This window comes from Diuraphis noxia, unplaced genomic scaffold, assembly GCF_037042655.1.
Source record: "Diuraphis noxia isolate RWA-SAM2 unplaced genomic scaffold, SU_Dnox_SAM2 contig0002, whole genome shotgun sequence".
NCBI lineage: Eukaryota > Metazoa > Arthropoda > Insecta > Hemiptera > Aphididae > Diuraphis > Diuraphis noxia.
In genome coordinates this window covers 70,896,467-71,162,008 of record NW_028301712.1, presented here as the reverse complement: position 1 = coordinate 71,162,008, position 265,542 = coordinate 70,896,467, and the positions used below count along the sequence as shown (strand labels likewise).

The 265,542-nt window shown below is 28.2% G+C and overlaps 8 protein-coding genes, 1 long non-coding RNA gene and 1 other non-coding gene across 13 annotated transcripts; 4 read left to right on the top strand and 6 right to left on the bottom strand.

Moving 5' to 3' along the window:
• Nucleotides 1–8,902: 8,902 nt before the first annotated feature.
• eIF4B (eukaryotic translation initiation factor 4B) lies at nt 8,903–26,937 on the bottom strand. Its single transcript, XM_015508518.2, has 12 exons — nt 26,724–26,937; nt 21,575–21,685; nt 20,714–20,895; nt 16,281–16,391; nt 15,844–16,003; nt 14,970–15,413; nt 14,501–14,759; nt 13,016–13,255; nt 12,609–12,940; nt 12,486–12,546; nt 12,386–12,419; nt 8,903–10,639 (listed from the first exon to the last, which is right to left on the bottom strand). Exons 1-12 carry the CDS (start codon nt 26,728–26,730, stop codon nt 10,592–10,594), a joined length of 1,989 nt encoding a protein of 662 aa, XP_015364004.1. The 5' UTR covers nt 26,731–26,937; the 3' UTR covers nt 8,903–10,591.
• LOC149058871 (Nuclear RNase P) lies at nt 21,153–21,441 on the bottom strand. Its single transcript, XR_016190656.1, has one exon.
• Nucleotides 26,729–36,534, top strand: LOC107161881 (putative aconitate hydratase, mitochondrial). The gene is made up of 13 exons (XM_089218507.1): nt 26,729–26,886; nt 30,649–30,874; nt 30,939–31,064; nt 31,155–31,313; nt 31,376–31,526; nt 32,402–32,577; nt 32,644–32,773; nt 33,588–33,745; nt 33,811–34,069; nt 34,241–34,446; nt 34,532–34,629; nt 34,700–35,048; nt 35,148–36,534. The coding sequence occupies exons 1-13, from the start codon at nt 26,729–26,731 to the stop codon at nt 35,280–35,282; spliced, it is 2,331 nt and encodes a 776-aa protein (XP_089074633.1). The 3' UTR covers nt 35,283–36,534.
• A 2,502-nt stretch (nt 36,535–39,036) lies between these two features.
• On the top strand, nt 39,037–57,667 carry LOC107161880 (uncharacterized). The gene is made up of 8 exons (XM_089218646.1): nt 39,037–39,176; nt 47,970–48,121; nt 53,604–53,675; nt 54,749–54,923; nt 55,766–55,809; nt 55,911–55,977; nt 56,074–56,204; nt 56,343–57,667. Exons 3-8 carry the CDS (start codon nt 53,613–53,615, stop codon nt 56,445–56,447), a joined length of 585 nt encoding a protein of 194 aa, XP_089074772.1. The 5' UTR covers nt 39,037–39,176; nt 47,970–48,121; nt 53,604–53,612; the 3' UTR covers nt 56,448–57,667.
• Nucleotides 39,683–45,257, bottom strand: LOC107161879 (ribokinase-like). Its single transcript, XM_089218645.1, has 7 exons — nt 44,809–45,257; nt 44,544–44,639; nt 42,327–42,459; nt 42,113–42,236; nt 41,879–42,052; nt 40,077–40,366; nt 39,683–40,003 (listed from the first exon to the last, which is right to left on the bottom strand). Exons 2-7 carry the CDS (start codon nt 44,588–44,590, stop codon nt 39,827–39,829), a joined length of 945 nt encoding a protein of 314 aa, XP_089074771.1. The 5' UTR covers nt 44,591–44,639; nt 44,809–45,257; the 3' UTR covers nt 39,683–39,826.
• LOC107173068 (carbonic anhydrase 2-like) lies at nt 49,465–82,693 on the bottom strand. The gene is made up of 6 exons (XM_089218644.1): nt 82,334–82,693; nt 63,802–63,870; nt 59,805–59,969; nt 52,592–52,730; nt 51,444–51,777; nt 49,465–50,976 (listed from the first exon to the last, which is right to left on the bottom strand). Exons 1-6 carry the CDS (start codon nt 82,371–82,373, stop codon nt 50,755–50,757), a joined length of 969 nt encoding a protein of 322 aa, XP_089074770.1. The 5' UTR covers nt 82,374–82,693; the 3' UTR covers nt 49,465–50,754.
• Nucleotides 82,694–119,282: 36,589 nt separating this feature from the next.
• On the top strand, nt 119,283–130,912 carry LOC149058870 (uncharacterized). 2 transcript variants are annotated; one of them, XR_016190546.1, is made up of 2 exons: nt 119,283–119,546; nt 130,507–130,912. It is a non-coding gene; the product is annotated as an uncharacterized LOC149058870 (long non-coding RNA). The 2 variants fall into 2 exon arrangements; XR_016190547.1 differs by lacking the exon at nt 130,507–130,912 and adding an exon at nt 122,233–122,466.
• A 6,281-nt stretch (nt 130,913–137,193) lies between these two features.
• LOC107173099 (pumilio) lies at nt 137,194–245,346 on the bottom strand. 2 transcript variants are annotated; one of them, XM_089221066.1, is made up of 20 exons: nt 244,877–245,346; nt 242,900–242,997; nt 242,066–242,269; nt 241,855–241,959; nt 238,630–238,800; nt 223,068–223,191; nt 221,721–221,881; nt 221,480–221,652; nt 217,018–217,321; nt 150,550–150,853; nt 146,959–147,255; nt 145,332–145,436; nt 142,420–142,560; nt 142,162–142,332; nt 141,867–142,050; nt 141,216–141,465; nt 140,886–141,113; nt 140,640–140,802; nt 140,339–140,507; nt 137,194–140,263 (listed from the first exon to the last, which is right to left on the bottom strand). In XM_089221066.1, the coding sequence occupies exons 2-20, from the start codon at nt 242,978–242,980 to the stop codon at nt 140,014–140,016; spliced, it is 3,585 nt and encodes a 1,194-aa protein (XP_089077192.1). In that variant the 5' UTR covers nt 242,981–242,997; nt 244,877–245,346; the 3' UTR covers nt 137,194–140,013. The 2 variants fall into 2 exon arrangements, with proteins under 2 accessions (XP_089077192.1, XP_089077193.1); XM_089221067.1 differs by having other exon boundaries at nt 141,216–141,447; nt 244,877–245,345.
• LOC149058869 (uncharacterized) lies at nt 188,126–196,650 on the bottom strand. The gene is made up of 2 exons (XM_089221068.1): nt 195,970–196,650; nt 188,126–189,936 (listed from the first exon to the last, which is right to left on the bottom strand). The coding sequence occupies exons 1-2, from the start codon at nt 196,261–196,263 to the stop codon at nt 189,880–189,882; spliced, it is 351 nt and encodes a 116-aa protein (XP_089077194.1). The 5' UTR covers nt 196,264–196,650; the 3' UTR covers nt 188,126–189,879.
• A 4,150-nt stretch (nt 245,347–249,496) lies between the features above and the next one.
• Nucleotides 249,497–261,134, top strand: LOC149058868 (uncharacterized). Of its 2 annotated transcripts, none has more exons than XM_089219023.1 (5): nt 249,497–249,829; nt 258,238–259,108; nt 259,303–259,524; nt 260,224–260,331; nt 260,705–261,134. In XM_089219023.1, exons 1-5 carry the CDS (start codon nt 249,823–249,825, stop codon nt 260,811–260,813), a joined length of 1,317 nt encoding a protein of 438 aa, XP_089075149.1. In that variant the 5' UTR covers nt 249,497–249,822; the 3' UTR covers nt 260,814–261,134. The 2 variants fall into 2 exon arrangements, with proteins under 2 accessions (XP_089075149.1, XP_089075150.1); XM_089219024.1 differs by having other exon boundaries at nt 249,498–249,829; nt 258,248–259,108.
• The last annotated feature ends 4,408 nt before the right edge of the window (nt 261,135–265,542 follow it).

Below are 265,542 nucleotides of genomic sequence, written 5' to 3'. Positions count from 1 at the left end.
TACGTCGCACCCGCATATGTTGTCTCCGTTTTACACAAGTATTACATAGCAAAATATGTTGGTTCATTATTAATATAGTGTGCTGTTAGTTTTAATATTAGACTATTAGACTTATTAGAGTGAATTGACCCATTGTCAAACTTTTTGATAAGAACATTATTTGTGTTTTCTCGTTGTTTTTTTACGATACTTTAATTTTTTAATGAGTTATGTGCATTTTCAAATATTTGTACAATATACATACTCGTAAAGTCGTAAATCATTTAAAAATTAAAATATCGTAAAAAACCAACGAGAGAACACATAATGATTTTACCTACAAGTTTGATGACGGGTGATGGGTCAGTTCACTCTATAATACTAAAGCTCAACAGCACACTGAACGGAAATTTGCTATGTAGTACGAGTGAAAAACGGAGACAACACAATATGCAGGTGCGATGTCCTCTATAAATACAAAAATAAAACATTATCACTGCTTTTCGCTTTTTGTCTTTTTGAAAGTCGTAAACTACGATTTGTATTAAGTACATTAGTTCACAAAGAAAGTAAAACTGTCAAATACCATCTGAAAAAATTGGTTTCAAAACTACTAAGATAATATAACAAGATAAAATAACATAAATGAGAGGCATCAATCCAATACGAATACGTAGGAATCGATCAAAATAAATTAACAAACTTTCGTTATTTCACGGTATCAATCCTATCAAAAATATCTGCAGTTAGACCAAAACGTACTATTTATAGTGAATTAATCTTTGATAAATCAAAGAATTTACTAGTTTTGATATTTTGTTTATTATGTTAACTGAGATGTTGGTACTTTAAACTCAAAAACACGATATTTGGAAATATCAGCATTTTGAAGTTTTTTCGACATTAATAAATTTCCAAAGCGATTTTGATCAACCATTTTTCAAAATATCGTCATATTACTCATATTTGTAACACAGATACAAATGTTGAAAAAAAACTATTAAAATCGCTTGAATAACATCAACGCCATAACAACATGAGACAATTTTTTTTTTTAAGTAATTTTTTAAGTTTTTAGAAAACAAGTACAATAGTAAGAATATAACTGCATACCTACTTTCATATATTGTCAAAAAACATAAAATGTAAAAAAAGTAGTTTATTTAAAGTTATTAACGAGGATAACCAAGGCTGGATAAGGGGGGGTCTAGCCGGGGCGGTAGCCCCGTGGCCTCCTCGAATACCTAAGTGAAAGGCACCCAAACAATTTTAAGCCGATACACATTTTTCAGTGATTTAAAAAAATAGTTTTTCTATATTTTAAAAACCATTTTTTTATCGACAAAAATACCTAACTAAATAGTAAATACTTACAATAAGTTACAAAAGCAGTAAAAGCACTATGGTAGAAAAGACGCATTTTACCATGCACTAAGACATATATATATATATATATATATATTCATATATCTTAATTCATGCATTTTACTGTTATTTAATATTTTCATTAATATAAATAATATAATCAATAGTTAATAATGTTATAATTTATGTTATTTATATCTCTGTAATACAGTGGCGTAAATTGGGCTAAATTGTTAGGGTTGCAATCAATTTCCCGGTTAGACAAACTTTTGGGGGGCTAAGCCCCTCATACTCCCCTAAAAAGTTTTTATTGTTCTAAATATAATATAATAAGTAAAAAGTACACATTGAATAATTCTTCAGTTGTTGATTAAAAATTTGTAAAACGTTTAAATTTTATAGCTAAGGATTGAAAATTTAAAACAAGATTCCACATAAGTAGTTAATTCTGCAACAAAAAAAATCTAAAAACTATTCAAACACAGTTTTTTATAGTTATTTAAAGTTCAAATTTGGATGAAATTACATATTAAATAATCAAGAATAACAATTATTATAATTAAATGCAAATTAAAAAAAAAAAAAAAAACAATTATAATTATAGTTGTAATTAAAAATATTACTTGTGGCCTGGTGGGTGCTTAAATTTCTAGAGTATACTTTATATTCTAATATTAATAGCTAATGTCGTTAATCACTTTTATTAAGATGACGCTATACCCGCATGTGTTGTCTCTGTCTTACAAGTGCATAAACATAGCAAATTTTACGCTCAGCAGATCACGTTTAGCTCGGTTAGTTTAAAATTTAGAGTGAGTTGACCTCTTATAAAAATTAAAGGTAACATTATTATGAAGGGCTTCTCGTAGGTTTTTTATTATATTTTTATTTTAATGCGAATTACGAGTATTTTAAAATTGTAAATTGTTTATATATCTTAAAATACTCGAGTACGATCGTAATTCGCTTTAAAATAAAAAACCTACGAGAAGCCTTCCATAATTATGTTACCTTTAATTTTTATAAGAGGTCAACTCACTCTAAATTTTAAACTAACGGAGCTAAACGTGATCTACTTAGCGTATGTTATGCACTTGTAAGACGGAGACAACACATGCGCGTGTGTATAGCGTCCTCTTAATACTTTATAATAAATTGTATATACCCACTGGCCACTATGAATGACTGAGTGAGTTAGGTTGTTGGGTACATATTACATAATGAATATGATTTGATTGATTTGGAATTTATTTTATAGGTATCTATGAATTAATATAGTCTAACATATCCTAGACTGATAAACCGTCTCCACTCAGAATCGTTTTTCGAATACAATGATATAGTTTTATCATTGAATTCAAATTTAATACAATCCATTACAGTAACCCACTTATAACTTATACTGTATAGCAGAGCGACATCCAATTACTTACCCGCTTTTTTTAGATATATCTTTCTAAATAAAAAAAAATTATAGAACTTTTTCAAACACTTTTGAATTCAAAATTTTTCTAGATGAACACTTGAGTGTCCCATCCATCATTCTGATTTTTGTAAAAATTTAATGGCAGTCAGAAGCAAATATCAATATACCAAAACTCGCCAAGTCACTTGTGTGTTTTATATTCCCATCGGTTGTTAAAAAAAAAAAAATTAAAAATAATGGTCTAAATTTATTGTTATTTTTCACATAAGTTTAGGAAATCATAACTATAGAATCTATAGTATAGATGATCGTATCAATAAATTACATTTATAAAGACCGTAACCGCCGTTATCCAGTTTGTTGAGCTACTGAAGAGCTCTGTACCGTACAAATATTTCTTTTTAATGTAAGATAAAAATCGCAATTATTGTTAAATATAGGTAGGTACATACCTTTTTTTTTATTTCCTTAGTAACCATACCTATTATTATATAAATGTGAAAATGAAAACCTTTGAGGCCTATGTTTTCGGAAACTACCTACTGAACAGATCGTTATGATTTTAGATTCTGATCGGAGCAATGAATGTATTGATTTTAACATGATGATGATTTTTTGTGTCTGTCATCACGTTTTGGGACAGTAAAAGTGTTTCGATTTTTGACTTCAGTACCTCGTTCAATCAGAAAGTGAATCTAGTTGGTACTTTGGGGGTCAAAAGTGAAAAATTCTTAATACTTTTCTAAATAATCGAGAAAAACAAACTAAAAATTAAGGGAAAAACCACAGAATAGATTAAATACGGGAAATTGTACGCACACTCATTTTTCGACAAAATCGATTTCGACTTAAGTTGAACTATTCATAGACATTTGAAATTTTCGATCATTATTAACTAATAATAAAAGAAATTAATAGTCACAATTATTTTTTATAAGCATTCAAAGTTTGAGTTTTTACAACATATTTTGAAAAATCATGAAAATTCACAAATTATTTTAAGCTAGAAATTCATAAAAAAATTTCTTTTTAAATCTAAGATTTGAAAATTTAATACAAAATTCCTTACAAGTTTGTCAATCTTTATCACAAATAAAAACTCCACCGGAAATTCAAATTAAATTTTTATGATCATTTGAAATTTAAATTTTTACAACATTGCATTTTCACTTTTAGCGATTTCCTTATTTTGGTGTAACTCTAAAACAAATGACCGCAGATACTTGAAATTTTGACTGAATGTTTATATAGGCATTTTCTATATTTGACAAAATTTTCAAAATATTTAGATTTGTTTTGAGCTATTTACTGAAATTTTAATGTTTCAACTTTTTTAGTTTTTTTTTCTATAAATATCGATAAAAATTTATTTATTCCGTAGAAAAGCTTGAAAATTTAATAAAAGGCTCCTAACATATTTTTACAATAGCAGGTGAAAAATAAAAGAAAAATATAGTCACAATTTTTATTTACAAGCATTCAAAATTTGAATTTTGAAAACATACGTAAAAATCATGAAAATTCGTAAATTATTTTAAGCTAGAAATTCATAAACAATTTTCATTTTATATCTAAGATTTGAAAATTTAATACATGGCTCCTATCATATTTTTACAATAGCAATTCAAAAATAAAAGAAATGCGTTGTCTTAATTTTTTTTTACAAGCATTCAAAGTTAAATTTTGACAACATCATACTATGTAAAAATCACGAAAATTCGCAAATTATTTCAAACTAGAAATTCATAAAAAGTTTTCTTTTTAAATCTAAGATTTGAAAATTTTTAATAATCTATAATATATCCTAAACAGATAAATCGTCTTCGCTCAGAATCGTTTTTCGTATACAATGATATAATATCATTGGATTCAAATTTAATTCCATCCATTACAGTAACCCACTTGTAACCTACTGTACAGCAGAGCGACATCCACGACTTATCCGCCTTTTTTTAAATTGAAGAGCTCATCGCGGAGAAGGTTTATGGCATTTGATCGATTCTAACTTAATAAACAAAGGAGTTATCAATTATCATAAATAATAGCCTGTTACGTAGACTTGGCAACATGGCAAGCATTCTGGGTTTTGCGATTTCAGTTCTTGATCAAAAAAACTTAATCAACAAAGTTTATCCTGAAATTTCTCATCTTTCCAATAAATCTATTGAATGGCAACATGAACGTGCAATTTCGGCTCCTAAAAACGACACGTCAACATTTTAAACGAAAAGTTTGAGTCATATAAATATAGTTCATTTAACGGGCAACGAAGTGCACGGGATCAGCTAGTAATCTATATATATAAAGAGCATTGTCCTGGGTGATTTATCAACGCCCAGACCAAACCGCTGGGCTAGAGACTTGAAATTTTGTACAGAGGCTCTTTAAGCAATGTAGAGGCGCAATAAGAAAGGGGATTTTTCAGAATTCGAATTTTAAAGGGTCGCTCAGACGGGGATTTTGAGACTTACGATGGGAATTTTGTTTATTAATGGTAGCTATAACAACCTGATTTATGTGTTGACACATTTATCACTCATTATTACAGCTATCAGTCTATCAGCTATCAGCTATTAGCATTCAATCAGCTTACTGTTTTATATATTATACAGAATACAGATAATTATTATTATTATTATTAAATAACGCGTCTTTGATGTATACGTACACTTATACAAAGATTATGTACAGTAATTGCGATTTTTTCTAAATATTGAAATGTATTAAAATAAAATTGTTTACATTCTCACAAATTAATAAAAAAAATAATTAATATGGTTGTCGAATTATTGAACATAAATGGCACACAATTATGCCCCACACTATCATTCAAATTATTGGTGACAGTGTTTAGGGCAACACCGAGTATTACATCTACGCTTTTTACTTCATGAAATCCGAGGTCCTACATCTTTTTTGAAATTGAAAACTATTAACGGCACAATTCAACCTACTTAAGGCAGCGTGTGAGACGAAAGGCATTGGGATACAACTATGAAAGAAGCTGTGCTTAGTGGTTCTCCATTTAAATTACGGGAACTTTTTGCTATTATGTTGATATTTTGTCAATTGTCGGATGCTAAGTCTTTGAGAAAAATACAAGGACAGTCTTTCAGAAGTTCTGAAGATATACTACATCGAGTGGAGTTGGATGTACAACACGAGAATGTCAACTCAATTACTAATGAAGTTAACAATAAATGCTTAGTTAATCTTGAAGATACAGTTCTATCTCTGGGATGTCAATGTTTGCAACATTATGGTTTACCTCAGCCATCAAGATGTGAAGCAGTCTAGCAAAATAAAGATTACCTTCGAGAGATCAATTACCTATGATTCAAATATTTTGGCACAATATATAAATTTAAATGAACATTTACTAAATAATGAGCAGTCCTATGTATAAACAAAATATTAAAGGACATTGAAAAAAACACCGGCCAAACATTTTTCTTAGACGCACCAGGAGGCACTGGTAAAATATTTGTCATAAATATTTTATTGGCCAGACTACCAGAGTACGAAAAGATAATGGAATAGCTTTGGCTGTGGCTTCTTCAGGCATCGCTGCTACATTGCTAGGAGGTAAAACAGCTCATTCTGTATTTAAATTACCATTAAACCTAACGAGAGTAGAAATACCTATGTGCAATATTTCCAAACAGAGTAATATAGCAAAAGGTCTAAAAAACTGTAAGTTAATAGTTTGGGAAGAATGCGCAATGGCTCACAAGGGTGGCTTTGAAGCTCTCAATAGAACATTAAAAGATATAAGAGGATATAAGTTTGATGGGAGGAGTCACTGTACTGCTAGCAGGAGATTTTCGGCAAACATTACCCGTTATACCTAGGGCTGATCAAATAGTCATGTCTAAAAGCTTCGTATTTGTGACCACACATCGAGAAAGTTGCACCCTCATAAAATATTACTCCATTTGAAAGGTAACACATCTGCTAGGATTTTCGCTGAGATGTTACTTAAAATAGGGGACCGAAATTGCCCTTCATATTTGAAGGTGAGATCACTAGTCCCTAAAATTGCAGTACAGTTGTTAGCTCTTTATCAGAACTAACTTCCAGAATTTACCCAGATATAATAAATATCAAGATGAAACCCATCGAATGGTTGTGCGAGTGAGCCATATTAATTCCAAAGAACCATAAAGCAGCCGAAATCAATGCAATTCTAATAAAGGCATAGGCATTCAATGAAAAAGCTGTTGAATATTTATTTTTTGATTCAGTGATCTATTCGGATGATGCTGTCCAGTGTCCATTACCCTTTAGAATTTCTTGATACTCTAAATCCTTCTGGTCTTCTATCACATAAACTTATCCTTAAAATTGGAGCACCTATAATGTTACTAAGAAATCATAACCCGCTTAAATTGTGTAATGGAACTAGATTGCAAGTTAAGCTATAGTTATCACTGGGTGTGCAAGACTAACGTTGACTCCAGCTGATTATCCTTTAAAAGAATACAATTCCCACTCAAAGTTTGCTTTGCTATGACTATTAATAAGTCTCAAGGGCATTGAGCATGGCAGGGATTGACTTGAGAGAAGAATGTTTTTCATATGGACAGTTCTATGTCGCATGTTCTAGACTCTAGAGTTAGCTCTGCCAGTAGTTTAGTTATTGTAGCCCCAAAGGCAGTATCAAAAATACTGTCTATAAAGAGGTATTGAGATGAATAAAATATGTCAATATAAATATTTTTTTTTTGTTTATTTAACACCATATTGTATATAATAATGTTACAACGTTGTTTAACTTAATTAGTTTTAAAAGAGTTTACGGAAACTTCTATCATGGGCAACCTAGGATCAATATATCTAAAAGCAGCCTGTAAAAAACTGTACACGGGCGAAGCCGGGTTATTCAGCAATTTGTTATAATTTATAATTAACACACATATCTATGTTATTTTCTTAACAAAATATAGAGCTCTACCTATCGTAATTTTACCTTTGGCACACGTTATTATTTGTCGTAACTTTAATATATGAGTATAACTTAACAAAATAGAGACTTTCACGCTGTCTTGGTCTTTTTTTCTGCTCTGATCAACTTTATCTTCTTAGTGTACGCTTTGATGACTTAGTTATCCTCTGTAGCAGGGTATGGACACCGTTGTCTCAGATTCCAGTGTCCTCCAAAGCAGCTCTTCAGTTCTCTCTCAACTAACGCATTTTGATTTGTGTCATTGTGTGCCTTCATCGTCACCTATTAGAGCAGTAAAAATTATTCGATGATTTATAATAGAAAGTTTAGGTAGTTGGTATTTTTATTGTTTATTTTTTTGATGGAAGGTCAATATTAAAAAAATTCCAGTAGTTTTCAAAAGCGTCGAGTGAAAGGAATACGAGAAAGCCTTATATTAACAGCTTAGATGGATTTTCCGCTTTTCCAACGGCAACTATCATTACTTCATTAGCTTAATTTTAGAATAAATAGGGGACTACATTTGATTCTATGACAAAAACGATCGAAAAAATGTTACCATTGATTATAAATACTAGTATTTACAATCAATGATGTTACCTACCTTACCCTCAGGGAACAAATAATTATATTTTTAAATCAATGTATTCATCACTAAGATTAACGTAATCTAATCTGTGATATTAATAAATTATTTTCAATAACATTTTCATATTTTTTTCTATTATATTGACTGCATATCATACATAGAATTATCATCAACAAATATCAAATAGCGATATTAGTATATGTGATATAGAAATAATTATTGGAAAACAATTATTAAAAATCGATATAAAGATACAAAAAAACTTTAGGATTCCTGTGATTCCCAAAATTCTGGAATTTTAACAAGGCGGTGGGGATATAAAGTTTTCACTAGTCCGGACACATATTGTGTTGAAAAGGTACCTCTTATTCAGAAAACTCATAGTAATCATTTAGTTACAGGTTACATGTCAAGCCAATAATTGTTGAATCGTGGGAAAAAACAATACATTCAACACTTAAGCACACACTGCTTACAAATAAACAGGACTAGCACTTAAAAATGACTTACATTAATGTATGTAGTATAAACGTAGTACATGAGAACCAAATACCATTCAACTATATCAGATGATAATAATCAACAATAAATTACACAATTTCCTAATTATAAACAATTATATAATTTAAATACAATTATTATATTTATTACATTTGTTTAATTTCTTGCAGTCCAGTGCGCAACACTTATTAGTAATTCCCAATTTCTATAAATCATGAAAAAAATTAAAAAGCATGGGAATAATTTAGTTTAAAAGATTAAATATCAAATTAAATATAACTATACAAAGAAGGCTAATTCACACAAGATTAAATAGTTAAATTGCACAACCAAAAATGTTGAATTTAAATCAGTAGATATAAAAAAAATCCCACAATATATGTATATATAAAAAAATTGATAGATAATATCACATGTATTTTAAAAAATAATCCATAGTAAACCATAATTTACAATATTACAAATAAAGTACATACATTTAAAGAATCACTAAGGCAGTATAAATAATTACTGTATTGTCCAATCATTACACATTTTACATAAAATATTTAAGGAATAGGTTTTAATATTACTTTTGAAAAACTAACTAAATAACAATTTTCGGTAATGAATAAGGTTTAACAAATAATTTTAAAAAGGGATACTAAATGAAATAACCAATGAACAACACTTTTATATAATTAATGCACAATAATTATTATAATTAACCTTAACATAAAAACTGCTAGGGCCGGTTCTATAATTAATGAATACAATAATATTGATATTGTAAATTTAAATATACACTAAAAATTAAAAATATTAATTTAATATTTTACAATTTATTATTATACATACAATACAAATAATTAAATGGGGTTGAAATTATATTTTGAAACTAAGTTAAAATCAAAAATAAATTAACTCATAAACTTAAACAATTAAGTATTTTAAAATTAAAACAAAAAATATAATAAATACATCACAAGACTGCATATATTCAAGGGACAAAATATAAAATTATATCTAATATTTTTTTAATAAATTATAATACTTACTTATAATTTATGAATATATATATATATATATATATATAATTTAGAGTTAAAATCAAATAATTATTTAATAGTCTGTTGAAACACAAATCACAAAAAGAATTTTAAAATGTTTACAAATGAAGATGCTAAAAGAAAACTTGGCAGTGACTTGTCCTTGGTCAAAGTCTTGTTAACATAAATAATGAGCGTCTGATCATAATACCTAATACTTTTATATATATATATATATATATATATGTAAAAAAAAAATATAATTCACTTATTCAAGTAAGCAGTCTTATGAATTGTTTAGACGACAAATTGCAAAATAAATTAAGATTTAAATCACAAAAGTGTGTAATGTTTATAGTTTGTAATGTGGCATAAATTGTGCAGACCACAAAACTTTAAACATAAAAAAAAAAAATTTAATAGATAAATTAAGATGAATATCTTAATTTGTATCACTTTAAATTTGTATGGATATGGTATAACAACAGACATGAAATTCACTGAAACTTAAAATGTGTAACAAACAATTAAATTGCATTTACTATTTAACATTTTGTTTAGGCATTAATGTAATGAATATGACATGAGATTATAAAGAAAGTAAGATAAAAGCCAGCTGTCTTGAGTCTTACAATTTTTAAGAGCTCTCTTTTTCTCATGTATATAATATATATATATATATCCTTAAATATAAGTAATATAACAATATAATGAAAAATAATAAAAAAAATAAAATAAAACATACATCTTTTTTTTTTTTATTCGTTGGAACCATCATCAAGAAGTGCAGCAAATTTATTACTAGTCTAAAACAAAAAAAAAAAATTATATTTATGAAAGTGAAAATTGCAGTTATGAATTAATATAATGTGATAATTAATAAGAGCAACTATAATCTGTCTAATGAGTGACTGAGATGATTCTGTGAAACCCTTTGTAACCTAACCTAACCTCGTCATAATGGAAATTATTTTGAAGGCTAGTAAACCATATATGAACCGACTTTCCCCGTTGCATGTGTACTCACTGAACAGAGTATTGATGTTCACAAAATTAATAATGTAATTAAATATCTAGTTATTACATATTTTGGTTATTTGCTTGCCATTGCACCCCATTTCATCACGTTTCCCTGAATAAATTATGTAACTGTCTACTGTACATGATATTTTTTAAATACAGCTAAGTTTTCCATGCATTTTTTAGTGGTGGAAATAAAATTCTTTTATCTTAGCAACAAATAATGTTTGGACACATTTTATCGCTACTGCCACAGCTTTAATGTATGGAAACCTTTGAAATATTAAATAATAATTAAGTCTTTATATTTAATAGTAGCACAGTTATTAACTATAATTACACATACAAAGATAAGAGTTATACAAAGTTATGAATCTGAAATATTATACATTCTATTATAACTTCCCCACACACTGAACCAGTAATATGAGTACAGACCTATTTAACCTCCACTGCAACAGCATTGCCATGACAAAAGAATATTATTGTTACTGACGTTACCTCTGTGTGTGGTACTTTTAAGATATATTTTTGTTGTAAAATTGAATGCCAGTATTAAATATTGCCCAAGATTATTCATTAGAAAGTATTTTAAATAACATTAATTTAAGACAGGTTAAGCCTACATTCAACAAATACAACTAAAGATAAAATATAAAAATAAAAATTCAATTATCATTGGTATTTACAATTTATCCATTTTCCATTAATAAACCACATACTAAAGAGACAATATCAAGTTTTTTTTTTTATAATGCATAATCAAACACACACAAAATATAGGTTTACCGTTATTATTAAATTGGTTTAGTATGCCAAAGCCTTAGGAGGACACCACTCATACGTTGCTATGTCTTAGGACACACAAATTGCAAACATAATTCATACTACAGTTTATATAACAGTAAATATTTTAACAAATTAACTCATCATACAGTTTGAAGAGAATATAGATTGAACTCAAACAAAGAATTTTTCATTTTTATAATTTTTAATTAAACAAACCTGGAATAGGTTAATAAAAAAATATGAAAATAAAATATATGTACCTAAGCAATTTCGATCATAATATACTCCTTTACAAATTTGCAACATATGTAAACTTAATTCATTAATTCTAAATCAAAAATGTAAATGTACTGTGATAAGAATTCAGGATTGTAATTTTACGGTATGTTCCCAAGACAAAATTACTAGTACAATATTTTTTAATATAGTAAGTACTATATAACATAAAAATAATGCAAATTGTTATGTTTGAAATTAGAATTTTTACTAAGGTGATACTAGCATTTACGATATACCTAACTTGAAATAAAAAATAATTCCATTTAAAAAAATTTAGAGGCAAGTTAGTTAAAATTACATATTTTAACAATTTTAGAGCATACATTCACATTATGTGGCATTAGGAAACTTATAAAAAAATATGTTAGAATTACAACTGATTGATGTCTACCCGAAAAATTTTAATCAAAATCTAAAATTGTGTATATACTTATTAAATTAAGTCAATAATAAATAATACTCACAGATTTTTTGAGTTCTTTAGTTATAACAGGATCTCTGAAAATAATAGAATTAAATTAATTAGTTACAAATTAATTATCATATGTAAACAGCTTAACTTACTTCTTCTTAACTTCTATTTCTGGTAATTTTTTAACAACTTTAGACTTCTTTTTTGATTTATCTAAAAATAAGCAATATAAGTTTATTTGTGTTAAAAGTAACATTTAAATAATAAAAAATTACATTTATCAGAACTATTTTTTCCACATTCAATAAATCCAGAGTCATTTGTATCTTCTTCAGTAATTGGTTGATCTTTCACTACATCAGGTTCACTAGATTGCCCGTCAGGGTCAGTTCTTACATCAATAGGAGCTTCTATAATGTTGGGTTCGTTAATTTCTGACCCATCAGCTGCTCTATCCGGAATATTTTTATCTAAATCAGGGACAGTTTCTTTTCTAATTGGTTCAGATTCTTCTGTAGCTATTACATCAGGTTCTTCGTCTAAAACAGTTTTTTTACGAAGATTTGGTGGCACATAAACGTTTGGTCTCGGTTTTTCATCATCAACTCTACAAATAAAAACCACATAAGATACTAAAATTGTAATTAAAATATATTAAGATCAATATAAATGTTTTAATTACATTGACGGGGTTCCATTGCACATATTTTCTTCGGAAGACAAGGATTCTTTAATTAGAGAATGCTTTTCCCAAGCATTTTCACGTGGAGGTGGAGCTTCTTCATATCTAGGGTTGCGTTCAGGAGAAGCTCTTCGCCGAGGTACACGATCATCGTCACTTTGTCGACGTGGACTTCTGCGCCTCCAAGTTTCAACTGATTTAGGCTGAGATGGTGGCTTGACTTCCGTTTCTTCTTGACACCTTATAAAATAAGATGTTTATGATAGGTCTCGTTTATTCAGTTTACCAAATACAATTCATTCAAAATCAAAAATATTCCAAAGCTACCTTCAATTAGGTTATTTTAATTTCATTAAATCCTTCAGTTGAAATGAAGTAATTTAAATAAATGAATTATAATTATTTTTAATTTATCGAGCAAATTGGAGGTCAACTAAACAGAAATAAATTTAGCTGGTACTATGATTGCACTTTTAATATTGGCTAGATGCTCAATCCAGATAATAAAAACTTTATTCCTGGTCTATCAAAAATCAGCCTTACTCGACTTTCAGTTCCTGGAGTTATTTTCCTCTTAAATGATTTCCTAAAATTTAAATATACTTTCATGAATTTATAATTTGCTAGTAAATAATTTTATAAATAATATTTATTCCATTCCTGACAAAAATGATTTGGGAAATTACAAATCATTAAATAAAATATAGGCATTCATTTGCCAAGTTATTGAATAAAGTTTAGTAAATTGTTAGTTTTTAAAATAGGTTTTTGAACAGAAAAAATGTAATAGTTGTATTATAGATAGTACAGAGCATATGGTGTTAAAAGATCAATAATTGAGTGCATAAAAGAAAAAAGTATCAAATTGATTTTTTTTTTAATTTATCGAGCAAATCGGAGGTCAACTAAATAGAATTAATTTAGCTGGTACTATGATTGCTCATTTAATTTTGGCTGAATGCTCATTCCAAATAATAATAAAGTACTAAGTTTGGTCTATCAAAAATCAGCCAAATTAGAATTTAGTAATTTAATAAAGTAGAAACTTGTCTTCATTAGAAATTTGGAAAAATCAATTATTTTATCTACAATGATTCATACCAAGCCTTAGGGCTTAGAGTATAATCTTTTAGTTCCATCATAAATGTTTTTATTAAATAGGTACGTATGGATTGTCTAAAAAATGAAAATATTAATTACAATCTTATTAAATGCATATAATTTAAGAAATAATGGTAACCATTAGAAATTGCTTGAATTAATAACTAGGCTGTGATTCCCCCATACCTTTAGCATCTTAGAACTTAATAAAATAATAAATTTAAAATTGAAATGTAAATATACACAACTTTATATAAATACTTTAAACAATAATTTTAAGTGGTTAATCCATTATCATTTGATATTTAATTATTGGTCCCAAAGCAACTACTTTGAAGATGTAAATATAAACAATTAGTTAATAATAGAAGAGATAAAACTTACTTATTATCAGAAGTCTCATTTAAACTAATTTCCGAAGAAGCACGAGACAATTCTGATTGAGGTTTAAGTTCATTTTTGGCTAAAAGTTTCTCTTCAATTTCTCTTTCTTTAGCTGCTGTATCTACAGGTTTAGCTCCACCAAATATAGATGGTGCAGCTACATAGCTAGGTGCTTCAGTCTTTGATGCATTAGGATCAACAGTCTTTGGTTTGAGTATGAGCTTTGGACGTTCTTGTGGTATTGAAGTATTATCTCCAGCTGATAAATAAAAGTTAAATTTTAGTTAAACTTATTACCATAAAATCAATAATAGAAATTATTCATTTTACTTTGTCTAATTTTATATCTTGAAATTTAACGGTTTCAAATATTTAATTACTGTTAGGGTAATTCAAACTTGATTTATGAAAATTTGACAAATGTGTGCTTAATCATTAAAAAATATTAACTAAGATAATTAATAATTACCAATTTCAGGTAAATCATCATCTCGTTTATTAAAACCAAATCCTCTTCTAGATTCGCCGAATGGTTTTCGCCCACCATCTATATCATCCCGGCGCTCCCCAAAAGGTCTTCTTCCGCTGTCAGAATCATCATAACGACGATCACCAAATGGTCTTCTACTACTATCAGAGTCATCACCTCGGCGATCACCAAATGGTCTTCTTCCACCTTCGGAATCTTCTCCTCGACGATCACCAAAAGGTCTTCTTCCACCCTCAGAGTCATCACCTCGCCGATCACTAAAAGGTCTTCTTCCACTTTCAGAATTATCATAACGACGATCACTGAATGGTTTACGTGCTACATCATCATCAACATTACATCTAGCACTTCTCCAAGGACCATTATCTTGTTCACTATCATGGTCTTTATCAAAAGCACCACCATCTCGTCGCCTAGTAAATCCTATAAAATAATATAACTTTACTCATTAGGTTAATGTAGTTAGAAGGTAATAATTAGGGTTCAAGAATTATGGAGGTTAAAATGAACATGTGCATGTACATATAAAAGTTTATAGTATGCAAAAAAATGAATAATTTATTTAGTTATAAGAATAATATAGGAAATATAATGATCTACAATTTGTTTTGCCAGCTGTTAAAATGGAAAACCACCCAAGTTATTGGTAAGCTTTAGGGAAAGAAAACATTTTGATAGATTACTTAAAACACTATTAGTTACCTGTATAGTAACTATAAATATAAGTAGTGTTTTAAATTAGTAGTAAATATTATGTTGAATTAAAGTAACTACCTAAGATATTAGTGAAATGAAATTGAAGTGTTTCTCTCACAATTTACAAGTCCTACTAATAAATGTGCTAGGAATTTACCTCCTCTATCATCAGTAGTTGAAGTTCGGTTTGTCGATCGCCAATCACCAGGTTCATCACCACTAGGAAAATCCATACCCATGCGACTGCCTCTTTGAAAAGCATTTCTCGAATCTTGCATTCCACTGGCAAGTTCTACTCGTACACGACGACCACGAATCTAGATAAAAGTAAATATTTCATTAAAACCTATTTGAAACATAATTAGACAAATCTATTAATTACATTAAAATGTAACACCCTGGATTGAAAAATTGATTATTAAAATCAATTTTCCACAAAGAATGTATAATTACTATACTTCTGTTGACGACCGATATAATTATTAAATATATTATATTGGTGCTTTTTTAGAAGATATATTTTGATCTAAATGATCAAATAGGTAATTAATTAAATAGTAAATATCATTAAAGAAAATGTATTTTTAAGCTTACCAAATTTTCCATTCCAAGAGCAGTAATAAGTTCTTTTCGCTCTTCAAATTCAACATATCCAAATCCTTTATTACGACCATTGTCATTACGTGGTAATTTTATGTTGTTTATCTATATAAAAACATAGTAGAAGAAGATATATAAAAATATATATATATATATATATATATATATATATATATATATATATATATATATATATATATATAAAAACATAGAAGCGCCAATTAATAATAAAATGTATTAACAAACAAATTCTTATTATGTAAACACAAGTAAAAAAAAATAATACACCGACTATATTAATATTTGTATCTAATCTATAAAGCATAATTCAATATTAATAGATAAATCATTTTTTTTTTTTATATATAGTTACTCGTCAATTCACGAAAACGTTTATTTATACATATCAGTGTTAAAACATTATCACTGATCATATTTTAGCCATACAGTAAATATAATCAATGATATAATCTATGAAATGAGTACTTTAGTATAGAATTTAAGTTATTAAAGCATAGACTAGAATTTATGGAAAAAATAAATTAAAGAAGAAAGTTGTTCAAAAAATAAGTGTTTTCACTATGGTATTCTTCAAGTCAATAATTATCATTGAAATCTTATACTTTCAAATTATTGATTGATGATGATTACTCTATTACCTTGTTTTTAAGATTGGAATTAGAGCAATAATCAGATTTTAATGGATGAAGAAATCATAAGGTTTTGTATAACCTTGACAGAGAATTGTGTGGCGCTTATAGAAAAACAAGTTTGGCTAGTGAAATTGCACAATTTCCACAAACATAAAAATGGGTAAGTCTTTATGTCTTTATGTCTGCTGGAAACCTAATTTTGGCATTTTTTTAGACAATCAAGATGTTTTGAATTAGATTGTAATATGTTTATCAACCAAGGTATCTACAATGAAACAGTTAAAAAATTAAGAATGAAGATTTAAGGTTGATAAATAAAACCAACAAATTAAATTAATTATGTTTTTCATGACAAGAGACTTAATTTTTTAGCAAAGGGAACATTATCCATGGAATTTTAAATAGTCACACTGTAATATTCATTCTGGGCAAAAATACAACTAAGTAATAGATGACGCACATAAAGTGTGTTAAAACAAACTGGAAGAGTTTTTCAAGAATACTCGGTTATGTGGAAAAATATAATAAAATGTTGTTTATTAATTTTATTGACAACATTTTTCCCAAAAACCTTAGAACTTTTTGACAAATGACCAGAATGTGAATTACAGTAACAGCCTTCATTGTGTTCACAAGTCATTTCAATAAATAAGCATCAGAATTTTTAAAATATATACATAACATTGGTTCAACTAACACAAATATGTGAAAGGAACTCCACATGTTAATATTCGCCTTTGATTCATCACATTTAAGTAAGCTGAGCATTAAATTACAAAAGGTTAAGAGGACACTACATCTGTAGGTACATCTTACAAGTACATAATGAAGCAAATTTTACACTCAGCAGATCACGTTAGCTTAAAATTTAGAATGAATTACCTCTTATAAAAATTAAAGGTGACATTATTTTGAGGGCTTCTCATAGACTTTTTATTATATTTTAATTTTAATATAAGTAATGAGTATTTTAAGATATACAAGCAATTTACAATTTTAAAATATTTTAACTTGCTTTAAAATTAAAATATAATGAAAAGCCTATGAGAAGCCTCAATAATAATGTTACCTTTAATATTAATAAGCGGTCAATTCACTTTAAATTTTAAAATAACTGAGTTTAATGAGCATAATATTTGCTTTGTTACGCACTCGTAAGACAGAGACAACACATACAAGTGTAGCGTTTTCTTAAGTCGATACTGAAAGTATATAAATTTAAAACTAATATTTTAATAATTGGAAAAAGTATATATGCATTTATAGATTATAAAGTATATCATTATTTTAATAAATTCCTAATTTTAAAAGCGGGAAAGTGGATGTAGCTCTGCTGTACGGTAGGTACAAGTGGGTAATTGTAATGGATGGAATTATATTTGAATCCAATGACATTATATCATTGTATACGAAAAACGATTCTAAGCGGAAATGGTTTATCTGTCTAGGATATATTATAGATTATTAAAAATTTTCATATCTTAGATATAAAAGGAAAATTTTTTATGAATTTCTGGCATAAAATAATTTACGAAATTTCGTGATTTTTACATAATGTGTTGTCAAAATAAATTTAAACTTTAAATGCTTATAAAAAAAAATGAGACTAAATATTTCTTTTATTTTTCAACTGCTATTGTAAAAATATGTTAGGAGCCATGAAAATTATATAAAATATATAAAATGCCTAAATAAACATACAGTGAAAATTTCAAGTATCCGCGGTCATTTGTTTTAGAGTTATACCAAAATAAGAAAATCGCTAAATGTGAAATCCAGTGAAAATCCAATGTTGTAAAAATTTAAATTTCAAATGCTCATAAAAATTTAATTTGAATTTCCGGTGGACATTTTTTTTGTGATAAAGATTAAAAAAATCTAAAATTTAAAAAGATTTAAAAAGAAAATTTTTCATAAATTTCTAGCTTAAAATAATTTGCAAATTTTTGTGATTTTTAAGTATTTTGTCAAAATTCAAACTTTGAATGCTTATAAAATAAAATTGCGACTATGAATTTATTTTATTTTTCAACTGCTATTGTAACAATATGTTTGTAAAATCTTGTATTCAATTTTCAAGATCTTCTATCCAAAAAATAAATTGTTATCAATATTAATTTAAAAAAAACTAATAATGATCGAAAATTGCATATGCCTATGAATAGTTCAACTTAAGTCGAACATTTTTGAAAATTGCATGGTAGATATAATATACCTATATAAACATTCAGTGAAAATTTCATGTATCTATAGTCATTTGTTTTAAAGTTTTTAACTGATTCTACGTACAAATTCCTGTTTTTTCATTAATTTTTAGTTTGTTTATCCCGATCATTAAGAAAAATATTAAGAATTTTTTTACATTATATATTTTTTATTGAGAATTTTTTTGCTTTTGACCCCCAAATTATCAACTAGATTCACTTTCTGATCGAATGAGGTACTGAAGTCAAAAATCGAAGCACTTTTACTGACCCAAATGTGATGACACAAAAAATAATAACAATAAAAACACACATCATGGTTAAATCAATACATTCATCACTCCGCTCAGAATCTTAAAAAAAAACTGGGGAAAACACGCTGTGCTATATTATGTATGTTTTAAAATACTAAGTCGTTGAGGTCACTGTGTCGACCTTTATTATTTTCTAAGGATATATAATAATTTAATTGTTACTTAAAGTAATAAACTACTAAATTAATATTAAATATTATCAGTTATTATGAACTTATCTATAAGGAAAATATTTATACATTATACTAAGTTGTATTAACTATACCATAACATAGTAAAATCACTTATCTCAGAATTTAAAAATGATTTAAAGTAAATTGTAAACTAGTACCTAGGTAAGAGGTATCAATTTGCAGATTTAAAAACATTTAATCTATTAAACTAGTAATTAAAAATCGATAAGAAATAATTAGATATTTTGTTAACCATAATATGCATTACCATTACCCAAGGTGGCCTATCTGATGACAAACTTTTAATCTAATTCAAAAAGATTATCGAAAATAATTATAAATTTTCAAACAAGATATTAAGCAAAACAATTGATACTAATTAATATTTAACTACCTACATAAATTACTTGATATAACTAGGTACCTAACTCAGTTAATTTGACTTTTAAGTATTGTTAAAATAATAGTATATTATAACAGAGCACCATATTAAATGTTAATATCTGTATTTTACTTTGCGACCATTTTAAGTATCATTAACAGTAAAATAGTGTCTAAAGAAAATTTGATTTAGCATAGTTCTGCAAATACTTATCGATGGCAATAAGATTATCAATTCTATGCATTTTTTTGTTTAACATTAGGCACAGCACACAATACAAATATTATAATTCATAAAAACTGTTAACAGTAGCTTATTAAAAATAATCTTTATTCTAGGAACTGTCTTTTACTTAGCAAATATTTAATGAGAGCAATAAGATCAACTCTGTGCAAAAAATGCACTTAAGATTTCACTAAGCATAAAATGTTTAAATTAAATAATGAAACTTTTCAGATCTTATTAAATTTAGAAACTACATAAGTATTTTAACATAACAATTTATAATTAGTAAAGTTTGAACCAAGTTTTAATGGTACAAGTTTTGTTTTATTCTATTCAATATATGTCACTTAACATCAAAATATGATACCCAACAAAAACACTGAAAAAACTACTTCATTACGTACATGTTTAGAGCTTGGAAATGTTCTCATTTTGAATAGAAAATTAAGAACATAGGTTTTCTAATTACTATATACCTTGAGTCCTTTAAAATAATTCGTGATATCATCTTCATCAATTTCAAACTGCAAATTTGACATATGAACCAAGAATGGACCTTCTTGAGGCACAGTGCTTTCATCTATAATAGATTCACATGCTGCTCTTGGTGCCTTAGGAAGGTTTAATGGCTTAGGTTCAAATCCAAAGCCAGCAAATCCTAAAATTAATATTATTTTAAATAATATTAGATATACATAAATGACAATACCACTATAAAAAAAAATTAAAACAAAAAAAGCATGTTCATCTTTTATAATATCATAATATGATGGGTATCTCTCAGAAAAATTATTAATGTTATTTATGAATAACAGTAACTGAAACAGTCTAGAAAATGAAGAAAATTGTAGTGTACAAAGGACAATAAATGTTATACACCTTATATGAAAAGCCCTCAGATTTAGAGATTAACAGTCAACAAGAGATTAGTCTGAATTGAGTTACACTAGCATAAGCTAGAACCTTGCAAATTGAACTAAAAATGCGAATCACAGGAGGTTCCAACAGTAACCAAGATTATAGTCTCAACCAGAGGCATCTCAGACTCAAGAATCTTAGAACTGGACCAATTTCTGGTTCTCCTGCCCAACTTTTTTAAGAAGGCCCCCGGCTGGAGGGTAAGCGATTTTGTCTCAGACCTTCCCGAGGTTATCAAGTAACAAAGTACTCAGTGTGTGAACCCCTGAAGCAAGATTCTTGTTGACTGATGTTACTCTGTTAAGAAGATTAAACAACCAAATTAACAGGGATAAGCTCTAAAACATTCATCATAAGGCATGTTTTGAAACAATTAGGTATTAACACATCTTAAACTGTAGAACAACAAAAAAGTATACCATGTTTTCCATTATGTTCTTTTTCTGCTTCATCTGCCCAGCATGTTCCACTAGCAATTGAAATAACTTCTGTTTCTATTGATATCCACTTCTGTTTTTTATTCTTTTTGCCTACAATAAAATTTCAATAAAAGTAATTTATATTTAATAGGTACATTTAACTTAATTAAAACGTACATAATTTTATAATATATACTAGAGTATTAAAAATTTCTTGATAATAATGATAGAGAATATTATGGTATAAAAATCACTCAGCAAATAATGGCAAAAAATAAATACAATTCATAGACAACCGAAATATGAATGTAACATTCCGGATTGATGGACTAATCAAAAACTATTAGTCCCTCACTAAAGAAAGTCATATTTTAATTTACTTCCATTTGACGGCCAAAATGACAATACAAGAACAATTTGGTGCTTTTAGGAAGATACCTAATTACCTGTTAATAATTTAAATCAAATAATTTTTAATTCAAAAAAATTAATAAAAAACCTGAATATGTTGAAATAATTGGATAAATGTAACATTCCGGATTGATGGATTAACCAAATAGAATGATCCCTCACTAAAGAAAGTAATATTTAATTTACTTCCATTGACGGCCAAAATGACAATTATAGAACAATTTGGTGCTTTTAGGAAGATAGAATCATTATTAACTAAGGTTTGGGTTTAAATACTCTAAAAATATGAAAAAAATGCATTCACAAAAATGAGTAAATTCTTTAATTTAACTGACTACATTTTGTATTACACAACATTACTGAACTACATTGTAATAGGTACTCCAATAAAAGTTGTATGCAATAAAATAAAATAATTGGTTGTGTGACATTACTATATTAGGATAAATTTCAGCTTTGTCTAATTTAAAAAACTAAATTAGGTACCTGATATTTTATATAGTTTAAAATGAAAATGTTTTATATAATGGAATACCTATGTTTATATCCCAATGAATTCGATATTATTGAGTCATAATATGAAAAATAAGTCAAAAATGCCTCAAAAAAACATTATGCTTACAACATGGATTACATGAAACTTATTATATATTTAAGATGACAGCATGAAAACATTTACAAAAATATGCTCATATATTGAAACCCAAGCCCTATAAATAACTTGCATCATAAATCAAAACATTTTGAATATCTAAATAAACAAATTAACCACCCAACTTGTTCCGAGTAGTTTAGTAGAAAATTGAAATGAATGTAACGTTCCGGATTGATGGATTAATCAAATTGGACTTATCCCTCACTAAAGAAAGTAATCTTTAAGAGGACGTTTCACCCGCATGTGTTGTCTCCGTCTTACAAGTGCGTAACATTACAAAAACTTTTACGCGCGGGAAAGAACCGAGAAAGATACAGTTATAACTAAGAAACGAAATTTTCATCACATAAAAAGGAGAATTTTGTCTGTGCAATATCGTTTTTATTTTTTCGATATCAGAACTACAAAAAAAGTTATTCATGCTTAAAAAACGCAAAATTAATGTATTATAAAACAATAAGAATTTTTGTTGTATAAGTGATATCGAAAAAATAAAAACGATATTGCACAGACAAAATTCACCTTTTTATGTGGTGAAAATTTCGTTTCTTAGTTATAACTGTATCTTTCTCTGTTCTTTCCCGCGCAAAACAGTTTTTGCAATGTTACGCACTTGTAAGACGGAGACAACACATGCGGGTGAAACGTCCTCTTAATTTACTTCCATTTGACGGCCAAAATGACAATAAAAGTACTATTTGGTGCTTTTAGGAAGATGTTTTTCATAATATTAAGTTCTTAAAGTTTAAATAATAGATAGTATGTATAATTAATCAAAAAAACTTAAGAAGACACTACAACCAAATATGTTGTCTCCGTCATACAAATGTAAAACATTGTAAAAACTGTTTTGCGTGGAAAAGAACAATTTAAGCTGTAATCCAAACTAAGCAACCAAATTTTTACACTATAAAGAAGAGAATATTTACAGTACAACATTGTTATTATTTTTTCAATATCAAAACTAAAAAAAAAGTAATTCAAGTTTGAGAAACTCAAAAATAATGAATTCTGAAACAAAAAGAACTTTTTTCGCGTTACTGATATCAAAATTTTTTTAAAAAACGTTGCACATTAAATATTTCTTTATAGTGTGAAAATTTGGCTGCTTAACTTGGATTACAGCTTGAGTGGTTCTTTTCCATGCTAAACTGTTTTTGCAATGTTTTATACTTTGACAGAAACATCACATGCGGGTAAGCATCCCCTTAAACATTGAATGCACGAGAATTACAAGCCATAGTTTTAATACCTAACTGACTAACTCATAAATACAATCATGGTTTAATAAGTAAATGTACAGATTAAACATAGGTAAATAGAAGAATGTATATGAATGGATCACATTACATAGTGAGGACAACCTGAACAATGCTCCATTAGAAGAATTCAAGTGATGACTGCCTTCAACAGGGTTAAGCACTTTCATCACTACTATTCAACATTGCAATACAAAAAAAATTGATACATAGGTAGCATACAATAAAATAAATATGGGGTCAAGATTGGTAATGACCATTCTAGATTTTTTTGACAATCTAAATATGCTTGGAGAATATAAAGAAACAGTAAGACAAAACATAATTCCAATGAACAAACCAAAACAAAAAAAATTGAACTAGTGATAAATGAAAAAAAAAGTTTAAGTTATGAAAACAATGATTAGTGAAGAAAACCCAGTAATTTAAAACTACATGTATGAGAAAACCAGAGTTTTAAAGTATCTTGATGCAAATCAAAACTCTTCTTAAGGTGTACCTACCAAATATGAGTACATCTGTACAAAGGAATAATAAAACCTACAATTACTTGTGGATACAAAGTATTGACACCAGTGGCATGACGAATGACTATATTTGAGGCACGTGCCTCAGTTTGAAGGGTGGTTAGTGTGCTCAAAGATCATCTGATGTGTTAAAAAAAGCATTATTATATAGATTATTATTTAAATGAATAAATATATTTTATCTTAAAAAAATAGTTAATATTTTTGTGATGAGTGGGGTGGGTGGTGAACCTGACAATATAACTGTGCCTCATAACTTAATGAAGTTTGCCACGCCACTAATTGACACTACAGTACAAGCTGAACAAAAACTAAGGACCTTCAAGAACAAAGTGCTAGAAATAATATGTGGATATATATATGATACTATGGATAACTGTTGGCAAAGAAGAAAATATGCAGAAATAAAGGAAACTATGAATAGTAACTATTGAATGACAATCAATGAAGAGGACACGAAAGAAATGATAGATTAATGGCATATTACAAGACAGGAAACTATAAAAAAAAGAGAGAAAATGGTCCAGGATTTAGGAGTAGACTAAAACTTATAAAGTTATGAAGTCATATTATAATAATAAAAAGCAATAGGTATGAACATTATAGGTAGGTATTATGAATAACAAATACAAGATAACAAAAAAAAATAACTAATTTAGTGAAATTAAGTGCCCTGCTTATAGCTTATTCATAATATGATTAAATATTTACTATTCCATACTTTCAAGACTTTTTTTCTAAAATATAATAGATAATAAATTTAGCAGATACCTACTTCCCTTTTTTTTTCGTGATATCGACAACGCTGCAAGAACTGCTTTCGCATTACATCGACATCGTTTACATATAGAATTATTAACAAATTGTATAAAGCAGACTTATAAGTGCCTAAATATTTTAGATTAAAATTTAAACATTTAAATAATTTAATTGTTTGAAGCACAAGTAGGTACCAAATACTTTAAGAAAATATAGAACTGATATTTAGGTATGTTAAGAAAACTTAAGATGTTTAAACACAAATGTGTAATCAAAATATATAAAAATACAGAAAAAAAAGACTAACTTAAAGTCTATGTTAAATGTATTGGTACAAGCACAACTGTAAAAACTAGTTTTACTGAACAGGTAATCAATAATATCAACCAAGAAAGGTTCGCTCATGTTAGATTCACCGAGTAGAGTGGTTGTAATGGTTGTATATTACACACTGTCAAGTACTCGACACACTCAGTTGGTAACTGAAGAAAACAATAACATATCTTATTGATGGAGGTAACTATTCAGACCAGCAAATAACTGTTTGTATTAAAAAAATAACCACTAACCAGTAGAGGTACCTATTTTAAAGGAAAAAATTTCAACATAGAACGAATGAAACATTCCTATGAGGGAAACAACAAGAGTACTGAGTAGTAGCTTAAATGAAAAAACCAATAAGTCCACTGGTTACACCATTATAAGAGGTTAGAGGGGTATCGTTAGGTACAAAATAGATAGGTAACACCTATCGTGAATCGTGATATAACAAAATGCAATAAAATATGTATTGATAGATAACACGAAAAAGGACTGCCTGGACACAAGGCCGGAAGCTGAGGGGTGGCGGGGTAGGGGGATTAAGAGGTAACGGTCGCTTGGCCCCCGCCAACATTCGTCACCACCGCGTTTACTGCAAAGTGCAAATCATTTACATTAAGCGGCGCGACAATGACCGGTCGCTGGACACGGTCACAGCTGGTGCTACTTTGGGGGGCACTCCCTTTTAGAAGGCACAAGTAACGAATCGAAAACGTTGCGAAGAGCATCGAACGCGGGACGGGCGCGAAGTCCCCGGACCGACCGCCGCCACACGCACAAGCCATTGACCCGTTATCATCGAACGAGTGATAAAAGAAAAAATATCGTACGATGCGTGTAAAACACGTGAACGGAACACGACTCCGATCAAAAGGATCCCGTCGATCTCAATCGGGTATTGAAATGTATAAAAAAAATGTTAGGTACACGAGGACGGAGCTCCCCGTGTGGTCAGTAATCAAGCGGCGGCGTCGTAGTGACGGATCTCGCACAAAACGTGGTTACGGTCGCGACCGAGGCTGAGACCTCGAACGCGCGATGACCGTGAAGCGGCGCCGTCAATGCCGAAGCCGCCTATTGGAACGACGAATTTATCGTTGTACGGCGGCGATGCGGGCGCCCGACCGACCGACGGACATCTTGTCACCGGTCGAAGGACAATATTAGATACCAAACACTAATGTAAAATGACAGGACAGGGGAAAGAAGATACTTACTCGACATGGTTGTTGGAGCGGTTGAGCAGACGACGTGTAGTGTACGGAACGCTGACGATAGACTCCCGGGATGGACGGCGCTAACTATATCCGCAAAACGAAAAGAACGCGTTCGTGACGAATTTTCTTCCGAACGGCTATGGCTCTACACCACCGACGCCGTGTGAGATGAAAATGAACGAGGCGGTTGCGGAGTGCGGACGTCAATGTATATGTGACGCACTGGCTCGGCGAAACTATAGGAACGGATGTTAGTGGGGATGGTCTGGAGGGGAGTACCTGTCCTTCCTAGCGTTTAGCAATGAGAACCCGCGGCGCACCAAATCATTGCTTGTTACGTAAAACGTGTTCGCGGCGTCCAAAGAGGTTAGGTATTTATCTACAAGCTCTTTGGTCACTAAACGGCGGTTCAAAAATATAGCAACCGCCAACCATCATGTTACCATATTTTGTACGGGTCACGAGTCCAGGGTTGAAACCACAATTTTCGAAATATTTTAATTTATTTTTTAAGTAAATTTTTAAGGAATATTCAATATAGGTATTATTTTGCATTTTATTTGTAAATATAACCATTAACATTTGATTCATTCAAATCTAAAACTAACAACAGCCACCATTCCTAGTTTAACCTGAGAATCATGATTAAAAATATTCTACATCTTAGAATTTAGATCTTACTAAGAATGTGAGAACTGTCTATCAATTGGGACTAGAAGTGCTATTAACATAAGTGTCAATAAAAATATATAGTAAAAATTATTTTTTAAGCTATTATAAATAAATTATTCGAATAAAACTCATATTATTGTCAATATATGCCAATAATATTAGTCTTAAAAAATATTAAACCATTCCTGTAGTACCTCACTTAGTGTAGTAAGACACTTTTACGTAGATTTCTATTAAATGTGTAGGTGCTGATAGCATATAATTTGATTTTCATTCAATATCTACATACTGTTTTTCTCACTGAATTGTTAATCATATTAAATTAATTAACTAATCAATTTTTAAATAAAAATTGTAATCTCAATAATTTTGGTACATGAAATCAAAAATATATTTTCATTCAAAATAATAAAAAATAAAAAACTATAATGATAAAAATAATATTATTTTCCATTAATATTGTTTTGTAACAAATTTTTAAGCTTTTTAAATTTAAAGCTTCATTAAATAATGAGTGTCTTATGTTAAATGAACCAATCATTCAACCAATTATCCTTTTATAATTATTATTAGATATAGGTATAATAAGGTAAGATTAATAAATTTAAAAAAATTCTTTCTTTAATCATACCACAGGTTAGTGGTACAAGGCAAATAATTTAGCGTGGGTTGTGTTTGGTGAAGAAAACAATGGTGAAGGAAGTAGCAGAGAACATGCCGCTTTATAATATATTTGTTCATCATTATTAAAACCCTGTCCCTCTTCTCCCTGCTTTAGTCATTAAACTTTTTTATGGTTTAGAAACAAATGTTAGTAGCAAATTTTAAGTACAAAGTACACCTATTGTTAAATAATATTATAAGGACTCACATAATAATTCATTAATAAAAAGGTGCTATAAGTAGTTTAAAAAAAAGTTACGTGACCTTTACATATTTTGTTTAATTTCAAATTTTAAATGCGTATTTAATAAAAAAGTTACCATGTATTTTTAATATTTTTTTAATACCATTGTAATAATATAATAGAAGCCTTGTATTCAATTTTGAAGCTTTTCTATCCAATGAATTTAATTGATATTTATAAAAAAAAAAACGAAAAAAATTGAAAATTTCAAACGTTTATAAATAACTTATAAATATTTGAAATATTTTGAAATAATTTTTTAAGCCGAACATTGCCAGCAATCAGCGTGATTAAAGTATTGGAATATAAGGTGTTATGAGTGAACATATTTTAATATAAATAAATACATAATGTAATAATGTAAAATTGTAAAAATCATATTTTTCTAATGATAATCCGTAACTATTGTTTTAATTGACTTAAGTAGGTATACTATTTATAATTTGACATATTTTTGGATATGCCCAATAAAATATAAGATTTTATTCTCAATTATCTTGTAAAAGCGGGATTACCGGTTATTAAATACTTATGACAATTTATTGAAGAATTTTCAATATTTTCAATATTTATAGTAATGTAGTTACATACATTAATTATTTGCGATAAATTTTTATTTAAAAACTATTTAATGTTTGGTAGAATTTAAAATATATTTTACGTATTTCACCATTTTGTATTGCATAAAAATTTTGGAATTAGTAATCATTAATTTTTTTAACAAGTATTGTCTTAAGAGTATACAATTATAGAATATAAAACCGCTTCTTATTAAATCTGTTTTATGTAAGTTTTATTTTCAATAATTGCATAATTTTTAGATAGTAATTTTTTTTTTTTTTTTTTTTTTTGTAATTAATTAGATGGTAATTTATTTTAAAAAAATAATGTAGAATAGATATCTACAGATTTTTTATGCAAATATTAAATATTTTTATATTACTGTAGTAATATTATGTTTCTAAGACTAGGTATAATTTTTAATAATTATAATAATAATTGAAATTAGTTCAGATTATTATATATAATCTCCTTGTGCTTTTTATTTGTTTATAAAACATATTTACATATTCGAAATTGTAATATTTTTTGTAACCATAGATACTTAAAATCGGTTGCAATTTAGTTATTTTCTAAATATACTTTATTATATTATCATTATATTCTGAACATAATTTCTATAAAGTCTTCAGAAAACTTAAAACTCTATAGATTAATATTTATTTAAGAGTGATATTATGAAGTTTTTCAGACATTTCGATAAAATACCACAGAATAGAATACTATCTTTCTGGAATTCGATGTTTTTCAAATCACAAACCACTACGTTGAACGCCATTAGAAAAGCACCAACGATGAGTATATTTGACAAGAAAATTTTGCCCTACCAAAATATGAAATCAAACATAGGCATTGTGAAAGAAAAGTACGTATAATTGTTTAATTGAAAATAAAGTTATTCCTATCTCATATCAATTTCATAACGCATCTATATTATGGACCACGTATACTAGATGCAGGCTGGATAATGTAACTTAGGAGATTCTATAGGCATTTCTTCAAAATATGGAAAATGTATAGGTATCATAAGAAAATATTTTTTTCAATTAAATTACATTTATCATTGGGTCGTAGACCTTATAGTGTCTATGTACGGACATATACAGGCTTGATTGGCGTCATTTCAAAGGTTAGGTCATTAGGTAGGGACAATAGTATTCAAAAATATTGATCAGTTCATATAAATTAAATAAACAAGCGAGACAGTGTTGAATAATTACTGTGCCTACCTTTTTCAGTCACATGATTATATATTTTTCTAGATTAATGAACTTATAAGGATCGAGAAAATTTAATTACAATACGAAATACGACTGCTATAAGACATAATTAAAACCTCTAAGCATTATAAATATCTTTTACTATCGAGATTTTTTAGAAATCATTGATAAATATAATAGTGATCGTTTTGTTTTTAGAATTTTTACAGTATCAGGAGATCTACGAATCTATTATATATTTTAACTACAAAATTATGAATTATCGTGACAATAATTTTCTAGCGCTTATTTTAGTTACACTGTTCCATTTAGATTAATTAACAATTTTAATATACATTTAATTAAGTGATATAATCATATAGGTGATATTTTGTTTTAATATGAATATATTATAGATAACTATTATGGTACCTGTCTTAATATTTGGTCTACTACATACTGTTACATGCTTTCTCGATATTAAGAAATGTATTAAATAATTATTATGTACCGAGACGGTGTCATTAATATAATATGACAATTTTATGTTTAATTTAACAACTTTCAATATTTTTTTTTAAAACAGGATAGGAAAACCACTGTGTTTGACTGAAAAAATCCTTTATTCACATTTGGAAGACCCGGCTACACAAGAAATCGAACGAGGTGTATCTTATTTAAAATTAAGGCCCGATCGTGTGGCAATGCAAGATGCTACTGCTCAAATGGCTATGCTACAGTTTATGTCATCTGGTTTACCAAGAGTGGCGGTACCTACGACAATTCATTGTGACCATTTAATTGAAGCTCAAGTAAGTTAAATTTATTCAACAGTTAAAAATGATATATTATTTTTATTAAATTGTTTAACAACAGATCGGTGGAAAAGAGGACCTAAAGAGAGCTAATAAAGATAACGAAGAAGTATTTAATTTTTTGAAAACGGCTAGTGCTAAGTACGGAGTTGGATTTTGGCACCCTGGTTCAGGGATTATTCATCAAGTAAATTACAAACTAAAACAAAATATTAGCTTTAATATGTATATCAAAATAACATTTATTTATTAAAATAAATTGTAATATTTTGTTTAGATAATTCTGGAAAACTATGCATTTCCCGGATTATTGATGATTGGGACAGACTCTCACACGCCCAATGGTGGTGGACTTGGTGGATTGTGCATTGGAGTAGGTGGTGCGGACGCTGTTGATGTGATGGCAAGTTTTCCGTGGGAATTGAAGTGCCCTAAAGTAATCAATATAATAATCAATATCTAATAATTTTAAATTATGCTTTTAATTTCTAAATATAGATTATTGGAGTCCATTTGACTGGAAAAATGAAAGGTTGGACTACACCAAAGGATGTCATCCTTAAAGTGGCAGATATTTTGACAGTCAAAGGAGGAACCGGAGCTGTAATTGAATATCACGGACCAGGAGTTGATAACATATCATGCACTGGTAACAATGTCCATAAATACAATACAAATGAAAATTATTTTCTTTCTTAGATCTCTATATATAGACTCAAAAACTATCGGACTATTTAAAAGTTATACCAATAGATACCTAGAAACTCTGGGAGAATTTGTAGCCCAGTTTCACAACCCAATTAAGTCACAATAGGATTGCTCACATATCAGTTTAGTTTCTGCTCACAAAACATAATAACATATAATTATACTATAACTATAAGGTGACATCATGTCCCGCTTTCGAGCTAAGTGTCCCACTGTCCCCAAAGACTAGTGGTAGGTATTTATGGATCACTTATCACAATTATATATTTATACTGTAGTACTGTACCTATACAGTATACGTATGCCTATATATTTTATTTATACTGTAATATTTACTCGTTTAACACAGATATTATTAGTCGGGTTCTATCTTTATAACGTAAAATATGCAAAATTACAGTTTTTATCCAATCTAGCTGTAACAAATGTTGCACACACATTTTGAGTTTCGATAGGGTGTCAAGAGTATTTGATTAGATGCTACGGATAACAGCTAAATATAAAAAGCATATATTCTGTGGCACAACGCACAATCTTGTTTAATCTAAAATAATTGACTGATTTTGATGACTTTATGAAGATTTAGGTAATATATTTATTTATTTTATTATTTTATAAAATCATATTATACGCATATTCGACTATTTCTGCTCAAAATCGGTCCCACATATGAAAAAAAAAATTTACTTATTACTTACTATCCGCCGCAAATGGATTTCCGTCTCGATTTTTTTAAGGCTTAACGAACTGCCAGGAACCTAACAAAACGTATAGTATCTATATAATTTTAATGATCATTTAATCATATTTTTCAAGGCATGGGTACCATCTGTAACATGGGAGCTGAAATTGGAGCCACAACTAGTTTATTTCCATATAATCACCGAATGGCAGATTACTTAAAAGCTACCTCACGTAGTGATATTTCCGAAGAAGCTGCGAAGTATAGTGAATCGTTGTTGACTCCTGACAAAGGCTGTAATTATGATAAGGTAATCCTTTTTCCTTGTACTAATACAATATAACGCTAATATGCTGTTATATTTTCAACGATGTAGTTAATTGAACTTGATTTGACAACATTGGAACCTCATGTCAATGGACCCTTTACACCAGATCTCGCTCATCCTATTTCAAAACTTGGAAAAAATACCAAAAGTAACGATTGGCCTGTTGAAATTAAAGTTGGTTAGTTACTTATTTATTTAATTTATGACAAATATTGGAAGATAAAGGCGAATATAAAACAAAATTTAACCAAATCGATTAGATCTTGAAATGCCAGTAAAATCAAATTACAAGAAATCTTGTAGTGCATTTTCAAACCTAAGATTTTTCAATTAAATATTTTTGAATTTTGAAAATGAAAATAGATTTGTCTTTATAATTTATTATGTTTTAACGCAGATGATAACTATGATAATTACTGATAATAATTAACTGATAATCAATAATTATTTAATTGTCCTTCAAACTCCGTGAATGTTCTCTTTCAGAATATAACACGATATCTAACAATCTAACTGTGATTTTTACGCGATGATTTATGAGCCTTTAACAGTTGCAACATTAATAGGGATAATTGCAATTTAATCTGGGTTTTTTTTTTGTATAAAAACTAAAATGGCTCATTATAATATTTTGTTTAAAATTTGTACAAAAAATACTACCTTTTGCAATAAGTTAAATTAATTAATAATTTACATTTTCTTATACCTTAAGTAAATAAAAAAATTAAAATACTAATTACACGTGTAACATAATGTAACACCCAATATAATATCTATTATAACAATTCCATGTATATGATGTTAAATATTATATTAAACGATTTTAAATCCATGAATCTTAGCTTTCTTATTTTGATTTATTTTATTGACAGTAAAAATACAAGTATCCGTAAATATAATATTGCAATCATATCAAAATACTATAAATGATAATGTTATTTTTATATTTGGTTACAAAATATTTGTTATAATGTTTTTTTTTTAAATTTCAGGTCTGATTGGAAGTTGCACAAATTCAAGTTATGAAGATATGGCGAGATGTGGTACAATTGCAAAAGAAGCCTTAGATCATGGTCGTAAATCTAAAATTCCGTTTTATGTCACTCCTGGATCTGAACAAATCAGAGCAACGATTGAAAGAGATGGAATTGTATAAAATAATAAAATATTTAATTAGTATTTATTGGTAGGTATTTAAATTACAAAATTGTTTAGGCACAAACACTGAGAGATTTTGGAGGTACTGTATTAGCTAATGCATGTGGTCCATGTATCGGTCAATGGGACCGTAAAGATGTTAAAATGGGTGAAAAGAATACCATTGTGAGTTCATACAATAGAAACTTCACTGGGCGAAATGATGCCAATCCAGCAACTCACGCCTTTGTCACGTCTCCAGAGATGGTAACTGCTTTAGCCATTGAAGGTCGTTTAGACTTTGATCCCACAATTGAATCAATAAAAGGGGCTGATGGTTAGTTGAATATTAAATATTATTAGTTATTGACGCAATGAAAAACTTATGATATTATATAGCTACTATGATTGTATTGATGCAAAATACCAAATTGTTTCATTCAACAGTTTTCAATTTCTCGAGTTAATATTTATATATTTATAGGCATAATTTTATCTATTTTTAAAGGTAAAGAGTTTAAGCTGACTAATCCATTTGGTGATGAACTACCACAAAATGGATTTGATCCTGGTCAAGATACATACCAAGCTCCACCTGAAGATGGGTCATCTGTAAATGTGGAAGTAAATCCCAAGTCCAATCGTCTTCAACTATTGGAACCTTTTGAAGCTTGGGACGGGGAAGATTTACTAGACCTTATTATACTGATTAAAGTATGTTTAACTTTAATAAAATACATATTAGAATTTCTATATTTTTTTACTTAGGATATTATAATATTTTATACCTTTTTAATAGGTGAAAGGAAAATGTACAACTGATCACATTTCTGCTGCTGGTCCCTGGTTGAAATACCGCGGCCACTTGGATAATATTTCAAATAACTTGTTTTTAACGTAATATGTTATTATAACTGTTTATTTTTATTAAAATAAAATAAAATAATTGTTATTTTCATTATTTTAGTGCAACCAACTCAGATAATAATGAAATGAATAAAGTAATGAACCAGCAGACTGGAGAATGGGATGGAGTACCGGATACAGCAAGAGCGTACAAGGCAAATAATGTTTCGTGGGTTGTGTTTGGTGATGAAAACTATGGCGAAGGAAGTAGCAGAGAACATGCCGCTTTAGAACCACGACATTTGGGAGGACGTGCAGTTATTGTCAAGTCTTTTGCTAGGATACATGAAACAAATTTGAAAAAGCAGGGACTATTAGCCTTGACATTTTCTGACCCCGAGGATTATGATAAGGTTCAACCAACTGACAGAGTGTCTTTAGTCGGACTTGATCAATTTGCTCCTGGCAAGGTAAAGTCAAAATTGAAAATTTTAGGCTACTACATATTTTATAAATATATTTTTAGTTGAACTATCCCACTAATACAGTAATAAATTTTATTATTTCAGCCTTTATTATGCGTATTATTCCATAGCGATGGTAGTAGTGATGAAATATTACTAAATCATACATTCAACGAACAACAAATTGAATGGTTTAAAGCTGGTAGTTCATTAAACAGAATGAAGCAATTGGCTGATTAATCTAGTTTGTAACAGACCAACGACACAAATCATAGTTGACTTGGGTAATTTTCCCATCAAGATTAAATTTTATTTTATTCATCCAAAATCTATGTCCATTCGTCTACTTATAACTTATAATATTTGATATAATTATTGTATGATAATCATGAATTTATTAAAGTATGATACAATTTTAAATATGTATGACCCATAAACTACTCATTCTAAATTCAATTTTTATGTATTGAAATACTTAAAAACAATTTTGATTTGGAATATTAAATAAAAACTGTTGCAATTAAACAAAAAAACAAAATTAAATCTTAAAATTTATATATTAAGCAGAACATTTCCAGTAATTTGCAGTGTGATTAAAATGGTTGAAAATGACTACAAGGCACTGTGAACATAATATTATAATATAAATATAAATACATAATGATTTAATAATGTAAAAATTTGTAAACGCGTTATTGCTAGATGACAAAATTATTGAAGAATTTTCAAAATTTATAGTAATATACATACATTAATTATTTGCTATGCATTTTTAGTTAAAAACTATTTAATATTTGGTAGAATTAAAAATTTATTTTCCATATTTTACTATTTTTTATTGTATAAAAATTTTGGATCTAGGAATCATTATTTTTTAAATCAAGTATTGTCTTACAATCATTAAAAATAAAACATATCATAAAACAAATTTAAACAAATAATGCAAAGAGATAATTCAAGAACTTTATAGATAGAAAAACAGATTATTTATTTAAGTGTTATCTAGATCAGATAATAGATAAAAATTGTATTAATAGTCACACATTTTCATTAGACTACATCATAAATCACTATTTGGACATTACTCGTATATCAGCAGTGCTTTGTAATTTTTCACCACTGTAATCACACTGTTTGCTGGAAACGCTCTGGCTAATATATATTTTTTCTGTATAACATTTTTTAAGATGTTGCTTTTTGGAAACATAGTTTGTATTTCATATTTTGAAGGATAATATTTATCTAAGTATTTCCATTTATAATATTTAAATTTATGAGTTATACGTATTTAAAATATTATATAAGAGAGCATTTCCGGCAATCAATGTGATGACGGTGGTGAAAAATTACAAAGCACTGCTGATATACGTGTAATGTCCAAATAGTGATTTATGATGTAGTCTAATGAAAATGTGTGACTATTAATACAATTTTTATCTATTATCTGATCTAGATAAAACTTAAATAAATAATCTGTTTTTATATCTATAAAGTTCTTGAATTATCTTTTTGCATTATTTGTTTAAATTTGTTTTATGATATGTTTTATTTTTAATGATTGTAAGACAATACTTGATTTAAAAATAATGATTAATAGATCCAACATTTTTATACAATAGAAAATAGTAAAATATGGAAAACAAATTTTTAATTCCACCAAACATTAAATAGTTTTTAACTAAAAATTCATAGCAAATAATTAATGTATGTATATTACTATAAATTTTGAAAATTCTTCAATAATTTGTCATGTTTAACATCTAGCAGTAACACGTTTACAAGATGATTAAGAAAAAAATCTTATATTTATTATTGGGTATAACCAAAAATATATAGTATATTTAAGACAATTAAAACAATAGTTACAGATTATCATTAAAAAAATACAATTTTTACATTATTAAGTCATTATGTATTTATATTTATATTATAATATTATGTTCACACTGTTCACAGTGCCTTGTAGTCATTTTCAACAATTTTAACCACGCTGCAAATTGCTGGAAATGTTCTGCTTAATAAATACATTTTAAGACTTAATTTTGTTTAATTGCAACAGTTTTTATTTAATATTCCAAATCAAAATATGATTTTTACATTATGTATTTATTTATATTAAAGTATGTTCATTGTTCACTCATAATAACCTTTTTCCAATACATTAATCATGCCGATTGCTGGCAATGTTCTGCTTAATAAATATATTTTATCCTTAACACTTAGCTTAACACTTTAAGAATTAAGTTTGTTTAATAGCAGCACAGTTGGTATTTCATATTCCAAATAAAAATTTTTTATTAGATTTCGATGTATAAAAATTGAAAATTGTTTGTGATAAAAATAAAATATATATCTAAATTAAATGGTTACAATCTATGATAATCATACAATAATTATATTAAATAGCTATATTATAAGTTATAAGTAATAATAAGACTAAAGATAGGGCGTATATTTTCTTAAATATCTAAAATATGATCTTATTCTTATTTTACTCATAAAAATCAAAAATATTCTCAAGATATTCTATTAGAAATTTAAAAAATACTAAATTCATCTATTAACATCAAATAGTATACAATTGTTTTACAGTAATAGACGTAATATTAAAATTAATAGTAAATTAATATTTTTTTACTCACAATTTACAAATATTCCAAAATATTCTAAATAATTTGCTCTCTATAACTCATGAAATATTCTCAAATATTGTGCAAAAACAATCCCTTTTCCTACATTGTAGGTTATAAAATTGATGATATGAGATATTTGAAAAAATATTTTTGTGTAGGTAGAAACTAGAAATGATCCCTTCAAGAAAATTTTTTTCGAATTATAGCAGTTAGCACTGCAAAAACTACTTTTTTTTATCAGTATAGTAACACTAAAATGTCGAGGTCGACAATTAAACATTTAAAACAAATTACTTAAGATATGTTGCAATTCACTAATTTATAGTACTTAAGTCAACTGTAATTTATGCTCTTGGTTTGATACTAAGAAACTAGAATAATAAGCCAATTTTTTCATTCTATTTAATGAACTACCCGGCTTAAACCCAGTAGCAAATGCAAAGACTAATAATCATTGCTTCTTCAAATTTATTTGTTTTGTGAATGCTTGCAAAATACTTGACAATGATTGAATGTCCTCCCAATTGTCGTGGACCGTGGTTCTCTTGTCTTAGTATGTTGGTATGTTCTTTAATACTTCCTTTGCCATATTTTACATCACCAAACAAAACCAATGGTATAATTTCGGGGGAGGGGGGGCACCCAGACATGTGATAATGTGTTTTTATTCTTTATTTTTTTTTTTGTGTGTCTGTGTACACGATAAGTTGTCAAAAGAATACTTCTATTTTAAACCTTAATGGTTTTTCCAGTCGGAAAGTGAATCTAGCATTGCATTTAACCAAAATTTAAAATTTTCAGTAGTTTAAAAAAGTATCAGGAAAAACAAAAATAAAATTAAGGAAAAAATTGAATTTCTACGCAAAATCAATTTTTGATAAAATCGATTTTATATATTGATGTAACTCTAAAACAAATTACAGTAAATACGAGAATTTTTCATTGAATGTTTATATTGGCAATTTCTACATTTCATAACATTTTCAAAATATTTCAAATATTTTTAAGTTATTTATAAACATTTTCAATTTTCAATTTTTTTCATTTTTTTTCTATAAATATCAATAAAATTTATTAGATAATAAAGCTTCAAAATTGAATACAACGCTTCTATTATATTGTTACAATGGTATTAAAAAAATATTAAAAACCCATGGTAACTTTTTTATTAAATAAGCATTTAAAACTTGAATTTAAACAAAATATGTAAAGATCACATAAATCTTTTTTAAACTACTTATAGCGCTTTTTTATTAATGAATTATTATGTGAGTACTTATAATATTATTTAACAATAGGTGTACTTAAAATTTGCTACTAACATTTGTTTCTAAACCATAAAAAAGTTTAATGACTAAAGCAGGGAGAAGAGGGACAGGGTTTTAATAATGATGAACAAATATATTATAAAGCGGCATGTTCTCTGCTACTTCCTTCACCATTGTTTTCTTCACCAAACACAACCCACACTAAATTATTTGCCTTGTACCACTAACCTGTGGTATGATTAAAGAAAGAATTTTTTTAAATTTATTAATCTTACCTTATTATACCTATATCTAATAATAATTATAAAAGGATAATTGGTTGAATGATTGGTTCATTTAACATAAGACACTCATTATTTTAGAAAATCTTTTTGAAAGTATTTTAAAGGTTGGTTAAAAAGCTTAAAAATTTGTTACAAAACAATATTAATGGAAAATAATATAATTTTTATCATTATAGTTTTTTATTATTTTGAATGAAAATATATTTTTGATTTCATGTACCAAAATTATTGAGATTAAAATATTTATTTAAAAATTGATTAGTAAATTAATTAAATATGATTAACAATTCAGTGAAAAAAACAGTCAGTAGATATTGAATGAAAATTAAATAATATGGTATCAGCACATACACATCTAATAGGAATCTACGTAAATGTGTTTTACTAAGCGAGTTTATTTTTACAATTTACAGGAATGGTTTAATGTTTTTTAAGATTAATATTATTGGCATATATTGATAATAATATGAATTTTATTCGAATAATTTATAATAGTTTAAAAAATAACATTTTAACGCATAAAATGTATAATGAAATAATTTTTAAAATGCATAAATTATTATTAAGTACTACCACATATTTAATGCATGCATACATTTTTAATTGAAAAGTTCTTCAGGTAAATCATTTTTTAAAGGATAACTTTTCTGAGTTCCTTGAAATTGAACTGTCTTAGTAGCTATAATACATGCTCTTCTAATTTGTTCATATAAACTCAACTTTGGGGTATGAACAATAAAATAAGCTAGAGATCCCAAAAATGCATCTCCAGCTCCCTAAACAAAATATAAAAAATATTTCAATGAACTTTAATAATCAACAAAATTAAATTTTATGAACATTACTTACTGAAGTATCAGTAGGATTTTCTATTTTAGGTACTTGAACCCACTGTGGTTTTTGTTCATCTTTGGATGCAAATACAGCACCTAGAGATCCTAACGTAATAATTACAATTTTACATCCTTGTTTTAAGAGTAATGATAAAACCTCATTAGCTGATTCAATACAATCAATTTTCTTTATGCAATTTGTATAAATTTCTGCCTCAGATTCGTTAACACAAAATATATCAGCCAATTTAAGTATATTTTGATAAGAATTTGAATAAGCTGGAGCACCATTTACAATTTTACAACCTAAAAAAAATATTTAGAATAATTCAATGCTTTCATACTTAAATTAATTCAATAATTGAATAAAGTCCTAATAATATTAGTTAGAGATATGGAAAACTGTAACAAACATAATCAACAGTTATACAACCAAACCCAACTGTGTGTTTGATTTGGTACAAAAATTAAACTTGTAAATTCCAAATAATAGAACTGAACCAATCCTTAACAGTTCAATTCAATAATCCAACCAGAGAAATAAAAATAAATATTAAATTTTGATTTTTTTAATGTTCATTTTGATTTTGATAAGATATTTGAAGAGTTTGGTTCGGTTTAGATTAAAAGTGTGGAGGTTTGGATCTGTTCTAGTTCATTAATTTAAATAAAAGTTTTGTTCGACCATCAATATTATGGTTTATAACATCTCTAATATTAGTCATTAGTAGTAAATAGTAAATTTGTTATAACTAATTATGTTCTTTTTAGTGTTTACACACTTTGGGCACATGGAAAATTGTCTAACCCTTTATTTCAAAAATTTGGCACTAGATCAAAAAAAGGTTTGCCACCCCTGCTATAAGTAATTATTTAATACCTTTTGGTATAAATAAAATGTAAATGACTGTATTACAGTAATATATAAGGAGCTAAACAGGAAGAACTTTAAATTAATGATTTGCAAAATAAATATAGTAGGAACCTACAAACTAATAAGCATTTTTAAGAATATCCAAAAATGAATACAAACTTAATTATATACAGGGTGATTGATTTATCATAAAACACTCTTTATTTCAAAAAGTATTGACTTTTTTCAAAATATTTTTTTACATGGTTTGTTTCAAGTTGTTAAAAAACCAACGTTTTTATTAAAAAATTATATTTTTAAATATTTTTTAAGTTCTTTATTTTTTTGAATGACAACATAGAGTTTTAATTTCATATTCCAAAGCAGAATATTTTTCTAAGTATTTTGATACATAGAAATCGAATTAGGGGCTAGTAGTTTAAGAGTTATAAGTATTTAAAGTTTAGACAAGCGGAGTAGTGGACAAACATTTTGCGGGGTAACCCCATACGGCCGTACCACTCCACTCTGCCAATCTAAATTTTAAATACTTATAACTCATAAACTACTATCCCCAAATTCAATTTTTATATATCAAAATACTTAGAAAAATATTCTGCTTTGGAATATGAAATTAAAACTATGTTGTCATTCAAAAAATTAAAAAAACATAAAAAATATTTAAAAATATAATTTTTTAATAAACATTGGTTTTTTAACAACTTGAAACCATGTGAAAAAATATTTTGAAAAAGTCAATACTTTTTGAAATAATGAGTGTTTTATGATAAATCAATCACCCTGTATACATATGTAAAATGACAAAATATTCCAATTTTCAAAAATGTGTTTTGCTAAATTGTGTGACCAAAGGGAACTGTTAAATGTACCAACTTTCACTAAACATAATTTCAAAAATTGCAGCATTAAAATTATATATTTTTCTGTACTGAAGTACTATTTACATTTCCTGTTGGCTGTAGAAAGTTCATTAAGTATGTATTCTGTTGTTTCTAGTGGTGTTTCAAATTGAAATAGTACAACACTAGTCTTATTGAGTAATAAATCACGCGCTTTATCCACATCCTCTTTTTGTAATGTTCCGTTAGCTCCAGCCACTATAATGATATAATTTTCACCTGCAAAGTAAGTAAATTATTACAACAAGTTGTATAGATAATAATTATTTCATTTTTTACCGTTATCAGTAACATTAATCTGAGCTACTCCTGTATCAACTGATTTTTTTGTTATAAATTGAGTATCTACACCCCATCGTTCAAAATTACTTATAATATCTATACCAAAAATGTCTGTTCCCACCTATAACATGCAAATTTAAAATTGCAATTTAAATCAAAGGTATGAAATAATTTAATGCCGGATGTATTAATGTGTATTAGGATATCTTACACAGCCAATAAATACAGTATCAGCTCCAAGTTTCTGTGCAGCAATACATTGGTTTGCTCCCTTACCACCAAAGTCTAAAGTAAATTGTTTACCATGTATAGTTTGTCCAGGGTTAGGTAATTTTGATGTATAACTGTAAAAAAATTAAATATCTAGTAAAATTAAAATGGTTATTAATTTTATATACTGGATGATTCTTTTATCATTGAACACTCATTATTTCAAAAATTACTAATGTTTTTGAAAATATTTTTTTACTTAGTTTCAAGTTGTTCAAAAACCAACGTTTTTATTAAGAAATTAAAACATTTTTTTTATCCTTATCATTTTTTAAGATTTTTACTTTTTTGAATGACAACATAGAGTTTTAATTTCATATTCCACAACAGAATATTTTTCAAAGTATTTTGATTCATAAAAATCGTTGGATGAGTAGTTTATGAGTTATAAGTATTTAAAGTTTTGATAAGCGGAGTGAGGACAAACATTTTGCGGGGTAACCCCATACCACTCCACTCTGCCAATCAAAACTTTAAATACTTATAACTCATAAACTATTCGCCCTAAATTCGATTTTTATGAATCAAAATACTTTAAAAAAATGTTCTGCTTTGGAATATGAAATTAAAACTCTATGTTATTCAAAAAAGTAAAAAACTTAAAAAATGATAAGGATAGAACAATGTTTTTAATTTATAAATACAATTTTTTAATAAAAACGTTGGTTTTTGAACAACTTGAAACTATGTAAAAAAATATTTTCAAAAAGATTAGTAATTTTTGAAATAATGAGTGTTCAATGATAAAAGAATCACCCGGTATAAAGATGATAATATAAGATATTATGATAAAAGAATGTTATAATTTAGATATTTCTTTATTCTTTTTGTAGTCTGCTAATTTTTTTGTTTTTTTAAATAATTGTAGTCATGTTATGCAAAATAGGAAAATAATTACTATACATATAGAGTACTTTTTAAGGTTCCAATTAGTGGCGCAACTAGGGGGGTGCAAAAAGGTCTTTAGCACTCCCTATTTTTTATATCTAACTATTATTATTTTAGTGAAATACTATGAATTTCATGTTTTTAAGTAATGGGTAATTTCCTGAAAAAATGTGTAACTATTTGGTCGTATAATATAGTTCGTTTTTTATCTTTGTTGAATATTGAAAAAGATTTATTCAATGAGTTAAACACTGAAACCATTTTGAATAAATATTGCATGAAACCCAGAAAAATTATGCTGATTTAAAATGTGTAAATTATTATTTATTTAACAAGTTTATGAAATTAAAATGTTTCAATATGTTACTGATATTGTAGTAAAAAAATAGTATTATAAATGTTGTTCATTTTTTTATTTTTGTAAAAAGTCTTAATATGAGATTTAAAGTTTTGATGTACCTATCAATTTATGTTGGTCTATGTGTAAGTGGTGTGGGGGAATTCGCCCCACGCGGCTCTGTGATGAATTCATAAATTTAGCACCCCACATTTTAGAGATCTAGTTGCGCCTATGGTGCCAATTATAAATTTAATATAAATATTATCAATATTAATGTTAAAGTAAATTATTTTACAATAAGTATAATGGTATTTATATAGATTGATGTGAGATTATGTAGATTGATTTAATTTTTTCGAAAACATTGCATTTAATTTAATTTATTATATTATCAATGTTAAATTGTTATTTACTTTTAGTAAATACCAAAAATTAATTACCTATTGTTAATAATTATTGAGTCAATACTATCATACTGTAAACAAAACCAATAAGTTGATGGTATAAATAGGAAATCTTACTGTGTAATAAAATATAATAATGTAGGTAACATTTTCAAGTCCCAGTGAATAACATTTTTAAATTTCATCAAAATAATTGAAATTGTTATTCTTCATTCAAATTTAAATTTATGAATTCTAATATTTCTATATATTATAATTTTTAGATATATGGTTTCAGTATTATCCACTGATAAAGATCATTGAATTAAATTTTAAAACCTAGATTATACAGATTGATCATTTAATTTGCCAATTTTTGTGATTTCTATAAATGAGTTTAGTCAAAGTTCAAACTTTTCTGTAATTAGTAATTACCTACTTAAATAAAAACTCAGGGGGAATTTCATATTAAATATGATAATCATAACACTACTAGTTACAAAATAATTTTAAAACATACTTGTTTAACTAAAATACATATACTTACAAGAACATATCAGTACTACAAGAACCAATAACAACAATCTTCGACATTTTATTTGGTAAGAAATTATAATCAATTTAAATTCAAAAATATAGAAAACTAAATTAAATGTATAGAACAATATTAGTAGTGACTTATACTCCTGAATTCTGGTACAAGTGTATTGAAAATAAATTAACAATTATTAATACTCTTGAACAACAATGATTGCCCATCTAATAAATTAATATTATAAGAACAACTGAAGACCGAAATTACACAAACTTACAACTTAGGTAGTAGGTACTAATAATTAGTTAAGTGGACGCCACACCCGCATGTGTTGTCTCCGTCTTACAAATTTATAACATAGCAAAATCTGTTTAGCGCGGGACAACTTTACTCCATTTGTATTTATAGTAGAATTACCAAAATTCCACAACGCATAGGTAAGAACTTTATCTGCGTCATAGCGTCGTTATTTTTTTGATAACATAAATATAATTAAAGTTGTAGGTTTAAGAAAATACATTTTTTATTTTTTCATCGAATTACTTAAAATTATTGGTTTGTGCTATCAAAAAAATAACGACGCTATGACACAGATAAAGTCCTTACCTATATGCGTTGTGAAATTTTGAAAATTCTATTATAAATATTGAGGGAGAAAAGTTGTCCCTCGCTAAACAGATATGCCATGTTATACGTTTGTAAGACGGAGACAACACATGCGGGTGTGGTTAATACGCCAACAGTTAATAGACCAAACGACCAATTAGGTGATAAATGATAGCGAATAGGTAAAATGTATACATTAATAATTGTAGTAGTGGCATTTATTTATTTTGTGGTAATATCATAACGTAAGGTAGTATGACGTACTAATCTGGCTATTCTGGCTACTATAAAAGTCAATATTGTTAATATCATAATATTATATTGTAGTTAATATTATCTGATTCTACAATATGTCTACTCTCCGAGCAACCAGGCTCATATAATTGTCGCAATAATTACACATGTGCACACAATTATTGACGCCGGATGCACCATAGATAGTACTATCTATTGGTGCAGTGCACTCTACTATCTCGACGGTTGTCGTTTGCGCATCACGTTTGTTAATTTTGACCTATTTTTGGTAGACAGCACGGACTAAGGTCTAAGATATCTTAGTCCGTGGTAGACAGTTATGCGTCGTTCGATTTTTGGGTTATACATCGTTTGTGCATTGACCGTTTAAAAAATCCTACGTCATATTTTGCGCGTCATTATTATTTAACAATATAAATGAAAAAAAGTGTACACCCAAGCGCAAGTTGTTTCCCAAAATTTGGTTTTAAAATCACAAAATAATATTAAAGTTTCAAATTTTACATGGATGTCATGTGAGATAGCGTGATACCGAGTATAAATGTTATGTCGAAGAATTAAATTTTCTATGAATTTTGTCGAAATTTGAACTTAAAATATTTATGTATGTTTAATGTTTTAGAGCAGAGCGAGGAATGTATTGATTTTACAAACATGTGTGTTTTTTTTTTTGAGTCAGCCATCACGTTTTGGGGCAGTAAAAAAGCTTCGATTTTTGACTTCAGTACCTCGTTCGATCAAAAAGTGAATCTAGTTGCTACTTTGGGGGGTCGAAAGTAATAATTCTTAATATTTTTCTAAATAATCGGGATAAACAAACTAAAAATTAAGGAAACAACGGGAATTTTGACGCACAATCAGTTTTCGGCAAAATCAATTTTGGTTTTTGATGTAACTTTAAAACAAATTACCATAGATTCATGAAATGTTCACCGAATGTTTATATAAGTATATCCTATCCTCCATGCAATTTTCAAAAAAAATTTCTACTTAAGTTGAACTATTTATAGGCAAAGACAATTTTCGATTATTATTAATTTTTTTTTAAAATTAATATCGATAAAAATGTATTTATTCGGTAGAAATTCATGAAAATTTAATACAAGTTTTGAAACATATTGTTACAATAGCAGTTGAAAAATAAAAGAAATATATAGTCTCATTTTTTTTTTTTATAAGCATTCAAAGTTTGAATTTTGACAAAATACGTAAAACTCACGAAAATTCACTAATTATTTTAAGCTAGAAATCACAAAAATCTTATTTTTAAATCTAAGATTTGAAAATTTAATACAATAATCCTTACAAGTTTGTCAATCTTTATCACAAAAATAATGTCTACCATAAATTCAAATTAAATTTTTATGAGCGTTTGAAATTAAAATTTTTACAACATTGGATTTTACCGGATTTCACATTTATTGATTTTATTATTTTAGTGTAATTCTTAAAAAAATAACCGCAGATACTTAAAAGTTTCACTGAATGTTTATATAGGCATTTTTTATATTTAATACAATTTTCAAAATATTTAGATTTGTTTTGAGCTGTTTACTGACACTCTAATTTTTTTTTCTATAAATATCGATAAAAATTTATTTGTTGGGTAGAAAAGCTTGAAAATTTAATAGAAGGCTTCTAACACATTTTAACAATAGCAGTTGAAAAATATTAAAAATACATAGTCATGATTTTTTTTAATAAGCATTCAAAGTTTGAATTTTGAAAATATAACGAAAATTCGTAAATTATTTTAAGCTAAAAATTCATAAAATTCTTTTTTTTTAAATCTAAGATTTGAAAATTTTTAATAATTTTAATCTATATAACATATCCTAGACAGATAAACCGTTTCTGCTCAGTATCTTTTTTTGTATACAATGATAGAATATCATTGGATTCAAATTTAATTCCATCCATTACAGTAACCCACTTGTAACCTACTATATAGCGAGCGACATTCACGACTTACCAGCTTTTTTAAATATATCTTTTGTATTTATTATCTATTATATCGTTACATAATTAATAGTTATTTGTCTTAATATAACAGAATTTTTTTCCTGAGACTTTTTTTCCTACCATTGCCCAAATGTTAAGGAAATATAAAGGCCGGTGATGAATTATGGTATTTTTAATTATTCAATTTATTTATAATAAAATTTATTTATTATTAATATTAATCGGGTATCAATTAGCTACAATTAGTGTTTGGAAAGAAAGAGTTCAAAAGGGAACGGATTCCTGAAACAAATTATTTGTGAAAGAATGAAAAAATTTACGATTTATTTTTTTCTAGGAAAAATAACGACATTTTTTGTTCCTTTAAGTATAATAATTAATGTATAATTGAAATTAAAATAGGTATATTTTGTATAGTGCCAAATAATCTCAATTAGTGATCGTAATCGTGTATCAACGTTAATTAGTTATAAGTTATAACTTGGACATTATCTACCAATAATTACTACCCAGTACCCACTCATTAATGATTAGTCACTATATTATTATTTTTCATAAATTATTACTTATATAGAAATATAAATAATAAAAATGAACAATTTTTTTTTCTGAAAGGAACAATGAACGGAACGAATTTCTTTTTATGCGAAACTTACCAGTCACTGGCTAAAAAATATTAGGTACCGGCTGGAATTCACCTGCAGGTTCTGGCGTCACAAACAACAATAGCCGGGTCGAAACTCTACCACAGGGCCACAGCCCTATAGGTACGAACAACATTTCTGAGAATCTAAGCGAAAATAATCTGTCAGCCTATATACTACCAAGTATGTTATTTAACGATATAGGTACGAGTAGGTATTTACATTGCTATTAGAGTGATCAATTTTATTTTTAATAAAATATGTACCTAAGGTTTATCTACGATAGGTTGAATTATTTACAGTGCACGAATTTGAAAATGTCTTTATTGTGTGAAGGAAGGCTTTTACAAAAAAATAATAATGATTTAGGTACGTTAAAAGTTTCAAGTCCACGCGAATATTTTTGAATTACAATTACAAAATCCAAATTTGAACTTCAAATGTTTTTTAGAAAAAAATAGGTGTTCTCACTTGTGGAGTGAAAGTAAATTAAGGGCCCAATGCAACAACCAGGTAGGTAAGTTCTCTTTTTAGAACTGTTCAGATCAACCATTTAAAAATTCGTTATCGCAGTTATTACTTTATGATAGGTACCTTCTAACATAATATATTATTATAGGTATTATTATGAATTATGATTTATGAATACAATTATTTTAATGAAATACAAGTATAGTTTATACTTTTAAGCATCTATCTATTTATAAATTGTACACACTGGACCTTCCTCCTCACCGCTATCAGTACCAAAATTTTAAATATTCAATAATAGTTGTCTACAGCGACAGCCCTTATTATTAAACGATACTAAAACCTATCAAATACTAAATTGATTTGATTTCGGTATGTAATTATAAGAAACATTGTGTTAGATTTTCAAACCCTTGATTAGGTTAGAATTTAAGTTTGAAAATTCAATATTTTATGAATTGGAATCTTTAAAATAATATGCAAAGTATCTTGATTTTAATGAATTTTGTCAACATTTAAATTTTAAATTCTTATAAAAAAAATTCAGGAATCCTTAAAGTTAAAAAACAAATCAAAACAAAAGATGATGACAGATCGACATACAGACGCACAAATAATATACACCACTATAAAATTAATCATTCATTGTTCTACTCAGAATCTAAATGTTTTGCTTTAAATACTCGAGTTAAATAGATTATTCAGAACGTACAATTATTGGTATGTTAAATGTTTTTAAGACAGACAACTCATTCAGTTATCGTATTCTATACTCTTAATATACCTATTTTATTGTATAGTTATTTTCAGCTTGCAAATTCCAAAAGTCGTGATCAGAATCTAGTATCTGTCAAAAACAATTATAAACAAAACTGTTGATTTTTTTCACACAGCTAAATCATATCATGTATTTATAAATTATAATACATATAAATTTAGTTTATAAACAATAGGTACACAATTATCATAGTTATACATAATAGACTTTTTATTATTTATGGCAATATATATTATTAAATAAAAATAAATAATTGATTGTAATATGTGTACAATCTAAGCTTTAACTATAGTTATAATTAAAAATGTTTGTCGTATAAAAGTATTTTATAATACCATGCAAAAAAATGTTAAAAACATTTTTTGTATTTCATAGTATATAGAAAACATATTTCCTTAAACGGCTTAAACTATAGGTATATAAATATAAATATAAATATCATTCATTTAAACTTATTTAAAGCTAGTTTATTTCTTATAATATATTATATGTTTTACAATTCTTTCTCGGAGAGGTAATTTTTAATTGTATAATACTTATTTGCTTCCATAGATAAGTTAATTTATATTTTACCACAGTATTATGCAATAGTATCGTACATTAAACAATTTCTGATTAAATATTAAATTTTATAAAATATTATATAATTAATAATGTTTTAGTTTTTAATCATTACAGAATAATAATTTTTATGTATATAAATAAATTATATAATCAGGTAATTATTTAAATAATATATATTCATATTGCTTTAATAATAATAAAGTTTAACCCCTTCAAAAAACTCCTGAATCACTTCAAAATTATTTTATAATATTATTTATTGTGTATTAAATTGATCTTATAGTAAACATTAAATAAATTAAGATAATTTTATTTGTTGTATCTGTAGGTTCTCTGTATAAAAACAGTATATTACATTATCTTTAAATTAAATTATATTATAATACCAGACCATTATTTAAAAATATCTATATTCTAAATGTATTTGGTGGTTATAAAGTAATCGACAAATCAAAAATATGGCCGTAATTTTTATTGGAGACAAATTAAGAGCATAATTTTGTTATAAATGTAAAAATTATTTTCTAAATAAAATTGTTTTTTTAAATATGTTCCAATGATAAGAATTAAATATTGATATTTAAAATTGTTAGTATAAAAAATAAATTGTAAAATTATTATATATAGGTAAGAAAAAAGTCTTAATACATAATTTTTATGAAAAATAATAATAAAATACTAAAATACAAAAAAATGTTTCGTTAAATAGAGGTAAAACACACAAAACGTGTAAGACTAATAAACTGTTGAGATCTATCACATAAATATAGTTATACAATTTTTGTTTTACGTATACACACATATATAAATATATATTATATATGTGTGTGTATACATATTGATTAATAAATAGTGTAAATGTGTAATTATCCTTTTCATGGACCTTAATAATTTAACAAAACTCTGTTGATGGTTGACGATAGTTTTAAATATAATAGAAGGATTATAATAGAGTTAGTGCAATGACTTTGTAACACAATAACATGAAAATGTTGTAAATAGCTGGACCTAATGTTGCTGCGGTATTTTTCTGAGTAGTTGGTGTATTCAAAGCCGCAAAGCCACCTACGTTATACCACACAGGTCTACCCGACAACTCTTGTACAGGCCTAGAATTATGTGTTAGTTGTCCATGTTTTGAACGCAACATACGAAAAGCTTGAACCTGTAAAAATCATTAACATAAATTATTCCTATCCATTTATTTATTTTTACAATCACAATTTTTAAGAATCTATAAATGAGTTTTTCTATTCATTTGCTTTATTTAAAATCTTGGGTTTTATTAATTAAATTGACCTTTAATGTAGAAATCAGTATGCAAATTTAAACCTCCTCAAGTTGGGGGAGGGTGTTAATTTTTAAAATTTTAAAATTTTGATAGGAATACTTATTTTATATTCAATAATATATTATGATATAAATTTATATCATAAGATATTTAGTTAAAATTGTATAAGGGACACTCATTTTGCTTGTATTTTAAGGGAAATGTTGTACATGGCCTGCAAAAACATTTAGTTCAGGAGTTCAAATGCTGAAGTTCTATAGGTATCTTGAGTTGGTTTATCCTGACTCACAAGCTAAATATTAATTAAGAATATTAATTTAGTAATTGGGTATGTATAGTACTTGGTTATGAGATAGTTGAATTGGATGTTTGAAATCTATCCATGTAACGACTTCCAAACAAGGTGGTGTAGTTAAAGAACCTTTATATGTGAAATAGTGTTCGGTAGATTCAGGTAACATAGATCTAATTGTAAATCCAACTTGTAAATTTGATGATTGATCAGGCATATTTATTTGACCCAAGGTGTTGACGATTTCTGAGTATACCGGATTATCTTCTTCAGTTATTTCAAAGAACATGGCTAAAACAACCAATCCGTCATTTCTTGTTAAGGCTATTTTTTCATCGTCATAATCCGTGTTTGAGAATACCATATGCAATTCCATCGGGTAGCTATATAAAAACCACAAAATAACAAACACTTGAAAATTGTATTAAATAATTTGATATTTTAGTTATTATAACTTATAATAATAATATACATGATTAAAAGTATCCTATTTCTCTACCTATCGGATCAACTTTTCCTTCATTGATCCTTTATCAATAGATAATGCCAACAGAATTAAACATACACTTAATTTTATAATTTAATCAGGCCTCAGAATCTTAAAGTGTGAGCTTTAACAATTATTTTTATTTTATATAAATTACAAATATTTATGTATTGTTGTGTCTTATGATGTTTGGTTAAAATCTCATTAAAAAAAAAATAAAAAATAGATAAAATAAAAAGTTTTATATTAATATATTTTATTTACTTCTAAATTGTTTAAGTTTTAATAATAAATGACAATATGATAAATTATTTAGGTATATACCTTGATAGTCCGACTTATATGGAACCAAGAGTTGTAGATAATAAATTTGTAACACTGCATATGTATAAATATGTTATTCAATGCTTAATTAAATTATTGTTTATTATAACATGTAATTACTTTTAATTTATTTATTTAACTCGGATATAGGCCTTGATATAGGTATATAATAGATATGTAATTTTAAAATTAAAAGTGTCAATAAAAATATAAATTTCTTAATATGTTGTTAGTAATTATTAATTAACTACCTACCTAATTTTATTAAAATAACAATTAAATTAATTGTATATTAATATAGTCAATGTGAGTACTGAGTAAGGGAAAAGTATATTTTTGTTACATCCAGTGTTTGCTTGTATCAAAATGTTCAACTAAATACATACCTATGGTTGTTGATGAGGTCTTCACTACCCAATGAGTCATTAACACCCCAATGAAAATGTAATTGAGTAAATCTGTAGGTTGGAGTCAGTGGACCTCCACTGATCATTACTGGTGCAGAATAATTCAATTGTAAGACCACTGTAAATACATATTTCAAACCAAGGTTTAACTTTTTTATAAATTATTAACTAAAGGTAAAACTGAATGTTCCTATATTCTGTTATTCATATACATATTATTTTATTTAAGATATACAATTGTTCAATAGCAAATAAGCTACCTATATGCTGTAAAGAAATTCTTATTATGAATTTAAAAATGTTCTATCATCAATATTATGTAAAATGATGAGTAGAAAAATTATTTGGCCTATATGAAACTATAGATAAATTTATATGATACATCCATACAGCTATTATAGAATACAAATTTAGTGTTACATCTGTTATCAACAACATTTTTAAAGTTCTCCAGTATATATTTGGAAAATGTGTTTAAATTAAATTATAACCTTTATGTCATTTGTTGTTTCATGTTTTTATAAGTATAGAATAATGATCAATTTTTAATAGCAATTTTTATATAAGGTTAAATCCTGGTCTAATATTAGCATGTTATATAAAAATATAAAATAATAACTGAAGTAATTTACTGTCATAGACCTTAATATACTAATAGTATAAAGTCTATGAATTTAAACAACCAAAATAAAATAAATTAGTGTACATTTTTTATCTTCCCTGATAATGTTTGTTCATATATTCTACTAATTAAAAAAATATCATCTATGGTAAAAAAAATCAGTATCATACACTTAAAAAAAGATTTAAATCTATGTCATAGCCATTATTTTATGAGATGTTCAAATAATGAATAATGATTTGAGTATTTGACTGTTTCGGTTGTAATAATGTAATTGTAAATCAAATATTGTTTAGAATTAATTCTTTAATTTTATTTTAAGAGATTTAAAGTTGTATTTATAATTAATCAAATATAATTGTTTTTAAGAAGAAAAATATGACCACACCAGGAGATATTAACTACATTTGGGTAGAAGAAATATTCACTAAATCTGAATCTGTAAGTTAGATCAATTTATACCAATGATTATAATTAAGACTAACATATCATAAGCGTGCGCACAGGGTAGTCAGGGTAGGCACTTGATCACTCTGCAAACTTTTTCTCCTCAATATTCAATATCATTATAATATCTGAGCATCATCTTATTTATCTTATTCTAATTTCTACTACTATTAGTGGCAAATATACAATGTAGCCAATGTAATAGGTTTACATACATATGTGTGCAGTGTGCACCCTACTGGTAATGTCTGGGTGACGCTTATGACTAACATAATAGTTTATTACAATTTATACAATAATAATGACCAGAGCCCAGAATTATATGCATTTTCATGTTAGTACATACCGTATGCACATCCATGGAAATTTAAAATGTCGACTAATAATAAATCATACCAAATGGTAGTAGGTATATACATTTTGCGTACTTGGAGAATTATTGCATATTCTTTCATAAATACTTATAACATGCATATTATTCAAGCTTTTTAATAAACTTACATATTAAATTGATAATTAGTCAATTTTACTGAAGTAAAAAATTGTTGACATTGTTTCTCAGAATTATATTCTGTTAAAAATTGAAATACTGTTATGTGCGCCACACTAGGCGAAAATATAACTTTGATGAGTACAGAAAATATGGAGAAAATGGAGGAATATATAGTTATTTAATGTAATGAAAACCATTAAAACTATTTTTATTTTTAAATTTAAATTTTACACTGACTAATTTTAAAGCTTATAATTTATAATTGTTGAAAATAATGATTTTTTAGAAAGTTTTTTTGAGAGTCTTAAAAGATTTACAATATTTACAGAAAATTTAAGTTTTTTAAAAAGTTGTTATTCCCTTGTAGAAAAATCTACAATAATGAATTTAATTTAATTTAGTATTAGTATAATATAATACATAAAATAGGTGATTGCATATTTTGCCTCTTTTTATAGATATGAATATTTATATTATATTTGAAAATTTTTAAATGCATAGAATTCCGTGCTTTAATAATTACATAAAGTATCATACAAGGGATTTTATTGATGTTTGTTTTTGAAACTGGCAGGTAATTTTTCATAAGATGCAGAATATTATAGAAAACATGAAGTATGTATTAGAGTTAAAATCAAAAATAAGCACTTCTGAAGAACAAAGAATTAAGTTACAAGAGTATGTAAAAACATTAAAAAATATGATTCATAAATCAAGTCACTTCCCTGCTTTGATTTCAAATATTAATAGTGAGTTGAATACAGTTTAAATAATCAGACCCCCCACATCATATTTTTAACCCTGGTATAGAAGTAAATCTGGGGCCCCTCTTAAATAACAATTAATTTTGAAACATTTTTCTGATATATATTAAAGTAATTATTTGCATGAACGTCAGGCCCCTCGAAAGTCTGGGCTCCAGTACCATGGTTATTCCTATTTCTGACCCCCCCCCCCCTCTTGTAGGAGCCTTATAAGTAATATATTAATATAACATGATAATATCAATCAAGTATACATATAATATGTATATTTTAATACCAATGTAATGAAATTAAACATTTATTGATTTTACACTCAACTTTATTAAAATGATAATTGGTTTTCGATATAGATAAAAATTTTAAGTATACTAAATAGATACCTAACCTATATTTTAAACTTGAATATTTCTAAACCCTTAGATCATTTTTTCTTTTTTTTTAATCTCAATATTATAATTTTTTTTTTTTTCATAATTATATCAGAAATTTTATAAATATTTAATAGACTATAATATATATATGTGTGTGTGTGTGTGTAACCCAACCTAATCTAACCTAACCTTACCTAACCTAAGAACATACGTAAATAAAAGTTATTACATTGAAAATACATTTAAAATTATTAATGAATGGTAACATGATTTTATGAATCATAAAAAACATTAGTACAAACCATTGTTAAGAATCTTAAACTAATACATTAGTATTGTTTGGGTTTAAAATATGGCTTTTAATTGATAAAGTATTAGTATAGTTAATCTTAAATGTAATATAATATAATATATTAATATATATCAATAAAACAGTTATTTTTTAATAAATTATAGGTGCGATCGATGAAGTGGAAAAATCAATACTAAACATTAAAAAGGTACCTACCTAATTTTATTAATTTGTCATAAAAATGTCTACTTCTTTTTTTAAAATATAAATAGTATGACTAAATTAGAAAATTAATTTTATTAAAAAAAGGATATTGCTGCTTTGGAATCGGCAAAAAAAATTGAAATAAAATCAACTGAAGGATATTCAAAATTAGGTAAGTATGATATTCTCATTGTGAGAAAAATAAATAAAAAGGTTATGGATTAGGTATCTTATTATAAATATCTATTTATTATAATTTTTTTCCTAGTATTGAATATGAAAAAAGTATTATCAGAATTGTATAATAAGAATTTTGATTTGCTCATACAAAAAGAAAATAGATTGCTTGAATTGAAGAATCAATCAAAAGAATTTAATGCCACAAAGACTACATCTAAGGTAAAAATATAATTGTCACTCCTCTCAAAATCTAAAAGCAATATATTTATATCTATATGCATATAAATATATTATATTTGATAGATGCCTAACCTATATTAACGGTTACATTTCAATACTATATTTTATTTTCAATAGGAAAAACAGGAACTAGATTGTTATATAAAGGAATATGATTTGCTGAAAGCCAAAAATATGCATCTCAAAGAAATGATATCTTTCAACATTCAACAAAATATGTAAAATGTTTGTCATTTCCAATAAAAAAAATATATGTTATATAAAAACCATTTAAAAAATAATCCAGAAGATAACATATTGACAAATGTTTAATTATTTTTTATATCAATAGTTTATAACTTTTACCAATATGTGGTGAATCATGCGTAAATCAATTTATCTATTTGAATTAAGTATAAACATATTATATTCATTTTAAGCATAATTATGAGTTGTTATTTATGCGTATCTTGAAGGAAAATGGAATTTGTAGACTGGCGAAATGACATACCTACTAAGCAACCATGTAGTAAGTAGGTAATTGTTAGTCTAGTTTTATCTTTGATGATACAAGACTGCATTTATGATTACCTGAGAGATTCATAATTAACTCTATTCTATATAAATTATAAATGTACTATAATAATAATATTATATTAATTTTTTTGTGTAATATTTGTTTTTTACATTTAGTTCAGACTGTTCAGAGCTTTAACCTAAATAAAAATTGTTAATTAATTTGTACATACCTATGTAGGTATTATAAAGAGAAATGTAATATTTTAATTAGTATTTATTTTTGTAAAATACATATATATGAATAATTACTAATTAAGTGAATGCTACCTTAAAATGTAGATAATATTAATATTATATTCAAGTGCGAAAATTATATATAAATTATCTAAAGTACCAATGTTTAGAACATAGATATTAGATACATCGTACATAATATGTATAGGAAGTGCACTGCATCTCATAATCCTTTTTCATACCTACTATTGTAATCCAGTACACATGTGTTTAGAATAAATCATTGTTAATATTGAACAGTAGTTTAAAACCTAAGTGGAAAAGTAAAGAGAACATATTATAATGATAGTATATTAATGGGATTATTTAAAATAACTTACATACAATGATTCCATATTTATGTAGGTATGTCATTAAGTTTTAAATAGTTAATACAGTGATTAATATCTTTATTAGGTTTTATATTTACCCTATCATTAGGCAAACAATAAGTAATTAAACACCTATATTTATCATTATATTAATACAATCATAAGTTCTGTTGTAGGTACACAATTTACAAAAATAGTATATTTATTCCTCGACATATAGGTATGGTTCCTATACAATGTATTCCTGTAGGCTGTAACAATTATAAATTGACTACCTATATTATAATAAATACATGTACCCAATAGATAGGTATAATATAGGCTATAATACCTATATATTTATAATTATTATCTATTAATGTTTAATATTTAGGTGTAATAATAAGTTAATAATAATAAGTTAGGATTGAAACTACAAAATAAAAATATATACATAAATAATAATAAATAAATTATCAAAAAGCTGATTATTGGATTTATGTACTTTTATTGCCAAACGATTGTAAGTAGGTAATTATTATATCTTTGATTTTTATCCTATTGTACATTTGTACAGTGGCGCCGAACCCTATGTTAAGGTCGGGCCATGGACCGACATTTTGAAAATTTGAAATAGGGCCGCTTCATATTGATCATTTTCCTCTCCACAGTATGCTATTTTATCCGATATTAAGATGTTGGGCCTCTTGAAATATTTTTCGCCCTACTAGATTTTTAGGACTTCGGCGCCACTGCATTTGTACATCAACATCAGTATACTAACTACTAATGAATTACCATTGCACATTAATATTACCTAGTAGCATAATATATAACAACTACATTTACATTTCTAATTTGTAAATTATGTTTTCTATTTTAAAATGTTTGTATACACAGTTCCTACAACTGGTATCATTCTTATTGTTAGTTGGGAAATTTTGAACAGAGTCTTGTATGTTTTAAGAATAGTAGTGACATGCAACATAGAGTTTTAACTATTTATCTTATTATACAAGCCATTCCCAGAGTGTGTTTATTGAAATTCGAACATCACTAGTGAAGTAGTGACTAAGATTAATGATTATAATCTCTGTTAGTAAGATAAAGTTAATAGACTACAATGATCTGATAATAGCCTGAAAATGGCAATTCTTTAATTACATACTATAATCATATGTATTTTTGATTATATGATATAATAATCCAACTAGGCTTTTAATTTGATTAAGTTTTAAGTATATTTTGGCAGGCAGATTGTAAAATGTGATAATTATACATAGGTAGGGATGTAACCACAATTTTATTGTTCTTTGCCGCTATATAGGTGATAGGTTTCTATATTTAAGTTTATTACTTGCTTTAGTTTAGAAATGTTTCATGTTTTTTTCATAATTTATATTAATGTGGTCAAGGTTTTATACCTACCTAATCAAAATTATTTTGTTTTGCATTTTAAATATTGTTTATGATTTTAGAACAAACAATTTCAAATTAAGAATTGTTTTAAATGTATTTAGCCAAGCAAAGTATACTGTAAAATACTGCAATATATGTTTTTCTAGAAACTATTAAGCCATTAATAAATTAACTGACTACCATGTTGTATAATATAAACAGATCACAATATAATATGTGTAATAATTATTTAATACATTTATTTAGTTTAAATTACTATACTATAGTAAAATTGTTCTTTTTCTAGAGTTTGTTTTTGACCCATGTAACATTTAATAATTGTATATACATTAATACACTACACTATATAGTCTTATTAATTACATATATATTTATCATTATCTTATAAACATTATTTTTATCGATCATATTGATAGTTATTCAATTTGTTTGGCCTCAACTTACAACTGTGTACAAAATAATTATATAGCACATGATAATCTTCCAATATACGGTTGTATCTGTTTCCATTACATATTGCAGTGATTGTACCTCCAATTTTGTGAGCAAGTACTTACATAATGTTCTACTTAATCTGGTAAGAGGTTTTATAATTAATTTATTGATTAAGAAAAAAAATACTAATGAATATGATAACTTAAAAATTAAAACAAACAATTGATTATTGTTATTCAGGGCCAGTCTTAGGGATCTATGCACCCTGGGCAAGGAAAATTAATGTGTTTTCTAGTTTAGGTTAAGTAATTGATTTAAACAACTAATATATAAACTCTGAATGCGCCCAACTCACCCACCCCTAAAACTGGCCCTGTTGTTATTAACCTATTTTAATGTCATTAATTAAGTTATTTTCTTAACAAAAAGTGAATCAGTGTTGTTTAATATGATAGATATCTAATTATAAAGATTTTGTAAGAAAAAAAATGTTCATATTGGTTTGTTATATAGTGTTATATACACTTGTATTGGTATTTCATTGTTTTTACATTGACTATTGTTGAAAAATCTTAGATATCATAATTAATTTGTTTTTTAAAACAAATAAAGTAAGTAAATAATATATAGCAAATGTTATTACCTGTATGTCCATTGTTTGTTATGGTTGTTGACGAGGGAAGTGTGTCAATATTGTGAAAACGCAAAAGTGGTAGATTTACTTTCGTTACAAGATTCTCTTCGATGTCAATTGGTGATTGATATTTTCCTGAACATGTTTTATACTCTGTTGCCCAATGAGAAGGATCTAAAATAACAATATTTATTATTTATGTAACTTAAATTAATACAGATGCTAAAAAATGTAGTACCTTGGTACTATATTATAAGAAAATGTCTAAATGATAAAATTAGGTATATTATGTAGTTTAACTAAATTGGTATTTATTTTCCAACCACTTAATAGATTATAATATACCAAAAATATACTTATTCAATATTTTTAGATTCTGAGCGGGTGATGAATGTATTGATTTTACCATGATGTGTGTTTTTTTTTGTGTCAGCCATCACGTTTTGGGGCAGTAAAAAAGCTCTGATTTTTTACTTCAGTACCTCGTTCGATCAGAAAGTGAATCTAGTTGGTACTTTGGAGTGTCAAAAGTAAATAATTCTTAATACTTTTCTAAATAATCGGGATAAACAAACTAAAAATTAAGGGAAAAACAGGAAATTTTACGTACAGTCAGTTTTCGACAAAATCGCTTTTAATTTTTGATGTAACATTTAAAAAAATGACCATTGATACATGCAATTTTCACTGAATATTTATATAGGCATTTTCTATATTTGATAAATTTTTCAAAATATTTAGATTTGTTTTGCGCTATTTACTGACATTTTAATTTTTCAACTTTTTTGGTTTTTTTTTCTATAAATATCGATAAAAATTTATTTGTTCGGTAGAAAAGCTTGAAAATTTAATACATGGATCCTATCATATTTTTACAATAGCAGTTGAAAAATAAAAGAAATGCTTTTTATAAGCATTTAAAGTTCAAATTTTGACTAAATACGTAAAAATTACGACAATGTTCAAATTATCTTAGATAGAAATTCATTAAAGTTTTTCTTTTTAATTCTAAGATTTGAAAATTTAATACAAGTCTCTTAACATATTGTTACAATAGCAGTTGAAAAATAAAATAAATTCGTAGTCACAATTTTTTTTTATAAGCATTCAAAGTTTGAGTTTTGACAACATATTATGTAAAAATCACAAAAAATCACAAATTATTTTAAGCTAGAAATTCATAAAAAATTTTCCTTTTATATTTTAGAATTTAAAATTTTTTTATAAGGCTCCTAACATATTTTTACAATAGCAGGTGGAAAATAAAAGAAATATATTAGCACAATTTTTTTTTACAAGCATTCAAAGTTTGAATTTTGACAACATGTGTAAAAATCACGAAAATTTGCAAATTATTTAAAACTAGAAATTCATAAAAAATTTTCTTTTTAAATCTAAGATTTGAAAATTTTTAATAATCTATAATATATTCTAGACAGATAAACCGTCTTCGCTCAGAATCGTCTTTCGTATACAATGATATAATATCATTGAATTCAAATTTAATTCCATCCATTACAGTAATCCACTTGTAACCTACTGTACAGCAGAGCGACATCCACGACTTACCCTCCTTTTTTTTTGTTTCCTCATATCATTGAGGTATTCGTCAAAAATACTTAACTATTGCTATTAAAGTTGATTCTATTTTAGATTATGTTTTCTATGGTTATTTATGTTATTATCATTTTAATAAAAATGTGTTTTCTCACGTTTATTACTTTAAAATTGATCACTTTATCAATATTTATTATTTTAAGCATTGGATCTAATGCATTAATTGTATGGGTTTCAAATACCTACATGCTACAGCCTAAAACTATGATTCTTTCTCGCCACTTGTAAACTCAAATAATTATACTCGTTATTTTGTGTATTCGTGCTTATAAAATTACTCAGTAAAATTGTGGTATTACAAAGTGTAGTTATGAATACATTGGTATTTGGTGTTACCAAATTTAGTGGATCCGAGGTTTAAAAAATACATAGAAAATGTAATTTTAAACTTATTTGATTAAGCCTTAAAAAAATGTTGGGATATTATTGATTAAAATACAAAATATTTAAAAACAATAAGCCATGAACCTTAAAATTGCTAAAAATATTTATTCCTAAAAACACTTATTTTTTAAGTGGATTTATATGTGTTTTAAAATCTACGAAAAATATATTATATGTATATCATATAACATGCATATAAGTAGTTTCTAAGAGCTTAAAGAAATATAAAGTTTGAAAAACTATAATAAAATTTGAATGTAAAACTTTATTACCTATTAAAGTTCAACATAAAATAAGTCACTATGTAATCAGGGATTGAAATAAAGCTTCTTAAATAATCAAAATAAGTGCTTAATAAATTTATATCTAATAAGAATCATAATTTATAATAACAGCAAAAAATGGTGTCCCCGCCCATAGAAAATAAAAATTATAAAAATAGGGTCTACCATCCCTCTCCCAAAAAAACCCTATGTCTATCTTCTCATACTAGGTATTAGAAAGCATACCTATTACAAAAATAAGAACTTTAAAATTTCATATTTCAAATCGTAGTAATATGAAATAAATTTTAATTATTTTCAATAATAAATTATCATTTATTATGGGTGCATTTTTTGACATTTAGTGAGGTACATGGTATATTTTGTAGTTTATTGTGTAATGTTTATATTTATGTATAATGTTTTATTATAACATATCAATATGTATACCTAGGTACTTAAATGTGAAGTATCAACTTCTGTCATCGTACCTCTGTTGTCTGTCCTCTAATAAATGTTAAGTTCAAATTACGATGTAATGTATATTGTATAGTGTATACAAATATACAATTATACAGCACCTATTTATTTTAGATTCTGATCAACAGTAGCAAGAAATGTATCAGTTTTACAAAATGTATATATCTGTTCATATTTTCTATGTCATCAATTTATATGTACCTGTGTTACACTTACCTATTTTTAGCAGTAGATATGTGCACCCAAACCCATTGATAATAATTAATAAACCATATTTAGAAAATAGGTTGGTAAAAAATACCTATATGTTCCTAAAGTTTGGTTACAACGATTTTGAACAACTGAAAAACAGTAAAATACGACCCACTCATATTTTTAGAAACTATGAAAAATTAATAAGTTAAGTTATTAATTATTTATAATTCCAACAGATACTATAGTTATACATTTGATAATATTAGGTTTTAGGTAGGTACTGTTGTTTTTACAGCTTCCTAAATTTAAATACTTACCTAAAGATTTTTTACCATGCAACGTTTTTTTTTAAATTTTAACTTTATGATTGTGTAAAATTAAAATTGTATGTTCCGATGTGTGAATTAAATAATAATAACTCATGTTTGATTGAAGTAGGTGTCCATTTTACATTCTTTAAATAAAATGTCTTATAAAACTAACTAAAGTTTTTAAGAAGGCATAAAATTATATGTGTTTAAATTTGATTGGTAGGTAGGTACTTAAATACTTTAAACTTATAAACCTAATATTAATTATAACTGTAATCGAAAAAACTGCGACGTTTGGTTCATAACATGGAATTCAACCAGGGTTCATTTATAAAGTACCTACATAATTAAAATGATACATAATCCGTATGATATTTATTCCAAGCATATATTTCTTCTACAAATTACGTAAGAGCATGTACATGATATATTGCTTTATTACGAACTAACTACGATGTATTTGCGTTTTAATTAATACTTAGTTAAGCTAACGACTTGCGATTAATCAGATCGATTTTATATATGTATAATATATTATTATGTACTATTTTTTTTCGTATAAACAATGTTGTAATAGATAATATTATATAATTCATCTGCAGGATTTTATTGGTTAATGATTTAATTTACATACTGTACATAAAAGACTCGGTCGTCAGTCAAAAAGTTTTACCTTGACCTTAGAATTTAAAAGTTTGGAATACGAACCATACACGATAATTAATAATAAGTTTATGAATAAACTATTGTTCTTACCAAGCTCTCCAGAATCGTAACCAAATGATTGTTCGTTTTCTCCGTGGCTTGGTGATCCGCATGTTAGACCTGTAATAAAATAATTTGCTTTAAATCTTTATAATACATTCATAATAATATATTTCCTTTCAAAACAGATTTTTGAAACGATTTTTGTTGACTAGACTCTATTCGCGTAAAATACCAGTAATATTAAGATAAACAATAAATATAATGTAATATATCTAACATATTGTGCTATCAAGCAGGTACCAACACATATTTACAAGAGGAAAATATTAATCCACTATCCACTAGATTTTATCTCAAAATGTCAAGTTGCAAAAACATAAATAATCTAATATGTATTTTAATGATGTATATATTGTATATAGAAGTACATTCCATTTAAAATTTAAATATGTATACCTATTTACTTATAGTTTGTGTATGAGGACATGAGGTACGACATGACCTACCTTTATATTATTTTAGTACGACTTTCACATTATAATTTTGTATACTAATAAAATCATCAAAATATTGCATAGTGTTCATTCAACGATTTTACATTATTTTCCTATAATTTTAAAACCAGCGTTAAAATGTAATTAAATTTATCTATCTCAATATTAAATACTTTCAAAAATATATTATAATTACTATATATTTATGTAATTATTACATGTAAGCGTGTTTAATTATCGTTGTGAAAATTATTATTGATTATCAACACTTTCAAACAATATTTAAAAAGTGATTTTTGATTTAGGTATGTTTGAAAGTTGATAAATAATTAAATTCGGACATAACACATCATAACACTTCTTTATTATGACCGGCTGTATAGGAAGGTAGATATATATATATATATAATAGTCAAGCGTACGAGTGTTCAATTGTCTATGCTAAAATTTTAAATTATATTGAACCAATTAATAATTTATCACGTTAATATTTATTAGTGGCGTCTGATGATAATAATATGATATTATATATGTTGATGAGTGTTTGTCGTCTAATATGTTATATTATATATATATAAACCATTTCATTATTCTTCGCGTTTTGCTAGTTAATAAATCAGTTTAGTGTAATATTGATTGCATATTATTGTATAGACATTAGACGCCGCACAGAATAAAAAAAAAAAAAACGCGATAAAAAGATTGTAGTCTGAGCGAGTAATTTTGATTTTCCAAAATGACCCTGTGTCGCTTTTTAAATGACATAGCTGTTATTTTATTTATTGATCGATCGCAATATGTGTGAATAATACACATGTATACGATAGGCAAACATCGCGGGGTTGAATTTGAATGAAAAAACGTGTATAGTCATGTACAACGAGTTAGTGGGACAATGAGGTTACCCAAGGCCCAAGGGCAACTATGTCGCAATCTTAGATCGAGAAAACAACAATGATTGATAGTTAAAGGATAGGTACTTAGTACTTACTATAATATAATGGCGTATAATGTATTAATTTAACGGAGACAAACTCTTGTGACGTTGTTACAGTGAAAACAAATGTGTGTACAGTACCGTATTTACAACCTGCATAAAATCTATGACATTAAAATGTCATCAGTACTCTACAGAAATATCAGGATAATCAGCAAGAGTCACTACTTCATTAGTTCATAAGGATTATTATAATTCTAACATTTTTATTGTAAATTTGAGAAGAATAGCAAAATTAAAATTTACAACGGTCAAAATCCCGAAGTTTGATTTGACATACGCTTTTTTAACTATAAAGTGAAATATATTCCGTTTGGACTTTATAGTTGATCTTATATTCAGTCTGATACACAATTACGCTAGCCATGACATATATACGGGGTGTAACAGTACTTACTATTTGACAAATATAGTAATATATGTAATGGAAATTTGTTAAATAGTCCTGTTACACCTTATATAAAATTATTGCATTAATAAAATTATTCAGAATTTTATTAATGTTAGGGAACTCAGATTTATTTCTTAAAAATACGGGACGTATGGGATCTCATATTCGGTAAATCATCATTAAAGTGAAATTTGAAATACAATTTTAAAAAAATGCAGACTTCATTAATTTTGTATTATGATAGATAAATATAAAATAAATTTAAGGTTTGATAACAAATTATAAACATTGATGGCTTATAAAAAAAATTAATATATTTTAGGATATCGACATATTTTAATAACAATAACGGTTACACTGAACTATTTAAAGTTTAAGCAAAACAAATGTTAACTGGATACATTTTTTTTTCAAATCACAAAAATATAACAAACCTACATGTCAAATCTATTTCATTTATACCTATAGTTGTCTTAGCTAAAACGTCAAAAAAAAAAAAAAATTATTTCATTTGCGAATCCGATTAATAAGGTATATTATATTAATTTATTATGTTCCGGAACAAATTGTTAACGGGTAAAATATCTATAGTTATTATGTAGGTAACTTTCAATCTAATTGTTATGTGTTAACTAACTGTTAAATCAACTGGAGGCGAAAGAGCGGTTCAATATAATATTATAATTTATAGTCATTGATACTAATTATACACCAATAAACGATTGAATGATCTATTTAATGAACGACGGGGGGGATAGGTATTAGCTACCTAGGCAATAGGTTTTAGTAACACTTTTGGATTATTAATACTATGTACGAATTTTTCTTTCAGTTTTAATATTTGATATTATGTTAATATTTGAGCAGTAGAATGTATACGGGTGACCAGAAATGGTATTATAAATATACCAAATAAAATGCTGTTATGAAAATCAACAAAAGTTTGCACTTTTGTGCTAAAAACAAAATTTTATTTTATATTTCATACATACAACTGATGTGTAAAATGTATATGTACAATAAAAATAATATATGGGTTAAGGGTTAATTTAAAATCATAGCTACAATTTCATACTCGGTTACATATTAATGAACGCATTTAATATAAACCAATTTTTTTAATTATAATGTAGTAATAAAATAGTCCTATAGCTTATCTAAAATAAATAATTGAGTATATTTTAATATTGATTGAGTACAATGGAAAGTCAAAATTGACTATGGTCAGTTGTATTCAAAATGATTTTGTTGCTATTGAAAATATGTCGTTGACACTTGAACATTTTCATCAAATATTAATATTACATTTTTTAAACATAGTATAATTCAAAAAAAATATCTGCGTCGTCTGTGTTAGACGTGGTGCGCAACCTTTTTTGATCCACGACTCCTCAAAATGATTTATTTTGATAATACGACCTACCAACATTATGTAAGTGTATAATAAAAATTTACTAAAACAGAATTGTACAATTTAATTTAATCTAGAAAATGTATACTTAAAATACTAAAAATGTAACAAAAAAAAAAAACATTATTTTACTAATAGCCTAATTGTCGATGTATTTTGATCAATAAAAAAAAAAAACTTTTTCATTTGGTGTAAAATTATTGGCGAACCCTAATAAAATTTCGCGACCCCCAGCTAGGTTGTGCACCACTGGTTTAACAGCTTGAAAATTACATACTGCAAAGTTTCTCATAAACATTACCGGAATTTAAAAAATTTGAACGAAATTGTACTGATGTTTTTATGAATGCCTGAATATTTGAAGTACTAAATTGAATTTAGTATTGACATACTAAGCTCAATCATTTTTGATTTATAATTTTTCGTTTGGTTAAAAAACTTGAAAATGTATTGCAAGGCTCTGTATAAGTTGCTATTTTTATAGTGTAATTAAAAAAAAAAAATTAAACGTAAATTCTCAATAATTTTTTATCATATGTTTAGTTTTTATATTTTTAACAAACAAAAAGTTTTCGGAAAGTAAATATATTTTTATGAGCGTTTGAAGTTCAAATTTTTATGACATTGAATATTCAACCATAAATTCATCGAATTCTCATTGAAGGATTTTCTTATTTTGTTGTAATTTAAAAATTATTTATTGCAAATACTCGAAACTTTCACAAAATATGTTTATTTAAAATATTTGTTTTGTTCTATAAGTAACGAAAAAAATTTTCACTGGGTTAAAAAAAGCTTAATATATAGGTAATTTATAAGTTGTAATGTTAAACTGAAATTTGATAAACTTCATCAAAATCACGATTATTTGTAAATTATTTTGTAGTTAAAAATGTTAATTTTGTATAGTTAAAGATTTATGGTTCAAAACAATCAGAGATATAAAAATAAATATTACATATAATATGTTTAATTAGGGTACCGATATTTTGATTTAATAAAAAGTTAATTAAAATGTATATCTAATACAATATTATTAGCTGGTAATGAAAATAATATGATCTATAGTTTAGCAAAAATATTGAATTTACAATAGACCTGCAGTGGTGGACAATTTGTAGCTTACGTCATAGTCGTATGCGGCTTGTGTTTTATTAAAAAAATCAATATTTACTTATTAACGATAATATAGGATAAAATTATAAAAATTATGAAATGTATTTATAAACATTTGGCTCTTGGTATCATTGTATTTATCCATATGGCTCGTGGACGTATTCATGTTGGCCACCCATGCAATAGACTATTCTTATATTATCTAAGTACTATAGACTATAGTATAGAGACATAGAGTGAATACAATTTATGGACAGTTGACTTTTAAATATAATAAATTAATAACTATTAAGTTATAGCTACCAGCTGAATATTATGTATAATACTTAATATGTTAATATATTTGCCACGCTATACTCTCATCGACCCCAGGAAGGTATAATTTATATTAAATTTAATATCCTCATAATTTATTCGATTCGTATTTGAATTTGATTTAACAATATATTTTAAACGTGAAATATATAATACATGATTTATACAAAATATAAATAATGCTTTTGTATTAAGTACGTCAAGTACGACTTAACTTACGTTAAGTATTTGTAGTTAATATACTTATCAAATGTGTAGGTATTTTAACAACCTTTTGTAATTAGATAGTGTTTTTTAAATTTTTTTATTCTGCACTTTTTTTTAGCTGCAAAAAGTATAAAATAATAATAATTTATAAATGGTATATTATTATTTTTCTCTATACGTGCCTATAATATACATAATACACGGAAGCCGGTCTAGATCAAAATCGTATTCATTTTATAATAATTTTTCGAGATAAACATCAAATTTATATTTTATAACATGCAGTATCAAATAGAATCACAAGGCCTCGGTTTCAAGAATATTTTCAATTAATTGCAATAAAAATTAGAGGTCATCGCACACCAAACATCGTATTATGTTTAATGTACAGGACGCACACACTGCACGCTGTACAGTTGCGTATCGTCACACAACCGATGTTATAGCAGAATGTGAGTTGGTCTTTGATATCCAAAAATCCTAATACATACTCCTGTACACATTTGAATTGGATTATTATTAGATGAAAATTCAGCCCATTGTGATTGAAAAATATTATATTTAACAGCATCACAATGGAAGTCCAATTGTCATGCGTGTATAAGGCAGTGGTGTGATGTTTTCTTGCGATAACAAAGAAAGTAATTTCGAAATGTATAATGCATTGAATTGTACATCGTAAAACCATTTAAGATGTATAGTTTAGGCGTTAACATAAGAATACTGGGTTAGTGTGTTCCAGTTTTTGGAACGGTTTCGGAACGGAGTATAACATATGACAACAGCACATTCTCCTTTTATCCTGTAGTATAATATAGACACGATAATCGCTTAGGAGAGGGATGTAGTTTTCACTATACGCTTATTAGAACTTGTCAGTAGTTATCTTTCGTATCATTTAAGGCAAGGCATGTTCCTCGCAATTATGGTTTTCGCATTTTATTTACAAAAATTTAATCTTCGAGTATAGTTTTTATATGAATCATGAAACTCACGTTTCGTTCTTTACATAAGCCTATGCATATTTTAATAGCAATTTACCTTGGAATTTGGGTGTGTGGTATGACCGGTTATAGTGGGGAGGAATGAGGATTGGACAGTCAACAGATTTTAGTTTCATTCTGATTTTTGTGGCTAAGTATATATATATATATATATATATATATATATATATATATATATATATATATATATAAAAAGCCACAGGACAATACATATAATTCCCTACTATAATAGTTTTCATACGTCGCTGGTTACCTATATACTTGACCAATCAATACTGAAATGAAAGATACCGATTTTTAATATATATTTTATATATTTAATATATAAATAATGATTGATGGTTGACATGTTAGTTTACTTGATACGTGTATTAGATAATTTCTTTGAAATTCGGGTACTAATAGGTATAGGTAAACTAAGTAATGACAAGTAAAACACTAATTAGATAGTATTCATTATTATTGTTCAATTTTATAGTTAGTTATAAGTTATAACCTATAATTTATATATATACAATATACTAGATATATCTATAAAACTTTGAATGTTGGTTTATTATCTAATGTTTTTTTATGATTACATATATTAATAGTTATACGTTGTACTAAAATTTTTTTGTTTGTATTAAGCGCATAGGTATTCGACGTATTATATTATACTCAGTACATATATATTAAAACTGCAGATTTGTACTTTTGAAAATAAAGCTTTTATAAAAATGTTATGTTATATCTTATATACACACACGTAAAGAAAAAATAAATTTTCGAAATCATATGAAATTAAATGTGGTAAGCGGTTATTAATAAACAATTTGTGATTTTTATAGACTTTACATTTTTATAGCTTATATTTGAAATAATCAGAGTAAAGAGACTAATTTATTCATTCTAAAATTCAAGACTTGCAAGATATTTAACTGAAATGAGAAAGTTTAAAAAACATATATATTTTATCATTTATAACAATTACCCAAAGATTGTTAATAAGACTGTACATTAAAAAATAAAAAGAATAAATCGTAAATCGCAATTTAAAAAAACTACTCCTACTTTTAATAATGTGTCATATTTCTGTGCTAAATTATTTCAACCGATTAAGTACAGGAAACATTTGATACACTCTAATTTCTGAACAATTATTAACAAACTTTACAAAGAATTTTAGTTTCTTTTATTGTTCCTATATTTTTATATAGGGAATGATGCAATTTATGCAATTTATTGAGAATAATAAAATACTATAATCACTCATTTTTATTCGGACAACGCTTACTAAAAAGTTTATAAATTTGACTAGAAAATAATCGTACGTTACATTGTGAGATTTGAATGATGTTATTTATAATTATTTTGGTTAAAATAATTGAAATGTATATACGAATACAACATAAACATTCCATCGAATTGAGTTATGTAGGGGACAATAATTGTTTTATTTTAACGATCAATTAAAATTTTGACAATATCTAAATAAAAAATATTAAATGTAAAGGTATAGCACATAATTAGACTTTCACTGAAAATTGTTCCCTGATTATAACATTCATCATTACTTTTAAATTTAAAATAGTTATATAAAATAGATGATTTGTATCTTTGATAAAATATTGAATCTCAAATAAAAAATAAAATAGGTACGTAATAAAGTTGATTGAAACAATAATAAGAATAGTTTTTTCTAATGAATAATAAATATTTTAAATATTCTGTTATCTATAAGTTAAATGCGAATAATGATCATTATTCTTATTGCCTATCGTAGACCATAATTCATAATCATAGACTTTATATATAGTTATATGGTATAACGATTATATACTCATACACCAGTCATCAATGGGACATGGCTGTATTACTAAAATTACGCGTGTCGGACCGAGATAGAGGGCGCTCGAAAGTGACTATATCACAATGATTTACTAATAGCACACGATAAAATAATTTAAAAAGAAAATCGGATGTGTCATGTGTGTATCAGTTATTTTTCAGTCAAGTCACTGTTATTCGAGCATTACGAACGTCCTCAACCTCGGAACTGATTTTAATTCACAGATGAGTCGGTCCATTAGTATCTATATCAGGTTTACTCATATAAATATACCTATAGATAGATCATATTTTTGTATTTTAATCATGAATTAAATAACGAATATTTTACGATTTGTTTACGTTGAAAAAATAACATATTACATAGCTGTAGATCGTTATCACTCATTAATGAAATGAAAATATTAACATTTATCTATGATTCAGGCATAACTACGTATAAATCAGAAAATATACCAAATGGATTTTAAATACCACCAATATCGTGTATATTATTAGATTATTATATAGTCATCACATAACATATACATGTATCCATGTAGGCATGTTTATCTTACATTTCTATATTTGTATTTTTAAATACAATTAGACAATAATACGTGGTATACTATAATAATGGATTTTTGCAATACAGGTACATTATTAATGGTAAAAAGGCGGGTAAGTCGTGGATGTCGCTCTGCTGTAAAACAGGTACGAGTGGGTTACTGTAATGGATGGAATTAAATTTGAATCCAATGATATTATATCATTGTATACGAAAAACGATTCTGAGCGAAGACGGTTTATCTGTCTAGGATATATTATATAGATTATTAAAAATGTTCAAATCTTAAATTTAAAAAGAAAATATTTTTATGAATTTCTATAGTTTAAAATAAATTGCGAATTTTCGTGATTTTTACATATGTTGTCAAAATTCAAATTTTTAATGCTTGTAAAAAAATTGTGTCAATATATTTCTTTTATTTTTCACCTGCTATTGTAAAAATACGTTAGGAGCCTTATATACAATTTTAAATTCTAAGATATAAAAGGAAAATTTTTTAATGAATTTCTAGCATAAAATAATTTATGAATTTTCGTGATTTTTACGTATGTTGTCTAGAATTCAAACTTTGAATGCTTGTAAAAAAAAAATCGTGACCAAGCATTTCTTTTATTTTTCAACTGCTATTGTAAAAATATGATAGGAGCCATGTATTAAATTTTCAAGCTTTTCTACTGAACAAATAAATTTTTATCGATATTAATTTAAAAAAAACTAATAATGATGTTAATGAATAAAATTTTTATCGATATTTATAGAAAAAAAAAACCAATAAAGTTGAAAAATTAAAATGTCAGTAAATAGCGCAAAACAAATCTAAATATTTTGAAAATTTTATCAAATATAGAAAATGCCTATATAAACATTCAGTGAAAATTTCAAGTATCTGTGCGGTCATTTGTTTTAGAGTTACACCAAAATAAGAATATCGCTAAATGTGAAATCCAATGAAAATCCAATGTTGTACGAATTTAAATTAACCCAACCGTCTTCGCTCAGAATAGTTTTTCGTATACAATGATTTAATTGGATTCAAATTTAATTCCATCCATTAAAGTAATCCACTTGTAACCTACTGTACAGCAGAGCGACATCCACGACTTACCCGTTTTTTAGTATTTAATCTAACAATTTTGAAAACAATAATGAAGTAATTCTTTTAAAAGTAGGTATTTTCAAATTGTACAGCATTCACGGACATGTACGTAATTATTTTTATCACAATAGAGTTATTAGATTAGATTATTATTAGTAAATACGATTAAACAATATTTTGTTAAAATTTGCTAAAAAAAAAAACCGATTTCATCAATGATAATATTTATAATACAATAAAAGATCTTTTTCATTTTGAACAGATAATTCTAAAATGTAGGGTATATTTTATTAAAAGTACCTATTAAGTTAATATTTAATGTTATATTCAATTATTAAATTATGAACTTTAAAATTTGATTAGTAAAAAGATATATTTATTTTTGGTTATAATAAACAATACACACCTCAAAGTATAGAAACTGATAAATTACGATAAAAAAACAAAAATAAACACATAATTCGGTTATAGATAATATTATTCAAACAAAAATATATGTAAACAACCAATTTAATCAAATATATATTATACCTATATAGTTTTATTTTCTTGTACATATTAATAAAATATATGATTTTCATTCATTTATTCATGGTTATTATTATAATTCATGAACAATAAAATATTATGGCAGCATGATTTAGGTAAACATACAAAATACATATCTAAAAAGGCGGTTAAGTCGTGGATGTCGCTCTGCTGTACAGTAGGTTACAAGTGGGTTACTGTAATGGATGGAATTAAATTTGAATCCAATGATATTATATCATTGTATACGAAAAACGATTCTGAGCGAAGACGGTTTATCTGTCTAGGATATATTATAGATTATTAAAAATTTTCAAATATAGAATTAAAAAGAAAATTTTTTAATCATTTCTAGTTTAAAATTATTTGCGAATTTTCGTGATTTTCGTGATTTTTACATATGTTGTTAAAATTCAAACTTTGAATGCTTGTAAAAAAAAAATTGTTCCAATATATTTCTTTTATATTTCAGCTGCTATTGTAAAAATAAGTTAGGAGCCTTGTATTAAATTTTCAAATCTTAGAATTAAAAAGAAAAACTTTTATAAATTTCTATCTAAGATAATTTGAACATTGCGTAATTTTTACGTATTTAGTCAAAATTTGAACTTTAAATGCTTATAAAAAAAATTGTGACTATATATTTCTTTTATTTTTCAACTGCTATTGTAAAATTATATTATGAGCCTTGTATTAAATTTTCAAATCTTAAATATAAAAGGAAAATTGTTTATGAATTTCTAGCATAAAATAATTTACTAATTTTCGTGATTTTTACGTATATTATTAAAATTCAAACTTTGAATGCTTATTAAAAAAAATCATGACTATGTATTTTTAATATTTTTCAACTGCTACTGTTAATATGTGTTAAAAGCCTTGTATTAAATTTTCAAGCATTTCTACCGAACAAATACATTTTTATCGATATTTATAGAAAAAAAAACTAAAAAAGTTGAAAAATCAAAATGTCACTAAACAGCTCAAAACAAATCTAAATATTTTGAAAATTTTATCAAATATAGAAAATGCCTATTTAAACATTCAGTGAAAATTTCAAGTATCTGCGGTCATTTGTTTTAGACTTTTAGAGTTACACCAAAATAAGTAAATCACGCTAAATGTGAAATCCAGTAAAAATCCAATGTTGTAAAAATTTAAATTTTAAATGCTCATAAAAATTTAATTTGAATTTCCGGTGGACTTTTTATTTGTAATAAAGACTGACAAACTTGTAAGGAATCTTATATTAAATTTTCAAATCTTAGATTTAAAAAGATATTTTTTTATGAATTTCTAGCTTAAAATAATTTGTGAATTTTCGTGATTTTTACGTAATATGTTGTCAAAACTCAAACTTTGAATGCTTATAAAAAATAATTGTAACTATGAATTTCTTTTATTTTTCAACTGCTCGTGTAACAATATGTTAAGAGCCTTGTATTAAATTTTCAAGCTTTTCTGCCTAACAAATAATTTTTTATTAATATTAATTTAATAAAAACTAATGATGATCGAAAATTTCAAATGCCTATGCATAGTTCAAAGTCGAAAATTTTTGAAAATTGCATGGTGGATAGAATATACTTATATAAACATTCGTTGAAAATTTCATGTAACTATGGTCATTTGTTTTAAAGTTAAATCAAAAACCAAAATCGATTTTGTATTCGAGTATAATATATATTTGATTAAATTGGTTGTTTACATATATATCAATAACAATAATTGCCAAAAACAACATATTATATGTATATTTTCATTAATTAGTATTAAATAGTCCTAAATTATTTATATTTGACTTAAGAAAGCGGGCGCAAAATATAGGCAATACAAATACACGTTAGATGTAGCTAATAAAGTGTTTTTATAAGACACACAAATAAATGGTTTATTATAAATGTATAATAAATACACTACCTAACCTTATACAGGTGCAACTTCTTAAATTTAGAGGGGCCGAAAAAAAACAATACGTAACGTTATTTAAGGCACTGTTGTATTATATTTTTTTAGAGTAAGTATAAAAAGCCTAAAACGTTGGCAACATTCAATGGAAACTTGCCATTCAGCAAAACGTAAAGACTAAGTAAAGAGACGTGTCGTTTACACGTTATAGAATTTAGTATTAACACATCCGAATTATTTTTTCAGGTTATTTAAGAGAACTATTAATTTTACACTTGTAAAATAATAAATTTACGATTGTCGTTTAAATTGTATTTAAATAATAAAATAAAATTTACATTTATTCAAATTGTAATTAAATATCATCGTTTGATTTTAAATGTTATTGAAAGGTTATTTGTGTAAAATTTATACGCATAATAAATTTAAAACTTCAGTTTGCATTGCGACGGAACAATAATAAAATTAAAATAAACAATGATAATTTTTATCATTTGTATTAAATAAAATTGAAAAAAAATCCCGTTTTGTAATTATTTACTATATAAACTTAAGTATTATTAAATAACATTGAATTATCAATTAATACACAATATATACCTCTCATATTTATAGTAAATTTAATCAGCTATATCTAGGTACATACACCATCATACATTATTCATAAGGTTACTCTTTGGACTTTGATTAAGGTAATTAGTAAGGTATATTTACGATTGTGGCATTTTTTAATTATCGAGAACACTTGAACTTTGTATAAATTGTGGTTTGCGGAAAGTGTGTTGGTTATTTTAAATAAGAAAAAAATTTTTCTATAAAAAGAAAATGAGTAGGTTAAAGTTGAATTAATTTTGAGAGAAAATCTCACGTAAAGAGTATTTCCCTTTGGTTTCACTTGGTATCAATATTATTTTTTTAAATCATCGATTTTTATTTTTAAACTATGAGATTACAATGTTCGACTTAAATCAATCAGTATTTATAGATTTTTGTAGTATTTATATTTGGATTTAATTAGAATCAATGACTGACTTCAAATGTATTTATATGTAACACGTGAGGTATTATTAAACAGTCGCTACTAATTTATTTATTATATTATTGTTTCCGCGGGCTTTAAAATGAAAAATGGGAATCGATTATATAGCATAAATTATGTTATTATACCTAAACTAATAGTGTGAAGGATAAAAAACACGTTTTTTATTTTACAAGTTAACATTTTCACAAAACATTACGTGGTAGTTAAAAATCGGGCGGAAGAAATTAAGAAAAAAAAGTTATAATATACTGGTTAACCTCAAAATGTCTTCAGCACGCGTTATAGACAACTCCAGCGTTCGCAATATTTCGCATACTTTATTTTAGTTTACCATTAAATATTTAATAAGTAGGTATAATATATTAAATATATGAAAAACAATAATATACATCCCAATAATATAAAATAGCGTCTACACGGAACATAATATAATATTATAAACACCATATATATGATAATATTTGTTGTGTTGGAACAAGTGCTTAGTAAAATCACGATATTATAATTTATGTAATATTAATTTCTTACGTTTCGATTGTAAAACAATAATAATTATAAATATGATATTAATGTTTAATCACATGCCGGAAATGATCCAACCGGTCTCTGCAGTCCGCGACGTCGCGCGTCGCCGCCGCCGCCTAATAATTCATATAGGTAACTACAGGTAATAATGATAACAATACCAATACGCCCTGACGATAATGTCTGCAAAGACTCTAGTTGTATTACAACATTTACATTAATTATTATCATTTTAATAAAATATTGTGATGCACAACACATAATATCTGTCGCCGGTATTCCGAGCGTATTTGCGCTTTGCAACTAATGTACTGGCCGGCGCATAGCGTTAACATCGTGTATAAATTGGCGCGTGCGGTACGAGCACAATTTATGTATAATATTATGTTGTCCTCGTGCCAATATAATAATTGTATATTATGTATACACAGACACAATTATTATTATTACTTTTAATATTATGTATCGTATCGTTACGCACCGTTTGTATAAATGTGCACCACCACTATCTGTTTAGGTGCTGCGAAAGGCGTATAGGTTGTATGCAAGTATATATATACTATATATTTATTTATTATACCTACATTATATAACATTATATGTACACGATATACCACATAATGTGTACCTACTGTACCTGTAATATTATCATGTGTAGTACTATATGCAATTGCTAGTACACGGCCGAGCGGGCAAGTGAAAGATCTTAGGCAAAATTATTAAGCAAATTTCGTATACGCGCGAACCGGGGTCGTGCGGCGGAAGAAATGTTCACGCAAAGTATAAAATGTGTTTTATCATCAAACCTTTTCACTCAGATTGTGTTTAAAATTATACAATAATAAATAATATTAAAAATAATAATAATATATTATGAGCTACGCTACTGAAGTACTGAGTATATCGAGACAGAATACGTGTTGCGAAACTTCCGCCGCTGCAGTGCCGCGTACATTAACTTGTACGGAGCGTAGATATTAGTAATATAATATAAAATAATAATAGGTAGAAAGGAATAAATGGAATAAATGGAATAATAAAATAAGAATCAGTTTTTTTTTTTTTTTTACATAGGTAAACTATGCTAAACGATGTTAATGGACGATGGCTCGTCGATGAGCACAATGCAGCGGAAAACAACTGAGTTCTTAAATTTATAAAACCGATTTTTACTACCAGCTACTCAGCCGAATTTGTATGATTTTGTTTCCTGATCACGAATATTTAAATTTTAAATTTACTCAAATATTGGCAAAAACAAAATCATAGATACAATTCTCAAATATCACGTTGTTTTACGTTGTACGTTGAACATACGTTTTATAGATTTACATTCCAATTTACGTCTGTAATTTTTTAGTAAACAAAGTTTGATATTTTAATGAGTTGTAACGATGCGTTTGCCATTTCTAGGTTAAGGATTAGTGTCAATTTATTCAAATTATTTTTTTAATGTAAATACACATATTATATTTTATATGTATATAGTGACGTATGTATTATTATTATAATGATAGAGCTATCCTATTTACAAAAGATTCTACGACACCATAATATTTAAGAACTATACGTGTACATCACCGGGTGGTCCGAATAACGATATTGTATCTACCTTGTATTTAATAATAGATTTCATTGCCTATATTTATACTTATTGTTTTTTTTTCATAAATGAAAATCTGGTGGAAAATCAAATATTTAAATTGTATTGATGTTGGTTGTGTATGATATAATATAATATAATAACGAAACACATATATAATTATACCTGTTTATTTATATAGGTACATAGAAACAAAAATATTATGATTAAAATATATAATTAACCAATCAATTTGTCAAATCTGAACAACAATAAAAAAAAAAATAAAAAAAAACATTTCAGACAAGAATTAGGGATTTTTATATTCGTTTTAAATGCACATTTGAATTAATTTCAATTAATATTGTAAGTTTCACATTTGACATTGATACGTGAGATACGACCACAGTACTATAACAATAATAACGATTATTTACGTATTCTGTGAACTGTATTAGTTATATAAAGATTACTCAACATACTCATAGGCGCAAATAGCGTTTGAGATTTGGGGGGGGGGGGGCTGAAGCCCTAGCTACTAAATGAAGCATTTATACAAGTAATTAATACCTAAATATTTTTTTAGTACAACATATAGGTATATCGTATACTGTGTACTTAATTATTACAATATTCACAGAAAATAAAACTTATTAAATATTGTTTTAAATCACCTAAATCTAAGTCGGGCGTACTTGAATCAAACAAATTTATACTTGCAACTGAACTTTAGCATTTTCAGTAGTTAATGTTTCGACTAATACTGATTCGGCATCTGTCTGTTCAGTTAAATGAAAACTAGCAGAAGTATTCTGTTTTTTTTTTTTAAATTAAATATACTGAACATTTTTTCTGGTACGACGTATGTTTATTATTTACTCAATTTTCACATGAAACGCATCACGAAACGTGTAAATACTTAAGTCTAAAATGTAAAATGACCAACCAACAAAACAAATTATAAAGGGGGGCTATTGAAGTGTTTGGGGGGGCTTAGCCCCTAAAGCCCCCCCCCTATTTGCGCCTATGAACATACTATACAGGATTCGGATATAAGAAGAGAGTATTTCATAGGGCTAAACTTTTAAAACAATTAAGCCATGATAGACTTATACTGGGCGACTTTTTTAAGTATATTCACCATAATTTTAGATTCTGAGCGGAGTGATGAATGAAATGATTTTACCATGATGTGTGTTTTTTTTTGTGTCTGTCATCACGTTTTGGGGCAGTAAAAATGCTTCGATTTTTGACTTCAGTATCTCGTTCGATCAGAAAGTGAATCTAGTTGGTACTTGAGGGGTCAAAAGTAAAAAATTCTTAATACTCGAATACAAAATCGATTTTGGTTTTTGATTAAACTTTAAAAAAAATGACCATAGTTACATGAAATTTTCACTGAATGTTTATATAAGTATATTCTATCCATCATGCAAAAATTTACTTTTATATCTAAGATTTGAAAATTTAATACATGGCCCCTATCATATTTTTACAATAGCAGTTGCAAAATAAAAGAAATGTGTAGTCATAATTTTTTGTGTACACAAAATGTGTAAAAATCACGAAAATCACGAAAATTCGCAAATTGTTTTAAGCTAGAAATTCATAAAAATTTTCTTTTTAAATCTAAGATTTGAAAATTTTTAATAATCTATAATATATTCTAGACAGATAAACCGTCTTCGCTCAGAATTGTTTTTCGTATACAATGATATAATTTCATTGGATTCAAATTTAATTCCACCCATTACAGTAAACCACTTGTACAGCAGAACGACATCTACTTCCCGGCTTTTTTTCCTTTAACAGTACATATTTTTTTCAAATTCTGATTTGTATAGTTTTTAAGTACTTATATATAGTCTATACTTAGGACCATGTTTTTAATTTTACAAATTTCTTATATTCATATAATATAATTTATTAATGGCTATTAGAAGATGATATACATTGTGCAATGTAAGTAAAATTGTAGTATTTTTTGATTTAAAAATTATTACTAATTCCCCAAATTATGAATTCTTCGACAGTCATAAGTCGACACTAAAAGTAAGTAGGTAGATACATTAAATATTAATGTTTTGCACATTTATTAATTATTATATTTAAGGCAAAACTTAATTTACTTAGAGAATAAGGCGGCAGGTAATTAACGATTGTTATTAGGTTGATAAAAATTATTTTTTATAATTATTTTGAACCATACCACGACCTAACACAATATTATATGATTTGTTTGTTAATTAACGTAATTTTTAAATTAAAATATTATATTATAGACAACAATTATTGCAATATAGGAATACAATACATATATAATATACATAGTGTGATGTTTAACGTTAAAATAAATACATTTTAGATAAATTAATTTAATTAGTCATACTCGTACCTATATGTCCATTATAGTTTTCAAAATTTGGTGAAATATATTTTGTATACAAAAATAAATAAATTTTCTTTCGAAATATTGTACACCTAAAACTAATTTCTTATAAGATACAATAAAATTATGCACGCGTATAATATTATATTATATACATCGCGACACGGGAACAAAAATAATTAGAGTAACGTAATTATTTACGACAACCGTCCGTGTGTCGGGGCCCGTGACGTGACGATAATAATATTACAATATTTAAAACGATATTATCGTGCGTAACATTTCGATACACTTATTTTTGCTGTCTCAGGTACCCTAGCTGAAAGTGTATGCATAATAATATGCCTGTAGCGTTATTCTTTCGCGAATCAGCGGATTATTGCCGTTTAGGTGCATTTGCCGTTTTACGGTTATACTATTATTATTTATGTAGCTATATTATTTTCATCTAACTTGACTCAAATTAAAAAAAAAAAACCTCGGTTAAATTTTTCTTAGAACCTGTGAGAGGATGGTATACCCACACCACCACCTATATTATATATACACCAATACCCATACGTTATTATATTGCTGGGCATCATTATATGATTATATATTTTGCGGTCTGTCATTACTCGCCCATATGAGAATAATATCGGGATTCGTCTGCGGAAAAAAAACACACACACATGTCCGCCGCACACGGAATTCCAGCGAGGTCCGGGGGGGACTCGCCGCATCTGCCGAAGGATTGGTGACCCCGGTCACATGTATTATGCCTATATTATACCTATCGCAATATACAAAGCGTGTGCAACAAGTATTTTATAATTATTTATACTATATTTATTGTCGTAAGCGCTATATTATTATTATTATATTACGGTCGTTTGTCGTTTTTACGGTGTATTTTATCATATTACATTATATACACACATGAAACGTCGTCAAAGGGTTGAGGCGAATAGTGGTCGTCGGGAGACGTGTTCGAATTTATTACTCATTAGTCGTCACTCGTTATTACTTGTTATTATTTTACGACCCCACGCCATTGCAGTAACGACCATAATAAGCATAAAATAAATACATGGTTCGTGCACCCCGCGATCGGCAGATAACCGCGGTATACGTCGTCGGATCTGCATTATAATAACAGTGGACATTATAAGTATGGTAAAGGTACCTAGGTATGTAAAGGATGCATTTCACTTACCGGCGGTCCAAAGCAATGCAGCTGCGAGTTTCACGAGCATTGTTACTATTAAATGTGTTTGTGGCTGTTCAAAGACCGTGATGTTGTATGATCGGACTCTGGAGGATAAAAAAAAAAAAAACAACAGCAACAGCGTACTGTCCTCGCGAAACGATATGTGCTGGATTTGTGAAGTCGTTTTCGATTTTCCAGTTGTTCCGTTTGATTTCTCAGTGCGACTTGACGAGAAAACGATATTGTCGGGTATGTATGAATAATCGTATGAAATGTGTGACGGATATTAGAATACGCGGACCACGCGGTACAGACGTATTGCAGCTAACGCAGACGCCGATTGTCTGTGAAGCATGAAGTAGACCGGGAGCCGGGGAGCCCAACTCGTGTCGTTGCACTGGAGCAAGTCTTAGCGTGCACGCGCTCCCTGGCGGCGGTCGACAGAGTCGGTGGCGCGCGCGCGCTCCGTTATTGTAATCATTTATAATAATAATATAATATAAATTATTATTTATAAGTACCTATATAATAATTATTCTTTATACAATATACGATATATACGTAAATATATCATAAAATAATGCATCGCGTTAAATAATTATTGTATTTTCGAGTATTGTTATTGCAATTATTAATTAGTGGGTAATTATTACCATCGTCGTCGCCGCCGTCGCTGCCGCTAACGCCGTCTGACGAATCCGGTTTTTTGCACGCATATTATACTTAATAACTAACTACTATACGACATTTACCCGGACATGCACCAGAATTTTTTATTAACAATGTCACCTCAACACGCACATTTCTTTCCACAGAAATCTCTAATTATACTCTACGCGTTGCTAGAAAGAATTGAAATCAGACAAAATTATATCAAGTTGTTTCCAATGACATTAATATAGCACCTTGCTTGTATAGGTACATCCATTTAAAATAAAGGTAAATATAGTTAACAATACAATTTATATAATTGTATTGTTTTATACTTTATAGTCATACTAGTATTATAAAATGTTATGTTTAAAAATAAAAATAATATTTCAAAGATATTCAAATAAATTATCTAATATTTAGGTGATAAATGATTTATGATAATATGTAGGTACATTTAAAAATAATAATAATAATAAAATTATGAACTTTGTATGACATTTTACTTTTCGAAATCTTGTAATCGCTTCACACTTGTTTATAATTGAACAATACCAATAATTTATAATAAACAACTAAACATTTAGATGTACATTTGAACCATAATATGAAAAATATTCAAATGACATATTTCAAAATTTACAACTAGTTTTCACGCTTGTGTATACGTAGTACGTATGTGCGAGCGCTCGTGTGTGTGTAGTACAACTATATGTAACTACAACTCTTGTCTTCATCTATTCAAGAAAGCGGTTATATCATAAAAACACTCAATTCATGCTCAGTATAGATGACGAGATGGTACCAAATATATTATACATATTTTTTTACATATGCGCTGTGCAGGATAGTACCTACCTGTGATGATTTGTACAGGCCTATTGTAGTATGTTCAGAGAGAACGCACCGCAGGCCGACCAAAATAGATTATTCTTTGTATCCCAACGTGATACCCTGCCATAGAGGAACCGGTTTCAATGACATTGGGGCACGGCATGAGGAGGGGGGGAGAAATGGAGTGTTCTTTCGCTGGACAAAGTTTAAATGTTTTCACATGGCCCTCTGCACTTTTGCAGTTGCTGGTACAATGAGATTTGTATAAACTTTAATGGTTAAGTTTAAGTTTATTATGATATAACTTTTTTTTGCGTAACCGCAACATGCATAAGGGTTTACCACTTTCGTAAGAATTGCCCTTTCTATATATAGGTACCTAATAATATTCAGGAAGTACTGAGTTAATGTACGCTTTAATTTTTGATTACCCAACAATTAACATATTAGGTGTTTAAAAAGCATTTGGAATATTTTCTTGTATATACATATTTCATTATTATTATACCAGTATCAAGTATTAAAGTGGTAATAGTGGTATGATTTTATTCCATTTTTGCTAGGGGTGACATGTCACCCATTGCACTCCCTGAAAGGCGCCCCTGGTGGTATCTATTTATTTTTTGTAAATTAATATTATAGGATTATAATACACTCATAAGTCTGTGGCTGAGGTTTGCTGAGAGCATTGTGCAATGTGCATAAAGTGATTTTGAATTTATAACGGTATTTATTAGTTAACTATGTACACGCCCATTTCGTGCATTTATAATAAGTTATTACTTATTAGTGTGCAAAATAGTTATGTAATAAAATTATTTATGATATTGTATTACATACGTAGTGGTACGTTCGAGCCAGTTACTACAAAACTAGAGCCTCAGTGTTATTATTCTTATAATAGGGCATTATATGAACCCTAATTTAAGTTCTTTTTTAGTAATTTACTCTTGTTATTGTACTATAAATTTAGAGTCGATCAATTATCAATAAATAGTGCTAACATGATGTTTATGATATAAAATTATAAAATAAATTTACATATCTTTTAAAATTTAAAAAAAAAATAGGGAAATAAGATACTGATTATCGATACTACCAATCCTCTCGATATTGCATCACTGACTTCCGAGCACCATCCAAAAAATAGTGTTGCATTTTGCTCACTTCAATATTAAACTGGTTTAACAATTTCCTATTTTACTGAAATGTATTATAGGTATAAATTATATGTATTATATAATATTATTATGTTGCCTATGTTGGATTTTCAATTCGAAAAATTACGTTATTATATGACCTGTAATAGTATAATATATAGAACCTTTCCTCATCCGTTTGTTGAAACTAAAAGATTTTCATAGTAATTTTTTTGGTAAATTTCATATTTTTTGGTTAACGATTTCTCGGTTGTGGTGAGTTTATTCGATACAGCGTTTCAATAACCACCAGCTATATTCTAGCTATTTAATATTTTGTTTTGTTATACAACCTATTATATTTTCCCCCTGGATGCGAATAAAATCGTTTTTTTATATCTAGGTATGTATTATTTATTATTTATATGAAATGGGCTGACAATAAAATAGGAATCAGTGTTGTAACTATATCTATTAGTCCATTACCCTAATTATGTATTATGTACTGCAATGATGCCGTTGGAAAATCGGTTTTGTTATATTTTCTATGGACATCTTTCACAACCGTTATTTGATAATATTATACTATAGTCTGTAATGCACGTGTCACGTATGTCATTGATATAATATTATTATGTTTATAAAATATTTCGGGTTGAATATCCTGCACGCGGACGAATAATCAATCTTATCGTACCTATTTCATTATCAAAATTATTTATTTTCTATATTTATATTATTTAATATTGATTTTAGTTTATATATTAAACTGAAAAGACTATTAAAAGTACACGGGATTGATAATAAAATAATAAAGTATTTAAAACACGTGGTATACTAACTATTGTCTGTTATCTGCTATAATTGAGAGTTAAACCGAAGTGCTTACTATTTAAGTAAAAATTGTTTAAAAATATACCTATATAATATTAAATCTATTGTAAATTATTATATTTTTATATATTGAAAGGCATATATTTTTTTTTATTTGTAAAAAAGTACGTAATTTTCTTTTATAACAATGAATGATAGCTATACCTAATGATTTTTACAATGATTTCATTTTTTTTTTTTACAACCTTTTTTGGTTGTTATAATTTATAACTTATTGTTAACATAAATATATTTTTGGATAAAATATTTCTGACCGATTTTTCATAAGGATTTCATTGGCATCGTTACTTATTAATAAAAATATATATTCACGATTCAAAGATTTTCCTTGTAGAGAAAAAATATCAAGTGGCGTGCCATGGTTTCATTATTTAGTTTATTGAGGTCCAGACAGTGGCTTCAATTGTGAGATGCAATGGTGTACGTTTGTATTCCACATATTATTACATGTAAGTTATTTTACGTATTATAGCAATTTTTGATCGGTTTTATACCTATATTATTCAGTATGTATCACTTGTCTACATATTATATTGATTATGGGTTTATTTCGATTCTACGGAACCGTGTGAAATTATGAAATTCATTGAGAATTATTATACTTATCTACATTTCAAAAAACATTAGTAAATTATGATTTGTTATAGCTACTTATCAGACAGAGAGAAAGTATTTTACATGTTGAATACTGGAAATTGTTTTATTAAACTACCTAGTTAATTGTCGTAGGCCAAGTCTTACACAGTAAATTTTACAAATCAAAAATTTTACAAAGCAGATAGGTACTCACAATTTGATAAAATAACAGTAAATAAAAAATATTTTGCATAGACGTACTTAAGCATTTTATTATTTTATTAATTTGCAACAAGCCGAGATGCACATTCCATTTATAGGTAATCTGTTATCACACGTTTTTTTTTCGAGTTTAGGCCGTGTTTTAAACAATAGTTTATGATGATATATAAATTGTTTCTTTTGTGTTTAATACTACCATTTAATATTTTTCTATTACCCGATAAGTGGGTAGAATTTGAGTGATCTCTGATAATCCAATAATATACTTTTGTTGTTGGGTTTAATTAATTAGGTATACCTATTGTGAATTGTAATCGCACTCATATCCTATATTATAAAATCCTATAAATCAGATTTGACATTGTTAATTTTAATGTAGAAACTTTTAATATTTATTACGTATCTATTTATCTATTATACATTATCTACATGACTACATCATTATCTTAATATGATAGGTAATGATAATATTATTATCTGCGTAGCCAGTATATTATAGCTTATTTAAAAAAGCGTTGAGGTTAAATCCAGACGAATTAAAGGAAAAATTGCTGAAGACATTATATATATTTATAAATGACCCTGAAAATCAGACGTGTATAGCAGTAATATCAGTAAGTACCCTCGTTCAGTCGCGCATATCGTATACCTAATAATATATCCTGATTTATAAAAGTCTATACAATTCAAAATTGAATTAAAATATCTAAGTATGTAACATAGAAATAATGAATATTATAATTTTGAAATAATATAATTGTTGAGCTGTAATAGTTTACGCTAGAAGGTATAATGATAAAAAAAAAAAAAATAATTGTTGTATACAAGTATACTTGCCACATATTTTTTTCAAACTTTAAAAATTGATATTATTTAAACGGTAAACGTATTATCTAAAGTCTAAACAACACGTTTGTTAAAATGGTAATTATAATTATTTTATGAAATTATAGCTTATAGAAATGGTATTACATATTATAATTGTAATTAGTATAGTAGTCTCAAACGTATTATTCCGCTCGATCTTTTACCAATTTGAACACCAATTCTAAATAACATAATATGTATCTAAATAACATGCATTAATTTGATTATTCTGAATGTTGTTCAACAATTATGTTACACGTTTTTTAATTTTCTTTTTAGGTTTTTTGTTAATACATATTATACCTATATAATATTATATTATCATGTGTGCACTTGATTATGTTAATAAGAGTAATAATCACAGAGTTGACAGTTGGAAAGACTGAAAGCTAACAAATAATTATATTTATATTTTTAGTCGAAGGTTTCATAGTTAGAACAATAAAACAATAATAATATATTAGTAATTATAATACTCCATAAGGAGTGTTTGGTTAAACAAAAATTAAATAGTACACATTTATTTGTATAAAATTTAACAATAGTAAATATCTGTCTAACCATATATCAACGAAAATCGCGACGTAGTTAGGTAGCAATGTTGCATAAATACTAAATACAAATCTAAAATTGAAATTAATTTTAATTACACCTATATATCAAGGACACTTTGAGAAGTTAAGCGCATTTTAATATAGTTTACGTGTTTCGATAAAATTGTTGAAGGATTCATAGTAGGTAAGTACCTACACTTAATTTTTTAAAAGAATTTATGTATAAAAGGAAAGTTAATTTTTAATTTTAAGATTTTAATTTTAAGAATGTTTATACGAACATGTTTTTATTCTGTAGGCACATATACAACATCCTAGAGTGTTTAAAAACTTAAGTTGAGATTCCTGTGAAATCTATGGTTTTTATGGATACATACTCATTTCCGTATTCACCATCACCGTAAACCTCTTGTTAGATTTTTTCTTCTACTATATTATCAGTTATACAAATGTAATTATATTTTTATTTTAACTTCACAACAATAGAGAACTTTTAGTCATGTGAATTTGTGAATAATAGTTCCAAGACTCCAACTGATATTATACACACTGCGTGGAATTATTTTCTACGATTCGATGCACACGCGGTAATATCATACAAAGTTGTTTAATACACGTATAATACAAGGTATAAAATGACGTATAATACAAAAAATAAAAATAAAACACCATATATATTTACATAACTAATTAGTAACTTTTTCAAACTATCTACAATAATGGATTTGTTTGTATACCCGCACCGATGTCGTGTTATGTCGTGTTAAGAGGTTTTGAAGCATAAATAAACAAAGTAACATTCAAATAACATTCAAATGATCGTAATGACTATAATGAACAAATAAGAACAAATACTGGTATAGTTAGTAGGGAAAATATTTTAATTAATATTATTTAATATAGGTGTCATAAGTTGTATTAATTATTAAGATATTTATATATTATTATTTTATTTGTTTTATTAAATAAAGGGATGTATTGTTTTTTTACAAGAAAACATGGTTCGACATAGGTACCTATACTCCGTACCAAATAAGAGCGCACCGGGCGGCCACAGGCAAAACCGGTTTTGTTACGTAAATTTGGTGCGCTCTTATTTGGTACAAGGTATAAATGTCCTAAATATTGTAAAGCTATACTGTAAGCTTGAAATATATTATGGCGTTTTATATATTATCTGTAAAAAATTAAAAGGTATAAAAACCTATTTCATTTTTATTTCGTCTCTAGTTAATTTAAATTAAGTGGATAAACAATATAATATGCATGAAACATAAGTACTTACCTATTAAAGTATGAATATTATGAACTATATATTTTAACATCGTGAGTAAAAAGTTATTATGTTTATCAATGATTGTAGAAATATGATTAAACAAAGCCTTTTATAATTTATAGTTACTTAAAAAGTAGCGCAATGCCAAAATGGTTACTTATTTATATTTAATGTCTAATGATACTTTATATAAATTATTATAAATTTAAAATAGCTTCATTAAAATATATAAAATATTATTTTGTTTTATTTTTAATCCTAATGTGTTTTAAACAATACTATATTATTATACTGCTAGGTAATGAAAAATCTGACATTATCTACAACTGATGAATTAATATTTCATGGTTGACCAATCTGTAGTCCATTTATTATTTGTTGTTGTCAATACCTACCTAGGTTATTTCTAAAAAAAAAGCTGAACATTGTAGTAAAATAAATCAAGAGGGGCTTCACAATGAAAACGTGCTTTAATTTCGTAACGAACTAATTGATTGATGCGTATAGCGTATTATTCATTGTTCCAATAAATTCTCGACAGTATATAAAAGAGCGTTTCATTATTCATTTGTGGCCAATTTAATATTTGTCTTCGGTCAAGTTTAGCTCAGGGTGCATTTGAACACAACATATATTTCTATGTATCTCGATAAGTATGTCGGAAAAGTAACTCTCAATAATATTATGTCTACTTGAAAATCAAATTTTAGCATCATTGAAGTTTTTTTATAAGCTAAAATAATTATTAATGTACTGTACTATTTTAATTTTTATTAATATTTTTGTTAATAACAATAATAATATTAATGGAAAAAATTGTTTTACAATAGGTATTGATTTTAGGAAGAAAAGGTATAAAGACTTTTATTATTTTGTTGAAAAATTACTATGTATTCACAGTTTCACACCACTTTAAATATCTTATGTTAAGGATAAATTCTAGAAATCACAAATAAACATTATAGATTCTTCGGCAATCATTGTGTTTCAATAAATATTTTAACTTATTTTTTTTTTTTAATGTATAATATTTTATAAACCATATCCCATCAGGATGTAGAAACGAAGAAATACCTTGAACAAGTCTTGGTTTTTGCAACACATGTAATATTTTAACATTTTTGTACGTATAAGTAATTGTTGTAACTAGAAATAAGGATAAAACAAGTGAAATTTATGGCCGTAAGATTTTAGATTAACCAAGGAGAAAATACTAAAAAATTAAAACCCTAATTTCTTGTCAGGTGGCACTGCTGGGAGCCTTCCTTTTCTGTATTTAATGTTATTTTGTTATTTTATCATCACACTTCCTTATTATACCATTGTATGGATTGTAAATTCACTATTTTTAATAAAAAAAAAGGATTTTAGAATCTATCTAAATGAAAGAATATATTCATCAAAATACCCCGAAATGTATTTTTGTGACTTTTATATCACTATGAATTGGAAGAATTGTGCCTATAGTGGATGACACACCAAAAAAATAAATAAATAAATCTATTAGCTCGCTGAATGTGGATTCGAATGAACTACAGAAAATAAAAGATTACTGGCAACCTATATCGTATAAAAAGTTTGTCTGAACTAGTGGTTTTGACAACTCTGGGGTTGTGGCGTTGTGCCACGAAATCTATTGTAGGTGATGTTGCCAAGACGTCGTCCTACGTCTCATCATCAACTCGTATCGGTACCAAAAAATAAAATAAAACTGCGCTGTTCACCGTTATATTATAATGTTTAAACAGTCGAGAAAAAAATATTATATTATATACAGGTTTGCACAGGTCAGTATTGAAAATCACGCCAGCCCGCTGGCCATACGCATTAACTCTCAAAATTCTTCGGTTAATATAATACGTCGATGAATGCCATATAATTATATGACTTTGTTACTTGTTTTCTCTGTATTTGCTTTAAAGATTTATTTTATTTGTTCTGTACCAGGAAGCTTCATTAACGTATAAATATTTAACATTATAACTTTAAACAAGTATAATGGGCATATTGTGTATAATAGTATGGGCAGTATGGCACATGCTCTTTACTTACATTTTGATTGTGAAATTAGTAATTACTATAGTTATCATAAGATGGACGATAACTTAAAATTGTTCATCTTTATGAATCAAATATTCATTTTGCTCACCTTCACAGTTAGCAATGAAATAATTCAAATCTATGCAACTATATACAGCATAATATAACGATGAGGAATAGACACATTTTTATGAAATATATACTAATTTTATCGATGCTGTGTTGTTTTTATGATTAAACTAAGGTAATGGTACTATAGATACTAAATTAATACCTGTATAAATAACATGATATATTATAGTATACTACGATGATGTACAACGTAAATAACGGAATCAGAAAACAATATACCTAAAATTAATACATATTATTAATCATTGAACAATCGACTAAGTTCGAATAACTATACTAAATAACTTAATAACTTAATATTCGACACACGGTTACTGTATTTTCCTTGTTCTTGAACATTATAAGTCTTAGGGAAGCGACTGAAATGTGCATGTTTTACATAGCAATATAGACAATAGTAACTAATGGACTAGAAGTTCTGCAAGATGACGTCTAATAAAGTCTTTATTTCTCACTTTGAACAAATTAATACATGCAGAGGAAAGATGACCACATTAAATATACGCTGATTAACATATTATATGTTTGTACAGTTGATTTGAATGCATGATAGATTGTATACAAAATAAATAAAAAATATATTATGATGCGAAATAATTACTTGTCATAATTCTGGTGTTCGTATAAAATAATCAATGTATACAGGGTGATTCACCAAATACATTTACCCCTATTTTTTATTAACGCAGTTTTCGCAAAATTCGCAATTTTTATCCAAATTTTGAATTTTTAAATATACTATTTAAAGACCATATATTCAAATTTAATTATTATATATTTAGTAGAGTTCTATGGAAATACAAACTTCTGCAGTTTTTCAAGGAGAATTCTCCATTGTATACAGTAAATTTTTTAATGGATAATATTTCTAAAAATGAGTACTTTAAAGACTCAAATTATCACCAGTAATTTTTGAGTTATTTAATTTTGTGTTCTACATTTTGTACTATTATATAGTCTATGAGAATCACATGACAGGTCTATTGTCTATAATGGTGGGTTTGTATTTGATTTAGAGGCTTTGGCAATTTGAAAGTTTTAATGGTTAATGTTATAGTATCAACATTAATAAATTGTAAAAATGGTCCAAGTATAATAAATACTAGATTCAATATTACATCTATTTCATATTTTTGTAAAATAATTTTTAAGGAATATTATCTTCAGTACAAACATTTTAATAACTAAAAAACTACTCATTCGAATTTTGAATTAGGCACATCAACATTTTCAAAAAAAATATCCACTGAATGATTAACAGTAAAAAAAAGGGTTCTCATCTGAAAAACAGAAGTTTGTAGCACCACAGTTAAGAATACTCCTTTGGAAGTATAAACAAATCTCATGAATTTGAAAATGTAGTCTTTGAATACATGTTTAAAAATTTCAAAAATCAGATTTTGAATATCTACTATTGTTAAAGAAGAAAAATCAGGTGATCATATTCGGTGAATTTCCCTGTATAATAATATTTGGACATTAGAATATTGAATGTATTTCGAACTTTATTTAGTGCTTTAGTAATTATACACGAACTAAATATTTTTTAAAATTAATCTGATATCATATTTTATATATATATGTATATATTATATATAAATATGTCTAATTATATTTGTAGATAATTTTTAAAATATAAATATACTTGATAATTTGATATTTTTGTCTTTTGATTAAGTTCATCAAACTAATATTACAAAATAGACAATATTGAAGAGATTTAAAAAAAATAAAAATAAAAATTTATATTACAACTAATTATTGAGGATTTAGCCTTATAAGTATTGATGTATGTAAATAATTTAAAAATAATTTTCAATACTAAATAGTGTTCGGGTGAGTAGCTCAAAAATCAATTTCGGTACAGTTTCTTATGTTGACTTTAGATACACTATTTAAACAGTATTCTAATAAGCATACATTTATCGCATTTATGTCTCAATTGTCTATTTAATTTGCTGAAGACACAACCATTCCTTTACGTGCGAAAATTGTATGAATTAACATTATTTTAAATCAAGGCCCAGTGTCCCATGGTCTTTTAAGTCAATAACTACAGACCTACAACAGTAGTACCTACCTATATTAGTAAATAATTACCTTTGTATTGATATTGACTTGTAAGTATAGTCTATACGAGTCGTAGACCGCGATTTTTCGATAGATATATTGTATTATATTAGTGCCTACCTATTTAGTAATATTATTATCTTCATCGTTAATATTATGAGGTCGATAGCCTTGACTTTATTACATAAACAGCAGAAAATATCCAATTTATATATAATTAATTTGTCATTCATAAATAGGTTCGGAGGAGGAATTTAATTCAGGCTATAAAAAATCCGTTTGTAAAAATTATTTCTTTTAATAATATTTTGGAGGAGGGGACTACTATAATAATAGATAGTAATTAACTATTAAACAATTATTCATGAATCATTATTCCAAATGTACTTTCGTTTTAATTATAAAACAATAACCTAAGTGATATAATTTGTGATATTAGATCTTTAATTTGCTGGGATAACTAAAAACATGTTAATTGTTAAACTAAGTTACATTAATATTTTATAGTTTACCGTAATATTGATGTATTATATTCTATTATTCTGCATATATTTATATGCTATATACTACTATTATAGAGAGTACTTGACCATAAACACTTGGTGTATCACGGAGACAACATCACCAGAATTCAAATGCATAGAAAGATTTGACATTTTAGAAAGTATATCTTGCTTTAATTATCTTGGATTAGGCGTGAATGAAAAGCAAATAGCCACGAGGAAGCCAATCGTAGAAATACGATGATTAAAAATTACTAAATTAATTGATATTTATATCAAATAAAAATTAAAAAAAATTGGATATTTTCAAATGTCTATCAATTGCTCCAAAAAAGCGATTTTTTCCTCATTCTTAAAAAAAAATTCTCGTTTATTTTAAAAAGTACCTACTGTGAATTATTTCCTTCTGACTCCCTATAAGGGCTAGCTGTACCGTTTACGGTTAAACTTCGATTATGCTTAATCAGCTGATAATAGATATTTAACAGGGCAAATTCGCCCGATTAAACTCCGATTAACTTTAATCGTAGATAGTACAACTGGCCCTAAGGTATCAACTGAATCCAATTTACTCGGAATGGGTGGTAGTATTATGATGAACAGTTCCCACCCGTTTTTGATTTTCGAATTGGAAAAAAAAATTCAATTTACTACCAGGAACTACCATCAAATTAAAAAATTTAAGAATTTTTACTTACCCAAATGGTAATGTCTGTGACAGAAATAGAAAAACACGGGTACATCATTGTAAAATCATTACTTTATCGTACTGTTCATAACCTATAATATCCTACATAGATTAGACTATTTTGCAAAATTCAATTTGTAACAAAAAATTACGTAATTATTAATACACCATCAAGGCATCAACATACCTATATAATACCGGTATACAATTACAAGTTTATTATTTTATAAATTAGTGTTTACATTGACTCATGTCTCATCTATATACCAAAAAAAAACAAACACATGTGGCGGTTGGTTGACATAATATTATTTCGAGGATCAAACATTTTTCATACAATATTAGTTATATACCTATTTATGTATCTATTAAAGTATTTTAATGACCGTCTACGAGACTACGACAATTAACGATGAATTTTAAACCGTTTTCTACCCGATTTCATACTTCTGTAAACAATTTATCTATTGAGTTGTGCTAACATTTTTATTTTTTTTTAGGCGAAATAGACACAACAAATAAATAATACTTACTATCGTTAAATTCGTCGTTATAATGAAAATAATATTATTTGATGGTATCTTTGGAAAACGAAGAATAGTATTAACTTCGTGCTGATTAAATAGGTACCTACAGTTCTTTAAAATTCGATTTTTAGTTGATTGTTGAGTAAATCACAGCAATTGTTACAATTCATATTTATACACATTCATATTATTTTATAATCATATGGTTTTCTGTAAGTACTTAATTTTATTAAACTTTTTTGTTCAAGGATTGTGTATTTACTTAAGTACGCAAAACACTATTAAAATAAAATAATGTTAGAACCAATGAAATTATGATGAATGATATAAATTTTATAACAAAATATTACGAAGAACTATATATTTATGTCAACAACCCCGATAATTTATCATTGGTTTGCATTCCTCTTAATTATGGCTATCATAAGAAAAAATATTAATATGAAAAATCTATATTGATTGTCTATCCTTCTATTGATTATTTAAAAAATTAATAGATTAAAAATGTATGCGTTATAATTCAAAAAATAAAAAACTTAAACATTTTTAACGATAAATAATTTAAAAAAATTATGAAAGCTATGAAAAATATTTGTTATTTTTTAAAATAAAATATTTTCAAACAAGTTGAAACTGTTCGAAATGATACGAGTGTCTATATGAATACAGGCACTTAAATGGATCACCTTGTATAATATATTTTACATATTGTTCCGTTGTGTATCTTTGAAAGCCGATAAGTATACTGTCCTTGCGATTTAAAGTCTCATGCTGTGACCTACTCAAATTGATTGACACACTAGGGGTTTTAAATAATATTATCGTATCAATTTGCATGCTTTTGAAGTTTTAATGACGTGTATAAAAATCTTAAATATGCTAGATATATATATTTTAACATTTAATGGAAATCACGTTAATAATATTTAATGAACAGTCATCAGAATTTTTCATGATAATGTATTTAATTAGATTTTCTTAGAGCTATATTGATCATTGATTATTGTACATAAATATATATAACATTTTTCATCATATTATGATCGAGTATTCGAGTTATAGTACTATAAATTATATTTCCGTTATAATTGATTTTATTGTTTTTGTTGTTTGAATCGACGTATATTTAAGTGAACATATCGATCAAAAAAATGTGTGCTAGTTCTCCTAACGTCTATTTCAATTATTATATAAAATGTATACTTAAGTATACTTTTAAATGTTAATGCATACATTTTATTACGATTTTATACATTATTATTTATAGAGCTGATTAGTAAAGTTATTATCAAGTGCCGAGTGCTGAATGCTAATATTTGATACGTAGTCTGTATTCCATACCTAATATTATAGTATAATAAGATAATGTAGCCAATAATAATCAAGTAAAATTAGTATTATCTACAGTGTTAACTGTTGAGATATACACGATGTTGTTTATACCGAGTAACGTAAAATTAACAAAATTCGAGAATAGCCAGAATAGGCCTCCAGGTTATGGCTGTAGTTTTATTTTCTAAAACGCAAGCATACGATATGCCTGATTTATAATTTATTTTGATATATTTAGTTTTTGGATATTCGCGATCTTGTTAGTTGTCATACCTATAAAATATCCCTTAGGTAGTATTTTCAGTTGAAAAATAACCAGCGTTGAAATGCAAATAAAAGTTAATTAAAATGGTGACATATTAGCTACTACCTATATGTTTTTGTAGGTTTTAGTGATAGTTATATCTCACCCAATAATGTTAAAAATGAGTCATTATATAATCAATAATTATTAATCATCCAACTTCTAACCATCCAACAAATCCAACTACCCACCAATCAAATATTAAATGATGTGTTGTTGAAGTAACACATATTATATCATATTATATAGGATAGCCGTCACTGGTAGTTATGATAATTTAGCAATAGCTGATGTTCAATGTTTGATGTCAACTGATAGTTAAAGGTGAACGTTTATCAATAACATACTTAATGTTGGCAGGGCATAACTACGCAGAGATTTATAAGGAAAATTAATATAAAAATTATAACTTAGGTAGGTACTTTTTTCAGTCTCATTATGGTATAGGATTTATAGGAGATGTATTGTGTATAACCTAATGGACCAGTAATGGTAAACAATATATTGAATTGTTGTAGGTAATACAAGTTATTACCTGCATTAGTGTATTATAAATATCTATGTATTGATTATAAATCAACAAACTCGCGGATTCTGTTACTGCTAACGCACTTCGTCCAGATTTTATTAAATAATAATAAATATTAAATAACTTTCATAAGTCATAACTGCTTTTCATACCGTAAACTACTTCATCCAAATGGTTTGTACAGTAGAATTTGAGATCGACCACGACAGAAAAAAATCTAAATAAATTGATCTTAGGCCAATTTGCATAAGACAGCAGAATTAATATAGATATAATTATAATACGACCTCATGATAACCAGATTATTTCCAAATCAATGGCTGGGAAATAATGGGTTCTATTCGTTGGCGTACTCTGGATTTTTTCCAAGGAGGTTAGAATTGATGACCTTTTTTTTAATCTTCGTTTCATAATTTGAAAAGATACTTTAAACTATTTAAGAAATGTGTAATATCTTCCTTACCCCCTCTCCCTCGCCCTCGTAAGTCACTGGTTCTATCAGGTAAACATCTATAAAATATTTAACATGCCTACATAAATATAATATAACTATAATATTATTAAAACAACGCTAAATCTTGACTAATACTGAAAATAAACAATTAAAGTATGAGTAAACTACCTACATTTATTTGTGAATGGCAGTTAGTTATATAGTTAGTAAATATAGATATACTTTACAATATTTTTATTTTTAATTGACACTATGTATACCTCATATTTAAACGTAGCCATATCACTTCCTCTTAATGTAAGAAATAAATTTAATATGCTAAATAAAGTAAACTTAATTAAAACATATTTTTTTTCATACAGAAATAAATTGTTGATAATTTTTTTAATCTAAATATAAAAAAGTAATATTTTTTAATAATTTGTTAACATAAAATATATACCTACGTCTGTATTATTTTATATTGTTATTCAGTGTAAGGGTATATATATTTATTTAGAATTCGATAATAGTGAAATGGGTAAAACAATGGACAGTAACCCTGAGGATAGACGATTCAATGGTACAAGGACTCTTCAGCGTTGCAGGCGAATCCACAAATAATTTAAATCCATGTAAATAGCGTAAAGGGTAAATTTGTTAGAAGGATCATGTACTATGTATCAATATAGAAGGCTAAAACTCTTTAAAATTAAGGTGACACAGACTTTCTAGAATCATGGTAATTATCGCATATAAGACTAAAATGGTCACACAATTATATATATATATATTCCTACTAAAATTATATTGTACCTTATAAAATAAAATCTTAATTATGTAAATGTTAAAATAATATAAATTAAAAATGTATGGATATCATCAGTTGAAATACATCACAGATGTAACTAAACATTTTAAAACCGTGTTAAAAAATTTATTTTATGAACATTTATGCTCATATAAGTTGAAATACGCGAACATTGGTATATATATATATATTTATGCATATACGTATAGACATTAGACAGTCAACACCCGTCAGGTGTGTATAATTAGTGTAGTAAACAGTATTGTATGTATAAATTTATAATTAGTTGCAGTAGTAATGTAGACTATAGGTATTCAGTTATGAACTATTCTACTACTAATAGTACCTACAATAACCTACACTAATCGTAAACGAGTTGAGAGAAGACGTAATAATAATACTTCTAAATGAACGCAACTCAGGCGTTTGACAACTATAAGTACTAAATGTCTATGGCCATAGGTTCGAAGCTTAAAACAAAAATAGTTAGCACTTATTTAAATCATTTGAATGTAAGTATGTATTGAAATAATTTCAAATGTTATTAAATACCTACCTAGTAAATTGGCAATAGATTCGTTGATTCTTTTAATCTAAGATTTAGCATAATATATTTTTGTACATATAATAAGGCTATTAGTTTAAACATATAAAGCATTTTATATAATATTTAGTTATGCACATTAATGTTTTTTAAATTTTATTTTGATAATTCTACATTACGTTTCTATACTACAGCTAATCTATGAGATTAATAGGTATCTCTGGTTGATGGCATTGACCAATATATATGCTATACAGTTTAAAAGATATTATTTTCACTTTATTTTAACAATGAATGTTCTAACCGAAATCGATAATATATGTCACAGACCACAGTTAACAGTTCTGGCGGTTTCTTAGGTTGTGGTCAGTTCTCAATAATAGTTTGATTTTTTGATCAAAATAAAAACAATTCTTAAATTCAAACGCACACAATGTCATCAGTAATAAATAATAATTGATGATAAACTATACGAGTAAGCTTCAACTTTTATTAAAAATATTATTGAAGTACAATATGCGATTTTAGTGTTTATTAAAGTCTTATAAAAATTATTTTTAAAAAAGCGGGAAAGTGGGTATCGCTCTGCTGTACATTAGGTGGTGGGGTGGACCTCTGACTAGGGTAGGTTAGATTTGAATGCAAATTCAAAACATAATATGCTTGTCAGTATCATAGCAGCATCAAATCAATTTTTCCATATTTTTTTTTTCATAAAATAATAAATAATAAATATATTTTGATACCTAATAAATTCCAAATAAAAATACCAAACGCCAAAAGGTATAAAAAAAAAATATAAATGCATTTATAACTTCATTTTGGGGTAAAATGCATTTTTGACTATTTTTTAGAGCATATTTGTACGGTTTTAAGTGCATTTAAATCCGGGCCCTAGTTATGAGATATTATGTCGTTTGATTGATAATCGGCCGAATGCTTAGTTTTGATAACTAATTAATTGATCAGCATTTTTCATAATTGACAATTTAGCATACTTAAACTACTTTTAGGTACCTACTAATGTACTATATATATTTAAAACATCCTAGAATTAAAAATTTGTTTGTTTAATTAGCCAATCACAACCGATAAAAATATTATATATTCTTCACACTGGATAAATTTACTCGTAGTAGAAAAAATTGAAAAGTTTCCGTGGTGGATGTGATTTTGAAAGTTATATAGTTGTTTAAATACATGGGTGGATCATTCTTAAAATAATTTTAATTACAAGAAAACGAAAGAATCTAAGATTAGAATCATATGTGTATATAAAAAACGTGTGCGTAAGACAATAATTCTCTCAAATGTGTTTATTTTGCAAAAATAAAGTTATGCTATGCAAATTTTTTTGCCTGAATTGTTGTACACATATTCGATGAAAACATTTGCAAATTAACATATGCATAAAGATTATAAATAGAAACTATTTGTTATAGAAACCATCATATGATCCATAATTCTATCATAGCGGTTAAAACAAATAAATTATTAATGTATTTTGTTATAGCATTAAGTGTCATTGAACCAATAATATTTAAAAAAAAACTATTTCAATCGTAAAAATACTTTCTTTATACTTAACAAAATCTAAATAATGTTAATATGACGATGTTAATACGGCTTGATATAATTTAATCAATTTTTATATGACAAATTACTAAAAAGACTATTATTGATATTTAATGGAACATCGATTGGCAAATATCTATTTGACTATTTGAGATAATACTGTTGGGCCATACGGCAATCGTAACTTTTACGATATTTAACGTACGGTAATTATTTGGAATGGTTAATTATTATTTAAATTAAGTGAATAAAAAAAACCGTTAAAATTTTATTTTTACATTTGAATAATTTATTAAACATGTGAATTTAAATTTTTATAAATCACGATTTTGTTCTGATTATTTATTGCACTTAGGACGTCATGGTGATTGACAGCGCATGCGGTCGCAGCTGTCAGCAGACTGAAATCTAATTTCATTTGCTCGCGCTTATTTAAAATTTTATATCGCGACCGATCTTTGTCAATCGCCAAAACTGAACAAATACAAATACATGACAACTTGATTAATTGCGTTAATTGAATATATAAATACTAAATGTTAGGTATTTAAGTGGCTGCGTGTGCCATAGGCAAGAGGCTTGAATGTAAAATAGTAATTTCTTTTGCTAAAATATGTTTGAACGAACTATTGGCAAAGTATAACAATCGAAATTCAAAATATTTTATAATATAATAACATTAATCCAATGAATATAATAGGACCGTTTTTGAGTAAAAATATTTAATAACTTACATTGATAGGTACCGAGATATATTTAACACAAGTATTTAGATTGTATTTTAAATAACAATCAAGCATTGAGCAATAAATATTTTGATCTTATAATGATTTTTTTGTGTGTGTGATACTTTTTCTTGTAGTAAAAATACATTAATTTTAAAATTTGAGGGTGGTTTATTGTAATTAATTGGATGTAGCTGATACTTTTTTGAGAGAGGCAACGGGGTCAAAAGTAAAAACTGTCCAGTATTTTTATTAATAGGGAAAACAAAAAAAATTAACATGTAACAATAATACCTACCTCTTCCACAAAACCCGTTTCCGACTGACCGATTTTGTGAATTTTTGACATGAATAACATTTTCAAATAATTTTCACTCTTTTTAAGATAATCATTGATTATAGATTCTTTATTTTTTCAATTTTAGATTCTGAGCGAAGCAATGAATGTATTGATTTTACCATGATGTGTGTGTTTTTTTTTTGTCTGTCATCACGTTTTGGGGCAGTAAAAATGCTTCGATTTTTGACTTCAGTACCTCGTTCGACCAGAAAGTGAATCTAGTTGGTACTTTGGGGGTCAAAAGTGAAAAATTCTAAATACTTTTCTAAATAATCGAGAAAAACAAACTAAAAATTAAGGGAAAAACGGGAAATTCTACGTACACTCATTTTTCGACAAAATCGATTTTGGTTTTTGATGTAACTTTAAAACGAATGACCACAGATACATGAAATTTTCACCGAATGTTTATATAAGTATATTCTATCCATCATTCAATTTTCAAAAATGTTCGACTTAAGTTGAACTATACATAGGCATTTGAAATTTTCGATCATTATTAGTTTTTTTAAAATTAATATCGATAAAAATGTATTTATTAGGCAGAAAAGCTTGAAAATTTAATACAAGGCTCTTAACATATTGTTACAATAGCAGTTGAAAAATAAAAGAAACTCGTATTCACAATTTTTTTTTATAAGCATTCAAAGTTTGAGTTTTGACAACATATTATGTAAAAATCACGAAAATTCACAAATTATTTTAAGCTAGAAATTCAAAAAAAAATTTACTTTTATATCTAAGATTTGAAAATTTAATACATGGCTCCTATCATATTTTTACAGTAGCAGTTGAAAAATAAAAGAAATGCTTAGTCGCAATTTTTTTTACAAGCATTCAAAGTTTGAATTTTGACAACATATTACGTAAAAATCACGAAAATTCACAAATTATTTTAAGCTAGAAATTCATAAAAAAATTTCTTTTTAAATCTAAGATTTGAAAATTTAATACAAGATTCCTTACAAGTTTGTCAATCTTTATCACAAAAAAAATGTTCACCGGAAATTCAAATTAAATTTTTATGAGCATTTGAAATTTAAATTTTTACAACATTGGATTTTCACTTTTAGCGATTTCCTTATTTTGGTGTAACTCTAAAACAAATTACGGCAGATACATGAAATTTTGACTGAAGGTTTATATAGGCGTTTTATATATTTGATAAAATTTTCAAAATATTTAGATTTGTTTTGAGCTGTTTACTGACATTTTAATTTTTCAACTTTTTTAGTTTTTTTTTCTATAAATATCGATAAAAATTTATTTGTTCGGTAGAAAAGCTTGAAAATTTAATACAAGGCTTCTAACACATTGTAACAATAGAAGTTAAAAAATATTAAAAATTCGTAGGCACGATTTTTTTTTATAAGCATTTAAAGTTCAAATTTTGACTAAATACGTAAAAATTACGGCAATGTTCAAATTATTTTAGATAGAAATTCATAAAAGTTTTTCTTTTTAATTCTAAGATTTGAAAATTTAATACAAGGCTCCTAACATATTTTTACAATAGAAGTTGAAAAATAAAATAAATTCATAGTCACAATTTTTTTTTACAAGGATTCAATGTTTGAATTTTTACAACATATTATGTAAAAATCACGAAAATTTGTAAATTATTTTATGCTAGAAATTCATAAAAAAATTTTCCTTTTATATCTAAGATTTGAAAATTTAATACAAGGCTCATTATATATTTTTACAATAGCAATTGAAAAATAAAAGAAATATATGGTCACAATTTTTTGTTATAAGCATTTAAAGTTCAAATTTTGACTAAATACGTAAAAATTACGGCAATGTTCAAATTATCTTAGATAGAAATTCATAAATGTTTTCCTTTTTAATTCTAAGATTTGAAAATTTAATACAAGGCTCCTAACATATTTTTACAATAGCAGTTGCAAAATAAAAGGAATACATAGTCACAATTTTTTTTTTAAGCATTCAAAGTTTGAGTTTTGACAACATATTATGTAAAAATCACGAAAATACAGAAATTATTTTAAGCTAATAGAAATTCATAAAAAATTTTCTTTTTATATCTTAGACTTGAAAATTTAATACAAGGCTCATAATATATTTTTACAATAAAAATTGAAAAATAAAAGAAATGCGTAGTCACAATTTTTTTTTACAAGCATTCAAAGTTTGAATTTTGACAACATATGTAAAAATCACGAAAATTCGCAAATTATTTCAAACTAGAAATTCATAAAAATTTTTCTTTTTAAATCTAAGATTTGAAAATTTTTAATAATCTATAATATATCCTAGACAGGATATAAATCAGGATAAAATATGATCTTCGCTCATAATCGTTTTTTGTATACAATGATATAATATCATTGGATTCAAATTTAATTCCATCCATTACAGTAACCCACTTGTAACCTACTGTACAGCAGAGCGACATACACGACTTACCCGCTTTTTTTAGTTAATTTTTACAGTTATGTTTTTGATTACTATATATTCTCTGAAATCACGATCATTTGCAAATTATTTTGTAGTTAAAATTCCCAAAATGTTTATCAGACTTGAAAATTTAATATAAAGTTCATTGAACGTTGTTTTTACTGGAATTTATCATAGTAAAGTTGAGCTTGATTCCATGAATACTTGTTAGGAATGTCTGAAATACGATCGTTTAATAAAAATTAAAACAATAAAAGTAAATATACAACCGAAAATGGGGGAAAAACGGGACATGCCCTGACTTACCAAACTCTCAAAAGGTTAGTCAGTTTGTCACTATAACCATCATAAAGAGATGCCAAAAGATGAAAAAAATTATAGCATGGTGGTCAGTGGTAATCGACACGTAAGTACCTAATATTTGCTATGTAGTTATTAATTTAAAAATAAATTGATAGTATATTAGGTATCTACTAGAATTGTTCAACATGAACAAAAATAATGTGTAATGCGAAAAAAAATTGAAACTTAAATATTCTATCGAGTTTTAAATATTCAGAAATCTGACTATATTATTACTACTACTAATGTAGCAATTTTTATAATTACGTGCCAATATTTCAAAATAATTTCTTAAATGCTGCAAGGGAAATTCAAACTATTCAATGCATACCTTATTAATAAATTATGCAAAGTAATTCAACACCATTTACTCTTTCCAATACACGATTTCACAAGGAATAATCTTAAAATATTGTTATTATATTAAAAATTAACCAAAAAATTAACTACTACACCATATGCTATCTGTAATCAATACATAGTTTATTTAATAACATATGATGATATCATTTTATGTATTTTTTATTATTAGGCATTCAAGTATAAATCCTCTACCCCAATAAAATCATCTACAATAATAAGTTTAATTGTTTGATAAAAAGAATTTATCATAATTAAGTATTATACTAGTATAGCAGTAGATACAATTGTATATGCTATATAGGCACCTACTTTCGCACGTGTCATGTATAAAAAGTAAAATTTAATTTTCAAGAACTAATTAGTGGTTGATATAGGTACGCATTGGTATATATTTACGTAAATTGGTAACAACACGAGATTTATCAGAGTGATTCACTTAGCATGCTCACCCCTTTTCTTAATTAATAATGTAGATATTCAAAATCTGATTATTGGAATTTATTTTCATCAATTTTGACTTTAGTAAAAAAGTTTTTTGACTTAATTTACTAAAATAAAGTACAACCTAAAATATTAGGAGATATTTCAAATTAATAACTATTGTATTTTGGGGTATGAATAATTGAATAATTATTCAAATTTTAGATTTACATATTATATCCATATATTTTGTAAAAAATAACTTAAGTGCAAATTACAAAACAATGTTTAAATTCAAACAATTTGCTTGAGTGCTAAACGTCGATCCTTTATTGAAGCTTCTACATCAAACCTATTAATAATTTTTTCAAAGTAAATTTTTTATTTGTTATGTATGTATAACACTGCCAAATTACGTAAACGTTCTTAAGTCATGGTGACTCTTAAATAGGTTTTCAGTCGACGTAGAGCAGAGAAACTACGCTCACAAGAAGTAGTAAAATTTCAAAATGTCTGTGTAAATTGGAAATGCCGTCTGTATATCTTTAGTATATAATCTTTTTATAATTGAATCACAGTTTTGGTTCATTTTTTGGCCTATTGAGTATTTTAATCTCACTTGACAAATCTTCAGATTCTAATTTTAAATTTATAATTCTTACAAACTTTTTACACACAATTATCACGATTCATTAATAAAAGATTTAAATAACATGTTTTTTCGTTAACTTTTTTGGGGGGCAAAAGTATACATTTTCACCAAAAAATTTTTTTTGGGGTGGCAACTGTCCCCTCATGACCCCCCCCCCCCCAAGTTCCGCCGATGGAAGGCCTTAATAAAATCAATGTAAATAATTTCAACTCGAGAATGCTGAGCAAATGACTCAAAAATAATTAAGCTGAAAACAAGGTTACGATTTACAACTGACGGTTATATGTTACAAATTATATTCTACATGCTAATATGCTATTAAAATAATTTATTTTGTTATGATTAATGCCACGATAAAATAACATAGAATGATGGCCACAAACTTACATATTGTTGGGTCTTGCACACATCGTCCAGTTCACCTCATAATATATTACACATGACAACCAATGAAAAGTGGCGAACTGAATACTGATGGTCGGTGTGGTAAAGAGTACCTACGCATATCATTAAAAATATTGTCATCATATCATGTTATTTCATCATGAGTAATATTATGATAGATTGATTTAATTTTTGCAGAAAACATTGCATATTGTATATCTTATTAAGATTTCATTATTTTAACAGTTAGGTAAGTATCCGTGTGTATTGCATATCACATATATTGTTGTTTTTAACTTTTGAGTCAATGCCGAGTGATGACTTACCGCACACACTGTGAATAGTTTTGTGCTAATATATAAATGGCAAAAGCATAAAATTAATCTAAATATTTTGACAATGCCATTGAACCTATATAGCTTATATAAAATATACATAGGTAATAAATAATAATATATGTAAAACTCTCAAGTCTCCATGAATAATATTTTCAAATTACAACAAAATAACTAATACGTTTTTAAAGATGACAAATATATCGTTTCAGCTTATTCTTGAGAACTTTTTTTTAAAGCAATTAAGTACAACTTTCTCATAATATACCTAGCTCGCTATTATTATAATAGGTAAATATAATATGTTTACGGGTTTTTTTATGCGTCTTCGCGAGTTGAGTTGATAATGTACCCCGGTTGGCGATAACCACTAATGACTCATTTTTACTTTTTAACTTTATGGTTTTAACGTTTGATTTCAGATATGAAATATGTACCTACGGATCAAGAAACGGGTATTACTATTAGTTGTTTAATGGAATGGGTGACTATTACAAAATACTAATAAATAGGTATTAAACATGTTATTAGATTATTGTTTTCGAACGCTGAAAAGTTGTTTGTGATACTTACGAACACGGACGTTTAAATAGCAAGACCATAAAATCGTAAATGGTTATTTCATATTTATTTATTTAGAGTTAATTTATTACAATATGAACATCGTATAGAACAATAAAATATGGTGGCTTAATTAATAATAAATGAATCATATATTAATACTAATAATACTGCAGTATCACTAAATGCATAAGAATAAACTATAGGTTTATTATTAATAGCTAGTACCTATGTAAGCATATTATACTCAATGCTGATCAGATTAAGACACTTCCTATACTAAAATATTTTACCAGCTGCGCCTACTACGAGTTAAAAATGTCCAAATTGGTGGTTTGAAAATTTGAAATGTTTTGGCTTAAATATTATTAAGCTAGATTGAACCCGAGAGTAGCTGATATACATTTGATTTCATTCGGTTTAATATAGGTATTATGCAAATTGTAAGGAGATATGTTCAAGGTACTTGAATTTGTTTTTAGCTATTTTAAATGATTAGAAAAAATGTCTTTTACTGTAGTGCTTATAGGAATAAATGATAATATAATTGTACTTAAAACGTGTATCTAAACAGATAGTTTTTATAATCCTATAATAGTTAAAAATCGGTGTAATAAAATATTTGAGAATATAAATAAGTATCCAATATAATGTCATAATATTATTTACTCCTAACTTTTAGTTTAGATTTATTAACTTATTTATTTTTTTATAAAAATATCTCGGATATAATTTTAATGTATTCATTGAATAAAAACAAAAATATTAATATGTTAAAAAATTATTAATACAAATAATGATATTTTTTTTTCTCGTGTATTTTCAAGTATTAAATATATATAAAATATAAGTAACTATTTTAGTATTTGTTTAGGTATACATATTGCATTATACAGTTTGCATATGTAGTATGCATATACTAGCTACAAGATGAAATATTAAGCAAGGTACTTATCTCTATGATATGTGATAGATCTAAGATTGAATATGTAATCAGACAATTTTATAAATATATCAAGAACACGTCATATAATTTTACCCAACCTATAAGTATAGGTATCCGTGTAGATATAATTTTACTAATATAAGTTAAATGTTTACGACTAAAAACTAAATAATATTATATCTATTCTACATGTGTTTATAAAATGTATATACGCATATTTATATATATATAGATATAACCGTAAAAGATTTTCAATTTATCGAATTAAGCGGCATATATAATATATTGACAAAATACTAGCTAGATTTCTGTAGTTAAAGTTTATAAATTTATATTTTAAACATATTATAATATTATATTAAAAATAAAATTGGGTAAGTATAAGTGGATGTCACTCTGCAGTTCAGTAGGTTATAACTTTACAAGTGGGTTACTGAAATGGATGGAATTAAATTTGAATCCAATGATATTATATCATTGTATACGAAAAACGATTCTGATCGAAGACGGTTTATCTGTCTAGGATAGTAGGATATATTATAGATTATTAAAAATTTTCAAATCTTAAATTTAAAAAGAAAACTTTTTATGAATTTCTAGTTTGAAATAATTTATGAATTATCGTGATTTTTACGTATGTTGTAAAAATTCAAACTTTGAATGCTTATAAAAAAAAATTGCGACTAAGCATTTCTTTTATTTTTCAACTGCTATTGTAAAAATATGTTAAGAGCCTTGTATTAAATTTTCAAGCTTTTCTGCCTAACAAATACATTTTTATCGATATTAATTTAAAAAAAACTAATAATGATCGAAAATTTCAAATGCCTATGTATAGTTCAACTTAAGTCGAACATTTTTGAAAATTGAATGATGGATAGAATATACTTATATAAACATTCGGTGAAAATTTCATGTATCTGTGGTCATTCGTTTTAAAGTTACATCAAAAACCAAAATCGATTTTGTCAAAAAATGAGTGTGCGTAAAATTTCCCGTTTTTCCCTTAATTTTTAGTTTGTTTTTCTCGATTATTTAGAAAAGTATTTAGAATTTTTTACTTTTGACCCCCCAAAGTACCAACTAGGTTCACTTTCTGGTCGAACGAGGTACTGAAGTCAAAAATCGAAGCATTTTTACTGCCCCAAAACGTGATGACAGACACAAAAAAAAAAACACACATCATGGTAAAATCAATATATTCATTGCTCCGCTCAGAATCTAAAAAAATGTCCGTAGTTTTTTAATATTATAAAATTGTGAAATCGTACTTTTTTCTCCTTTAATCGCTTTTATTTCTAGTACCGTTTCGAAAATCAAAAAATGATTTGTTTAAAGTACCAGCTCAAGAACATTACTTTTCAGAAAAGATGCTATACTTGATACTTTTGAGCAAGTTTATAGGAAGAAAATGTGTTCACAGAATAAAAAAGAAAATGAAATAAACATCATTTGGATATCGTTTTAAGAAAATATTTCTCAAAATGAATTAATTTCACATAAAAAGTATGTCTTTATCGATTAATAATTGTTATCAACAATAATAACTGTACATTTTTACAATTAGAAGCTTAATGATATACTATCTAGATTCTATCTTTAGTAGAGAGAATTAGAAATCCGTGTGTATTAGTACTTCGCAGCGATTGCAATTGTATCCTAATATGATGTGTAATTAGGAAGTATCTAAAGCTATATATGTATATATATATTATATATATATAATGTTTATCTATAAATTAGGTACATTTTTTTTTAATACGACCACGTATTTATTTTTCCTTTTTTTTAAATACATAATATTATAGCTTAAATAATTGTGAATTAGTATATTAGTTTTAACTTATTTTTGTATAATACAACTTAAATATAATATAAAGTATATAAAAATCTTATATACTATTAAATATGATGAAAATAAATAACAATATATTAAGTTTGTGTGATAAAAATGTTGATTCACTGAGTGGATAACCACACGATGAAAAAAATTACACAACATTAAAATGTTGGGATAAGAATTTCATAAATTAGCAGTTTATTTCACAAAGTGGCCACGACGTATTATATTATTTAATATGTACCGATATTTTTTTTTTATTTTATGATTCGATTATAAAAATGTGATTTTTATATACGTACGTACGATAAAGATTAAGCATTTTTTTAAATTAGAAATTTTATTGCTATTGTTTCTTTAAAACCTGTTAGTCCAATACTAAGCCAATTAATTGCATAGACAAATTTTAATGCCAATTTCAACAGCTTAATTGCCACGAGTGTCACGTGCGTGTTTATCTAATCAATAAATAAAGCTGTTGCGATTTAAAGCGGTGTTAATATAGTTTAGGAATCGACAAAGATAATATTATATTGTGTAGTTTTTGTTTTTATATTTGTCCTGTAATTATTATAATTATTATTGTAAATCACACTCATTTGACAGAAAATTGTATTTTAATAGTTTTGCATACAAATATATTTTCATTTCTTAAGTATACAATATAAATGTCCATAATTTTATTTTTTCATAATCTCACCCAGATAGCTAATATCTGGGTAACTTAGTGGATCATAAAATATTATAAATTCATCTTCTCCTTATTTACATAATTAATGTGTCAAATTGGTGAAAAAATCAATCGTTTATTTTGAAGATGCATGTCATGATTTCATAGTACTTAATAGCTGCAACGCTGCAAGTGTTATGATAATTTGTATTCATTGAATTAAATGTTTGCATTAGACTATTAGAAATTTTATCATGAATCGTACCTAAATTTTGCACAGCAACATACTATTGAGTAAAGGTAAAGGAAACCATTTTATTATACAGTATGTCTATATGATATGATGTAATACGATGCCAATACAAAACATTATATATGTATGAAATTTAATTGTAGGACAGATGCATACTTTAATGAGCATATTATCAATATATTATCGTTGTTGCCATACATATCATATATGTATGTGTTTCCTAAATATTATCAACCTAAAATAAAATGTCATAGGTACATAATACATATTGTATACATACATTACAATATGTACATTAGTACATTACAACCAAGGTCGAAATTTAAATTAAAAAAAAATTTATATTTTATATGTATACAACAATATTATTTATTAATTTTACTATGGTTTGTTATACGCATACTTCCCCGTAGGTATATAACCTATACTATAACGTAATTTACGCGCACAATGCACACACACATAAACATTATTTATATATAACATGTCAATGTATATATTTTATATTATATGCATGCCTAATTTTATATAGGTAAGACCGCAGAAGTTACTACATCTGCATGGCACAGGCTCCGATTCCAGTACATCACATTATTATAATATATTATGATAAAAAAAAAAAATCGAATATATTACGACTGTTTTATAGTTTTAATTACCCATGTCTATCTATGACTATTATTGTGGTGGTGCAGTCACAAAATCATGCAGATTCGGTGGATCGTATAACTATTATTATTATGCGTGTATTCGTGTATAAAAAAATTAAAAATATTATACCACGCACATGAATTTTGTCGAAAACAATTCGAAGACAAACGGTCGAATTGATGACTGAAGGACGTTTTGTGAACATAATGTATTGTACACTGCCTGCACGTGTTTCGCAAAAATGGAAGATGACGATTAAAATAGCGACGACCACTGCGGTAATTTTGGTTATTTGAATGAATTTTTTTCTTTTTAATGGCGTTCTAATTATTATTGTATGCGGGAACGATCGAATAACCGGATAATAACAATTGTATGGTTGAGTATTGATAATAATACGTAGTTGCCTTGTAAATAATTAGACAAAAGCACCTGTTTCAGAAATATAATATTGCACTTAGATTTTACATTGCACCATTTTCGTGTTTTTCAAAACGCGAGTGGCATTTAATTGCGCTCAAAATAATATTCAGGTATCTGCTACGCATAAGCCAAACACGTCAATTTATTACGCACTAGACGTCAAATAGGTATATTGTGATTTAAAAAAATAATAATGGCAACAAAATGAGACGTATTATCACAAAATATATTCTGTGGTATTATGCCAGTTTCTCTTTATCTATGATAAAGAAATGAAATATAGGCAATATTTGTATTACCAAACATAAATTTATCTATTATTATTTTTTTATACTGTACTTACATCTAGGTAATTATCGCTATTGGGGACCTAAGTATAATTATGATTTAAGTTTATATTTTTTTATATATATTTTTTTTTTTGAACATACGTTCCACAGTAAAAAATAATAAAATTCTTATAGTGTGACAGTGTGAGTATTTATAATATTAATGTATAGTTAAAAATTTAAAATACATGTATTATAATACTTATATAAAATTAAGTTGATTCCTTATCGCTTTAAAACGACTAGTTTGGTTGGACCGAGAAACTCAAAAGTTGAGATTTATTTTTATATCGACTTTTTTATGGTATAATAATATAATATATACCATAAAATATTATATTATATACTTCAATACTTGCATTTTAAAAATAGTCGATGCTGATGTCATAAACACATCAGTGCATCACGCATCTAAATATGTAATAGTAGTTACCCTCAGTCTATTATAAATTGTTGAGTTTAAATAATAAAAATATTATTTGAATATTAACATTGAACACTGTTCTATAATGCTTTAAACACACTATCATGTATAATTTTTAAGTTCAATACACCCCAAGACTATAGTACACAAAATCACAAGCTACATAGGTAATTGATCTGCCCTAAATAATAATAAGTGTTATCGATAGTTCTCAGCTGATTCAATGACACCCAGCGTCAACATCTTCTACATTACCACAATATAATATGTTATTATCATAGTAAACCACAATCATTATTGTTACGATCGAGAAACAAAAAAAAAAAAATTTACACCACAATCATTATTCTGGTTCTTCACAATTTCTTTACATAATTTTTTTTATCCTAATATTAATATATATTTAATTTATATTAATTGTAGATATATAAACATTATTATTATTAATATTATTTTTACCATCGTAAAATAGCCGTAGAATACGAGTATAATATTTTGTTTTTGTTATAAGGAAGAAAAATTTACACATTCAAAATCATTAAACATTTATTGATGAATTAATATAATGGATAACAGTGCCTCAAATATGAATATTATGATATAATATATTAAATTTTGGTGAAACATTAAATTGATCGTTGGTTTAAGGAACCCGAAATTAGTATGTTATTGTACTATTTATGCTTGTGTTTATGATTCTTGTATGTAACTGTGATATGTTATACAAATTATAATGATATTTACTGGAATGTAAATTATAATAGCAAATCACATTTATCAATTAGTATTTAATTTTGGGAGTTTCATAAAAATTTATTATGAAACTCCCATAGATCATAGATCATAAGATCTATACATTTATATGCTATTATTATGTATTAATCATAACAAATATTTTAATAATTTTTCCAATCTATCTTTTAATTGTTCGTGTTTTTATCAAATTGACATGTTATAATGTTTATAATTTAAAATCTGCTTGTCCTCTTATTGTTTATAATATAGGGATATATATATATACATTACTATTAAAGTATATTATGTAAATGTACTATGTAGATACAGATGGCTAGATATTAAATTCATCTATAATTATATTTAAATAAAATATCCAAGTAATTTAAAAATAGGAGAAAAATAGAAAACGAATCAATAATAACAAATTTTAAATTATAAATATAAAAAATAGACAAACTTTTAATTTTTTAAAATACCTAGTATAATATTTTATTTTATATTAGTAGAGAATAATTACAATATGACTAAAGATACTTTTAATGACAAGGAAATGCAATAATTTATGTGTATTCGTTTATACTTACCGGCTACCTAGCAGTTATATAATTAAAACCGCGCAATCAATTTCAATAATATTTTGAAGGTAAAATAATAATATCTAATTAAAAAGTATGCAAGTAGGTAACCGCTCTGCTGTACAGTAGCTGTAGAATTAGCCTCGTCATTGATTGGGTCACTGCAGTAATGTATGTGTTCAATTTGAATTCTATGATATACCTATCGTGTATACGGAAAATGGATTCTGAGTGGAGACAGTCTGTGAACTGCTTAAGATATTTTATACTATTTATTTATGCAGTACCATTGATTATACATTTACATATTATTGATAACCTAAACGTTAGGTTGAATTAATTTTTGCCAAGAACATTGCGTTTGCATATCCTAAAGTTATCAATGATAGCGCAAAAATAATAAAACAATATTATGGAAATTCGTTTTTGGAACCGGATCTACTTGAAATCAGTAAGTATAACGTTTTATTCAACCATGTGATGGTATATTATAATCGTTTCTAAGACTATATTGTTTTGATTATATTTCGTTCAATGACGTCAAACGCAGTTTTTTTAATAAGATTAATTGTTTGCATTATTGGATTTGAGATTTTTTTGTAATTTTAGTTGTATTGTATTATGACGTTTTGTTTCCTTACTTGATTTGTGCTTATGTTTAGACATATTAATTTAATTTAACATTTTTATTGGCGTAAAACATAGATTTATATTAATTAATTTTCACAGCACTTTTTAAACTGCATATTAATCTGAATTACTATTTGAATATTATTAGCAGCTCAATTATTATTATTATTATTGCCATGTTTACCAAACAATTATTTTAATATAATTATTGTAATATTAATGTGTTATCAAATTGCAGTATATTTTTAGTCTCGATTATTTTTAAAAGTACACTTGAAATATTTACCTTTGACCTCCCAAAGTACAAATTATATCAAATTTTCTACCAGAAGTCACCACCCCCAAGGTTGATGATGAATCTTTTTTTCTACAAAAAAATATTTCGGGACAAAAATAAATGATAAATAAAAAATCCATTCATTGTAAAATCAATAGATTCATCGCTTCGCTCAGAATCTAAAATGTAATAAACGTATTCATTGATTGTTTTTTTTAAGTTTAAATTTAGGTACTTTTTAAATTTTGTATCATACGTATCTGTCATATATTCTTTAAATATTTTTTTTTTTTATTGACATCAATATTCTTATCTCGTAATTTATTTAAGTACTTTAAAACACTAATCGTAACTTAAAAAAGTACAACATTTTAAAATAGAAACAACATTTATCAGGTGTTAGATTTTTTTTAAATTTATCTTCTTAATATTTCGAAATTCAAAATTAGAAAATATTTTTCAATAACTGCAGGAAATTTATGATTATTTGTGTGCAACAAAAAATAGAAACCAAAATCTTTACGTCATGTTCGAATACATAAACTGTATAGTAACTATAAGAGTATGACTATAGTTCTATTGTTCTATAGTATAAAATAAACACAAATAATGTCAAAGAACATAAAATCATAGGGAATCATCATTTGTGTATGATACAATAAGTAACTAGTTTTTCATTCCAAAATCCAAATTTTCTGTAAAACTGATGAGTACCGACTATTAATATCTATTGACTTTAGTCATGAATCATGATCATAATTTATTAATAATAAATAAATATTTTAAAATTTATGATAAAAACACTTTTCTTGTTATATTATTTCTTATTTCTTATTTATATTAGTTGTATAATAGGTACAGTGTACACCTATTTATAGTAATACTTGTTAACAACGACGTTTATAATAATTATAACAGACAATAGTTGTACATATTATACGAATATGGTACCTATCATACTGTTTGTATATTTTTTTATTTTTTTTACATTCTGTGTTCTAATAACTGACATTCCAATTTGTTTCCATGAAATAAGGGTTATTAGAAATCAACAACTATACTTAATACTTACAAGTTGAGACATTTGATAAAATTATCGGTTAAGTGACCAATAATTTAAGTAAGATATCGAGACGCTGAATATTAATTTATGTATATTATGTTACGGGCAAAGTATACTATTTGGGATTTTATACATTGTCCGGACATTTTATACAATGACCTTCGTATATTGGGTAATATATAGGTAAGTTGAGCCGAATTGGTTCCCGTTAAAAATATAAATTACATAGTATAAAATATAAATGTATCTACGTCCTACACGGCTACACTCTATAATAATCGATAGTTTAATTTTAATATACAATAAGATGGCAATTTATTTATATATTGGAAGTAAAGCAAATTATCGGTGATACCTCGATCAATTAAGATAACGATTGATATATATGTACTTTTATCGCTGTATATCGTCTATATCCTATGTACGAATGACAATAATGTTAGTGAGCAGTGAGCACTGCACCTACAGTCTCGAATTTGTAATTTTTATTTCGTATTTTTATTTATATTTTTTAATTTTAATTTTTCGTAATTATGGAGTTTATGTTTAGTGAAAAGGGAACAAAGTTGTTAATTATTGAAAATTGATTGGAATTGAAAAAGAATCCAAAAACAAATCCAAATTTTTAATTATTACAAGTTTGGACTCCAAAAGAACCTAGCAGATGATGACATACGGAGGTGGATGTGTACAAAACGAAAATGTAAAGCATATTATGTTAAATTGAACGGAGATTGTTTATGCGAAGAAGTATTAACACATAACCACGAAAGTGAAGGCGATGGTAAACGATTGACAAATTCACTAAAAAGAAAATGTGACGATCTTATTTACAGAGCGACCATCTAAAATTATATGCAAAGAGATAGCTTCAAACAGTATTAGTGAGTCACTACTTCAAAATGATATTAATAGAGTCCGTAAAGTTTTATGCTGCTAAATTAAAAACAATTCCCAAGTTACCTTCTAATCTTGAAGAACTGCATAAAAGTGTCAGTGAATATTCATCAATAACTAACCTCGGAGAAAACTTTATTTATGACAACGATTTTGTCAACAATATAATTACATTTACTTGCACGCAGAACTTGGAAAAACTCAAGAAAGCCACTACGTTATTTGTCGATTGAACATTTAAAAGTTGCCCTAAGCAATTTTACCAATTATTTTCTATTTTTATCAAGGTACAAAATAGTTATGTTTATGTCGTATTCAGCCTACTCCCGAACAAGAATACTGACACTTCCATACTTGCATTAAATAAGGTCGCAAAATATCTAACAGTTGGCACGGATTTCGTTGATTTTGAAACAGTTATCCATAGTGCCATAATTTCACAGCTACAGCAAGTTACAGTTAGAGTTTGCAGATTAAATTTATGTGGTCACAGCCATGGTGGAGAAAAATTTAACAGTTTGGTCTGTCCAATGAATTTAAAGATAATGCTTCAGAAATTGGACAACTTCTGAAACTTTTTTTTGGACTGCCCTTATTATCACCCGAATACGTCGAAGACTGTTTTTATAATGATTTGATGACCATAAAACCTTGTTGCCCAAAATTGGATAACTTCTTTGACTATGCTCATGGTACATACATAATGATAGACAGCATCTTTCCACCGAAAATTTGGGCTAGATTTGACAAAAATATTGATAGGACTACAAATTTTTGCGAATCGTTCTATTCAAAGCTGAATAAAGAATTTACAAATGCCCATCTTAGTATATTTTATTTTATGAAGACTTTAAACAGCATTCAGACATTAAATTATATTAAATTTCGAAGTAATAATAGTAAGAAACTTATTAGCAAACAAGAAAAAAATAACAAATACTTGGAAAATTGTATGACTGAGTACATAAATGAGAAGCTTACGCGAATTGAATACTTAAAGAAAGTATTTGCTTCAAATTTGCAAATCAATGATTTTAAATAATTGTATTTGTTATATTTTATTATTTGTGTTTTGTACCTACACCTAGTGATGACTATAGTTGACTTCCAAATCTACGATTTAAAATTGTATACATTATATCATTATTTTTATAACCTTCATTACGCACATTTTTAACCAAGCTTACTTTTAAGTTGACAGTCCTAAACCTGTAAAATGGAGAAGGAAAATTTACGTAATTAAACGGGAACCAATTCGGCTCAACTTAATAAAATACCTATATTACCCAATATACGAAGGGCATTGTATAAAATGTCCGGACAATGTATGAAATGCCCAAATTGTATATACTTTGCCCGTAACACATACATAATATAAAATTACATAACATATATATATATATATATATACAAAATTACTAACTTACCAGCTTTGCAGAAAACCTACAAATTGAATTACTATTTATAAAGAATCATTAATGAAATAAATTACTAGGTTATTCAGTTCCACTATGACTTCCGCTGTATACCATAATAAACTTAAGTAAGTGTACAGCATACCTACTATAATACGTATATACATATAAATTATAATGTTATTAAAAAACCAACAGCAAGAATACAACATGGGTTGTTGTAACTTCCTAACGTATACAAAATAAAATTAATTTAAGTAATATTTGAAAATGCGGTATATGATATAAATAAATCTTGATTTTTTTTATAACTCATTGTTTATAGACAGTTAAGTATATTAGTATATATCTTTCTAGTTCTACCGCCGAATAAATTAAAATCATTAATCTATTTAATTAGTTCCGTGCAAGTTGGAACGGATGATGACGATGAGATATAAACAAGTAGACATTTTGTAATTTTGATTTGTAGTCAGAACTCATGAGATTCACTTCATAACGCACAGTAGACATTAACCTATTATACGAACTACAAAGCATATTAACTACTCACGATATCACCTGCAAGTTCCTATATAAGTGAAATAAAAATTATAGACACCTAAATATTGAACAATTTAAATAATGCACTAGGTATACCGTATATTATGACGTCTCCATTTGTAAACAGTAAACACATCATCAGTTTGCGTCATACGCATTATTCCAACGTATGTATGAAACAAGTAATAACGTGATAATATCATAATATTTGCATCACACTACGCAGGTATCCTTTTACCGTGTTGACGACTAAATTGCGATGTTACTAATGTTACCACGTTGGTTTTGCGTACGATATTTTACGTTCATTTTCTCTGGCTGTACAACTTAATTACAGCTCTTATTTCTGAGTAATGATACAGACATATTATAATGAAAGATATCAGCTGTGGCGACGACTTTCACATCCGATACCGGTGGCCAACGAGGAGAGGATCAATTGCTCAAAAAGAAATAGATTCACCAGACGTGCGTGGAGTTGGCATCACAACTTTGTGCCAGGTATATAATTATAATCCCACTATTTAATATTTCCATTGCTATTATTAAACTAAAATTAACCTTTCAATATTTCAACTTAATAAGTAATGCATATCAGATTCTAGAAAATGGTTTTAAAATATTAAGGCAAATTTAGCATCCACATTTTATTCTAAAATCTTGAAAAATATTGTCTTAAATTGATAAACTCAATATCTATGTGTATTGATATATTATTATTATATTCATTACCTTTTGTATTTCACGATCCTTTTTTCCCATCAATAATCAGGTTCTCGCTTATATTTTAAACTCAACACATCATTTCTATAGGTACAGTTCAAAAAAAAAATAAAAATAAGAAACGACTATTATTATAAAATAATAAATAGTTCGTTTAAAATATAAGCATTGAAAGAATCGTTTTTTTGTCGATCAATTTTTTTTCCTAATTTATTAGCTGTTTTTTGATAATTTGACTATTAATGCTAATAAATCTGGTACTCTCTTCACTAATTTTCCCCTCCATGATGACCGTGTAGTTCATAAATTCTTCTTCCTCCTGATTGAAAATCACTGTATACTGTCAGTATACATAATATATCATTTATAAGGCGGGTAAATACATCTAATTAATAATTAAGCATACATTTGAATGGATAAGTATATTAATACATTAAGGTATTCATAATGAATTAATGTGTTTCTACGGATCTTGTACACGCTTTAATATATTAGTGATAATTCTTTATTACAAGTGGGTGGTGATATTATAGATTTAGGTAGGTATATAGGCTTTATGTTTTCAAGCTTCTTCATTCTTTCGATTTTATTTCATAGTTTTTATTATTTTTACAATTAATCTTACTGTTCAGCTCTGTAACAGGTGGCCCAATAGAAAAATGCGTTGAAAAAAATTATTAGTTATCTACCTCCTATCCAAGATTAATACGAAAGGACAAGTTAATTTTTAATTAAACGTTTCATGAAACATTAAAAATGGTTCATATAGAAAGAATATAAAGTGAATTTAAATTAGTGAAACAAATGAATTTTTTAAATATTATTTTGCCTTTATGAGGTCAATATTTATTTTTAGTATGGAGTTGTTTGGGATCCGTAACTAATATACATATGTGACAGTAGGTAGTAGTCCTGTTTTTGAGCCTGTTCAAAGCACGTTTTTCACTTATGAGGTATTTTCATTAAATATCGATAGTTTTTCTAATAATTTGTTATTCTGTCGTAATTGATTTATTAGGTTTAAGTACTTACTATAGGTTGATATTAGACATGTAACTAATTTAACCTTTCTGGGCGTCCTGTTGATGTAGCATTATTAACTCTCAGGCACTTCTGTTTCTGTTAAATTTTAAAATACTATTCTTCAGTTTCGTAGATCTCACATATCAACTCTACAAGACTACGATCAAATATGTACTGCTAGAAAAACGAATTAGCTTATAATTTTATTCAGATGATACGTTAAGTTTATGAAAATGTATGATTTGTTTTAAGTTAGTATATAATCTTAAATTTTTTAATTTTCATTACTCTATAAGTTGTGTATTTTATATATGCAATATCTATCCTATATCGATGATAATTAATTATCTTGTACCTATGTATTTATTTTAGTCAGTGGTCATAGGTATTGTACAAATTAAATAATAAATAAATATTATTAATTAGTAAGTATATATTATACTATGTAACGTAAAGAAATACTGATAATAATTATAACAAGTAATAATAGTATTAATTACTTAGTTGGGCTACTTATAATAATTTTAAAAAAAAAATTCATTTTTTTTAGTAACAATTACTTGCGTTATTAGAATTTCTTAGAATTTCTATACATTCTTATAATAGCACATTACAATTTCTGTATTTTTAGATTTAATCGTTCAGTTCTGTTTAATGTAATCTATATTTATATCTTTGTTTCCTTAGTTTTTTTTTTCAAATTTGAAATGTCTTCTTTAATAGTCAATTTATGTTAGGATCTTTCAATAGCACAATATAAATAAAAAGGTTTTTTTTAAAGTGATTTCAATGCCAAATAATGTTAAACAGATTAATGAATAATTTGTTTGAGGGAAAGGCAAACTTTTGATTACCATCAGTGAATTATTATTTATTAGATAATAAATTTAAAAAATAAATATATAAAAATGAAAACATATTTTAACCAATTTATCATCTCATTGGATACAAAATCAGGGAAAACGACTAATTATTATGTATTTTAATAAGCAAAATTGACAAATATTTAAAAGTTTTTAAAATCAGTTAGGTACCTATACTTATAATGGAAGGGCGTGAATTTTTATGCAAACACTTGATTTTATTGAATGTAAATAATGATAATCTGATTTAAAATTAGCGCGTTTCGTAAGACCCACTAAAAAAAAAAAAAAAACGTAACGCCATCATTATTATTATTAAATAATGATTTTAAATATTTCAAATTATTAAAAATAACTACATAAATATTTACAAAATTTTACATTTTTATTACATACAAATTCATTCCCTACTTATATGTATAATCTAAAAATAAAATAATTGTAAGAAATAAGTTTTCAATTCGATAAATAAGTGAGAACTATATGATTATGTATTTGTTTTTGTTCTACATACATTACATTATATAGGCACATATTATAATATAATTCATATTAATTGATCTTAAATTGTTTAATAGAAATTTATCATATCCAATTGTCAATATTGTAAACAACGTGAGATGGACATCATAATATTGTGCAATATCAGCAGCTGATAGAGACAATGACCTTTACCACGTGAAAATAAAACGGCGATAAAAAAGTTCAACGAATGCTGAATTTATTAGAAATAAAAATAAGATAGAAGTATGGGACATTTGGTGAATAATTCAAATCTATTAGATTTATTCAACTTGAGAGCTGTTTCGTAGTAGTAACTAGTAAGTTAACAATTATAAATTAATGCTCTTTAATAGATGAGTCGTTCGGGTGTCTTGATATAATGTAATAGAATTATAATATTTCGCTTGAAAATTAGTGCATCGTAAAAATCAACGAGAAAACACGCAGTAAATGTTGTTACTTTTAAGTTTGATAGTAAAGTATAGTGTGATAAGTTATGCATTACAGCTGTATATAAGACGGAGACATCACATATAGGTTGGTACTAGATACCTTATAGGGTAGGACACTAGGACATCGTCTTAAGATTGTTGGTTGATTACTAATGTGCCTATTGAAATCAAACCTACATAGTGCACAGTGTTTTACAATATGGTAATTATTGTTGTACGTATGTATATCTCCCGATGATACCGATGGTCCCGACTTAATTATGTATGATGAAATAATGTGGGATTAACTCGCATAGTCACGTATAAACATTGAAACATATTATAACATTTCTGTTAAGTACGTTTACTGTGTTCCTTTATATTTTAGTGATACGATTTATTTGAGTAGCCTGATTAACTTACTGTAATTAAACCGTCCAAAATTAATTATTTTATGAGTTTAATATCGGATCAAAAATGCAAGACAGTAAATTACACGTTGACCTATTTGTTATCGTTATTCGTAATAATCATAAAAATGTTGACGATCGATATGTACTTTCGCTAAATTATAACAACATATTGGTAATGTTTAATTACCTATTATTTATTAATTTGGTTTTCGTAGTGTGTAAAATATTGTCTCAATTAAACATTTTATTTTTATGACTTATTCAAACATTTTAATTTTAGTTTATTGACTGATGATTTGAGTTTTACCAATGTATGGAGATTCGCGATTAGACATATTATGTTTATTATTATTACCCAGTCATTTATGCTTTTAGTTAGTAACTAACAAACTATAACTGTCTATAACCAAAGAAAACAATAGAACATTAGAACATAAGACAATCAATGTGGTAGTTAATATTTTTTTTCATGTTATTCGCAAATATTATGTTTATATTTATAATTTCCAATTTTTAAATTAATACGATTCCGCTAAAAAAGTTTCACAATTAAATATGAATTGTTTCAATAGCAAAAAATACAATTAAAATTATTTTCATCAACAATGATTTATTATTATTATTATTTATTGATCATTAAATTTATATGAAACATAGCTTTAAATATTAAACTAAAAATGATTATTTAAATCAAAAATCAAAAACATTTGCTTAATATTGGTTTTTTTATTGCTGGTGTAGCGGTACAACTAAACGTATTTGTTTACATACCTTATAGTTAAGTTATTACTCGCTGCATGTTATAATAGTTACATTAGGTATATATAATTATGGTAAACGGAAAAAAAGTTCCCGGAAAAAAAATCCCCGTCAATAAAATCATACGAAAAAACATGATTGTACGTAATTATTACATTTATTACAACATTTAATAATTATATGTTACAGGTATATAGGTATATTTTACAAGTTACAACAATTTTAAAAAAATTATCTATTACAGATATATATGTATAGTTATATTTTTACAAGTAAAAGAAAAAAAATACACTTATTACAAATTTAATCAGATTTAATTCTTATATTATGTCCTATATTTGCCAAGAAGATATCAACGCTCAATTCTACCCTAGTAAATTGTTCGTATACATTTTTTTATCGAGTTTGAATTATATGGCCTTTATGTGGTCGCTTATATAAGTTAATTGCCCTATTTCACTAAATGTTAATTTGACGTTATCAGCCCCCACTTCGTTTTTCATATTTTTCAATAATTTCCAAATCGATGGGTTTTTATGCCCAACCAAATGATTAAACCTATTATTCCAACCTTTACACACGTTGTTGGTTCTACTACTATCCAGTAAGGTACTTTGGTGCACATTCCACGTCGGAGGAGGGTATTGAGGAGGAAGTCGACGAAACCGAATACTTAAATTACGTTCGTACAGGCTCGTAAAATAGATAGATAAGTAAGGTGTAGGTACACTATTCATCACTACCCATACCTATTAGATAAAGTGAAAATATTATTTATATTACGTTTATTTCGTAAATTACCCAGGTAATATACTAATATATTATTAATATATTATTATTAATATATATATATATATATCAACTACTCGTTTTTGAAATTTACTCATAATACCTAAACATTGTTGTCAAATATACTGCGTTATTTTACAAATAAAATTAATAATTACGTACAATCATGTTTTTCGTATGATTTTATTAACAGGGACTTTTTTCCGGGGACTTTTTTTACCAGGGACTTTTTTTCCGGCATTCATAATTATGTCACTATGTTGAACATAACGACATAACGTTTTATAAAATATTAATGACTTGAATTAGTACTTACCTATATAATAATATTTGACGGTAAAAAAAATGTATCTCTAGGCACATCCTATAGTTGCATATGTTTATAAATGTTGAATGAAAGGTCATATTGTGATCTGTCAAATTACCGTTAAACTACTGTATGTATGTAGGACGTCGGCCTATTGTTATAGTTTGTGTTTAAATTAGTGTATCGAAAAAAAAACATAGATTTTTCATAATACTATATTCCTCGTAGGTACCTACGATGTAAATGCAAAAATAAATATTATATTGTCCATGGTAGTGTTTTTTCACGAGAAAGTTTTTTTTTCTATTATACCCAGTTATGTAGGATTGAATAAAATTGTAATGCATTATATTATAGTAGGCACCTAGTTATAAGTATACACTTTTTAGTAAGCGTAACATTTTACACATTTTTTAATTTTCTTCCGTATTATGAAACGCAATGCGTTTTACACGATTTTGATTTCAAAACGCTATTATCTAACGACGACCCAATAACTTTGGTAGGTGCCTGCTACAATATTGCAATATATAGCAAGCACAACAAAATTAATTTAAAAATATAATTTTTCTTTCTTAAATCGTTAAATTTAACCACTTAAAGTTAATTTCTTGATATTGAATAGGTAATAGAGTCTCCAAACTCCAATAAAAGCCTACTTTATTCAAAAAATAATGCGCTTATTCAATCATATAAAATGTATTCACTATTTTCATTATTATATTATATTTTATTATACTGAAATTACAATATTCTAATTTTTAATATAGAAAATATCATGAGAACGTATTATACAATATTGTAGTAGTTATGTGTCTTATGTATTTTATATGTGAAAATGTATGTGGTTTAAAACTAATTATAATGAACTCAAGTTATGAATACTATAATACAGGATGTATTTATTTTGTTGCATTTTTTTATGCGATATTACTCAGATTAAGTTGGTAAAAAATGTGATTTAAAAAAAAAAAAAGGAGGAAAATATTGAATGGGACTTTCGGAATTAATTAACGATTTAGCCAAACTACTACGATGTTCGGTCGAAAATCATACGAATGTTAATATTCTTGAGATATATCATTTAAATTTTAGAGGTTATTGACAGGTCTTGAAGTAAACTCCAATGTAATGATTTGAAAAAATATATATTTGTGTAATTAGTATAATTTTGGAATTGAATTTATTGAGTTAATTATACCGTTAACGGACTGTAATTGAAAGAGTAGGTATTTAGGCAAACATAACAAAGAGAAAATAAAGTGAAATTGTTGCAAGCGCTTAGATATTGATTTAAATTGGAAAAGTGTCTATTCAATATAAGTTTAAATTAATTAATAATTAGATTATTATTTATATATAAATAGATTAATAGATTAATGACGTAATATAGTAATGTGACAGAGAACTAGGGAAGTATGGAAAATGTAGTTGGTAGTATAAATGGTTAGGTGAGTAGTACACTAGCACCCAAAGGAGCGGAGAAATTATAAAATTAAGAAGATATATAGTATATAGAATCAGAAAGGCAACGAAAGTTGATCAAGACATGCTTGAGGTTGCGTATAGTTTTCTCAACTAAAAAATTGGAGCGTTTTTAAAGGGAATGCGTCGAGGGAAAGTAAATAAGAATAGAAAAGGAGTAAATGATTATCGAGCCGTAAGTATAAGAATGAGATGGCATTGGTGAGTCGACGAAGCAGAAATGCAGAATACCGTATTTAGGTGGATTATAGGGTTGGATAATATACAATACACTCAATACAGTGACTCTTGACATTGAGTATGGCGAGGAAGAATAAAAAGAGGGCATTTTAGCTTGCTAATATTTCAAAAAAATGTTCCTGTCGTAGACAGGATGTCAGAAAAAGAGATTTAAACACAGAGTCAATTAATCGAGTGAGCTATATAGTAGAATAAAAAAAGGGAGAAAGTAGGCAACCGCGGCGTACTGTACAGAACTACAAAAGGTGTCCATTACTCAGAGTAGATATCATTGAGTAAGTCATTGACTATTGTAATGTAAGTATTCAATTTGGATTTAATGATAAATTGATAAATCGTTATACATACGAAAAACGATTCTCGCGAAGACGGACGGTCTGTCAGCTTATATTTTATTTTATTACATAATACTGGGTAAGGTCCAAAAACTAAGTGTGAATGTGTAATTATATATATTTGATATTTACATATACCTTAGTAGTAAATAGAAGAATAAATAGTAATGGTAAAGAGCTAGTTAAAAAATATTTTAAGGATTAAAAATCATAAAACGATAGGGATGAGGCGAGTTTAACGAGAAGAATGGAATAAAATTTGGAGGAGTGCTTGATGAGTTAGAACTTTAAAATTGATTTCTTGAAGCATGGTCAATGCAGTTAGATGAAAATTTAATAATAAGTGATACACTTGTAATCTATACAAAAAATTGAGATTGACAGTTATATTCTTAAATAGGATTATTTTATATTTTTATGATATATATTTATATTTATATAATATAGAATACAGCGTCTGAATGTTTCTTGCTATTATTTTATAATTTATTAAACATAAGAATGTCATTAAATTGGCTAGGTATAATATTAGTTTGACAGTTGTTTAAAGGATAAGTTGAGTTAATCAAACTATTTAAACCGCCAGTTTTAATTCCATTCGACGACATGTCGCCATCACTGCAAATAATACACTGATACACCGGATACTTGATAGTTGATTAAGTAGTTCGATACAAGATAAGCGCTGAACTACTAGTACGATTAGTTGATAATTGAGGTACTGAAAATAGTCAACAAGAATGCATGCTCTTCAAAAAGTATATAATATCGAACAGTACAATTTAAAAGTGTCTTGATAAACAGAATGCATTTTAATCAATAAATAAAATAAAAATAATCATAAAACCCGGATGGGGAGGGGGGGAGGTACCATGGACCCAGATGGACCATCAACGGATACGGATGTCGAAAAATATAGTGGGTGCCTTGCAGGTAGTTCCTACGTTTCCTATAATATAGTTCCGGGCTCAAAATTATCTTAATTTGGGTTTTCATAGGATCACAAAAATAAACGTATGTTAAATTCAAAGTTCCTCAAAATCTTCGATTAGATTACCTGCTTACCTTTACTATACATATCTTGTATTCAATATCAAGATTTGTAAGTTACATTTTACTGATATATTATTACTATTTTAACTATGGTATGTTTCGAAATGAATTTCAAGTGTAGTATACCTACTTTAATATATATTACAGCGTGATATAATATACATAAATTACAACACCAAATAAGAAGTCATAAGAAAATAGTTCTAAATCTAAAATTAAAATCAAAATAACCTCTAATCAATTATAGGTACAACGAATTTACTGTGAAAATATTTTATTAAGACTTATAAATATGTAAGCGCACTATATTTTGTTTTTTCATTATCCTTATTTCTAAACCACGCGCGAGGCGCGACATAATAAATTTTAATTCGGCTGAACCAAACTTATGTTTTTATAGCTATATAAAATATAAGAATGAATTTACCTATTAATCAGCTAAACTTGTGATAAGAACATTATCTGTGTTCAAACGTTGGCATTTTTACGATATTATATCTTCTTCTTTGGCGTTTTATAGGCCATCCAGGCCCATTGCCACAACAACCACTTGTCACCATTGATTGTCTTCTTTTATCAGTTTTACTTCATTTTCAATTCCTAGTTTTTCTACGTCCTTGTTCACTCTATCTTTCCATCTTTGTCTGGGACGTCCTCTAGGCCTCTTTGTGTTTGGTTTCCATTCTATAACTTGTCCAATTATTTTTACTGATCTCCAAACATGTCCAGCCCAGTTTAATCTACTTCTTTTAAAAACACCATTAATAGTCGCTTCTGATTGTCATTGATCTTCTGATTAACTGATTGAGCTACTAGTTTAAAAAAAACACGATAATTAGGTATAACTTATTTCTTATAATCAATTCGTTATATTTACTAATACTATACATTTTTAATTACGATTCAATATTTCAATCCTACAATTTTATGAGTTTTTATAAAGTTTATCTAATCTTAAAAGGTTCCTGTGTTACACTTACACTTAGAATAATAACATATATAGGGGATTAATTATAATAATCGGATTACATAAAATCACACGACGATTGTTAAAGGATTTTTTTTAATAGCACTAGAATTATAATAATTTGGTAGTTAAAAATTAAAACAATGTTGGACTTCGACAGCTAAGGTTTGTAAAATTAATAAAACATTTCCAGTTCTCTTAAGATTTTCTTGGAGAAACCTTAGATTTCAAAAACACATAATTATAATACAGTCGCAAGATTTTGTTTTTGGAAGACGTACCAAAATGCAAACTCAACTTTCATAAAGGTCTCAAACTGATCGACAGGCAATATAATAAGTTGAAAAATGACTTAGAATAACCCACCATGCCTCCATATCGATTTATGAACAAAATTTGCCAGAGAAAAAGAAGCCAATTCGAAGTTTTTATAGAACTATGTATAATATAATACAGAGTATTAACATTCGATAAACAGTGATATCAGTTTTACAGTTATTGTGAAAAATGTGTAACACACCGATAGAAATAAAGTTTTAATTAATTTAAATGCAACATACGTAGATAATATATTAATATTGACTAGTACAATAGAATATTTCTGGATAGTTTGACGAACAAAAAAAAGGTCGTGTGTTTCCAATGAATATTCCTAAATGACTAAATACAATTATACCATTGATAATAATCAATAGTTATTGATTATAAACTTACATTTTTATTATTATTTATCTATACAAACTAACACAATAAAGATAGAAACTTAGTTTATAAAATAAAATACAACGTCATCGTATAATAATTAAATTTTAGCGAATACGGAAATGCCATGGAGGGATCTTACAATTAACTTCGTTACTATTGATTTCTTAATCAAAATTCTCTTTATACATGCATAGAGATAAGTACTAAGCTGCGCAGTTATATTATTTTAGATATTGTGTGTTCATATCTTATGCGTGACAAATATTTGCACATTCGATAGAACTAAAAATTCTTTTCAGATGACACCTAGTAAACCCGTTCATAATTACCTACATCAATCCAATAAGTTCTATCGTTTTAACTTTTAAAAGTTAATATACATAATATACATCAATATCGTAATTCTGCAAATAGGTAGATTCTATAATTTCGTACCTATATTATTGCATAAATCAAATTCGTTAATTTTAAGAATTAAGAAAAATTATAACTATAGGAATTAAGTATTTAAATTAATTTTTGAAACAAATAATTTGTGGATGAAGCTGTTCACTAACGGCACCATAGAAAATGTACCTATATGCTTTAATATCAGTATAAACAACAAATCCAGAACTTGTGAACGAAATAATTTATATTATTTATAAACCATAATGAACGAAATACAGTGAAAACTCTCTATAACGAATTTGAAGGGATCATGTGATTTCTTTCGTTATTGAGAGTTTTCGTAATAGAGAGTAATTAATAGGTTTTAAATCAAACCAACCATTATGAGTTAACTTAATGTTATTTGCGTAGTATAGAGTTTTTCGTTGTAACAAGATTCGTAAATAAAGAATTTTCACTGTATTGAATTTACAGCTATTCTACGAAGACAGGAAGAGTTTGTATTCCGAGTTGACTTTGAATCGGCGTCCATACAGACCGTGACTGTCCCCGGATATCCGGTAAATATGTGTATTATTATACATAGCTACACTGGGATATACCAATGGGCAATGAGTGTCAAGTATACCCACGCATACGTCATACGTTACTATCTACTTATATGCTATTTATACCATGTAAATATTATTTATACATTCATATATCATAATATACAATATTAAATAATATAATCACGTAAGGCCGGGATGTCCCTATCATCGGCTATCGGGGACACTTCTCAAATATTATTATCCTCTTGATGCATATTCAGCATCAATTTTATTTTGTTTTTAATAATACAATTATTACTTTTCATTTTTCAAGAAATACGAAAAAGAAACACGATCTAATTTAATAATTAAAATACGTATTATTATGCATTACGTCACGTAAACACATTTTATTTTTACATTCAAGTTTGACACAATAGCCACCAACTTTTACTATTCACGTCTAACGTATAATTAACAAAACTATGTGTCAACATAACAATAGCTACCTCTAGGTACTGTGTATATTATGTATGACTGTAGTGTACCTTTCTCAAAAACAAATAATTATAAAATGTTTTTCATAAGTCATCATATTTCTGCTTATTTAATCACCGATAATTATAAATACATTTTTAATTTTGACGTTTTCGGAGCATTCAAATCTGGGAAAGTGGGAAATAGAAATTAGGTTACTTAATGCATATAATCACTAACATCACAAACTCAAAAACAGTAAACTATATTGTTTAATTTTTAAGAGTTGCACATAATGGTTTTAAAATATACTTGGTGGAGGGGGATAGATTGCTGTGGTGGTACTTTTTTTCATGTTCACAAAATACACTCAACCATGTGTTTATAATAGTTTAATTTTATTGTTTAAAATGTTCCATCATTGTGGAACATTAGTGAATGGCTATTTCACACAAGCCCGCTGTTTATAATTTTTATAAAATTTCGATCATAATAATTCAAATAATAAAATTTCTCAAATATTTTATTATATAGATAAATCCACAACATAGTTCGTGCTAATTATCGGCAGATGTCATTTTTTCGGCATCCACGACGCTGATTATAAACGGTTCTCGATCAATAACCGCTTTCACGTCGCCGTCCTAGAGTATTGGCCCGTTAAGTCTTGAGCGGAACGACGACATTCCGTTGAAACGAGTCTTGTAATTATTGCATTAGGTACGTCCTATCATACATGGGTATTAGGGACATTATCATATTTTCTGGTCCAAAGAAACACGTCACCCGTTTATCGAGGATTGCGACCCGAGGGCGGCACGACGAGATAAGACGCACATCATTACTGATCACTCGTCACTCGTGTATGCAAATTAGTTATTGACGACAGTTCTTCCCGGACTACCCCCCCACCCCTACCACCAGACCAACAACCATTCCTGACAAACGCCACTGTTTTTGTAACAATATATTGTATTGAAACTATATACATAGGTAACATGAAAAAGCGTCAAGTGTCTTGTGAGTATTATATTATATTATTATATAGGTTGGTAAAATTGTTTGCATCACGCAGCATAAGTATTGCAGGTAAACACGAGGAGACAAGTCGCTGAAATCAATTTGAAAAAAAAAAATTTTGTGGTGGGGAGGTTGCATCATATTTGTGTTCGTATAACTTTTCTTTGTTGAATTTGTTTTGTTCTTAAATATAATAATTTTAGTAGATAACGTCAATGAAATGAATTTTTTTTGTTAAACATTTAAATCTATCAGGTTGTCAGGTTGATGTTTGTGGAAAAATTGCCATCTGGGATATGGTATGTAGAGTGTAGGTACCAACGTAAAAATAAATTTTTTATTAAATGTTTTATTGTTTTTACAGTGAGCTTTTAGTTTTGTCTGTAAACTATTGCTATTGTGTATGCACGTGCTTCAAAAGTTTTCCGCACTTTATAAATGGAAAAGTCGACACAGATGAAACTTTCCTTTCAAGTTTGTATCAGTTATTTTTGAAACTATTGAATTTAAAATAATATCCAAAGTTTTTAAAATAATGTTTGAAATATGATCGAAAAACTCAAGTGAAATTTACAGTTTAACCAATTTCAACCAGATTAATTATTCTATTATTTTTGTGTCTGGTACGTCATTTGCTTAAACACGTATATAGTGCTGATGTGAGCGAAGCAGTTCGACTACCTTGAACAGTTATATGGTAGGTACACATAGATTCACAGAGGAAAAATATTATACGTTCCATAACCGCCATCACTATTATAGCAAGTACAATAAGTCGGGTTTCAACAGCACTCTGTTATTATTACATCGTCTTCCTTTCATTTTCTGGTGTTTTTCCCAACAGGCAGGTACTCTGATATTCTGACGAAACTCTCAGGTTTTGCAGATTCCAAATATTAATTTATTTCATTTTTTTGTTTCTAGTTTACGTAATGTGACCAAAAGTAACAGTGATTATTAAATTCATTGATATTGGTACACAAAATATTATATACGTACTCGTGCAAGGTCGATGTTATAAATTAAATTTTCTTTTTAAATTTAAGTTATATAATCAAAATGCATAAGGTACTTTCTATGGTGGTGTACAATATAAATAATTCATACAGTTAGTAGACCAATTACCTACTACAAGAATAGGTTTATATAGTGGTAAAATAATTTTATTTTTATTTAACACCTATTAGGTATAGAACTATAGAATAGTAGTTTGATATAAATTATAAAGTTGAAAATATTTGTATAGCTTTTAAATTATTTATTATGAAATAAAATTCTGAATTCCCAACCCGGATCCTGGAAGTTACTAGCCAAAGTCAAATAAGCCAATATCCATATTGTTATAATTTGTGTTTTATTGCTTATAGATATGCATTTTGCCTATTGCGTATTTACGTGTTTACTACATAGGTGGTATACTTTGGTTATTTTGAACTAACACTTTACATCAATGAACATGATAACGATTAACAATATATAATAATGTGTTTACAATAAATATTAGGGCATTATATTGTATAGTTAAATAGGTGGTTTAATGAAAATATTATCAATCGATAAATTGACAGTTTTAGCGTGTAAATACTGTTATACGGACGACCGGACATACGTATACAATGGCGGCTGAATTGATTAATCGTCCGATGAAAATGGTAAATAGGAAAAATGTCGTGCTTGCTGATACAGTTGAATTGCACACTATTTGACTCATTTCAGACCGATGACGCGTAACTGCAGTGAATTTAAAACGTAGGTATATGACAACAATTGTCACATAATATGCCACAAGTGAGTGTGACGCAAAAATTATTCAGTCCAATAATTCTTACGAGGCGACACGGTGTCGTATAAAAATCTGCAAGCATACGCCATTACCAGTTATATATATATATATGTAACTCTATATAGTAATTAAATATATTTTCTTAATTGATGACCATCACCCTTCACCTTAGAACACTTAATTACTTGACTATACGCACTTCACGATGTGCTCAAGAGAGGACTATAGATGCTAGCGAAATAAAGTTCCATATATATGTATCTAATATATTTAATATTAACCGTCTTACACAGGCGTGCGAACGTAGGAAGCGAATTTGCGCACATCGGAACCCATTTTGTGCATTGTGTCGTTACAGTAAATTTAGCAAATGTCTTGCAGGGCGACGAACACTACGAATGCGAAGATAAAAAAAAAAAAAAAATAACTAACTCGAGCGATCGTAACGAAAATATTACATATTATTAATAACACGAATAACATCCTTTACCTCAAACAATTGGTAAATTATTGTAATCCTATATTATAATTGTATGAAAGGAATAGTTGACCTGGTCACGAATATTAGTTTAATATCAATTAGATATTATTATAAGGATATCCGGAGCAAACGCGTGACTCTATACCAAATCAAAAGATTCGACATGATTTATAAGGAAGTTCAGTGAGAGATAGTTTTACCACAGCCGCCATTGACACGTTCCGAGTACATTCAACATTGAAGCCGCCACTCGTTATAGTTTTCGCGTGTTGATTTGATATTATATTGATAACCGGATAACAGGCAACAGCATAACATATTAACACCACAGACATCTATACTTACAGAAGTAAGAAGTATAGGAGTCTGTGATCAACACACAATCTGTGATATTAACATAATGATTGTAGGAAGATAAATCACGCGCGTGCGCAGTATGCATGAGGTGTATTCCTGTGTTTAGACGTTCCTGTTTCAGTTAGTTTGCGGTGGTAATCGGATAAAAAAAGCTACCGACAAAAAAGCTAGGGGATAAAAAAAGACACGGATTTATTTTTGTGCTATAACAATATAAATACAATTGGGAATCATATCTGTGTTAAAGGGGGCTTTTATCAACTTACCCAAAACACACATAGAAAAATTCAGTCTTGCAGTTGAAAATATGTATCGATAAGGGTGCCGTGTGCCGCCTTAAAAAAAAAAAAAAAAAAAATTATGATATTGAAAAGGCTTATTTTGCATAATTATCTATTAAAAATTTTGTATACGACGAAAAAACAAAAATAACTTTGTATTATCATATAATTTGAAAAAATATTTCTACATATTTAACTAAAATAATTTAAACATTATTTAGAAATCATAGTATACTATGCACGATGCACCCCCCCGACAAGATTCGTGGTGGCGCCTATGAGTATCGAACTAATAATGATTTTAGTGGATTTTGTAGAAAACTAGATAGTCTAGCATTTTTATCAGAGGCCATAGATTTAGACGATTTAGTAGATTATTTTGACACCACGTATGTCCACGGTCTTATAGAAGCGTTCAAAGTAATTCGAATAATGGTATCAGACTACAAAATATTCCACCATTCTATTCACCATCAATATGGAATGTCCATAAAACTACCCTTGAGAATGGACACATCGAACCAATAACCAAACAGAAGGATGGAACCATCGTTTCTCAACATTAGTAGGCCACAATCATCCTTCTATTGGACATTAATTTAAAAAAATGAGGTTAGAGTTGTCTTCTGATGAAACAAAATCAGCTCAATTTGCAATAGGCAACTAAAGTAAATAAAAAAAAAAAACACTTATGAAAACATGCAAGAAAAATTATACAAAATGTGTAGTGATGGCTTAATTCTACGAACGATGGATGAGTATTTAACAGCTATTGCTTACATAATAAGATTATTTTAAGATTATTTTTATATTATTACCAATATTTTTAAATTCTAAAATTTTAATTTTAACTTATTTAAATAATTTTAAGTTTTATTGTATTCAATTTTTAAAAAAAATCAGTCTTTTTTTATCCTAGATTCGTTTGCGGTACAGTGCGCTGCGAAGCACATAAGGACGGTTCTACGAGTCGATTACTCATCAGTAGGGCTACAATAATTGTAGTTATAATTATTTTTATTAAAGAAAAAACGAATTATTTACAGTTCACTGTAGTTGTACACTAAGGACAAGGTTAATTTAGGTACTAAGTAATGAATTCGATTTTGTAATTTATAATTTATAATTTTAAAATGTCTGTCTTATACATATTTTGCACGCTATGTACGCACATCACACTCAACTAATTAATAAAATATTTTATTAAATATATTTGCTGAGTTTATATTCTTATGATTTAAAACTATGATAGCATTTTTTACTGATATTCTTATGCTTCAAGTAATTTTTTTTTAAGGTTTCTAATGCATTCAACCAATAACCTTGATTATTAGCAGGTCATTATGGAATATCTTAGTCTCCAGGACTCCCTGTCCGTTCTTAGATACTGCAAATATTGAACTTTACTTAGTCTCAAAATTGGGGACATAGCTAACGTTTTTTTAAGAGAACTGTTGAGCATACTTATTAAAATTATACTGTCGTACATTATTTAGGAATAAATTATGTTTTTTTCAATTCAATCACATAATCCACAGTTATGTAGATTATAGAAGATGCTTAAATGTTTTGACGTTCGTTAGATCATAATATATTCAACATGCTGCAGTATTGACATATTGTTGATAAAACAATATTGGAATCAGTGAGATTGTCCTTTGAGTACATTGAAAAAAAAGCAACTAATTGTCAAGGAAATATTTATTGATGTGGAATGAGAAACATTATCAATAATGAATAAATAGTGCAATAATTTTTTTTTTTTTTTTTAATTATATTTTTATATACCTTTACATAGTACATTATTACACAAATGCTAAATATTACATCAATTACATCAAATTACACAGAGAACTATAATTTATATAATATTACTAATATATATATTTTTAATTTATATAATATAACAAATATTATAATTTTTTTAGGGTTTTTTATAGTGCACATAGCATCAAAATTTTAACTTCAAATAAACACGATAACTACAAATTCAAATGTTACACTATACCAATACACAAAAAAAAAATGTTTTAAGTTTGAATATACAGGCATTATAATATATATGTATAGAGTAGTAATAAATACTAAGAATATTACTTTAATTAATAAGTTTTTATTACATTAATCAAATACCACTACGATATTTCCTTAGTAAATCGAATAGGGTCTATAAAATAATAATGTTTATATTTAAAACCACAGCACAGTTTTAAAGCTGTTTTGAATTTCTTAAAAAAAAAAAAAATATATATAATAATAATTGTTTACATATAGTGAAAGAAATTCATACACTGATCGTCATTAAAAATAACAAAAAAAAATCTAACAAAAATGTCAATTAGAATAAAAAACCTAATAAAAATTAATAACTTTTAACATTATTTTCATATATTTATAAATATTATATAATGGAAATAATAATGAACAAATTTACTTACACTGTCAAAATATTAATAAACCTTTACACATCAGTCTTGCTATGAAATATATAACTTTTTTACGCTTTCTTTACACTGCCAATATTAAATTGTTAGTAGTTAACCCCATACAAATTTACATAGGAATAATAAATTAAAATACAGATAGACAAAGTAAAAATTCTAACCATCATTAAGTCATAGATAGAGTAAACAGGCTGTGTTTTTTCATTTTATTTATATACGTGGATTCTACTTAAAACTTTAAAAAAGTTTGTCATAAATCATTTATACTGAACATAATAATGTTTACCATGCAAATATTGCATGCTAAAATTTCTACAATAATCTAACTATTATTTTATTAGTTATACACATATATATATTTTTTTTAATGATAATAGACGAAAAATCATAATTAAAAATAAATCTAAAAATATAAATCAAAATATATTTATATAATATTATTATATTAGTACTAAACTAGTGTAAATAGATTACGAGGGGATTAAAAGGGATGTCCAAAATATTTTTCATTTATATATATATTATTATTATATTTAATATCATTAGTTATTTATTATAACAGCTAATCCAAATATTATTTTAAGAAACATTACAAGTCTAAATTTAAAAGGGAGAAAATTTGTATCTATGTGTTACCAATGAATTAGTTACTATAGAATTTGATGAGAGACATTTTTTTTATGATCATATTATGCTAAGTGTGTCTCAAGAAAAAACTATATGATTAATCTATATCAACGCGTATAATGGGTCAAAATGGCATCTCACACATAAATACAGTTCCATTTATTAAAAATATTAATGAGGTGTTTATTGGTTTTAATAATTAAAGGTTGCGTGTAATGTACTCGAAGAAGTACAAACATTATAAATTGCATAGGTGGTTAAATTTTTAGAAATATAATATTAACATATATAAAAATGTGTAATTTAATAATCCTGAATGCAAAATTGTAATATCCGTTTTTAATGGAATTAATATTTTAAAATAATGATTGCGTATAATTAAATGAGTATAAATAAAAATGCAAATGTATAAAACTGCAATATCTTTTAAAAATGGAAAGTTTCAAGACCAAGGCTATAGTCAAGACAACAACAATTTTATTTTGACGAATTTGTGATAGGGCACCGAGTCAAATAATAATGAATTACTGGTTAATAACAATATACTGGTTACCTATGTTTGCTGGAGCAAAATTTACAATTTTAAGTTTATAGATGGGTACAGGTCAATTATAATAGAAAAAAAAATTTTAATTACACAATATACTAAAAATTAGCAGTCTTAATTTATTTTTATTTTTTAGATGTTTTATACATATTATAATCAAAACATAAAAATATAATATAATTTTAAAATGTTTAATTTTTTCACTCCATTATTGGAGCTTAATAGTGTTATTTGTGTTTGTTTTAAATGTTTAATACATAAGTTGGAAAGAAAAGAAAACTTTTTAAAATTTATCATTAGAGAAAAAAGATTATGTTCACATTTCTTCATTATGTACATATTATCAGGAACATCATAGTCTAACTTATGCGTCTATGAGAAACACGTTTCGAGTTTTATAAAATTATATAAAATTATTAGTTATTACGAATGACAGGATAATTTTTGCATATATATAAAAACATAAATTTATATACACATATTTATCACCAATTTTTTTCAGTACGGATAGAATAATAATAAAAATAAAAAATAATTGTGTACCCAAAACTGGTAGGATTTAGCTTACAGATTTTTCATATACAACATAAACATAATGGCTTTCACAGATTTAAAAATATGCAATTTTATACATTTATATATATAAATATATATAATAATAATAATAAAAAAAAAGCATTGTAGCGATTAAATGTGTACATTATATAATTTCTTTATACAGCGTATATATAAAAAAAAATTACAGGAATGAATTACTTTCAATTTATATTTAATATTTATATAGAGAAAGAAACTTGATTTTATATTACAGAAAAACAAACAAAACTTCACTATCAAAATCTAATTTAAACCCTGTTTAAAAATTAAATGAAATACTATATAAAAAAAATTATACAAAATATTATACACAATCATTTGACAAGTTAAAAAAAAAAAATGTATTTCATAAGATGACCCGATTTTATTTTTGTACACTATAATATAATTGGAAGCAAAATATACACGAACGCTGTATAAGAAATTTGCTAAGGTCACAAAAATGGGGTGCTAATTGTTTTTAATATACATACCTTGTAAACGTCACCATATTAGAACTTGTTAAAAAAAAAAATTGTCGTATTTGCCATATTGTATTCAAAGTGTAATTAATATTAAGATATATTAAAGCCCCACACTAATAAGCTAATTAGTAATTATTTTTTTTTTGTTTCTAACAAATAATAATAAAAAAAAAAAATATCCAAATCCACATATTGTTAACTAAATTTGGATACTAATATTTTTAATGCACAAAAATTAAGTTAAACCCACTAACTTTGAATAATAATTATATAGTAATTTAAAAAAAAAGAACTTAATTTGGATTCAAAATACTAATTAAGGGATACAATGATAAAAAAAAAAAAAAAATTGTAGTAGAAAATATAGAATTGTTTAAAGCACTCCATTTGTTGGTGGTCCAATAGGCCCCAATTCAGATACAGGCACAGACTGTTGGTTGCTCTTCATGAAGTATTTTTCCAATTTAGAAATAATATGTTTGCCGTATGTGTACTTGCGCAGTGATGCAAAATGGGGACGGATTTTGTGCATAAGCACCTTACGTTGAGAAGATTCGCATACATCCAACATTTTTTGCACTACATAATTAGCGTATTGATCTTTCATCATTACATGTAAAGCGCTAGATGGTGAGAAAAAACACAATTTAATAATGACATAAATCAATATTGGACCTACTATTTATATAGCTACTTACTTGTCATTAAAGCCGCAAACCTCTTCTATAAGCATTGATCGTTCACTACGCGTAGCGTGCGTTACACATTTTTCCACAACGTTCGATGCAAACTTATGCTGGGATAGTGTCAACACCTTTCCGCGGACAGAGCATATTAATTTAGATTTGTCCTCTTGTTTACCGTGCTCTGTAAAATGAAATTACAAATGAATAATTTAATACACGACCATAAGAAAGTGCACCCAGAAGAGCGGTAATATATTAATATAAATTGCACACTTTAAAAGAGAACAAGATTTAACGGTTAACACAAACGTACCTAATACATGTTGAATTACATAGTTTCCATACTGGTCTTGTATCAATTGTTCAACGTGTTGATGCATTTCGTCAAGTATCGGTGCTGTCTGTTCAGATGTACAATGTTCGAGTATACGCTGAATGACTCTGCATCCGTATGGGTGTGTTGATAGTGTTAAAACCTAGACAAATCAAATGTAGTTAGATGTTAGTAATATTTTCTTCCGATTACTAATTTTGATGTCCCAAATTTAGAATCACTTACTTGTCCTTGGAAAGCGTTGATGATGAATTGCAGAGCGTGTGGATCAACACACTCGATGCATTTTTGGACTACGTGATTACCGTTTTGGTCTTTAACGCATTTCAAGACATGGCCGTCGAGCTCGCGCACGATTTCCACTTGTTGTTCTCCGCCCACGCTCTCCAACGCCTTCTGGATAACCCTGCAGCCGTACATTTGCAACGCCAATGGCAACACATGTCCACGTACCTATTTACAACAAGCCGATGTAATATTTGGATGTTGAGATATTATTCAAGACCGTTTGGAGATAACAAATGAAAAATATAATAGTTTACAGCGACGACATACCTTCTGCGCCAATGTGGATTTCTGTTCGGGCGTGCCGAACTCGAAGAACTTTTGAATGACGTAATTGCCAAACACGTCGGTCATCAAGCTGTACGCGGCGGCCAATATCTCCGAGAACACCAACTGCTTCTCGGGCGTGGAAGCCCTCTCCAACTTCTGCTGTATAAACCTGGAGCCGTGTTGGTCTTGGGAAAACTCGACAATATGATTGGTGAGGTCTCGTAGTTGAAGACTGGGGTAACGATTGTTCCTGCCACAGTGCAGGAGAATTCGATTGATTACGATTAACTGATCGGGGACGAATGCCACGCCAAATCGGCAGATGAGCCACACAAGTTACACAAATAACTAAGACAGCGGGGCTTGTACCCCTCCCCCCCACTTGAAGCGAATGAGATAAATATTTAAACAGCATTAATATACGATTTTGTATATTACCGATGTTCTAAATAACAAAATATAAAATCACACCCAAATGGTATTATCGGGTGTAATTAACCAAGCAGTTTCATTGATTTAAATCTTTTCGACTGTAAGTTAAAAAAACTTCATAAAATTACTCACACTTGTCCCACCCTCCCATCTTATTCTCAGTGAGCTCATCCCCAAAATGGCAGTAGACCAGACGTTGTTCTTAAGAAGGTAACCTACCTAAAGTCTTCCAAGAGCCTGCTCCGGCCGGACGGTTTTGAGTCCAACGTTATGGAAGAACCACCCAACGAAGAAGCGCTACCACGGACGCCACCCATCTTGTTGAACAAGGAATTCGTATTGTTCGGATTTGCCGCTGTGCTAAACATAGCTCCGTTGGCGGCTAGACCACCCATAGCGTAATCTGTTCACAAGCAAAATAACAAATGAACACAAACACGGACGTGTTGTTGGTGGGTAACGTTGATCACATCGACGTTGTTTTGTGTGTATTATACTGCAAACGTGTACATACCTGCACTGGCCCTAAACTTGGACATGGCTTCAGCGCCCGGCGCAGCGTTCATCAGACCTCTGTTGGCGTTGTTGGCCGAATTCATGAGGCCCATCTGTAAATTGGACGCGGAGCCCATGGCTGGTGGAGGTGTTAGAGATCCCGAGGCGAGACCTAAAGGGCTTTGGGACGCTGTGCGACATAGACGTGGGAGAGAGAATTATTTTTGTATTAGTCACACGATCGACGGGGCAAACGGAATCAAATAGTGGTACATACCCAGTGTGTTGTACTGCGGCCACTTATGACGGGCGTAGTCCATGGACGGCGAAAAGGCGGACGTGTTACGGTCAAAGGAATCGCGTCTGCCGGCATTTCCGGACCCTAGACCAAGACTGACGTTGACATCGTGTACGCCAGCTGTCGAAAACAAACACGGAAAAAAGAAACAGCCCCGTAAGTATTGTTGCTTTTAGAATACACGGTGATATAGTTATATATTCTGTGGGTAGGTGGTATATATATGCGACGATAAAACATGACAATTAGCCGCAAAAGTATAGTGGTGTCATTTACACTGCAGTGTTAATTGTCGGGTAAACGTATTGTTCACGTAGGTACTTCATACGCGGCTAATCTACTGTTCAAACCGTAACAATATAACTAGACGTCTATTATAATACAATATTATAAATTGAAAAAACAAAAAAAAAAGTTAAAAAAAAAAAATGTTAACGTTGTTTTTATTATCCTAGCGTATAATGATAATTAATATGATATAATACCACGCGTATACAGGGTGGGCGCACTGTGGTGTTTACTCGTGTTAGGCGTGCATACTGATATACTATTAGATATTACTTTAGGTCTGTCCGGTATATAAAACGCTATTAAAACACCCACAGTGTATAGGTATATAATAATAACAATAATAATAATAATAATAATAAAGCCGCGAATCTAAATCCACGAGAATATAGAACAACAATATTGTGCTTAAAGCATATCGTGTTTTTACGTTAAAATTTATGATCCCACTACTCAGGTTTAATTTAATCGACCCCTAAAACTTTAAGACGGGATGATAATAGTAATAAATTTTACCGGTGGTTTAGTTGTTACGAGTGCGTTTTCTTCACCCGCACGCCGAGGCGTAGGGGTGGGTTAACAAACACATCCATCTTGATCGTGTTGTCACTATACTTCCGTTTTAATTAACCCGTCGTCCGAAGATTTAAATGGGCAACGCGCACGTTACGTTACACGGCAGCTACGGTTATATACCTAGCTACAAATAATAATTAGACTGACTGCAGCCAACGGGTATACTTATATTATAGTAACAAATCTATCAATATGTGAACCCTAGAGATAATTAAAATACGGTAGGACGTCAAAAGTAAGAATAATAGGTATTAATGTATTATTCAAGAGAACAAAATATGACAGAAACGATACAACTGCGACGTACGAGTGGTGTATATATATTTAGGACACGGTTGCAGGTTAAACTGTAGTTGAGTTCGAAACGTGGACAAAAAAAAATGCGTAGGCGTTGACCCCATACATAAGGGCACGGTCGAAAAATACGTGGCTAAGGAGAATACTCTTCTGTCGAAAACCACTACGAATGGGAAAAAGAGACTGCATCTAAGGTATAATGCACCGGATGGAAAGGGACAGCGGAAAGCAAGAAAACTCGATGGCTCTCTCTGGTCGTGGGGTAGCTTTTAACAGTTCATCGGTCAGTGCTATACCAGCAGTCAGGACAGTATATTTAATTTATCGCGACCATAAGTGTATGGAATAGAATATAGACAGAAAAATAATGTACTAATAAATGTACGTATATTGATTATATGATTGTGTTTTCATAGGAAAAATCGTTTATAAATACTATGTAAATATTATGCATTGGTGTGATGTCAACAGTTAGATCGAATCGAAATTTTATTCAAAAACGTGATACATAATATTATTATTTATGGTAAATTAGTATGGGTAACACTGTAACAGCGTAAGTAGTAAATGTATAATTATATACAAACACGTATGTATATAGTGTGCGTGCTGCGAATCCGTCATGTTAACAGGTGGGGATATAAGAACTGTGTAGCTGCTCAAAGCACACGCTATACATGTAATAACTACCACCCTCACAGGTACCTATATATATATATAATTTAATATAATTTCAACATATAGGTATATATTATGTAAAACAAAACGGCATTTAAAAAAAAACCTACTCGTGTGAGAAATCGTACTAAAATATGTATAATTGGGTATTAATATTAAAGCGATCACGGGTGGGGCGAGAAAACAACGTGTGAAAACTTGCACTCAAGACCCTTTATTTTATACCGGTGTCGTCGGAAAGGTATAATATTAATAGTAGTAGTAGTAGTAGTAGTAGTAGTAATAGTAGTAGTAGTATAGCTGTATTGTTATTGTTCATGTAGTAGTGGTAGTAGTAGTTGTAAGTGGTGGTGTGGTGGGTAGGTAGCGTGTGTAAGTCTGTGAGGCGGTTAAGTGCGGTGCGGTGAGGTATGGTATTATTATTATTATATTAAACGCTAAAGTGCGCACAACATAAACGCGTGTAGAGATATAGTAGGTACATAGTATTTGCAGCAAAATAGCATATTGAGTGGAGTTTGAATCATTCGGGAGATCCTTTGCTGTACGTATAGTGTGTACAAAGTCGAGTGGAGGCACATATTATTATTACTATCATTATTGTTATTGTTATTATTGTTATAAATATTATGCAAAAGCGTGCAAAACAAAAAAAAACAAAAACAAAAACCACATATTATAATAATCTGCGCGTATATATAGTATTATGAAAGGCGTCGCTAAGAGAAAAACGTATAATATTAATCCACACGAAACCTATAAGTACACGCTGAAGCTGCTGTTGCACGCTATATATTATACGAGATTATTATACCACACATTTATTGTTAGGTGGTACGTATATTATTATCATTAGTCATTTTACAAAACGGTTGAGGCGAACTGCGGGATTTCCCAAAGGCGTATTATATTATATTAAACACAATATTATATGTATTTATAAATATATATATATAATGCGACATGCAACAACAACAACAACAACAACAACAACAATATCAACATCAACAACAACAACAACGACGACGAAGGCAACGAAGGCAAAAACGTACCTGCGCTGACCCCCAGCGACGAAAGGCTGGATGTCAGTGAGGTCAAGTTGGTCGAATAGTTGTTGGCTGCCGAACCGACCGCCTGCTGAGGCTGTGGTTGGAGTCCTGTCAAAAAACACCCCGAGATAAAACACCAATAACACGAAAGTGATGATGGCGACGGAGGTAAAAATCCGGCTCGGTTCCGTTGGAGTGTGGGCGTTTATGGCGGCCGTATATGATGACGACGACATATTTATTTTTAACGTCGTACACGCGGCGGTGCTAGCAATGACGGAATTATTACACTCGTATACGGTCGTATATTTATGATAAATATTATTTTATTATCCACATAAAATGTGCCCACGGAAAATTCATTAGCCTCTGTTCCGCGCACGCACCACACGCACCGTCAACATTGCTACTAATTCACATAAAATACACGTCACGAGTATATTATTATAATACGAACGCAGCACTATACGCTGCTTTAATATTACGGTCGTCGCACGCCCCTTTCCCACCCCAACCCTCCACACTTTTGTGCCGTAATTTATACACCCCCTGCCCACTCTTAGCTATACCGTCGATATCTGCAGTAGATGCCACGACGAATGAAAATAATAACATTATAATATACAATATGCTCTCGGTATGACGACGGGTCGAGACAATACTGTTATATTAGACATTACTTTATTAGGCATTATTAAAATTGCATCTCGTCGTCAGCGTATATATATATATATATATAATATTATACTATATTATATTAAAACCACCGTTTCGTTCGCGCTCGACGGTCTTAAATTATAATATTATTAAGTAGAAGATACACGACCGCCGTAAAATGCTCGCGAGGGATGGGGGGAGGGGGTGCGTCTTTCGTACGATAATAGTTAAAAGATTTCGGACGGCAACGGATATACACATACGCTAATGAAAATACTTTCGCCTTGCATATTGCACACACGCACACGCACACAACGTTAACTATAAATATTTATACAACAATGGATATAAAATGCGTATAATGGCGTATAGACGTGCGCACTTTTGGTTCCGGAAATGAACGTTAGGTCTCACAAAAATTTTGAAAACCACTATAGGTACCTACATGTAATTGTTTATTATACAACCTAAACGATTCTTAAAATGAAAATTGATCAAAAACTCTTATAATAAAAATAAGTGTATGTATATGAGTTAACTCTAAGTTATGGAAGAAAGTAGAAACCAATTAAAAATTAACTGTTTACAAATACTTGGTAACATACCATTTTCTGTTGAGAAATTAGTCAAAAAAGTTTCTGTTGTTTCCGATCATTGGGAACTTTTATTAACACCGATTTATCATTAGAGCTTTGCGCTTTCGATGTTTGTAGTAGAACTCATTTTGAAAATAAATCTTCAAAAACTAATTACAATACATCACTCTAGGATATTATAAAATCATACACACGACGAATACCACAAACGAAAAAATGTCGAAAACCAACCCATCTGGATCTTTGTTTTATGATTAGGGCTTCGGGCAGCCCCTGCAGTGCGCACGCCAATGTACAATTTGTACGACGCGATAATAATTATGACAATACTGCGTCAACGTAATATTATATTATGATGCGGTTAGACGATTGCGTACCTTGTTGGGCGTTGACGATGACCGATGCCGGTGACACGAGTCGGAGCTGACCGCCGTTGCGGGTCATCACCAGCGATCCGTTTTGGTCGTAGAACGCCGGTATGACCTGGTACTGGGTGCCGTCTCCCTGCGACGGGCTCATCGGCCTGCGCTGTTGCTGGGCCGTGTTGGTGCCGTTGGCCGCGGTGCCGGGCTGACCAGCCGCGCCGGCCGGTTGTATGATGCTGCCCGCCGGATACATGCCCCACGGCACGCCGTAGTATTGCGGCACCACTGTCGGACCTGAGCCCATAAAGCCTTTATTGTGACAACACACGCACGCACACAATAGTAATAAAACGTTCGATGAAGTACAATAATATTTTAATATAATATATAGGTACATGTTTTATTTTTTATCAAAAATGGTGGATGTATAACGCAATTATAGCATACGGCGAGGGGTGTATCATAGGTGTGTAGGCTATGACGGCAGACAGTAGGAAACCCGAAGGAAGATAGGAAGCAGACCTTGTTGCATAGCCGTCCCAAGGGGGGGGGCAAATGGGGCAAGTGCCCTAGGGCGTCAAAAGTATTATGAACTTAGGGGGCGTCATAAAATGAATAATAAAAAGACAATTTGGTGTTTTTATTTTAGATATTAATATTTTCTTTTTATATTGTAATATCGAAGATAAGTACCTATCAAATATTGTAAAGTAAATTAAATAGCGTAAATTAAATTATATGCCTTCAATAGTATATAAATATCAATACCAATATTATCTTATCTGTGGACACTGGACATTAATAATATTAGTTTCTTACCCAAAGATATGATATTATGTTTTATGTACACTGTATATGTATTAATATCACTATATGTATAGTTGTCATTGATTAATGATTATTCTAGTATTCAATAATAAACTCATTATCAATTTTAACCACTTGTAAAAGTAAATCGGGTTACAGTGGTTCGACTAAATTCTATAAATAAACATCGCTTATTCACTTGTACAAAATGTAGAATCTACAATAGGGCTGGCGGTATTTTCGATAATTCGATAATTACCGGTATTAAAAAATACCGATATCCGTTATTTTCGGTATTTCAGAATACCGGTATACCGTGATTCGGTAATTACCGTTGGTATCGAAAATACCGTGCTACGATAATTACCGTTGTTATAGAAAATACCGAGGTACGGTAATTACCCAAAATAATACCGTAGCTTAAATTTATTATTCATCATTATTAATCGAATAATATAGGTACCTAGTATATAATTATAAATTATAATATATGTATGTGTGTTGTAATTTTCGTGCATTACCCCCATACAAGCCTACTAAGTAATAAGTATCTTAAACCGCCTGTTCTCCGCCACCCGCCGCCTATTCGTTTCCAGTCCATTCTATCTTAGTCTCGTGCTCGGGACAAAATTTTATAAGCATACCTTCCTGTCTTAGCAAGGTGGCTCATTTCAAAATAGCTTCATACATTTGTGGCTCTCAAAACTAAGGTTAGTGGCCATCCCTGTTATAGAGCATGACGCCATGACAATATTGAATATGATTTAAATCAGCGTTTTTCAACTTTTTGAACGTCGTGGCCTTTCAAAATAGGTGAAAAAAAATCAGTCAACTCACGACCCCCCTCCCCCTACCACCAGGTTTATAGAAGTAGCACCTTTAATATATTTTTTTAAGAAACTCCTCCCCTTTTCGCCGTATATTTTACAATATACTACCAGACCTAATGACGTATTCTAACTTCCGAGATACGATATTTTCGGTAATTACCGAGATACGGTATTTTCGGTAATTATGGAAAATACTGTATAACCGGTAATACCGTGGATACCGGCAGTAAACAAATACCGGATACTGGTATCAAAATTTTAAATACCGCCAGCCCTAATCTACAACACTTAATATGACTTTCCCTAATGTTGAAATTGCCCTTAAAATTTTTGTTTGTATGCCATGCTCTGGAGAGTGGTGAAAGATCGTTCTCTGTACTCAAGAGAGTTAAGAATTATTTACGTTCATCTTTGGCAAATGAAAAAACATCGGCATTATCTATTTTAAGCATTGAAAATGAAGTGGTCCGAAGCATAGATTGGAATGATATTGTGGAAAAGTTTGCAAAACTTAAAGCTAGGAAAAAATCTTTTTTTATAACCCAAATAAGTAATAAGTTTATACATAATGTTCAAATATTGGAAATATTGTAAAATATTACATCTACCTGTTATAAAGTTATTAAAACATTTAAAATTATTAAAATTAATTATTTGTTGTTATAAATATAAAAGGTGTAAAGTACTTTGAATATTTATGTTAATATATTATAAATAACTCATAATTAGATGTACTTTATGAATAAAAAGATTTTTTATAATTTTATTTGGATATACTGTTATATGTAAATAGTGATAATATATTTCTTTCTATAATGTACTCAGAATAATAAAATCAGTGTCAACTTCAAAAAATCATAAAAACAAATTAAATTAATTTATATAAATAAGATTACAATAATAATAATAAAAAAATAAGCAGGAACCTATTATAAGTATTTAACAAATTTAAGGTAAGAGGTTAATTAAAAATATGAAGTCAATATTTTTTTTTGGGAGGGGAGGGTCCCGGAGGGGCGTCAAATATTGTTGCCCTAGGGCGTTATTGGTGGTTAGGACGGCACTGCCTTGTTGTAATGGAAAATAAGTTAAGCGTCAAGAAAATATTAAATCCAGTTCGAATAATTCGTTCCTACAGGAAAACAACGAATATCATATTATATAATAATCTAATTGTTTAATTAATTACAGCAGTATCAAACTATTGCAAGCGTACGATAGAGAAATAGTCGTTGAAATGCACTGGGTAATTTGGAAAATAGGTAGGTGGGTATATTAGAGAAGACGTGATGGTAGTATATTAATATTGTGATGAAAATTGTAATTTAATCAGTACGTTTTATAATGTATATATCTAACATAATACTTAGCACTTAGGTTTATTATGTAGCAGACTACATCGATTGATAATTTACCCGACTACTTGCACTTTTTTCACATTTTTATATTAAAAAATATAAACATTACTTAAGAAATAAACAAAATAAATTAAAAAGATATTTCATTATATGTTCAGTCAAATGAAAATTAGAAAATCAATTTGATATCAATAACTAGGTATGAAATGTATATTACAGTTAAATTAATATGTTGACATACTATAATATTTGAATGGTACATATCATGTATGTTTTTGTTTATTAAAAAAAGTGTGTGTAGGTAAAAAAACAAATAATTGTATGTCTGTCAAAATTGAATTAAAATTATTTTTAGGGAATTTTAAAATGCAAACATAGTGCATGTTTCTATAATTATTTAGTACCAGCAGCTATGTAGTCTTGTAAATTTTTAATTGACGTGTTAGAACAGTCGTGAGAATTTATAAAAACTTTAAATACACCTTAAAATATTACGGGTGACTTTATGCCAGTATATTATAATTATATTATACAAATATTATGAGTGATGTGTAATAATAGTAATACGTCGGTGACAACTATATGGCACGTCGTCGTGGTACACTTACCGGCGATCATGTAAGGTTCTTGCGGGTTGATTATGTACGGCGTTGTAGCCGTCGTGCCTGGCGGCGCGAACGTGGCCGCGGCCGCAGCAGCAGCGACCGGCGTCGCAGCCGGAGCCGATGCAGCCGCCGCCAGTCCAGCGGCCGCCGCGGCCAGCTGTTGTTGCTGCTGTAGGTGAAATTGTTGCTGTTGCTGTTGCTGGATGAGCTGCAGTTGTTGAGACGCTAGCGCGGCCGCTGCGGCCGGGTTTGCTGCCGCAGCGGCGGCCGCCGCTGCCTGCTGTGCTTGATGGTTACGGAACAGCTGCTAAACAAAAACGATAAAACGAATGAGTAAGCCGTTAACAACATTATTATGAAGTGAAAAGTGAGTAGATAAATATTTCGTATGGATCGGTAGATTTTCACAATTTTGTTTAGCCGTGACGACGGGGGAGTACAACAATATACTTGAACTTATTTTTTCATCATTATGACGACTAGTTGTACGACACAATTTTTACGAGTAATGATAACATAATATTAAGCCCACTGCCCACGCATACATTATTAGTACATATAATTAGGTTTTAAAGACCCAATATTATTGTGTTTTAAATTATTTTCAGCGCGACACGTGACGAGATATACCATGTTTTTTCAATGGACAAATTAATAAAAAAAAATGAGAATCTTTGAATGAAAAATTGTCAACAGTGAAAACTGCAACGAAAATACATATAGGATTTAGCCAGCCGTCCTATAGCAATAATTCCGAGGAAACAATCGAGCATTATCGGTATAGCACGTCATAATATTATACATATAACTATAAAGGAGAATTACAATAAGTCATGTCGTGTATTATATTCTCGGAACGTCGTTGTCAATAGACAATAGGTAATTATTACTAGAAAGCGATATGATGACAAAATGGCTGATAAGTGTAATAGGTATAATTATAATAACAATAACTGCACCGTACACGTTCTACATGGTCGAAAGCTTATTACCACCACAAGGCTTGTACAACAAGCCCATGTCGATCAGTAGACATTATTATCAATTTTTTTTTATGTCCAGTCAACGTTATCGATGGGATATTAATTTATTTTTCCGCTCGTTTTCAGAATGGTCAAAAGTGAAATTGACATTCTCATTTTACGAGCTACGAACAAAATATTATATTTTTCGGGCGAATACGTTTTCATGTACCTAATAAACTACAGCACGTGGTGTATTCACCATCCTCACTGTTCAGTTATTTTGGTCGAGCATTAAAATGTCAAAAACAATACAATATATGTTTTTCACATAACGAAACAACTGAACTTGCGGATAAAAGAAAAGTAAGAATATATTATTGTGAAAGGTATAGAAAATGTAGTTTTTGTTTTATTTAACTTTTAGTACCATTATAACTATTATAAGTATATATCATATTATCATGTATTTTATACAGTGCGTACAAACAATATAAAACATAAAGTTTTAATAATTAAACGCGCGGTTTATTTTTCGTTTATAAACTTGTAGTAACCGCAATAGTTCCAAGTAGGTATTTGATTTAAAAAAAATAAAAAAAATAAAAAAAATAACGAATTAACATTTAAAGTTATTTTTTGCTACGTTTGTATTCGCGTTTAATAATAAAACAATATCTTCATGTATAGCTACTGTATAGGAGGTGAAGGTATAATAGCATTTTAGGGGGTTTTAACATTAGGATAAAGATTGCAGGCGTGTAAATACACGTTGAATAGCTATATGAATATTTTTGTGTAATATAATCATATTTTTTTACAGCCGGTTTCAGATTTTAGAACGAAGTAAAAATGGTAATATTTTCACCTTACATATGCGCGGCTGTATATACACAGAACTATAACTATAAACAGTTCATGAACCATTCGTTTAAAATGCGATTACGATACCTACGAGAAAAACACGAACAATAAAATAAACATACATGTAATATGTACACCTACCTATACGTGAAAAATAAGGGACGGAAAAGAAAATATTATTGTAAGAACGCGCAAGTTTCAACTAAATTTTGACAAGCGTTCTAAGTACACACCGGCTTGATAGTGGAATAGAAGAGCTAGGGGCGTTATGCATTTTTGTAATATTATAAAATGTGTAAAAGTCACTACTAATAAAAAAAATAAAATAAAATAATACAACTTTATTCGCCTGGCACATGTGTCACGCGGAGAAAGGACTACAACAACGCCACCGCCAAAAGGAATAAGTGTTGTATTTCGGGGAAAATTCGATTTGAAGGTTTCTAAAACGTTCGATAAACAATATCTTCTATAGACATACCAAACGAATAAATAAATGCCGAACGTGGTTGTCAACACGTCCTCCTTCGCGTTCATTCCCGTGTGTATTTTTTTCTCTCTCTCTACCACCTATATATTATATTATAATGTATAGATTAAATAATTTAAAGTACGCGTATATTTTAATGATTATAATAAATGTGCATCCGGTGATTCGCCCCGCGGTAGAATGCAATCATTCACTGCTGCGAACGCTAAAACCACCACAGGTTTCGTTTAAATTTCGAACGCGCGGTCTATGCATATATTGTTTCGTTTAAAAACTTTAATTTTTTTTTTGCTCCGTTGTAATAGCCACCGAGAAGAAGAACGCGCGAGAAACAATGCTCGTCAGTTTACCATTTTTAGCGGCGTTCTCACAAAAACGAACAAGCGAGAGGAAGGCTAAGGAGGAAAAAATATACGATTTTCTATCGTCGCACTTTTCACTCCTCGTCGACGCGACGTCGCCATCACTGAACACCACGTGCGGGAAAATAGACGACGAACTTGAAAACCGAGTAAGACAACGATGATGCAGAGTGAGTGAGGAGGGGGCGATGTGTGTGTGTGTGGGGGGGGATGAAGTGTAAATACCTGCAAAGTGGTTAACAGGAAATTTGACACGGGTATTAGCTACACAGAATAGAGGCAGTACTCGATGCCGAAGAAAAGGAAAAGGAAGAAAGGAAGAGAGACGAAAAAAATAAATATGTAGAGCTATGTGCGCGGCGTGAGAACGGACGAGCGGGACCGACTACTACGACAATGACAGGCATTTTCACGGACGATATCGGAGGTATTTAGAAAAGCAATTTTGTGTTCCGCGCTGCGTCGCACCGTGGGGAGTGGATATATATGGAATTTCGCGGGCGTGCCCTTAGCCCGGGAAAAGCAATTGATCATTTTGCCGACTATATATATATTATATACCACACGCACCACTACGCCATATAATACTATATACAGTATATAAGAAGTAGATACCACTACTAACACTGCTACTGCAGCTACTATATAATACTTCTACTACCTATCGTATTATACGACGATCGCATATCTCTATAAATAATAAATATTATATATATATTACCTATACACACGCCGCCGATCCCTCCGGGGGAATACTTTATATATAAATATAATATCATGTAGGAGACGATATTAATACGAGGTTGGCAATTATTGTTATTATTATTTATAGATAATGTATATATATATTGCAAGGTAACGGCGCAGGGACTACACTACGCGAGGACTACCCACGGTATTCTCATCGAATACAATTTTTGCCTCATACAAGAAGCATTCGACGACGGGATCGGCCCACACACTGTGCGCGGGCGCACGCTGTTTGTCATCAAAATTTCATACACCTGCATCAACGGTCGTGCACACGTTAACAATATATATGTAATAATAATGGTATATTATACATATATGAGACGACGATGAGAGACATTCGGGTTGATTGGCCGTACATTTTTAACACCCGGTCATACCATCACATAGTCGTTAGAATGAAATACAGCGGATCGTTTATTCATTTATAATGTATATAATTATCTACACCAATGCCATTTGTGGTCCCTGGAAATTTTCACACGGACCCAATTTGTAGCGAGGGCTCGTACGTACCAGACGTGCGCTCAAGTCCAACACTGATCTTAATACGGCACTTTATAGTTATGACATTATAAGTTTACATCATGGCAAATTAGCATTAAGCAGAATCAATTTTGTTACCATTAAGTAAATATACTTATTACCTGCATAGGTTGTTTTTTTTTTAATTATAATATTCTAAAAAATACTTACTTTCTTTTCTTACTTTCAAAACTTTGTCACGAGAAATACGCGTTTCAAAACACACGTATTATGGTTGTTTCAGAAAGTGTATAGCAATATTTAATCATCACTTCATGAAAGACAAGTTTTGGAAATTTTTTCTTCCAACACTTATCTGAGCGAGTACCACATCAACATTAACTTTACCTTGTCGCACAAGTTTGTTTTTGTGCGAGGTGCAGGGTGATCAAAAGAATAAGTTAAGTCTTTATGTGTATAACTCATAAAATGTCTTCTACTTGTATGATGTAGCACACATCCTCTCATAAAAAGAACTCGAAATTATAGTATTATGGGGGAAAAAAATGAAGACATTCAGCAACAGCGTATTAAGTTTTTTTTATCGAAGATGCGGAATTTTACAAGCTTTACGTAATCAAACTTAATCTTAACATTGCAGATATAGTATTTCGGCTACAAAGATATAAACAATACACAATTTTCGTTAAAAAAAGTTTTTTTTAAATAAATAAATTAAAGCAAGCAATCCATGGTTAATAGCATAGAAATTGTTGTTTTTAATAGGTTTTGAAATTAATCGTAGTGTAAATAGTGACAAATACTTTTAAAACTACAGTTAACTATTAAAGGTTGTAATTAAATTCACGATGAGTCATTATGTTACAAACTTGGAATAGGTAGTATAAAACTATAACAGAAGAGAAGTTTAAGTCTCAAAATGTATGGTATAGATTATAGGTACTAGTTTACTACGTCCCTTATTGAATGTCCGATGAATCAAAGAAAATATACTCAAAACTCAATAATACAATAAACTAACATTTAAAAATTATTTTTTAACTAAAAGAAAATTGTTTGCAGTTTTGTTTGAAATAAATTTATATTATTGAACTCATACACGATTAAAATAAATACATCATGTTTGAATAATTAGTATTTACTTATGACTGATTATTATTATGAAACAGAAGTAAATAATCGACACTTTATTACAAAACAATTGCCGTGCCTATATTAAATACCGGTTTTAGTATATTATTTTGAAGCTAGTGAATATTAAATTCTTAGGCAAACACTTCAATATTTTAATGACGTTCAAACATAATTAACTATGAAATAGTCTTAAGGTAAATGTTTGTGAATTTTGATTAATTATTACTCATTTAAAGAGCAAACTTGGGGGATGGCGTAGGAAAAATGACAAAAATGCGAGTTAAAATCTAATAAATATAGGTACATAAACACTTCGCAATGAAAATAAAAAATTAAATTAAATTCGCTAATATTAGATTTTTATGCCGTGAAACGCCTGAAGAAATTATCGGAATTTCAATCGAAAAAAAGATTAGTTGCTTTTGAAACTAAAAATTTGAATGCTTTATAAGCGCCCAACACAAAAAGAAAAGAGATATTAAAATAGGTTTTATGTAAATATTCACAGACATACATATATACGGTAAGTATCTGACGTATTCATGAATATTAAAAAAATAAAATACATTCTAAACTGTCGAACTAAAAAGGGTGATGGGTCGATAAAAATGAAATAAAACGAAAAATACTACCTTCGAGTTAGTGTGTAGAGTATAGACGCACGCGTCGCCGCCTCATGACAAAACACCACGGCCAAAAAATAGCGAAAATAAGACATTATTATGATCGGAGTGCAGGACACGCGCATTTTGTGGACGTCATAGACGTTTACAACAGTAATTAACTTTGGGACGAAATCACTGCCCCACGGCGACACTCGAAGGATGTGATGGAGTTCGACACCGAATTTAATATATATACGTATATCGAATGTTATTGATTTGAAAGTCCACTGCCCTCCGACGCCGTACTTATATATATTACACCCGTCCGCCATCACTAATGCCGTACAACAAATAATACGAGTAGTGAGTACCTATATGCTATTACGACAAAAACAAATACCGATCAGTCTGCGCGGTATAGTACAAGTACGCTATAGTAATAGTAATAATAATAATAATCATTATATTACACACGTTGCACCGATATGACGACGACAATGGGGATGGACGGCGTAGTGTAGAGGGCAAAGGGAGATTAATTCGACATGAAACTTTATACGCGAATGCAGAGGGCAGGGAAGAGACTGCGAATTAATTGATTAATTAACGGTTGCGAGTGTGTGCGTGTATCACACTATACGACACCATCATCATCATTATGATTGTAAAACAGTATAGGTAATAGGTATATAATATTATGATTATACATAATATAGTCTACGTATACCTACTAACACAATGTCATTGGCGAAACAAAAAAATGTCGACTGGCGTTTGTAAATGTATAATAAATTAAAACATCAATATCGGAGAAAATGCGGACTGCAGGGATTGGCAGTAGTAACGGAAAACCGATTTGCAAGAAACTGAAGGGAGATAAAACGTTCGTCGACGGAGAAAACCAGCGGGACGATTAGGGCGCCGATCGGTGGGGGAGGGGGGGGGGGGTGGAAACCAACCAGAACGAAAAATTACATCATATTCCGAAAGAGTGGCGCACCTGCGGATGGTTTGCCGACGTTTAGGATTGGCCGAAATAGGTTAGTAGACGTCGAAATCGGCAACGAGCGCGCGCGCCCCGTCGTTAATAACAGATCAGACAATCATCGTGACTGTGTTTGTATTTATTTGTTTTCATACTTTTTTATTATTATTATTATTTGACAACACTCAGGTGCGATGTTCCGAATCGTCGGGGATGTAAACACGGTTCGTTAACCCCCATATTCGTCTTTGTGTCCGACAGATGCGACGAACAGATAATACAATACATAGGCTGCAGGTTGAGTGTATACATACCGTTGTGTACGCGTCATATGCAGATAATATTTATATAGGTATATACGATGCGGAGCGAACATATCGCACAATAATGCGTCCGTAAGCATTGTTTTGTGCAGGTTTATCGGAAACACGTCTTCACCGATTTCCCAACATCGACAATTGCCCGGGGGAGAAAAAATAAATAAATCGAGGTCGATTTTCAGGGTTTACGGTCGTGCGTAAAGGGCTGCCACTCATTCGTCACCCTTACCGAAAAACGAAATGATAAAATCCAGAGTATATGCAAATTGTTCAATTCTTTTTTTTCCCATGGACAAATGGCGCCTAAGAGGCGATGAGAATATTAACGGGTCCTCGAAGACGACCACAGAAACTATCTATTATATATAATACATGCATACCTTTTTACTTATATACTCGTTTAGTTTTTTACACTTCGAATAAATCACTATTATTATTCAGACGCATTAAAAACCGACGATTACGATTTGCTGCAGAGGACTCGGAAAAACGACAACCTTCCCTTCCAACTATAAACGTTACCGGACCGGATGTGGGATAAGTGCGATGATGTTTCTGGGATGAGATTTAAAAAGGTTTACACTAACAGTCTTGGCGAAGATAGTAATTCAATTCTCTGGCACTCTCTCTGCTATAATTACATATGCTGAAGTTTATATAATATAATAAGTCATATTTTCGTTACAATACGTACTTAATATGCTACCTCGCACATATACAGACTTAATCTTTCTAAACAAAATAAATTTGTTAAAATAAGCTACATACTGAATACATTTAGAACATTCGACGATTAGATACATATATATCAAAAGCGATACAAATTCATTTAAAAAGTTTTTTTTTATGTACACATAGTTATACATAAAATATAGCATTATTTTTTTTACACTGTAAATCGTGTTCAAATGAACGGCCCATAAAACATCAGTTATCTATATATTTATTTATATGCATGCCAAAAAAAGTTTAATAGTATGATATTTGAAAAAAAAAATGTTTTAATTTTTTTTTGTAAATTTGAAATAGGTTATTTTTTCATTGTGTTTAAAAAAATAAAATAAAAATCTGTTTGACATGTCCGACAGGCGAACGTCGAATAGTGAGAAAAAAAACAAAATAAAGTACGATTTTTTTTCTTTTTTGATTAACATAATTATTTACAACTAAACATTGAGATAGCTGATAGGTTGTTTTAGAGAAATCAAGAGACACGTCTCTTATTTTATTATTATTAAAAAACAGCATTTCGATTTGCTAGAAAGCGTTATATAAAATCAAAATGACGATAACAATAACAACACGAAGAAGACAACGTTTGTATTGTTTCTGACTGCGCGCACTATAATGCAAAATCGGTTAAAATCAAAAACCATTCAAAATATACATCAGGGCACAGCCATCGTAGTCGTCGTTGACTCTTCATTTGCATACGGTCCTTGGAATCCATTAGAATTTGTTGGATTGGAATAAATTCCATTTCCATGACTTTCCAAACCCTATATTATACAGTTGACGATATAGGAGGAAGGGGCTAACAGTCGAGCAGTAGTAGCGCTGACGACAGACAGCAGCAGAGCTGATCACCCCCTTCTACTACCATAGCCATCAAAACTCATAACCCCGTGGAAGAATTTCCAGTCGAATATAATATCAGGCATAACAATGGTCCACAAAGGGTTATCTATCGTCCGTGCACAGTAATTAATCATCTAGAATACTGCTCAAAAATTGACGGATCGTGCGCATTGTTTCATTATATACACAGATATCGGATTGGAGACAAATATTGAAACGGGTGACAATAACACATTAATAACAATATGATTCACCGTTGTAAAAACATATTATGTGTGTGAGCAAGACTTATTGTCTGTATATCTAATATTATAATTATTATGATGGATGGTGTTAAGAACCTGAACCTACGTAATAATCAATTCAATTTAAACACTAAAATATTAATCCATGCCAGGGGTCATCTAAATTAATGTGTAATGGGAAATAAAAATAAAAATGGATTTTTGAACAACATTTAGCAGTCGAACACTATATATATATATATATATAATACGGTTTAATGTTTGTACGGTTGCAGGTATATATATAATGGGGTATGTATGTGTGCAGTACCTATATATGTTATATAAATTATTATATATTGTGTGTTACGCGACCGGCAGTAAGTTTGTCAATTAATTTGAGTTTAAGCTCTTTCTCTCTCTTCTCCACATTACATACACCACTGCAACATCCTCTAGATACATTCCAAAGTTATGTACATTTAAAGATTGCCAGCTGGTATCGCGTGCGGTCCTTCGAAGTTTATGTAAACGATCTAATTATAAAGTGGTTGGTCAAAGGTTTTGTAACCGGGGTGGGATTATAATATTATCTACTGGAGCCATCGGCCTTTTCCGTGGTAAGCTTCGTCGAAGTTTTCTATACACGCCGCCGACAGGAAGTATCTGACTACTACTATATGCTACCATTGCGGACTGACAATCAAATGTTATAGTTGCAATACAGTTAATTTATTGTTTGGACATTAATTAGACGATTGAAACAAAACAAAAGATTACTGGGACGAATGGCGTAATCTGATGAAAATCGGATTAGGGAGCAATTACGTTAAGTTATTAACATTTAAAAATGTATATTATCTAACAGAGCAAGACAATTTTGACCTGATGAAGTGAATTTATACTTACAGATCGAAAAGTGCTGCAATATTGTTAAAAGGGGTCAAGATACTTCAATAATAACACAGTTATGAATATTCTACATGTTATGATATTTTTTTTCGTTTCAGATGCTATGATATAACAACATTTTCGGTTTGTATTCATAGTTTGTGATACGGGAAAGCAAGAGTTATTATTTTAAAAGTAAAAATAAGTTAAAAAATAAATCACAACAATATGGACTGTATTTCTAGTTGTGTAAACTATAAAATTGAATTTCACAAGGGGAAGGAAAAATGTAAAACCACTTTAGTGCTACGCGTATATACAAAAAACGTGTTATGCTTTTTCTATGCCCGGCAGAAACTAATCAACCACCCCTATAGCAAAGGTACATAATGGAATTTCATCGGGTAGTATTATATTATAGTCGCGTATCCAACACATAACAGCTTTATGGATGTTTTCTACTACGAAAGCTTTTTATCTTTTTTTTTTTTTTTTTTTTAAAAAACGGTATACACAACAAGCAAGACGCCACAGCGCTTAAGCTAAATGCTTTTTGGTGATATTTAAATAACCTAAAACGTTGTGTTTTGCATTGCTTATTAAAAAAAGTTCGGACAAATATGATAATACATCTATTCCGATAAAGAAACAATAAATGTATATAAAAAAAATAAAAATTTTCAATAAACAATTCGTGCCATATAGGATTGTTTTATAATTATAATAATAATAATAATAATAATAATAATAATAATAATAATAATAATAATAATAATAATAATAATAATAATAATAATAATAAAAATAATAATAATAATAATAGTATACGATAATAAAGTAATAAAGTACTATCAATATATTATATACATATTTTTTATTTTATTGAACTTAAGAACATTAACAGCATAGGTTATTAGTTTTTTATTTAATACATAATGAGTGATTTCTAGTACGTGCGTAGTTAGGGCCTTAGGGGCATTGAAAAATGAATATAGTTTCAAAAGTATTAAGTGCACTCAATAATATTCAAAGAATATGTTATAATAATAAATGTGTTATTTTTGTTCAACGTTTACCTTTAATGAAATAGGTTTATTTTAGAAATAAAAGTAATTTATAATCATGATGTTGTTGTATATAGTATACTACAAAAGTATAATTAGTTTGCTTCATAATTCATAGTTAAAATTATTGATTAAATTAATATGCAAAATATGTTCCAACCCAAGTTGGGAAACACCTATATCAATTTGATATTTTGAATACATACAAACTCCTTTATCTTAAACCAAACCCACTTAGGATATTATATATAATTTATAAATGCGTATAAACTCGTAATGTCCCATCGGTATTCTCACTATTCAGCATTATTGTTTATGACATTTGGGGTCAAAACAGGGCTTTCTGCAGATTTTATAAATGTATGGGATTTTAATACTCAAAGCTCTCAACAGGGGTATTATGTAGGTTCTACATTTAATTGCTCGTTAAAATGATTTGAAAATGACAACCAGTAAAAGTTGAGTCACAATAATAATAACACAAAACCACAACATGTGAACAATAATATATCTTCCAAAATCGCTCAAATATGTATAAATGTGTAAATATGATTATTATTGTTTGTTATACGTTTCAAATAAAATATTTCAATTAACTTTTGCACCTATATATGGTGTTTGTTTGGATAAAGTTATGAATTTATTAATTCGCATTGTTTGCACGACGAATATTAAAATTTAATTGAGAAATTAAAAATATTTGAACGCAGTAAAACAGGCGTCGTCGACCAATATCATCATAAAATATTTTAATACTTTGAAATGTTAATTTTTTTACTGGCGTTTAATATGATAACGAAGAAGCGAGATGGTGTTGGGAAGGTTGATATGCGTTTGCACGTACGTTAAATATTGTTGTACTTACGAGTCGGACCCAAGTAATTAGTTCAGAAATTCCAACTCGTACAGTTTGGACAGACGTATTGGACCAACTACTTAAGCCGTTTATAAAACTAACGACGAGTTATCCGAATTTCAGTGTATGCTTACTCTCCACTAATTGGCCCACAGTGGACGCCTATAACGCTTTAGGTAGGCCAATTATATTGTTTTGTACACGTCTACTATAATTCTACAACTATTCCCGCAGGGAGACGAGCAGAGTATAGAAACTATCAAAAACGACCTTATAACGGCGTCTTCGTGACATTTAAATGTCATCCTACACTGACATTTTTTAAACAATATACCTCCATAGAATGGGAACTCAATCACTGTAGCATACTATACTGTTAAATTATTTTGTTGGGAAAATGTACGAGGGGTGGGTGAACTCGCATGGCATTTGCGGAAAACCCATTTAGCAAAAATTTAAAAAAAAAATTAATTATACTCACATGCACGTAAAATCCATTGACATTTACCCTCGACCCCGACATTATATGATATTTGTAGAATGTTATAGAATAGTCAATCGAGAGAAACGTTCGCTGCAAACAATTGCAATTTGGGCAAGATTTTTATAGCGTCGAACATGAAAAAACATGAACACGCGCAACACAAGCATCTCCCCTGCAGTTTATTATTATACATTATTTTTTTCATCGAATATGTTACATATTATGTGCTTAGACTACGTGTATCGCCATCGCCTATGGGATATATGCGACGTTCAAACAAAATCCGAACACGGACGCAAAGCGACACATTTTTATGTTGCATTTATTTCATCCCCCCACCATAAAGAAAATCAATTTTAGGTGGGTCTACTAAAATGCATTAAAAATTATATCATAGTGGGTTCATTTGTACACAGCAACTTCAGTAAATCGAGAAGATTTTTAAGTTCAGAGTTAATAAACAGGGTGTCCCGTGAGGATTTACCCATTGCGGTATCTCCCGAAATATTGGGGATAACGAAATTCTGGTTTTTTAATAAGAACTACAATTATTTCATATTATAATGTTTTGGTAAAATAGTTAAAAAAATATATATTTTTATTTATTTCCAAAAAAAAAAAAAAAAAATGACTAGGTGTAGCCATTTTGTAGTTTATTTTTTAGAAAATATTGACATTTCAAAATTTTATTTTCATTAATTTCTCAATTTTTGATTATTTTATTTTAGTTTCAAGAAAAATTGCGAATTATTTAACACATGTTTGATAACATTACAAACATGTGACCCGCCGCGCCGCGCGAGTTCTCGTATGGACGGCTGGACACTTACACTTTACTTCAAAACTAGAAAAAATATTAAAAATCAGAAAATTAATGAAAATAAAATTTTAAAACGTCAATATTTTCATAAAAATAAACTACAAAATAGCTGTAGTAATTTTTTTTTGTTTTGGAAATAAATAAAAATATTGAATTTTTAACTTTTTAACTTTTTTAGTTCTTATCCCTGTAAGTATTATCACAAAACCAGAATTTCGATATCTCAATTATTTCGGGAGATATGGCAGTGGGTAAATACTCGCGGAACACCCTGTACATATTAATATATATATTTTTTAAAGATTTTAAAATAATTTCATTTTAAATCTCATTTGCACTTCGGTGCGTTTTCAATTATATTTTGATTAAAATTATTAAAAAGAAAAAATATCATTATAGAACTTCCTTAGTATGCAAGGCTAATTATAATTTAAATGAGGCTTATGAAGAGCAAAAGTTAATTTCATAAAACTTTATGCAAACTCACAAAAAGCGTAATAATAATAATATGTATATATTTCGGTATTTTATTTTAGGTTTTGTGCGATTCGAATAGCTCTTCGATATAAAAGTCAGACAACTCGTCATTCGGGACTCTATACAAAGCGAACGTACGATTTCAACTTGGGCAATATATGATATAAATTTCAACAGCGTTCGTGTGAGTGCATTATATTTAATCGAATAAACGTAAATTGGTATTTCTCTATGGATAATCGAATTAGTTTTCAACAATTATTATATTTTTGCGATACCTATACAACACGTGTTTTCAAATATAATCATATCGTTTTGTGGTCGCTGTTTACACGATATATCGTGTTTGAATATAAACTTCGACAATACTAAGCGAAAACGGCGACTATTTTTTTTGTAGCATTTATATATCCCCCCACCGGCAATAGAATTTTTTTCCGGCGGGTCTACTAAAATGCGTCAGACCTCGTTTATTATTGTTTCATTTAATTTTTATTTATTTGGACTATACAGGAACGAGAAATATACAATCCATCTTATCGATGTGCCAACTGTATGTATATTATATACGGGCGAAAAAACCGTTCATTAAACGTGTAATACTCTAACGTTGATATTGAACTTTTCTAAAGTTATAATTCAACCTTCTTTCTTCTCTTTTCATTTTGACGACATGTTGTTGCAGGAGTCTAGAATGTTAAATTACTAGAATAATAACAATAATAAAAAATTGGGACCTTGCTACACACAATTTATTGCACATTGCACTCCAACATACAACGTAAATTAGATTTGTTTTATTACATAACATTTATAATATATATATATATATAAATAATATTTGTATTCCAGGAAGCGTGTGATGCTAACAGAAAAATCCCTGTATTAAATTGAATACGAACCATTGCTACTCAAAACGTAAGATCATAAAACAACATATAAATCCTACTCATAAATTACCGTTCTAAATTTCATGTTAAGACCAAAAGACTATAATAAAACAAAATAAAAAAATAAAAAAATAAAAAAATAAAACAATAAATATATAAAAGCATATTTTGGTAATATTCTATTAATTAGTTCTGTATAATAATCATTATGTGCCCTATGTGTATTTATTTATTCACACAATTAAAATACATTTATTTTATTTCCTGAAAATATAATATAAGTTTGTGGCTTGGTGAGGCGCAGTTACTAGTTCCCGGATGCGTGACATATCACATTTTTAGCAACATATCCTTGCCACACATACACAAACATATTGTGTTAAAATTCTATAAGCTCAAAAACCTACAAAAATAACCCCCATTGTACCACCTTACACCCAACGGCTTTTTGCCACGAGTTCCCCCTTAAAAAAAACATACGTTCATTATTTATACCTACTTATCCGTACTACAATAAAATACTAAAAAAAAAAAAACAATAATATTGAGAGAAAATGTAACTATATAATAATAAAAAATGAATCGTCTTTACACAGGACATTTTTAAATCTATATAAAAAATGAAATTATCATTTTCGAATCATACTTAAGCATTAACGTATTAACGTCTTTTATATTTGTTACAGGAATAAATTAACAAACCTCATCAGTGATTTGCAGGGAAATTATTATAGAATTAAAAACTTCTTTCTCACATTTCATTTTTATCGTATAGAAATGTAATAATTAAAAGTCTGTGTAACCGAAACGATTAATTTGTAATAATTGTTGGAAAAAACAACTATGGCTGCCAACAAGAAAAACTTTGATGATTTTTTTCAGTCATTAGTAATCTAGGGGACTAAAAAATATTGAATTATGATTGATCGTTGCCAAAAAAAACTTTTTTACTCGTTTGAAAAACTCGTAAGATACTACAATTTGTCATAGAAGCATCATATGAGTGATTTTTTGTTAACGTTGCAAATTCTGATAGCCATATAAATTTAACATGATCCATTTTATTTTAATTGTACAATTTAATAGTGTTCATCATACATTTTAATAAGTTGTAAAATTGTAATGTATTAATTTAAAAAAAAAATCCTTTAACAATTTATTTATTATTTATGATAAAATCTATTTTAATTGCAGGGTACAAACTATACACTTTTAATATGGGTGTAAAATATATAATATATATAATCAGTAAAATTATTTTATTTTTTAAGTACTAACAACTATACAGTATATACATAATATAGAAAAAATAATCCTCCAAACCTGTGTTGAAATAAAAACTGAGGGAAAAGATTTGAAATTTTATATTAAACATATAGAATGTTCATAATTTTAATTTCTGGATTAAAAGTTTTTTTTTAATTTCAGCAATACTAATTTCATTAAAAAAAAAAAAAATAGCTTTGAGAAAACTTCATTCCAAAGGAACTACTGTAAAGTTATTGATGAGTTATAAAAGTTATGCAAATATGTAGAAACAAAAACCAACAAATTATGCAAGTTAATAACGGCTTAAATTAATACAAAAATAATTAAAATTTAAAGTTTATCGTAGGTTAAGTCATTTTTCAAAAGAATTTAGCAAGGAAAATTCGTACAAACAAGCTATGAAAACTGATTGGAACACGTTTAAAATGTAAAATAAGAAGTGATAGAAATGAACAGGTTATTGATACCACGATATTTATTACTGTATTGGACCGACTAAATAAAGTTAAAAATCAACTTATTTCGTAGATGAACTTTCATCTTAGAACCTTAATAATATTCTAACATGGGCGTGGTTCTATCATTTTAATTTTTTTTATACTCGCCGAACAACACTAACACCCAAGACCTCTCACTCACCAATACACCCACAAAAGGTATTTTTGCATTAATCAATTATTATTACAATTCGGAATATTATTTTCATTACTCAAGCTCGACATAGCGTGTTTAAATGACAAATGAGCCGATTCTGGCATAGGAAAATGACTAATGGAAAGCGCGTCAAAGGCGCCTAACGTTCCGGGAGGGGATATTAAGGGGAATGATTGGTACCAGTGGTGAAAACGTGCCAAAAAAAAAAAATAAAAAATAAATAGGAGCAATTGATTAATTCTGTCAACATAACATTGTTTGCGTGACCTTTAAGCGATTTAAAAAAATTCCATACCTTAAAAAAATCTATGACAGTTGAAAGTCTATATTTTGACGAGTAACTGACTGCCAAAAGAAGTAGGTATTTATAATTTTATACAATCTAAAATAACATATTTTAAAACCGTTTCCGTACATTATTTACTATATATTTTTTTAAATATTCATATCAAAGGCCAAACTTATATTATAGATGAGTATTAAAAATATTTATACTACCGTTTATTTACTGTGGTGGGAGACAACGAATTAGGCTCGTAAGAAAAAAAATTAGAAAGTATTTGATACAAAATATTGAATATAGCACGTATAGGGACATTTAATTAATTCGAATGCTTTTTATATGGTTTCCGAAGGTACAAAAACATAATATCTTTAAAATAGGTCATAGGTATATAGATTTAAATTTGCCATATCAAAAATAAAATTTTATAACTATATGTAATAAAATATTTTTTTTTTACTTATATTTAAATAAAATAAAATAATGATTTTTTATTCCCCTAATCAGAGTACTTCTTTATACATAAAGGGGAACTACTTGCATAGAGAAAGTTCCTTTAAAAAACGAGATCAAGTCTATAGAAATACAATTGTGGAGAATGATAAATATATATATTTAAGCGTTCATTTATTATACTTAATCTATAATTTGTTTCTAAACGTAACTTTTTTATTCACTGAGAATACTTAACTCACTTATCGAAAGTGTGGAAACGCATAAAGATTTTTAAGGGTGTACTAGTGTGCACAAGTGTCCTACTATTTGATAAATTATATATCCAGATAGATATTGTTTAAAAGATTATATTAACAGAGAAAAAAAATATTAAAATTATTATTTACTTTACAAGAATTAATTGATCTGAGAAATTTCTTGTTTATATATTTTCTCATTCCTAATGCCATCAACAAGTAAAGACTTATCATAAACTAGAATTTATAATTTCATTCTTACAAAATAGATCTTCCATTATCTATATATGACCTGTCATATACATTTAATTTAATCTGAACAGCAATTTTTATTATATTTAACGGGTTAAATAAACACAAAATTATTCCTTTCTTTTTATATCTGTAGTCGACATCACTTATATTTATTTATATAATTATATTTAAGTAAAATAAAATTGATGATTAAAAATTGGAAATTTCTATTTGAAAATAAAATACTGAAATAAATCTAACTTTTTTTATAAAGAATATATTTATTTTTAAATATTTATACTTTATACATTTAATGATAAATGAATGTAGTTATACATATGTACATACAAATATATTATACTTTTGTACTAATAAAATTTAAAACAGGGCTTTTATATTTTATGTAAGTAAGTCAGCCAATAGAAAACAAAGGGGGAAATCATTTATCCAACTATGCCATGTAATTTTTATTGAAAAACCTATAACAAGGGTAGGGCATTCAATTTTGTGAAAATTCTATGAGTATGCTTAATTTACATATGAAATGAACCCAGAAGAGTTTTGTCATACGCACAGCTCGAGTTTCTTGTCATTTTATAGAAACATGTCAACAAATCTAGACTCAATAGGTTGTTTACCATGGTGGAAAATGAAAAATATACACACAACAGCTATGGCATATGAAAAATACATATTTTGGAGGCATACTTAGATCTATAATAACAACAAACCGGTAGCAATAGCAATATGTAATCGAATTTTTTGTAATTTATTTTTTTTTCGTATTATAATATACCATTTGTATTCCCTAGATAACAAAATTCTGGTCTCTTTTACGAACCACGTCGCCATCATGTGGATTCCCCTAGTTCTAAATATATAAATATATTTTACGTTTCAATCCACCTATATATATTATATTAAATATGCTATAACGCTATAAGCATATCAAAATGTTTTATATCGGCATATCAAAATACTTTATATTTTCATATACATAATTTAATTTTAAAATTACTATAGTTCGGTAAATAGAAGAAAAAAAATGTTGTACACTGTTCTTGAAATAATAATCTGCAGACAAACACGAAACAACTGACAAAGAAGTATAATATTATTTGACTAGTTGAGTCCGTGCACGATATAATACAAATAAAGCGGGGAGGGGTAGAATAGGTGTCATGATCACTGACAACTAGCCGGCAGCAACCATCTGCTTAAGTTTTCATTTCATACATTTTGACAGTACAAAACTGAAAAATATACGCATAACTATTATAATTTCCTAACGTTTAAAATATTCACTGGACCGAACATTTGAACGTAAAAATAAACGAAGAAAAAATTTAATCGATGTTTTAAATTGTTCATAGAAATACAATGTTTAACCGAGTGCTATATAAAACATGTATTATGTTATCATAATCCGTAACAGTTACATTTTTCCTTTCGAACGGCATTAATTTATATTTGTTAAATGTTTCGCTATTACCTAACATTGTGAAACTACCCTTTAAATGGGTTCTTCTTTTCTGTAGACAGGATTAAATTACTCAAATAATATTTTTTTTCAGCAAATATAATATATAATATTATATAGATATACTTAATTTAAATTGCCATATTTATTTTTTTTTTTTTTTATCACCAGCTTTGATAATAATAATTTAACTTTTTTTTTGTAATTTAATGAATATAGTAGTTTTAAAACTTAGATTGAATAAGTTCAAAGGAATAAGCAGCTGGATATACGTAAACTTACGAGCTATTAGGGTTTCTATAGGTTTCACTAATTATTATAAAATACACTAAAAAACATATTAGTAAGCTATAAGTATATATTAGTTTAATGCATCATATGGATTCTAACTATATAATCTTAATTTAAAAAAATATATATATGCTGCATGTTTGGAATAATTGGAATTTTTGTAGTATTTTACCAGTTTTAGTTATAATTTTACGTGCTTCATAAATACTAGTAAAGTAGGAAAATGTGGGCAAATAACAAATCAATCTATATTTCCATTAGAATAGTTTAATAGTATTGTATTGAAGATCTATATTATTATTATTATTATCATCATTTATATCTATCCAATTAAAGACGACTAATTTATTTTTGTTCCAGCATTATTTAAAAAAAAACAAACTATTTTCTAAATTTTTAGAGCATACTAACACATATTATTTGAAGATTTACTGGGTTATATTATATTATAATACTTTATTATAGTTTATACTGCTATAAAGTATGTTTTTTATGATCAAATTAGTTACATAAGCCTACAGGTTAGATTAGGTTAATAATTTAATTTTGTCATGTAGGTAGGTACTCACGATTTGTAGGTATCTAATACTTGTAATAACCCACTCACCTGAAACAAAAAAACAAAGGTCTATATAAGTAAACGATATATCAATGAGTTACATTATGATTAATTTATGTACAATGAAAAGAGTTCAAGCTTACCAGGCATTGTAATATTTGTAATATATACATAAACATTAAACTTAACATGTACATTTGTATTCACAAGAGGATACTCAATAGGTTTCGTTTTTATTTTTACTTTTGGCTTTCAAAATTATTATTTATAATACAAACGACTATACCTATGGGACGGTTCATTGGTATTAACAAATACAAAAAGAGATAACAAACTCAACCGCTTCAAAATCAGTAGCTGTATAGAGTAAGAGAATAATACTTCGTTAAAAAAAGAAAGTTATGTTATATTTTTTTCACCAATCATTTTTGCATAACATTATATATTAATATAATATGGTATATTCATGAGCTGTGGTTGCAAATAAATAATTAAGTAAATATTTTTTTCAAACGCTGACGCATTACATTCAATATAAATTTATTCTTGCAGAAAAACACAACACACGTTATCAGGAGATATTTTAATAAAATGCGTAAGCTTAGTAATAAAAAATAATAATAAAATACTATGGAAAATATTCTAAACATTACATATTCGATTGAATGTTGAACACCAAATTACATTTAATTCGTGCTGTATTTAAACTTCGGGAAAACATTTTACCAGTAAGGTACTGATAAGTCATTTTAATCAAGGAGCTTGGTATAAAACCAGTTACTATAATAATAATTGTACTTTTAGTCTCGTGTTACATCACATTCTCTTCCCAAATTATCTGGCATGCTCTTCGAAAGGTAATGAAAAGGGTTGATTGAGAATACCATTCCCTTGATAGTTTGAAAGGTGTGTCAGTCAGCGTGAGACTACCACACCCACAAAGGCTTTTAAGTTAGTGAAACTACGCCCTTTATTTACGTTAGAAGGTTAGCTCATCAATACTTATTCTGTTGATTGAAAGTGTTAAGGTTTATAGTTGACCGTCTAAAATGATGTTTATTGGCTGATGAACCAAACGTGAAAAATAACCGTGAACAATTTCCGACCAATTTAATAACTCTGATGGATAGGTAGTTAAAAGAATGGGTTATATCATGTGTTCGATGTAATACATATTATATATCGATCAGAATATAATAAAAACTAACATTTAAGAAACCGTCTAATAGGATATTCTTATATAATCTGTGAGTTAATCTCACACAAAGCTATAAGATAATTAACAACTTAATTTCAACGTTAATTACAGTCTACAACTAAAGACCATTATTTAAGCTCAACTTATTTTACACACACACAAGACGTCGAACTCAAAGCTGAGATTTATGCAACAATAAACAATAATAGCTATTAAAAACAATTATCACATTAACAAAAGAAGTTAGAAAAGGAAGAATATGGCGAAAATGTGGAGAGTAATCATATTATTTAGGTAGTGGACGTGATTTTGTATTCAAAATAAAAGGTTTGATTAGAACTTTAGCGACGATGAACAAGCAATGAATCAACAACAAAGCGTATTTTCAGTACACGACGAAGGGGAGGCCAACGGTGGGATGTTCCGGTGAGAATAACGCTGGCGTATGTGTATTTTATTTATAATTGCCAGAGTGAACGTGTGCACACGAGCACATCATTCACGATTAAATACGACGTTTTTGCGCGTGCGCCATATGTATACATATGGTTTATAATAAATATATATCAACAAACCCGAGAATAATTTACAAACCGACAAAACACCCGTCAGTCGGACTTTATAGATGGTGGTGGTAGGGGGAGGGGAAACGGAGAAACGCACACGACCCCGCCGAATATTGTGCAAGCGCACGGAGGACAAATAACTTAAACGATGAGAAATTCAGAACCACCGCCGTTTTCCCTGTCCGTATGTATACACATGCTTGCGCGCGCGTGTGTACATATGTTCTATATACCTCGCACACACGTATATATCCCTGAAAATATATTTTATTATACGAGATTGAAGTCATTTTTGGAGAGGCTGTGGGCGGTAGTGATACTCGCAAGGCCGAGTGTGTATGTGTACAGAAATACGATATATCTACCACGGGTAACGCGTTTCTATAGATTCCACCGACGGACTGCCACAGCGACTATACCGTAATAGTATACGTGGTATATCGTATATATTATATCCGTTGCACGCGCGAGTCGTAATCATTTATCAAAACGGTTCGGGTGCGCCGTGCATACGTCCGACTTTGCCGCGAACGCAGAGCGCGCGTGTACCGAAATTGCATAACCGAAACGCCGGCGTTCGTAAGAGGTGGTCCACGTGTCAAAGTCGCCATTTTTACAGGTGATATTATATTATTATACTATACTCTCGCATTATTATTTTACTTGATATAAATTCATAATAAAAATAATAGTACATCGTTTGTATATTTTGTGTTTTTTTCCGTACAAAATATGTTAATAGATTTTTCACGTTCAGTGCAATAACAGCGGTATATAGCCGCAGTACGATACCCGGGTGTACCCGGTAGCAGTATATATCCCGGGCGTGGGGAGGGGGAGCGATAGGGGACAAAATTACTTTTGCAAAATGGTATAGGTATATTGCTAGGTATAACACATTCAATACTCAGTATATTGCAACCACTGCCACCGTCGGAGGGATAATAATAGAGAAATTTCGATAACCCATTCTGCGATTTACGTGTCAGTTGGCGAAGGTAGTAAGTTACGACAATGGCGGTGGGTGTGCTGCAACTCACGCTACGGGACAGGGGAAAACCGAACACGAAAACAGAGGAGGTGGAAGAGAAGGCGGTAAGAGGTTATTTTCGTATTATTAGGCTTTTGGTATATAAAAATGACCTACGACGAGGGGGGGGGGGGAGATGATGGTGGGCAAAATTCGTGCTGCGAGCCCATTACCGATATTAACGATTCTCGTGTTGCTAGACAATTTGAGGGTCCCGGTCACAGTATATAATCATTAATATTGGTTACCCTTTCTGTCAAAAAAGGCGAGATTCTACTTAAATGGGAAAAATAAAAATTTGACCAACTCAGTCAAAGACGGGTTTTTCTTGACCATCGACGACAATATATATGAACACAAAAGGTCGATTCCCTGGGTAATAAAATAATAATAAAAAACAAACGTATATATGGTTCTCAGTCGCGCTAGTAGTTATTAAAACATAAAAAAACCATAACAACGAAGCTACCATCGCGTGTGCATATCTTTTTCTTCACACGACCTAAAGTATTTTTTATTTAAACTGGGTGTAGATATATATATATATATACGCATAAGGATATTCCGTTTTTCTTTTTCCAAGATTAATTTCAGTCTTCATGAAATCACTCCTTAATAAACTACTATTATAATAATGAGTACCTATAATAACCACTTAGATGATTAAACCAAATTTAAACAGACATTTTGACAGCCACATAAGCATTAAATACAAACAATAAATGCATTATTTACATAACAGAAGTTTGAACGCATTTATACGAACATTTAGTAAATGTTCAGTTCTCACCACAACAGAAGAAAGCTCAATAAGTACTAAACTGTAATGCATATTATTTTGTATTAAAACTATAACAGAGTGAAAATATTAAGAATATATATATAAAGTATTAATGTCAGTAGTAAACTGATCAATATAAAAACAATGAGCCAAAATAAATTTACTCACAAGCATTATGTTTAAGAGTCTATAGGTACCCTTAAGTTTTTGAAATTTGATTAAAATATACGATTAAAGGATAAGTATTTCGTTTTCTCAAGTAATATGATATATAAGTATTCAGAAATAGTATATAAAATCCTTTTTTTTAATATATAAATTATATATATTCAGTTGATCTTTATTAATAAATACCAATCAGTATTATTTTAATAAAAAATTCATGAAAAAAATCATTACCTATTTAATTATTATTGAACTATGTTTTTAAACAAAAATATTTTATCCTAAAGTCTATAGAAATAAAAATTAATGAAAATAATAGTTGGACATATTTAGGAATACCAAAAAAAAAAAAAGACCATTATAATATAGGTAGTTTTTACAGTGGGCATACCAACATTCCATTGTCGGAATACATAGTATTTAAATAAAATCATAATTAGTTTAAATGAAGTATTCCGTTAAAGTATTAATTATCTGATATTATAAATACAAAATTATTTTAAAAATCATGTTAAATAAAATACAATTTTAAACGGACAACTGATGGTCTCCGTTCGATTTCATTTTGTTGTTTAGTAAATATCATGGAAAAACTTCAATTGAATACAAAATATTTAAAATCTATGTCACTGAAGACATATGCTCCGTAAAAAGTGTCACCAGTCGAGAGGAAATCTGTACTAAAACCAAAAGTCGAATAATATTCCATGATCCTTTAATAAAACAGATGAGTTTCAATATACCAAAATCTTCTATCCGAGTAAGCAGTTGAGAAACAAGTCGCACGTGCAATAAGACAATACCAAAAGTTTTAATCTTATAACTATATAAGTGCTGCGGGAATGTATTTTCATATATAAAAATTATGAATAAATAATATTACACACACACACACACATAACTCCGATATTATTATAACAAGGATATATACGCACACTATAATTAATATTAATTCAATAAGAATTTTTTTATCTAATGGAGTTTATCAAAGCACAGCATCCGGAATTATTATCCATACAAAATAACACCTAAGAGGACTTCGATATAGACGACTGATTTCCAATAAAGTTGATAGGGTTGGGACAACACAATAAATTCGCGTTGGACAAAATTCATAAGACTTTTATTCAGGCAGCAGCCGTTTATTTATTATTATTTTTTATTTAAACTCCGTCCATGCGGTTATTGGATTCTATATAAATTTTATCGAAAAAAAAATATATATATATATTACACACCAAAATTAGTTTATTATTACGTAAGTAAAAATGTTTGCATATTATGAAATATTGTGAGTGAATCTAAGGGGCATCAGTTCATAAGTCAGATTGAATGGTTGACTTGAAATCTATTTTTATGACGCTGCCTTCTTTAAATATATAAATATGCTGAACTTGTAAAATATTGAATAATATATTTAAAAAAAAATGTGCGCTGACATGAAAATATATTTTTATTTATAACAACTTGAAACTCCGTTCAATAATATCTTGGTAAACAAAACACACATTTTGTGAATCGTAGATAGGTATTTTGTACATGGTCTCATGTGACATATTACCAGGGATAACTTAGTCTAATTAAAATTAAAATGATTGATTGTAAACATTAATTTAATTTGAGTAAAAATGATAAAAATGAACAGATGCAATCACTAACCTAACCTAAAAAATGTCTTCCGAAATTTTAGTCTGAACCTATTTTTAATATATTTATGTTCAAAGAAGTTATTTTCTATTCTAAATAATTATAACCTTAATATTAATAAACCTTTTGGACAGAAAGACAAATATAATATAATATTGTTCTCAGTATTTTTTATCCATTGCGGTAAATACCTTTATTTCTATCATAAAGAACGTACGAATACGTAAAAATTTATAGAAAATTGTTTCCTGTTATACTCTTAAAATAATAAAATATCGTGTTGTAACCAACATTGTTGAAATTAAATATCGTGCTTGGTTTGAATAGGAATGATTTTATATTTATTGACATTAAAATGTATAAGCCATTGGCGTATAAAGGAATCAACAACGAACTGACACAAACAGCGAACTCTTGTCATTAATAATGCAGTGATGGTTGAATATACAAACACAAAAAAACAGAGTACGAGTATTACGGAACACATCTAAAAACCAAAAAAAGTGGTCGTCGCTTTGCTGTATATTAGGTGATGGGGTGGACCTCTGACTAGGGTAGGTTAAATTTGAATGCAATGATAGGTATCATTGTATACGAAAAATGATTCTGAACGGAGATGATTTGACAGTCTAGGATATATTATATTTAAATACTGCCATATATTCTATTTTGAAACAAATATATTATTTTTCAATTAGGACGCATTTTGAATAAGGCATGGTTAATCAATTTTTCCAAAAACATTGCATGTAGTTATCATAATTCATAATACCTTATATTATCATAGATAAACATATACCTGATTTGATAAAAATTTAAAACTCAAACGCTCAAAACTTTTTTCCTATGACACTTCAAATTTTCTCTATAGCTATTTAAAGCAAAACTTATGTAAAACTTAGTGTTAAATTTTTTTAACCTTAGATATAAATACAAATAATTTTATGAATTTTGAAATACAAAATAATTTACAAATATTCATGGTTTTGAAGAATTTTTGTCAATATTTGAACTTCAAATGCTAATAAAAAAAATTGTGCATATGTATTCTTATAATTTTTTAATCACTATAAGAATAACTTATGAGAAACTTTGTATGTATTCAATTTTCAAGTATTTTGATAAGGCCAAAAAAATGTTATCGACACTTAAAAAAAAATTTCAGGAAAATTGAAAATTTCAGTTGTTTATAAATACCTCAAAAAAAGTTTGAATATTTTGAAAATTAAATCATGTAAAGAGAATGCCAATATCAATAACTGGTAAAATTTTCAAGTATCTACGACTTATACTTTTTGAATAATAACAAATGTTTAAAATCGTTTGAGGATAAATCGTTATCGTTAGTTACGCTATTTCGTAAAAATTTAAAATTCAAACGCACTTAAAATTTTTCCTTTAATGATGCTTCGAGTTTCCTCTATAGCTACTTGAAGGAAAACTTATGGAAAACTTAGTGTTGTATTTTTAATCTTTAGTTATAAACACAAACAATTTTATGATTTTTCAACTTCAAAATTACTTGCAAATTTTCGCGTTTTCGACTGATTTTGTAAAAATTTGAACTATAAACGCTTATAAAAATAAATCGTGACTAACGATTTTTAATTTTTTTTAGCTACAATAAGAACAACTCATAAGGAACCTTGTATTAAATTTTCAAGTTTTTTTGGTCATTTAATTTTTTTTACCGATACTTCAAAAAAATTCTCATAAAAATCAAAAATTTCAGTGGTCTATAAACATCTCAAAAAAGTTAAAATTTTTTGGAAAATTAAACTGTATATAGATAACACTAACATAAAAATTTGGTGAAAATTTCAAGTAATTACAGTGATTAGTTTTTGAATTACAACCATATAAAAAAAATCGATTTTTTTGAAAACTGTTGGAAAATGTTTACTTTTGACCTCTATAATGCAACAAGGATATTCACTTTTACATCGGAAACCACCCCAAAGTTTGAAATTGAAGCATTATTTCGACTGTTATGCTGTACCTACACAGACACAAAAAAAAAAAACACATCATTGTAAAATCAATTCATCACTCGGTTCAGAATCTAAAACGTTAAAGAAGGATTTTCTTCAAAATCTTAAATAAAAATTGTGAAAGACACATATTAATAACACAACCTAAGGTGTATTATAATAGTGTATAGATATCATAAAAGCATGGATGTCATATTAGGTACTATAAATTGATACAATGCATCTAGTATTATACCCATCGTAAATTATTTAAGGCAATTAACCATTTGTGATAAAATTAAGCATTTCAAAGAGCAAAGGAACTTTTAAGTCTTATATACCTACTTTACATCAAAGACCCGCAAAGATTCTCATCGACGAATGAATTAACGTCTAAACATCAGTCACTATACGCGACTCACTATATGATATACACAACAATATTATACCTAATACACTTCTCTAGAATATGTGTACAAGCCAATATAAACTACACGCGTGAAACGCTAATGACGAGAAATCATTTCCTACTCCATCATACATTTTCTATCACCTGAATTAATAGACTCACTGCAATAGGTCTGCAGCCGATCTAGAAGTACATTCGGTGAAATCAAAATTGACTTCCATTAGAAGCGGCTCCCTGTTTGCAATATTGCACACGGTGCAAAGTACTATTCTTTCTCATGGTCAGAACCACTGAATTATTGAATCGATTTCACTGCGATGCGTACAAATAGACACATTTAAATTAATGTTTATGGGGAGGGTTGGGGAGGGGTTATTTTTGTATTTTACTTTTTGCTACAAAGAATAGTTATTCCTCAGCGTTTGATATTGACCCTCTATGGTAGTTTTATACAGAAGTGGTGATTTGTTTTTGTGTTTTTTTTACAACTTTGTTTTCAATTTTTTTTTCTCAGACACCCAACTACTGCTATCCGAAGAGACATGAAAAATGTATCCGCTTGTCAAACGTTTAGCGTCTGTAAATCCCTCGACAGACCTTTAGCTCTACGTAACCATTAATCATGGCCGCCGCAGTCAAGTTATTCGGCACTAGTGGAACTGGCAGTGGTGTTTGGCCGACAACACTATACCTACTATTCGTTTGTCACATTTTCCGTTGTTTCGTCGCGTCACTATTCCATACCATGCTAAGCTCTAAGAATGATATGAAAATCTCTCGTGTGTAGGTACTTTTCACACATCGAAGTAAATAAACGTAGGTAATAACACTATACTTATGTAGGATTACTATTAGTACATATACACAAGACCAATCCTTCTTCTTCTATTTCGAGGCGTTTATGGAATTCTATAAGTAAAAAAGGATTTAATGTTTCATCAACAGTACCTATACAAGACTGCTACATGACTTGAGTAACATTTAAACTAAAACTTTTAACTAAAATTATGAAATATTTGTTGTTCTTATCCCTATATTATCAGTCTTTCAAATAAAACAAAATTATGATATCTCAATAAAAAAAAAAAAAAAAAAAAAAATGAAAATAAACTTTAGAGACATCTGGAAATCAGCTATTGGCTAATAGGTAGAAGCTATAATTTATAATTATTTATTTTGATAATATTATGAGATATTATTTGATATAAAGAAAGAAAGATGATGACATATTTTAGTTATAAAATACAATCACATTAACATTTTTTTTATATGTAGGTATAAATGAAAATTAGTTTTTTTTTTTAACAAGATAGACTTGATTGTTTCAGTTATTCACAATTACATAGTGAATAACAACGGTATTAATTTTTTTAAGTTAAAAAATAATTTGTTTATTTTTAATAATTTCCTGCGATCGTCTCATCCCAAAACGCATACCGCGCCATATTTATCGAACAATGCACTTTCTTTCAGACTTATTTCGAACACTTGATAATCTGCCAGCAAGAGCAATCAGATAACAACAAATATAATAATTTATAAATACCTATATATATAAATTATAAATTATATAATTTCTAAACAAATTTTAATGCAAAGTTATAATACTGTACAAATAGTTCACCGGAATACGTGCATTAAATAAGTAAAATATAAGTTTATCCATATATACGTATCTTGAGAAATAGCACTTTTTTATTTTATGGACAAACAACCTTCCTATGAAATCCATCGATGAATTAGATCTAACGGTTTTACTTGTACCTTTCTATTCTACGAACCATTTACTTAACAATTTATTACACACATATTATAACTTAAGTTAACTGTTCAATATTTTTAAATGATAGCTAACAAAATAGAAGATCATTTTTCAAATGCTATACCAATAATCACGGCTAAGCTTTTATAAAAAGTTATAAAAACTTTGTTAAAGAACGTTTTGAAAAGTAAAACTAAATAATTTAATACTTATTATAAATGCTTCCTATTTATAACATCGTTGTTTACGTTCGTTTTATTAAAAAAATAATGAACACATTGTTCATAATGGGAAATTCTTATAATAATAATATAAGAGTATTTAATAAACATCATTCTTGAGAATACGGAGGATATCATTGTTTGACAGAGGATACAAATTTTGATATATACTACCTGCTACCTATCACTATAGTTATTAGTTATAATTACTTGTTCATGGTAGCACGAATAGTCACGTATATTCAAGCCCAAGAGCTAGCACATTTCTCTAGCCTATTACCCACTCCAAATAATGTTGGATACCATTAGTCTTTAGACTTAAAGAGTTTTGTTATTTATCAAAACGTTTACTAATATTGAATACAAAGTTTTATTTTTAAATAGGATGTAAAACTTTAATATTAGTATTAGACCAGCGTACAGAAAGAATACCAAACAGTACTAAAATTAATTAATTAATAACTGATAATCTCCCTTAAAATATTTCTATCGAAATTACTTTTCTTATAAAAATATTGTTATAATTTGTAGATTGACATTAATCATATTAAAACATTTAACTGCCCTGCAGGTATTTGATAAACATTAAAAACTACATTTGTCAAATTCTAAAAAAAAATACTTATTACATAGAAAAAATAAAATGAAATTATTAGCACATATAGGTATAGTCATTTTTTTTTACTAGAATTAAATTTGATAGTAATTAAAAAATAAAAATATATAGCAGTAACATTTAAGAATATCGCCAAATTATTATTATTTTTAATAAGTAATCAATGTAAATATATACTTACATAATATATTGTTATAAAATAAATAACGAGTAAATAATCCCACAAGTTTAATAAATAATAGTTAAACAGAATACTTTCAAGGTTCACGTTACTAATATTATAGCAACATATAAACTTTTAAAGAAGATACATAAGAAGCATTAAGATACATTGAGCTAAAAATAACTATACACAGGTGTTTGTACTTTCTTAACACGAAAATAGCTGAGATTTAAGCATGAAAGAATAACCCTCTTTCGTAGGTACGGTATAGCGGTTTAGCCTACATCGCATTCCAAAAATAATAAATTATTCTCAAAAAAGATTTTAGTTTTAAAAAAAAATAAACTACTTTTATATAATTTTTAATGGATAGTAATATCACTAATATAGCCAATAAACTATTAATAATTTATGTTATTGTTAAAAATTTGAAAAATCGATAGCATAAGGTAAAACCAGCTCATAAAGATAATATGTTGTTTGTTTTCACCTGCTCCAAATTATTAAAAGATAGTGATCCGATTTCTAGAATTTTTAACCGGTATTTTGCTTTATAAATTCTTTGGCAGTCTAATTAAATATCCTCGCTTGTCTTCTTAAATGGTAAATAGGAGCATGTCGTACAACATTACACGCATACACTACGAGTGGAGAAAGTGTTTTATCATTATTATTAGGTATTTATATTTTTTTTTATCTACGTGTGAATATATTTTCACATATATACAAATATTTTTTAAGCTCTAGTTATTATTTTGGAGTCAATTTGAATCGATTTGTTCATAATTTTGAAACCTAATTCCAACTTAAGCATATACGAAAATTGGGACGAATCCAAGATAAACAATACCCACGCGTGTCACACCATTGAATACTTGATTCAAGTGTTTTTTTTGTATAGATAACCTATAGTATCTACCATATAATATATTTATATTTTTTTGTGCTTAGTGTTTTAAGCTTTCAAAACATAGTTCTGTCACAAAACCACCAATTGATAAGGAAGAGTAGTTGTAGTAATCAAGGAAGAGTAGTTGTCCATAATCATGTATAATCACTGACTGATAAGGTTTTTAAGACTTCAATAGTTGCGTGTAAAGAGGATAAAATAGGAGGACAATAATTATGTTAAGTAATCCAGACAACAATAACGTTTAAACACTATATAGTCGAATATTAATGTACTTGCTGTTTTTATATATATACCAACCTATATTTTTTATTTTTCCATTATTAACTTTTCATTTTATTTGGTTACACATACAACGAAACAGTAGCAATTATGGTGTGTGTGTAAGTATTTGTACAGAATGCCAGTGATGGGTCATCCCCCGGAGCTCTGGCTGGGTGAGTGGGAAAATAAAAATAAAATAAATGCCGGGTACGCTTATTGTACGAAAATGACACGCCAGGCAACAATAATGATATTCATAATAGTAAAATGACTTCGTGGCGTTATTTCGGATTCCATTTTAGCACTCAAGGACTTACGCACAGAAGACGTGCCCGAACATTCATTACACGCGCGAGACGCATTTAAAATTTTTAGATACAGCGGGCAAAATACACATAGTTTTCGTGCAGAGTTTTGATCATAATTTCCTTAGTGATAAACATAATTTTTTTTAAAAAAACGAAAAATACCAGGATTTTTACAGCTGTCTAGTTTTTTTTATTTTTACTTTAAATGGGTAAAAGTAACATTCTATGTCATGCTAAATCTACATCAAGGAGAACGAAGATAAAAAAAAGGAATTATTTCTAGTCAGATGCAAAGGTATTTAAAGTTTTTACCCACTCTTTACTATAGGTACAACCGAGGAATATTGAAGGCTTAAATACCATGAGTTGGTACATGCGGTATATTGAAGTATACCATACTCCAAGAATTCAGTATAACTTCAGTTACAATTAAAGCATAAGATTTGTTTTTCACGATAACATTTTCTGTAAAAAAAATATATGTCTTAAAGTTATTTTTTAACAGCTCGTATATTACCCTTTGTAATCTACATGAATAACATCTCTAAAATTAAAGACTTAAATAAATATTTTAAGTCTCTGCATTTCTTGTTTGATATAACTCATTTTGGTGTCCTCGGGCTGCAGGCACTAGTCTATTAAGAAAAACGTCACAGTGCAACACCCTCTAAAAAGACAACACTGACCTACAGTTACATACATATTCTAGCTGTATAACAGCTAATAGAAAATAAAAATAGTAATAATTGGCTAAAATAATAAAACATAATATATAGTACCTATATTATATTATATCATACGTATTATAACTTTATTAATTCACGTTAAGCAAATTACGATATAAAATATATTTCTTTGAAACCTTTACTGTAAACACAATACACTTATCGTATAATACTACGTTTATATTTCAAAATTGGTGAAGGATTACAGTTTCACAAATATACATGATATACCGTCTATTAAAAATATCATTATTTTAATATAAAAAAAAATAGAAATTTAGTAGTATACAGCATGTTTAATTGAATAAAATAAATATTTTTATTAGCTAATTGAATATCAATTTTAATTGTTAGTCAAATATAACCTTCTGAGTTATATTAATGTAATTAGGAAACAAAAAAATCATGTTTATTGAGGTAAATATTTATATTCTAAATTTAATATAAGCGAAGTTAGTATGGTCCAGAATAACTCATATAACTTGTAATTAAAAAATTAAAAATACTTCTAACTACTAAAACTAATAATTTGTGAGTTTCACGAATTATTTATACTAACAAATAATGGTTAAAAATATTTCAAATTCTTTTTAACTAGATAAAGTATATAATTATTTAATTGATAAATATTGGTAACAATAACAAATAACAACTTTTTTTAAATAACTTTTTTAATATACTATTAATGCATTGTTTTTATAATTTATGTAGAAGAACTACTTTTTAATAAATTAAAGTATGAATTGCGAAATGTTTTTTTTTATTTTTTTGAAGATAGAAAAAATGGTCGTTAAAATTTAAATCATACAATTCTAAATAAACAAAAAATATACATAATTAACAAATGATTATATTACTATGAATAGCATTAAAAAAATTTAAATTGCACATATAAATTATTTTTCGTACATACGGAGGTAAGTAAAAATCTTATGCTCACTATACATAAAATTTTATATTTCAATCTAATCAATATTTTTCAATTTAATTTTATCATGTAGGTAGAACACTAAACGTGAGCAACTTCAAATCTATTAAGTCCATATACCTAGTAAAACAAAATCCTATAAAGACTAGAACACATAATACAATATTCGTCCAAAAGTTGCGGGCTTGTCTCCTCTGTACTGGGGAACTAACGTTAATAGTTCCACAATACTACCCCCTCCTAATATACATACCACAAAATTGCTTTTGGAAAGCAACTTCCGCCACTCAATTTTCGACTCTGTATTGCGCTGAATAAAACAACAAGCACCTCAGTGCAAACAAAACCACAACGACTCGGCGGGATCAAGTTATTATTAAAATGTCATTATGTCACCGCCTTTAAAATACAAGAAACCCCCAATAGTGTAGAGTTCGGCAAAACGCAATTAAAATAAAACGTTAGACTTTCGTCGATCTTTGCAAATACAAAATAGCTACTAAGTAGTTCAAAATTAAAATAAATAAATATAAATTACGATAAATTTCCATACATTTAAATACGTATCTAGATATTTTTCTATATAAATATACTTAAATAATATGAATTATGATATATAACACAGGTCTGCAAGCAATTAAAGTTTACGAAATCAAATGTAGTTAATACAAAAGCGCTCAATATTTTGGATAAAATAATAAAGGGAATATATGGATACTTGTTAATTGACTAAACAATAAAACAATAATATAAATATGATACATCATAACAATCTGCTTAATAATATGGTTTGATGTTTAATAGAAATATTATAATAAACATATTCCATACATTGTTTATCATAAAAATATGACGTAATTAATATTAATCATAAATATTTCACGAGATAATTAAGATTTATAACACTGTACCTCAAAAGTATTACTTAATTTAGTAATCATTGAATAATTCTCAACTGAAATCGAATACATAGTATAATTTATGAAAAAATCAAATATTAAACTTGCTATTTAGGAACCCACATGTTTAAAATTCGTAACAATCATCTAAATAAAATACTAACTCCTGTAGATACTGCGCAAGTTCATTGAAACTCAATTCATCTTAAGTTTAAAATAACTATCGACAACTAAAATATTATTTTATAATAAATATAACAGATGGAATATAAAAAGTAATCATAATAACAAAGATAGACTTATGTGTCAACAAAGAACTGATAAAAAAAATGATACATCAGCGTATACTGTAAAATATATTCATGATAATGACTTGAAATGGGAAACCATTATCGCTAAATATACAATATTAAACATATCCTGTTAGATAAAAATGGAATGTTCGTATCATTTTTATGTATAAAACTGTAAGCGGGCAATATGATTTGCATGTTATGGTATGTCTAAAGAATTACCTTCAACCTTTGGAGTTAATAATATAAATATAAGACCAATGTGTGCCTAATTTTGTTTATAAACCTAAATAAACAAAATAATTATTTTAATATTGAAAAACAATAATTTTCGCATTATATTTTCTACTAATTGTCTACAAGTAAAAAACCAATAGAACAAGAAATCAAAAATTAATGGATATTTCAAATCAAAATTATTAGTTGTCTAAGAATCCAAAATTTGACAATATTCTGATTCCTGAAAAGAAAACTATACATATAACGAAGAATATCGATTACTTATTAAAAAAAAAAGGTTTTCATTCGATTTCTATTGTGTTAACGAGATGGAAAGGAAACTCATTTGTTGTTTAAAAAGCATTATTGATTTTTTAAATAAACTATAGAAATAAATGAAGGAATTCCACTTCTGAAATAGAATATATATTTTATCTTTTAGCAACTTATATTCTGATATGTATTTTTTTAATACTAATATAATAAATTGGTTCGTTTTATTTTAATTTAACTCAGACAGTTATTAAACAGATTGCGAGAAAGCAGCAATTTTTTCCTGGGGATCAAAATATAAACCACCGAATCTGATACACACGCTCGCAAGTTACCGCACACATAAATATAATATATATTAAAGAATCGCCAATTATTTAACTTTTTTTTACAATTAATGGTTCGTCAACGGTTAAGTGACGTTTTAAAAAAAATTCTAGTAGAATACATACAAAACGAAAAGAAAACGAATTGTATTTCCGGCAACGTTGTAAGCACGAATGGAGTTCAGTGGCCGTCCGGTTTACGACGAATCTCTCGCGAAACCGGTTCCTAATAAAAAAAAATAATAATAAAAATAACGGATCTTGCTATTTTTATTTCTCTCAGTCTATCTCGTTCAACGTTCCATTAATTAAGATCTGCCATCAGCCAACAATTACCCAGTAATGTTCATGACTGGAACATTTATAATGATCAAAGGAAGAAGAATGCTAATATACACACTGTAAAGTTATGAATGGGAGATAAAAAAATAATAATTTCCTTTTAATGTACAATTTTAAAATATTTTGAATCCAAACAGCCAAAAATTACTATGTCCAAACTCAAAATATTTCAAAATCAAACTATATTATATATATTATAATGTTTAATTCAGTGTAAGCGTACATTGAACTGGTTTGACTTTGTAGGCGAATAATAAAAAAAAACAAACAAAAAATTACTTTACATCATAACGCATTCTCGTATACTGACCACTGTTCACATAAATATAAAATTGAAGCCCAACTTTTTTAAATTATTAGAAACTAACCAATGATAAAACTGAGCAGATTAAAAGATTAAAAAAAAATTATACACGAACGCTAATAATTTAATACCTCTATATGAATATCTGTAACAAATAACTTGACAACCATCATCCACCAAATTCAAAAATTTAATGCAACAATAAGGTTTGAAAATTAAGATAAGTACAGTATATTACCAAATATTTTTTCTGGCTATAGCTTTTAAAAAGACATGTAGGTATTATACTTTATTTGAATAGTTATCAACTATACTCTAAATTAATTATATTTGATTAACGTGAATGGTAATTAGTTTGTATAATAAATAATTATGTCTAGCCTATATAGAATATAGATACTATAAATATAGTATACGTTTATTTTCTGTCACAGAACAGTAGAACTCAGAGGAACAATTATTTTCATTGATTTCGTTGACCTTTATAATTAACATATAATGTTTATAAGTTATAATAAGTAGATAACAAATAATTATTTAAATAAATGTCTTATTAATTAAAAATAATACGTTTATTATACATTAAATCGTTTAGGTTTATTGTACGCAACATAATTTTATTGACAGGTTTTAGAGAACATGTAGTAGGTACCCGTAAACTAGTATTAACACATAAGGACCATAAATTGTACAATAGAATATTGAAGTAAAATGTTATAAATGCATTTCCTTAGATCTTAGCATCTAATTGCTATACCTACTCAATTATTTATTCTCTACAGAGATACACATAAATTAAAAATTGAATGCAACCGTTATATATAAGAATATTTTATTACAAAACAATAATATAGATCTGTTACATAATTATTAGAATATTAATATTTATTTTTATAGGTACCTACGATATTAAAAAGAAAAATCCATTCAAATTTATAACATATACCATATAATATATACTATATATTATATATTCATCAGCTTCAATTCACATTAATTTATTATTGCACTGTGATTTATGATTATCACATAAATATATTACAATTATAAACGGCTCGTTGAGGTAACGAGCAAGATCGTTTTGATTGAGTTCATCGATTTGATATAATGGAATTCAGCACAATATTAAATAATAAATGGTCTAGTTGAATATAAAGGACAGGGGTTTGAGATAAGAATTAATTTTATGTATTTGTTGTGAATAATTTTGATGAAGAAAAACACTGTAAAGAAGGTATCGTTTACGATTGAATAGAATATTTATATTTCATCTTGACTTGTTTCAGCTTTTTTTTAGCTGGTTATTTACAAATGAAATATATGTTATTTATACACGATATATTTTTCTCTATATTCTCTTTAAACCGCAAAAAAAACGTCTTTTCTAAATATGGAACGCATTACTTCATACTTCCAAAGTTCTAACGGTGAGCGGAAACGTTTATCTATATCCGGGACCAGCGTTTTGCCAACAGACGCACGAGTGTTCATCCTGCACCGTATACCCACCCACCTCATCCCACCCCTCGTTTCACGTGTCGAGACATTCAGCGTCTTTTGCACGAATAATTTAATCCCTCCCCTCAATATTACCATGGCAAAGGATATAGCCGGCGTACAGCAGGACGGCCCCATTAGCATTATTATTGAGCGATATTCGTTGTTATAATTTTTCGATTAAGCTAGTATTATTATGGTGCACGCGTGCGTCGAATGTCTGTGTGACAAAATACCTTTTAATTTCCTGTGCCCACTGTGTGGAGGTCATACACTATTGATGGCTATCTCGATATATTTTGCCTGAGCGAACAATGTTATTATTTCTTGTACGCTTAAAATATTATTATTAATACCTTAACATATTACTGGCTACATAATTTGTAGCAGAATTCATAGAAATAATGCACATTATTGTGATGACAAAGAAAGAGGAAAATAACACGATAATTACCAAGTTAGTTTACACACGGTTCTCATATTATTTTTTTTTTTAATACAATATAATATATTGTATACAACACGATAAATTGTTTCGATAAAATAAACGTGGATATAAAGAGATACTGTTGTGTATGTTAGAAAAAATTCTATTATATTTACAAAATAATATATGAAAATTAAAAAATAATTATTGAAAGATGAACTGTTTTGATTTAATCACAATACACCACTTTTAATATATCTATTAACGTACCATAACACGAGTATAACACTTGAAATCCACCGCAATAAGGAGGTAAATGTAAATGTTGAAATTTGAAGATGATTTATAAAATAATCGACAGCCCTTAATGCGATTATAAGCCTCGAGAGGTATAGCTAAGTGCTTTAGTTCAAAGTTATATAAAATGAACATAATCCGATCAAAAACCGGCAGTGTTAACCTTCTGCTCTTTTGATAGAATTTTGTGGATTTTTCTTTGACCACTGAAGCGCTAAGCATATCCCCCGAAACACCTTTATGGTACCATAGAGAAAATATTGGAAAAAAAATAAAATGATATTGAACTTCAGGAGATCGTTACTAAATCTAGCTTATTATATTTTTAGATACTGTGACTTAATAATAAACTCAAGCCACAATAAACAAATATCATGGAATTGAGTAATTTATTTAACTCTGTTAAAGTTTGTTATTTAAATGTGCTACCATGTGAAATAGACGCAAAGTGACAAGTAAGGACTAATTACACATATGGCTACATTAACAAAGATTATATTAAAAACATTTATTATTAAAAATAATTCCTATACATTATACTTACACTATTTATTATTTTTTGACATGGGAAATAATGAAACTTTGATATGTCGATTTAAAATTAGACGTCAATTTGTTTAATTAAGAAATAATATTTAAGTTAATTCATATATTGTAATTATACACTGTTTCAAATTTTCTTATTTATAACATTTGAATTATGCTGAAAAGGAAAAATGTTTACAGCTGAATGGTACTTCTATGATCCAGATTTACTCTTAACCATGAATGATAAACAGTACAAATCGAATTACTGAACTGGGTGACCTCTTCCCACTTGAATTACCACAATGATATTGCTGTCAGGGATTTAATTAAATTTTTCCTCGGGATAGGGAACAGCAGAGACACAATCAACACACACATATAAATACACAAGCGCACGCACAATAATTTTCAACCCTTCCCAGATATACATAATTGGTTTGGTAAGTAATTTTAATTAGTTCCGGACATCACATTGAAGTAAATTAAGTTTTGAAAAAGGTGAACCAGATTAAAATAATATTAAAAAAATTCAGGTATTCCTTAGTTTTTTTAATCATACATTTAAAAATTACTTACGAAAGTACTTTGTAAACTTTGATTTAAATAAACATCACTCACCTGGAAAATAAAATAAAATATATATATTAGTAAACAGAACATTGAAAAACAACACTTAATATACGTAAACCAATAATAGGATATACATAGTTCGTAATAAAAATATAATGTTTATCAGCTCTTAAATTATTAAATGAATAATTTGTAATTGCGACACGTTCCCCTTACGTAAGTATGTTATGAAACATTAACTGCATAAGTTATAAAAGTAAAGCAGCAACTTGGTATTTAAATTTTTTTTTTTTTTTTTATCAAAAGTTTTCAAAACATTTAATAAATGATCATTTGATAATTTACATTAAATATAAAAATGAAAATATTACCATATATATTACGTAGATCAATAGTTTACTTAATATCATCACATTGCAAGTCAAATCAACATTCTGTGAATTATAACTACGTAGTTACCTTCCGTACAGAAGGTTAAAAAACATTCACAAAACTTAAATAGTTTTTGATTTTAAATGTAATTAAAATATATATTTTTGAAGGCTGTCATTATTTTTATAGATAAAAACTCTTTTATTTCATTTATATAATTGAAGCGTTTTTAAATGACATTAATCCAACTAACTCTCATTGCGGTCTCGAGCTAATATCTTAAATATTATACAGTTTTGAAATATAATTGTATTAACTTTTAATTCCTACTATGAGCGTCATTCATTTAATATAAAGTAATATAGTGATTTTTAGGGAAATTAATATGAAAATTGAACATACGCTATTTCAATAATAGAGGAAAAGCTTTTTTAACTATACATAATAAGGTGAAAGTTAAGGCAATCGATTTTCTATCAAGGGGAGTTTCTCCTTCTAATGGTATATGACATTCGATTAGATTCGCGTCATTATGCATTAGGTATACATAATATTATATTATATTATATTATACTATAAAAAATAAAGAATTTGTACAACATAAAATGTTTTGTTATTAGGCGGTGACATAAAAAATTTAGATTTTAACCCCCGTTTATTATTTTGTTTATACAATAATAAAACAATTCTTGCATTCAATATCAAACAGATATATAAGTAAAAAACAACAATTAAATCGATTATATTTTGAATGACCAAACAATATAATATAAATATATAGGTTAGAAAAGTCATAAGCAGATCACGGCCCATTATAGGGAGAATTATTAAGAAACAAATTTAAAATCGGTGTCAAATAAGAGATAAGCTACCTAGCCAATAAGTAGTAATTTTTTTATTCAAAAATTATGTCCATTACAGTCATTGAATTAGTTTAGAGCAAATTATTAGGTACTATGTTTAGGTATGCTAAACTATTATAACGTTTTTGATTCAAAACAATTTTATATTATAATTATAAACCGTTTATAAAATATTAACAATGCGTCAATAGGTACCTACATCATAATATATCATAAAAATTAGATATTATAGTAAAATGGAACTTAAAACAATAAAATAACAATTAAGTAAAACCACAATAATTATTTATTAGCGCACTACTTATTTATTTATTATTAAAATATTAAATTCGTAATTTGGGAATTAATTCGTTAGTTTTGCGAAACATTTTTAACACGATGACGATTAATTTTGTCAGTAATCGGAAATTGTAAAATGATCGGACCAACGAAAAATGTGAAATGCGATGAGTCACTTTATGTTTAATAAAATTAAATTGTCGGAATAGCATAAAATAAACATTTTCATACTAATATATATATAATAATATCCATCACATTTACAGTTTATGCAACCTATTTTTTTATTTTTTTTAACCAATATCTGTATTCATAAAAAAACTTCTCACCAAAGGTAAAACAATACGCATACCGCACACGGTGATGATTTTATACAAATAGAGATATGGTTGTGAATCGATATTATCTATTTAATTTTTGTACACCCAGAGCGCTGTTACTGCTTTTTATTTAAATATATGGATTATAGATATAAGCACTAAGATGTAAATAAAATAAAAATGAATATAAAATGCTTTACTAGTTATCTAATCTACCTACGTACATAAATAATGGTAGCGGCAGAACGGAACTAAAATACCATACATCACATATTCGTAAATACTCGCCCGGAAATAAATTTATTTTTCATGAAAATTGTGTATCTTAGTCCGTTGATCAACATACATGTTTTCATAGAGTATTGCGATTGAAGATATACGCCAAAACGTGTCAACATTTGGAAAATAATTTTTTTTTTTAAACATTCAACATTTTTTGAAAAACTTTAGGTAACTAATGGACAAAGAAAAAATGATTTCTAATTAAACAAAAGAAAAAATGTTAACCTATATTAAATTATTGCTCTTTCAATCAAAATTGTCTGCACTTTATTTAACAAAAAAAAAAAAATACTATTTACTTTTAGTAAATTCGTACATTTTCAACTTTCATTGTTTTTAAGTTAAGAAATCTCATTATAAATAAATTTAAAAACAAAATACAATTGACATGAATGTGTTTCTTTTATTCTTTCATAATTCGTTTTAAACGACTGTTGTTTTTTATAATTAAAAGAGTACAGAGTGCCAAGTTTTAAGGGTTTAAATGAAAACTTTTTATCACCTATTTCTACCGTAAAAGTTTAGTTGTCTAGCACACTCTATTTAATTTAATTTTGTTTTTTATCGAAAAAAATATTTATATCTTCAGTACCTATATAAATAAACCACAAGTAAAATAGTTACCTAATGACCTATTAGCGATTCTAAGAAATACCTAAATTAAGTTCAAGAAATTAATGATCAGTAAACTTAAAAATGTTATAACTAATGATCGTATGACGATACCTTCCTCTGCAGAGGAGTTTCAAAATTAATCGTCATTGTTTTAATATTGTGGACAAGTGACGGAGGCACCTTGCGTTTTCAGGACTTTTTGTTCCAAGCTTTTAAAGAAAGTTAATTTTATTAAATTTTCTGCTGAAAAACGTATGGCACTTAAATTGTTCCAGATACCTTTCTGGTCTTGAAAACCATTTTTCATACTTCATTTTTTATATTTAAATACAAATATAATCATAGTGAAAGACGTTTTTTAAGTACATACTCCAGTGGCAATAATTAAGGACAGTTTAAATACTCTAAATCATAGTGTTGTTAAGACAGAATAAATAGATATAAAATACATTATTATACTTTCTTTCATGGGTAAAAAATATTAATGCATATTTGATCATTTTTCATTACTTATGTTCTTTGGGGGAACAATAAAATACTTTAGTCAAATACAACCACTCCCTATAATTTATAAAACGAATAATAGACGAATGATATTGGAAATTAACTAACTCTTTTAAACGATAATAGATACAATGAAATATCCATATCCTTTAAGTAGGTATACAGTATGCAATATATTAATTAATGACCGAAACTAGAACTTTAAACAAACCTGGTACGTATAGTAATTTATAAAAACAATTATTTTAGTTTATTAGCACGAATAATAAAAACGAGAAAAATAAGACACGATAAGCTATAATAATAATAAGAAATATTAAGACATACTGATCTCTGCATATTTTATACAGAGAATTCGTTATGACATGCATGTTTGGGTCAATACTGATGAGGGTAACCATAATTCAGCCTGGAAAATATCGTCAGACCATCAATCCTGGGATCCCCTTTTTCTTACTCAACAAGCGTTTTGTAAAGGAATTTCATTATTATACGACGTTGTAAGTACGAAGAGACGGGAAATGAGAGAAATTATTATGTATAAATAAAATATATTGAAGATTGTGGGGGAGAAGAAAATGGAACAATCCACGTGGGTTTTATTTTCTTACATAAACAACGATTTTTAACAGACTAAAGTCCTCAATGTGTATTTAGTATAAACCAATAAACCTTCTTGAAATCAAAAATGTTGTATCAAACTGGTATACATTATTACACACGTCTAGTACAACCAAAAACGCAACACCGACAGAGTAAAAAACAATAGGATATTTATAGTGTTTATAACCGATGATACAACACATAAAACAAAAATATTGGAAAAAAAACAACAATTATACACCATTTGCTATGTCAATTTAAAGACCTTGAAGACTGTCAAATGTCAACCAATTTGTTGTAAATAATTATAATATAATATATGTATTCGAATTCGCTCACAGATTCTTTATTAAGTCTCTTAATATAGGCTGTGGTTTTCAAAGTCATATGTGCCCAGTTTAGAAGATCTGTTTTGTTCTTAGTCGTATTGATTAAAATACACCAATTGTTCAAATACTACGTGTCCTTGGGCATGTTATTGTCTCAAAAGATGACCAATCAGCGTCTGGACTTGGTGAGCGCAATAATATCATCCACCGTATTGTCACATTTATAACGGCTTCTGTACCATTTATATTAATAAAAAAAAATATATATATATATATATATTTTTTTAACATATCACAAACGAGTTTTTAATGAAATTTAATTAAGTTTAAAAAAACTATATTAAATGTCATAGCTTGCGTAAGAATTTACTTACATTAACGTACTTACACGTACATCAAAATTAAATTAAACTGATAAAATCTTTTGAAATGCAATACACCACATCAGTATATACATATAAATGTTCAATTAACTTTTAGGAACATTATTAATAAACATTCATGTTTGTTTGTTTGGATATGTTATAATTAACTTTGCTGTTTAAATTATTTAATAAATTAAAAATTACGCATTAGCTTATGCTGTATAATAATATTAGAGCAATCATGATTCAAGAAAACATTTAATATGTAGAACAAAAGAATCTTTTTTGAATAACTACTAGCGTGCATCGTTGTGACAAACAGGAGATTATGCCCGGTAAACTCGGAAACTCGGAAAATGTCGTACCTATCAAAAATTTAAAAAAAACCGCCTTATGGGGTCGTCACGCTCTGGTTGTACCTAAAGAAAAACGCATTATTGTTAGCGTTGGGTAGTTTTTACCGTCATTGTGTCAATAGCCTCTTAAAAAACTTAATGTTTCAATAGGGTTTTCCCGCAAACGATCAAAAATCAATCTGTACACGGTCTACTTATATTGGTTTCGCACGAATAAAATTTTTTGTTAGTAAAACTGATCTAGAATGAACCTTAAAAACTCAACGACCTGTAACAAGAGGTCTACGACTTTTAGAGCAATTGTTAAAATTTGGGTACTATACTCAACCAATTCACATTAGGTAAATGTATTACATTTTGAATTTAAATAACAATATCCATGATAGCGTATTATTAGCGATAGCGATAGTTTATTAAATCTATATAGGTATAGGTAACATAGTGACCTTTATAATATAAGCATACTTGTAATATATTTATATGCTTATAAGAATAAAACAGATTTATGGACGGGTTCTAGCATGCAAGATCTCAGAAACGGTAAATACACATTTTCATTTTTTTGAAATCGTAATATATTTTGTTGTAGTCTCCGAGGACGAACAATTATTATTTTCCATTACAAAATAATTTATTTTTTCCAGGCTAAGTTAATCAGCTTAAATCACACACGCTCGGTGTTCAGCGAAAACAAGTCGTCACATAACCACCACACTATCATGCATGTACTAGGAAAACCGTTCAAAATCCCCATTTTTTTTTTTTTTAATGTCGTTGAGTACATCGTGTACCTATAGTCGAACAAGTGAAAACAAAACGTTGTATTATTCATCCGTATCAGCTAAAGCGTAAGAGGCAACGGATCAGAGACAACGTTTTGTCGGGGTGAAAAGACATAAAAATGATTATACGGCACACACACACCAAGATAGTGGTTGTGGTCATCATGTTAGGCAGGGAAAATATATTTTACATACTCTGTATAGTGTATACACGTGATATACAATTTTTGTGGGTTTTCACAAAAAAAAAAACAAATATATCATTATTTATTTTTCTCATAGACTCTGCGTAAGAAAAAGTAGAACCATGGGAACCTAATCCCAATAGAAAGTAATCGCAAGAGAAGCTAAATTGTGCTTTTGTTATGCGTGGGGCGGATCGGGTATAAAGGATTCGCTCCGTGCACGTACCATAGCCTCTTTGATCTGCTTGACGCCGATCGGGTTGAACCACTGGTGCATGTTGATGAACCGTTTAGGCACCATTTTCAAATGGTGCCTTTGACCGGACACGGCTGCCGCCGCCGCAGCGGTCGTGGGTATCGGATACGTGGCAGACATGCAACCACCGACGGAGGACTGGTGGTGTTGCGGCGCCACGGCACCGGTCGTGTCCACGGTCAACGGGGTGGTGGCCGCGGCATCCTGCACCAGACCAACGCCGGTGGCCAGAGGATCTGGCATCGGGTTTTCCAGTACCACCATGGCGTCGACGGCGTTGGAGTCTTGGCGGTCGACGGATGGTCAAGAGCCGCTAAACGCGCCGCCGTATTTCGACCATGATGGTAAAACGAGCGTATGTTAAAAATTAGTGACTATTTATTTTAAAATATGTGAAATTACACACAAACGTCACGAAAACAATTTTAATTTACGAAAGAGAAAACCATTTTTTACAAATTTCATAAAATGTCTGCTCAGACACAGCAACTGCGCGGAATGATATCGGGACGACGAATACGATTCGAACACGGTCAATGACGGAGTCCGACGATAAAGACAGTCGCACAAACACTGATGTGTGTACGTGCGGCGCGCGGATGGAGGCAGCGGCGGTTGCCGCGTGTGCGTTTCGCCGCGCGCGCGTCGTCGTCGGACACATAGGCGGCAGGCGGCGGCAACGGCGTTCGCGCTAGGTGGGAAGAAGCACATCGTTCGCGAAGTATGGCAGCGCATGCGCGCACCGCCACGGCCGGGCCGACGTCCAATCGTAACCGGCCATACGAATTCTTGTCGTAATCGTCGGAGGATCGCGTAAGAAAATTTCCACTATTTTCGCAAAACTACACAACGATATAAAACACGCGTCCAACGGATGTCCGGAAGTCTACTATGTATATAATATAATAATAACAATAATAGTGAAAATAGTAATAATATACCGGGCCAGTTAAAAATACGATTGTGTGGTGAGGTATAAAATCCCTAACGCCCATCAAGACTAATGTACGTTAAGTGTGTCACCGTGTATACAATAATTTTATAAATTTGGGTAGGAGTTTGGATTTAGACCCTAACATTGCACGAAGGAAAACAATTGGCTGTCAGAAAACAAAATACGCGTTACGTTATTAAATATTAATAATTACTATATATCCTACTCGCTGGCATGCTGCGGCGATGACGAGTATGTACGTTTGGACATGACAGCGGAATTAAAATATTATACTGTATTGTACGCGGCATGTAGAACACATTTCATGCTATGTGAATATGCAAATGTGTGAAAAATAACAACACGCCACTGACTACTGCTGTTCATCACTGATGACAGTGAAGGGTTTTTTATTCGCAATTAAAGTTACTTTAGAGTGCAAAATGTTTAACGATATAATAATAAAAAAGCCACATACCTGTATTCACATATATGTTATAAATCCTCAATAAATAAAATAATTAAGAACGACAATAGATATACAGTTAATAACACTGCAGTGTACTGTTATATTTTACACTTCTCTATCGTTAATGTATCACGAGATAAATTTCAATACGATGAGGTAACGTTAGAATGGCGGCAATTAAAACAAATTATTTTAATTATATCAAACTGGAAATGTTTTAACACTGTATATCTATCTCAAATCATCATTAAATACAATCTTTAAAATGATTTGTTTGTCATCTTCTCAAGAATACTATACCAATGTAACCATATCTAAATGAATTATTAAATATTTAATTGCATTTAAGGCATTTATACACGGCGATTCTTTTATCAAACAACACTCATTATTTAAAAAAGTATTGACTTTTTTCAAATTTTTTTTTCAAAATTGTAGATTTACACTCTTCTTGAATTGTTTATTTTTTTTATATTTTTCACCCTTATATTTATTAGATAAACCACTATCAAATTTTGATTTTCAAATGGTAACCTATACTTAAAATTTCATAAATTAATAAAGCTATTTTTTTTATTAATTATTACGTTAAAATTTCGAATTTAGCGCTAATAGTTTATGAGTTACGGGGTATTTAAAGTTTAGATTGGCAGAGTGGAGTGGTACGGGGTTATCCCGCAAAATGTTTGTCCACTACTCCGCTCGTCTAAACTTTAAATGCTTATAACTCATAAACTACTCGTCCTAAATTCGATTTTTATGTATCAAAATGTTTAGAAAAATATTCTGCTTTGGAATATGAAATTAAAAAAACTATGTTGCCATTCAAAAAAGTAAAAAATGATAAGGATAAAAAATATTTAAAAATACAATTTTTTAATAAAAGCGTTGGTTTTTTAACAACTTGAAACTATGCAAAAAATTATTTTGAAAAAGTCAATACTTTTTTAAATAATGAGTGTTGTTTGATAAAATAATCACCCTGTATAACATGTAGTTTCAACGAAGATTTATTTCTCAACTTGACTACATACAGTTATTATATTGTAACATTTTATTTTTCAAACTGAATAGCTATATTTCCCAGAGGTTCATTACCCTTCTCCTTTACCTTCTGATAATCAAATTAAATCTGGGATACCACGGTATAATATACATTTTTAAAAGCCATCGTAAAAACGTCTTGAATACATAAAAGAAACACCCAGCGCTGGTCTTAAATAAGCAGACTTTAAGAGGGGTGAGCAGCGTAAAGAAAAACCCCATTTAACAGCAGCCATAAAAATTAGAGATTTCACCCTAGCGCCGCTTCACACAAAAGTTATTGGCAGATTTAATCATTTAACTCTTGTAATTAGGTTAGATTCATGTAACCAATGAACATTTTTTAATTTGTTTTATCCAACAGCATTATAATTTCCTAGATTACACAAAGGTCACTAATGTACGTATTTAAATTAAAAATACGTTAGGGTGATTTATGTTTAGGTTGTAGTATAACCATCAAACGTTTTCTAATTCTGTATGTGACAAATTATTTTTATAAATTACATGATAACAATAATGAAGTCTTATCACGAGAGAAATATAGTAACTTTCATAACGATTTGTTTGGATACCACATGATGAGCACTGTAGCAATCAAAGGAATAGTCAACATCCGATTGAGTATTTAATACTAATATAAATACCATAAAGGATACTTAGTTCTCTTAAAACTAACAGACTATAAAAACATCAGTTTTTTAAGTACAAAATACCAAGTTTTATAGTATACTAAGTAGGTATACTTACATAATCAATAGTAATTATTATAACATAACTGTTTTCGACAATTATAGTTTTAGAACATAAATTTCTAAATAAATAATTTTGTATACTCCCCGTGTATCTACACAAACCTATTTATTTTTAATCATCAGACGTCTTATGCAAGTAATAAGTAAAACAACAACCAACGAAATTCTTAAAAATGTTATGAAACAGGACATGATGAAGCTTAAAAAAATTTAAATTCTTATACGTTGAGTTACGATGTTTATACCGAACAAAATAAAATTTTTTAATAATGTGTTTACAAAGTTTCGTAAAGAAGAAAAATACAATTCTTCACCATACAAATTGAAAATCGAAAAAAGTCTAATACTATATGCGATGTGTGTATAGATACTTTCAAAATGTCCAAACACGTAATGACAATGGCTGCAAAAACAACACTTCAATCCAGGGCACTTTTTTATTGAACTTTATTAGTTGTGAACGACGGATGGGTTAGGTTTTTCTTGGATTGATACGAATATAATAAATCCACACACTTATGTCACGACATAGCCTCCATTTTTCTATCCGGGATTCACCACAGACTATATTATATATTATGGTATGAAGATAATATTTATAAATATCTTAATCGGATAATACTTTTAGTTACTTTTAAACTGGCATGGTGTCTTTACTATCGATTGAATTGAACGAACTCTCAAAACGAAATGAGATATTAACTAACAGGATTTTCAATATCTTTATTTTTTCATACGAAGTACTTGAGGTCAACGGTTCGAATAGAATATCGTTTACCAGTCATCCGTGCGCAAACACTCTGAGCGTTATGTCCCGGAACAAAGTAAAATGTATTTCATCTCTACCCAACCACTACTGACGATATAATAATTACATCACAGACACACTTCCAAATAAAAGAACAAAGCACAAAACAATCGCACAAATAATAAACGGACATCGATATAAGTATACACAAGACCGTCGTGTGCAGCGAAGGTGTCATTCTCCGCGGAACGTGCGCCGCTGTTGACAGAGAATTCGGAAAAAAGATAAATCGAGACGGATTTCAAGCACGCAGAAATAACAGTTTACCTACCTACCCATGAAAAATAAAATCTGGAAAAAATTCTAAACATTATACTCAATGTGCACACAGCAAACATCGGTATATGTACACGTATCCGATATCCATCATACTCATATCCTTCGTTAATGTCTTTAAATATTCTATCAAGTAAAGCTTATGGCAACGTAAATATAGGAGACCAGCGACGTCAGCGTTTGACGTGAATATTATGCACGGCCTGTTGTTGTGTAACATTTGTACCGGCGCTGCCGCTCTCACGAATTGCTAATGCTTTTTGAACATTTTTCTCTCGTCGTAGCCATCCACAAATTGACCCGCCCACCCAGACCTACACTACTACAACTACAAAGTTGGCGATCACGAACAACGTGATGTTCTTTGATACTTAGTACCTATACGCATATACATAAAATAAGATTTCCACTCGAAATAGATCGGTCCAGCATAGAATCCAGAGGCCAGCTCCGTGCACAGACATCGTCATCTCGATATATCGCTATAGCCGTTTCCCTTTTCGATGTTTTTTCAGTATACGCGGGAAAAGCCACAGTAGAAATTTCAGCACTGGAGACAAATCGTCACATCATGTGGTCGAGCGAACGAAATGTATAGCGATGGAAAAAGCTGAACTGGGAAGGTTCAGTAAATAACATAGCGGAGACGAGCGTGCGTCAAACACACGTATGCAAAGTACATTAATGTCGGTGAGTTATAGCGGGGTCAAGTCACGTGGATGACGACGATGATCCAACACTGCATGGTTTTCCGTGATAGTTTTAAAACAAAAATTAATGACCGGTAGTAATAATTTAAATTTTTTTTTTGTAATCTATTATGGGTTTTAAGGGTTACGAGACTACAGGACGACCACAGAGTGATGCAAACCCAGTTTAGATAGTACAGACGCCAAAAAAATATTGTACATCGTTATTGTAACTTTTTGTAAACAAAAAAACAGGATTCATGCGTACACGGGAAATTTTTATCGTAGTATAATATATGCTCACAATCGTTTTTATGAATCTATTTTACCACTATATTTTAAAAATTACTATTTATCAAAACAAATACACGTCTATCATTTCAAACTCATTAATCACAATGAGAAGACATTTACACATTGCAGTGCACTAGAAAACAATGGGTACGCTGATAATTATTCGCTGATTAAAAGACACAAATATATGTAATGGTAAAATGCATAGGTACAATAAGTATCAGATTAGGAGTTCTGAATCATAGCTCATTATTAGTCATTCTCATTATATACACCTAAACTAGCTGTATTAAATATAACTTTTAACCAGCAAATAAATATAATACAAAACCATTGTTTTCATCAATATATTGTATTATAGGTATTATAATAAAGATGATACAAAACTAAACCTAGCTAGGATTATAAATAATAGGATTAAGAAATGTTGATTTTCTTCCAAGCCATTAATATAGGTACCTAGATTAAAATAATTATGTAAACCATGCATAATCGCACAAATTAATACTGTTTCAAGATAGAGCGGGTTTTCGACAATCCGTTTTACCAGGAAATTTCTCTTTCCACCGAATTCCTAATGCATAACTGAAGTGATACACACCTCTATAGACTACAACTCCCTCGTTTAAATGTAAATACATAGACATGAAGAAATATGTCGTGTATTATACAAAACTGCTACAAATATAATGAAGTGTCAGCGAGACCTTTAACCGGATCTAGTCTAAAAACATATACAACCCTTTCCTGTAATGTTCTGCAGTACAACCTGACGACAGATCAAAGGGGAATAAATAAACAAACCACCAACCCATCATCCACGAATCCCATATATGTGTACACAAATACGAGTACCTACATACGTGTACATGCCATATGCAATATACGTCATAGCGATGTAGGTATGCCATCATAATATACGTAGGTGTATTATATATACAATTTCCACTAACCGAGACGCTGAACGTCTTTGACATAACCCATCACTATTTCATTTTTAACGGAAAAATAAACAAAATAAAAGGGACCTTATGTCGTTTGGTTTTTTTTTTCATTATTATCATTTTTATTATTACTTCGATAAGCAAACAATGAGAAAAATCATCACGGCCGCAAGAACACGCACGCGCGCTTTGAACACACGTTCGCACGACTTACACGTAACGGGAATTCTCGCATATACATAACCATTACACAGTACGGCGGACACGGAGGCACATTATGTAGGTACAACACATATTATAAACATAGTTCGCATAATCGTCTAGCAATATAATATAGTGTACACAATAATATAATTTATAAATAAAGATAACGGAATGATGAAACGCAGTAAGCCAGGCATTGGGGTGGAATATACTATTTGCGTCGCAGTATAAAAAATTAAAGTTCCTGGCTCAGTAAACGTGAAATAACAAGTCGTTGGAAAATTGATACACACTCGTCACAATGCATACATATACTGCTATATAATGGAGTCGTCGTAATGACATTAACCAAATGAAATCGAATATGACGTTAAAACACTCAATGCCGTGTAGCGGGAAAGACTCGTCTGATGTATAATATTAATGAATATACAACAAACTTGACAGGATTCTTAGAAGAGGAAAAATACACGCGTGGTTTGGGTTCGTGTTGTTTTTTGGCTTCGATTTTTAATTATGGGTATATATACATTCAGTGCAAACCCTGAAGATTTATTTTCTCGCTAAAATTATGTATGGTAAACTCTAAATACATAATATTTGCCACAAGTGTAAATATACTACTTAACACATATTATTACAACTGCATTAACTGTGTACCTACATTCATAACACAGTAAAATACAAACAATGTCCGTTAACGGACCCAGTTGTTATTACATGAAATCTATGAAATCGGAGTAAACAATTTAGTTTTAACCATGTAAACTTAACAAAGTTTTTACATGTACCATATATATCACATATCATTTTACACCATTGTATATTAAACTAACGTAATATCAAGTAATTTAACTTAAAAAAAAAGTTTTTTTTATATTAATTAACAAATGTACCTACAATAGAGTTCTGGGGTATAATATACTAGATCAATTAAATAACTATGCTAACACATTTCATACATTTACAACTAACTATTAAATATAATCAAACTATTAAGATAAAAATTTATAATTTTAAGAATTTAACTAGTATGTTATGATATATCATAAAAAATATGTTGGGTGTACTATACATTCAAAAGGAATGCACCTATATGAGTTTTGTATAATATCAAATTCAGTGGCGGCTTGAACTTTTTTTCCCTCGAATCACGTTTAATATTTTTACACCACCCACCCTAAAATATAGTTATTAGTTATTACTTATTATTGTACATTATCTGCTGAGTACACAAATTATATTTATTATTTATAATTTAATATTTAAATACCAACCTGCAAAAATGGTCCAATCTACCTTTTCCAACTATAAGACCTACCCACCCAACCACCCGTTAATATTTTTGTGAATCACGTGATTCAAATATACTCCCTTCGAGCCGCCACTGATCAAATTATTTTTCTACGAGGTGTGTAATTCTTAATAAACATTTACAAAACGTTGATTTAAAATGTGTTTTAATTAGTATATTACTGAAAAACTATTATCAAATTATATCTCATCTTACTGATAAACTTATATGGAGTATTTTGATGTTTTATTGAAATAAATTTGAGGTTAAATACAAAGGTAGAATCATTTTTTTTTTTTTTTTGAGACAGTAAACAGCAATAGGTAGTTGAATGTATTTAACTCAATCTATCACATTTACACTAAAATAATATATGCTTAAGAGTACGTAACAGTGGAATTTGTTGTCTCCTTCTTACCAGTGCGTAATATACCAAATTTACGCTCAGCAGAACACTTGTAGTTCCTTTAGTTTAAAAATTACAGTGAATCTGACCTATTATGAAACTTGATGGTAAGAACATTATCTGTGTTTCTACTTTGGTTTTTAAGATAATTCAGTTTTTAAGTGAGTTATGAGCATTTTTAAGTACTGTATATTATATGCTCATAACTCACTTAAAAATTGAATTATCGTAAAAAATCAACGTACAAACACAGATAATGTTCTTACCATCAAGTTTCATAATAGGTCTATTCATTGTAATTTTTAAACTAAAGGAGCTACAAGTGTTCTGCTGAGCGTAAATTTGTTATATTACGCACTGGTAAGACGGAGACAACAAATACCTGCACTGTTTCATACTCTTAAAGATATAAACATCCACCAATAATAATAATAATAATTTTACATAGAACATATAATTATTATACACTAAGTCTTTGCAATTCAACATATTAAAAGTTTAACATTTTACGCCAACAATTACTTTTTTTAATAAGTAGATAGAGTTATCCCCACATCTGACTCAGTTAGATATCTTGGACTTGGACAAGCGCCTCACTTGGAATAGCCATATCCGTATAAAAATATATAAAAAATCAAAAAAAAAAAAAAATGAATCAGTATTTATAAATATAGCTTGTTTCGTACAACTTCCAGTCAAGTGCCATTAGTGGGTGGCTTCTTACTCATGTACTCGTGTATTATTGTAACCCTTATCAAATATGCTAATTGTGTATAATTGTACAGATTATAATAATTATATATTACTGTGTAAATAAAAAAAAAAAATAAGTAGAGTATAAATTTATAACAACTAGTGGTAATCAGGCAAACAACGCTTTAAAAATGCATAATGTAACAACTAAAAAAGAACCCAAAATAAAAATCCATTCGATGTAGGTATAATACCATACATAAATAAGAAGATAAGTACACAAGATGCAATAATGAATATTCAATGTTCTTCAGACAATTTATATTATTTATTAAGCAGATGGTATTTTGCAGCATTGAAAAAAAAACAAAGCAAAAAACTACCTATTTTAAACAAATGGAAATTATTTATTGCCGATTTTAGTGGAAGAAAAAAAACAATAATTTCGAAAGCGTAAAACACCAAGATTAGGAAATAGGGAGGTCCGATCAAATCATTGGTAACCACTAGTTTTCACCAGGCATGTTTGCAATCGAAACCAGTGATTTCTCACGCTCACTATGCGTGTTCCGCCAGTGGCGGGGGCGGAGCAATTCAAAGTGACAAATACATTTTTCGTACCAGCAACAAACAGCTAGACATAGGTACTCTCGTCTTTTTACATTTTAAAACAAAACAAGACTTATAACATAATGCACGTTTATATTTCATGTACATAATATAGGTACTTATATATAATACATTAAACATCATATTTAACACAATGTGTCGATAGCAAATTAGTATTTAACAATATCAATAAAAACACTACCAAAAACCTATTGTTAAAAATATTATAATAAAACTGGTTTTAAGTAATATTGTACAATATTTTATACAACTCTATTTTCAATTAAATCTCAATATAACAGATCTTACTATGTCGATACCGTTGCGGTTTATCGCTTAAACTTAGCCCCCCCTTTCCACTCTCCTACTACAACGAGGATAATACAGTCCGAAAACGCTGCAATTACACCCGAAAGATCGCCGCGTCACGGTTGCCCGACTTAAACATCGCATACAGGTCGACAACCTCCACAATATATAATATGGTCGAACGGCGGCGATGTTCTTCGCCACGGCCGCCGTGGGTCGTTGACGCGAGTACCTCTCACACACGCACAATGCAATAACAAAATCCGTGAACAACGATTATTTCTTTTTAATATTTTTTTTCGCGAATAAAATGATGACCAAAAAATAATAAAATAAGTATACCCGGAATACTGATGAGTTTTAAAATTATCTTATTCTTATTATAAGTGGGATAAGGGCGAGTTATACATACCATACGAGTGTGTATGTAGTGTGCATAAAAATAAATTCTATTATGAAAACAAAAAATAAAAGACTATTTTTCGTTTACTGAAATAGGTATATTTGATTCATTTCCGTTTTTTAAAACTTTAAAACGTTATGAGTGGATTTCCCAAAAACTAAACCTCGTTTTCTTTATACACACGCATGGTTGCAGTTAACGATAAACCTCAAAGGGCCCATTGTTTGGGGACGATGATAATATCAGCGTGTGCGTGATATCCCCAAGACGATGATTCGCAAATAAAACAAGAGGAAAAAATCAAGCGTTTTGCAGTTTTCTTACTAACGACCCGGTCGCCGGCACCGCCGCCATAGTGTAAAACCGGTCGGTGGTCGCCAGTGGCCAATAAACATAACGGGTCAAAGGAAATTTTCAATCCTCTAGTGGGTCACTCGGATCCTCGTAAAAAAGACCAATGGCTTCTACACAACTGAAGTTTTTAACACAACAAACGTGTCGCGATGGTCTCAGGACGACATTATACAAGCCAAAAGTCGTTAAGGGCGATTTCGTTGTTTTACATGTACCTATTTTAATAATATATGTATAAACTTCTAAATGATAATATGCTTTTTTTCTCCAACGTAACTACGAGTACATTATTTGGCACGTAAATACTAAATGCTCGAAAATAACGTTCTCATATACTACACAGTACATAGTTTGACGTTTCACTAAAAAAAACTACTCAACTTGTTTGCATTCGATCTGAACCGTGAAAACAGACAATTTTAATTACAATTAACGCAAAAGTTCTATACACTAAACAAAACATTTTATATGAAATACTGTACTTTAAAAACTGTTATATTACTACTTTTAACACGCGAACACGATATTACACGTTATTTATCTATCATGAAGTGATTAAGGAAATATAGAATGCTTCTCTAACACCTATAAATGAGACACTCAAAAAATAACAGGCAAACGAAAGAAAACAATATATAAATTGAATCAAGATATTATGTATCATGTAATCGTTTCCTATGTTAGGAACTATTAATTTACAGTATAGCATTCAGATTATTATACTTGATTATAAGTTGTAAGAATTTAAAAAAAAAAAGCTGCAAAAATATAAGTAAATTCATGAAAAGGAGTACAATTAAATTAAATTTTACTAAATTAAACGTAAACACTAAAAAATAAATTAGCCATCGTGTCTAATTGCAGCAACAAAACGTCAAATCCAGCGTTTTTCATTAGCTTTAACGATTTTTATATGAACAAGCATTGTAACTACTACAAGCGATACACACGAATCAAAAAAAGAAGCGAATGAGGGGAATTTCGCTAAACTACCAAAGTCTGAACGAGACAACATTCAGAACCCTACCATTATTAATTAATTGCATATCGTTCAGTTTAGACTGATTTCGTGTATATACAGGAATAAGACGGGCTTTAAACACCAAAATTATTAAAGAATGAACATTTTTATCACAAAATATATGATAAGAAAGTAAATAAAATTTATACTACGTAATACGTAACGTATATATACGTAGTACGTATATAAGTCTGATTATGTTATCAGCAAAAAATATTCATGTAAAAAATATTTAATAAAGCATCATTTACTTGTTCCTATTTAATTACTAATATTATGCCTATGTATTATGAAATAAATTTAAGAGACATTACCTAATATGATTTTAAATTTTCGAAAGTCATTCACGATAAATTTATTAAACCCTTGTGCTGAAACGTACAAAAATATTAAAGATTATAAATCACGAGGCAATCGTTTATATTGACACACTTGAAAGCGATTCGCCAAGGACATAAATAGACACCTGAGCGGAAACCGTCATGCAGAACCACCCTTGCGGGGCATGACTAATGATTAATGTATGGTGAGAACGAATTATTAAACGGAACGTGATCCGCAGGAAATTATTTGAAAATAGACAAATTGAGTTCATAAAATGTAATCTAAGTAGAAAGAAATGAGAGGTTTTATTATCTTATGAAAAGTGAAATGGTCCAAATCATAAATGATGACAACTCATTGGGAAATAGCCAAACCGCAAAATTCGTATATAATCGTGGGTTATTAAATAGAAATTTCACAATTGCATTCTCCAACTAATAACTACAAATACGATGTGTTATAAACTATTTGAATATAATAAAGATATTGACTTTAAATAGAAAATATTTTTATTTATTTTTTTGTATATGTTCATTGAAAAGACTTCTTGATCTTCGTCAATGCTTATCGTAAGTGGGTAGTAGGGAGATTATGTGATCTATTTATCTATGTATTATCATTATATGCATGATACTGCCCCTTCTAAAAGAGGAGACATGTGCGGTCTTCACTCCCAGTAGAGTGGGACCTAGTTGGAAACCGGATGACGCAATCGGACGACAGCGCAAGGATTTGGTGATTCCGTAAAACTACACAAATTTTTTTTTTGTACTTTGCTATGAATCGAACCGATGACTTTTTGAGTCGTAGTCAATTGCGTGACCACTGCGCCACTACGGCCCAAATAGAAAATATAATAAAATAAAAAAAATATTATGACACACAAATAACTACAACAACTATACCTAATATGAATGATTCGAATTATTTAGTTTTAAAAACAATACTAGATAAAGTTTGAATTATAGTTTTAAATTAAAATTGGTTTGAAATAAACAAAAAAAAAATATATAAATTACAAATAAAAGTTTTGTCTAATAGAACAATAAAAATTAATAAAACGTTTAATATTCAAAATTTAGAACTGAAATTTATTTTACTATAAGTATTATAGGTAATGATTTTTAAAATATTATTTAGCTACTAATATTTTACAGAATATTCGTTATAATTATATTGTAGGTATTTTTTGTATCTTACAAAATTACGGTCGAATCAAAATATTTTCATTTCCAGTGAATTAAAATTGTTTATACATATAACATATTGAACAAAAAAATATTATTATTACTATTATTTATTGAATTAATTAAGTGAAAAGAGACAAAAAAACCAAAGTTACTTTTAAAAAGATCAACATATTGTTCATAAATTTAAAAACAACATGATAACATTACCTGCTCTACTTCATAATTTTAAATAGGTAACAAATATGTAACCTTTATAAGGTATTTATGCAAGAATTGTAAGCAGAGCATACAAAGATTAAAATTATATGTATGTATAACAGCTGGTTTAAATGCCTAATAGACGCTATAATGAAGTAAATAAAATAATTATTTTTCAACAATATAATGAATTAACATGGATAACCAATTAAATTTAATACTGATTCTGTGGATACAGTGATAAAAAATAAGATAAAATTTACTACTAATCCAGCTCAATATTTTCTACTATTTGGCATTATTTCTATCGCACAGATTTCAAATCTATCAAATGAAAGAAATTCCCAACATTTTTATCCAAATCATACTAAATAAATAATAAAGTTATTGAATAACAGTTTTTTTTTTTTTTTTTTTTTTTTGATGGAACAAATTGTTATATCTTTGTAATAATATTACCTATAGTAGGTAATATATAATTACGTTATCAACTTCCAATGATAACATCGATTTTATTTATAATAAAACTCAAATAAATCTGGTTTTCATCAAAATAAGAACTGTAGACTATAATGCATTTTTAATGACAGCTAGTATAAACTCAATACCCTCTAGGTCTCTATTGTGCACTATTAAGATTTACTTTAATATACGGATCAATAGTTAAGAATCCGTGAATACAGAGGAGACAAATAATAAATGAAAAAGTCATTATATAATAGTCTATTGATTTCAATTTAGGTATAACAGATTTACTCTTAGATTAAATTATGTCTAAACGATTAAATATGTCTACTCCATCTATAAACGTAGATATTATAGCATTGCATTTAAGGATAAAACTTTAAATAGCTATAGTAATTGTCGAAAGTTTCAATGTGATATATACCAAAAATTTTAAAATATAATCACATCGTACCAATAAAATTCTATACATACTAAATTTTTATTTTTTATTGTTAATACATGGAATATATTTAAATTAAAACGTTATATCTTTTATTGAAAGACCTAATGATGTATTTAAACATTTTAAACTATCGTACATTTAACTAAAACTATAGATGGTTGGGTGTTAAAACAAATTTAAAAAATATACCCGCCCATTCAAATATACAAGTTCACACACCCATCCCCTCAACACTTACACACACACACACAATTCCAACCTATATCTACCCTCGATTTTATTAGTATTTGGGTCGACACTGATTGATCGACGGCGTCCGATCCCAAAGATTTGTTGATTTTTTTCCACCTCTCGCACACGGTTTTTGTTCGCTCTTCTTCACTATACCACACAAACACACACACTAACTCTACTTCCACGCACTTTTTCTCCGTCGCCGTTTTATTATTAGTAGCGCTTTTTTAAACGATGCAGAAAGGTGTGTACGAGGGAAAAATCTGGCCGACCGACAACAGGCCAGTCAAGGTGTGCGGCGCCGTTCGCACCCTGTCTACGCGTGCCAACAACACCGGTGCGCCCAGCAACGGCTATACTCTCTCTATTAATAACCCCATCTCGTACATGCCGCCGAATTCCACATAATATTAACATCCGCCACACCACCAAGAGTAAGAGAGACAGATCGAGAAAAATAGAGCAAACAAGACACGCTGACAACTCCGACGACCCAATACTTTACTATGAATCGGGCGCGCGTACTAAACACCTGATGATGACACGGCCAACTCCACCAGAAAGTACACAGAAGATAATATAGCTGTGTACATAGTGACGTTGTTATAATGGCTATATTTATGACAAAACCCCGACGCCTAACCATCGTTGTCTACCTCATCCATCACCTTCCCCTCATACTCGTCCACAAACACCTCTGGAGGAGAAATCTGCGAGTGGTCTAGGGAACGGGCGCGCGCGTACAAGTGTCAACGTACTCTCCCGACGCCGCCGTTGTGTAACAATAGCGAGTTTACGATACCGTGGCCGGCGGCATGACGATCGGCCGTCGTGTCGGCGGTGCGGAACAAATGTGTTTAGGTATGTATGCGCATGCAGTAACGGCGAAACCGTCTTCTAATTGGCAGCGAAAAGTACGTTCGCTTGTCTGCCCAACAGCAAACCCACCACCCAACCACCCACGCTAAGTACACTACCACCACAAACGGCTATCTATATACATCACCACTACCACTACTCTATATAGTGACTATATCATTACACGCCGACGACATAGTCGTCAACAAAGATTAATACGCGGCAACGGAGTAGTAGAACTGCGAAACAAGCTTTCGCTACCGAGTTTGGTGGTGAAGTGGATAGGTGGAAAAGAGAAGGACCTTCTCCGAACGCTCGGAAAATTCAATTACGTAATATACCTAGTTTCCGAAAACCACAAAATGCAATAATTCCCTGCGCATAGGGACAAATGGTGAGTCGCGTATTATTACTACTCTCCCCTCGTTAGACTTGTGATTTATGTAAGATTTCTCGTGAACCACTAAACGATTTAATGTCACACCGATTAAAGCTGGAAAACTTTTATCGAGCTTGGCTCGTTCGTTAAGTAGCGCGTGATTTGATTCGTCAACGTGTTTATACTCGATACTAGTTTAGTGAAAATAATAACGAATGCATTGTTTTCGAATTAAAAATCGTACTGTGTACAAAACTAAATTAACAAACACGCGATTTACTGAAGTTATTTAATAAAAATTAATTTGGATAAAATAATGAAATTAATGAATTTAAATAGGCAGTGATGAGCTTAGTATAGACTTAAACAATAGTATTGACTAAATGACTAATGAATCAGTAATGATCAATGCCTAAAGAATTAGTATTAATCAAATAATGTGTACCTCACCTTCCACAATATCAAAGTAAAAGTAAGCCCCATGTAAAATTAGATAAGAAAATAAATAAGACAGAAAAATACATAAGATTATGAAAACATATGAATACAAATTAACACTAACTAAGCATTTCTAATCAAAAACCTAAACTCTTTTAACGCGTGTATACCACTAAAAAATTATCTAGTGTAATGTATGAAAAGAAACACTGTTATTACTATTTAAATATACGTATTTACATCAAAATATATAATTCCTTTGAAATATGAGCGTAATATAACTCGCATAAATGCATAATAATAATTCAACAGATATCTAATACCTACTTGGCATAAATTATTTAAATTTTAAACACAACTCATTGTTCCACTTTCTCATTATTCCTCGTTGTTATTTAACTAAATTATTAAAATAATGCAACAATATAATAATTAAAACATGTATTATCTTAGAACATAGATTAGAGGATCAAAAAAATATACGTACCTACTAATTTTGTAGCAAAATGGCAACAAACAAATTTAAAAGAAATAAAATTAGAACTTTATTTTTAAAAATTACCTTTTTAAAATTCCATCTATAATATCTTAATATTTAAACATTAAAAATGCTGATATCGGGTTAAAAAAGAGTTGAAAATATACCATTCGTATTTAAAAATAATCAAGTGTATTTCAATCTACAAAATCAGTACGATATACAAGTATATGTTTTTAAAGAGTTCATTAGTGATTTCTTATGTTTAACGAACAAAAAAATCAACTCTTTGACCTGTAATTTTATCCATCCCAAGAGAATCGAGATCAATATCCGTCACTTTTTGCTCGGACTATCATCATTCCTTTACTAACGGCAATTTAAAGCAACCCCACCCGTGTGAACGACTAACGCTTGCGTAAAACCTAATGTCGTTATAAAAAAACTCATGATAAGATAGTAAATTAAACTTTATCTCAAAAAATAAATAATTGACTATATCAAAATAATGCAAAATTTCAATGGTAAAAATCTAACACAATTTTTAAATAAATTAAAATATAGAATCATTTTTTACAACATATACTTGAGAAACAAAATGTTTATTTTGATGTTAATTAGTGAGTTTTCATGGTATTTAAAAACTAATATATATGTGTGCAAGGAACATCATCTCGATTACGCACACAGAAATATTATTATCAAACAATATTGAAACCTATATATACATACCAGTAAATTATGTCAAAATTCATTATACATACGCCATATAATATACACTAAAATGAATTATAAAATGTGTAACACCATTTCACAAATTAAGAGTACTTCGTTAAGTTTTAATAAATGTTTGATTTCCATCCAAACACAAAACAAAATATTTGATCGACGTTAATACAAAAACCAAAAACCAATAACACAAACACAAACATAAAACGCTTATAAAAAGTCGTCTGAAATATGAACGATTAGATTGTCACTGACAAGAGTATTAAACCTAGAAATAGTAATAAGTATTTGTTGCTACTAACATTTAACACATCATTATACCTTTCATTTTTGTTTAATCAATTAATAGAAGATTTTTGGATTAGAAATCTAGAATGTATTATTGAAAATATTACTATTTTAAATTTAAGATCTGATCAGTGATCATTATTGCTATTTTTTAACCTTGTAGAAATTATAATTGCTCAAACACAATTCATTATCGTTATTGTTAAATTAAAATTGTAATTAATTATGTATAATTAAGTCAATTTAATGGTTAACCAAAATAATAAATTTAATATTGTCAACGAAACTCGTCATATGAAAACAAACCAAAATATCGGTTGGACGCCAACTTAAGAATATGTAGTTCATGAGAAGGTATAAACATCTTACTATTTTTGTCAGAGAAAAAAATGCCCAATATTTTTCCTGTATTTCCCACTGGCAAAAATTTCACTTGACGACAAAATATTTACTACTATGCTGGCAACAGCAAGTGTGAAGGCTGACATATTTATATGCGTATAATAAAAATGCTTATTGGCGAAAATTTTAATGCTTGGCACGAGTATATTGAAAAAGAAAATATGTAAACATAAGAGTTCGATAAATCGGATAAAAAGTGTGGAATTAAAAATAATAGTAATAATACCTAGTAAAAATTTTTAGAATAAAGCAAAATCAAGGTATACATATCAAATTGTTCACATGAATGCATATAAATATTTCACATAAAAATGGAAATTATTGGCAATATAACCACTGTAAAATCTTAAGGTAATAATAGGCAGTATAAATAAATAATAAATGTTGTATACTATATTGAGCATTGAGAAATGAGAATTAATTATCTTGTTGTTTTGAAAGAGGATTTTAAAAGATTAAATTGTAATTCGTTCGAAATTTATCAGACCTGTGCTGGATAAAAAAAACCCGTCAAAAAGTATTTTTTTCATATTACCACACTTTCTAATATTACTTATCGGCAGGTTCTCCAGACAATGAAATCATGGTCATCGCTCAATAAATTTAATAAATTCTGTGTAACAAATAACAATATGTCAATATAAATACATCAATAGATATGATTAATAGTAATGTAATACAAGAGTACCTACATCTCAAATACAATAATAATAAAAAAATATTAATAACAATTTCAAATTTAAATTTTATTAGTATTTTACAAGTGGAAATATGTATGCAGGTATATTTGACAAATTACAATATTAAACTTTTATTAATTAATCATTACTTATAATACGGTTCGACTGAGATACATTTCAACAAAATAGTTTAGGGAAGGGTATGTAATGTATCGAATGAAAGAAAAATCATTGTATCATAATATTTCACCATTTTTACTAGGAAAAAAAACATTTTTTATGACTGAATCTACTGATTTCTTGGCAAAAATAACTAGTACGTACATAATATATATAGTTAAGATTGTTAAACCCCGTTAAAAAAGTTTAACATGCATGAATTGATTCGCTAAGCATTCAAAACCTCTGACCTATATGTTTGAGTAATACGAAGATCAACCATCCCTTTTTCCATTTACATAAAAAAGTACCATATACATTAAATTATTTTTAACCTTTGTACTGTATTATTTTCCAATCATTTTTTTCCAACAGTATTTTCCTGGTCGCCAATAAGTTTTAGCACTAAGTAGTATTAACAAATTGTAATATAAGATCTTGAAACCAATCGAATGTAGATAATTAAAATCAATATATTGAAATTGTCAAAATATAATAAAACCAAAAAATATAAAATATCATCCATCGAACCAAAATCATAAAATTGTTCTCATATTAGAAACTTCACGAATTTAAAACTTAATCAAACGAACAGAAGTAATTTTTAAAAATATAAAATATATTAAACCTATTTAAAATAAATAATAGAATACAAACTGATTTATCGATGCTTAAGGGATTTGGGGGGGGGGGGGGGGGGGCTAGAAACTTTGGCTACGCTAATAGTATTAAATTATGTTTCTATGTTAAGATCTTATGATAAATACAATTAGTATTCTGAAAACGATTCAAACGTGTCGCAGAATGTTGACATTAATCAACAAAATGTACTTCTTCTATAGACCTTAAAAATTAACAAGTAATATCAAATCGAAAATGTGAAAAAAACGTACATTATTCTGATTCAAGTATTATATTATTAACTTTTTATTTATTAACACAAAAGTGAACAAATCGTATCGCATGAACAGGTAGCGCACAAAAATAACAATCGTAATGGTCACATGTAATATCTGAATGTACCTAATACCTATACAGTTTTAAAAACATAATACATTCAGTCTCTATAAATAGTATGTAATTATTTCTTCAGATGCGAACAGTACAGCGGCGTAAAACACACGATTTAACTACACACACTACACAAAATTGCATACACATAACCCCTTAATAAAAATATAAAATATTACTACATCTAATATTATAGACATTCAATCATCAAATGCGTAAGATTTAACTTTAGTACTTTCATTTGACTTTTTCACATCATACCAAATAATACCGGTGTCCACTAGAGTAAATACACCTGTATATTCATTACGTGTGGTATACTTAATAATATCTATTTATATATGAATAATTAAACGAAATCCGAAAAAAAAAAAACAAATGGCGCGAATGACCGTTTTGCTAATTGATAGGTTGACGAACATATGGCAATCATCACTGTGCCGTAAACCAAAACGAAAATGCGATTACTTAGTTCAAGCTTACACTACGGTCACAGATGTACGACTAGTATAAAATTTCAGCTTATAGTCAGATGCATCCTTGAAGTTGCCACTGAAATCAGAATTACCAAGTACCGGTTGTTGCCATGGTTATTAATTACCAGCGTAGCGGTAGATAGAACACCGTCTATATCATATTATTTATCATATTCGCACGGTGGTAACCACGAAATTTTCCGTCAACCAGTCTAAAGAAAACAGTCATTATTCTGTGCAACGCATGACTTTCAACAAATAGAAATGAGTTTTCGAGACGAATTATAAACTCTGTTAAAATCTTATTCATACATAAGAATCATATTATCACTTATGTAAGTAAATTACCAATAGAAGACATTTCTAGAGAAAAATATCAAATTCAAATTCAAATATCAAAACTTTATTAATTAATAAGATGGTTTATAAAAAAGAAACCGCAATTATTTTAATGGTTATACTTTAAACAATAAATTCATAATATTTACTGTCTGAAAACAAATCTTACGGTATAAAGTTACTAATTGTTCTTTTTCTCAAATTAACTTCATCTTAATAAAGTATAATAATAATAACAATAACTTTCAGTTGTTTGCCTTATCATTAACTCAAAGTAATAAGGATATTTCCTTCATACTTTAATATTTATGATATAATTTTAAAATTTTAAAATTAAAATTATATATATATATATATATACTTATATACATATATATCTACACTAAAATATTTTTGTACAAATTTTATATAAAACATACCTGAATATCAAATGGAGTCATAACATTTCCTTGAGAGTCAATAGTGCCTTGTTGTTGTTGAGCATTGTTGGCATGGTATGAATTAAGATCCATTTGATTGGGATCTCCTTGTACTTGGAATTGTTGGTGTAAAGGCATGGTCATTCCATGATGATGATGATTCATTAGTTGTCCTTGATGTAGTGCACCATGCAAACTGTCAATAACCACTACATTATTGGAACCAGCATTAGCTACTTGATTGCTTGAAACTGCATTCATTGCAGTTTTGTTTATATCTTCTTCACAGGGTGAAGCTTGACGACTAAAACATTATATTATATTTATAAAACTTTTATATAAATATTTATAGGTGTTCTCATATTCTTTTGAAATTTATCACAAATTAATATTTTTCAATAAAAAAAACTTATTATTTATAGGGAAATACAAATTTAATAAATTATATTTTATGTAACTTAGAACTTAGAATGTGTTATCAGTTATAACTAAATGATATATCTTAATTTTTAAGAAGTATACATTTTAATTACATTAATTTATTTTAAATATCAATGCACATTTTACATTGAAACTTTTTTATCTAATAACAAATTTAGCTTAAAATTTTATATACCAGATAATTTACTTGACTTAAAACACTCATTATTTCAAAAACTATAAATGTTTTTAAAAATATTTTTGAAAAAAAATTATATTGTGAGAAGATGTCAGTGTATAATTTTTCTCTCTGAGCCGTGCATACCATAGAAAATTTATGTTTAGCAAGACCAACCAATGTTGTAACTCTATAATATTGGAATGAATTAACCAACGTCAAAATTTAAGCTAATAACATTACCTGTATCCCTATGTTAGATTTTTTACTATAATTTCACACTTAAAACATAAATTAAAATTAAAATAACATAAAATAGCCAACATGGAGACACAAGTAATGTTCTTAACTTAAGGTTTAATGATAGATGAATTCACTATAACATTAAAAGTAATAATAAATAGGAGTTTCCGCTAAATATAAATTTGCTTTATTGCACATGGATTAAAGAGTAAATAAATAATGTACTGGCATTCTTTTAACAATCTTGAATGACAACATACATTTTGTATTTAAACATAATAAATGACTATTTTTTATATAAATAAAACAAACAAAATAGCAAGAGAATAAAATACAATTGAATCATTAAATACTGAAAAATTACATAAAAATCTACCACAGAAAATAATAAAAATACAAGTTAAGAAATACATACAAAAATATGTTATAATATACTATACTCTATTTACAAAAAGAATATATAGAGTGAGGGATAAAAATATGTCCAGCTCATTCATTTATCCCCACTTTAGTTGCCTCTACTAATATCCTAACTTGCTCTTGTCCTACTTGTGACAATTTGTTGTATCAAGCAGTGGTGCACAATAACAAACAATCATTCCTGAAAGTAATGAATTGGAATATGGGGATATGGCAAAGCCTCTGTTCAGTTGTGATGCCAAAACCAGTATATACTTATTACAAATAGAGTATAAGAGGATTTCAGCAAACCACTTGTAACTCTTTGACCCATGTGCAACATTGAGAATTTACATTATAACCAATTTCAAGTTAACTTTAGTATTTAAGTGAATAGATCTATTATTAAACATAAACCTAAAAACAATATCCATGTTCTAATGTTGGCTTTAAGATGTTTCAATTTTTATGTAAGATGTTAGTGAGTTAATATTGTTACATTTAAAAAAATATATCTCATAAAGTAAAAGATCTAAATCATAAGTTTGATGATAGGTCAAATCACTTTAATACTAAAGCTAACTACACAAAGTTGGTTCTGCCTAATACAAATTGACTATGTTATCAGAGGATCAAAGATAAACAAACTAAACGCTGACATCCGCTGACAAAATATTTGGATCAAATACTCAAGTATAATATTTATTGTACAATTTGAAAGTATCAACATATCAACACAATAAAATAGTAAATTAAAGAACATATTTAAAAACTTAAAATACAACTTCTATAAGGATACAGGCACTCTAAATTCTTATTTTAAATTGTATAGAATAAACTAATAAAATTAGGGAATGTAAATTTAAAATTGCCATATACGAAAAGAAAATTGTGACTAATAAAATCAAATATGATAACTAAATAAATGTAATATGTCCAATAAATTTTAGTACATTTAGTAAATTTTTATAAAACACAATTATGATGAAATAACTTAAAAATAAATATATTAATAATTTTAAAAATATTAAAAAATATTAATATGAACAATATTGAGAAAATTAATTAAATAAATACTTTTTACTTACTGCTAATATAAATTTATAATTACATTTTGTCACATACTTAAACAATATTAAGAGGACGCTACACCCGCATGTATTGTCTCCGTCTTACAAGTGCGTAACATTGCAAAAACTGTTTCGCGCGGGAAAGAACCGAGAAGGCTACAGCTATAACTAAGAAACAAAATTTTCACCACATAATAAGGAGAACATTTACTGTGCAACGTTGTTTTCAATTTTTCGATATCACAAATAGAAAAAAAGTTCTTATTGTTTCAAAATGCATTATTTTTGCATTTTTCAAAATCGAATAACTTTTTTTTCAGTTCTAATATCAAAAAAATAAAAACAACGTTGCACAGTCGAAATTCCCTTTTATCTGTGGTGAGAATTTCGTTTTTTAGTTATGACTGTAGCCTTCTCGGTTCTTTCCCTCGCGAAACAGTTTTTGCAATGTTACGTACTTGTAAGACGGAGACAACACATGCGGGTGTAGCGTCCTCTAAAGATTATAAATAACTACTAAATATAAATACATAGATAGATACTACTATATTTAAAATATTTTATATGGATTTTCTCAGCAGTAAGAATATTAACAGAATTAATCTTTTAAATAAAGACAATACATTAACCATAATAACTTAGTTAGATTTTGTATAGTACAAATTCATAAGCTTGTTAAATAAATGCATTATGTATTTTAACATTTTAAAAGTATTTAATAAAATGAAGATATAAAATTTTTTTTTTAGAATATGATAGCAAAAAATATACTTCAACTCTTAAATCAGTTCTATTTGGTGAAATAAATAAATATGAATATATTTATCAATTTAAGACCTGCCATGATATAGTTTTGAGACTTAGGCTAAATTTTAGTTCAATAAAAACCTTAAGATTCTTTAATATTGTTTTTAAAACTAAATATAAACATTAATTATTACAACAAGAATTTATAATATGGCGTCATGAAACAAAATGTTTAGACTTTAAAGTTTTGACTTGTGTATAATGTATATCCAAGTCAAGAAATTCATAGTTACAAAACATCACAGTACTAGAAAATAATATCTTAAGATCTTAAGATTTTCAGTTCTTACAGAATGAAAACCAGATTAGCCAAAGTTTCAAATATGTCAAAGCTGAAGCATTGTTTTGTTCAATAAGTGATCCCATATGGTTATACGAGTATTTTCATAAATGTCAATTAATGATAATATAACATCCACTCTCGCAAGGATGTACATATGAGACCTACTGATACGCGTCATGGAAAAAATGTTGTGTAAGACATTTCATCACATATAACAATAATCATAATGAATTTACCTATATAACACTCCTTTAAAAATGACAGAACTCTTTAAATTGAAGATAAGAAAAAACCAAAAATTAAAACAGGTCAAGATTTGGATTAATGCATAGTTTAAAAGCAGAATTATTAAATCATTTAAAACTCTAAGTATAAGTACTCAAGTAACAAATATAGTTGGTATTTAACAAATTATTAAATGTAAATCTAAGTAGGTACTGAACACAATGAAATAAAACTTAATAATATTATTAATTAACTACAATAATTATAGAAAATTGGCTGATTACATGTAAGCGATATGTACAAATTATAATATATTTCTGATAGGATGTGAATTAATAAATATGTGGTATTAAAAAATGTATTAGATTATTTAGTATCAGTGTATTAAACAAAAAAATAATAAAAAGGAAAACAATATACCAAATATGTATTAAAAAACAAATATATTTAAAACTATAAAAACAGTTGTATTATAAATTTGTATTAAAAGTTTGATCCCATAAACCAAAATTGTCTGAAAGCAACAATTGTTGATTCATAAGTTCATGGTAAATGATGATAAAAACAAACAAAATATAGACTGCATAAGACTAAATCTTTTGAATAAAAAAAATAAAAGTAGTGTTAACATATTTTATCATTATTTAAAATAATATGGAACCAAATCATAGTTAATTATATTAATTATATATTTATATGTATATAACTTACTATCTTTAAGATAATGACTAATCCAAAATAAATAATAACACATAGGTAATAAGGGAATCATAGTTTAATATTGTTATAATAAGCTAATAGGTATATAGTTGGTCAAAATGTACCAACAACACTAACTTGATATATTTATCTTCGTCTAAGCCATTTTGTACTACTACCATTCCATTTTGTTGAACAACAGTCGAACAATTTCCATTTTCCATTTCTTTTTTATTACTATTTACAGAATCATAGGGAGAACCGGGAGGTTTTTCTTTTTCTTTCTTTATAGTTTCACCATCATTTGAACTCTGAAAAAAACAGCCATTAATACCTTATAATATTAGTATATTACTATATTATATTGAAATATACATACAATAACTAAATTTCTCATTCTAGGCTCTAAGGGCTCCATTTTATTTGGTGTACTGGCTAAAACATATTCAACCATCTTCATGCCAATTCCAGCCTCTGATGATCTTGGAGATAATATATTGCCAGTATCATTACCAACTGGAAAACCGGCCCCTCTTCTGGCTATATAACAAAAAGAATTCAACATGAAACACTTATTATTTAGTTCTAAGATATAAATAAAATATATTTTTCTGTAATTCTAGAGTATATATATTCAACATAAATTGTCACAATTTAATCTAATGCTATATGTAGTAGAATATTTATTTATTACATCATTTCAACATATTTAAATATGTAATTGTGTTTACATACATATAGATACGTGTCAATGAACACTAATTTATTTAAGGTTGAGAAAAACTTTAACCATAAGCTATACATAAATGCTATTATCTTAATTTTTAAACATACATTTTACTACATGTAAATATAAAATAAACAAATATTATAATATTTCTTTGCTCCATACACATACTATGTATTGAGAACTAAAAATATGAATAATAGATAAAACCGGTTCTGTAACTTGACTGCATTATTATTGATGTGATAATGAAAATGAAAATTATTTACTAGAAGACTGGTTTTTTTTATAACTTTACTATACTGCAGCAATGTACAGTAACAACAATGTGAAGTAATGCTATTTAAATTGAACTTGATTTAAGTTGAATACATTATCTACACTATTATAATAACTAAATGTTTGCATTCTTTTATAGATGTTGTTGGTAGATAAATGCAGTGACTTACTTCAACGGAAGTACACATTGTATAATTAATAAAAAGAAAACAATATTTCATGTATTAAAAATTACATAAAATAATGGATTTAGCTATATTATTTTAAATTGTCTATTTAAATTCTGACATGAGTAATTCAAATTTAAGTCAAATTTGACACTAAAATATTATTGAAGTATGGGTACCTACATAATTAGTAACCCTCTTATTGATACAGACTACTTATATTAAAATATAATCAATAAAATATAATCATCAAGGAACTCATAACCCCACAATTTTACTTATTTATAGGTAACTATCAAAATAATGATTAGGATTCACAAATTTTCTTTAAGGACAATTGTTTTGAATGGTATGACATTTTTAGTTTGATTTAAATTTCTAATAATATTACTGGGTTAATATTGAAAAGAACCTTTAAAAAACTCAAAGTTCAATTTCATGATTCATAGACTATTTTGTTCCTTTGCAAGAAAACAAAAATGTATTTGAAACTTTAAGTTGGATTAACAATAACTAAGAAAAACAACTATTCATTAAAATATCAAAGACTTACTATTAGAACTCCAAGTGGAATCTCTCCACATTTGATGATGATGATCATTTAAATTAAGTATGCCTTTAGGTCCATCTTCTTTGCCTTCTTCGACTCCCCATAACTTTTTTGTTGAAGATGCAATCTATAAACAAAATTTTATCTACTTTAGATCTTCATTTAAAAAAAATTGATTAAATATTATAACTTTTTGATAAATGCTTTATCAATATTTCTGAATTTAATATCTAACAACAATCCCGGAAAAATGACGAGTGCTCACGTCTAGTTTCTGTTTCTTATCTAACTTTTTATCAACATTATTTAAATCTAGTCAATTTTTAAACAATACCTATATTTGTAATAAGAGTCTAAAAACCTTTAACAATTAATTATTTTGGCAATTAACTATTTTATTTATAAAAAGTTATGTATGTAGTATAAATTTGTAAAAATATACTATCTATAGCAATATTAATTGAGCTCTTGTTTGTTTATATTTTATCGGGATTTTATGTATTTTTAACAAAGTATAATACTATAATATCATATTATGCATATGCACTTCTAAGATCCAAAGCTCAAAGCCTTTCAAAACTTTTCATCCATATCACTGAGCTGACAGATGTTTTAATTTTGAACTCTAACATTCTTGCTACATAGTATCCAAGTAGTTATTGAGCAAAAAGCAGTAGAGTTCAATAAAAGAAAATTAAGTTATTTTTTTCTTCGTAAAATCCGGAGTAAAATCTTTCATTTTGATATCATTACACGTCTACCATCTCGCCACAATTTTGGTTTGGTTTAAAAAAAGTTTGAAGATCCATGAATTCGAGATCCATCAAACGACGATTCAAACAACATAAGAACGATTATTTGAAATCACGAACGTATAAGTGGGTGCCCGGGGTCTAGCAGAAACTTAATCCCAAAAAGAACTGTCATCAGAGCAGCGATCCAATAAAATATGAAACGCCTCCGCGTCGTCTACGATAAGAACAACAATAAATTTGTCAATGATAGTGGCGGACGGTGGTTAGTAGTACGTAGTGATTGGTGGTGATTGGCGAATCTAACGAACCTCACTACCTATAACAACAACCACAACACCGGTGCCACTGCAGTATATATAGTATAATAACAATCTAACCAGTTTTACGACAGTCGACACCGCCGCCACCGGGCATGAAAAAAACCTCACAGGGACAGAACAAGCCCTAATGCAACTAAACACGAAACTATCAACCGCCACCATCGAACACGTTACGATGGCCATAAGTGCGGCGCGCATGTATTGAGGCACCGTGTGTAGCGTGTACACGCGGAGAAAAGGAAGATCAAAAGTGGCTTGGGCGGAGGCTCTGGAAGAGCTAAGATGACCTTGATCATAGAGGACAATGTCCGGACCAAGGTTTTCGCCGCCGATCAACTACTTAGTCGTGAACACATACGGCGCGCATGCGCAGAACAACATGCACTGAGACTCCTACACGAAACGCGACGTTACGATAATATTGTGTGCACGCCAGTGGCGTAGACGAGTTTTATGATTTTTTTATGCTAGTCTTCAGCAGTTTACCGAAGATTCGTAACAATAAACAAAAACATGCGCGATGTATGTACACACGAAGGACGAGAGCAGGGAAAAATACGATGATGAGAATATTAAGTTATAATAGTAATATCGCGATATCAACACACTCGTACGCGGTTACCAGCTACGAAGCAGAAATAAGCAGAGAAATACGAAGCCATTCCCCCACAAACGAGGAGCACCCTAAATCGCTCACAACCCCGACCCTTCGATAAGAAGCGTCGTCCGTGCTGTCACTCGACAGCCGGTATGGTAACATAGCAAACGGCTGCCGTCGCACCACGCGCGCCATTATATCATAGCGGAAGCTTCGGTACCTAGCCGAAACGTCCGTTTATTATTTAATTTTGCCGCCTCCTCGCTGTGGCATAGCCATCACGCAGTGAATATGTTTTTATTACATTAATAAGTAAAAACTCGGTAATAACTAATAAGTAATCAGCAATAACGTATGCGAATTATCAATACGTAATTTAATACACCAAACGTCGATTTAGACGCACTCCATATTATATTTATAAAGACGACATATAGTAGATTATTGTACTATTACTTATAATTGATTAAATTAGTAGTTAACGACATAGTTTTCAGATAAAGATAATTATGTACTTATATGTTATTATTATAGTCGACTGTTGACTAAAACTCATATAATATGAATGAAATTCAAAAATAGGAAGCACCAATTTATTATAAAAGTAGGTATAATATGACTATTTATGTTTCAAGCATATTACAGGGAGCCAGGGACTATTTTGTATGTACCAACAACCAAAAAGATACCTACATTTTCCAAAAAATGTACTGACACGAGACAAAATAGCCTACCTTAGTAGGTACCTACGTAACAACATTAACATAATTATCCTATATGCTAGAGGCACAAAGTAGTTACTTAGACGTTCTAAGGATTTTTCAACGGAAAGGGATGAAAGAAATTGTTACATGATAAGCCGTAAGGGTTACCAAAAATAGACAAAATATATATCACTATAATATGTAAGAAAATAAAGAGCCTTGGGGGGGATCTATCCCCCATATCCCCCCCGTGAGAACACCCATGGTAACTACTAACATATTATATTATTCTGATTACATTACGCTCTAAATTATATCTATGTACTTTAAGTATATTGTTAGTCAGTTATAAGTGCTACCTACCAAAAATACAAATCTATAAACCAAATTTAAATTTAAATATAAATTAAAAAAATCGTTTATGATAAAGAGGTCAGGTATATATTATACGTATGTTATAAATAAATTTGTAGAGAAAGACGACTAAATATTTAAAACCCTTAGTTTAAAAATAAATATATAATTATAAATTTGTAGACGCTATTATTTTATTGAGACATGTCGGTTAATTGTTATTGCCTATTAATCAATTTTTTGTATGAAAAAAAGAATTGTTAGACATTTTTTTAAGTCTCTGTCCTCTTCATATGGTTTTAATGTTTTTTTTTTTCAATTCTACTGTCAAGTGTAATGTAACATTTTTTCCGTTTTTTTCCTTCCAAGCTTAAAAATTGTCGATCAAACAATAAGTCTCCATGCTGAGCTTCTAATTTAAGACATTTGTAATAAAGAGCTAAAAAAGTTGGTCGAGGTCTATTAAATTGTTTATTTAATCTGCTGTTCCAGCCTTCAACGATATTATTTGTCCTGTGTCTTTTTTGGAAGCAATTCCATATATCTCTGGATATTATTCTATTTCACAATGACATCGATAACGTTGTACCAATAATTTGTATATATACGTAAAAATAATATAAAAAAGGAAAGTTAGATTTTTAAAATAGTATAGGTTTAACTTTATTATTATTATATTATCAGTATTGTAAAACCAGTTCACATATGTAAAAAAAAATAGTGACCGCAAGTGCCACCAAAAAGGTATTGACCGCGCAACTGTGCCGACCGCATCTGTGCCGATACCCACCAAAAGATAGATACCTCGATAGATACATATCAACTTTTACATAAAACCATTAAATGTAATTTAACTTCGAATAATAATACACATACCGTTGAAGTGTATAAGTAAATAAACTCAAAATAAAATAATGAAATTAATAATATGCATTAAATATTTAAGTTTTAAACACAAGTAATATCATAATTTATAATATATATTTGGTACGTAGTCAGTGTTGAATCCAGACAATTTTTCTGGGGGGGCTCACTTTTTTTTTCATTGGTGAATGGTGATACGTCATTTTAGTATTATGAATTATATCTATTAATAGGTAGTTAGTCTTATTTCAATTTATAATTTAGACATTTCAAATTTATATAAAACTACAAAACAAATTAAAAACAAATTATTTTTTTTTAAATTTTTAAATCAATCTCAGATTAATCTAACGTCGTCACATTATAAATTGTATTATTACAATTTATTAAAATTCATAAATTATAAATATTGAAAAAATTACAAAATAAATTAGAAACCTATTAATTATTTATATTTAAATTAGTATTGTGCATTTGATAAATAAGTACATTTTGTTGAAAGTCAGGGGGGAAATAAATTTCAGGGGGGCGAACGCCCCCCCCCCTCTGAAGTATACCTGGATTCAACACTGTACGTAGTACTTACATTAATTATATATACTTCAAATAATTTAATACCCCCTCACAATCTAGGTTAAGTTAAACGTACAACTATTTCTGCATTTTATAAACTTTAAAATTGTCAACGGTTTGTATTTTTAACTGCATGCATAATAGGTAAGTTTAAATCTCATTTAAAAACTGAACTGCGAATTATGTTTTGTAAAACAATCCGTCCAAACTTTTAACATTTTAAAATCATCAAATTATAATTATTTTTTTTTTATCAAAAGGCTTTGACAAATCATTATACAAAACCTTCTAATCTAAAAGTAAATATAGTTAGGTAGCTGATTCTCATATTAATATTATCCGCAAATATTTTTTTGGTAAACCAATCCGTAACTTTAATATTTTTAAATCATAGAAAATCTTAAATATATATACATAAACTACCTAACAAATAATAAGTTTTATATAACTCAATATTTATTACTTATTAAATATCACTGGTCTACGAGTTATCTCCTCATATTAATATTGTCCGCATGTTTTTTTTTTTTTGGTAAACCAATCCGTAACATTAATATTTTTAAAATCATAGGAATTCTTAAATTTATATTTAAAAAAATAACAAACAATGTAAGGTGATAAGTACATATCAAAAATTACTGATTTACGAGTTATCTCCTCATATTAATATTGTCCGCATGTTTTTTTTTTTGGTAAACCAATCCGTAACATTAATATTTTTAAAATCATAGGTGATAAAAAATTTACAAAATAGTATATTTTCAAAATATTTTTCTTACAAGACTAATAATCACCTCATAAAAATTTTGTCCGCATAACTTATTTGGTAAACCAATCCGTAACATAAATTGTTTTAAATCATAGGTGATTATTAATTTACGAATATGAATAAGTGTTGAAGTAACTACCAAAGTTGTTGGGAGTTTTAAAAAATTGCATATCAATGATAGGTTGATAAGTAAATACACAAATATATAAGTATATGAACATTTAAAAAACGCACCTATACACATTAATTAATTTTAAAAATATAAGATTGTCTTAACAATTAATAATAATTAAATACTCAAGTAAATCAGTTTAATCTCCTCATATTAATCTCGTCCGCATATTTTACTTAGTAACCATTGGTACCTATAAGCATTGTTAATTCAGGTAAAACCAATAAATAAACATGTTTGATTAAAACAAAATTAGTTCTTAAAAGTCTAGAACTTGAGGACGCGATTGTGTGTTGTCTCCGTCTTACAAGTGCATAACATAGCAAATTTTACGCTCAACTGAACTGATCACGTTTAGCTCCGTTAGTTTAATATTTAGAGTGAATTGGCCTCTTATAAAAATTAAAGGTAACACTATTATCTAGATTCTAGGGCTTCCCATAGGCTTTTGCATTTTAATTTTAAAGTGAGTTATTCGTATTTTAAGATATAAAACTTACAATTTTAAAATACTCCTTTAAAATTAAATATGATAAAAAGCCTATGAGAAACCTAGATAATAATGTAACCTTTATTTTTCATAAGAGGTCGATTAACTCTAAATTTTAAACCAACGGACCTAAACGTAATCTACTAAATGTAAAATTTGATTTGTTACCCACTTGTAAGACGGAGACAACTACACACGGGTAGGTAATCACGTCCTCTTAACAATAATATATTACCAATTTCCACATACTAATATTTGTCTGAGTATACATTTTGTTTGGTAAACCAATCCGTAATTTAAATATTTTTTAAATCATAGGTGGTTATGCATTTATTAAAAACTTAAAATAAGTGTTTTCATAAAATAGTATTAATTATCAATAACAAGTTAACTACGAATATTCACCTCATATTAATGTTTTCCGCACAACTTATTTGGCAAACCAATCCGTAACTTAATTATTTTAAATCATAGGTGATTATAAATTTATGAACATAAATAAATATTTTACTAAGTTACACCTAACTTAGGTTAGGTTAGGTTAACTTAGATGACCTAAGTTAAGTTTCGAGAATTATTATTTTAAATGATAGGTAAATAGATAAATTAATATAAATTATTTGGTATTAAGGATCGTAGCTCTACAGTTTAATAAAATAATACTTTATATTACTAGGTACCTATATACAGTAAAGTAACAATAAGTAAACATACAATTATTATAAAAATATAACAGTAGTAATTTTATGTAGGACCTATGGGTAGATAATAATAACTTTTTAAAAGGCGGTTGTCTTTAATAATTAAGATCGACTGTAGTATGTTTGGTAGATACTGTCACTTTTCCAAACCTACGTACTAATTTGGGATGGCATTACACAGCTGTAAGATGTAGATATAAGAGTGTATTTACGTCCTCTTGATGAAAACCAATATAAAAAATTTAGTTATACAAAAGTGGTTGTATCTCTTAAACACATGTTTGGTATGTATGATGACGAGATCAATGCGCAGTAAAGAGATTTACGTGTTTAGTTTACTCGTAAATATATTACATCCTGTCCAAGATATTTTGTTGTTATAAAATAAAAGTACAAAAAAATATAAACAAAAAGAACAGTAAGTATATTATATATAAAACTAAAATTATAATGATAATCAAAACAGACTTATATAAGTAAGTGTTATTTTATTTAATAAGATAATACGGGGATATATATTACAAAATGTATAATCGTAGAAATATTTACTTGGACTAATAAAATTAATAGTCAAATAAGTTTTTGATATAAAATAGGTAGTTCACTAGTGTTCTTTTAAGATAAAAAAAGCCTCTCTCCACAACCAAAAACGAATGTTTTTAACAGGGTATTAATGATAAGTTGGTAGTTACTCGTTCATCTGTTCAAGTTGAGTAGAACTCTTGACAGTAAAATTATATTTGAGCTAATAACTCAAGACTCAAGCAATAAACAGTTTCAATTTTATAAACGTTTTATACGGCAAAACCTTCCGAAATCTGCACAATACACAACACGATTATTTTATAAAAATAAAAAAAACATTTGATACAAATATTTTTACACGTCACGTACCTACTTTGCATCACGATAATAATAAAACATATTTCTGGAAAACTTAACCCGAACAGTAATTTACGTGTAAAAAAAACAACCAATCATATAAAAATTCTCTAGGTAAAAAGTCCGATGGCGATTTTTTATTATCTTTTTCTATTTAATACTGCTTGCTTCTGTAATGACTATATAAGTACTTATCATTGTATATATCCCTGTACTCTTTCTCTAATTGCCAATTGGGCTTAAGTTGATTAAAATACATAAATAAAATAAAATATGTATAATATAGCAAAACATAAATCATATATTATACCTATATTATTATTTGCTATAGTAGCAGAGTTGAAAACAAGACCAAGACAAAACACGTGGGGTAACAAAATATACGCCACAGTGGATAGACTCCGCGATTTATTGATCAGGCCCGGTACCGCCCGGTAAGGTTTCCCACTAACTCCTGCGGAGAACCCGACACGGCGACACCCACGTGTTGCACGCTCTCTACCACAACACATTTAAATTCGCCAACCGAAGCGGCAGCAGCAATTCCCCGTCACCCTACGAAACATATACAACGTAGGTACCGCGCACTCGTGCGGTGGAGGGAATAGACGGGCTCTAGAAATAACAGGAGCGTCTAAACACGGGAATGCACCTCATGCATACTGCGCATGTGCGTGATTTATTTTTCCACTATCATTATGATATTATGTTGTTATCAATATTATATCAAATCGACACACGAAAATAATTAAATGAATCAAATGTTTATTAAAATTGAAACATTAACATTTGTCTTGTGCTTTAACGCCTTCAACACAATATTCTCCAATATTTTATTTTAGAAAAATTATTGTAAGTATTATCAGTTAAATTGTATTATATAAAATAGTAATAATAATACGTGTTGCAGGCTAAAGACCTTTGATGTCGAAGCCTTAATAAATTTATAAAAAAAAAAAAATTAGTGTTGGTATAATAATTTACAGTTTGTCATTTAATTTTTATGCCACTGTTAAGATTCTTAAACCATCAATTGTCATCCATTGAAAAATAAGTTTGTCTACAATAGAAAGATGAAAACAAAATTAATTTATACATTAATCTGGTTATTTTGAAACTCAACGGCTCGACAGTCAACAATAATAATTATAATTTATACTTAATGTATATAATGTATTTACTATTAAGATAATATTGAAGTTTTATCTTAAAGATACCTATTTGTGAATTGTATTTTTAATACTCAATAAGACTTTTAATAAATAGCCTTTTGGGAATACATTTTGATAAAGTCTAGTTTATGATATGATTATGTTGATAGGTAAATAAGTAATTGGGTAAAATATAGATAAACATTATAAAGGGCACATTTCTCTAGACATACAAAAACAGTTATTGCTGTTAATGACAGATAATATGTAGATAGTGTAAAATACTTAAACATTTCCATACGCGTATTTTTAGTTTAAACATATTATTTATATACAGTTATTTTAAATAAAATAAAAAATTATTATACCAACACTAATTATTATTACTATGTTATTTATTTTATATAGTTAAATTTAACAGGTAATACCTACTTACAATATTTTTTCTAAAATAAAATATTGGAGAATATTGTGTTGAAGGCGTTAAAACACAAGAAAAATGTAAACGTTTCAATTTAAATAAACATTTGATTCATTTAATTATTTTCGTGTGTTGATCTGATATAATATTGATAACAGCATAACATAATGATAGTGGAAAAATAAATAACGCGTATGCGCAGTATGCATGAGGTGTATTCCTGTGTTTAGACGCTCCTAGCATAAATAACCACGCGAGTAGCGCGCACTCACAGGTAAAACGACGCATTGCCATTTTAATCCCAGACCCGCCGTTAGGCCAACGGCCTACTTTAGTCGATTGTCTTTTATTTATTCATATTAATGGCAGAGATCCAAAACTAAGAAAATTTACAAGAAAATGTTTTCACATAAACTGCAAAGTTAGTGGCTAATTAAGTGAATAATAATGAATTTATTAAATACCGTTTACTCGGCGCTCGACCAACTACCTAACTGCCAACCAATCTCCCATTAACATGATTCGAAACAAACAAAAACCACCGTGATAATCCACCTCTCGATTCACCTCAATTCCGAAACAATTAAAACAAAATATCTATCAGTAAGCCATAAATTAAAATAATGGATTGTAATTTGTTGGTGGAACACTGCATTATGAACAGATAGTAATAGTATAAAAGCTAATAAATAATAATTTACCATTTCAGACGTATTTTGATTAAAATATAAAAATATGCGTCAGGTTACTGTTTTATTAAATAGGTTACCAAATGAATTGTAGAAATAATAAATGTCATTAAGATATATATTTTATAACAAAATATGAAATAACGAATTATTGAATTAGGTAGGTATAATCATTATATTATTATATTTTTTTTTAATGTAAGTCTTAGGAAAAACAATATAATATTTTAAATTACTATATCTAGCTCCCACATAAAATGTTAAGATTAATTTTTTTACTAAGAATTATCAAGGTTTTCTAAAACGTGCAACTCAGTGTAAGCACATTACTTAGGTTATGCTTCTTACGTATTATGAATAATTTACTATTACCATTTTGCTTTACTTCGGTTACTTAATATAATTAAATGCACGTATAGAAATAAAAAAATGGGCTTTTTAGGTACCACAACTTAAATAACTATTAATTCGAGTACTTTTATCACATAATATATTAACATATTTTTTATCAGAATTTAGGTAGGTACGGGTATAGGTATAGGTATATATAGGTACCTTTTACACCGCGAAATTTATAAAAATTACTTAGTATTAATTTTTTACAATTGATTATGGCAAAATATTTGACTTTTGCATTAAATTTTACCAATTTAAGTTCATCGTACAGTTTGGACTATTTCATGCCATTTAACGAAAAAAAAAATTCCAGATTGTTTAGAAATTAATATGATAGAGATATTATTTTGTAGAGAATAAGAATATCCAACTTGGCTTACATACGTGTCAGTGAAAATTTATAAAAATCTATCGTCTGTTTGGAATAGGTAGGTAGTTTTTCTACACCGGTAAACACATCAAAAAAATATATTTCAATAAGGGAATAATAATTAATGTACGATAATAATAATTATAATTATTACGATAATTATTAATTATTTATAAGCAATGTAAGAGGTATTTAAGATACCAACATTATATCTACCTACTCATTAGGTATTTGATATAATGTAAAATTATGTAAACAATTTTGTCAATAAAAAATAATATGCATAATAGAACCAATAATACTTTGTGATAAACGAAACAATTATAATATGGCATTAGAAGTCTTCGCGAGTGAATAGAAAGGGAAAGGAATATTTTTGACTTTGGGCCCATATGCATTTTCTTTACAATCATAGTAAATAATAATACAGAAAATCGAGATCAAATGGTTTTTCAAAGGCATACGTAAAACCAAAATAAAATCAACCAATCCAGCTCACTTCAGCATCAAGATCCCTCTCAAAAACTAATCAATTTTGAACAACCCTATTAGCGTTTAACACCATAACAACGTAATTCTTTTTCGTTACTTTCGCCGATTCATTTAATAAGAAAAATAGAAAACAGTTTTCTGCTCGAATAATTCGACACGTCGATTTGGCAAGACGTTAAATTTTCGAATACAAATTTTACAACGGACGAGGAGTTCACGAGTAAAAAACCGAAAATAAAGAAAAACGTGGAGAAATCCGGGGCTGAACGACTCTCAACGACGGGTGTTCTACTTGTGTGACGAACACGGGAAGATTCAAGATACCAGAACGGATATTATATAATTCAGCAGAGACGACACCGGCAACTACAGAACCCCACGAAGTAGTTGCCCATAAGTAACCTACCTACCTAGGCTACGACTCACATGCACAGGAACGGAGTCGAACAACGGAAACCGTACAATTCACACAATTCGTACAAAAGGCGTGAGCATGACACAACAACAAGCACACGCACGAGGAGGATGACACAGCTCGCATCGTACGCACCGCACAGACAACAAACAATGAAATCATAACCTCAAAAAAAAACATACGTACGCATGCCATATATGGGACGCATATTATCATCATAATAATAATAATATTGAACTAAGTTAACAAATATCACGTCAACCGCGAAACGTGCGTAATGTAGTCGATATGATACGACGATTTTGTGAGATCGCGTAATATGCCCCAACGAACGTGCTCCCAAACCAGTTGTCACTATTGTTGTGGACCGCGGGGATTGATCTTTGATGATAGCATTCGCATATTACTCAATACTCTATGGGAAAATCACAAACGACGTCTCTCCGAGATAATAATAATTTCGTATTACGGGCCGAGAGCGTTGGGCACGCGTTTTCTGGGGCAGACCTTGTGCGCCAGTGCGAAATGCGAATTCGCCGCCGCCGTCGTTTTCTAACCTTGAAAATCGGTCTAGCGCGCGCAAACACACGCGCCCACCGACGACGGCGGCTCGCTCGAGAACAAAAGCGTCGGCCTGACCGGTAGACTATCAAACTCAACCATAAACGCGGTGGGGGCACACTCCGACTTACTACTTACTAGTTACTATAATATTATCGTAACGCGCACGTGATGGGTATAATAATATTGTTATTATTATTATTATTATTATTATACCGTACAAGTATGTAATATATTATTTTATACGGATTTATACGAGATCGACGACGCCGGCAGCCGTTCGTTAGCTGTGAAATACTCTACCGATCGCTCACCATTTCCGTGCCCATGTCTTTCATGGTTGTCGGTTTGAACTCCTGCGACAAAATCATGCGTGTCTCCTCGGCGACGTGGACGAAACACGACGGCGTGTGGGTGAGCGGTTTAGTGTTCTACCCTACCACAACCGGCTTACGACCACATGTACTATTATATAGCAGTGACTCGGCGGGGGTGCGAATGACGCGCGCGAAACACGGTAAACTCGCGTGTTCATAAGACTATCAATTCGTTATTACACAAACACTCGTCGGAACAACACACGTCGAATCATATATTTACACACTATTTACAGAGATGTGACTACGGGGATGGGGAGAACGATATCGAGTGAGAGAACCGTTTGCCGAAATGCGAAATGTGTCCGGCTAATCGATGGCAGTAGATAATAATAATAATAATAATATTGCAGCAAAATCACACGGTTAACGGACGCGCCGGGACGGCAACATTTCGCACACGCACACGGACACACACTGAGCAGTGAGTACTGACACTGGCGCGGTGGCTGAGGGCTGCGGCCGCGGCTACCGGTCGCCCGCCACCCACTACCCACCGAACACCAAACCCGGTTGAAAACACTAGCGCTCCTCGCGCGCGCCGGCACAGCGGAATGTTTTTTAAAATAATATTATAATGCTATCATACGATTATATTATGTTGTTATTATTTATATTTGTATCCCTCCAAGCGGGAGTTCAAAACAATCGTGCGCTGACGACACATAATATCGTTTGTCTCTGAAATTTGAATAATATTGTTTTGCTTCGTATGCGCGACGCGATCAAATTACGATAGTTATAAATTATAATACGACCGACGACGAAAGCCGATAATATTATAAACTTAATAAATCGTTATAGACGTCTACGTCAATTTGTATATATGACGAGAATATTGTACAATTCCACCTCAGTCGCTGTGTTCTGTCGTTCCGTCGCTATCATTACTTTCGATATATTTTAAATAATGTAAAACATTATGTAAGGTCGTTATAAAATTAGTCACTTATTAATAATTGTTATATTATTAATTATTATATACCCGTAACAAAACTGCAGAAGAAACCATTGCACCAAAACGTCCAAAACGCACGGCGCGCGTGCGCGTTTGCGTCGGTACAACAGGTAGACACGACACGCGCGCATCAGGAGCCCTGGTACACCCGTGAGGTGGCGGTGCGTAGTCGTCATGATATGTGACGGGCGCGGATAGATTCGCGAGTCGCAACGGACGACGGACACGGGACAATCGCAAAGCGAACACCACGACGCCAACGCGTCGTTCGCTCTGGTCGTCGACACCCGGCGTGCCGTTCAACGCGACATTTCAATGATATTGTTGTGTTACACACGGCACATGAACGTTTGATGATGTCGGACGACGACGACTTCTAATCACCAACATTTTCGATTTCGAATATCGGTGACGGGCGCATGCCGCTTTTCGCGTATAAAATTCCAACTATTCCGAAGATAATCGGCCTATAGATAGACGGCAAGCTGCGTGCGAAAAGCAGAGAAATGCAATTGTTTTTTCCGCGTAATTCCACAAACAAGATTTATCTCTCGGTACCATATTATAATAAAATTTACAATTATGGATACTTTAAATTATATTTGCATGAAAATAAATTCTAAACTAATAATCAAGCATTATTCTGTTGCTAATTGCTATGGCAACAGTAAATAACTCTCGATGACGTCATTTGCAGTATAGTCACTTATCTAGCTTATTATTGACACTTATATCCGTAAGCCTAAATCATCTGATATCATTATAATTTATAAATATATAATACAATGCACAAACAAGACAGTAACAACAAATATAGTATTATAGTACAAATGAACTTGAGCTACTTTCAATTGTTTTAAAGTAAACTTCTGAATAATAAAAATAATGCACAGTTTGTATAATAAATAACAAATATTAAATCTACACAAACATGTAACATAATACAATCACTTATATTATATAATAAATAGTTATAAAAAACGGTGCAGTCAGAGAGTACTGAGTACTAGGTAGGTACTTCGTTTTATATTTTCTTTCAAAATTATAAAAATGAAATGTTTTAATATAATAATTTTTATTACTAAACAAATTATATCCTGATATCAATATATATTATGCTAAAAGTGCAGATACTTACTAATAAAAAATAAACAATAATTTTTTTTACAGAATTATTGTCAGATATCATAAGAAATTACTAAGTGTAATCAACTGTTTTTATCTGTCTTGCATGTTTTTATTACATAGTCAGATAAATAATATGTCCGAAAAATACATTAAAAAAATTCTAAGAACTAATTAATTTTGTTGATGAAACATTTTTACTCATTATTATTTTATTTATTTATTTTTAGGCGTTTAAATTATTATACATTAAAATTATCAACACAAGTAAACAAAAATTTACACCCGATTTGCAAATAAAAAATAACATGCATAATTCATCAAAATATTTTAACTAATAAAAATGGGGTGAGGATTAGAACATTTATAATTTAACCCTAGACTTCAAAAGTATTATGACACGCAAATTAGTTTGGCATAGACTCCTTATAAAATGTTAAAATGTTTAATATCCCATACTCCGACACCTTGTTTCAGCGGCGCTGGAGTCCTAAAATTCTAGTTGGGGAAAAATATTTCAAGAGGCTCAATATCGGCAAAAGTAGAGGAAAGTGGTCAATATGAAGAAACCCTATCCAAAATTTTCAAAATATGTAGGGCCAGGGTTTGATGCTACTGCCTTGATTAGTGTTGCGAAGCAATGCTTCTCAACCTTTTTTATCATAGGGGACCATAAATTTAATGTAAAACTGTCAAGCTCCCCCCCACCCCCATAAAAATTGTATTATTATTTAATAACCATAATCTAACATTAGACTTTATCGACAATGATTAATCATATGGCCAGTTATAATATAACTAAGCAACCAAAAATATTTTAAATGAAATAAATATTTCAAGGCCTCCCAATCATAAAGCCACGGCCAGGTTGAGAAGTACTATTGTAAGGGATTGGTTTGAATTTCAAGAATAAATATTTTGGTTATCTTAAATTAGTAAAGGGAGTCAAATAGTGATTAGATTACCTACATAATTAAATAGACACATTAAAATTGTTTGTAAAAACCATAATTATTATGATACATTTATCAACCTAAAGTAAACTATAAAACATTTACAATGTTTTTAAAAATCTTCTAGTATTTAAAAATGTTATAATACCAAGCATGTTTAATTATTTTTCACCTAAATTCTACATACTCGTACATGGAGTAAAATACAAAATTTAATTCAAAATGTATTAGTATTTGAAATACCTAAAAGTCGCAATACCTATAATTGATTTTTTTTTCATTGAATTGTGTATAAACTATTGTTTAGGTGTATAACTCAAAAAAACAAATAAGTTTAAAAAATTCTATTGTTTTTGAGATTCGAGTTATACTCTACTGCATAATAATAAGTATAATTAATATGATAGTTTATAATATTTATTTATTTTAGTACATTAAAAGGTTATAATATAAAAAAATCAAATAAAATACTTACTTCTCCATTTCGCATGTGTAAGTCCATAGTATGCTGCTGTTGGGTTGACATAATTGCATGTGCTGAATTATGTGCCATTGAAGAGTTTGCTAAATCTGCCATATGTTGCTGATAGGGATGCAACCCTGGAGGTGCTCCATAAACATACTGTTCTGCACCACCTTCACCAGACTAAAATATAATGTAAAAAGTATGTGAGTCACAATATAAACTTATAAAAAAATCTTTGATTTGATTTTTATATCTATGTAACTAGTAAAATACTAAAAACTATTATAAAACACAAAAATGATGAATTAGTGGTACAAATGTACAACATTGCTGTTAAATACCTTATAATTTAGACGTGCAACAATAATTATAATAGTTGAAATATGCATGCTAATTTTATTTAATAAAGCCTTAAGTCTTTCACTGTAACAATGGGGAGGAAACTTTTTTAAAACATATATAAAAAAAATGATATAATACGCATTCAAATTTGTTTAAATTATTAAACCTAGACTCAAATAAAAATATAATAGAGGATAAAAACTGCAATAATATTTATAACTAAAAGTACTAAATATTATGTATAAGCAAATTTATTTCACTAGATAAAAATTTTAAAATAATATCATATCTAAATGTCCATAAGTTATTAATATCTAAAACTGATGATTTTTATCGATCATGTGGGCTACATTATTAACAGGTAGGCCAGTGGCTATAGTAGTTTGGTCTTCTTGTCTTAAAAATAAGTTTCACAAGTAGAAAAACATATTTTCTATAACTTAGTGACGTCTCCAGTTACTCCATTTTACTATTAAAGCGATGGGGCATTGGATATTTACTTATATAAAATATAAGAAGAACCTAAAAGTAAATTAATTGTTTTGTGCTGCGATGTGGTAGCAAATCAATTTAAACTCCAAACACAAATGATATCTAGATTAGAACTTAGAACTCAATCAGTACGAAATACAAATGTCACTTATACCCATCATTATGTCTAAGCACCTCATATAATTGATAAGGACCAGATATAGATAGAAATGGATATCAAATATAAATGTCAATTTATTTGATATCCCTAAAGTGGATAGAAGTTGGAGAGAATAAAATGTTGCTTGTTTGCGCATAATCATAGGCATAGAATGGCGGGTGGCCAAGGGTTGGCAATATACCCCCCTCCAGAATTCTATCCATGTATGAGAACTGAAACAATTTTATTTTTATAAAGGCTATAAACCTTCCCTCCCCCCCATATAAATTCATCACACTATGACTATACACATAATACCTTAATACACCATTAAAAACAATCACAATTTAATACAATAATAATGGTTTATTAACATTCAATTATATCATATTATGTTTTAAAATTTTGTTCAGGGCTCAACCCGTTAATGAATAATAAATAAATAATTAAATAGATATCACAAATTTTCGAACTGGCTTATTATTGCTATCTAAAACTACCGTAGACAAATTAACAAGCATGGAAGTTATAGAATGTACAGCTGGATAAATTTATGGTAGACATACTAGTAGTTGCTTTTGAAAAAAGAAGTAAAGCAGGAAGTACAAATACTATTTTTCAAGTCTATGAATCTGTTACGTGTGATAAAAGAATGTACAACAGAAGAAATTATTAGGGGCTGATATTGATATTGAAAATGTGGATGTAGATGGGTTGAATGATGAAGAAGAACCTGATTTTAGTAATAGAAAAAATTACAAAAAACCAACTGGTTTTTGGATGTTTAGTATGTGCCAAAAAGATGAATATTATGTTATTGCAGTAATATACCTACTTTATAAGAAGATATTACATGGCATAATTGAATGATGGAAAATGAGATTGATATTGGTACAGAAATACACTTAGATAAATGGTTGACATGTTATAAGACTATGGGTATGTACATAAATAGTCTACCATTCATATCTTTACTCCTATCATATTTAGTAGAACGATGGTAGCGACTAAAAATAATAAAAATTTTTCTTTCTGAAAGATGTTGTAAAATGTATTGTAATACATGGTATTTTTAGATAATTATTTTTTATTTGTTACAAATAATAGTAATAATTTTTTATACATAAAGAACATTTATACATTTACTATATATTTTACTAATATTTCTAGATGTATATATTTAATATAAATATATATAGTACAACACATATGAAAAGAATACCCACAATTTTATTCTCATAAATAAAATAAATGGAATAATTATTTTTTTAGTTTAAAATAATTTATATAATTATAATCTGTGAAATTATTAATTATCATAAAATTTTAAAAAATAGCATAACCTGGATTCATTTTTGGAAAAAGGTTTAAATTTGAAAACCATTTCTATTTTAGCAAGTCTGAAAAACTAAATGAATTTTTCTAGAAGAAGGAAGTTGGATTAATTTAGGTTTGAATAAAATCTTTGGGAGAAAAGAGATTTGACTTTATTTCTGCAAAATTTAGATGTACCATAGGTAACGTTCAAAAATTCCATAAAGCTAATATTTTTAGATTTACGATTTACCTATACTTATTTATTACAGTTGACATATTAATTATACTGTTTAAAATATTTTACTTTTTTAATTTTAAGATATTTGGATATTGTATTTTAGATCTTGTTAGGTTAGGTTAGTTATTTGTATAATTTGTGAACGATTGAAATTAAATTAAATTAAATATGTTATTTGTTGAACAAATGTGCATGGAGTTCAGATATTTGTAAAAAAAATCAAATATATTTTGTGGAGAGATCACAACTCCTATACCCCCACTCCGCTAGTAGTGCTTTTGTATATTAGTATTTGAACTAAAATATATTTAAAAATGTAGATAACATTTCAAATAAATAACAATTGCAGAAAGTAATTACTAGCATATTTGCTTTAAAACTTCATAAATTGGGTTTTCAAAAAAAAAAAAGATTACTGTATAATTGGTATGCAAATTTTGTTTTTTTATCTTAAAAAATAAAAAATATGAATTATTTAATAAGGTTATAACCTCTCAGAAAACTTTTATTTTAGTTTATAATATTGATATTATATTTATAAGCTATTTATTCCCAATTAACTAAAAAAAAACTGTGTCCTATCTACGTGCATAAATATATAAAATATTCTCCTTTTTAAAGTTATACAAATCATAATATAATAAAACCTTTCTAAGTAATCAAAAATATATGAATAAAGCAACAGTTTTTTTTTTTAAATTCTCACTTTAACTAATATAGGTTGTAATTGATATTGTACATTTGGTACTTCAGATATCTGAGGTGGAGGTTGAGACATTTTCGCAGAGAAATATTTCCATTTCTCCTGCATCTTAAACATAAATAACAGTCAATCAAACCTCAAATCCTACTTTTTATCCTATATTATATTTTGTATAATAAGTGACATCTATAACAACAACAATATATTAACTTACTTGCTCTAAAAAACAGTCCTCAGAGGTTGCTGGCCACCTAGGCTGTGGGAGTTTAGATGGTAATGGAGCAGATTGCAATCCATATTCTTGTGATTCGCCTGATGCACAATCAAATACATAGTTAACAATTGGTTCTTCTTGTACTGTTTGTCGTAATACATTATCTCCACTTGGTTCATTCTCATTTAACTGTTGTTGATGCTCCTAAAATAATTAAGTTGTACATTTTTTGATGTATGGTAAAATATCAATATAATTATGTTTAAACTAGTAGCTAATATAATTATATTAATACATAATATAACTAACCTACTAACCATTTATTTTAAAATGAATGTATTATACTTTATTAAAATTTAACTGGTAAATTTATCTGTATTATCTTATTTTTTTTTGAAATTATAATTTATTTAAGTATGAATTATAACAAAATTATTATTAAGCTAGATTTAAAATCTGACTTTATGACAGTATCTTTAATAATTGCAGATCATACTTACACAATATAGAACTTGGGATATTCAATAATATTTCAAAAGAAATAATAAAAAAATTAAATAGAAATAAAAATAAAAATAAAAATAAAAATGAACAAAGTTTTAAGAAATTGATTTAAATAACAACATTAATCTGATTAATGTTCTTATTTTATTTTAGACTCTTACTCTCTTACTTATATGGTAGTATAATTTTTAATCAATGCCTACCTAATAAGTAATAATAATAATAATCACCAATATTTTATATTTATTCACTATACAGAAAAAATACTTTAACATAAATTACGAATCTTATGATTGTGTTAAATCGTTTAGATTAATATAAGCAACTTACTTGCAAATGATTACCACTGTTATTCAACACTGTATTATTTGTGCTGGAAACAGGTACATTCCCTGCGCCTAACCACTTCATTTGAAATTGTAAAAAACCTGAAATTTTTTTACTTTATAATTTCATTATAATAGGTAATCATTATAATAGGTAATCATAATATTAAATGGATATGAATACAAGGCTCCTCTGAGAAAACTCGTGAGATTAAAACTAATATTCACAATAAATATATTATTATAACCTAACTATATTAGTATAACTAATTTATAAAAACAAGTAAAATAATGTTAATGACACTAGATAGTAGTTATAATTTACTACAGAACACAAATTAAACCAATATATTTAAGTACAATATAATTAATATTATATGTATTTTAGAATTTATTGAAATATTTGAAATGGTTAAAGAATATATGATATAACTTTATAAATAAATTTAACATTATCATTAACTATCATCAATATAAGTAATCAAAAGTACCAATAAAATATGAAATACAACAACCATAAAACACTTGGTATATTATAATGAAGACACATGTTCTCATAATAAACATTTTTCAGAAATGTATAATAATAACTATAGAGCGGGCTATAGAGTAAAGTCTAGAAGTAACTCTTGGCCTTTATATAAATAATATAATTAATTCTTTAAACAGTTGGATAACTCATTTAAGGATTTAACTTATTACACACTAATTAAATTACAAATCTCTTTAATCAAACAGAAAATATTATGCCTAATTTATTAAATACTAAGATGCTCTATTCATATAATATATATTAAAGTACCTATATATAAGTTGATACAAATACCTACAAAAATTGTGTGAATACAATTTCAAAAATACTGAAATAGGTTATGTACAGAGAATATTAAGGAACCGGCAAAAAATTTAACAAGATTAATCTTTAATACAAGTAAATATACCTATAAGTTAAATACCAACTTATGTAGACTTATTTGTTCTTTAAATAAAATAAACTAAAATAATATATTAAATCCTTTATCACCTACATTTTATTATTCAACTTAAAAACATTGAATTCAGTATTCTAAATAAATTTAACTGAAGACCAAGTCATCTTTTTTACTCTAGAATGTGATGGGGTGAAATTGCTTGAATCAACATAATATGCGTATAGACAGAACATTTTACCACAAATAATACTTTTTATTAAGTATTAACATGAATACTCGGTATATAAGAAAAATGTTAACAACATAGATAACAAAATATAATCTTTTTTATATACACATTTTAAGTTTCTTTAACTTGTTAATAGAAGTAGGTAAAACAACTAGGGTCTGGAATCATGAACTAAGATTTTAGTTCATACTAAAAATTTTTAAGACCTGATGTAATAATATGGCATCATGCAGTAAATGTTGAATTTTCTAAACAAAGGTATGCTAAAACAATTATTTTACATGTGCTTAATACACAATTAATCTTCAGCCAAGTAAAAGTGACAATGACAGCAAATAAACAACAGAAGCAATTAAACAAATAATATTATTTTTACATACCTAATTATAAAATGAAAAATTTATAACATAGAGAATAACTTTAACAGTTGACTTTACTAAGATCTTCTATTAAGATCAAAGGAACATCAAAGTTAGACAGTAAGTATCACAAAGGCTAAAATATATTAAGTAAAATTATATCATGATAATTTTGAATCTACCTAAACATTAAAAAAAAAAAATAGTGAAGCAACTTAAATATCCTATATAAATAACGAAAAACGAACTTATTAGCATGAATTACTAGAAGAATACAATAACTATAGCTAAACAGTGAATTAACATCATAAGATAAACTCAAATCAGTATTAATAGGGAGTAGTTAAAGTTAAATTATAATATTATGATCTATTTGCGTGCATTGAATGTCAAAGATGGGCAAACTGGGACGAGTCACGGGCGAAGTGGACTTAGCTTACATGGGTATTTGGTGAACTCACTTGTAACTATAGCCGGCGGATGGTGAACGAAGAACCAATTGAACCGATGGAAAAACGTTCAGCAATAACCGATAGATGATTTGTTTACACTGTTATTAATCAATCGACGGTTTTTTAATTGCAATACTATTGGGCAATGGCTAATTGTTTCAATTTTATCTATTTATATTATTGTTATTTATTATTATTATTGGTATTTATTCAAAGTACCTCTGGAACGCACAGCCGGCACTCAGCAATCGCTCACACCACACACACACATACACGCACAGACACACAAAAGGAACGGACGAACGGAACTTTACAAAATTTTACAACACGAAATATCTGTACACCTATATAATATATACTACACACGTATATAATATATATTTTGTATGATAATTTTTTTAAATTTTTTTTTTTAAGCTATGATATAATATTTACAAATTACGCGGCCTCCGTCGGGAGGTTTTGTCCACCATTGAATTACATTAGACAAGGACGGTCGACATTGATAGTTCTCTATGGTGTTCGCTCTGTCGTACGCGCACACGACCACGGTATACCGTACGGTCGTCTCGCTTCCGCCCGTGCACAACGATCGGGTGTTCCGCGACGGCCTGTGCAATTCTCTCTCTTGCACCGCCACTGCAACCCCCCACCTCCGTCACTCGGTCAACAGATAAAACGGTAGCTGCTACAGCTGCTGCGGCGGCACTGTTCGGAAGACCTGATAATGGTGCTGCGCGGCGGTGGCCTTGCCGAAGTGTTGTTGATACAGTACGGTCGGCGAGGCGCCGGTGGGCGGTCACCTGGGTGCTTGTCACAAAATATTCACAATCACACGAGCCCATCCATTGAACCGTTCTATGATTGAACCATACCGATGACAATATCCGTAACGCCATTGCTCCGACCATCGTTGATCGCCGTTTCTCCTCCACGCTGACCGCAAAAGCTGTACCATAATTCGGGGCGCGCTACACCACCGGCACTGCCTTAGATTATAAATTATTATATTATAACTTGGGTCGACACTCGACAGTCCATGGGCCGTGGCTCGGTCCTCGTCCTCGGTGGCTACTGGCTCTAGTCTCTATCACTATCTGTCATCGGTGGATACCTCATACCTATGTTATGAATATATTTTTATTATAATAAGAGTAGTCCCATTTATTTATAACAATATTTTTAGTATGAATTGGTCTATTATAAGAATATTATTCTTCTATTAAAAAATATGATCATGCGTCTTTATAAGTTAGAACATAATATTAATAGTCAAAATAAAATATAATAATAATTAAATGTTTAAATTATTGCACATCACATTTTAATGACAAGAAATCCAGACACGACACATATTTGAAAAAAAAATTGGGCTTTTTATTTGCATTCAACATAACAACCAAGTCGACGATCTATATAGTTATATTATATATTTATATTATTATATATAACTGTGGAATATGGATTTATCATACTGACGTACAAATCTACTATCACCGCTATGGCAACTGGCAATCGTTATTGAAAAGATGTAAATGGTATTGACGATTCAAAAATTGAAGCAGGGAGAAAATTTTTACAATATTTGTTTAGTTAAATCAATATTATGTTGAAAAATCACGATTATAACTATTTTTGTATGACTATTTATATTTATTTTTTAGTTACCTCCTAGAGTAATATACAGAGGCCATTAGGTATATACCGTCGATGTTAACTTATTGATACGCAAAGCGTGGATATTTAACAGGGCTCTCGTTATCACTTAAATAGTTAAATGCGGTACCTGCAGATATGCATTGTGTGATACTAATTAAGCATGTTTTTTAAACTCTTTAATTACTTCAAAAAATAAGGCTGGCGATAGAGTGGTTTAATTTACCTTAGTGACAGTGTCATAAATATTTTTTTCAATGATGGAAAAAGTATTTTTTTAAATGCAGTCAGAAGTCTTAACCCATTTTTTATATAACTCAAACTTATTCACATTATTAAAAACTCATATTCATGAAAAATAAGTCCATTAACTGCAGATAATAAAACTTTTTTAATAAAACCAATTACTTACCTTATACATCAACCTATGTTAATTTAAAAAATTATTATACTATAAAAACCCATAATAAAACACCATCACTAAATATGTAATATAAGAAACTCACGATTTTTAAAGATCATTAACACCTTTTTTTCTTTGTAAAATTTTGTATTAATAAAATAACAACTAATAAACATACTGTATTATATTTAGGTATGACGGTATAAGTATAGTTAGAAAAGTTAATAAATATTTTAAACTATTCCTAACCCATTTTGTTTCACCTTAATATTGTGAATATAAATTATAGAGTAATATAGCTCTATGATATAAATTCATAATAATTGTAATATTACTACTATTTTAAACACATAGTGCAATATTAAGGTATGACTTGAATTATGATACAAAATGACAAGTACAATTTTTTTAATTTTATTGGTGGTTACACTGTGAATTATCCACAGTTTCCGTGGAAACGGCCACTCTATATTACTCAAAGAGTTACCGACATAGGCGCACATAGTGGGGAGGGGGTGCTTGGGGGTGCTAAGCACCCCCAGTTTCATGTAAAATTTATTTTAGTATGTCGCCAATAATTTGTCAATTTTTATGATTTATTGAGTTGGAAATTTTTTTTTTTCATTGTAAATAGACAATATTAATATAGTTCACGAATTCACAGTATTGTATCACGTTCCCCTGTTTAAGTTTTCGCCTAAACATTTAACAATAAATAGCACTTATAATATTATAGGAAATCATATTATATTATATGTATATAATCTTACTTTATATTCTTATCTACTGTTCAATGTTCATGGTTGGCTAGACAGTCGTGGCTACGAAATTATTACCGATGGACGATGGTATTTATACTTGGTACCTAAATGAATTTACAGATACCTTTTTATAATAAAACACCTGAATAAAAATAATTTATGCATTTTTTCTCATCGCACTCAAAGTATGGGTCGTACTCCTTACGGAAACTACGTGACCCATACGAGTTAGCAGCAAAAACTTTGCTGAGAATATATTTTCATGGGATATATACTCGTAGTTATCACTAATCAATTAAATAGTCACAGTATATTTTTGTAGTTTTACATTTTTAACTTTTAAAGACAGTTAATCATTAAATTTTTTTATCTTTCAGGATTTAAAAATAGTAAACCAAACGAGTAGAATATCCACTTGCCAATATCAAAAAAGTTGTCTTCATAGATATAAGTGTGTATAGCATTTACAATTATTTATTGGAACATTATATCAAATACAAATCATTTTGAAGCAATGATTTACAAAATGTTGAACATGAAACCAATTATTTTTAGGCGAAAAGAGAAAACTATTTTCTCATTTCTGGGCGAAAAGAGGAAGGTAATTTTTAGGCGAAAGGAGCGTTATTACTCACAATTATCAGCTGAATAATAGAATGTGCTAGTATACAATTTGAACATCCACGATCAAACTCAGATTTTACAAGAGGCCGGACACAAATTGCTACTATTATAGAGTCCAAATTGTACAACTGGAAAAATAAATTATTTTGTTAAAATTAATATTTTTTATAACATTTATAATGTATTTTCACCGGGTACATAGTTTACCACCAATAGTTATCATTAAATAACTTAATTTTCAGTTCGTTTCAAGTTGAACTGACGGTTAACATATATATTTATATTTTTAATACAAATTAATATTTTACTTTATATTTTGGTAAGAGATTGTAAAAACAGCAAGAATTAATAATAATTATAGGTTGTGTCGGTTGTGATGAGCATTCCTTTGAGGATGAAAACTGGCCATATATTTTATCCTCTGCGACCTAGCATCTTATACCAAATTTAAGTTTAGTCGAACAAATTAGATATTGTTATATAACAAATTATATATATTTATTTTAATATTTTAGCATTGATATTTTATATTGTTATATAACAAATTATATATATTTATTTTAATATTTTAGTACCTTATAGGCTATTATTAAAATATTAATAAAATCCTTGAATATGGTTGTAATATTATACAATTTTAATTTTTAATATATTAAAGTAGGTATTTAAGACTTTGTTTCAAATCGTATGTTATGTGACAACATTTTACTAATTGGTCGTTAGGCAACTATACTATCTTCAATCGTGGGTACGAATTAAGATTTACTTACTAATTAGTATAAATAGATTTATTTTTTCATGTTAATTACTAATATTAGTATAACTTAATTTAGCCCATGGATTTATCAATTATTCGTTATCTTTAACAATAACATTTTGACTCGATTTCAATTATTATTTGAACTGAAAAAAAAATTGTCAAAATTAAACAATTTCAATTTTTTCCTAAAACCAGGACATATAGGCGTCCCGAAAAAGTTTTTCGGGACACCGGGACACAAAGTAGAAAACCGATGACAGTCCCGGTTTTTCGGGACGTATGGCAACCCTAACTTAATTCTTGCCATGGGGTATAACCATTAACCATCATAACCATAAGCATATAAACTTGGTATAACCATAGTGTAACCTGTTAGTGATACTGATAACCAAGGACGTCCATACTCCGTGCTGATAAGTAATAACGAAAAACGTGATTACTGACTACTGAAAGTGAAAATCCTTAATCCATGCTGGTGTTTTAATATTTTGAAGTAATCCAAGTTATTTCTTAAATACAAGATTAGCATTTTTCTGCAAATCTGCATTTCAACTTCAATTTTATATGTTCTACACTTCTACTTACTAGTTACATTCTGTGTTTCAGCTTCGTGGGTTAATTTGAATTGTGTAGTGGTATAGTTCTTTACTCAAAGTCACTCCCGCGTATTATAGATGGCTACAATTTATTGTTTGTTAATTCTTAGGATCACAATTATAAAGTCGACCTTAAATATACTCGTGGATCGTGAATGATCAGTAAGTAACTATTTTAATTAGAAAAGTTAGTTTTGACTCTTATATTGTACATTGTACATTTGTACCTCTTAAGTATATTATGTTTTAACTTTTAACTTATAAAAATAGTGCTTCTTGCCAAATCAATTTTTGAAATTCTTTATCAGTATATTTTGTTGTTTAATATCCTAAGAAAAATTTTGCCATTTTTATTAGCTTCAACCAAAAGTTAATCTTGACAATTAATCAATTACCTAATAAAAAATGTTATAACTTATAAGGCAAAATCTATAATAATTGATTCTTGAAAACTTTTTATACACATTTTAACATATTTCATATAAATGATATAAACAAAATACATATTATGAACTTGTTATACTCTTTATCAATTTTATATTAAAATTTGAATGATAAAACAATAATTATTAATCAATATAAATTCATAACTTCTATACAAGTTTTGATATGTATGTTCTTAAAATCTGTATTGTCTAGAACTTGGGTCTACATAACTACCATGCTTATGACTAAAAAAAAACCTTTATTTTCAGCTAACTTAGACATTAGATATCTATATGTTAGCTTCTATATAATATAAGCATAATAGTGGTGCTACTTATTATTATTATTATTATTCAAAAATTGAATTACAATAGGTACCTTTTGTATTTTTATGTTAGGTTAAGATGTGTAAAGATCTTTTGAAAATTGAATATCTAGTAAATTAAGTTAAAATGTTAAACTGAAGGCTTTTTTTATTAAATATGTGGAACAAATGTAATACAGTTTCCCCTCGCCATTTTGAATTTTTTTATTGAAATTTTTGTAACTCATCAAGTAAAGAATTATGGTGCAATTAGAATTTGTCGCTCAGACTTAGTTTCGAAGTTATGGCCTTTGGAAGTAAATAATTTTGCTTTTTTACGCATAGCAAACATAAGTAACATAAGTACAGTGGTCACCGCTTATTAGACTCAAAATGGCTGGACCTGATTCGCACATATACTAACTCACAGCAAAAAATTTTTCCATTCGACTCACACACCGATTAATAGGGTCATTTGAAAATTAGACAAATAAAGAAAATATGTACATACATTGAACAAACGTGTTCTAAATAAGTCTATTTTATGATTATGAACTTGGCCGAAGAAGGGAATATCCAATCAACATTAGATGGATTTTTATCAAAAAATTTTTTTATTTTATTAATTATGTATGTATTTTATTTATTTTATTTTATTTTTTATTGCATATAGCTAGATTTTTATTTTTATACATACCTTGAATCTCAGTATATATTTACTAGTAAATAAGTTTTTAAATTTAAGCTTTTTTAAAATATTTTTGAGTCATTCGCCTTATTGACTTAAATTGTCAGGTCCCATAAGTGGCACCCTCTGTATATAGTAGCTCCCTTTGCCTGCTGCTCCAGTCATCAAGTCCCAAAATTAACTTGATTGTGCCATGCCCATGCGTGATCAACGCAGGTAAGTAACAATAACAACCTAGGCATAAAAATAAGTAAAGTAAATAAATAGCTATGACGATATATCACCACAACTTCGAAACTGAATTTTTAGTGCACCATTGGTTGATGAACTTTAGGTCCTCCGCACAGCATTATAAAGCAGTGTTCAGCGCATTCGTATAAACGTAAAATTTCAAGCTTAGAAAGCTTTAACTTCAAAAGTAAATAAGAACGACAAATTCTGATTGCACCATCGTCTTCCAACTCTTCGAGTTACTTAAGTTTTAATTTTTAAAAATAAAATTGTCGAGGGGTAACTAAACTGCATTTATACTAAATATATCTTATGATTAAATCAAATTTTCTCTATTTAAAGCGGGTCTGCATGTTAATGTCTTCTGGGTATATATATGGTAATAGCATGTCTAGAGTAGTTGAACAATTAATACTACTACAATTGAGGACAAAAAAAATTATCTAACATAATTTCAATAATCATATCAATTAGTAAAACTAATTGGTTTAGCTATTAAATTAAAATGTTTAATTGCTTGTTAATAGATCTCAGATTCTCAGTTTTTTATATTCAGTTTTATGAAATTAATAATTAAGTAGAATCCACATGACATAATGGAGATTGCTAACATATAACATAGAAAATTTGTATTCAGTGTTGTAAGCTTGTAACATTTTTATAACCATTTAATTCAATATAATTATTAATTTTTTTTTTTAATACATACCTTTTGATTATTAACACGTTGACTGCCATGCAGCTGCCGGCGGCCTCAGGAATATTTATCATGGGTACGCCAGAGACAGTTTTCAGTGTCATTATAAATTTGTATTTGTATATATACTATTGAATTTGAAAAAAAATTAAAAATACAAAAAAAAATGTTAAAATTATGTTTATTACACCAAAAAAATTGCAACTATTCCCACTACGCCACAGCATATTTTTAAGATCATTATTGTAGCATCATGGAAAAGTTAATAATATAAATCCAAATTTATTTACGGCAGCCCGCGGCCGTATGGCCTCCTACGAATGATATGGTGCGGCAGCCGGCGGTCTAAAAATTATCAATACCTAATTATTATTATACGGACGCTGGCGGCCGCATGGCAGTCAACGTGTTAATAAACTTATTAAATTTTTTTTTTTATTCTAAAGGGTTCTTTTAAGGACCATCATCAGTTCTTTTCAGAGCTTTTATAGTTATTATATATTTGATCTGTAAACTGATTTAGTTCACATTTCATATGCTATACCTTGAGTTTTACGAGGATAACATCACACTGTTTTCTTTCTCTGAACTACTATCAACTAGGTAGACAGATTTTTTTTTTGATTTTTTAAGTTATCTTAAAATTAAATCACCCATTACAAAAATTATAGAAATTAATATTTTTGAGAATAGACATATTGGTTTGTCTAAAAACAGTATTTAAATTTACAAAAAAAAATGTTTACTTTGCAAGTTGAATACAAAGTATTATGGGTGATTTTACTCTGGATGGCAGTATTGTGATGAACAGTTTCCACCCGTTCCTAGTTTTTAACAGGAAAAAAAAGGTGATTATACTCTAACATTAATCAAAAATCATAAATAAAAAACAATTTTAAGTTGAAGCGTTTTATCTATTTTGTGCATAGGTCTGAGAAAGAAAACATATTGCTGATATCCTCTTAAGAAGATATTCATATCTACTATCTACTGTGCGGTACTTTCTATATAAAATTGAAATATCAATCTAAAAATGTCTTCTACCCAATCATTATTTTTGCTTAGTATCATACTGACACTGAGTATTGAAATTCATTTACTTTTTCAAAATTCCAATTTTTTGTGTTATTTTACTTCAATTGTCACCGGATATAACTTACAGGACCAGATGACGTGGAACCGACAGTATGAATTTCCTTCTGGCTTGCCATGATGTCCATGATTTTCACTGTACTCGCTTGTACATTGGGTGTGTCTAATGTGCACGTCTGTTTGTTGTATATCTTTTTTCGTGATACGGCTAACAAGTCCTCTAGTGACAGGGACACTATCAATGGTATCTCTGGAGACTGTTCATTTGGTACATGTAATTTTCAGTGCTGTGTCCTGTTGCACTTTCAGAAGTTATGCTTTTCCTGGATGACCTATCTTCTTTGGCCAAATCTTGGCGCTGAACAATATGATAAATTGGTCAACACTGTCTAGTACCTTTTTTCTATATTGTTTAACAGCCTTAAATTTTGGCACGATTCTCACCAGCTATTTTAATACCTTACTGCATTTCTTTGACTAATGTTTTACCATTGTCAATTTTGAATACAGTAAAAGGCCTGGGTAGGTACTGTATGGTTTTGATAATTTCTAAAATGGAGTTGCCTACTGTTATTTGTACGTCAATATGCATTGTGTCTAATTTTAGTGGTTGTAACTAGAACCTCTGATTTGTATATGTTAAGCTTCACGTCAACACTGGAAGCCATTTTTGACCTGGGTCACCGTGGTTGATAATTATCACTCTAGTTTATTATAATCCTATATAATCATTTTGTACAGAACACCTTACTTAATCTAAACTAAAAATATGAATGTACCTATCAATTAAGTTAAGGTACATATTCTAAATGTTCTGAAGGGTCCACATCTTGGTTCACATACTGTGAATGGACCCATGTTCCGATATATATGAATTAGACGAATAAACTGTGAATTTTTATAGTTTTTTAATTTTTAAATGTCAATAAAATTGTATTTGTTGGGTCAAAAAACTTGAAAATTTATCAAAAAGTTCTCCATAAGTTTATTTAATAGAAGTTGAAAAATATTAAAAATACATTGGCAAGTTTTTTTTTATATACCTACCTAACTATTTAAAGTTCAAATGTTGACAAAATTTATAAAAATGAAAATTTACAAATTATTTAGTTTTAAATATTCTAGACTTCCAGTCTACCTTCTCTGTTTAGAATTTTTTCTCAGATACAATAATATTGTATAATTGAATTCAAATTTAATACCATTCATTACAGTCACCCACTTGTAACCTTCTGTGCTGCAGCGCCACATCCGCTTACCTGCCTTTTTATTTTTATTTGCACTTTCATGACTAATATAAGTTGAAGGTCTTTTAATTAAAAAATTTTACATTTTAAAACAGTATAGTAGTAGTTCTACGTACTTAAAAATATTGATTTTATATCATATGACATACACGATACACTTACTATCCAAATATACAAATACAATATGAGTTCTGAACAATTTAATAATCTATTGTCTAGTAATATTAGTAATATTACTCTCCTCGGCATGTTATTGTATAGATATAGAACAAAATAAATAATTATATATTAATAATAATAAATACTTTATTTTATTTTTAAACAGTATGGAAAAATTATTTCATCGATTACTTTTGGCGATATCTAGGTGGAAAACCACTGACTTTAAGCATCTAATTCAAAGACTTGTCACTTATATGTTTGTCAAATTATTTTACAGACAAGATGGGTATGATCTTTGGTCACATCCATTGTTTGTGATCTAAGTTCCATAGTCCATATGTAGTAAAATATTAAACCATAACAAAAGCTCTACCTTTCCATCACAGGTGAAATTATCTAAATTGCATTTTTCAAAACTCAAATACTTATTTCTGCAGTAAAATCATTTCTATGTGCCCATATATAATGAAAATATAATTCAGTTTCTTAGTTTCTATGATTAGCTTTTCTTTTAAGTTATGATAGTAACTATTAATTAATAACTTAATAAATTCTCATTGTACTCTGAAAATCTTTTTTTCATTCATGGTAAGTTTAACCTTTGAGCAGAAGCGTGGTCGAAAGTCGATGTTATGAATGCTTCATATCCTCATAGATTTTTAATTAATATATAGTACTTAACCTAACCTATATATAAGTCAACTACAAACAATTTCTTATTACCATATTGTAACGCTGTTTGAAAGTAAACGTTTATGCATGTTAATCGCGCCACTTCATATGTTTAGAAATACACACTCTGGAGAGGCATTCATTTTGAAAAAAATTCAATTTTTAGATTTTTCCCTTTAGTTACATTGTAAAATCTACCATTGTGTCAAATTGCACGTTTCTACCTATACAGGAAGTGTCTTATAATTTTGATGATCAGTCAGTGAGTGAGTCAGTCAGTTAGTCAGTAACAATGTTTCAAATTTTGAAATCCTGCCATTTTGAAATGGCACAATATTAAGGGCTCATTTTCTTACAGCGTCCTAAGCTACTAGAGATTAATCTGTGTTTTAAATTTCAAAAGTTTATCTTAAGAGGAAACAGAGATATATGGGTTAGAAAAAAAGGGCGAATTGGTTCGTGTAAAGATACACTGGCATTGCTGTAACTTGGCCTGGCTCACTGCCGTGCGCTGTGCGCTCAGATACATTTTAAAATTAAAATCTATATTCTATGTTAAGATTATCATACTATAATTATCAGTGTTGGGCAACGATATCGATATCGTGGGTATTTTCCGAATAATTTCGATACCGATATCTAAAAATAATTATCGAAAATATCGCGATATCGGCTCAGAACAATAAAGTTGACGGATATTCACTTTTATTACTTTTATCTACTAGAATACTAGATAATAAATTATAGCATATTGCTATATATTTTACAGAAATAGTTCACCCAGGGCCGGTTCAACGGTGCAAGCAAATTTTTAAATGTAAGCAGAGATCAAAATTGCCACCTCTTATTTTATTATAACTTTCTTATATGTCGTCTCCATATAAATATAAATTTTGCCGCCGTAGGCACAAGCCTACGTCTATAACCGGCCCAGAATTCACCACACTACACAAATTTTGAATTTACACTAAATTCAGTGTCTGTTGTTAACTCACGGTGAGACTTCGTAATTATTTTAAATACAATTTATTAAATAAATAAATAATCGACGAATACTTTTCAGTTATTACAAAATAATTTATAATTGACAATTAATTTACACTCATAATATATTAATATAATATGTATTATTGTATTATATACTTTTAATATGCTTTTAATAAACTAAATTATATTGAATGTAACTTGTTGTAATTATATAAAAATTTAAATCGATTATTAAAAGTAAATCGTTGGCCAACACTAATAATTTATACTTATTGTTACTTATTGTTCATAGAAATATTAGTAGTAATATTTATGTTACAAAAAATACGTAAATAAATTTAAATTAAGATATTAATTCTATGTTTTTGCTAGACCAGGCTTATCAGTAGGGACCGGATTTATATGCACAAAAAATCCTCAAAATATGCTTCTAAAAATGCTGTAATATGTTATAAAATATGTATTTATTTCTAAATATGTATTTAAATATGCACTTAAAATTTTGTTTAAAACTATGTAAAAATATGTAAATGTATTATGTAAAATTATGTAACAATATTTATTAATTAATATGGTATTAAAAAAGTATATTTTCCAAAGCCTCGGAATGAAGTAAAAATGTTTGACTTGGTCGATCTATTTCTAATGTACCGACAATTACATTCGCTACATATCGTCCCTCACAATCGGTAGTTTCGTCGATTGAAATCCAGATATTATGATCCCCAATTGAACTTCTTATGTTGTTTATAGTTTCAGAGTAGCATTTTTTCACATAATTTTTTCGTAAGGTCGACTCATCTGGTATGTGTCGTTTAGTATATTTTTCTAAGAAAGCGCGAAGAGATGGATTTTGTAATTTAAATAAAGGAATATTTGCAGAAATAAAAGCTTGGCAAATATCTTCATTAAAGTTATCCATGTTCATATTAGAAATAAAAGTTTGTTTTTTATTTATTGAATGTGTTTCTTTGAGTTTTAAATTGTTCTTGTGTTTATCACGTGATAAATGTTGGTCTACCAAAAACTTTGTAGTCGCATTAACTGGAATTTCACAAATATTGCAATACAAAATTGAACCATCGGTTTTAAAAATATCTTTATGATCGTTTACGTATGTCTGTAAACGACTCCTAATTGGAGTTTTTACTTTAGGCATTTCAAAGTTCCGAATTAAAATTATATCTAAACTCACTAGACGCACTCGGGCACAATTTTAAACATCAAACGCAAGACACGGACTGACATCGAAAACTGACCGTCTAACACTTAAATTCTATTATATGAGCAACGAATTTATCTATATTTATATATATATATATATATGCTGCATAAGAGTATATGACTATATGAAGTATGTAATCTTATCTTTGGAAATAACGACCGATGTCAATTTTATCGATTTTATGTGTCTGTAAACGTGAAAATACGACGAAAAACGAATATATGTGTTATAAATAATAATATGCACTTTAAAACTACAAATATGCATGCAATATGTATTTAATAGGTAAAAACGTTGAAATATGCAAAATATGCAAAATAAAATTGGTGTTATTTTAATAAGAGTGATCGAAATCGGGGAAAATTTTCATCAAATTTCGAAAAGCTTATTCCAATACATATATGCATTTGCATATAAATCCGGTCCCTACTTATCAGTATAAACATAATCATTGATTTGTGATATTCTGTATTAATGATTATATAATTTTTAGAACAAGTAAACTATTTTAAAATTTGAGAAGTATAAAATTTTTTGAATCTATCTTAGTAATAAGTTTTTAAACAAATATGGTTTAAATAAATTTAATATGAGAAATTCACTAAATCAACAATAATTATTATAAGTATTTATAAACCCTGTTAATTAATTTAAGTTTGAGTTTTTTAGTACTCATTAATTTGAAAAAATTTAAAAATACTTCAGATAACTACATAATTTTAATATACTCAATTCACAAAGATAACAATATATACTTTTTTATAAACAACAATATTAAAAGTTATAATATTTTATAAAATTTAAATCTTTGTTGTGGAATAGTTAATTAGTGTTAAAAGTATTTTACAGATATATGATGGGAAAAGTAAAGAATAGAAAGAAAAGTTTAGAAAGATTAAGAAAACGACAGTGGTCTTCCAAGAAGTTTAAAGTTATATCAAAAACAGTGGCTATGAACATTAATGAACCAAATGTTAGTGCGGATGATGTAATAGAAGATGATAATGACAATTTATTCCCTACCAATGAAGTTAAAAGTATAAAAATGGTTTCTTCCAAAGTAACAGAGTCAAATATTACAAATGATGAAATTATAGATATCACTAATATTACTGCTGAAAGTATTGCACTTGAAAATATTCAAACTGTAGATCATAAAAATACAGCCCTGAACATCGGTATTGATGAAGTAATAGATATTACTGATATTACTATCACAAGCAATACATATGAAGATGCCCCTAAACAATTTTCAAGTGATACAATATTGTTTGATGATGATGATGTCCAAATTATTGATATTCCTACTCATATTAAAAATAACTCTATAGAACTTATTACTATATCCGATGACAGTGATGATGAAAATACATTGAATCAACAACCACCTATTGAAAAATCAAATAGTTTAAAATCTGTACACGAGCCTCTAGGTATTGCCACAACAAGCACAATTAAAAGTTCATCATATAATAGTCCTTTACGTAATCGTAAAAGGAAATGGGAGGAAGAAAATATAACTAGATTTAACAACTTAGGAGGATTTGTTATTGATAAACAAAAAATTTCATCTAACTCACAGAATTTTATTAAGTTGGAAACAAAACCTGTTAAAGTTTTTAAACCACACATTTCTTCAACAGTTACAACTACTAAAACTAATAGAAAGCTACGACCAATCATTATTGATGGCTTAAATATTGGATTTGCGTGAGTTATTCCTTAAAATTTTGAATTATTTGTTCATTACACTTTAGATAATGCTTATGAAAATATTAAGATCAAAAAAATATTTAATGTGATGTTTAGAAGGACTTAGTGTATTTTAAACATACCTACTTTATGAAAATGTATTATTCTAACTGTCGTAAAAATATTAAATTATAAAATTTACTTTTTTTTAGACATGGTTCAGGAACATTTTCAGGAAAAGGCATTGAATTATGTATACAATTTTTCACTGATCTAGGACATAAAGATGTGATAGCATTCATTCCACAACATCGACAAGGGCCACCTGGGTCTGAATCACATACCATCTTAAATAATTTAGTTAAAAAAGGGCAAATTTGTTATACACCCAGCAGAAAAGTCCAAAACCTTAGGATGACATGTTATGATGATCGGTAATTTAATAATTAGTTAAATGTAGTTTTTTCCTTACTTTTATCAAATATTGGAAACATATTATATCAAATTAAACTATGACATGATTTTTTAAATTTATTTATTTTTCCTAGTGGTAAAAATATAAATCTTAAAAACCGATTGACCTTTTAAAATGTATGTGCATGGATAATTCTTGGTCCAAATAATCTAAAGGATGGATAATTATTTTTAGTCTGTTTTGGTTAAATTTATAATTATGTGAAATTAAAATGTATATAATATATGTACAGGGTGATTTTTTTATCATGAACCACTCATTATTTCAAAAAGTATCAATGTTTTTGAAAATATTTTTTTACAAAGTTTCATGTTGTTAAAAAAACAACGTTTTTATTAAAAATTATGTTTTTTAATATTTTTTATCCTTATAATTTTTTAAGTTTTTTATTTTTTTGAATGACAACCTAGAGTTTTAATTTCATATTCCAAAGCAGAATATATTTTTAATTATTTTGATACGTAAAAATCGAATTTTGGACGAGTAGTTTATGAGTTATAAGTATTTAAAGTATAGATTGGTAGAGTGGAGTGGTACGGGGTTACCCCGCAAAATTTTTTTCCACTACTCCACTTCTCTAAACTATGTTAACTACAGAAAAATTTTTTTTTAAATTACATTCATCATCTCTTTTATTGTTATCATTATTATTTCATAGAATTATTCTCAACTATGCTCATAAATGTGATGGAGTGGTTGTTTCAAATGACAACTATCGAGATTTATATAATGAAAGTGAAGCATTCAAAGACATCATTGAAAATAGGTAAAGTAATCACAATTTATCATTTATGTTTCAAAGTTTCATCTAACTGAATAAATATAAAATGTATAAATAAACATTTAATTAACATTTTCCGTTCAATAATAATAATTTTATCATATTTAGATGTTTACATAAGTTATAATCAATATTTTAATTAAATTATCCTTAGTAAGAAAATACAATCAAAACATGATTAACTGATAAGTATAACAGTTATAGCATAGTTCAAAAAGCTTTTAAGTTTCCTTTTTACATAAATTCCAATTTTGAGTTGAAATGTATTATTGTTTGTATTTTTTTTTCAACTAGTTAAACATATTTTTTATGCATATATTAGTGTATAATATTAAAAATCAATTTGTTTTCCTTATAGGCAAGTAATGGTCACATTTGTCAAAGATGAAATAATCGTTCCAGAAGACCAATACAATCGAAGATCAGCTATCCGGTCTCTTTCAGATATTTTGTGTTTTCCAGAATAAATTTATACTGTCACACTGTAATGGTGTACTCTAAGATAATATGAAAAGAAGATGTACTCCATGTATATTTTTTATATATATATTATTCATACCAATTTAAAGTTTAATATAAGAAACATTCAAAATGCATATTTAAAATATTGAATAAATTCTTACTTAAAAAATTTAAGACTGATAAATTTTCTTTTTAAGTACAGAAATAATATTTTGTTAATTACATTAAAAAGGAAAAAAATGTAAAATGATGGAGTCCTTGTTTATTGTTCAAAACATAAAAATTATTTAAGTAATTATTAAAATACATTATTCATTACATTGAAATGCTTTATTTATACCTAATAAGTTATAATTTACATTTTTTAAAAGCACAAAAGACATGTAAATACTAAATAATTAAGATAAATTATGTTTGAAATTAATAATCATTCTCTGTGTTGTATAATGATTCTAAGCTAAGACAGACTGTCAGTATAATCCTAAGGATATTTTATTATAATTTAATATTTATGTTGCTTTTGGAAATTAATTATTTTCCTATATTCTATTCAAAATACAATAGGTAGAACATAGCTTCGCTCAAGAATTAGGCAATAGGGAAATAGCCAATTGATGTTTATAGCATATCTAAAAAAATATTGTACCTATTTATAGTTTATATACAGTGTCCCACAGAGATCTGACAACCTGACAAATGTATATATATATATATATATATACATACTGCCGTCATAAGCGAAAACGCCGTAAGTCACCGGAGAACGTGTTTTTGTATTTTGTGTTTTCATAAGATTATTCCACTTTGTAAATTTGATTATTGATTGTTGATTGTATTATATATTTTGAGTAATATTTCAGACTTACGGCATATTCATCTACACAAGCCGAATTTCACAATAATTTTTTTTTTATAACCTCATTTATTATTTTTTTGGGACTTACGGCGTTTTTGTTTATGACGGCAGTATATATACAGGGTGATTTTTTAAGCATGCTCGCCCCATTTTTATGCTTAAATTATGCATATATTCAAATTTTGATTTTTGGAATATTTAAGTGTAGTTAAAGGTGATATTTTTGAGTACTTAGATTTTTCACAACTTTTAAGGAGTATCCTGTAGCGATACCAACTTTGGTTTTTCAAATTACAACCTATATGTTTTAAAGCAAAATGTGATTCAGATAATTTTTCTGAAAATTTTGACATATTGCAATCAAAATTCGAACGAAAACTTCCAGAGTTATTCTACTTGAAATACTAAGGAATAAGGATAAAAGTCTAATACTTAAATGCCTACGTTGTAAATGGATACGATAATTATAATTCGGTATACAATATAAAAATAAAATATTTGTTAATAATCACTACTTATTACTAAATGGCCAAATATTGCATCTGACAATTTTCAAAAGAAAAGAAAATATGAATAAAATAATATCCTTTTTATTTTATCCATGTTACCTATACCTTATAGGCAACGTTAATATTTGTATAGCATAGGTATACCTACTTATAATAAAATACCGAACAATAGTGTACAATAGCACATTTTATATTGTATACCGAATTATAATTATCGTATCCATTTACAACGTAGGCATTTAAGTATTAGACTTTTATCCTTATTCCTTAGTATTTCAAGTAGAATAACTCTGGAAGTTTTCGTTCAAATTTTGATTGCAATATGTCAAAATTTTCAGAAAAATTATCTGAATCACATTTTGCTTTAAAACATATAGGTTGTCATTTGAAAAACCAAAGTTGGTATCGCTACAGGGTACTCCTTAAAAGTTGTGAAAAATCTAAGTACTCAAAAATATCGCCTTTAACTACACTTAAATATTCCAAAAATCAAAATTTGAATATATGCATAATTTAAGCATAAAAATGGGGCGAGCATGCTTAAAAAATCACCCTGTATATATATTAGGGTGGCACTCAAATTTTTTTTTTTTTAGTTTTCTCATGTTTTTAATTTGATCTATTTATAATAAAAGTGATATTGTGAAAGTATGAAAAAATTTTACGAGGTCGCTCAATGCACTTAAAAATACTAAATATAAAATAATAATATAGGTACCAAAGATAATTTTATTTTTGTCATGTTAAATTTAATTATAAATGTAGTTTTAAATTATATTAGGAACAAAAAAAAGTAAATACAAACTGGGTTATTACATTACATAACTATTGTGATGATAAAGTGTATAAAAATCATATGGTTTACAATCAATTACATTTGTAACAAAGTTGTCTTTTTGGAATCAGGAAAATCTTTTCTGTGTTTTTCGATTACTTGCAGAATATATTGCTGTTGTTCTTCTTGATTTGTTCCATTAAACAATGTCATCAATGCTATACCTCTTTCAGCTGCATCATTAACCACTTTGAGAGCTTTTACTTTTTTATATCCATCAAGAAATTCCGTACTATTTTTCCAAGTACTTGGGTGTGTCGTTAAAAAGTCAGTTTTAATGTTAAGGGCTGTAAAAAAACTTATGTGTATTATTAGAATATACTTACTCGAGTCATAATGAGAATATTAAAACAATCAGCAGATTTAAAAATGTATAAAATAATCGTGTCTATACGTCCGTGACCGTTCACAATACACATAAATGTATTAAACAACACTAAACACTAAAATAGTACCGTCGTACCAGTATCAAAAGATAAACTGACCAGAAAATTAGATTACATTAATACAATATTGTTATCGATATAAATAATGACTGCAGTACATAACTACTTAGTACATAGTACTACATACCTTATCTATTCATTATCGAATTTTTATAGTACAATTATAGATGTAATTGCCTTGAGCGACCATCAAATATTATTTGATTTGAACCAAACTTTCAATAAAGCATTTTTACACCAAATGGAACAATATTAAACCATGAGACATGATTAAAAAAAAAAAAAAAAATCACATACAAATGAGTGCCACCCTAATATATATATATAATAAAAATAATAACAAAAAATAACTTTTGTTCTAATCAATATTTTTTCATTATAAAAAATAATGTATTTAAAAATGTTCATATAAAATATTTTTAAAAAAAATATTTTTTTAAATTACCTATAATGTTACTAACATAAACAATCTTAATTTACTTATAATGAGATTGTTGAATATTAGGCATTTGGCTTAAATAAATTTTTTTACCATATAAATTTTTCTCAAAACAAAATTTATAAATTGGCTGAATTAAATGATTCAGAATTTTTTTATATAAATTTTAAGTTTTTTATTTTCAGTATTAAAAAAAAAAAAAAAAAATGTAGCTCATGTGACTATGAATTATATTTCAAAAAAATTGTAAAAATTTGATTAGAACAAGTTATTTAATTTGCTAGACTGTCTGATCTTGGTGAGAGACCCTGTATATATGATATTTTTGCTTAAACCAAAAACAGACACTTAAGGATTGTAATGTAGGTAAATTATTTTATTTTTAAAATAATATTTAACTAACAGAATTGGCCACCTTCCTTCCACCAAAAAACTATTAGAAAAGTTCAAAAGTAAATGTATGAGTGGGAAATGCTGCTATTGCTATACTATGAATATTTGTCATTTGATGAAAATGTTGATTTTGTTGATAAGGTGGTATTATCAACAAATCCTAATTATATTTATATATATGATCTCAGAATGATATGATGTTTAAATGAAAATATTTTTGTTTGGTTCTGATGATAATAATTATTATTATAAGTTCATAGGTGATATTTTGACACGGAACCAATAAAGTATTACTTATTAGTAATTACTAATGATATAATTAATTGTCCTACAATAAATGAATCAAATAAATAAAATTAAAATTAATTATTTTTAAATACATTTACTATCGGGTTAGGTTCACATTAAATTTTAAATATATACATGGCCAGGGGCGCCATTTGGGGGGGAGCAGGGTGTGCACTTGCACATCCTGAATTTATTATTTGCTATTGGCCTAGGCGTCACTGATACACGGGCCTTGCCGACTTGGCCTTCAGTTTTCCTATCTTTAACATTATGGTAATATGGTTTAGGTCATAAACTGCTTTTAATGATTGATTTGTATTTTATATTTTTATTGATATTCTAATTTCAAATATAGGTAAGTACCTAACTATTAATTAAATGTATGCGTAAAAAATTTCAAAATAGTAATAGTTGAATGGTAAGATATCTAGTACCTAAAATATTAATATTTAATTTATTAATTTGTAATATTTTATGTTTGAAAGCCAAATGTTTTTTTTGACAATTGGCCTGTTGGTGGGAAAAAATTGGCCTCTTTAATTGCATGCACACCCTTAAAAAAAACTGAAATGGCGCCCCTGTACATGGCATAAATAGTATATCATAAAATAAAATTGTGTTTGTTGTATTTGATATAGCGGTTGCGTGTGATCTAAATTTTAAGGACCTTTAAGGTTTCAAGCATGGGCGGATAGGGCAACCGGGCGTTTCCCGGTGGGCCCCCTTCGTATTTCGGTAATGGGGCCCTTTAATAACATGTATTATTAATTTTTTTTTCATTTGGGGGGCCCTTTTAAAAATTTTCCGGTAGCCTAAAACGGCCTATCCGCCCATGGTTTTTCAAGGCATAAATAGATTGAGCCGATTGAGAAAGATGTTGACCACGTGGTCTCATTGGAATACATTTTTAAATACATAATGGCTATTCACTTGGAACCATAAATTATAATAACATTATTAAATCTTGT

Coding starts and splice junctions, on each gene's coding strand:
- LOC107173068 (XM_089218644.1), bottom strand. CDS start 82,373: ATGCTCGTGAAACTCGCAGCTGCATTGCTTTGGACCGCCG. Junction 52,731..59,804: donor AACAAACAATGGACATACAG/GTAATAACATTT, acceptor ATGTATTTACAG/TGGTCTTACAATTGAATTAT. Junction 51,778..52,591: donor GACCTCATCAACAACCATAG/GTATGTATTTAG, acceptor GTTTTTATATAG/CTACCCGATGGAATTGCATA.
- LOC107161880 (XM_089218646.1), top strand. CDS start 53,613: ATGACCACACCAGGAGATATTAACTACATTTGGGTAGAAGAAATATTC. Junction 53,676..54,748: donor TATTCACTAAATCTGAATCT/GTAAGTTAGATC, acceptor TGAAACTGGCAG/GTAATTTTTCATAAGATGCA. Junction 55,978..56,073: donor TGAAGGATATTCAAAATTAG/GTAAGTATGATA, acceptor TTTTTTTCCTAG/TATTGAATATGAAAAAAGTA.
- LOC149058868 (XM_089219023.1), top strand. Junction 259,525..260,223: donor ATGACATGTTATGATGATCG/GTAATTTAATAA, acceptor ATTATTTCATAG/AATTATTCTCAACTATGCTC. Junction 260,332..260,704: donor AAAGACATCATTGAAAATAG/GTAAAGTAATCA, acceptor TTTTCCTTATAG/GCAAGTAATGGTCACATTTG.
- LOC107161881 (XM_089218507.1), top strand. CDS start 26,729: ATGGTTGTTGGAGCGGTTGAGCAGACGACGTGTAGTGTACGGAACGCT. Junction 26,887..30,648: donor CTCTACACCACCGACGCCGT/GTGAGATGAAAA, acceptor TTTTTAAAACAG/GATAGGAAAACCACTGTGTT. Junction 34,447..34,531: donor ACCTTATTATACTGATTAAA/GTATGTTTAACT, acceptor CCTTTTTAATAG/GTGAAAGGAAAATGTACAAC.
- LOC107173099 (XM_089221066.1), bottom strand. CDS start 242,980: ATGAAGTGGTTAGGCGCAGGGAATGTACCTGTTTCCAGCACAAATAAT. Junction 142,051..142,161: donor CAAGTTTAGGGCCAGTGCAG/GTATGTACACGT, acceptor GCTTGTGAACAG/ATTACGCTATGGGTGGTCTA. Junction 141,114..141,215: donor AATCCACATTGGCGCAGAAG/GTATGTCGTCGC, acceptor TGTTGTAAATAG/GTACGTGGACATGTGTTGCC.
- LOC107161879 (XM_089218645.1), bottom strand. CDS start 44,590: ATGTCGAAGATTGTTGTTATTGGTTCTTGTAGTACTGATATGTTCTT. Junction 42,053..42,112: donor GATTAATGTTACTGATAACG/GTAAAAAATGAA, acceptor CTTACTTTGCAG/GTGAAAATTATATCATTATA. Junction 40,367..41,878: donor TTCTACAGCCAACAGGAAAT/GTAAATAGTACT, acceptor TATTTTTTTTAG/GTTGTAAAATTGTAAATGGT.
- LOC149058869 (XM_089221068.1), bottom strand. CDS start 196,263: ATGGTGGTACTGGAAAACCCGATGCCAGATCCTCTGGCCACCGGCGTT. Junction 189,937..195,969: donor AGCAGATCAAAGAGGCTATG/GTACGTGCACGG, acceptor TTTATTTTCCAG/GTGAGTGATGTTTATTTAAA.
- eIF4B (XM_015508518.2), bottom strand. Junction 16,392..20,713: donor ATTATTTTAAAGGACTCAAG/GTATATAGTAAT, acceptor GTTTTTATATAG/ATAAACAACATAAAATTACC. Junction 15,414..15,843: donor AACTACTGATGATAGAGGAG/GTAAATTCCTAG, acceptor ATTATTTTATAG/GATTTACTAGGCGACGAGAT.